Source organism: Macrotis lagotis, chromosome 2 (genome assembly GCF_037893015.1).
Source record: "Macrotis lagotis isolate mMagLag1 chromosome 2, bilby.v1.9.chrom.fasta, whole genome shotgun sequence".
Classification (NCBI taxonomy): domain Eukaryota; kingdom Metazoa; phylum Chordata; class Mammalia; order Peramelemorphia; family Peramelidae; genus Macrotis; species Macrotis lagotis.
This window is the reverse complement of record NC_133659.1, coordinates 277,354,734-277,640,725: the sequence shown is the minus strand read 5'-3', so window position 1 is coordinate 277,640,725 and position 285,992 is coordinate 277,354,734. Positions and strand designations below refer to the sequence as shown.

The 285,992-nt window shown below is 34.9% G+C and overlaps 1 protein-coding gene, 1 long non-coding RNA gene and 1 pseudogene across 3 annotated transcripts; 1 reads left to right on the top strand and 2 right to left on the bottom strand.

Moving 5' to 3' along the window:
- Window positions 1-68,132: 68,132 nt before the first annotated feature.
- Window positions 68,133-264,532, top strand: HMGA2 (high mobility group AT-hook 2). 2 transcript variants are annotated; one of them, XM_074226212.1, is made up of 5 exons: window positions 68,133-68,246; window positions 71,237-71,323; window positions 83,349-83,399; window positions 234,024-234,056; window positions 261,567-264,532. In XM_074226212.1, exons 1-5 carry the CDS (start codon window positions 68,136-68,138, stop codon window positions 261,612-261,614), a joined length of 330 nt encoding a protein of 109 aa, XP_074082313.1. In that variant the 5' UTR covers window positions 68,133-68,135; the 3' UTR covers window positions 261,615-264,532. The 2 variants fall into 2 exon arrangements, 1 of the variants encoding a protein (XP_074082313.1); XR_012476185.1 differs by lacking the exons at window positions 68,133-68,246; window positions 71,237-71,323; window positions 83,349-83,399; window positions 234,024-234,056 and adding an exon at window positions 242,441-248,995.
- Window positions 150,973-151,114, bottom strand: LOC141515807 (U2 spliceosomal RNA; annotated as a pseudogene).
- LOC141514992 (uncharacterized) lies at window positions 203,969-208,302 on the bottom strand. The gene is made up of 3 exons (XR_012476184.1): window positions 208,174-208,302; window positions 205,648-205,935; window positions 203,969-204,015 (listed from the first exon to the last, which is right to left on the bottom strand). It is a non-coding gene; the product is annotated as an uncharacterized LOC141514992 (long non-coding RNA).
- Window positions 264,533-285,992: the final 21,460 nt, after the last annotated feature.

The following is a 285,992-nucleotide window of genomic DNA, read 5'->3' as shown; positions in this document are numbered from 1 at the left end:
AGAAAGTCTGAATAGGATAGGTGTGTGAGTGGATAAAATGGAATGTATTCAAAATATGTTTTGAAGATAGAAATGGCAAGATTTGGCAGCTAATTGAAAGTGTTGGGTGATTAATTGATAACACTGAAATTTGACATCAGAGAGAATGGAGAGGATGATGGTGCTTTTAATAGTCATAAGAAATTTAGAAGAAGGCAGAATTTAGAAGGAAAGATAATGAGTTCTGTTTTTGACATGCTGAATTTGAGATGCTTAGGCAACATCTAGTTCAAAATGTCTAATAAGCAACTGGAGGTGAAAAGGCAAAAAAAGGAGGTGAAAAGACAAGAATCTAGATATATAGATATAGAAATTATCTGTATATATTTAGAGATGATAATTGAATTGTCAAGTTGATGAGATACATCAGTATATAGAGGGAAAATTTAAGAGGTTCAGGAAGAGCCTTTAAAAACCTTCATAGTTGGTGAGCATGATATGGATAGAAAGCTTGCAAACAAGAAAGAAAATATGGAATTAAAGGTAGGAGGAGAATGAGGAAAGATCAATGTCACCCTGAGAGAAAAGATGGATTTAGAATGATAGTGACAATACTTGGATAAGTAAGGCTTTTTTAAGGGTAAGGGAGACTTGGGCATTATTTTATGTAGTAGAGAAGGAACTAGTAAGAGAAAAATGAGGATTAAAAAGAGAGTGGGGTTGATGAAGGCAATCTGCTGGGGAAAATGAGATGAGGCAGAATAGAGGGTACAGGTGGAAGAGTTGGCCTTGGCAAGAATATCATCCTTTCCAACTGATAGTAGAGTAAGGGAGGATATAGTGGGATATGATGTCTGAGCTATGCAAAAATGAAGAAGCAAAAAAAAAAAAGAAGGAGCTCTTAGCTTAATGATCTTATTTTTTCAATGAAGTATGCATTAAGCTCCTCAGCAGAGTGGGTAGGGAGAGGTTGTTTGAAAAGAGTTAAGAAAATTTAGAATAGCCAATCATTTAGGGTGAAATAAAATTAACATCTTGCTGTATTATGATCTCATTTCTATTAGAAAACCATAAATTTTCGTGGACCTTATCAGTTAAAATGAATATTTTTTTTCAGTTCTGTTCAGCAGATGTGAATAGGAGTAAAGGAAGTGGGTGGTAGGAGTTATCCAGCTTTAGAATCTGGCAAAATGTTATCAACAATTAAAAAGAGAGCAAAGAATTTGAGAATGCTAGAATAGAGGAAGTAATTCAGCAGAGACAAGATAGAACAACAAAAGACAGTACATAGCCAGAAAAGACTAATGGCTTAGGAAAGAAAAGAAGAGTGAAAGAATAATAAGGGCTCATAATAAATAGTGAAAGTTGGAATCATACAAGATCATGATTAGACAAAGAAATTTTGGAGTTTATGAGTTCCAAGTGGAGCATTTGTTATTAAAGATATGACCATCTCTATGTATAAATGAGATTGAATGGAGAAGTAGGTCATAGAAATTGAGGCATTTTCATGAGCATACATAATACTTATGTATTAGTGATTGACTAGAAGTTGAAACAGGTGACTAGATTGTTCAAAATCCTCTCATTGTGGTCATATCCATGGCAGTTGGTGATAGTGTGTTCTTTAAGGACTCAAAAATCCTCCTGTAAGGAGGCAGGAGTGGCAATACAAAGGAGGATGGATTGGAACAGTGCTCAGTGGTTTAAACTGAAACTAGAAGGTCAGTTATAGAGACTTGTTTTAGGTCTGGACCTGGCTAGAGAAGTCTGAAAATTTACAGAAATCTAGAGTTGAATGATGAGTTCTGGTCCCTTATACAGGCCAGTTGAACTTGCTGGAGAAGTTCCTAAAGATGAAGATTGGGGTGGCTAGGTGGTGTAGTGGATAAAGCACCGGCCTTGGAGTCAGGAGTACCTGGCTTCAAATCCGGTCTCAGACACTTAATAATTACCTAGCTGTGTGGCCTTGGGCAAACCACTTAACCCCATTTGCCTTGCAAAAACCTAAAAAAAAAAAAAAAAGATGAAGACTGAAAAGGTGATAGTGGGAGATGGCAGCAGAGTCTTATCTTAGGACATTCTCCCAAGGACCAAGGACCAAGAAATAGTTGCCTTGGCACTCCTGAACAAAGAATTACTTTTCCCTTCTTCATTTGATACCTGATCAATTGATAGCTACTATAGGTTCTATTCTATCATCTTTTTTGGAAGATAAATAGCTTCTTCACCCTCAGATCATTCAATTTCTTAAAGAACAGACTACAAGAAATTAATAAAACTACTGAGTCACTTTTTCACAGTGACAACTTTGAGTCATTTTTGTCACTGGATTTATGAAATATGATTATTCAGAAATGAACTGCAATTGCTTCTAATGTTGAGTGATAATCAGTTCCTGTAATTTGCCTATTTTTACTTATACATATAAACAAAGATTGATCTCCAATTATTTATGTACTGTTCTCCTTTATCACAGATTTACATTTTTTACTTGCACTTTTCCCCCATGTAAAGAAAAATTTTAAATTCACTTTCTAAAAATTCTGAGTTTCAAATTTTCTTCCCTCCTACTTTATATTCCCCTTTCCTAAGACAGCAAACAATTTGATATAGGTTATAAATATGAAATCATGTAAAACATGATTTTAGTCATGTGTGAAAGAAGAAATAGACAAAAGAAAAAAGTGAAAACTAATATTCTTTGATCTGCATTCAGATGCCATCAATTTTTATTCTGGATTTAGATAACATTTTTCATCAGGAGTCCTTTGTAATTACCTTGGATCATTGTATTGATGAGAATAACTAAGTCATTCATAGATGATTACACCACGTTGCCGCTACTGTACACAATATTCTCCTAATTCTCACTTTACATCAGTTCATGTATTTCCAGGTTTTTCTGAAATCTGCATGTCATTCCTTTTAGCACAACAGTATCCCATTATATACATATACTACTAGCATTTGTTCAGTCATTTCCCAAATAATAGGCATCCTTGAAAAATGAGACATTTATCAGAAAAAAAACCTGCAAAAATTGTTTCCCAGATTTCTGCTTTTCTTCTAATTGAGGGTGCATTAATTTTCTTTATGTAAAACTTTTCAATTTAACATAATCAAAATTATCCATTTATATTTCATAATGCTCTATCTCTTATTTGAATATAAATTCCTAATTTACTTATGGTATCACCCTCATGTGCTCATTTTTTACCTTATCTTAGCATATTATGTAAGATTTTGGCGTATACCTAATTTTTGCTACAAAGTATTCCAGTTCTTCCCAGTAATTTTTATGAAATAGTAAGTTCTTTTCACAGAAACTGGGGTCTTTGAGTTTATCAAACACTTGATTACTATAGTGATTTACTACTGTGTCTTTTGTATCTAATCTGTTTCCCTGATCCATCACTCTATTTCTTAGCCAGTACCAGATAGTTTTAATGATTACTGCTTTGTAATATAGTTTCAGACCCAGTACATCTAGGCCACTTTCCTTTGCATTTGTCCCCTTGATTTTCTTTTCTCAAGCTCTATAAGAAAAATTTTGGTAGTTGGTTGGTATGACACTGAATAAGCAAATTAATTTAGAAATTTTGTCATTTTTATTATATTGGTTCAGGCTACCCATAAGAAATTGATTTTTTTCCCATTTGTTTAGATCCTTCTTTGCTTATATGAAAAATCTTTTGTTATAGTGTTTATATAGTTCCTGAATTTGTCTTGACAGGTAGAAAGCAAAATATTTTATTGTCTACAGTTACTTTATCTTTGATTTTTAATATTTTATTTATTTTTCCAACTGTATGCAATGATAGTTTTCAACAATCAATTTTTTTGCAAGGTTTTGAGTTTCACATTTTTCTCCCTCTCTCCCTTCCCTCTCCTCTCCCCCTGACAGAAATCAATCTAATATAGGTCATACATGTATAACTATGTTAAACATAAATCCATAACAATTATGTTACAGTTCCTTGAATTGGAATTTCTCATTTTATATTTTGCTGATGGGCTTTATTGGCAATATATAGAAATGATGATTTATGTTATGTGGACTGACTTTATATCCTACAATTTTGCTAGTTATTTCAATTTATTTTTTAGCTGATTCTTTGTAAGTCTCTAAGTATACCATCATATCATGTGCATAGAGTAATAATTTTTTTCCTCATTGTTTAATTTTTTCAATTTCTTTTTCTTCTCATTGTTTTGGCTAAACATTTCTTCTTTTTTTCTCTTTTTTTCTTTTTTTATTCTCATTTTGTACAAATTTTTTTACATTAATAAAATATTCTTGTTTAAGAGTAAACAAAATACCCCTTCCCCCCCATAAATATAGACTTGCTTGAGTGATAAAGTAAAGGGGAGAGAAAAAAATTAAAATTAAAAAAATAATAGTAATAATTGTAGGTATGGCCAAGTGGCAAAATGGATGAAGCACCAGCCCTGGAGCCACGAGCACCTGAGCCCACATCCAGCCCCGAAGACCCAACAATCACCCAGTAGTGTGACATGCAAATCACCCGAACCCCACTGCCCTGCAAAAACCAGAAAGAAGAAAAAAAAAGACCCAAAATAAAATAAAATTGTAATAATAGTAGGGGTGGCTGGGTGGCGGACAGAGCATTGGCCCTTGAGCCAGGAGCACCCGGGTCCAAATCCATTGGCTAAACATTTCTAATACAATAATAGTGATAATGGACATCCTTATTTCATCCCTTATCTAGGAAGACTACCAATTTATCCCATTACATTGAAAGCTTGATATTATTTATCATTTTAAGTAAAATTCCATTTATTCCTACACTCTTGAATGTTTTAAATAGAAATGAGAACTGTTTTGATAAAAAGCATTTTCTGCATCTTCTGAGATGATTATATGTTTCCTCTTGGTTTTGTTATTGATTATTGTCAATATTGCTGATAATTTTCCTCATACTGAACCAGCCTTGCATTCTGGTATAAATCATAGTAGTCATAGTGCATGATCCTGGTGATATATTACTATTATCTCCTTGCTAAAGTACTATTTAAAATTTTGTATCAATATTTATTAGGGAAATTGATCTAGTTTTCTTTCTCTATTTTAGCTCTTCCTGGTTTAAATATCATATTTGTGTCATAAAAGGAATTTGTAGGACTCTTTCTTTGACTGTTTTTCCAAAGAATTTACATTGTATTGGGATTAATTTTTCTTTAATTAGATTTCACTTGTGACCCCATCTGACCCTAGGAATAGTTTTTTTTCCCTCAGTTTATTTGTGAACTGTTCAATTCCTTTTTCTAAGATGGGGCATTTAAGTATTCAGTTCCTTCTTTTATCAATCTATGCAACTTATATTTTTATAAATATTCATCAATTTTTCTTAGATTGTCAGATTTATTGGCATATTGTTGAGCAAAATATCTCATAATAATTGATTTAATTTCCTCTTCCATTTCTTTTTTAATTTTTTTAACATTGGTAATTTGATTTTCTTCTTTCTTTTTTTTAAATGGAATTAAAAAACATCTTTTTATTGGGTTTTTTTCATAAAACTATTTCTTAGTTTTATGTACTAATTAGCTTATTTTCAAATTTTATTAATGTCTCCTTTGGTTTTCAGTATATATAATTTTGTGTTTGATTTGGGATCTTCAATTTGTTTTTTTCTTATTTTTAAAAATTGTATGCCTAACTCATTGATGTGTCCTTTATTTTATTGATGCAAGAGTTCAGAGATATAAAATTTCCCCTAAGTTTTGCATCTAATAAATTTTGCTATGTTGTTTCATTATTGTCATTCTCTTTAGTGAAATTATTGATTGTTTCTATGATATGTTCATTTGCTTACTCATCCTTTAGGATTAGATTATTTAGGTTCCAATTATTTTTTTTATTTTTTGGTTTTTGCAAGACAGTAGGGTTAAGGGATTTGCCCAAGGTCACACAACTAAGTAATTATTAAGTGTCTGAGGCTGGATTTGAACTCAGGTCCTCCTGACTCCAGGGTCAGTGCTCTATCTACTGTACCACCTAGCTACCCCTCCAATTAATTTTTGTTTTTTGCCAAGGCCACACAGCTAGGTAATTAAATGTTTGAGGTCAGATTTGAACTCAGGTAGTCCTGACTCCAGGGCCGGTGCTCTATCCACCTAGCTTCTCCCCCTCCAATTAATTTTTAATCCATCTTTCAACTACTCTTTATTGATTTTAATTTTATTGTGTTGTCATCTGAAGGGGATTCATTAAATATTTCTGCCTCTCTACATTTTATTGTGAGATTTTTATGCCCTATTATATGGTCAATTTTTAAGGTAGGTGCCACTAAGAAAAAGGTATTTTTTTCCTAGACCTATTCAGTTTTCTTCAGAGGTCTACCATATCTAACTTTTCTAATATTCTATTCATCTCTTTCATTTCTTTATTATTTTGTGATGAAATTCATTAGTTCTAAGGAAAAAATAGTTGAGATCCCCCACTAATATAGTTTTACCATTTCCTTCTGTAACTTATTTAACTTCTTTAAGAATTTGGATGTTATATATTTGGTACAAATGGTACTTTTTAGTAATATGTGATTTCTTTCCTTCCCTCTTTCAATCAGATCTAATTTTGCTATTCTTATGTCTGAGATAATGATTGCTAACCCTGAAGCATAATAGATTCTGCTTCAGTACCTTAACTTTACTCTGTGTGTGCCCCTCTGCTTGAAGAATGTTTCTTGTAAACAACATCTTGCAGGATTCTGGTTTTTAATTCATTCTACCATCCAGTTCCATTTTATGGTGAGTTCATTCAATCAAATTAACAGTTATGATTACTAACTTTGTATTCCCCTATTTCATTTTTTGTACTATTTATCTTTTTTTTCTGTCTCTCTGTGTTGGTTTCTGTCTCTGTCTCTGCCTATCTCTATTCCTGCCTCTATCACTGATTGTGGCAGTCTCTGTCTCTGTTTCTGCTTCTCTGTCTCTCACCAGTTTTGCCATCTGATCATGACCTTTCCCATCTACCCCTCCTTATGTTGGTCTTTTCCTTTTCTCAACCCTCCCTACTTCCATATACATTAAGATAGATTTCTATACCCAATTGACTGTGTATGCTATTCTTTCTGAGTCAGTTCTGATGAGTCAGGTTCAAGTGATGCCCAACACCCTACCATATTTCCATTCCACTGTATAGATTTTTCTTGCCTCTTCATGTGAGATAACATATACCATTTTACTTTTCCCTTCCCTCTGTTTCCAGTGTAATCTTTTCTCATCTCCCCCTTCCCTTTTTGGATACCATCCCGTTCAAGTCATCTTATACCCCTTACCCCTGTCTATGTATACTCTTCCTATCTACTCTAATAGTATATAGTTCATTAGAGTTACAAGTATCATTGTCTGATGTAGGGATATAAAGTTTACCTTAATTGAATTTATCATATTTTTTCTTTCCTTTTTATCTTTTATATGCTTCCCTTGAGTCTTATATTTGAAAATCAATATTTTTTGTTCAATTCTGGTCATTTTATCAGAAATGCTTAAATATTTTCTATTTCATTGAATTACCATGCTACCACACTCATGCACTCCACTCTCTGGCCCCCCAGAAAGATTATGTTCAGTTTCACTGGACAGGGATTTTTGGTGTAATTCTAGCTCCTTTGCTCTTTGGAATATCATATTCAAAGTACTCCAATACTTTAATGTAGAAGTTACTACATCCTGTGCAATCCTAGCAATGATTCCATGACATTTGAATTGATTCTTTCTGACTGCTTGCAACATTTTCTCCTTGACTTGGGAGTCTATAATTTGATTATAATATTTCTGGGAGTTTTCATTTTGAGAACTTTTACAGGAGATGAGAAATATATCCTTCCAATATCCCTTTTACCCTCTGGTTCTAGGATATCAGGGAAGTTTTTCTTGATAATTTCTTAAAGTATGATTGGCCAAATTCTTTTTTTTGATCACGATTTTAAGATAGTCAAATTATTTTAAAATTATCTCTTTTGAATCTATTTTCTAGATCAGTTATTTTTCCAAATAAATATTTCACATTTTTTCTATTTCTTTTATTCTTTTGATTTTGTTTGACTTATTTTTGATAACCTCAAAGAGTCATTAGCTTCCACTTGTCCAATTCTACTTTCTGAGGAGTTATTTTCTTTCTTTTTTTTTTTTTAGTTTTTGCAAGGCAGTGGGGTTAAGTGATTTGCCCAAGGCCACACAGCTAGATAATTATTAAGTGTCTGAGGTCGGATTTGAACTCAGGTACTCCTAACTCCAGGGCCAGTGCTCTATCCACTTCGCCACCTAGCTGCTCCTGAGGAGTTATTTTCTTCAGTGAGCTTTTGTACTTTCTTTTCCATTTGACCAATTCTACTTTTGAAGTAGTTCTTTTTTAATTAAAGGTTTTAGTTCTTTTTCCACCTTTTTGGTACATTCTTTATCAAACTATTGACTCTTTTTTCATGATTTTCTTTCATATTCTCATTTGTTTCTCCAATTTCCCTTCTAAATCTCTTATTTGGTTTCAAAAAAACTTTTTTTGCTCTTCCAAGAGTTGTTTTTGGACCTGAGGCTAGTTCACATTTTTCTCTGAAGTGTTAAACATAGATGTTTTGACACTGTTGTCCTCTTCTGAGTTTGTCTTTTGATATTCTTCACATTGTAGTAACTTTCTAAGGTGAGGATCTTTTTTCCTTTTACTTGCTCTTTTTTTTTTTTTTTTTTTTTTTTTTTTTTTTTTTTTTTAGTTTTTACAAGGCAAATGGAGTTAAGTGGCTTGCCCAAGGCCACACAGCTAGGTAATTATTGTTTGAGGCCGAATTTGAACTCAGGTACTCCTGACTCCAGGGCTGGTGCTCTATCCACTGCACCACCTAGCCACCCCTTACTTGTTCCTTTTTACAATTTATTTTGTGACTTTTAAAGTTGAGCTCTGCTCCTGGGATTGAGGAGCACTTTTCCAAGTTTCTTAACATAGAAGGCCTTGGCTGCTTCCCTGGTGCTTCTCTGGGGTCTGTGAAGGTGGGAAAGGCTTGGCTTTATGCAGGGGCTGTGACAGGCCTTGACTGTTACCTGGTGCTGTACTAGTGCCATAAAGGAGTCTAATACTTCTCAGGAGTCTGGGAAGGGGTACGGGCAGTTGCTTATCTGTTGCTGTACCAGGCTATGGGGCCTCAGTCACTGTTTGGGCATGGGGCTCAGGATCTCCTGCTAGCTGTTGACCTTCTGTTGATGTTTTTGGATGGAAAATTGTTTCACCTGATCTTTCTGTTGGTCCTGTCATTCTGGTATTCATTTTGAGGCATGATTATATAGTTTTAGAGTTGAATTTGGGAGAGTTAGACAATTTCCTGCCTTATCTTGGCTCCCAGAACTAAACTATACATTTTTAAAAAGTATTAAGTATTATGACTTTCACCCTTCAAGTCAGATTGACAGTCGATTTTCTCTGCCACCATCACAGTAATAAAAAGAAAAACATGAATTCTTATGAAATACTACTAGCCATAATCCTTAACTTTCTTATTTTTTTTTCCTTTGTCTTCCTTTTCATTTCACTAAATTCAGTCCCAGGTCTGTTTTCACTAAGAAAGGAGCTTACCCCAAATACAGAGAATTATGGAGAAGTTTAACATCTCTGGATGTGGCATCAGCAAAGACATCTGGCAGCAAGAAGTATTACAAACCCTTTCTTTCTTTTTCTTTTTTTCATTTCTTTCTTCTTTTCCTCTATTTTCTTCTTTCCTTTTGTTTTCATTCTACCTTCTTTTTCTTTCTTTCTTTTCTTCTTTCTTCCTTTTTTCTTTTCATTTTCTTTCCTTTCTCCCCCATTCTTTTTCAAAATTCTTCCTTTTTTCTCCCTCTCTTCTTAGTTTCTTTTTTCTTCATCTCTGTCTCTGTCTCTCTTTTTCTTTCTCTGCCTGTCTCTCAGTCTCTCTGTCTCTTTCATAATTACTTCAGATAGAGGATATCAATTAAAATTCCTGCAGACATAGGAATCTTTTATGACCTCTATTGGTCATCAAGTCCGATATTTAAAAGGACATGCTCATAAACAAATGCATGGTCTACATTCACAAACTATTTTCAATAAGGTCTCCTTTCAGCAATAGCTCCAACCATCTGCTTGCCATCTTATATTTTTTAATATTCTTCTGTCAAATATACACTCTGTCAAAGCAGGTCAAGGAATACTTACAGAATCTGAACATACACAAATCAGTGAGTCCAGATGATATGCAAGCTAAAGTCTGGAGGGAATTAACTAATTCAGTCTTACAATAAAATAGTGCAAACAGATCAGCTCACAACAATATTTTACTAACCTGTCCTTCTTCCGGGAAATACACAGGTAATAAAATCAATAAAATCAACATTCTTTTCAACTCTCTTCATGTGAACTGTTATCCCAGACCGGTTATCATTGACAAGACTTAGCATATGAATTTTACCACTTTATATTTCTTTCATTAAAAACTACCAATATGAAGAAATAAAAAAATCAAAGAGTGAAGTTCACTTTTTAGGACATAATGAAAGGAAACTTCAATCATGGTCTGCTAAGGCAAGTATCTAAAAATAGAAAAATGATGGAGATGAGACAAGGGATTTTCGATTCCACAAAGGGTACAATAAGTTTCAAACCTGAAATGAATTTATGTACTTAAGTGCTCACTAATAGGGGGGAAAAAGTGGTAGTATACATAGTAGAATGCATCATGGATGCTGGAAAAGTAACTTTTGATAAGGAATGACTCCTCAAGAAAAGGAAAAAAAGACTATAGAAGAAAAAGGCTAGCTTCCTTTAGAGTTTGTCTTCCCATAATATCTAATTTTGCCTCGTCCTAATTTAACTGTGTTTCACTTGCTTTGCTGGTAAAATGGAAAGACATTTATCATTTCCTTAGCATGTGGGGATTCCCTACTAAATCCTGAGGAAGATGAGAAACATTTTTTTCTATTATGGACCTTTGAACCACAGATGGGAAATTTTTTCCTTTGGAAACTAGAAACAAAGCTAAAGCAATATACTTTAGTTTTGTTTTTGTTTTTGTTTTTTTTGAGAGAAGAAAATGTATAGTTAACTTTTAAAATCCAAAACAGGAGCAAATCTTCATTTAATTAAGATGTATAGTTCAATTCCACATAATGAATAGATAAGGAAAAGCTCTATATAATGGGTAAGTAGGGAAGAGGAAAAAGCAAAAAAAAAAAAGAATAGGAAAGGAAAAGAGAAAGGAGAAAGAGAAAAGTAAATAAAGGAGGAAGAAGGAGGAATCATGAAGATTCAATGAGGTTAGGAAGCCTAAAGAAGGGTGGACCAATAAATACCTTCCTTGAAGTTCCCTACAAACTAAACCAGTTCAATCTCATTAACTGTTTCCTTTTTCCATATCACTCCCCTCCAAGTTTCTATTCTTTTAAACCAAGATTCTCCCCATCTCACTGCTTATATTATAGCTCCTTGCTCTCTTGATTCCACTTTTCTCCTAATCTTTCTCCTTATCTTTCAGGAGTGATTACATGCCTCCTAACCAATATAACCCTACCATTGCCACCACTTTTCTAAGGTCAAAACCTTAAATATACTCTCATACTACAGATTGCCAGAGACATCAGAACTTTTCTTCTTTCGTATATTCATTTTTATGCTAAGGAATATCTTTTGGTATTTATATAATTCTTTTTAAATTTTGAAAAATTTTATATTATTACCATAATCTTGTTATGAGAGCAAGCATAACCCCCCCTTCCCCCCCCCCCAAGAAGATGAGAAACCTCAAGAATAGTGAGAGAGATTAAAAAAAATGTACTTCAGTCTGTGTTCACATTCCAATGGCTCTGTCTCTGGGGTGAGTTGCCTTCTTTATCATAAGTCCACCAGAGAAGTTGCTTCAATATTTCTCCCACATTTGTTATTACAAGCTGTATTTACCTCTACTTTATTCCTCCCTGCTCCTATTTATTCTATTCTCTCTTGCCTTTCATCCTGTCACTGTCCAAAAAGTGTGTTATATCTGAGTACCCTCTCCCACAATCTTCCCTCTTTCTCTCTAGGTAAGATAGATTTCTATACCCAATTAAGTGTGCATGTTATTTCCTCTCTGAGCCATTTTTGATGAGAATGAAGGCTAACTCATTCCCCCTTGCCTCCCCCATTCTACTCCATTGAAAAAGCTTTTTCTTAACTTTTATGTGAAATATCTTAGCCCCTTCTTCCTTTCCTTTTCCTTCCTCCCAGTACTTTCCTTTATCACCCATTGACTCCATCTTTTTACTCTATTATACCATTATATTCCACTCCTTCCTGTGCCCTGTCTATATATGCTTCTTCTAATAGTTCTTATAAATGAGAAAGTTCATATGAGTTATCAATATCTTCTTTCCATGAAGGAATACAAACAGCTCAACATCATTAAGTTCCTCATAGTTAGTCCTTCTCATCCATCTTCTCTATGGTTCACCAGAGTCCTGTACTTTTAGATCAAACTTTCTGTTAAGCTCTGGCTGTTTCAATAGGAAAGTTTGAAAGTCCCCTGCTTCATTGTAAGTTCATCTTTTCCTCTGAAAGAGGATGTTCAGTTTTGCTGGGTAGTTGATTCTCTGTTGTAAATCAAGATCGTTTGCCTTGTGGAATATCATATTCCAATCTCTAGGATAGATACTGCCAAATTCTGTGTAATCCTGACTATAGAGCCATGGTAGTTGAATTGTTTGTTTCTGTCAATGTTAGTATTTTTCTCTTTGACTTGGGAGTTTTGGAATTTGGCTATAAAATTCCTGGAAGTTTTTCTTTTTGGGATCTCTTTCAGGACGTGACTGGTGAATTCCTTCTATTTTACACTCTGCTTCTAGGATCTCAGGAAAATTTTGCTGTAATATTTTCTTGAAAAATGAAGTCTAGGCTCTTTTCCTGGTCCTGACTTTCAGGTAGCACAATAATTTTAAAATTATTTCTTCTGGATCTATTTTCGAGGTTGGTTGTTTTTTCAGTGAGATATTTCACATTTTATTCTAATTTTTTGGCTTTTATGGAAGAGTTTTATTTCTTCTTGATTTCTTGCAAAGTCATCGGCTTCCTTTAGTTCCATTGTGCATTTGAAGGAGTTATTTTCTTCAGAGAGAGCTCTTTTATCTCCTTTTCCTGTTGACCAATTCTGCTTTTTAAGGCATTTTTCTCCTCATTTGCTTTTTGTTTTGCTTTTTCCATTTGGCCTAAACTGGTTTTTTAAACATATTGTTTTTCTTCAGTATTTTTTTGTAATTTTTTCACCAAACTGCTGATTTGGTTTTCATGATTTATCTGCATCATTCTCATTTCTCCTCCCAATTTTTCCTCCACCTCCCTTAATTGTTTTTCAAAGTCTTTTTCTGAGCTCATCCATAGTCTGAGTCCACTTTCTATTTCTCTTAGAGGCTTTGGATACAAAAGCTTCTAGTTTGTCATCTTCTGAATATTCCATGGGACCAAAGGGATTTTCTATGGTCATATTCTTCTTTTTCTGTTGTTTACTCATTTCCTCAGCCTAAAACTAATTTACCACACTTCTAAGGCTTTGGAGGGTTTTGAGGACACCTCACTGGAACCTTTATTCCTTCAAGGTCTTATCTTCTCTTGCCTGTGCTTTGATATGTAGATGACCACAGGCATTCTCCTCTGCCCTGGAGGAGGATCTCTGATCAGTTACCTTAGTATGGAAGCCCAAACAGCAACCTGAATCTGAGTGTGGATGAATAGCAGAGTCCTGCCCCAGGGAGATCAGAGAGATTTCTGCAATCTCTCCCTACCCCATCTGTGGGCTGCAGGCTAGCTTCCTCTATTCTGCTGCAGGTTCTCACAGCAGGGCTGTTCTGATGCCATTGCTCCTGCATTCTAGTGTAGCAGAGTTCTGTCACTGCCTCTTGGTTTTGGTGAAACACACCTTCCCTGCTGAACTTCTAAGTTGTCTTAGACTGGGAAATTGTCTTTCTGGGGGTTCTGCCCCTCTAAATTTTTGCTAGAGTCATAGTTTGATGGCTTTTGGAGTTTTGGGGGGAATGAGTTTCAGGGAAATCCTGCCTTTACACTGCCATCTTGGCTCCACCCCCCCCTTATTTAATTCTTAAAAACTCATCCCTGGCTAGAAAAAATTCAAGCAAAGAGAAGATTTGATTTGTACAGTTAGAGGTCCCCTGCCTCTAGTATTCTAGTTATCAATAATATTTGAAAAGTTTCTGAAACACATTTATTTGATTCTGTTGCTAGTGATATAGGGCATATATCCACACAATGGACTGAGCACTGGACCTGGAGTCCAGAAAACTTGAGTAAAAATTCACTTCTAGATATTTACTAGCCATGTAATCCTAGGGAAGTCAGTTCATCTTTGACTATTTCAGTTTCTTCATCTGCATTAGGAGAGTAATAATAGTGTATACCTCTCAGGGTTGTTGTAAGGATAAAAATAAGATAGTATTCAAATACTTTAAAAAAGATTAATGTTATCTATTAGAGAAAGGGTAACTAGCCTGGGGTACTCATGTATGCAAATAGATTTCAAGGGGTTCATGAACTTGGATGAAAAATAATATTTATTTCAATGCAATTTATTTTCTTTATAATTCTCTATTTTAATTCATTCAATTAAAGCATTATTTTGAGAAGTTCATGAGTTTTTTTCCTAGATTATTTAAGGGGGTCAATGACAAAAAAAATCATTGAGAAACCCAACTCTAGAGTGACAGTGTATATCAACCTCCAGCAGCTCATGTAGTAGATGAGGTTATTGATCTGATAGGTTCTCATACATGTATGAATCTGGACTAAAATACCCTGCTAATTAATTATTACCTTCAGTAAATCATTTTAACTTTCTGCATACCAATTACCTTACTTAAAAATGAGTTGAGAGAACTTAAATAGAACTTGGACCAAGAAGACTCACATTCCAGAGTTCAAATCTGCCCTCATATGTAACTGTGTGACCCTGGGTAAGTCACTTAATGTTGTTTGCCTCAGTTTCCTCATCTATAAAATGAGCTGGAGAAGAAAATTATAAACCATTTCAATATCTCTGCAAGAAAATGCTAAATAGCATCGTGAAGAGTCAAACGCAACTGAACAGCAACAATTAGAGGGAATTTTGCCCCTCTAATTCATTCTAGGTCTATTCTCTAATATCTAGTACTAGCTGAAAGTATCTTTTTGAGAATTTGCATAACCAGAATTCTGATCTTCAAATCACACTGCAAATATCAATCTGACTTTCCCTTTTGAAATAAAAAGTAGTCATTCCCATATGTGTAAGAAAAAATCCCAAACAAACCAAAAAAAATCGCTCCTCTTTATTGTCCTAGATTCTGTCTTGTAGCTAAGAAGATCCTAGAAATAATCATAATCAGGAATAAAGAAAAAATAACATAACTATAAATTAGAACGGGATGAGCTCAGGCATAAAACAGAAGACGGTAGCAAAGTGGATTAGAAAGCAAAATTCAATGTGCTATTTTTAAGACATACTCTTGAAATATAAAGATTCATTTCCTGTTATTCAGAAAAGATTGTGGTATTGATAGCAGGAAGCTAATTCCAATCTCTGAGGAGAACTGTCAAGGAAAAAATGAAATCAGTTATTTTGAAGATTTAGTGACGATTTTTAAGTGACAGTTCAAAATTCCTAGAAATGTTGCCTTATATCATCTTGGGCATATAGAAACCTATCCAAGGACATGGCAGGGGTGGAATGGAGTGGGGGGAGAGGTGACAGGGCAGAGGACTGTGCTAGTTTCTCTCTCTCTCTCTCTCTCTCTCTCTCTCTCTCTCTCTCAGTACTTGGATATTTAGAATGATATTCAATTAAATGAAATTATTTCTGGCAAATTTATGCCTAAAATGCATAACACAAATGGTGATATTTTGAGTTTGAATCTGATGCCTAGGATGGACCTAGGATATCATGGACCCAGAATATATCTTTCCAAAAGAATTATATGACCAACTAAATAAGTTTTGTCAGACTAGACGTTTCTGGCCTTGATGAATCCTTACTGATTTACAGAATCTAACTCTTTCTCAGAAAGACAAAGTTTTTAGAGTCACATCTAGAGGTATTTGTGCACAGCTATGTTTGTAGTCATGTTGTATTGGCAGCTAGATAGTATGGTGGGTAAATGCTATTTATGGAGACAGAAAAACCTGACTCAGGACACATTAGTCTCAGAGATTTTCTAGAATGTCACTTTGGGCAAGTCACTTAGCCTCATTTTGCCTCAGTTTTCTTTACCATAAAAATGGAGACAAAATAATAATAGACCCTATTTCCCAGGGTTGTTGTGAGGACAAATGAAATAATACTTGTAGAACGTACAGTTCCTGTATATGGGTAAATGTTAACTATCATCATTATTTTATAGGCCTTGAATTATCCCAGAGTATACAGTGTAACAGCAATAAGTCACCTACCAGTTCTGGGACTAAGGCAGTTTCAGCCAATTGGATTACTTGTAACCCCTTGATGGAAATGTTTTCCTTACCTTCTTCTTTAGTATCAGACAGCAAATTTACCTCTAACTAGCTGCTCAGTTTGTGAGCAGGAGTATAATTGCTTCCAGATACTCCAGGAATTCTGTAGCCTTGTGACTTTCTTAAGAGTGGTTCTTTCTTTACTATTTGTTGGTGGCTTGAATCTGTTCTGTATTTAGAAATATAAAGGACTAAGGAGTGACTAATCTTAAAATAAGCAGATCCTCTATAATAAAGGCATGAGTGACCTCAATATAAGCATACCCCCAAGAAGTGATTTTTTGATCACCCAAAGAGATACTTCTGGTCATTTTGAAATGCTTAACAAATATTGGTCAATGGACTTTCCGGCTTGAGAGTGGCTGATCTCAAGATTATTATATCTTTAGTGATAGGAAATAAGTTTAGTGCCTCTGTAACCAGAAAAAAGAATGAGGCTCCCTTTTAAAGGGGTGGAGTTGGTCAATGAACCTTAATGACAGATCATCTTCTTTGCAGTTGCAATTAATACTGAGTTCCCCAACTTGGGAAAAGTAGAGAGAATCTCAGAATGAAGAGCAGAGAATATTAAAATCTTTCTATCCTTAGAAAAGTTTTCATTTTTTATCTCACTCAGAAAAATAAAATATGCAAATTATTTTATTTTATTTTTTTAATTTATTTTTTATTAAAGATATTATTTGAGTTTTGCAATTTCCCCCCCAATCTTGCTTCCCTTCCCCCACCCCCCCCCCACAGAAAGCACTCTGTTAGTCTTTACTTTGCTTCCATGTTTTACCTTGATCCAGATTGGGTGTGATGAGAGAGAAATCATATCCTTAAAGAAGAGAAGAGAAGTCTCAGAGGTAACAAGATCAGACAATAAGATATCTGGGTATTTTTTTCTAAATTAAAGGGAATAGTCCTTGCACTTTGTTCAAATTCCACAGCTCCTTATCTGGATACAGATGTCACTCTCCTTTTGTGCAAATTATTTTTAAAAGAAGATGCTTTATCTTAAATAAGACGGTATTCAATGAATTTGTGGAAATAAATCACTGATTCCTAACAACAGCAACATTTATGTCTATTTTTTCTTTGTGTCTGTGTTGATATCTGTTGAGTGAAAAGTTGCTCAGTTCTTAACAGAACTGAAAACAGTCTTAAAGTTGTTGGGTTTTTTCCTCCCTCTTTCTAGTGGTTCTAAAAAACAATAGGAAAACCTTTAATGTTGTTTTTAGTTTATTCAACTTAGAGAATTCAACTTAGGAAGAAGGTGGTTGGTTTCAGCTTTGAGAGGGAAAAAAATGTCTCAGAGAAAGGCAAATTTCCTTGAGAAAATAATAAAAGTCAACATTTTATTTTTTGTGTAGTTTATATGGTTATAGTGAACTTCTATGAATGATTTGACAAAATATTATTGTCTAATATATTCTATATTAGAGACAAAGTCACCAAAAAATTGAAATTAACTATACATTTGTGTGCTCTTAAATAAGAACTAAATTGAAACCATTATCAGTGGCAAAATGGAAAAACTTCCTAAAACTGGAGATTTCATCTCTAAATAGCTAAGAGCAAAATGTTGCAATGAATTTCAGTTATGTAAGAAAAATGTGCTAATATTCAAAAAGTGGCACATAAAATTAAGAAAAGAGAAATTCTAAAAAAAAGGGGGGGGCGGCTAGGTGGCACAGTGGATAGAGCACCAACCCTGGAGTCAGGAGTTCCTGAGTTCAAATCTGGCCTCAGACATTTAATAATTACCTAGCTGTGTGGCCTTGGGCAAGCCACTTAACCCCATTGCCTTGGAAAAACTAAAAAAAAAAGAGAGAGAAAGAGAGAGAAATTGTTCTGAAAATAATTTGAAAACAGAGAAATAGGTTAAGAAAATGAAGAAAATGCATTAGAAAATGAAATGTCAAAAATATTCTAAAGCAAATCGTTTAATTTGCAAGTCTGAGCCTGAGTAAAAAAGAATGCCTAACTGAAAAAAAAGTTAAAGAAATTTGTGCATCATACAACTTGAAATTCAATAAAAGGATAAGAAATATATAGAGATCTTCATGAAAGTAGAAATTTGGCTATTTTGGGGTTTTGTTTGTTTTTTTTTTAATGTGAGGCATTAGATCATCCAAAGCCCTGTTAGTGACTTCAATTTCTGCTTTCTCAATTGCCAGTGATTTATTTTTCACTTAAACAAGGACCATTTTAAGTTTTAAATGTTCACCTACTATCAGAATTTGAAACATGGTTAATTTAAAAAAAAAGAAAGGAAAAGTCTAGGATTCTAGAAATAGACAATGTAAGTATTAAGGATTTTTTAAAGATCTCATTGAGATGGAGAGACTATAGATGAATGTTGTCTTAAAAAGTTGTGAAATCCACTCGAATAAATTATTATTTATTCCCTAGAGAATTGGAGTTTGTTTTATGATTTCTAATTATTTCTAATTTTTATTTTTCCACAATTTTTAATAAATTTATTTAAAGTTTTGACTTCCAAGTTCTTATTCCTTCCTCTCTCTCTTTCCCCCTCCCAAAGATGGTAAGCAATAGGTTATACATGAGCAATTATGTAAAACATTTCCATATTATTTTGTACAAGAAAACTCAAATGAAAGAAAAAAATTACAGAAAGTGAAAAATAGCATGCTTCAGATTATATTAAATCAATGTCAGTTCTTTCTCTGAGAAAGAAAATATGCTTCATCATTTGTGCTTTGGTATTGTCTTGGGTTATTGTATTACTGAGAATAATCATTCACAGTTCTTCATTGAACAATATTGCTATTCTCTTGGTTCTGTATACTGCATTATATATCAATTCATGGAAGTCTCTCCAGGCTTTTTTTCTGAAATCATCCTGTTTATCATTTCTTACATCACAATAATATTCCATTCCAATTATTTATCACAACTTGTTTAGCCATTTCCCAATTGATGGACATCTCTTTGATTTCCAATTCTTAGTCAATACAAAAAGTTTTATAAATATTTTTGTTCAAATAGGTTCTTTTCTTTTTTCTTTTTTACTTTTTTGAATGTCTTTGGGATATAGCCCTAGCAGTGGTATTACTGGATCAAAGGGTTTGCATAGTTTTCTAGCCAAATTGCTCTACAGAATGATTGGATCAGTTCACAGCTCCAATAGTGCAGTCACGTCTCATTTTTCCAATATCCCCTTCAATTTTGTCATATTAGTCAATTTCAGAGGTGTAGGGTGGTACCTTGTTTTAATTTGCATTTCTCTAATCAATAATGATTTACAGTTTTAATGATTTCATCTGAAAGCTATCTGTTCATATTCTTTGATCATTTATCAATTGAGAAACAACGTGTATTTCTCTAACTTTGTTTTCTCTCTAATTGAGAAATGAGGCCTTTTTTTCAGAGAAACATACTGTTAATGTTTTTACATTTTGTGATATCTGTGTATTTCCCTCCACTGTATCCTGCCCCCCCATTACTCTACTCTCTTTCTCCTTTCACCCTATCCATCTTCAAAAGTGTTCTGCTTCTGACTACTGTCTTCCCCAATCTACCCTTCATCCCACTAGCTCCTCCCTTCTCTTATACATTTTTCTTATATTATATAACCTTTTGGGTAATATAGATTTCTATACCCAACTAACTGTGTTTGTCATTCCCTCTTTGAGTCAGTTCCAAAGAGTGTTCCCCCATCTTTCCCTCTACTGTTAAATCTCTTCCTTGTGTGCTTCTTTTATGTGGGTCAATTTACCCCATCCTTCCCTTCTCCCAGTGCATTCCCCTTTCTAATTCCCTAACTTGTTTGTCTTAGATATCATCACATTGTATTCAACTGTCCCAATAAGGAGTAAATGCTTAGAAAATTCTTTCCATGTAAAACCATAATCTGTTTAAACTTATTGAATCCCTTATGATTTCTATTTTACCCTCAGAACCTACCAAGGATAGTTTTCCTTGGCTTTCAGACACTCCAACAATTCTTAAATTATCTCTCCTGAATTTATTTTGCAGTGCATTTTTTCCTAATGAGATAGTTAACATTTTCTTCAATTTTTTCTTTCTTCTTGTCTTATTTTATTATTTCTTGATGCCTTATATAGTTATTAGTTTTCACTTGCCCAATTCTAACTTTTGAGGAATTATTCTCTACAGTTTTTGTACCTCCTTTTCCATTTAGCTAAGTCTATTTTTAAGGAGTCATTTTCTTTAGTGAATTTTATACTTCTCTTTCCATGTGACCAATTTTGCTTTTTAAGTAGTTATTCCTCTTCAGTGGATTTTTGTGCCTCTTTTATCATTTGGCCTATTTTATGTTAAGGTGTTATTTTATTTAATATTTTTAGTGTCTCCTTTATCAATCTGTTGGTTATTTTTCACGATTTTCTTGTCTCACTCTCATTTAATTTCTCAGTTTTTCATTTTTACAATCCTTTTTGAGCTCTTCTTTTGGAGTCTGAAAAATTCATATTTTCCTTTGCACTTTGGATATAGCTGTTTTGACTGTGTTCTTCTTAGTTTCTGTTTTGCTCTTCCCTCATCATAGTAACTTGCTATGGTCAAGTTCTTTTTGTTGTTGTTGTGGCTTGCTTGTTATTCCAAAATATTTCTTGACTTTTAAGTTTATGTTAAAGTTGAGCTCAGCTCCCAGGGAGGAGGGGGTACTATCCCAAGCTTCAGGTTTTGAGCAGTAATTCTGAAGATCTGTAATTTTTTGGTGTTTTCAAAGTGGTATGATCTAAGAAGAGATATGATTACTGCTCTCCTGGTTTATTTCTATGCTCTGGTTGATGAAAGACCAAACACACTCTTTTGTTCCCTAGATCCATGACCAGAGTTCCTACTTTCTTGTGGCCACAAGGTCTAATGTGCTAGTGCTCTTCCTCAATCTTGGACTGCAGTCTAAGACTGCAACTTGAATCTGAATATATGCAATGCTGCAGAGTCCTGCACCCAGTGCCAACAAAAGTACTCCTGTAATCTCCATATGACCAGTTTTTCAACCCTTTATCTTGTGTAGGGTAAGTTGTAGAAATCTCTGCTGCCAATTCAGTTGCCCCCAAGGCCTGCTATGACTTGCCAAGGAATGGTCTGCTTTTGGTTTGCCAAGGCAGGACTTGCTGTTGACTTGCCAGTACATTGCTGGAGTTGGACTGTACTCCACTGTCATCTTGGTGGTACAGACATTTCCTGTTGTCTGTCTGGATTGTTTTGGACTGGAAAATCATTTTTTTCCCCATTATCTTGTGGATTCTGCCTCTGCAGAATTAATTTTGAGGTGATAATTTAAAGGTTTTTAAAAGGGGATATTATTTTTTTTGCAAGGCAAATGGGGTTAAGTGACTTGCCCAAGGCCACACAGGTAGGTCATTATTAAGTGTCTGAGACCAGATTTGAACCCAGGTACTCCTGACTCCAGGGCCAGTGCTTTATCCACTGCGCCACCTAGCTGCCCCAAAAGGGGATTTTAGAGAACTCAGGTTCTCCCTGCCATTTTGTTTCTACCTTTTCTCTGTGTCAAGTTGTATCCAGTTTCCTCTGAGAGTCCTACCAAAGGTTAAAAATCAACAACAGGCTCCAAAATGCCATAGTATTTCACAGACTAAGCTGAGAAGGTTCATACTCTACTGATGAGGAGTCCTCACTCCACCCCAACCCCCTAGTAATAAAATGAAAGACCATTGAAGTAGGACTGTAACTGTAGCAAGATAAGATGGATAATATAACATTAACCTATCAGGTACCAAATTAATCTGTTTATAAAGTATTAATCTGTCATATTTTTGGAAAATAGCAGTAGAAATGAACACCATTTCCCTGAGCCAACAGAAACAAAGAAAAACAAAATAAAAGCCATCATCCATGTAATTCAAACTTGTATGGGGGAAGAGAAAAAAAGAATATGGGAATATTAAAATATATAAATCATCAATTTGCCCAGGTATTTGCCCGCTTTGTTTACTGGAGACAGCTTTTGAAGTCCTGAGAATTCGTCTTTTCCTAGTGTTTGGCTTTTCTCTGGAATGTAATATTCCTTGAATTAGAGCTTTTGAAAGTATTTCAGCAAAGGTAGTTGTCTAGGAGTGCAACTGGCATATTTAAAAATCATCATTTCTATCCACTATTAAAATAGCCCCATTCAATAGAACTACATGAGGCATTTTTTTTGAACAATATTTAATAGCATAGCATAGGCTGTCAGGGAATGTACAATGAACAGATGGATGAGCTCTTTCCATCTAATCTAAGACTTTTACTTGAAAAATTATCATGGCTATATAAACATAAAAAATGAATGAATTTCATCTACTCAAGAACTTTGAATATTTGGGTGTAAACAGGTTTTTTTATAGAGACCTTTTGTTTTTAATGTTCTGAACTTGGAAATACAAAGCAAATTTAGTATTTATGAATGAACTTTTTTTAGCATTAAAATAATCTGTTTTGATTCATATTGCACTTACTATATTGCTGACATAACTGGAACTACTTGGTGTTCCTTGAATCCATGAACCTTCCAAAACCCAAAGCAAATGTCATTAAAAAGGGAGAAGTTGCATTAATTAACATGAAACTTGAAAACAGAATCTCATTAACAATGAGAGTGTTAGAGATTAAATTGTAAATATCTTAGAGATCATCTAGTCCAACCACCTAAATTCATATGGGAGGAAACTGAGGCACAGAATGACCCAAGATTATGAATGAAAGAGTGAGTATTCCAACCCAAAGTAGTGATCTTTGAATTCTCATTTGGTACATGTTCCATTACAATATGACACCTCAAATGAGAGTGTCCTATTTAGTTAGAGTTAAGGGAGTTCTTTTGAGAAATGTGTGATTCAGGATTGCCCACATCAAATAAAAATGTAAGCCAAATTCAGAATTCTTGTAATGATTAAAAGAATAGATATACAAACATACTTCCCTTCTCTTGGTAGAATGGTGGGAGACTAAGGTTGCAGAATGTTTCCTATGCTCAGATGTGGGCTCTGCATTGGTTGTTATTGTTTAACTTTTTTTGGTTATGAGGGAGAGTTCAGGGAGGAGGACATATCAGGAAATGATGGTGGTATGACCAAAAGGCATCAATAAAACAAACACCAAACCCTCTAATTGCTAAATTATAAATCCATGAAAATAATAACTGGTTTATAGAACCAGAGTTTAAAATATAAATGGTTAAAAATGCCATCAAAACTATAATTGAAAAGTGGAAAATTCAGACAATTATCTTTAACTACACAACATCACTTGGTAATAATTCACATTTCCATAGAGTTGTATTTATGAGAGGCACAATTGTAGAGCAATAGATGATGATGATGATGATGATGTTTGAACTTCATCCTCAAAGAAGATAATGACATCAGAGAGGTGATGCCATGACAAGAACATGAACTGGATATGAGTGAGGGGGTGCTGCGCTAAGTCACTAGCCTCACTTTCTCCTCTGTAGCCATCTGGGTTCACTGTCCAGATATGAATCCAGATGACTGGAGATGGCCCTGGATGTGAGACAATCGGGATAATAAGTGTCAAGTATCTGAGGTCAGATTCTAATTAACACCCACCAGTGATCTATCACTGTTCCATCTAGAGAGACAGTCTCAAAGTCAGGAAGGCCTTGGGGTCAAATCTTACTATTGATTGAATGATCCTGGACAAGTCCTTTGTACTCTCAATATTTTAGGCCACTCTCTATACAATTTTCTTTGAAAAGGTGGCAACCTGAATTAAAAATGTTTCCTCACCTGGGAACTACCTAATACCAATGAAACCATAAGACTGCTCCCTATCCCTATACATTATTATGTCCAATTTAAAGATGAGGAAATTGAAGCTCAAAGAGAGGGCAAGAGTCACACAACTAAAAAAGGATAGAAATCAGAACCTGAACCCAAGTCTTCAGATCCTTGTACCCCTGCTCTATCTTCTATAGCATGGTTACAACTAACAATTTTTTGACTATCAAGCTAATTAATTTTTCCCAGAGTTCAATAAATATTTTGGTTATTTTGATAAAAGATAGAGTATATAGCTATATAATCTTTCACAAAGGAATTTCAAATTGTGACCTTTTCTATGAATAACAAATGCTTATGCTAGAAAAAATATAAGTTGCCACAATATGAACCACTGGTAGTCTTACAATGCCAAGAGATCAGAAGTAACGTCCCTGCTGACTCAATTACCAATGGCAAATCTATGGGAGGAGATAGAAAAGAGTTGCAAGGGATAGGCAAACACAGATGGGTTGTAAGCTTCATCACTGGAGGTAATACTCACCAAATATCCATTAAAGTACAGGCATATTAGAGATAAGCACTTAGAAAACAATTAATCCAAATTTCTCAAGAAAGATTTTTTTCTTTTTGTTTGCTTTCTTAGTTCTAATTAAAAGGGTCTTCAATGTGGGTCTGATCTTCAGCATATTGTCTATCCACTCTCATGACCTATTTACCTGAAGCTTAGACTGGAAAAAGTCTATAACATCCTTGAATGAAGATGATGAAAAGAATAGTCTCAAATGTATAAAGCAATTTAAGTTTTATAAGAGCTGGGATTCAAATTCAAGTCTCTTCTGACTCCCAAACCAGGTCTCTTCCTACTATCCATAACTTGTCTCTCAATGGACTATTTACATTTTTAAAGACTTACTTGAGACACCAAATGGTTAGTGAATAGCTGATGTCCATTACATGGTCATCACAGATCAGAATCAGAACCTTAACCCAAGTCTTTCTTGAATCCACATCTTGCCTACTATTCACTATTTTATATTTTCCTTGTATTTTAAGCAATTTAAGATAAATTGTCTTAAAATGTTCAAAACTAATTTTTTCAGTGTTATGTTTTTCTTTCAGTATATATGTAAATATACCTTGGTTGAGCTGATGCAGAGATTTTATATGCACATTTCCTTGTTAGATGGCCTTTAATATCCCTTGCAGCTTTCTTTGATTCTATAATTGTATGAATTGGGCAAAATAATAATAAAATTAATCTGGAGAGACAATACATCATTAACCTAAAGCTAAATAATGAAAATTAGGAGTTAAAGGGGGCTATCAGTAGAGATTTCGAATTGTACAATAATTTAGTAATAACTGATTAGAAAAACTAAGAAAGTAGATCAGTAGGAAAGATTAGGTACTTGAAACCCAAAAGTAATAGAACCCAGTAGCATAAAGTTTGACAAACTCAAGGACTCCATCTACTAGGGTAAGGATTCCCTGTCCAAGAAAAAATTCCAGGAAGGCTATAATTTAGTCTGACTGAAAGTTGGTTTAGAAGAGTGTCTCAAACCACACACCACAATAATACAAATAAATATATCACTTAAATAGGAAAGGTCATATTGTAAATAAGTTAGAGGAAGAGCACAGAAGAGAGCTTTCATGATTATGGACAAAGTAAGAATTCTGGACCAAGCAAGGGGTTGATTAGTTCATAGTAGACAAAATGGGAAATATTGATTTCATATAATCTACAAAATACAGTGAATTTATAAAAATATAGAGGAACAAGAACAATTCCCTAAAAGAACAAGAGTTCTTAAAAAAAGAGCTATCAATAAATTTCTGGCCAAGATAGCAAAGAGAAGTAAAGCACTGCACTAAGGTCTCCTGGCTTTCCCTCAGAATCACACCTCTTAACAGAGATTCAATCAACAAAACCCAGAAAAAGAAGTTAGGAGAAGAACATCTGCCAACAAGGTCTGTCTCAGGGGAGTGTGGATGAGCTGGAGTCAGAGAGAAGAAAGCCAGCCCAGGGGTGGCAGGGTGAAGCCCAAGGACCAACATAAGACCAGCCATGGAAGATTTGGCTGTGTGATGACAAAACAGGGGAACTACAGTGGGGCTGGAGGGGGAGTTCTAGTGCAGAGAGTTGTAAAGTGAGACTGCACATCGATCCACTAGACTCTGGGCCATGGGCTCCATACTTTCAGCAGAGCCCTCTTCCTAGAACACACAGAAACAAGCCCCCCTCCCCACCCAGGCTCAGGTGTGAGCAGCAGAGCTCCCTCAGCAGAATAGAGAGATTAACTATCTAGCTACAGGGCCCAGCCTATATTGTTCAAGGATAATAGTATCCAACTGTGCCCCCCCACCCCCTTCAAGCCTAGGGAGTGGACCTCAAATCAAGGTTACAGACACTCCAGAGAAAGTAACCAGTACCCCCACTTGACAGCCCACTTGGAGTTACTAAACCCAATGAGCAAAGCCTCTAGAATTTTCAACACCAAAGATCTATGAACCAACCCCTCTCCCAACACAAGATCTTAGGAAAATGAATAAAAGCCATTGGAAGGGGAGCCCATAGAAAACTATCTTGAAGACAAAGATCCTAACTAAGAGAGATCTAGAACTTCTAAGGAGAATATGAATTGGTCTCCAGTCCAGAAAGACTTCCTAGAAGAAATCAGGAAGGAGTTTAAAAATCAATTTTAAAAAATGGGAAAAGAAACTCAAGAGAAAATTAATACTTTGCAAGAGAAAATTAACATCTTACAAGAAAGAGAAAATGATTCTCTCAAAACTACAACTGGGTAAATGGAAAACTCCTTCAAAATAGAACTGGCCAATTGGAAAAATAGTTGCAAAAGGTTAATGAAGAAAATTCTTCTCTAAAAGAAAGAATGGAATCTATGGAAACCAATGATTTCATGAGACAGCAAAAATCTGTTAAACAAAATCAAAAAATTAGAAGAAAATGTGAAATACCTCATGGCAAAATGACTGATCTCAAGAATAAATCCAAAAGAGACAACTTAAGAATCATTGGGCTTCCTGAAAACATTGAGGAGGAAAAGAGCCTACACTCTATATTATGGAAATTTAGTGATGGAAAATTGCCTTGTTATCATAGAACCAGAGGGCAAAATAGAAAGAATACATTGATACCCTACTGAAAAAGATCCCCAAATGAAAACACAAAGGAATATTGTGCCCAAATTCCAGAACTATCAGATAAAAGAGAAAATCCTGCAAGCAGTCAGAAAGAAACAAATTAGATACTAAGGAGTCATAGTAAGGATGACACAGGAACTGACTGCATCAACATTAAGAGATTGAAGGGCCTGGAATGTGATAAGCCAAAGAGCAAGGGAGCTTAGAATGCAGCCAAGAATTCGCTATCTGGCAAAACTGAATCTTCTCTTCCAGAGGAAAAGATGGACATTTAGTGAAATAGGAGACTTCCAACTTTTCCTGATGAAAAGACAAGAGCTAAATAGAAAATTTGGACTTCAAATAGGAAATTCAAGAGATTTGTGAAAAGGTTGAAAAAAAAGGGTAAAGAAAAGTAGCTGCTATCCAATAAGATGAAACTGGCAATAACCCCACTTGGGGGAAAGATTCTCATAACTCTCAAGAATTGTAACTCTATTAGAGAGAATATACTTAGCCAGAAGTAATGGACATTCATTCTGATAGAATGATTTAAAAACAATATCTCCTTAAAATGGGATACAGTAAAGAGAGACGGGAGGATGGAGGAGAATGAATGGGGTAAATCACATTACATAAAGAGACATGAAGGACCTATTGCAATAGAGGGGAAGAAGGGAGGAGCTGAGATCTGCCTGAATCTTACTCTCATCAGATTTAGCTCAAAGTTAACGTATACAAACTCAGTTAAGTTAAGAAACTTACCTTTCAAGTATTAAAAGGGGAAAGGTGGGGGTGGGGAGAGGAACTAACAGAAGTAAGAGAAGAAAGAAGGAGCAAAGCAAAAGGGGAAAGAGAGGTGAGGAGGGAGTTGGATATAAGGGCCAAAGGAGGTGGTATTCAGAGACAAAATACTGGGGAATGTGGATAAAGTTGAAAAAGGGAGAAGATAGTATGGAGGGCAATAAAGAGTTAGTAATTATAACTTTGAATGTGAATTGGATGCAAAGGTGCAGGATATAAAATAAACCTTCATAAATCTTCAGCATTTCTATGTATTACTAGCAAGTAATACATAGCAGCAACAGCTAGTAAGATAAATCTCATTTAAAGTAACTTAAGACAATATGAAATACTTGGGAGTCTACCTGCCAAGGCAAACTCAGAAACTCCATGAAAACAACTATAAAACACTTCTCACACAAATAATATCAGATTGAAATAAATGGGAAAATATCAACTGCTCATGGATAGGTCAAGTTAATATAACAAAAATGACAATTCTACCTAAATTATTTAGTGCTTTACCAATCAAACTTCCAAAAAATTACTTTAATGAGTTGGAAAAAATTGTAAATAAATTTATATGGAGAAATAAAAAGTCAAGAATATCCAGGGATTTGGGGGCAGCTAGGTGGTGCAGTGGATAGAGCACTGGACTTGGAGTCAGGAATACCTGAGTTCAAATCCAGTCTCAGACACTTAATAATTACCTAGTTGTGTGGCCTTGGGCAAGTCACTTAACCCTATTGCCTTGCAAGCAAAACAAAAAAGAATTTCCAGGGATTTAATGGGGGGAAAAGTGCAAAAGAAGGTGGTCTAGCCCTACCAGATCTAAAACTATATTATAAGGCATTAGCCATCAAAATTGTCTGGTATTGGCTAAGAAATAGAGTGGTGGATCAGTGTAATAGACTAGGTGCAAAAGAGATAGCAGGAAATGATTATAGTAATCTGCTGTTTGATAAACCCAAAGAGTCCAGCTTCTGGTACAAAAATTCTCTTTCCGATGAAAATTGTTGGGAAAATTGGAAGTTAGTATGGTAGAAATTTGGATTACACCAAGATCTCACACCCTATACCAAGATAAGATCAAAATGGGTACAGGATTTAGACATAAAAGACAATATTATAAGCAAACTAGGAGATCAAGGACTAGTTACCTGTCAGATCTATGGAAAGCGAAACAGTTTATGATCAAAGAAGAGATGGAGAATATCAATTAAAACTAACTAGATAATTTTGATTACATTAAATTAAAAATGTTTTACACAAACAAAACCACTGTAACCAAGATCAACAGATATGTGGCAAATTGGGAAACAATTTTTACAACTATTATTTCTAACAAAGTACTCTTTTCTAAAATACATAGAGAACTGAATCAAATTTATTAAAAAAAAGTCATTTCCCAACTGACAAATGGGCAAAAGATATACAGAGGCAATCTACAGATGAGGAAATCAAAGCTATCTCTAGTCATATAAAAAAATTGCTCTAAATCATTACTGATTAGAGAAATGCAAATTAAAGCATCTCTGAGGTACCACCTCATACCTCTCAAACTGGCCAATATGACCAGAAAAGACAATGTTCAATGCTGGAAGGGATGTGAGAAATCTGAGAAACATTGTTGATGAAGCTGTGAACTCATCCAACCTTTCTGGAAAGCAATTTGGAATTACCCCCAAAGGGCAATAAAAATGTGTACACCCTTTGATCCAGCAATAGCACTACTGGATCTATACCCTGAAAAGATCCTGAAAAGGGGTAAAAGCATCACTTGTACAAAAATATTCATAGCAGCCCTGTTTGTGGTGGCAAAGAATTAGAAATTGGTTGGGGAATGGCTGAACAAATTGTGGTATGTATATATATATATGTGTGTGTGTGTGTGTGTGTGTGTGTGTGTTACATAACATTGTTCTATTAGAAACCAGGAGGGATGGGATTTCAGAGAAGCTTGGAAAGACTTGCAAGAACTGCTGCTGAGCAAGATGAGCAGAGCCAGAAGAACAATGTACACTCTAACAGCAACATGGGGGTGATGATCAACCTTTATGGATATGGAGTTGCTCATTTCATCAGTGCAACAATCAGGGACAATTTTATGATATCTGTGATAGAGAATACCATTTGTATCTAAAGAAAGAATTGTGGAATTTAAACAAAGACCAAAGAATATTACTTTTAATTTTAAAAAATTATCTTATACAATTTTGGTATCTCATATTTATTTTTTCCTTAAGGATATGATTTCTCTCTCAACACAGTCAATTTTGATCATTGTATAGCAAGCATGTAATCAATGTCAAGCAAGACTATCAGACTGCCTTCTCTGGGGGGTGGAGGAGAGGGAAGCGAGACTGGGGGAAAATTATAATTCAGAAAACAATAATGACAATTGACAAGAATGACAATTGTTGGAGGGAAAGTAGGAAGATAGCTGTGAATTGTTATAGCTGTGAATTGATCCAACTATTTTTAAAAGTTAATAGAATACATCCCCAAAATCACAAAACTGTGCATTTCCTTTGATCCTGCAAAATATCTCCTGAGCTTTTTCCCCTAAAGAGGACAAAGATAATGGAGAATACATAGGAACAAATATATTCATATGAGTACTTTTGTTGTAGCAGAGAAGTAGAGATATCAATTGGGAAATGATTGAGCAAATCTAGATATAGCAATATAATTCGAAATTAACCATATAATTAATGTAAATATATTAATAAATATTTTTGTGTTACACAAAATGACAAATGTAAGAGAGTCAAAGAATCCTGACAAGTCTTATGTGGACTGATGCATAGTTAAGTAAGCAGAACCAGGAGACTAGCTTACAGGGTGATCACAATAATATGAAGGAAAACAACTTTGAAAGACTTTGGACTGGGTTCTAATCAAAAGAAGAGTAATGATAAAGCAAACTTCTCACCTCTTGGCAGAATTGATATTCTAAAGACACATAAAAAGCTATCTATGGAAACACCTGATGTAGTTTTTGTATGTTTAACTATATTTTTAATTATAAAGAGAGGTACTGATAGAAAGCAGTTGGGTAGTGACAGCAATGCAGGAAAAATAACAATAGAAACAAAAGAGCATTCATACAATTTTTAAAATACATAGAATAAAAAAGAAGGCAATTCAGCAGGAGATAAATTGGGATTTATGCTAAATTGAAACAAACTATACAAAAGAAGTTCAATGTTTCTTTTTTTTTTTTTTAGGTTTTTGCAAGGCAAATGAGGCTAAGAGGCTTGCCTAAGGCCACACAGCTGGGTAATTATGAAGTGTCTGAGGCCGGCTTTGAATTCAGGTACTCCTGACTTCAGCGCCAAGGCTCTATCTACTGTGCCACCTAGCTGCCCCAAGTTCAGTGCTTCTTAAACAATTCTTTTCCATTTTTAAAAAATATTCATGAATGTTAATGTTTAAGTTCATAATGAAAAGGAAAAATTTTTTAAAAAGTAAGGACAACCTAAGAGCAATACTAAGTAACAGCTGAGAGCAGAGGAAGGAAATAGCTCTAAAAACACTAAAATCTGGGAACATTTAGTATAGTTACAAAAAAAACTTTAACACCACCATGTCCCTAGAGCACAGAAATACTGCACAGTATTATAATTAATGTTCATAATGATGAATCTAAGGGTGCTAATCTCATCATTCTAGCTTTCTATTGATCATTTCCATTTAGATTCTCTCTGTCCCCTCAAATGTAACAGATCTAAAACCAACGAAAATCATCAAACCTTTGACTCAGTCATCTCACTATGGAGTTTGTTGCCCAACAACATCAATGACAGAAAAAAAAGCCTTCATATATTCCTTATTATTTATAATAATACTCTTTGTGATAGCAAACAAGAAAAGAGGAAAACAAAAATTGGAAGAATGAACAAATTGTAGTTTATGGATGTAATGTAATCTTACTGTGCTTTAAAGATACAACAAATAAGAAGAATTCAGAGAATAATGGCTAAGTTTTACTCTATAGTTTTACTCAGTCTGTCGCGTTGTTGTCTGGAATACTACTTGGAAACTTCTGTGCCTAACCAAATCCTAATATACTTTGAAGGCCAACCCAAATCCTACCTCTTCCATGAAGTCATCGCTAACCACCCACTCTAGCTTTCTCTTCTCCAAATTATTACAGCCACAAAGTCTGTACAAAATCATTTAGAATGTAGTTATATTGGTGATTTATCATAAGAAAGATGTGTGAACAGAAAAAGAATGGAACTAATTAGACATAGAGACATAGACATAGATGTGACCAAGAAGCAGCTCACATACTCCATTGGTATCCATACAATGTCAAGAAAGCTAGAGTAAGACAAACTGACATGTTGGTTAAAAGTCTTCTCTGAAGGGTTTTGGAAGGACAGAGACAAAATATATAGAACACACTAGTCTACAATATGCTTCATAGGAAAAACTCTATATATTGAGTAGATCACAAATTCATTGATTTTCCATGTGCATTTTGTTACCACAACTAGATTTCTCATTCTTTGGAGATGGGGACCATGTTAGGGACTTAATATATACTGGTTGGATTGGGGTTATCAATTTAAACTCTGTTTAATAAAACAAGGAAATATCATATTTTAATAAAACAAAGAAATAACATATTTTAAAAAGATTTGAAAGATTTCTGTTTAACATATTAAATAAAAGTTTTATCACTTTGAAATATTTCATACATCTGATATTTGTTGATGTGATACATTATTCTTGGATAGGCTTTAAAAAAAGTGAAATGTTGCTTTAATTGGATGGTAGTTCCTATCATAATGAAGACTTTTTTTTAAAAAAAAATCAGTTGGCTTGTTGGTTGTTCATTGTGTACCTTTCCCAAACCAATTGGCAAATACAGGTATTTTGTTGGTATTCATAAAGACAACATATTTCCCCATGATGGAAAGCTGCTCAAGTTTTATTAAAGAAATACCCACCTTCATAGTGTATCCACCAGGTGGCGTTATCTGGCAAAGTTAGGATGGTTATATGAGGGACTAATACCCCACCCTTTAGAATCTTTTAGGTTTGCTTCTGGGGCATTACCTTCTTAGCACACCTTACCTTCCTCCTTTCACTGAAATTTAGGAAGGTATATGATCTACTCTTGGTCCATGTTTCTATTCTACACCTATTCTACACCTCCCTGCCCCACCTTTCCCTGAGGCTAGAATTTTCACTTAAAAGCCTACCACTAATTCTTGCCTATTCAGGACTCCTTGGCACAAGAGTGTTTACATGGTTTGTCTAACCCTACTATTTGGGAGCATGTAAGAGTTATTCATCAAAGAAAAATCATAATATTTTCCTTCATACAGCTCCGCCCCAATCAGGATGGGGAAGGGAAGGGGCAGAGAAATAATGTGACAGAGATTTGCTCTTTGTGTTTTAACCTCCATACCACATACTCTTCACTAGCTTACATCTTTGCTAGCCCCACTGCATGATTAATGTATAGATATGCATTGCAGTTCAGATATGACAGATCATTGTTTTATTTGGAAAAAATCAGGCATTATAAACTGAAAAAAAAGGAATCGTGTTAATATCTACAGACAAGGGGAAAAAAGAGAAGAGAGAAATTTCACACTCATTTTGCTAATCTCAAGGGACTAACAACAATAAGTTGCTGCCCATTCTAACATACAAAAATTGCTTTGTCTTTAGTTTTTCCTGAAAAAATTAAACAGGGCCATTGGAGGCAAGTCTGCAACACCCAGACTTTAATTTCTAAACTCACATTTTAAAAACTTTACAAGTTTTTCTGTGTCTTCCTTACTAAAATTTCTACACCATCACCTTGTTCACTCTACTCCATGTAGAATGCACTTAGCTGCTTTGGTCTGCCTATTTCCAATCTTATGTACAAATTTCAGTGAGCTCTTCTTAGTGAGGAGAAATAATAATGTAGAATTCACACATTTAGGTCTCAGAAACTTCTTGACTTCAAAGAAAGCCTGAATAGAGTTATAACATTAATTGCAAAGAGTTGCTACCAGCCTTCTGATTTTTTAAATACAGCTTATGAAATGTTATCGGTACTGAGAATGAGTGTTAAATTATTTCAAAATCCATATTTTGTTGTTTGTCTTTCAAGACTACACTGCAGACCTTTAAAAACTCATAACTCATTGTAGGAGTAGCATGACAGAAGAGATTAGTATGTGACTGACTTCCTTTATTCACTGAATATTCTTTTAATTAGTGTGGATAGCTAATAGAATAATAATTCTACCCATTTTACTATACACAAAACACTTAATCATCTGCCATCTGACTGGAACTTTGCAACAGCAATATTGCAGGCATGTATTATCCTCATTTTACAGATGCAAAAGATAACAATCAAAAATTGTTTAGATTGATTTAGATTGATTAGAACCCACATCTATCAAGTCATTGTCTAGTGGTCTTTCCTTTATATCAGTTGAATAAATTGTTAAACTTTGTATATTAAATATAACATTTAATATACTATCTATTTTGTATATATTAGCACACAATATAAATAAGATAATAGTAAGTAAAGCATGTCCATATAGTGGTCATGCTATAACAAGTTGTAGGGGAAGGTGTTATGTGCTGCCAATGGAGATTATGTGTATACACATGATTTTGTCTAGATGTAACCTAAAGAGAGGCAAGAATTAGTATCTCTACAGTCTCCTCCACCTACCTTTCTCCAAGGGAGACTTTGATTCCTGCCTTGAGAGAAATTAAGGTCCAAAGACTGACCACTCTGCTATTCTTAGAGAAACAGAATCTTAAGGCTAAAATTAACACATATACATCTCTCTTTTCCCAATTTGAGTCAGGGAGGGAATTTAGATTTAGACTGAATTCCTATTGCTATTCCTTCATGAGGAAAAAATTATCCAAGCTATATAGCCAAGGCTTAACTCCCACCAAATGTCAAAACCTCAATGAACACATAGAAAACAGCACATAAATCGATTTTTTCAAGCATCTACCAAACAGAAATCAGGTATAAAGATGAGAATATATACCATACAATAATCAGAATAAATGAGCACATCCACTGAGAGGGAAATAATAGATCAATCAAGAGGATTCCAGATCTCACCCAAGAGGAAATTCGTTGGTCTCTAGTATAGTAAGCTTGTGATGGTCAGGGTGCCACTCCTCTAAATGTTGGCTGCTTCCCAGATTCCTTCTTTCCATTCCTGGACCACAAGAGAATCTGGAAACTGTCTTCTCTCTTGAGTCTAAAAACCAGAAGACCCATCTTCTAACAACCTTCTCTCAAACTTCTATCAACCCTTCCCCTTATGTAGCTGCAGGACACTAGTAATATCTACCATGCAATTATAAAACAATGCTAATGAGCATTCAATTCATTCAATAAACATTTATTTACTATGTACTTTATGTAAGACACTGCAATAGGTATTGGGGGCACAAAGGAAAAATACCAAGAAATGCACAATCTGCTGACTTTTAAGTTTCAAGGTAAGCATGTATAGATAGATAGATAGATAGATAGATAGATAGATAGATAGATAGATGGATAGATAGATAGATAGATGGATAGATGATAGATAGATGTGTATATACATATATTTACACATACTAATATATGTGTATATACATTTATATGTACACATATATGTATAGATACTGATTTATTGAAATTAGAATAATATGAAGGAATTAAGTCATAACTAATTAGAAAGTCATTATCTGAATATACTTTATCAATTCGTAGTTTCTAGAAAAATTAATTCATCAGAGACTATTGGAAATTTACTATACAAGACTTTATAGTCAGAAAATATCACTGCAACAGACAATATAACAGGACTCATAGAAAAATGAATTAATGATTGGGAAGATACTGTGGATGAAGATTCATATTTTAAGTATATGTTGGGTTTAATAACCTCTGTGGTATATTCCCTCCAAGTTAGGGAACACTATGATTAGATCATAAAAGCATCTGTAATACTCTACTTTACAGGGAAGAGTTGAACTAGAAGGCAGGAAAAACTGGACAGTTTTCCAATCTCCTCCTGAGCTGAGTTTCCACAATATGGTTTCATCATTTTATTAGAAGTGAATTTTCCAGAACCTCAGTCACACCCATTTTCAAATCTAAGTACCAAACACATTTTAACGCCAAATGGAAATAATTTGGAGATTATTAGCTGTTTTACATTATCCACAACTCTACCCTTCTCAAAAGTTAGAAATAATTGATTTGATTATGAGTTTCATTAACTGAATACTATAACCTTATGATGATTGCATAAAAGTTCTTTTAATTTTTTAAATTCTTTAAATTTTTTAAAAAATTAATTTTTCAAAAAATTTAATTTTCATAATTTATATAAAATATTCATATAAAATAGCATGATAACATACAACATTTCTATTATGTAGTATTGGAACTGCATTTTAAAATCACAGAGGATTCTAAAGTGCAACTGAAAACAATCTCTATTGAATTCCACTTAATATTTTGTCTTTGTCTTACTTATTATGCTTTCATGTAACACCTTACACTTCACTTATTTAATTACAGCTCATCCCCTTGTTATATTGTAAACTCCTTGAGGTCTGAGTAACTGGCTTCTTTGTACCCCTTCCAGCATCTTCAACACCTCACAGTGTATCAAATGCTCAATAAATACGTTTTGAATGAATGACAACTGATTGTCCTGCTGCTCAAGATTCAGTTAGAAAAAAGATCTAGGAGATTTCATATAAGGTTTCCCTTCAGAGGCATTTGGCACACCTTCCATTTTTCTAGCTATTGTTACTTCCACAACAGCTAAAGTCCTACTCAATTTCCATTGCTTAAATCATGAATTCATAATAACATTTTCATAAGCTCAGAAGGAAAGAATCTTTAAAAGTAATGCTATTCAGGTCAGCATTTTTTTTTAAAAAAGAAATTACATAGGATAAATATTCAGCCTGTCAGAAGAAAGTTGTGGCATCACTTCCATTACAATTCTCTTTTTAGTCATTTGGAATTTTTTCCGAAAAATTCTCTTTCCAAGTAAAACTATCTTTGATGGCCTCCTCACAAATATTAGAGGTCTTTTTTTAATTCTAAGGAAAATTTGTTTCCCCTTTCAAACATGAAATAGATTCTCAACTTTCTTGAAAAAGGAGAAAACTTTCAAAATGTTAATGTACAAAAATGAAAAGCATTTTTAAATCTTCATATTTAAAGTAAAATTAGGGGCGGCTAGGTGGCACAGTGGATAAAGCACCAGCCCTGGAGACAGGAGTACCTGGGTTCAAATCCAGTCTCAGACACTTAATAATTACCTAGCTGTGTGGCCTTGGGCAAACCACTTAACCCCATTTGCCTTGCAAAAAACCCTAAATAAATACATAAATAAAGTAAAATTAGGTACCATTTGGTAGTGAACAAAAATATTCTAGATATGAAATTTTATCATCAGTTAGAAATTTCATTTGGGAACAGGGTACTTCAAAAATGTTTAAATGATTATACATTTCCTTATATGTAAATTTAAAATAAAATCTGCCTATCTCAGAAAGCTTTTGTTTAACACATCAGGCATGTACAGAGCATGAGGAAGGTGTACCAGCACACTCCAATACTTTGAGCCAAAGTTCAATGCATATGTGTTTAACAGGTTGGTGTTTTGTGTAAACTGTCATTCAGAGCTATCGAAAATGCGCTGAAACTCAGTTCAAATTTGATATGCCATGGTTCATCTACATAGTCCATCCGGATAAATGGGGGAACAGTCCAGTTCATCTACCATTAAGATAGAGATAATGGTGAATGTTGAACTATGAGCATTCCAAAAAAAAGTATACACAATACACTTTTAAATTTAATTCTCACTATTAACATGCTCTTCATTACTTTCTTCAGTCTAGGAAAATCGACCAAACAACTAGCCAAGCTTGATTCATAGTATTTGTTGATTTCCAAAGTGTAAATACTCATGTTGAAAATTGAACTATTGATTCAAGAGCTAGCATCCAATACACACCTCTGTATTAAAGTAGCAGATAGCAAAGAGGACAGACCAATCATTTCAGTTCTAGCTTGATGAGATCATTTCTAAATATTTTTCTAAATTATCCTCTTGCTCTCACTGTAGCTTTTTAAACTATTGGCCACCCCTTCTTTCTGAATGCCCTTCCCCTTCTCAAGCTTTCATTATAGTAGCTCTTTCACTGTTCTAGTACTTTATGTCTGACCATGACTTTTGAGTCTCTTTTGTTATATCATCATCCATATTATACCCTCTAACATAAGTGACTTCCAAGTTTCTGTTAAGGGATACACTTCTCTTCCTCTCTATAAATTCATTTAAAGGATGTTCTCAATAGTTCCCATGACCTGATTTTATATAATAAAAATATGTCTTTTTTGACATCCATTATTTTTGCTGTTTGTAAATTTTGTCATTAACCATAATTATGAAAAGTACTCCCTTCTCCTCCTTTTTTATAATGTACTCTTATGCTTATGTCTTTCATGAATTTATAGATTATTGTATTATATGTTATAAATGCTAGTCTAGCTCTATTTTCTGCCAAACTGATCTCCTGTTTTATCACTACTTATTGTTAAAAAGAAAAATAAATCAAAGCTTGATTGATATACTAAATGTATAAATTTGTTTGGGTAGCATTATTATTTGTATTATGTTAGTACAGCCCAGTCAAGAACAGTAAATATTTCTTTAACTTTTATGTTCTTTTATTTCTATAAAAGAATGTTTTATAGTTAGTAGGAACATAGAATCATAATTTTAGAGTTTGAAAGAACTGTTACTTATTTAAATCCTGAATAAGTTTTGATATGCAAAATTTTAAATATATTATATTTTGTAAATATTTGAAATTGAATTTCTTATCCTTACTTTTTTCCTGGACTTTGATAGTACTATATAGAACTGTAAATTACTTTTTGGATTTATTTCTTATTTAGTTAGAAAGTATATAAATAGACAAAGAACTGATATGAGTTGAATATGGTAGGAGGTTATATAAAAAAATTAAGGAATGAGAGAGGAATTCACTGTGGAAAGGGGGAATGGAAAGGAAGAATGGGTAAAATTCTTTCACATAAAAGAGGCACACAAAACAAGTTTTAACAGTGGAGGGAAAACATGGGGGGTAGGCAGAACTAAAACCTTACTATCTCATCATAATTGGTTCAAAGATGGAATACCATACACATTCAATTAGGCATAGGAATCTGTCTTACCCACTCAGGAAGTAGAAGGGGTATGGGCAAAGAGAAGGGAAAGGCAGCTTAAGGGAGGCAGTGGTCAGAAATAAAGCAGACTTTTGAGAAGGAATAAGAGTAAAATCAGAGAGAGAAGGATAAAAAAGAAAAAATAGGACAAAGTGGCATACACAGTAATCACAACTGTGAATGTGCATAAGATAAACTCACTCAAAATAGAAGCAGATAGAATGAATTAGAAACAAGAATCCAACAATATGCTATTTCCAAGAACACTCAATACAAAATGATACATGGAGTTAAATAAGAGACTGAAACAGTCTTTTATTTATTTTTTACCTGGGGTAAAAAATGCTGGGGTAGTAATTATGATTATGATTGTGATTATAATAATATAATATTGTATTAATTATTATAATAATTATAATTATGATCTCAGTAAAAATAAAAGCAAAAATAGACCTAATTAAAAGAAATAAACAGAGAAACTATATTTTACTTAAAGTTATCATAGACAAAATATTTTAAATTTAATTTTAATTCAATCAAACTCATCCTTTTCACTTTCCGTGATCCTTTCTAGCTCTTGTTTAATCATAAGTTCTTCCCTCATCCATAGATCTGACAAACAAAATTTTCCATGCTTACTTAATTTGCTTACGATATCACCCTTGATGTCTAAATCATATACTGATTTTGACGCTATCCTGGCATATGGTGTGAATATTGTGTATACCTAGTTTCTGTCAAATCATTGTCAAGTAATTTTTGTCAAATGGACAGTTTTCTTTTTCCAAAAGCTTGAGCCTTTCAGTTAATTAAACACTAAGTTCATTTACTACTGTATATTGTGTATGAATTTACAGTAGTAAATAACCACACAAAAAGAGATAAAAGACAGTCCCTGATTTTTAAAGAGTGTACAATCTAATGGAGGACACAATATGCAAACAACTTAAAGATGATTTTTTGTAAATGCCAGCAAAACAAATGAAACTAGTCTTTGATATAGGTTTCTGTTTAGCTGACTGATTTCCTTTTTATGATGAGCATAAAAGTGACTTTATTGAGAGAAAATAAAATAATGATTAAACTTGATAAATCTTGTTGTTCAGTGGTTTTTCAGTTGTGTCTGACTCTTTTGGCCTCTATTTGGGGTTTTCTTAGCAAAGATATTGGAGTGGTTTGCCATTTCCTTCTACTTATCTTAGAGATTAGAAAACTGAGCCAAATGAACTTGAGTTTTTACTAGAATCACACAGCTAGTAAGTATCTGAGATCAGATTTGATCTCAGAAAGATGAATGCTCCTGACTTGACACTGTGCACTGTGCAACCTAGTTGTAAATCTTACCATGCTATATATATTCTCATTAAAAGGACTATTCGTATTTTTAAGTCACTGTAATTGATTCCAATCATAAAACCCTCAACCCTACTCAAGACAGTAACACCTGATAAAGTCTTGGTTGCTGTACATAACCGTATATGTGTGTGTTTTAATGCTGAAATAGTATTTCAGTAAATTTCCATTTATTTAATGCTTTATGGTATCTAAAAAGCTTAACATGCATTTTCAAATTTTATCTTCACGATAGCATTAGTAGTATAGGTAGTATTATTATATCCATTTTGGAGATGAAATTAAAAGTTCACATGGATTCACAGAAACAAGCTACAAGAGACTACACTCAGTTAAGAGAGAAACCATTCATATGCACATTCAATTCCAGCTGAGTTTCTGCCCTGTCATTAAAACTTTGAGATCCTCAACCAATCAGAAAATTCTTTATTTTCACTCATGACTAGAAACTGTCTTCTCAAAGTTATGTGCTCATTTAACAGTAAGGAAATATGCATCAATGCTCTGTATAACCCACCAGAAAGGGCAAATCTGACCATGTCCCAGGACTAGACCCCAGCCAGTTGCCTGGTAACTTGTAATACCTAAGTGACTTGGACAAGTCACTTAACTGGCTAAATCTCAGTTCCCAAATCTATAAAATGAGTTGATCTCCATATCTCCATATTTCCTGACATCTCTTCCAGTTTTGAGTCCATGACCTATGATCTGACTCCAAGGCATCACACAGCTTTTCTCTCTTAAAGTCAATCTCTTTCTCTCTCTCTCTCTGTCTCTCTCTCTGACTCTCTCTCTCTCTCTCTCCCTCCCCCTTTCCTTTCTCCTTTCCCCTTATCCTCCTTCTCTCTTTCCCTCTCTATTCTTTTCTCTCCCCACCCCACCCCTCCCCTCCTCTTCTCTTCCCTCCCTTCCTCTCCCCCTCCTCTCTTCTCTCACCTCTCCTCTCCTCCCCCTCTTTCTTTATCTCTCTTTCTCTGTCTCTGTCTGTCTCTGTATCTCTATCTCTGTCTCTTTGTCTCTCTCTGTCTGTCTCTGTCTCTCTCTCTGACTCTCTCTGTCTCTCCCTCTCTCTCTCCCTTGAACATAGCTTATCCTTTTAAATAAAAGAAAAGGTGACATCAGAATTGGAGGACAAGCTCCCTGAACACTTGGCAGGCAGCAGCCCACCAAGAAGCTCTATTGCCAGCCTAGGTCTGCTTTCATTAGGCAGGAAGTACCAGACCACCCCTGTGCCCCTGAGGTTACTTTTCCCCTGGCTTAAAACTTGATTTTCTTTTGAAACAGCCCTGGAAAATGTATCAACTCTGAGGCTTGGTTTTGTTTTTTAAGGACAGGACAGGAGCAAGCATTCACTGGTTCAGGAATGGGCAGAGATGCTTTTGTCCCAGATTCTGTTTGCTTGGTGAATGGTTTGAAGCTTGGGCCCCAAAAGGCAGTATTGCCCAAACTTCTAAGCATCAGCAGGTCTTAGCATGCAGACAGAGCCACCCACACCGTGCTTTGCTCACACACCAATCAGTCTGGGGGTGGCTATGTAAAAGGAAGATTTAAAAAAAACAGCAACAGAAAATGTGTGTTTCACTTGCCAACAGTTGTATCCTAGATAAATAGCTCAGGTCCAGGTTCTTGTGAAGGCCAGATTCTCTTAACTTCCTGTCAAGGAAAATCCTTAACAACTGTTCCTGATGTTGCTACAAGTCTACCTAACAACTGATACATTGTGTAAGTCAATTATTGACTTCTTGACAACTATGATTTTCTCAAGTCAGAACATTCCTGAGAACAATACAATTCATTTGATCATATAGTTAGTGAGAGATGAGGCCTTAGAAATCAATTAGACAAAACTTAAACCCATTTTTCAGATGGAAAAACTGAGGTTCAGAGAGGTCATGAAGATAATTCAAAGCCAGATCCTCTGTCTCCAAATCCAGAGCCCATTCTAATGCATCATGCTGCCTTTGGTTTACAATGGCTTATATCTTTGATATAAAATCCATTCCAACCAGAGACAAATTCATATCTCCCTTCTCCCTAGAAAGCATCCTAATCTGACAACATTGATCTTCTGAAAGGTATATATGATATACATGACAGTTCTGTCTGGTATAGTATAAAGAGTTCAATGGCATATCAATCATTCAATCAATGCAATATTATAGAAAAAAGTAATTACTCTTGCTGACTTCATTTCCTTTCCACTCATGCTGACCTCAATTCTTTGGAATCTGGTTTCATTCCCACCACTCCAGGGAAACTCTCCTTTGTAAATCTCCAATCTCCTTATCATCAAATACCATGTTTTTTGTTTCATTCATTCTCTTTCTTGATTCCTCTATACTATTTGGCACTGCAAAGGATGACAGCTTGATATAATGTCCTCCCTTGGAAGTAGTGCTCAGGAGGATAAGAGTTTGATTCCAGCCTCAGACACTTGACATTTACTTACTGTGTGAACTTAAGCAAGTCACTTAACCCTGATTGCCTCACATTCAAGGTCATCCTGATTCATATCTGGCCACTGGACCCACATGGCTCTGGAGGAGAAACTGATGCTGTAGACTTAGCTCAGTATCCCCTCACTCAATTCCAGTTCATCATCTGTCTGATGTCATGGTCTTCTTCAAGAATGAAGGACAATGGGGGTAGAGCCAAGATGGCAGCATGAAGGCAGGAATTCCTGGAAACTCATTCCCCAAAAACCTCCAAAAGCCATCAAATTAAGATTCAAATTTAGTCAAATTTAGAGGGGCAGAACCAACAGAAAGACTCAGTGATATAATTTCCCAGTCCAAGACAACTCATAAAATCTGCAGCAAAGGTCTGTTTCACTGGACTAGGGGTTGGAAAGAGCTGAAGCACAGTCACACTGCAGTGCAGCCAGGCTAGAGCAAACCAGCTCCAGCCTTCCAGAAACAGCCCACGGAGCACCTGGGTCCCTGGCAGAGGGGGCAGTTTCCAGACCTCTTGGACCAGGGATCCCCAGGCACATCTTGAAGCGGCTACGAGAGAACTCTGCCACACCAGAGTGAGTACACAGTGCCAGCTTCAGAGCAACCCTGTGGTGAGAACCTGCAGAAAGAACCTGTAGAGCCACCCAACACTTCCAGAACACCCAGCCCATAGATGGTAAGGGGGTGGGGAGAGACTTCAGAGGTCTCTCTGCTCTCCCTGGGGCAGGACTCTGCTGATGGCCCACCCTCAGATCCAGGTTGCATTCTGGGGCCCTACACTACCATAGCTAAGCAGGGTCTCTGCTCACAACTCTAGGGAAGAGGGGAGGACCTATAGTCATCTACAGACCAAGTACAGACAAGATAGCAGTCAGAGCCTCTCATAAGACCTTGGAAGAATTAAGGTCCCTATGGAATGTCCCAACCCCCCCCCCCAAGCCTTTGAAGTACAGTAAATTGATCATAGGCTGAGGAAATGAGAAAATGACAGAAAAAGAAGATTCTGACCATAAAAAATTACTTTGGTTCCCTGGAGGATCAAAATACACACTCAGAGGATAACAAAGCTGGTTTCAGTATTGAAAGAATCCAAGAGGAATAGGAAATGAATTCAGACAATATAGGAGTTCAAAAAAGACTTGAAAAAACAAGTAAGGGAGGTAGAGGAAAAATTGAGAAGGGAAATGAAAGTGATACAGGTAAATCATGAAAACCAAGTCAGTAGGTTGGTGAAAGAAATAAAAAAAAAAGTAAAAAAAATGTGTTAAAAACCAGTTTAGAAGCAGCTTTCTCAATGAAGGAGAGAAGGGTAGAAGGAAGGGAGAGAATATGGAACTCAATGTTTTAAAAACATGTTAAAAATTGCTTTTATGTATAACTGGGGAAAAATAAAATGCTAAATTAAACAAAACAGCTTAGACCAAATAGAAAAAGCAACCCAAAAGGAAAATGAGGAGAAGAATGTCTTGAAAAAACAGAATTGGTCAGCTGGAAAAGGAGGTAATAAAAGCCCTCTGAAGAAAATAAGTCCTTCAAATGTAGAATGGAACTTAAGGAAGCTGATGACTTTGTGAAGAAATCAAGAAACAATAAAACAATACCAAAAGAACAAAAACTTAGAAGAAAAGGTAAAATATCTCAGAGACAATTTTAAAATTACTGGACTACCTGAAAGTCATGACCAGGAAAAGAGCCTAGACTTCATTTTTCAAGAAATAATATAGCAAAAGTGTCCTAGAAGCAGAGGGTAAAATAGAAATTGAGAGAATTCACTGATCCCCTCCTGAAAGAGATCCCAAAAGAAAAACTCCCAGGAATATTATAGCCAAATTCCAAAGCACCCAAGTCAAAGAGAAAATACTACAAGCTGCCAGAAACAAACTACTATAACTCTATAGTCAGGATTACACAAGATTTGGCAGTGTCTATATTAAGGGCTTGTAGTGCTTGGAATATGATATTCCAGAAGGCAAAAGAGCTTGAATTACACCGAGAATTAACTACCCAGCAAAACTGAACATCCTCTTTCAGGGGAAAATATGGACTTTCAATGAAACAAGGGACTTTCAAACTTTTCTATTGAAACAACCATAGCTGAACAGAAAGTTTGATCTCCAAGTACAGTATGCAGGTGAAGCGTAGAAAGGGTGGATGGGAAGGACTAGTTAAGAGGGATTTAATCATGCTGAATTTTATGTATTCCTGTATAGGAAGAAGATACTGATAACTTGATGAACTTTCTCATTTACTCAAGCAGTTAGAAGGAGTATATATAATGAACAGAAGGGAGTTGAATATAATGGTATAATTCAGTATAAAGATGGAGTCAATGGGTGATAAAGGAAAGTGCAGGGAAGAAGAGAAAGGAGAGGAAGAAGGGGCTAAGATATTTCACATAAAAGAGTCAAGAATAAGCTTTTGCAAAGGAGTGGAATGGGGGAAAGCAAGGGAGGAATGAATGAGCCTTCATTCTCATCAGAAATGATTCCGAGAGGAAATAACATACACAGTTCATAGGATACAGAAATCTATCTTACTCTAGAGGAAAATAGGAAAGAAATGGGATGGGAGAAAGGGGAGGGGGAGGGGAGGGGTTGTAGGTGATAGAAGAGAGGGAAGATCATGGACCAGGGGAGTCAAATACAATACACTTCTAAGCAGGAACAGGGTGAAAGGAGAGACAGAATAGGATAATGAGAGTAGGGAGAAATCAAATGGAGGGAAATATAGCTAGTAATAGTGACTGTGGGAAAAGATATCAAAGCAACTTCTCTGGTGGACTTACAATAAAGAAGGCAACTCATCTCAGAGACAGAGACAGTCCAGAATCTGGACACAAACTGAAGTATGTTTTTTTCTCTCTCACTATTCTTGAGGTTTCTCTATCCTTTTTTTTGGGGGGGGGGGTTATGTTTACTTTCACAACAGGATTACTGTAATAATATAAAATAAATAAACCATAAAAGAAAAGAAAAAACTTTTAGTTGACCACAGAATCTGAATAAAAGCTATGTTCACTTTTTAAAAACTTCTCATATGTTTTTCCTTCCTCTCTCATGGTTTCCTTTCCCCTTAGTTTTAATTCATCTTACAAAAATGACTAATATGTAAATGTGTTAAACACAAATGCACATGTACAACTTTTACCAGACTGTTTGCTGCCAAGGGGAGGGAGAGGGAAGGGAAGGAGGTAGAAAAATATGTAACTCATATATGTGCAAATGAATGAATGCTGAAAAAGTACGATAGCATGTAATGGGAAAAATAAAATAAAATTTCAATTAATAAAAAATTTTAAAAAAGAGAGAAGGACAAAATATCATGATTAAAAATTCTAATGATACTCTTCCCAACTCTTTGATCTACTTTTTTCTATCTCCTTCCCTAGCACCTCTTCCTTCTCCCACTTTCTAAAGTTTATTCTCACTACTGGGAGTATACTTATATTGTTTCCATTATCACCTCTATGTAGATGATTCTAAAATATGTAACTCTAGCCTTGACCTCCAGACTCATACCTAATTGGGATAGGTATTCATTGATTGTTTTAAATAAATCTGACTTCCTATTGTCTCAAATGCAGTAAGTCTTAAACTGAGTCCAAAATATTTTTTCAAAGTACCTTCCTGTTGCTTGAATTACTTTTCTGGTCACCTAAACTAAAACATCTTTGCAATCTTCCTTTCTCCTTTGAACAATACATCTAACTCATTATGAAGTACAATCTGTTCTTTGAAATCCATCTATTCTTTTCTTTCTAACCTTATCACTCTATTCTTCAGAGCCTAATTTAGTTTAATTCAATAGGGCAGCTATGTGGCGCAGTGGACAGAGCACTGGCCCTGGAGTCAGGAGGACCTGAGTTCAAATCTGACTTCGGACACTTAATAATCACCTAGTTGTGTGGCCTTGGGCAAGCCACTTAACCCCATTTGCCTTGCAAAAACTAAAAAAAAAATTAATTCAATAAACATTTACTAAGCACAGGTACTAGATACCTGATATCTTAGATGCAAAGACAAAAAAAATGAAACAGTCTAACCTCATATAGTTTTTATTTACTGAGGTGAGGTGACATGTATAGAGTTTCATATAACCAAAGTAACTTCAGGAGAGAAAAAATACTAGCAACTGAGGAGGACTGGAAAAGTTTCTTCTAGGAGAGGGTTCCAAACTGATCCTTGAAGAACCCTGAAATTCTAAAGTGAAAAGGAGAATTAAAAGTGCATTCCTCACATAGAGGACTGTTTGAATGAACACATATGATATGGAGAAAGAAATGCTGAATTCAGATTGAACATAAGTGGAGTACTTTGAAATAAGAATAGAAAAATAGGTCAATGTCAGATTGAAAAGGACTTTAAGGACCAGAGTAAGGAATTTTTATTTTATCATAGCAAAAGGGAACTATTGAAGATTTTTAAGTAAGGAAATAATATAATCAATTTCCTTAGCTGTAAAATAAGAGTGTCAGAACTTATAAAACCTATCTCACCAAATCTTTTTTAAGAAAAGAATTTTTTTAAACATTTATTGATGAATAGTACCTGTCTCTGAGCAAGCAAAAAGGATAGAGTTTCAAGCTAAAAAGTCTTTTTAAATGTTTTAAAAAATTTAACATTTATTTGGGAGGGGAAGAAAATATCATTTTGAAAAATTAGGATTGAAAAAATAGAAGTTAATGATTCCAAGAGACATCAAGAAATTATAAAAACAAAATCAAACAAATAAAAAAAGAAGCAAATGTGAAATATCTCATTGGAAAAGAAACTGACCTGAAAAACAGATTGAGGTGTGATAATTTGAGAATTATTTGACTACTTGCAAGCCATAGTGAAACACAGAGACTAGACATCATCTTTCAAGAAATTATCAAGGAAAACTGTCCAAATATGTTAGGTCCAGAGAGCAAAATAAAACTTGAAAGAGTTTACCAATCACCTCCTGAAAGAGATTTCCAAATGAAAATACCCAGATTATTCTAAATTCCAGAATTCACAATCAAGCAGAAACCTATTATAAGCAACCAGAAAGAAACAATTCAAATATCAAAGAGACACAGTCAGGAGAGCAAAAGATTTAGCAGCTTCCATGTTAAAGGACTGGGGGGTTTAGAATATAATATTCCAAAAGATGAAGGACCAAAATAACCTATCCAGCCAAACTGAATGTAAGCCTCTAGATAAGAAAAAATAGATATTTAATGAAATAGAGGATTCCTGGGTATTTCTGACGAAAAGACTAGAGCTGGATAGAAAATTTGATATTCAAGCACAACTCAAGAAAAGCATTAAAAGGTAATGAAAGAGTAGGCAAAAGGGACTCGATAAAGATATGCATGCACACATGCACACACACACACATGTAAACTCACTCAATTGAGTATCGAAATCTATCTTAAGTATAAGAAATATGGGCTGGGGGAGATGACAAAAGGGAGGATGGATTAAGGGAGGAAATGGTCAGAAACAAAATAGACTTTTAAAGAAGAAATAGGATAAACAGAAAAAAATAGACTGAAATAGATATCATTAGTCGTTATAAATGTCAATGTGAATGGATAAATTCACCCATAAAATGAAAATGGATGGCAGTACGGATTAGAAAATGAAATCCAACAATATATTGTTTGTAAGAGACAATACCTGAACCAGAAAAAAACACACAGACTTGAAAATAAAAGGCTGGAGCTGAGAGGAAACAAAAAAAAAAGGCAAAAAAAAAATGATCTCATGACAAAGAAAAACCAAATAATAAAAATAATAAGTAATTAAAAGAGAACTTTCAAAAAAGGGAAACTTTTGAAAAGGGAAACTTCATTTTGCTAAAAGATAACAGACAATGAAGTAATATAAATACTATATAAATACAAGTTTCTCCTGAAGATTTCATTTCTTAAATATGTAAGAAACTGAGTCAAATTCATAAAAATAAGAGCTATTCTCCAATTAAGAAATGGTCAAGTATATGGATAGACAGTTTTCAGAAGAAGAAATCAAAGAACTCTATGGTCATATTGAAAAATGATCTAGATCACTATTAGAGAAATGCAAATTAAAACAACTCTAAGATATCACCTCCCACCCTCAAGATGTCAGATGGGAGAAAATAAGTACGCTAATAAAATGTTGATGAAATTGTGAACTTGTTCGATTATTCTGTAGAATAATTTGGAAGTGTGCCCAGAGAGTTATAAAATTATGCATAACTTTTGACCATCTACTAGTTATATTCCAAAGAAATTTTTTTTAAAAAGAAAAATATGGACAAAAATATATTAGCTTGTTTGTAGTAGCACAGAATTGGACATTGAGGAAATTCCAATCAGTTGGAGAATGGCTGAAATTTGAACATGCCAGAGTACTATTGTATATAAGAAATGATGAGGAAGTAGTTTCGGAAAAAAAAACATACTAAGGTCATTGTGCATATTAACAGTAATGTTATAATAAGTTAACTGTAAAAGACTCATTCACTCTGATCAATACAATGAATTAAAGGCTGTTCCAAAAGACTCATGCTGAAAAAAATGCTCTCCACCTCCAGAGAGATAGAAGTAATGAATTCTGAGTGCAAACTGAAGTATAATTTTCTTGCTTTTTTTTTCCTTGGGTGGGGTGGGTGGGTTGTGTGACAATATGGCTATAATATGGAAATATGTATTGCATGGTTTTATGTGTTTAATTGTTATCATTTTGCTTGCCTTCATAGTGGGTGTAGGACAGATGGCAGAGGGAAATAATTTGGCACTCAAAATGTTAAAAGAAAAGAATATTAAAAGTAAACAAACAATAAATTAAAAAAATATTTCATGTTTTATTAAATTAAAATTTTTTATTTTATATAATATTCTCCATTTCTTATAAATTATCAAATTTGTTTACAGAGAATGTATAAAAACAGTTCTCAGCATTGTTTTTGTTTCTAATTTGTTCTTATTTCACCTTGTTCAATTTTAAATTTTAGTCATTTGATTATCTGTCCTTTTCTGATCAGGTTCTTTAAAAGATTGTTAACTTTCTTACATTTCAAAGAAGCAATTTTAAAAATAATTTCAATATCATTTTTACTTTGTATTTTATTTATTTCCCTAATTTTCAAGATTTTATGCTTCTTTTAAGTTGACTTTATCTATTTTGCTTTTAATTGTATAGTTTATGAATCTCTCCTTTTGTATTTTGTTAATTTTTGTTTTGGTTAATTTTCCATTTTTCATTAAAGACTGTTTTGATAGCATCTTAGATTTCCTGGCATGGCTTATCATCATTACCATTTTCCCCCCTCATTGTTATTGTTTCTGTGATTTAAACCATTTTTCAAGATGTCAGTATTAATCTTAATTCCTTCAAGTCTGTATTTTACTTCTCTTCCTTAGGTCACTTACCATCTGATTACTTCATAAATGTTGAGTTCAATATTTCTTTCTTTTAATATTTATTTATAATTTTGCTGTGCCCTAGAATAGTAAACAAGTTGAATTACAGTAAAGTGATCTATTTTTATTGTTCATATGTAGAAGTTATTATGTGTCTTTCAGATCTAACTTCTTCAATTGTTGTTTCAGCTCTAAATTTTCTTTTAAAAATCAGTTAGCTTTTTCTAAATTTGAGAGAGTTGTATTAAAGCCCTCTATAATTTTGTATTGTTATTTTTGTCTTTTTGCAATTCGATTACCTTTTCGTTCATGAATTTATGTTTTGTAATTTAGTGAATATGTTTAGGAATAATATTGCTTCATTTTTGTTTATGTTTTAGTTTACTTGTCCTCTCTCAATATTATATGTATATATTTAATTTTTATTTTATCTGATAGCATGACTGGAACTCCTGCCCTTTTCAAAATAACTGATACATTGTAAATTTTTTCCAGTTTCTTGCTTTTATCCTCTATGAGATAATTTTTTTAAATTTTCTAAGTGAATTTCTTACGTACAGCAAATTGATGAAGCTTGACTTCTTATCTTTCTGGTCACTTTAATTTTATAGAATTGTTTAATTCACTTTATTTGTTTCCATATATTAATTTTGCTAAGATTTTTAGGAACAAAAGGGGGGTGTAGAATCCCAATCTCTTTTCAATTAACATTTTATGCCTGTGACTAGTTTTGTTGCTAGTCAATTCCATAAATTCTTCATTACAAATTTCTACCTGCTCCTTTTTATCTACACTGTCCCAAGTTTCTTGATTTTATTAAAATATTAACATATCTTTTACCTTTTAATTTATATATTTGTTTATTCATTCATTTCTCTCCTAACTTCTTTTTAATCTTCCATTTAAGTGTATAAAACACTAAGTGAAAACTGACTGTAGTTCAAAATCTTGCCTCTCCTCTTTCAAAATCTCAAGTTACATATTTTTTTTAGTTTTTGCAAGGCAATGGAGTTAAGAAGTTACATTCTTTTTCTATGCCCTTTAAAAAAAGATTTTCATTGTTTTGTCTACTTCAGTTCCTTCTACTCTGTTCTAAATTCTATTCTTCCATTTGTAGAAGATACCTTTGTATTTTTTATTGTATCTGTCCCTCATGATTGTAGACTTTCTGGAATATCATATTTGTTGATTCCATTCCATTCCATTAATTTATGATGGAATCAATGGCAAATGGAAGCAATGCTTTGTGGTGGGAATTAGTTTGTATTCCATGTGATAAGATTCAGTCCTACCACCTGCCTTTACTATCATCATTTATCACTCCTAAGTTTAGGCTATCCTATCTCTGATTCCATGACTCTGGTTTGCCTTGGAGGCTTATATATTACTTATATATTACTTCTATGTAGAATGCAATTTGATGAAATTCAACCCATTCTTGTAAAATAAAGATGTTGTAATATGCAAACTCCCTCAAGTTTAAAGTTCTTATATGGCAAACCCCAGTCCTAAGAGGTACACATACCTCCCCCTCCACCATGGGGATGTTATTTAGCAACACCGTTTCCTTTTCCATCCTGAATGGGAAATTATTTCCTTCTCACCTCTTTCCTAGCTCCCTACCTCAGTTGTTTTAATCTTTTTCCCCCACAGTCACCCCTCTTATTGAGAGAATGGGGAAAATTGCTTTTAGGTCCATATTCACCTGTGAACTATGGTAAGTGTAACTTTTCAATTCTCTACTCCTTTACATTCCCTTTTCCTATTTGTGATTCTTCTCACAAGTTTGTTAATTCTTCCCACAAATGATATTGATTTAGTCATATTGTTTCACAGAATTTGTTCCAAGATGTCTTCATCTCAATCCTCCCTTCTGATTTTCATGTTCTCCTTAGTCCTAGACCATGAAGATTTTTTTCACGCCTGTTTAATCGCTCTTTGCAAGGCAAACGGGGTTAAGTGGCTTGCCCAAGGCCACACAGCTAGGTAATTATTAAGTGTCTGAGACCAGATTTGAACCCAGGTACTCCTGACTCCAGGGCTGGTGCTTTATCCACTACGTCACCTAGCCACCCCTGCTTTACCTTTTACTACTAAGATAAAGCCTTTAAAATAGTTTAAGATCATATCAATAGATGCTGAAAAAGCTTTTGACAAAATACAGCATCCATTCCTATTAAAAACACTAGAGAGTTTAGGAATAAATGGACTGTTCCTTAAAACAATTAGCAGTATCTATCTGAAACCATCAACAAGCATTATATTCAATGGGGAGAGGCTAGAGGCATTCCCAATAAGATCGGGGTGAAACAAGGGTGCCCATTATCACCACTACTATTCAATATTGTATTAGAAATGTTAGCATCAGCAATTAGAGAAGAAAAAGAAATTAAAGGAATTAGAATTGGGAAGGAAGAGACAAAACTCTCACTCTTTGCAGATGACATGATGGTCTACCTAGAGAATCCCAAGAAATCATCTAAAAAAACTACTGGAAACAATTAGCAATTTTAGCAAAGTTGCAGGTTTTAAAATAAACCCTCATAAATCCTCAACTTTTCTATATATGTCTAGCAAGAAACAGCAGGAAGAGCTAGAAAGAGAAATCCCATTCAAAGTAACCTCAGACAATATAAAATATTTGGGAGTCTATTTGCCAAGACAGACTCAGAATTTTTTTGAAAACAATTATAAAACACTTCTCACACAATTTAAATTAGATTTAAATAACTGGGCAAATATCAACTGCTCATGGATAGGTAGAGCTAATATAATAAAAATGACAATTCTACCAAAACTAAACTATCTGTTTAGTGCCCAACCAATCAAAATTCCAAAAAATTACTTTAACAAGTTAGAAAAAATTATAAGTAAATTCATATGGAAAAATAAAAAGTCAAGAATTGCCAGGAGCGTAATGAAAAAAAGTGCAAAAGAAGGTGGCTTAGCCCTACCCGATATAAAATTATATTATAAAGCATCAGTCATCAAAACTGTTGGTATTGGCTAAGAAATAGAGTGGTGGACCAGTGGAATAGACTAGGTGTAAAAGCAGGAGATGATTATAGTAATCTGCTGTTTGATAAACCCAAAGAGTCCAGCCATTGGGATAAAAACTCACTCTTTGATAAAAATTGCTGGGATAATTGGAAGTTAGTATGGAAGAAACTTAGATTAGACCAACACCTCACACACTTTACCAAGATAAGATCCAAATGGTTACAGGACATAGACATAAAAAAAACAATACTATAAGCAAATTAGAAGATCAAGGACTAGTCTACCTGTCAGATCTATGGAAAGGGGAACAGTTTATGACTAAGGAAGAGTTGGAGAACATCACCAAAAACCAATTAGATGATTTTGATTACATTAAATTAAAAAGCTTTTGCACAGATAAAACCAATGTAACCAAGATCAAAAGAAATGTAGTAAATTGGGAAACAATCTTTACAACTAATGATTCTGACAAAGGACTCATTTCTAAAATATACAGAGAACTGAGTCATATTTTTAAAACAAAAAGCCATTCCCCAATTGACAAATGGTCAAAGGATATGCAAAGGCAATTTACAGATGAGGAGATCAAAGTAATCCATAGCCATATGAAAAAAGAATCTAAATCATTAATTATTAGAGAAATGCAAATTAAAGCTTCTCTGAGGTACCACCTCACACCTCTCAGATTGGCCAGTATGACCAGGAAGGATAATGATCATTGTTGGAAGGGATGTGGGAAATCTGGGACACTATTACATTGTTGGTGGAGCTGTGAACTCATCCAACCCTTCTGGAGAGCTATTTGGAACTATGCCCAAAGGGCAACAAAAATGTGCATACCCTTTGACCCAGCAATACCACTACTGGGTCTATATCCTGAAGAGATGAGGGAAAAGGGTAAAAACATTACTTGTACAAAAATATTTATAGCAGCCCTGTTTGTGGTGTCAAAGAATTGGAAATCCAGTAAATGTCCTTCAATTGGGGAATGGCTTAGCAAACTGTGGTATGTGTATGTCATGGAACACTATTGTTCTATCAGAAACCAGGAGGGACGGGATTTCAGGGAAGCCTGGAGGGATTTGCATGAACTGATGCTGAGTGAGATGAGCAGAACCAGAAAAACACAATTTTGGGCTATCTGCAAAGGAGAGTACCATCTGTATCCAGATAAGGAGCTGTGGAGTTTGAACAAAGTGCAAGGACTATTCCCTTTAATTTAGGGGGGAAAAAAACAGATAGCTTATTGTCTGATCTTGTTACCTCTTAGACTTCTCTTCTCTTGAAGGATATGATTTCTCTCTCACCACACCCAATTTGGATCAAGGTACAACATGGAAACAAAGTAAAGACTGACAGAGTGCTTTCTGTGGGGGGGGGGAGGGGGGAGGGAAGCAAGATGGGGGAAAATTGTAAAACTCAAATAATATCTTTAATGAAAATAAATTAAAAAATAAAATAGTTTAAAACATTTAAATATAGTTAATTGGTTAGTCTTCCCTTGATAATCATACTTATTTACATATCTTTTATTTATTTTGTTTAAGTTATTTGCAAGTCAAATATTCTACTTTCCTCTGCTTGGTTGTTTTTTTTTTTTTTAAGAATGCCTTAAATTCTTCTTTTTTGGTGAACATCCATATTTTTCATTGATGATTAGTTTCAGTCCTTCTAGGATATGTTATTTTAAGTTTTGACTTGAGCTTCTTAGCTTTTTTTTGGAAAACTTGATTCCATTCCCTTCAAACTTTACATGACTGCAAACTTGAAAAATTTGAATATTGTCTATTCAGATTTCTTTCTTTTATATTTGAAGATGTGCTGACTGCCTGAAAAATGTATTGTTTGTTATTGAAATTATGAAACTTAATCACAATATGTTTTGAATTTTCAAACATCCCTAAGGATTGTCTCTAGTGGTGATCTATGGATTTGATCAATAAATGCTTTGCTATATGTATTCAAAAGCTCTAGATATTTTTCTTTTATTGCTCACTGCCTGCAGTATGCTATTCAAATTTGCTTATTTGTCATATTATTCTTGGAAAACCATAATCTTTCCTTATAACTAAATTGACATGAGTATCTGTGTGTTCCCTGTCTTTAAGGTAGGTAGATTTTGGGTTTTTTTAAGTTCTATAAAATTACTGTTTTATTTTAAAGTGCCTTTTCAGTTAGGAACACCAAAGTTGAGCACTTCCACTGGCATATGCTAGCTATCTGACTTTCAGCAAGTCAATTTCTCAGTGACCCTCAGTGTCTCTAGGTTATAAGTTGAAGAACCATTAGTGGTCAGAGTGGCTAGAGCACTGGCCCTGGAGTCAGGAGGACCTGAGTTCAAGTCTAGCCTCAGATACCTAGCTGTGTGATCTTCGGCATGTCATTTAATCCCATTGCCTAGTCAAAAAAAAACTGTCATAGACAGAGAGAAATTTCCTCACCAGTGGGTCTATAGATATTCATTCAGAATTTACAATCCACAAAATGCTAAGAATACAAAGAAAGACAGAAATAGCATGTACCCTCAAGGAATTCATATTTGAATGGGGGAGATAATAATTTGCATTTATATTTCACTTTAAATTTGCAAGATATTTGACAAATATCATCTCATTCTGTAAACAACTGCAGGTCACATAACCCTGTTTGCCTCAGTTTCCTCATTTGTAAAATGAACTGAAAATGGAAAAAAACAAACCACCCCAGTATCTTTGCCAAGAACTCCAAGGCCTCAAAGAAAGTTACAAAGAATTAGAAATGATTGAAAAATGATTTAACAAAAATACAGAGTAGATGGAAGACAATTTCAGAGTGGAGACCATTTTGTAGCTTTGAGCAGTTAAGGGGGAATTATATCAGTGTTTACAGAGCACTAGGCACCTTATTGGTGCTTAAAACAATGTTTATTAATTGATTGATATGAACTGAATCTTGAAGGAATCCATGGAAATTAAGCTTCAGAGGCAAGATGAAGGAAGATTTCCCCATTTAACAGTAAAATCAGGGATCTGTCCCTATTCCTTTAAAAAAAATAGCTCATTTTTGAAGGACCTTGCTAAATCTTGATAAGAATTCAATAGTTTCTTATGAATATTAAATATTCATAAAGTGAATTAATTAAGCTTATTGGATGTGGGGTCCTCACTGGGGTTTGGGCTTAAAAAATTAACTATGTGTTAGCTCCCAAAGTTTTTCCTAATAAGGAACAACCATTAACCTAGATGGTTTGGTATTAAGAAAAAAGCAAAAAAAGAATTAGAATACACATTTTATTAATATTTCTCTAAGTATGCTGATTTCACATGCATGTTGGGGAGTGGGGGCTCACTGGAGAGTCAAACCCCCCAAATGGAGTCCTGAACTGATGTTTTTATAGTTTAGACAATCAAAAGTTGGGAACAGAAAAGTCACCTCTGGCTTGTTCAGTCAAAGAAGGGAGTGGCCCCCAACTCAAGTTGGGGGGAGGACAACTAAAGATGGGGCCAGGGGGGCTGAATATAAGACATTTCATTAAAAGGGATGCCCTATCTGTTAGACTAGGACTACCCCGAATGTGAATCTGCCTTTCAGGATGTCAGTACATTCAGTGACCTTTGATCCAATGGGATTAGCTATTAGAGGTCAACAGATGCCAGTAGTAAATACTGTTTCTAGCCTTCTTATCATTTGCAACCCTATTTCAAATTACTTTAAATTTATTGCTTATGTAAATTATGATGAAATACCCCTAGTATTTTTTCTGCATTGAGTTATGATTTCCTTGATGTGGGTGATTCCTTGGTTGATTCCTGGGACAAGAGTAAATAGACAACTGTCCAATCAGTCTGCTAACTAGCATTTATTAAATTTTATAAATATACATACTGTGCTAGGTTCTGGACTATAAGACAGAAAAAGAAAGAAACTGCTACCCTCAAGAAATTCACATTCTAACGATGGATTTATATAACATGCATTTTTAGAGAGCTGTCCAGAATGCTAAGAGGTATACCTTTTTTATACAAAATATATGTTTCTAAGACATTGAATATGAATTGAGTCACATTAAATCTCCATTGGAAGAGTTCAATAGTCACACAACCAAGCCTTTTGTAATGCAAAGTCTTCTTTAGGAATGGAAAAATCATCCCTTATTCTGAATTCTTTTTTTTTGTGGGATGTTTTTATTCATTCCAAGGGGAAGTCTTAGCAAAACAATAATTACTTTTTAAATGTTTTATTTTTATTTTATGAATAAAAATATTTAAATTTTTTATTTTAATATATGAATAAAAATTTATTTTTATGTTATGAATAAAAATTTTATTTTATGAAAAATATTTTTGTTTTATGCATAATGAAAAATCCATAACATAGTATTTTAAAAAATAATTGCATAAGAAAATGCAAATCTATTATATACTACTCGCTATTTTAAAAAATATACATGATAAAGTTATCTTATAAATTTCTGGGTTTTTTCTTTTTTTCTTCCTTCTGCCCTAGAATGACTACCATTCAATAGAAAGATATATATGAACACACACACACACTCACATATATATGTATACATATATTCATATATATGTAAAATCATTCTATACATACTTTTTCTTCATCAGTTCTTTCTCTGGATGCAGGTAGGATCTTCCTTCATATGTCCCTGGTAGTTAATTTAGATATTTATAATAGTTAAAATGACTTATTCACTAAAATAATGTTCTTAAAACAATATTAAACCAAAATTAAAACACAACACACAAACTTTATGGGTTTTAGGGGTAAGGGGTGAGGGTAGAGAAGTGTAAGGCATAATAAGGAAAGTAGGACATGTAAAACCAAATGATTTTTATTAGCCCCAGTGAACATTCCCCAATGACTTCATTGATGGTTCCTACATAGGCTTTCATGGGTGCAGAGAATTCTTTTTATTGATGCAGATTGACCATTCATCTATAGCTTATAATGTAAGATGGTTTCCAAGGATATTGCTAGGTTAAGAAACTTTCTCCTGGTCACTCAAGTAGTGTTTGCTCAAGGTTGGATTTGAGTCCAGGCATTCCTGACTCTAAGGCTAGACTTTTGGTCACTGCAACATTGCTCCATTTAGAATGTAAACTCCTTGAAGGTAGGGACTATTTAGACCTTTCTTTGTAACCTCATCATTTACTCTGGTCCCTTAAATATAGTCTCTTGAATATAAATATCTTAGTCAAGATTTATAAATAAATAAATAATTGGCCTTGTATCCTCCCATTCTTGTGATGTTGCTCTGAAAGTTTTGCAGTTGTTGCTGTTGTTACTCTTTTTAAAACTGGGACTCCCTAATTTGCCCTGGCTGGAATTACACAGGCTACTCATGACTCAATCCTACTAAAATGGGAACTTTCATCTGTTCCATTTCATTTCTGGTTTCTGTTTGCCTTCCTTAGGCAACCTAATATGATAAGGGGGGGGGGGTGTCATTAGGTTGAAGAAATGATTGGTTTAATCCACTTAAACTCAGAACTCCTTCACTCAAGAGATCCACTAGCTTCAATCTTTCCAATAGTATAAAGCAGCGATATCTGCACCACCAAACTTGGCAGAAGCTTCTTTTTATATGTCTTAAGAAGAGAGTAAAAGAATTTTCTAAAAAAAAGCTTCTGGAGCTTAGATATTTTGAATGCATTTCAGATTTCTAAAAATGTATTACTTCATTGACCAAGCAACTAGTAATGGTCTACTATTAATAAGTATTATCTTAGATATTGGGAAAAATAAAAAATTGAAATAAGATGGCATCTGCAGCCATAGAACTTAAAATCAGATAAAGAGTATTGATTTTAACTAAATCTAGACATAGTTACTGATACAAATTGACATAGAGTTAACTGAATCTGAGAGTTAGAATGAGATCTGAGAGTTAGAAATATCTTCAACATGTGATAATTCAGCTGGAATATTTCCTATAAATCAAAACCCACTAGTTCCTTGAGCAGATCATCCCACTTCAGGACTTGAATTTCTGTGATTTTTTTCCTGACATCAAGCCTAAGTCTTCCTCTTCCTAGCCTACACTCATTGCTCTTGAATTTGGTCTATGGGATTAAAGAGTTTTTTTTTCACATGATAAATTTTCAAATACTTGAAGACAGCTACCCAGTACCCTTCAAGCTTTTCCAACATGATATCAGTTTATCTTCATAGGATTCATTCTCTAGTCATCACACCAACAATCAAAAAACATTTATTAAATGCCTATTACATACCAGAACTGTCTTTTATTTTTTAAAATTTCTTTATTTTGAATTTTACAATTTTTCCCCTAATCTCACTTTCCTCCCCCCACCCCCACAGAAGGCAGTCTGTTAGTCTTTACATTGTTTCCATATACCAGCACTTGTTTACCCTCTTCTGAACATAATCCTGCTTTTTCTATATTTTTCCCCAAAGTCCCGTGCCCAGAACTAAAAACAGAATGTCAGATGTAGCTTGACCAAGGCAGAGAATAGAGGAATGATTATTTTCCTTTTTCTTGATTCTATTTCTCCAAGATAACTTTTTTTTTCTTTTTTAGTTTCTTACACCAGAATTATATTGAACATGTGGTCCACTAAAAACTCCAACTCATTTTCAGAGCAACCATTACCTTGTCTAATTTTGTCTACTCTGTATTTGTGAAGCTAATTGAATCTCAGGATGTGATTTTTCATTTGTCTCTATTAAATAGTATCACATTATGCAGTCAATTTTTCTAGTTTATCAACATTGTTTTACATCCTGTCATGAACTGTATCAGCGATTCCTCCAAATTTAACAGATAATCTGCAAATAATCTGCAAAATTTTGAGAATTATGCCAGTTATACCTTCACTTAATCTATTGATAAAAAAGTTTACTAGCACAGAGCTAATGATTTTTTTCCTTGGGGTTTTTCACTATGGCTCTTCCTTCAAATTAACACTGACCCATTCATGATTGTGGATTGGGTTTGGTTATTCAACAAATTTTCAAAACATCTAACTCTGTTGTTATTTATCCCCTTCTTTTCCATATTATCAATAAAAATAGCATGAGAGACTTTGTTCAATGTCTTGTGGAAATTGAGAAATCATGGTGTACATTGGAGTTGAATTAAAGAGACTGGTTTAAAATACTTTCTCAAAACATTTATCCTTATGAAATCGTGGCAAATTGCTTAACTGAGCAGTGTAGTTTCCTCATCTATTCTTCATTTGCAAAATAAGAGAATTAATAGCACTTATATCTCAGCATTGTTGGGAGGATCAAATGAGATAATATTTATAAAACTTGAAATCCTGTGTAATTTTTAGTAATAATGATTCATTATTTTTTATCTCCTCAAAGAGTCAGTATAAGACAGGACATATACAAATGTGACATCTTAGGAATCTAACTATATTAATTATATATTTTTTTAGGTTTTTGCAAGGCAATGGGGGTAAGTGGCTTGCCCAAGGCCACAGAGCTAGGTAATTATTACATGTCTGAGGCCAGATTTGAACTCAGGTACTCCTGACTCCAGGGCTGGTGCTCTATCCATTGTGCCACCTAGCCACCCCTAACTATATTAATTCTAAAGCATGCCTATGATATGTTCCCTATTTTCCAGTGTTCTTCAAGGATAACCAATAGCAATAACACTTGCCAGTTCTTGAGCTATTGAGTTGAATAAGTCTTGAACCTATTGAGTAGAATAAGAAATTTTCTAGCTGAGTAGTTTAGTCTTATCATTAACTGTCATATAATCAGTATCATCTATACTTCCCAAGAAGTTGAACTACTCTTTATTCAATTCTGCTTTTGCCCCAAGATAACTAAATATTTTTTGATATAGTGTCCTTAGGTCATTCTGGTTTTTGATGTTACTGCTATAATTCTTAAAGGATTCAAATTCTTCTTTTGGATTTATCCTCAGTTCCTTTCCCTTCATTCCATCTTCTATATGTGTCTAAATCTCAGTTAATTTATGAGTTCCTTGTACATTTCAATTAATGCTTTGAGATAACACCCTTTATCTTGCATAGTAGTATCATTTTTTGCAGAATTTTACCCTTGAGAACTTTCTATTTTTCTTGAGTAATTTCTTCTAATGTCTATACTTGGCCTCTTTGAAATCTACTCTCCTCAAATATAAGAAGCATGTGATGTTATGACCAGTTTCTTTTTCATTTTTTACCATCCATTTATAGTGAAAAGGTCCCTTAATCCTAAAATTTCTGTCTTTTTGTACTCCAACAAGCAAACTATGCTGAAAAGAATTAGATCAAGAAAAACTGTTTCCTTTTATTTCTTCCTTCACCCTTTAAAGGAAGAAATTATTGTCACAATGTTACAAATTATATTATGTTACAAATATATCAGCTGCTCTATTTTTAGTATCATCTATTAATTTGATGTTTCTACTTATTAACTTGACATCACCTAACACTTCATTATCAAACTGTTATTACAGGTTGTGATGCATTTTTCAAATACATCCTCTATTTTATTTCTTTATTTGTAATCTAGGGTATATCTCGAAAGGAATATTATTCCATTTTTTCTTTCATTAGGAAGGTGGATAGAGGACTGAACCTGAGTCAAGAAAAGATGCATTCAAATCTAATCTCAGACACTGGGTAACTTTGAGCAAGTCACTTAAATCATTATCCCTATATATATAAAATGGGGATAACAATACCTCCCAAAGGTTATAAATTTACAATGCTGTTCTCTCTCACCAAAGATATAACCTAATCTTTTGAGTAAATAATATTTGCCTAGAGCCACACCCTATATAAAAGTTCTAGCCTATCAAGTTTTAGTAATATTTGTTAGATCAACTTTTCCTCCTTTCAATAGGATCTCTAGTTCCCTCTGTTTGTTACTCATACTTTGTGTATTTTTATGTAGACAGGCAATGCCATAAGGTTTAGAGTTCCCTCTCTTCACCTTTGAGTCACTGGCTTTCGGCTGCTTTTCTTCTCCCTATGTACGTGCTACTCTCTATCTTAGGAAACCTTCAAGGACGCTTTTGTCCTTCCCTCTTCCATTTCAGTTTAAATATTGGTTTATTATATTTCTAAAAAGTCCAAGCAAAGAATTTTTTTTATCAGTTTTCATCAAGTATGCCACATCTCTGGCACATTATAGCTATACAGTATATTGAACTGTGGTTCAAAAATTTTTAAAAATCGATTAAAATTCTATCTTTTTAGCTTTTTAGAAGCTTTCACTTCTAAAACTTTTCTCTTCTGGACCTTGCTTCCAGTTGGAAGTGGCATTGAAAACATGTCCTGTGACCCCCAAATGCCTATGTATTTTTTTTCAGGTCTTCATAATCCTTAGGGTTCAAGTTTCTGGTGGCATTATTAGGCTCCACAAAAAATATGAAGAAATGTCTAATGTCATTAGGTTTGATAACTCTACAGAAATTGTCTATCTTAACTGATATTAATACTCCAGAGAAAGAAAAAGCAGTACAACATGTAAATGGATGGATTCCTGATACTTAATGAGAAGATGGAAAATTGCTCACTATTCATTCTGGAGGAAGACAAAAGACATCACAAGGGTGATGTCTTGACTTTTGCTTGTGGATTAGAGAGGTGAGGTGAGGCAGAGCTTCATTATCTTCCCCAGTATTACTGAAGTCCAGAGGCAAGACAAAAGTCAAGACTATTGGCAAGGAGGGATGGGAAAAGTCATGCTTCAAAAGTGGGATTTAAAGGAATCCAACAGAGGTTAGGATTCTAACAGAGATTCAGAGAGCATTCTGAGCATGAGGATAGCCAGTGCAAAGACAAGAGTATCAAATTTGGGAAGCAGTAAGTGGTCTAAGTATAGCTGTATAATAGAATGTGTGGAGCAAAGTGTGAGAAAGCTGCAAAAGATAGGAAAAGATCAGATTGGGAAGAAACTTAAATGCCAGACAAAGGGCTTAGTCTTTAATCATGGCGTTAATAAGTGAATCACTGGACTTTGTTAATGGAAAAGGGAAAGGACAGAGAATGGTCCTGTAGACAATAGATTGGAGTGGGTGAAAGGAGACAAGGAGATTAGTTAAAAGACTATTGAAATGGTTGAGGTGAAAAAGTGATATGAGCCTGAAGCAGGGTGGTGTCTTTTATGAGTGGAGAGAAGGGAATAAATATTAAAAGATGTGGAGGTAGAAAGGACAAGATTTGGCAACTGATTGTCCATGTGGAGTAAGTGGAGACAAGGAGAAGAGGAAGGTTATAAAACTAGAGTTTTTTTTTATTTCAACTCCACAGGATTGGATGCCCCTCCCAGTATGAACTGATAACCTTATCACCATCCTGCTATCTGAACACTTGTATACTACTTCCCTCAATCTCCTTTCTCCTCTGTTTGGAAATGTGGAGGATGTGGTATGGAAATAATCCCAAATCCCCCTATTGATCAGTCTGAAATTTCGACCTGCTCCATTTCCAACCTGGACCATTTTGTCCTTTATAGGCAACCTGTTGCCCCCAATCCCTCATCCCTTCCATGGGCTCACAGTATTAATGCCAAACTAAATTGAGACATCTGATCAGCTTAGCCCTCTGCTGTTCAGAACTTGTGGGCTCAGATGACCAAACAATCTCAATTTCTTTGGCAGCTGGATTTACAGATATGTGCCACCACCCAGCAATGACTCGTTTTAGAAATTCTTAAAAGCAAGTCCCCTTTGGTTTTGAGATATTATGATTCTGTGATTTTGGAGCTCAGTGATGTATAAAAGAAGAATGAGGCATAGCTCATTATTTAAATTTGCTTAAAAGAAGGGGACAGCATGTGCTGGATCCCAGAATCTGGAAAGTTCTATGTTCCTGCCTTTGATGCTGATTAACTACGTGAAGATGGACAAATCACTTAACCCTTCAGTTTTTCACTTTCTAATTCTATAAAATGAGAACAATGACTCTTTTAGTACATACACCATAGGGCTATTGTAAAGATCAATTGAGAAAGTGTTTTATAAAAAAAAATCAACAACTTTTAAGAGCTTATGTCAATTATACAAAAAATACACATATGTAATCAATAAGGAAGGGAACAGCATCACAACTTGATAGAATTAAATGACTAAATGGTTCAGCTAAAACAATTGGAAACATGAATAATATATTGTGTTAACTGGACAGTTCAGACAATGTGAACAAGAAGAGTTAAAGAAGCTATTGGGAAAGAATTCTTGGAAGAGTTTGATCTTAAACTACAGCCTTAAAGGGCAGCAAGGCTATGGATATATGCAGTTTATAGAGGGCATTCTTGGCACCAAAAGTTGGGGAATGTATTTTTTTTTATCTTTAACTATAGGTCTAAGAGAGAGAAAAGTATCAGAGTTTCTTAAATTCACTTTAGAGATTTCACTTTAATAAAAAACATACACAAGTACACTAGATTTATGAAAACAACCAAGTGCCTCATATAATTTCAGAGCTTGAAATAAAACTATGTTTATTTACATATTGAAAATATATGTGAACTTGAAATAATTCTTAGGGATTGCTTCTAAATGAAAACACAATGCAAATTGATTTGATTTGATGCAATGAAATTTGTTTCATAGCCTTGTTGCAGTGAATTTTGGAATGGAGAAACATTTTGACAGCAAATGACAATGTCTTAAAAATAGACTGCTGGCATTTTTCTCAGGTTTTTCTGTGCTTTCTCAGTCCCAGGTCATTTTAGGGACTTAGAGACTGAAGGAAAGCATTAGAGTTTCCTTCTTATCAGCCACCTTATCAACAACTTTTTTCAGCTGAGTGTCGATTTCTCTGACCCCTTTTTCCCTATTTAAAAAAAAATACCCTCCAAACTAAACAATAAGATATTGTATCATCCTCATGATGCTCCAGACTTGAATCCCTGTTAACCTTCTTCCCTATTCATTTTTAACATTCATCTTCACTACAGGCAAAAACAAAACAAAAACGTATTAGTCTTCGTATGTACAACGTGAACACGGAGGTGCAAATCTATGTCCATATTTAAATGTACAAATTTGGTATTGAAAAATGTCATTGGATAACTATAATTCTAGCCCCAGTAATGTAAATATAGGGGAAATGGCTTTGAATTTATTAGAGGAATCCCTCAGATTAAGCTTGCATCTTGCCAGCCAAGTTCTGAGCCTTTGGTTCCTATCAAATCTTTCCTCAGTCAGCTGTTGGACTCACAATTGAGTGATGTGAGGCACTCCCTCCCAATCAGGGCTAAGTGTTCCCAGATCCATGCAGAAAATTCTGGGTTCTTTCTTGCAGAACTGAATACAACTGAAGTCTCAGCTCAGCAATGGGCAATTGCAAAAAAGATTTCAAAATTAAAATACTAACCAAAAAGTATCAAAAGACATTTCGATATGCCTAGAGTGTACATAGCATAGAGGTAAATTTTATAGTGATACAGCTATGGTTAGAAATTGGGCTTTATTCCAGTAACATCTGAGACTTGGAAAAATAGTCATATCTTTTTTTGGTTAAAACTTCATGCTTTGGTATCAACCCAAAGGTGATCTGGGGAGGGGGTGATATGGGGGAAAACTAAATCTAACTGTTTCTGAAGGTTTTCTGTTATTTGAGGATGAAAACTGGTGAATTCTTCCCCCCCCTCTTTAAAAACGAACTTTGACCTTTGGGGTGTTCACACAATTCAAAAACAGTCTAAGCTTTAAACTTAAAGCTTGGCAGCAATAGAGTTTTCACTGAGAAAGGAGAATCAAGATACACTGAAGGAAGTGCTTAAGTATTTTAAGTTTTCCGAAGTCCCCCAAGAGTGTGGCTGACCATTCTTTCCTGGCTCTCCACTTGGGTGTACACTGCGGAATCTCAGTAAGACAGATTTACTCCTTACTTTGCTGAAGAAGAAGAAGAAAAAAAAGCTCATTCAATCATTAAAAATCATCGCTTTTAGCCTCAAATAGAGGACTGATATCATATCTTTCTTCATTCTTTTCTTTTCCAATTGGTTCGAAGCAGACATTCCCAAGCAGCAAAAGAAATATTTCTTTTTTTTTTATATATATAATTGAGAACAAGGAAACCCTTTCCCCCCTCTCTGCTAGGAACCGGAACCCAGAATGAAGTCCGGTGACTTGGACCCCCGCTTAATTTCTCTCTCTTTTTTTCTTTCCCCATGCCAATGTAGAGTTTTGTTCCAGAAACACTGGGATTCCCTATTCTATTCCCTTTAAACCAGGATCTGGAGTGGGGCATGATCGGTCTAGAACACGTGAGCGTGGCTCCCTATGGAACATGTGCTATGCCTCCCCATTGCTGCTGTATTTCTAATGTTTTCTCTGGCCTAGGTCCAACCCCCACCTCGTGTTTGTGTGTGTGTGTGTGTGTGTGTGTGTGTGTGTCCATCAATTCCCCCATCTTTCGTGTGTGCATGCAGCCACTATCTCGTGTGAGTGTGTACAGACCCCATCGTGTCTGTGTATGATCACCCCTCTTTCTTGTGTGTCCAATCCCCCCCGTCTCTCGTGAGTGTGTATACAGCCACTATCTCGTGTGTGTGTGTGTGTGTGTGTGTGTGTGTGTGTGTGTGTGTCGCCGCCCTAGGTCCCCTTTGCATCCACTTCGCCCTTGCATCTCCCATGGCACTTCCACAAGCACCTCGGGCCACCGACACCCCTTCCCGGGGGCCGGGGCCGCCCTTGGAGGTGACCACCCTCCCCTCCCTCTGCCTCCGCCTCTCCCTCGGACGCATCGCGGGGCAGTCCCTGGGCAGGATCCGCGGAGTCCGCGCCGCCAGCCGGCCAGCGCAGCGAGCTCCCGGCCCCAGGGAGCCTCCTCTCCGCCCCCAGCCCCGTCCCCTCCGGTTTGTTTTCAATGAACTCTCTTGTGCCTCGGCGGCCGCTGCCGCCGCCCGAGACCCCCGCAGCGGCGCAGCTTGCCTGCAGCCCTCGCTGCTTTTCCATGCCTTATTTGACTTGGTTGTGCCCGGTTCTTAGGGCGCCGGCACTCTGAGCCCCCACGCTCCCTCCCCAGGGCTGCTTCCCAACCGCACCGGGAGATCCCCCTCCCCTTTAACCAGAATTACTTTTTTGAATTGTGAAGGAGGAGAGTTTGGGGGAGAGGAGGAGTGAGGGCAGAGAAAGGGGCACATCGCAAGGGACACCCTTGGCTAAAGGCTCCTATTTGCTCCGAGTGGCTTCGGAATTGCTGCTCGGAGCCTCCATCCCCTGCTTTTAAACTGCCATTAGAGGAGCTTCTCCCCCCACCCCTTCAGTTTTCCTCCTCCCCCTCCTCCTCCCCTCCTCCTCCTTCCCCTCCTCTTCCAGCACCATCACCCCTCTTCTCCTCTCCTCTCTTCTTCTTGGCAGCCCCAGGACGTCCGGTGCGCATGGTGGCAGCCGCAGCCGCATCAGCACGAGCAGCGGCAGCCGCGGCAGCAGCCTCAGCCCCAGATCTTGTCTAAACCTGCCCCCTCCCCTTCCCTCACGCCCCCAGTCCCCCACCTCCCGCTGAAAGGTGCTGGGAGGCTTCCTCGGAGCGGCGGCGGCGGCGGCGGCGGCAGAGGGCAGCGGCGGCGGCGGCGACAAGCGGCGGCGGCGGCGGCGGCGGCGGCCCCGGCGGGAGCAGCAGCGGCAGCGGCAGCGGCAGCGGCAGCGGCAGCGGCGATCAGAATGAGTGCACGAGGCGAAGCAGCCGGGCAGCCCTCCACGTCCACCCAGGGACAACCTGCCGCCCCAGCGCCCCAGAAGAGAGGAAGAGGTCGACCCAGGAAGCAGCAACAAGTCAGTAGCTGGGGAGGGGGAGGCGGTCAGGAACTCAGCCCCACCAAGCCCCGGGCCCCCCAGCTTTCCTACACCGCGTGTGCCGAAGCACGGGGAGATAGAAAGGTGACGGCAGCAGGACCCCGGGGCTCCGCCTTCCGCTCTGTCCCAGAGGCTGGGGGCAGCGACGAGGCGCCCGGGGCTCGGAGGGGGTGCAAGGGACCGAGCCGCCCTCCGGGTGACGGCTGAGCCCTAGGCGCGTGGGAGCTCGGGGGGCTCCGAGAGGCGCGCGGGGTCTGTGGGACCGGGGCGCGGGGAGCGCTGCGGGTCTGGGACAGTGTCGGAGAAAAGGAGGCTCGGGGGAGCGGAGCTGGGGCTGCCGCGGGGCAGGGGTGGGTGGCGGAGGGAATTAGCTGGGAGGTGAGAGGTGCTGCGAGGGAGAGCGTCTCCCTTGAACTTTCGCTATTGTGCCAGGCTTTGCGGCGTCTGGGGCTTCCCCATGTAAATCTGTAACGCGGAGCCTCCGGGAGCCGACCAACCAGCGTTCTTGGGCTGCTTTCGAGCTGATTTTGAAATTGCAAGAAGAGAAGGAGGTGGCATTGGTGGTGGCGGAGAAGGGGGCTGAGGGGCTTCACCCCCGAGCTGCTCGGACAGAGAGGGGGGAAAGAGTCCCGCGCGCTCCTGCATCCCAAAGCCCCGGAGGGGGCTGCAAATGAAAAGCAACCCCGTTGCACCCCCTCCTCCCTCCTTCTCAAGTCACCTCTAGCTCCCACTCCCCACCCCCGGTGGCCCGCTTCTATTCACCTCCCTCCTTCCAAAGAATGCGAAGGGACCAAACTGGCGCTGGGGGGGATCTGCAGCCTCCTCTCTGTTTCTAAGCGCTCTTTAATGAAGCTACCAGACTCATCGGGTTCTAGGGGCCTGCAAGGGTTAAGGTGACCCCAGGAAGTTGCTACAGGGGAAGCCCCCCTCACACCCCAGCAGAGTCCTAGGAGCAAGGTCGGACAGACTTGAAAAGGCCTTTTTATAAACTTGAGAAGGTTGAAAGTTGTTAGGTTGATTTCCTTGTCTTCTCTCCATCTCCGCCCCCCCCCCCCCCCCGCCCATGCCTCCCTCCCGCCGGTCCCAGTCCCCTACACACTTTGCACAAGAAATGCATAAATTAGACCTCGCTTTTCCAGAGAAAATCGGTGGGGGGTGGGGAAGGGGCTAGAGAGTGGTGACTGGGAATCTAAGCACAGTTGATGGGTTTTGTCTGCGGATGCAACCAATTAAGCGTGCAGCTTTGCTGGGCGTCGTGGAGGGGAGAGGGCTAGAGGTTTTGTTTGCTGTAATTTCCATGCTTTGCAAGAAACGATTGGAAGGGAATCAGATGCCCAAGGTATCCAAAGACCCCGAACTTTAAAACGGCGAACTTGGTAAATTCTCTTAACCCCATTCGAATGGTAAATCGAATGAGGACAAAATAGACTGTGGTTTAGAGGCTCAAAGCAGCCCGAAGATCTTTTCTCAAGGTGGGGAAAGTAAACGGGTTGTGTTTTTTTTTTTTGTCCAGGTTCTTCTGCTCTATTTCCGAAAAGTGTAAAGAATACCCTTTGGAATTAGAAAAAGCAGAATCAAAGATGGAAACCGAGAAGCCCCCTCCTTTGCTCCATGTTCCCCCAACCCCGTCCTTAGAGAACTTCAGGGGTCTGATGTACACCTCTTTTAAAAGTTTCCTTTCTGTGCCCCAAAATATCTCAATTTTATTCTTTCCAGTACACCCACACACGCTATATTCTCCACTTGTAATTTCCTAGAGAAATAAAAAAAAGTCCAAAAGTTGAGCGAGATGTGGGAGTATTGAGATTTTAACTTTGAATTAAACCAAGTTCTCAAAAAAGAAAAGAAAAATAGATGTCTCAAAATCTAGATGGTGCCTACTGTCCTTCCAGGACTCAATTGAATTTTGAAAGCTTTCCTTCCCAGTTTCCCTAAACATGCATATGCAAATTTAAAAGATTTTTAGTCCGATTTAATTTAATCACGGGCTTCCCTTAATCAGTCATGCCACCTAATCTGAATGAAATGTTCACTATTCAGAACCAGAAGGGTTTCCTAGACTTGATGATTCATTGGATAAATATTTATGATCTGTACTATTCAGAATCCATATACGATTAATGAGTTTATTAGTTACTAGGAACCTCAATTTTTTTTAAATGGATAGTATTTTTTTTATCCCATGGTATCCCAGGCCCCTTTCTGCCTCACAATCCTTACTCTTCAAACTTTCTCCATAAGGAATTTTCTAGGAGGAAAGTTTCCTAAAGAAAATGTGTTGTTTACTTCCTAACAAAAGACAGATTTTCAAAAGACTATGCCAACTATCTGAAGGAAAAGAAGAATTGATGCAACTATCCCGATATTCCAAACACTCACCCACCCCACCCCCATACAAACTGCCTAATTATCTGGACATTTCTGGAAAAAGGATTATTTTGACCTGAAAAAATCTAGCTAATTGCTCCAGCCCTTCCCAATGAATGTGCATAGTGATTGTAGTGTAAAGAGTATGAAGCTGTTATAAGTATGAAAACAACTAATTTGTAGTCTTTAAGAAAAAGCTGACTACAAATTGCCTTTCAGCTTCTAGAATGGGATTATAACATGAGCTACTTTGCTGTTTATGATAACTATGTAAAATGAATAATTTTTAAGTTTTCCCAATGTAGAATTGGGAGCAATCAACATTTTAAAAATACTTAGGATAAGCCACCTTGTCATTCTTTTGTTCACTTTTTGAGTTGAAATGATATCTTGTTTTCCTATGCAAAGCAGAATTTCCTCTTTGAACACTTAGTTCAACGTATAGTTATTTCCTCTTTCTGTAACCTCTGTATCATCATTCATTTGCACATGAACTGCATGTGGTCTAAAAGTTCAGTTGAACAGTTACGTCTGATAATAGAGTTGGAAGAAAATTTTGCTTTACGCTTTCTTGCCACAATAATATGTTTTTCTCTGTTTAGGAGCCAACAGGTGAGCCCTCTCCTAAAAGACCCAGAGGAAGACCTAAAGGAAGCAAAAACAAGAGTCCCTCAAAGGCTGCCCAAAAGGTGAGATTTTCAGGGAAAAATTCTCCTATCATTTTCTCAGCAACAACAGTTTTCTTGTTATTTCAATCACTCAAGGTCCAAACTAAGGATTTGTTGCATTTGGATAATCAAAGATATATTTCTCCTTATATTTGTAAGATATAAGATGGGAGTTAACCTCTTTTTCCCCCAGGAAGACTCTATGAACAAAACATATGAAAACAATTTGGTTATTTGGGGGTATATCTTAACTATCATCTACCTGTTATCTATCTATCTATCTATCTATCTATCTATCTATCTCTATTTGCCTGTTTATATGATAAAGAGAAAAAACACAATAGTGGACACAACATCAAAAAGGAGGAGAAAAGATTTCAGTGTAATCATTGAGGTCTGTATTAATTAAGGTAGTTAAAAACAAATTAAACATTTTACCTAGTTGTGGAATTTAAATTTTTTTTCTTAGAAAGAAATGAAGATTCATTTCCTGTATCCTTATTTACACTACACTTCAAACCAAATCCCTCTATTAAAGCTAAGTGCTTTGTCAAACATGTGGTAATTCAAAGTAAATCCAATTATGTGTTGATGGAAATAAATGCATTTCTTGAAATTTACAGCTTTAAAATGTGATGGTAATATAAACTGCATGTGAGTTACAACTACAGTGACTTAAAAAGAATATTGTTGGATAATTTATTTCAAAGAACTTCCCTATTTTTTAAATTTAAGTGATCATTGCACCACTTTAACAATGACAACAAATTTTAACAAATAAAATTTAATTCAATTCAAAAGTCCATTTAATAATGTGTTATATAGTATAGTACAGAATCCAGCCAAGTAGCACATTCAGATTCTCTTTTTAAACTCTAAATGACAAGTTCAAACAACAGTTGCTTCCCATTGGCTGTTTGAATTGCAAAGATTATGCTTTTGAGTTCATGCTATCGCATTGCATGTTGATGAATTTTTGGTGAACAGAATGAGTTATGTGCTGCCTTGAAAATAAATACAGGAGTCAGGTTTCTGTAGCATGTAACACTAAAAGGTCAGGGCTAGTCTCCTAATTTAGAGGTATGCAGAGTGGTTGATAAAAGAAGCTCAATGTGTTTAGGAATAAATTATGATACTTAGTGTAGATGGTTATCTCCAGCAGATATCTGAAGAGTGCATAAGTGACTGGGGTGGGGGGAGTGTTTGGAGTGGGAGTCGGAAGAGAACTAAGGCTCATGTGAATGTGGCTAATTTTTCTTTGTGTTTTACTTTGTGCCTGTGGGCATTGACCATGTCATATGTGAAAGTTTTAATGTTATATATTTCCATAGCAACTTGTGATAAATATTAAGTTATTGAGGGGGTGAATATGGGTTTCATATCTGTTTTATTTTTAACTGTTTTGAATAGCTAGTTGAGCAATCATATTTATAATGTATTTAAATTCTAGATAATCCAGTTAAGGCATCTAGATAAAGAATGAACCATATTTTAATCAATAGATCTGGAAGTGATTGATGATGCCAGTTCTCATAGCTTTATATTGAAAAATTAAGAAGGAATAGCTTGATTATTTGAAAGAGATAATTTTTATTAGATTTTATTTGACATGGAATTAACAAAAATTAATTTTAGAAAAAACTTTTTTAAAAGTGAAAATGCATTCTAATTGCGTAAATATTACGTCCAAAGAAGTGAGATGCTATACTTTACTATGTTTGTGACGAAGGATCAAATTTTGAATTGTGTGTTTTGAAGTCCTCTGTGAAGAAATCAAAGGATCAAATTTTGAATTGTGTGTTTTGAAGTCCTCTGTGAAGAAATCTTTACATTTATCTTATATGAGTGATTTTAAAGTTCAAAGGAGGGAAGGGCAATTTTTATTCCAAATCTGCAGGAATAAAAGTGGAATTAAAAAAAAGGTTATGTCCATTTTTAAATTGAAAGTATTCACCTGATAACTAAGAAAATTCAAAACACTTCTTCAAAAGAAAACCAAGAAACATGTGCCTCATTTGCCTTTTTAAAAAACACATTAACAAAACAGTACTGTCTGTGCTCCTGAGTTATGTCTGACTTGCTTTTAGTTTCTTTCAAGACAGGCCTTTTAAAATGGGCATGCATCCTATTCTCTATTCACCAGCCTTTGGTCAAACTACAGACGTCTAGAAGAGTGGTTGAAATTTTCAGAATTGAAACATCTCCAAATATACATTTTTCTGCTTTTTTCTTTTTAATAAAGAACACTCTCCTTAAATTTTGTTATCTTACACTATCAATCCAAGTTAAATAATTATTCCATACAGTTTACCTATGATATTTCTAATCATAAAGGTGAATCAGAACACTTGCCTACAAGTTGTCTTATTTTCCCTTGATCTCACAAATTAAGCTTTCATTCAAGGAAATATTTCTTTGAAATTTGTAAAATAATGAATCATGCTGCTGAAATTAAGGTTTTTAACTGACTTTAAAAACAGTATTCATTTAATTTGTTGGGTCCTTTACAAAGGGACTTAGTTGCTAAATATATGGAGCCAAACACTTTTGAAGAATAGTTGTTTTTTCCCACATAATACCACTGAAATATACAGAAAAATTCTCATCACGTAAGGTATGGATAAGCTACTAGAACTCACAGAGACTAATAGAAGGCACTCTGGGCGTTCATATGTAAACCATTGCACATCATGAAAAATGTATCACAAAAGCTGATAGAAGACTAACAACCACGCAAACTACAAAAATTATTATTATTATTATATTGTCAACAGTAAGTGCCCTTAAACAGGTGAAGAAAAGCTTACACTGGGATTATAATTGTGTTGAGGGTTTAAAATTTCTTGGGACATGATATTTCTGTACTTGTGGAGTTTGTGTTTGGTTGGATTTAGTAAACTGGCCTTGGGGCATTTGAAAACAAACTGTTCTTGTTAGGAAATTAGCAATGTGAAACTTGACAATGCATGCAGAATGTTGCAAGACCAATTGGACAAGTCATAAAGGAGCAATTACTATAATTTTGGGTCAGGCGCATATAAAAATTGACTTAAATATAACAATAAAACTTGTTCAGAAATAAACAAATTGAACTTATAATTTTGACTCCTGGGAGGAGGGAGAAAAAATAACAACAGATACCCTGTTTTTAAAATGAAGGAAAAGAAAATGGCTGCATGTGTCTGGACTAGATGTGTACCATTTTACAGTATGCTGATGTCCCTCAGATGAGGGTTCAGAATTTTCTCCTGAGTAAATTCCATGTTAATACTGGTTCAAATTAATCAGATAAAAATTGTCTGATAGTGACTGTTTTACTTTTTAAACAGATAATAGATAACCACCAAAATGAAGTGCTTTTAATTTTTTATTTTTGGTTTTCATTTCTTAGATTGAGAGAATTGGTCTTCATTAGTTTTCCTCCCAGTTCCTTTATAACTCATCTCTGCCTCTTATGTTTGTAGGAATACTGACATATTTCCCTTGTTTAGAATGAAGAAAGCAATGTCCTTTAGAAGTTTTTTTTTTAACTTTTTACCACAATTAAAACATTAGATAGGTTACTTATAAATGAATCATTTTTTTGGATTAAAAACTGATATTTCACTCCAGCACTTTTGAAAATCTTTTTTTTTTTAATTGGAGAGAAGCTAAATGTTAAGGAGGCTTCAAGGTAAGGAAAAACCAATTGGTCAGTTTCACTCTAAGAGGCAAAATGGAGAATGGAAACCATGCTCATCCAGGTAAAATATATGCTTTTTTCTCTTTTGTAGAGTGCTCTGAACAGTGTCAGGGTGGAGAGGATGTTTTATAAATAATTATTCCTTTCCTTTCCACCTTCCCCTTGAATTGTCTGTTCAACTACCTGTGTTCTTGTTCCTCAAGCCCAAGTATCAATTGTACACCATAAAGTTAGATTTGTGCTTCTTGTCATTGCTCATTCCACACCAATTCTAGGTCTTGAACTGTCAGTGTTATTTTATGGATTATTACCAACTCTGAAACTATTTTAGGAGGACAGATATTTTTCTTCCTATCTGATCACTTTAGACAAATCTTAAGAACCACTTGATGACTACAGTTGGGGGGCAATTTGAAAGGATGGGGAGGCAAGCAGCAAAGAGAGAAGCCAGAATCTTATTTGTTAAAAAATTCAAGGAAGACGACTTGGAGCTTATAATAATTCTTCTTCCCTCCCAAATATAGGTATTGTGCTATTAAGAATTTTAATTTTATTCTTCCAGAAAGTTATGCTACTCTTACAGTGGGGGTAGGGGTGGGTTTCTATAACTATCTACATTTCTCAAGGAAAAAGTCCAGAATTTGGCCAGTTGGAGTCAGTTGAAGATCATTAGAGTCCCCAAAAGGAACTTTCCCAACTATTATTTACACATTTTAGCTTGCATTATTTGCATAAGTGCTTCATAATGAATCCTTTTGGGGGATGTAGGCACATCTTTGATCTATTACTCAGTCTGGTTGACAACCTTTGCCCTACACTATTTTCTAACTCTAAACCGGAGATTATGTTTAAACTAAGGAAGAAGTAAATGCATTATCATTGTATTAGAAAGTAACTAGTTGGGGGAAATGCTGTTCTTTTATTTCTCTTCACTAGAACTGACAGCAGCCTCTTTTCTGAAAGCTATCAATTTCTCTGGCTGACCTATACCACTGATACATTTTTATCTTGAGGTCTCAGCAGATCATTTTGCGGAGGAGATAGGATATACAAGATTGAGATTATGTTGCATTTGGGTTCTTACTTGACAAGAGATCAATGCCAAAGAGCATTTTATGTCAGTTAAATTATTCATACCTGTGGTCTTGTCTTTGTTAAATGACTTAATGCTGTTTCAGAGCCCTCTTGAAACTGCCTGGGTGGTAATGGACCATACAAATTCCCCTGGACTGTCTCCCCTTGGTTCCATGTTATCAGCCATGGATCTCTTTCCTGTTAGGAAGGAGCTAATGGTGAACAATGAGTAATTAAATGGAGCATTAACGTATTTTGGATTGGTTTTTGTTTAAATGCCCCCCCCCCCTAGGTTTTTGAAGGATACTTTCTATTTAGTTTATCTAGGTGTGGTGTGAACATTCTATTAGTTACATGTTAATCTCAGGGGCTCTGCTTAGGAAAAGTTGCCTTTTAAAAATGTCATTGTTATTCACTATTTGAGTTTTAAAAGAAAAAGGTAGAGAATAGAAGAGTTGAGTTAAAATTTCAATTCTGGACTTTTCTCCTTTCTGATCATTCTTTTTCTTTTTTCTTACTCAGGATTAAGTTTGACATTATTTTGATGACATATTGATATTTATGTCCTGAAGCCATGTTAGAAATACTGAAATATAGTGAAAGCTGACACCATTAAAAAAAACCATTAAGTATAAAATGTAAGGAATGGAAAGAGGTTCTCAAATTTTACATCAGAAAAAAATGTTTTAGCCACTTTGTGTGACAAAGACTTATGTCACACACTTAAATTATTTTGAGAAGTTGAGTTCATCTTGGAGGTGGGGAATGGAAAAGATAAGATTGGAAAATGGTTAACAAAAGCAATACATTTCTGTTTAGTTTAAAACAACAATCCATTCATTATTTTCTGGTTATGGTAGTTTTGCTTTAATATACAAATGAGGCTCTTTATATTTGGAAGTGTATGTGAAGAAAAAAAAGAAAATACCCATTGTAGACTTTTCTACTGAAATTGTCCTTAAGTAAAGTATTGGTGTCTTTATAGAAATGCTTTTATTTTGGCTATTATATTTCCTCACTGAAAATTATTTTTTCTCCTATTATTTTAATTCTAATGTTTCTCTGTCTAGAAATTTAATATTTTAAATATGAGACTATAGGACAAACTTTAGCTTAAGAAAATATTTGATAACAAATATGAAGCAAATACACTTATTTGCCCTTGAATTTCAGGTTAGAGTTTGGTATATAGTCCTCTATTAGATATTATAGTGGAGAATGGGTTATCTGCATCCCTAGCTTCTTTTCTTCCTATTTTTACAGTATTTTTTTATTTTATTTTTTCAGTTAATAATGATTTGTTTTCTCTCTTTTCCTCTTTTTTTTTAGGTTGTTTTTTTTTGCAAGGCAAATGGGCTTAAGTGGCTTGCCCAAGGACACACAACTAGGTTAATTATTAAGTGTCTGAGGTCGCATTTGAACTCAGGTACTCCTGACTCCAGGGCCAGTGCTCTATCCACTGCGCCACCTAGCTGCCCCCTCCCTTTTCTTCTTGATGAAAAGAAAAAAGAAAATCCTTGTTATGAATGTGATCATTTATTATAATTTTAACAATGCCCATATTCTAAAATGTAAGTTTCATTTTGAATATTGAGTCTGTTACCTTTTAGTGAGGAGGTAGGTACCATGCTTCATCACAAGTTCCAGGAACCATGGTTATCAAAGCATTAATCAGAGTACTTAATTCCTTCAATGTTTCTTTTTCAGAGTTGTCAGCATATTGTTTTTTTTTCCTGAAGTTATATTTCCTAGTCTGTAAAGCCAAAAGTAATCTCAAAGTTTTTATCATTCCAAGGGGAGAATAAGATTGAAAATTCAATAATATAATACTTAAATATATTAACATGGTTTCAAATATTTACACATTAAAGACAAATTTCTTTCTTAACCTATTGTTTTATGTATATTATATATATTGGAACCTAGATTTTAAAAACTTATTCTAGAAATGCATTGTCATTTCATATGGAGCTAAGTCCCTTTCCCTGAGGCTTGCATCCAAAAGCATTACATTTTTAAGGGTAAGACATAAAGAGAAAAAAAAAGAAAAATATGAAGAAAGAGATAAAGGGAAAAGATGTTTTGGGAGCATCAGCTAAAGAATTCTAAAATTCTTCCTTAGTCTTTAAATGACTAAATTCACTTTTCCCTTTCAAAACAGGAAATCTATATTGGAGAATTATATGTAATTAAATGAAAGTTTAAGAGGTATAGACTTAGTTGCTAGCAGAGAACTTCGTTTACTTCCCCTTTCTTGAAAAGAATTCAAGGTAGCAATGATTATAATAGCTAAGCTTATGATAAGGCTTATTAAGATTTCTAGGTGTGTCTGTAAATATGACTATTTTTAGGTCCCCTGTATAACTCAGAGATTTGTCATTGTAAGAGTTAGCCATAGAGGATAGATGAAGTAGAAACAGTCTCAGGAAGGGGTTTCAATTTACATGCAGTTTGAACTACTGAAGAGTTTGAACTATCAAAGAGCAAGTTTGGTTTTTTAACAAGTCTGAGTGATAATCATGATATTTTGCCCTCTCATTAGTGGTCTGAAATTATTTTTGGATAGGTTCATTGAAAATAAGATTTTCACTTAGAAGTTATCATATTTGCCCAGATAAAGAAAATCTGGCTTCAGTACTTAGCAGGTCAGGTCCTCTCTTTGTGGGGTTTGCATTCTCTGACTCTAAAAAAACATTACAACCTTTTTTAATAGCACATCCTAATTATTATATAGATTAAACCAGGATAAAATTATCTGGAATTCTATGATTTTCTTTAGGTTCCTTCAAAAATTACAACCACATATTTAAAAACTCTTGTGTATTCATTAATATATTCATTTAGTCCTAGAACCCAAACATCATAGAGCAGATTCTTCAGAGCTCTTATCAGTGGAATTAGCTACTGGGTTAATTATGTAATTTGACAATTGCTTTGGTAGATTAAATTAGATACTATTTCTCATTCAAGAACTTTAATACATGCTTGTAATTTGGTGGGTATTAGCTAAAAGACTTACTGAATGATTCTTTTTTTTTTTGACAAAATAGAGTCACTAAGAGATGGGCATGATTAGTACAGCTGAACAACAAAAGCAACAAAATCCAATCTTCCAGTGATGAAAACATTTCCAGCCTTATTTCATCTGGTCTATAAATAGCAGATATGCTAGCATACCCTATGTTCCTGAGACTGGATTTTAAAAGTCTAACTTGCTTGGTAGGACCTAGATGACTCTCTTGTGCTTGGTAAAGCCTTTGACAATATGGGGGGGGTCATCTCTGTACTAGTCTAAGTCATCAAAATCCGGCTTTACTGTTTATCTAGAGGGTCAACTAGGTGGTTCAGTGGATAGAGTTCTAGTCAGTAAGACCTGAGTCCAGTTTCAGACACTTACTAGCTGGGTGACTCCGGGCAAGTCACTTAGTCCTTTTTGCTTCAGCTTCTTCATTTGTAAAATGAACTGGAGAAGGAAATGGCAAACAACTTCAGTATCTTGGCCAAGAAAACCTTACAAAGTGTCCCAAGGTATTGGACACAACTGAAAACAATTGAACAATAACAACCTTTATCTAGAAAAGTATATACGTACATGTAGAAAGGATGTGAAGTCCAGTAGAAATTAGTAATTGCCCAGTACCATAGAGGATGTCAAAAATGTCATTTTCTTGTTATAAATACAGAATATTTCACTTATAAGGGAAAAGTCATCTCAATCATACTACACCCCCCCACACATTATATTCTAAAAATTGATAAGAGTTACAGTACCAGGACAATGGAGAAAATCTAGGGCATATTGTGAAGCAATCAACCAGCAGAGAGGAGAGAGAGAGAGAATATATGCCATGGGAAATTGATTTTATAGAAGATTTCTGGGACCAGAGTCTGACTTTAAAGAGATAATTCCTCCTCAGGGAGTTGGAGTTAGATTTGAGATTTCTAATGGTTTTCTAGCTAGATGCTGGCATTCTTGAGAATTATAGAGCAGTCTTGAGTTTATATAAGGCTTGACAAAATGAGGGGGGATAATTATTATTCATGACATAATTGATCTGTTATATTATTTGGCAAAACTACCTAATAGTTATAAAATTAAAAGTGCCAACAGACTACAGCATAGACTATTTTTCCCATGTAGATAATTTGGAAGTACATTCAACCAGACTAATGTTTATCAGTTTAAATTAATGACAATAAATTTTGGGTTTTACATTTTAGTTCTTAATTTTCTTTCAATATTAGTGTTATATCCATAAGATTCTTGCATTTTAATTTTGGGAAAATATTCTAGACATATGGGAGGAACTGTTAGTATTTGAAAATGATGCCAAGAATGGGATGCAGATGTAACATTAGGAAGTTATATCCTCTTTGATCTGATTACTATGATTGATTTAGGAATTAGAAGTAACAAATAGAAGAAACATTTGTCCGGGAGACAATACTCTTCCTCTGTTAATAATTTGCTTTAAGTATTTGAATGCATTATGCTACTGTGTGTCTCAAGTTAATTTAGTTTTTGTAAACAGTAGACATTGGAAATCCTATCAGAGAATATGGTTTGGAAAAACTATAGTTCCCAAGGACTAGGAATACTAGAAATGTAACCAAAATGGGAAATACTGTGTTTAAAATGATAAATTCCATGATATTTACACATCTGAACTCTACTGGACTATAACTTATCAAGATTTCAATCTTATTTTTCAGTTTGCTAAGTTATAGAATTTAATATTTTCCTTTTTTATTTAATAAATATTTTATCTATATTTCCAGCTATGTACATTGGTAGTTTTTTAACCAATATTTTTTTTTCAAAGCTTTGAGTTTTACAATTTTTCTCCTGCCCTCTCTTCCCTCCCCCTGCCCCTAACAGAAAGCAATCTGATATAGGTCAATTAATATTTTTCTAAGAGAGTCATATAGCCCCAGGCAGCTGCCTGAAGGCATCTTTCCTGAATGTTCCACATCCATGCATGTGAAGTTCTAAAAAGGCCTTGAGTAATAATAGTGATGATGATGATAATCAATATTTTTATAGCACCTATTATGTGTTAGAAAGTGTACTTTCCAAATATGATCTCATTTGATTCTTACAATAAATCTGGGAGGTAAGTACTAATATCCCCATTTTAAAGATGAGGAAACTGAAGCAAATAGAAATTAATTTCACCCAAAGTCACATAGCTAGTTGGGGTAGTTAGGTGGCACAAATGGATGGCATATTGGGTCTAGAGTCATGAAGTCAGGATAGATCTGGCCTCAGACACCTACTAGCTAAGTGACCCTGGGCAAGTCACTTTAACTGTAAAATGAGCTAGAAAGGGAAATGACAAACCACTGCAGTATCTTTGCTAAATAAAGTCCCACAAAAAGGTCACAAAGAGTTGGACATGACTAGACAACAACATCACAGAGCCAGTAAGTTGCTGAGGGCAGATTTGGACTCCAGACTCCAGATCCAGAGCTCTAATAAGTTGTGCTACCTAACTGCCCTCTGGGGACCTGGTTGTTGTATCAAGGGCTAGCTTTAAAGGCAGGTGATTGGATGGAGAGATTAAAAGTTACAAATTTCAAGGCACAAACAAATATTAGTGTCTTTGGTTTTGTGGATTGAATGCTATCTACATAGACGGATTACTCAGGAACACAATCCAGGGATAACCTTAAGGCAATTAAAGAATAGATATAGACAGACTCCAGGGGAAGAACTGAAACCTTTCTCTTTGTACCCCTCAGGCAGAACAATTGATATTTGGTCTTACTTCTTCCTACACTTTGTATTAGCCAGTTCACAAAATTTTGCTCTTCTCCATATCTTGCTCCAACTTTTTTTTTTTTGGTCTAAATATGTCCCTACCATATTCCCAAATTTGACATAATGAATAGGAGCAAAGGAGGACAGCTGGTTCTGCTGCAGTCCAAAATTAGTTTGGTAACCTCTACATTTTCTTTTAATAAGCTAAGAATAGTATTGTACCTGTTGGAAAACCAATCAAGGCAAAGGAAGTGATAAAGTTATGCTAATACTACATAGAGTCAAAGGACCTAACATCCTCCTTTCAATTCTGCCAGTCCCTAAGGCAGGCCACTTCACTTCAGGGGAACTAGTTTTTCTTATCTTTTAAAAATGAATGGGCAACTTTCTAGTTAAGGGTCTAAGTGATGTTACTACCATTATTGCTTTCATAAGTAAGTATTTACTAGGGACCTGTTATGTTTCTGTGTTAGGCAATTTTCCTGTCAAGGAAGCTAAGGGATTATATGGGGATTCTTTTCTCTATCACTGGATCTCCACTGGGTAGATTACTTTGGCAAGGAATTAAAATATGTACCTCATGCAGTTTCAAAAACATTTACCTTTTGAAAGAAATGCTCATGTGTTTAATAAAAATAACAGGCATTTATAGAGTTCTTTATAAAACACACTACATGCCTTTTGTCATATGAACCTCCCAATAACCCAATGAAATAAGTGCTGTAGGCATCATTATTCTCATTTTTACAAATGAGGAAACTTACACTCAAAGAATAAATTTGCCCATGATCACAAACCTAGGCAACACTAGAGTAAGAATTTCAAGGTGTCTTCCTGACTCCAAATTCAATACTTGATCTACCATGCTTTCTCTCTTTCTCTTTCTCTCTCTCTCAATCTCTCTCTCTCTCTCTCTCTCTCTCTCTCTCTCTCTCTCTCTGTCTCTCTATCTCTTTATACATATATATAAAACTTTATGCGTATACATGTACATATACGTTATGCATGTATATGGGTTGAATGTCCACTTTTATTCATATCATATGTCTATTATTAAACTACTATATATATCAAATATATGCAAATTGTCTTTTTCCTGTCTTTTGAAATATCTATGATTTATTTAGTTGAGGTTCTGCAGGAAAAAATCTTGAGGACTTAAATATTTGATTTTATAAATAACAATCAAAGATTTGAAGAACTGTTCATTGAGGATTGAGAAATGAGAGCCAAACAGTATATACTCAATTACTATTATTTCTTTTCATTCACTTTAGGAAAGACCATAGTTTTAAATTTCATAACAGAGGTTCAAGTCTCTCTTGAACACTTTCTTTTGAAATGAGGGTAACTGGAATTTATTCAAAGATAAGTATTGGGGCTGAAAACAAAGAGCTTTTGAACCAGCCATTCATTCAACTCATCAGTGAACATAGAAAAACTGGAAAACATGTCACATGTCCAAATACTACTAAACAGTGCCAGGGCATTAACCATTTACTTGGATTTCATCCTTTCTCCCGCTCTAGAAAGCAGAAGCCACTGGAGAAAAACGACCAAGAGGCCGACCCAGGAAATGGGTAAGTAATAAAATTTCAATTCTATTTTCTCTTCTTTTGACTTCTTAGAAATCTCTTCATTATCTTGTATATGTTTGGGCAATTGGCAGTGAAAGGAGATATACAATTCTTTACATAAATCAATGTGGATATTTATCTTTCATTTTCTTCTGATTTTGTGAATCTTTGAATATGTTAAAGCAAAAGAGAAAATAGCACAGATAAATTTCCTATTTCTACTCTAATAGGACTATTTAAGTACTTTTTGTCTTATGACTATATAGACTTCTGGTACATAAAACTCAAAATTCATTCAGTACACTAAATATTATAGTAAATGAGAGGTGATTTCTCCCATAGATGCTTATATTCCTTTTCATTTGCTATTTCCCATATCTCCCGTTTCCATCTTTATAATGGAATTAAGTAGGATCTCACTGAAGAGTATCAGAAGGCCCATCACTTAGTAAAGAAGAAATAAAATCCACAATATGTTTTGTAGTGATTTTTCAGGATTTTCTTCAACCATCCTGTTTTTCTTCTACCTGAACACTACTCTTTTCCAATTATATGCAGTTTCTGCATATAATTTTATTTATATTGTACCATTTTTATCTCTTCATTGCTGTTCTCTTCTCTTTGCCACTTTTTCAAGGAAAACATGAAGTAATTTGTCTTAAAAGTTTTGAGCTGATACCTTGGACAAAACATTTCTATGCCTTTGAAATCTTGTCTTTTCTGATTTTCATACTGGGTGAAGATATCAAGGACTTGATGTATCATTGAAAGGCATATGTTGCAAGACTTTATGAAAACATCTGAGCCATCCCTGTTATTGACTTCAGTAAGATGTAATTTCTTGTTTTCATTGGCTAAGAATGGAACGGATTGTGTTGTAGCTTATTGAAAATCTCAGTTTTGGTACTTGAAGATTTTATTTCCTGTGCATAAAAGAAAAAATAAAAAGAAATTGTACATTTGTTTACAGACTAAGTACTTAACCAGGTTTATGCTTCTTATATTGGCAAGAATATGGTGTCAATAATAGTGAGGGATTCAATTCAGCAAAATCCTTTGGTGAAAAGCTTTGTCTGAAGAAATAAATTATTGACTTTTCTATAGAAAACAGACTTGCATTTTATAGCAAGTTTAATTCTTTCCAACAGTGTCATTCACTTATTTCTTGAATTAGAATTATATATTTTAAAGTCATTGGATTTACTGAGCTCATGGTTTGGAAACCAGTGTTTTTCCTTGTTATTTGTGCACTGCTTATTAAACCTGTTTGCTTCCTAAAATATATCCTGTAAATTGTACATAGTAATGGTTTAATATAATAGGATGGGTAGGAAATGCATCAAGTTTCTTCTAATGTGTTTTTTCTTTCTCATTTTCAAATTGAATTCCAAGACTAGTCCTTTGATGCCTTATATGTAATCTTTTATTGGTTGAGAAAATGTTAATACTTTTGTGAAGTGTTTGAGATTAGAATTTCTTTTTGGTAAGGAAAAGAAAGCAGGGTTATAGTTATAATTATCTATTTTCACACATATTTATGATATTGTTTAAGAAGTTGGAATCCCTTCTATACTTCCCTCAAAATGTAGTAAATGAGACTGCCTTTAAGTCATTAACAGACCAGTCTGGGCGGAATGGCAGAGGTAAGCTCCCAGTTTGTACCATAAGGTATCATGGTATTGTATCATACCTTCAGTAAATCTGCATTGAATATCACAAATCAAAGCTATCAATGACCACTGAATAACTTAATTTCTTTTAGAATTAAGTGAAGAATCATTTTATATCATTTGACCATTATTTTCTTAAATTTACAACCCTTTCTAGTAAATGCAAAGAGTTTGTGTCATATGTTGTTCATCAAACTGAAAAGCAATAGTTTTGCTTTTTCCTTTCAATATGGAAATGAATTGATGGACTGCTATAAAATTCTAGTAGCTAGAACTTTTGTCCATTCAAATTAGACATTTAACCTTGACCATTCTCAGTTTGGGGTTAGAAAAGGAATTCTACCTCATTCTTTAGTTAAGTGATGTGATATATTTAGAAATACTCACTTTGAGTGTACCATAGAGAAAAAAATTGATGAAATTAAGAAAATGGTGGTCTTGCTTAACCAGCAGAATGTTATCACCAGATACTTTGTGAAAACATCTCATGTTTTAAACTGGAAAATAAGGCAATAGATAATGAATTCATGAACATGAGATTCTTTTCAATGCTTTTTGGTGAACTTTTGCTTTTTTTAGGAAAAAGAAAATTAGCACTAGAGAAAAAATCTACTAAATTAGAATTTAGGGGTTTTAGTAAAAAAGTAGTATAAAAGATACTAAGGTTGACCCAGAAACTGACCCAAAGGACTGTTGTCTGAAGCTTAACTTCAGTTACTACAAAGTTATTAACAAACCCCAGCTGCTTCCATGAAGTACTGCTTCATCTTTCATTTGGTGAATGAGTGTATCCTGTATGTCAATTTAAAAACATGTTTCCCATTGCTTCTATTAACAAATATCTCTCTTTTGGGGGTCAGTTGTCCTTCCTGCATTTGAGAGCTTGTGATAAAGGAAGGTGATGTAATTTTATGTGGTAGTTCAACTTGTGAGGTTTACTTGATAAGGAAACAAGGAGTTTTTGTTTTTCCCATTTTGCAGAAGCGCAGACACTTGAGTGATAGATTGGGAGGAGGGGGGTATGGATAGAGGGGGCTGAATAACAATTTATATTGAAATTCATTGCAAACCAGTTAGATTGGAAAGTCCTGAAAATGTCAACACTGTGGTTCTCCTCCTAAAGGATTCAAGCTTCAATCTATTGGAGAAACTTAAAACTTCATTTTTGAGGTTGAACCCCAAAAGTATGTTTAGGTGTTCATTTCTGTTTTTTTTCCCCAGGTGTTTGTTACCCTTTCTTTTTCTAGCATTTTCTAAATTCAGAGATAAATAACTAGAATTCAGAAAAGGCAATCCAAATTGGCAGTATCTTGTAGATACTGTAGCATTGCAATAGATTCACAAGTGAAGAAACAATTTTGATATAAAAAGAAGCACCTATAAGGTAGTGGAGTGTATCAAGGGTAAAGCCTTTTTTTTCCCTTTGGAAACTTAACAAAAACATATTTGAAAAAGTAGAATTCTCTTTAAAATATGGCTTTCTAAGTAAACCACACAATGATAAAAATATGAATTCTCTAATGTATATGATCTTTATAGAAGAGTGAAAGTAGCCTTTTATATTCAGCCTTCTCCTTTACAAAGCTATACTTTGTAAACCCAAGTCTAATCCTCTAGGAACAAAGTTCTTTGTCTGTGTGTGTGTGTGTGTGTGTGTGTGTGTGTGTGTGTGTGTGTGTTTAAGAAGTGGTCTGCTAACATATACTAAATCAGTCACTAGAACTAAGATATTAAACAAGAAAACAATAATTTTAGGATGTAAGCATTTAATTTGGTTTTCTTTCCATTCATATAGAAATGTATCTATTTAAAAGCTTAACACCAAAGTGCTTTAATTTTCATGATTTGCAAAACTTTTACTTTGAACAATGTCCTGAGTTGTTAAACTCATTTATTCATTGTATTCCAATTTACTGACAGTGGCTGAATGATATCTAACAATTGAGTTTCATGAAGGAAATTTATTACTATTAATGGAATAAAGGAAAGATCACTTTTTTGTATAGGGAGGACTGCTTTGGAAGGAATGACATAGTGTAACAACTATTTTGTGGTATTTAAAAACCATAATTTTGGTAGATTATGTGGTGACTGAGAGATTTTGATCATTTGTTTGTTTGTTTTTGCCACTGGTGGCTGGATAGCAAATTGCTTTTGAGGAAGTACTTCAGATAAATCTCTGAGTTTCTTTTAAAATTACCATCATTTCAACACACATATGGCAAAGGAATTTATTTATCTTTCTCTTTGCTAACAATTACTAGTATTTTGATATTTGTTTACTATCATCAAATAAATATTATTCACAATTTTCGTGATAGTTTTCTTCTTGATATTTGAGTATTTGAAAGGTAGTAGAAAATACTCTTTAAAGTAGGGAGAATTGTATTTAAAGATGTGCTGTATTTAACGATGACAAAATTTCATTTCAAGACTTTATTTTATCCACATTCATACCTTTATTTTAAATCTCTATGATGGGACATGGATAATGAATTAAGAAATTAAAATTTCTTATTAAAATGAATTTAAAATTTCACAGTGATTATATTGTCTACCAAGTCATTTCACAGAATTTAAATGGTCATATTCGGAGTTGAAACTAAAGAACAATCTGAGTAGTTGAATATGAGTAGCTGAATATCTTTGGATAAAGTCACTTATTCACCCATATTTTTCTTTTCTCTTATTTAAATAATGAAAAACATAATGCTACCCTGCTGAGCAAGAATATCCTGTAGATAACTAATGGTGGTAAAACACTTGATGGTTGTAAAACATTTTTAAAAAGCTTTATTGCTATAACTATCTATTATCCTGGGACTGATTATTCAGTTTGTAGATTATCCAGTTCCTTCCATTCTTTTCCTCTTCTCTCCTGTTGCCTGCCCTTTGGCCATCTCCCTGCTCATTAGCGCCTCCACCAGATGGTTGGCAGAGTGAAGAATAGAAGATCAGGAAAACTCAAAATAATTTTACTGCTTGTTAGTAGCTCTGGTAAAAGATTTGGTGGGGGAATAGATCCACACTAATGGCATACAGGAGGTTTTCAGATTATCTGTAGATTTAATTTATCCGGACTACTCCAATTCTGTCATAATTTCTAGACTTTTAACCTATATGGTAATGTGTGTGTGTGTGTGTGTGTGTGTGTGTGTGTGTGTGTGTAGCTCTCTATCTATGTATGTTGCTACTTTTCTTCCTAGGACTTTTTAGTGGATTATATTTTTCTGCTATATGTCTCCAGTATTATTCAGTTTTAAGTTAGCGGATCACAGTGGCCTTGTTGAGTAAAGGGGAAAAAGACAAGGCCTATTTAATATTTCCTGGGTTCAAATTGCAAAGAATTTCATTAATTCTACTTTTGATTTTAATTAATAAAATATTTGTTAAATTAATAAATAAAATATATAAATTGATATGTATATAGTTCTTTAAGAGCTACATACATTCATTTGAAAATATTTAACTTAGAGTGAGGCAGGTTAGTTTAATGGAAAGAATAGCATCTTGGGATTCATGAATCATATCATGGTCTAGAGTAAATCATTTCATCCCTTTGTACTATAGTTTTAATCAATTAAATTAAAAAATAGTAGCAAAAATCTGCCTTCTAATACTAGTAGTAATAGTAAGTGACATTCATGTCACAATTTCAAATTTCCAAAGAAGGTGTCTTGTATCAGCTTTCTCTTAGTCTCTGGTGCTATGGAAAATACTGTATAAATGGAATTAAGGAAATATCTCTCTCACAAATTTACCATTTAAGACAGACAACATCAACAGACATAGATACAAAAGACATATTAAACAAACAACAAGTATTAACCAACTACCTAACATAAAACTGTCAAATCAGCAAAGTCAAAAGGGTATATCCTCTGAAACTTTTGTAGATTATTCCTTTTAACCAGCCAGGTTCAGTGCTGGTCTTAAAACTGAAGTGGATCTCGTAGGTAAATGCATCATGTTGTGGAGCCTTTAAGATCCTCATAACATTCAATATTTGTTCAGCAAACATTTATCAAGTGGCCCTTCTATGTGTAGAGTACCATGTTATGGGGAGTTAAATATTCCTTGTTGAATTTTTAGCAACCCTGGGAATTTTCAGGAAAATGTTCTGTGATTTTTTTAAGTCCTGCCTCTGTGCTCATGCCTTTCCCTAGTGGTTTCTAAGGCAGAATTCCTTAAAAGGCAGGTCCCTTCCCTGACCCTCCCCTCTCCCCCCACCCCCAATAGTGTATACCAGAAACTTCTGTTAAGTTCCCTAAAGGACTTGGGATCAAGGAAATTCTATGTAGCCAAGTTTTGAAGGTACAGATCAGAAATTCAGGTTCAGTAGGTTATGATTCTGCTTCTTTAATTCCATAAAGTATAATCACTCAAAGTAATTAGGGTCCTCTATAGATAAAGCATAAATTAGAGAATCCTTAGACTCCTAAACACATGAGCATCTATGTACCTTCCTCTATTGTCTGATTCCCCACCCCACAACTGATTTGATTATATAATGTTCTACTCATTTAGAAATTTAATGGATCCATGTATTTCCTCTAATGGACTAGAGGTCAACTCATGATTCAGCTTATCTTATTTTCATTCATATATTGCCATAAATCTTTTATAAAGGATCCACCAATGTTTTGGAGAACTTCTGAGTCTTTGAACATTGGGTGATAACCAGCGTAGATCTTGGTCTTTTATTCTATTCTTACTTCATGACTAGCCCTTACTTTTTTATGGAGGAGCATGGATAGATTAAATCTTTTTTTTTTTAAACTTGAATCCTACAGATAGTGTTCAGCTTTCCAAGGTAACCTCACACTACATCTTAAAGCATTTTAATGACAGAATTGGTTTGCTGGGAGTAGGGAGGAAGAGTTTAAATGAGTTAATTTCATTGAGATCAATATAAAGTCCTACCCTGCTATCCAAACATCAGCAGTATGTGCAGATGATAGGGGAGATATAGCTTGACTTTTATGTTTTTCATGTGGAAAAGGGTTAGTAGTTTTGGTTGACTGAAAGTTAAATAAAGTCAATAGCATGTTGAGGGTCTAAAAAAAGTGCCTTAAAAATAAGCAGAGTGTACAGAACAAGGAGGAATTATAGTCCTACCCTGCATTGGTTAGATAACCTGGGAGCCATGTTTTACAAGGAATAACAAAGAAGGTGAGGGGAATTGATACCATGTCATTTGAAGTATACTTGAAAGAACTAGAAATGTTTAGATGAGAGAAGATTTACAATGTACATGATTGTTATCTTCAAATATTTCAAAGGATTAGGCTTATTCCATGTCCTCCAGAGGAAATATCTAGGAACATTAGGTAATAGCTCTGAGGAGGCAGATCTTTGCTGAATATAAGAAAGACATATTAAAAACTAAAGTGGTTTGAAAATGCAATGAGTGGCTTTGTTGAGAATGAGTTCCCTATCACTGAAGTGTTTGAACAGAGATTGATTGAGTGGCCATTTATCAGGAATTCTATTGAAGGAATTCCTGCTTTGAAGTGGGTGAGAGTGTAAATTATCACAAACATTCCTTCCAACTCTAAGATTCTATTATTCTATTTCTCACACTCTCAGAAAATGATTTTTGCTAGTTTTATTCCATATGTGCAGAACACCTGTGTCTCAGTTTAACAGAAACAAGTATTTGCCTTTTTTTCAAAGGCTCTTCTTTTTTTTTAATATAAAGTACCTAATGGTGAAATTATATGAATGTGCATCAGGGAACACATCACTATCCAAGAAATGAAAAAAGAAGAGGGTAATGAGAAGGCACAATCTGGGTATGAATAGGCTACAAAATGTAACAAGAAAAGGAAATTTGAAGAATTCTAGTAAAGAATACTCCCAGAGAAATGTATGATTAAACAGATGGGATAGAGGAACACATAGAAAGAGGGATAACCAGCATGCTTCCCTAGTATCCTTGCATGTGAGGAGAAGGGAAGGCCTAGAGCATCTTGGGTGGTCTCTATAGTGAACTAATGGAAAGAAAGATAAGTTGAACAGAATAGGCAGGCATGGACAGGTTCTCCACATTGATGAGATCACTGATCCATGTGAGAATTACTCAGTGACCTGCTCTACATTATTCATTTCTAGTCACATACCTGTGCAACGCTTTCCTTTCATCCTCATTATTTTTTTTTTAAATTAACAAATATCTCTTGACATTGGAATGAATAATTTTCTTTACTGGACTTCTTTTGAGAAATGTTCTTAAAACTAAAAGACAGTTAACCAATGGACTTGACTTACTAATTTCATTTGAAAAATCTAACACTTCCTCTTTATTTCACAAAATGAATACATATTCCGCAATCCGAATAACAGAGCTTATGGGCTCAGTCTCATAATTTAGAACTTTAAGTATTAACATTACCAATAAAGGAAGAAAGATCTGCCAAGTTCCTGGACAATCCAAATATTTTCAGTCTTTGGGGAGCACCCTATTATAGGAATCACAAAGGCTGAGTGAAGAGGTGAATGACTAAAAGAACAGCCATATGTGGAGGAGCATGAAATCATATGGTTATAGCTCATAATGTTTCTAAACTTTCAAGCATTATACAAATGCTAGCTAATGTTGCTTTTATCATACCATTATTAATCTTTCAGTTTTCATTCTTCAAAATATTCTGATTTTTTAAAAGACTTTTATCCCCTTGGTTTGTATCGGAGGCACTTGATAAAATATAATTTCCCAATTTATAAAAAGGGGGATATTTTCTCTTTTTTGTCTTTGTTCATTCAGTCTGCCCAGTTCTAATTTGTCTTTGAAGTCTTGATTGAAAAATGACCTTTTTATTGTGATTTTGAAGCCTGAAGCCATTTGTAGTTGATAGATCTAAGAGGGAGACACTGAGTTTATGACACAGCCGACTGTGTATTTCCTGGTTTTACCCCTTGGTCTGACATTTCAATAAGTGGCACTGTTCACTATATTGAAGCATGAATTCGTATGTCTTATAGACCAACAATCTATGATGTGATTATGGTTTTATTTTTCTTTTAAGAGAAGAAAGTCAGACTTTCCTTTTGCTCCATAATTCTCTTCAATCCTTTATTCTCCCCTCCCATCTTTAGACTTGTGAAGTTGGATATGCTTCCCACATATATGGATGAAACTGTTTTTCCCAACTCTAACTCCCCACCCTTTATAATTCCTTTCATAGCAATGGTATAGAGTTTAATGGTGTTTATTGTACATTTTTGACATTCTGTTTGGATTTTCCATTTTAAGTGTGTTCATTTCCAGACCGTCAAACTGGAGGAATGGTTGAGTTCTGTGTATTTTGTTTAACAGTCTTCCTGTGGTGGTAGCCTACTTTTGTGACCATTAAAATTTATCAATGAATCAGGCAGGTTTAAGATTTTATGCTTTACATCCTGTCTGTTGAGAATAATTGCTGAGATACTCAAACCCTTTAAAATCCATAGTTTTCTTATAAACAATAAAATGGTGACTTTTCCCCCATGTGTAACCTTAATCTGCTTTGACTGTTAGATCAATTATCCTAATAGAGATCAACTTGACTTTTTTCAACTTATAAAAAAAACATATATGTGAGCTTCACTATTATGATGTTATCATACATGTCTGAACATTCTGGGGGTTTTCTTAGTATTTAAAAAACTAATTCATACTCTAGTCACTTGCACTATATTATTTCCTGTTAATGATATTAAGTATCTTGAGAAATCTGATCCATGAGTTGACTTTATTGGGAACTTGGAAGTGTTCATAGCATGAATGCCTGTGCCAATGTAGTGTAAAATCATTTTTGTTTGTTTTATTCTGATTAGGCCAGATATTGTGCACTAAAAAAAGACACGAAGTATTTAGCATTGTTTCAGTTTGCTATTATTTTGGCTATATAGAGTATTATGCAAATATTTAACCTAATGAAAGGAAACCTTTATATTGCCAAAATACTTCCTATTAAGCATTTAAATGTACTTGAATAGGTGTGCATAAATATATAAAGTTTGATGGTACTTAGAACTTTAGAGTCAGAAAAAAATAAAAATTTCATATAATATAGCTACATTGTTCATTTTGACAGAAAAAACATACTATGTGTGTATATACTTAGAGATATATATTAAATATATATATATGTAAATGCATGTACATTTTATATGTATGTGCATTTGATATAAAAATTCATATATCTGTATGAATGTATATACATATATTTATATGTCTAAATATATATATATATATATATATTTGTATATGTATTTAAATTTTTCTGAGCCAGTTTCCACATCTACTAACTAAGGAGTTTTGACTAGATGATTTCTAAATTTCTTTCTAGTTTGATTTAACTATCATGTTTTAAAAACATCTTTTTGGAAGATGACTTCACAAGCTCTCTTGATAATCGGTTCAGAGTTTAACAACCTTTAATGTTAGTTGGTTCTTTAAGTCTAACTGAAATCCATCCTAATATAGCTTTGAGTCCATTTCCTCTTGGTCTGTTCTTACAGAGATGGAGAACAGCTGGTTGCTAGCCTCTGTAAAATAAATCTTGCTATTTATGAAAATTTAATAAGTCACTCCCTCAGCCTTCTCTTCTTCATGTTAACATTTCCAGCTTTCTAACCTTTTTCTTATACATTCTATTTTCCAAACTGTTAATCATCATTCCAAATATAGTCAACATTCTAAAGCATAATGGAAAATCTGCAACACATTATAAACCCAGTTGAATATAGGGATCTGGTCACCTGTAGACCCTAATGTAACATGGGTGATCATTTTACAATATGTTCCTCCTCTCAAAGATCCATCCTTTTGTATAGAAAAGGGGGGAGGTTTGGAAAAACAACATATTTGAGATTTTAGGTGGCGTTCCACAGCCATGGCCCTCCATGTCAGGAAAAAAAGGGTAGAGGGAGGTGCATTCTCATTTCCTCTTATTAGGGAGCCAAACTTGACCATTTAAAAATTATAGCATTTAATTTGGATTTTTGTTGTTTTTGTTATTAGCTTCATTTAAATCACCATAATTATCTTTTATATTGTTGTTCTCTTCCTTCTAACTTCGATTGGTATCAGTTCATATATGTTTTCCCATGTTTCTCTGCAGTCTTCACATCCACAATGTGTCACAGGTTTTTAAATCATTTTCCAAATAATGGGTATCTACGTTGTTTTCTTTTCTACTGTACAAAGTTGATGTTCAGATATTCTGATTCTAAAGAGAAGTATGGTATGTCAAAACACTGCAAAAGACCACTTTAATAGAGAGATAGTAAGGATTAATTAGAGTAGTGCTGATCTTAGAGAAAAGTAGATTTTTACAATATCTCTGAGCAAAAGACAGCTCTGACCTGTCCTGATACTGTTATAGAAACAAAAAAGAAGGGAAGCATAAAGGAGAGATTGTGAAAGTTAAAGTAGCATATTTTTATAATGAACTATATGCTGCATAGGGGTAGAAGGGAATTTATGGTGAAATGTGGTATTGGGGAAACCAAGAAGAGGAAACAGAGTTTCCGATTTGAAATCACTTATCTACTATGGGCAAATGAGGGAGTAGGCAAGTCAAATGAGAAATAGCATGCTTTTTAATAAAGCTATTAGACACCTTGGTATACATTTGCTTAGATCACTATTGTATTCATATTTTTGTTTTCTTGATCCCCTTTCAATATAAATTGTAGAACTCAAAACATACCAGTTTCAAAAATGAAGAGTGATATTTTCTAAACACTAAAACTATAGTCAAATAGTCAGGTTGATCATTTTATTGAAACTCTTGTGATACTAGATCTGATAGAAAGAAACTTGGAAAACAGAGTGCTTTGTTGCTGTTTTTTAAATGAAGGTGGGTGATTACCAATGTATATTGTGGAACTGTGGAAAGGAATTGTGGTAAACCTGAACTGTAGTGAGGGATTTGGCCTATTGGCATTGCCTCCTCTCTCTATCCCTTTTAGTGTGTTATACACCTCTTTGTCCTTCCACTCCCCAGTCCTGTTAATGCTTCTCTCTCTTTCTACCTCTCTCAACTCTGCTTCATATTTCCCTCAGATACTTCATTTTAAATACAATTTTTAAAAATACAAAATCCTTCTCATTTTTAACTTCTAAGGTATGGATCTTTGGGAGGCAGGATATGAAGGTAAAATGAAGGTAAGATAAGAAATAAAGATACTGTGCATCCTTTCTTATCTCTAATAGAGTCTCTTTTTTGTTTTAAGATGCAGGTCTGGTATCATTTTTTATATGAAATATTTCTTGATCACACCTTGTGTGATCACACCTTGATCTACCTTTGTGACTAGTGCTCTCCTTCCAAAACCATTTTGCCTTTGAATATTTTGTATGTATTTGTAATTTTCAAATTATATTTTTGCTGTAAATGGACCTGTCTCACCCATTAGAATTTAAGCTCTTTAGGAGTAGGGATTGTTTCCTTCTTTATATTTATGAGTAACTAGTACAGTGCCTAGCATATAGTAGATATTTAATAAGTGCGTGTTAATTGATTGCTTCTCAGTAGCTTCACAATGTCACCCTTTGGTGTTTGTGTGTGTGTGTGTGTGTGTGTGTGTGTGTGTGTGTGTTGTAGTATAGTGTTGTTACCATGGAAGGATTGCAAAACACATATTTGAGGGCCAGTATAGAATGAGTGACCATTATCTTTAGTCATCTAAAGGGGCATTATTTTTTTATGCCATTAGATTTCACTATTCAGGGATCTCCCAGATCTCTAGTTGTTCTGGAAATCTAAGTCAACAACCCATGTTCCTATTTCCATTTGCCATGAAGACATGACAATTTTTTTCAGATGTAGAAAATGTTCTTGGTGTTCTTTGCTTTTTTATCCTCCAGGTTGGATTCTCCCAGCTTCAGGATATAGCCCACATTCTGTCATTTGACCTTGGTCTACCTTGAGGAAATATTAAACAATGGTGCTATTTTTAAATCCCTCAGTATTTTTTGATTTTTTTGATATTGTCAATGCTTTCTAAACATACCCTCAGTATTTTAATTATATCCATTAAATTTCATCATTAATATCAATTTGCAAAAGATGATCATTAAAAAATGTAACTAGCAAACAATGAAATGCCCTCTATTCAGCAGAGTACTTTACACATAGTAGGTTCTTAATAAGTTCTGAATGGGTATTATTTTATTGAATATGAAGAATGAAGTATAATCTAGGGTTGTTAGAAACAACTACACTAATATGAATTTATAGTCTTGAAATACAGGCGATCCAATAAGTCCTCAAAAGTATAACTATTCTTAACTTATGTCTATCCAGTAAGTCCTTGAAAGTATACCTATTCTCAACTTATGTCTACAAAATTATAGGAGAAGCTAGTAATTGTTCCTCTTAGTCATTAAGGAAACTAGCATTATATCTTTCAGTGCAGTGATAATGAGACCTGGCTGCTCCTAACTAACATGTCCTAAGGCAACCACCTGCCTTGGGAGATGAATTTTTTGACAGCTCATTTACATTAAAGTAATTGAACCATTAACACAACTAGAGCATGAAAATATATGAAGGTCACAGAGAAATGCATGGAATGCAATGAATAATTTTTTAGTGACTGCTAGTATATAAAACATGGGGACGAGAGACAGAGACACATATACATAGAGATGGAAAAAAGGACAGGGACACACACAGAGAAAGACAGTAGACACAGAGACAGACAAAAACAGAAAGAGAGAAGAGGAAGAAGGTGAAGAAGAAGAAAAAAGAAACAAAGAAAAGAGCTCATTGTGATGAAGTAGATAAAAATTTGACCTCAAACCTAAGGAAGAACTAGATTCAAGTCTGCCTTTGACTAATTTTGGTTAATATCATGTGATCTTGGACAACAGCCATTAGAGCGCTCTAGATAGTTTTCTAAGCAGAAAAAGAATCAACCTGCATTGGCAGGAGATCCTCAACTGGATGTTCCCTTTATCAATGAAATCACAGCTCCAGTCTTTATTCCTAAGTTTAAATATTCTGTAAATATGGTAAAGATGAAGTAAAAAAAACAAACAAAATAAAAAACCAGCTCCTTCCTTAAAGAAAATAGCAAGCACTTGGGGAATATAACTGATAGAGAAATATTTCTACTACATAATTTGAGGATGGTATTAGAGGATAAACAAGTGTAAGATCAGAAAAGATTTCATGGAAGATGTACGACCTTAGAAATGCTTTAGAAGGTTTCCTATTTTAAGAAATTACTTTATCTAAGTTTGATTAAATAATTGAATTCATCTTACATTTATTAAGACTCCATAGGTTGCATTGTTGTGTACTAAGCACAGCAGCTATAGAGTGGAAATGACTGCAGATAAGTCTCTCCTCGTGAAACTTATTGTCTAGAAATTAGGGGTGATAAGACAAACAAGAATAAGTTTTCATAGAAATAGTCTCCCTTCTCCAGATCTAAAAAATCCTTTTAAAGTTCAATTTAAATAGCCCTTCTCCAATGAAGCTTCTCTTGTTTTAGTGGTCAGTCAAAGCCATCCCTTCAGCCCGAGTGGGGAGTTGGAAAGATTGAACTGATCAAATGAGATATTATTTGTAAAGTCCTTAGCAAAGTGCCTAATACACACCAGTTAGCAGTCTATAAATGCTTATTCCCTTCCCTTTTCCCCTTCTCCCCCCTTGGACTTGTAATTTCATTGGAATAGAGAATCCCAGTGAGGAAATTGAACCAGATTAGAACCTGCTCTGCATCTTAGAGAGCTGCCCAGAATGCTGAGAGATGAAATCCTTCCTTGGGCCAGGTTCATGTAACCAGTAAATGACAGGCAGGATGTTCTTGACTCTAAGAGTTAAGGCTCTGTACTTTATGCTCCATAGCATACAACCCACTATTGATGTCAGGGATACAAAGCAAAATATAGTCATCTCCCTTAAGAAGACAGGAATGGGCACAGTTAAAATAATTAACTTTGATAGAGAGTCAAAGTCAGTCACCATTATTTGTCATAACATGAAAAGATGCTTCTCAATCAAGATGCTTCTAATAGGTAAATGCAGTATTTTTCATCTCCATTAAAAAAACTTGTCTGTTCAGTAGGATGATATTGAGTGTGACTCAAAGGGCATGAACTTTTATGTTCTATGAGAAGAAAGTAACATCAATAGCTTGAGCCTAAATCTTCTGCACCAATGAAGTCTTAGAAACAGTTTCCTTACTTTTGGGGTAGGGGTGGGAGGAACTACAAAAACTGGTCTACCCTAAATGGTAGATATTGCTCCTAAAGCAAAAGGAAACATTATTAATGTTTAAAAACTGAATTGTGGGGTGTATTTTTCCTGAGAACAACAGGAGTGGGAGGGCAATCATCTCAAATTATGAAGCAACACATCTTGAGTAGTTAAAGCTGATCCATTTTGTGGTGTTAACACAGCCTTGTATCAACAAGATCATGACATTATATACAACATGCAAGTGATCACACAAACTAATTTATTTTCATAGCTATTCTCACACAGTCATTTCTTGAAGGAGCTTAAAAATCTAAGGGAACCTCAAAAATGTACTTAAAAAAATCAAGCACCCATGCTACAGCTAAATAAACACATAAAATAATAGTATATGTCATTTAAATCTCTTTAGAGGAGGGAACTATCTTACTCAGGATAGACATTCAAATAATAAAGGAATGACTGAATGAATGAATAAATGTCAGAAGTCACATATGATTAAGTACTATGGGTGATACAGACAGTGGTATGCAAAGGAAAAGGTCACTGCAGGCTGGGGAGGTCAGGAAAGTTTTTAATAGAGGAGGTAGGGATTGAGCTGGACTTCAAAGGCAGGAATAAGTAAGATTTATAGAGGCAGAGAGGAAAGGGAAGGAAGGATTATGGGATCATTGATTTAGAACAGGGATTCTTCACTGTGTATGTGTGTGTGTGTGTGTGTGTGTGTGTGTGTGTGTGTGTGTGTGTGTGTGTGTGTGTGTGTTCTGGAAATCTGGTGAAATTTCTGGGATCCCTTTTCAAAATAATGTTTATTGCCCACATTTATAATTGAAGTACATACAAATTTCACTTAAAGGTTAGTGGGAAAAAAATGTAATTTTTTTTCCCTTTCCAAAGTCACAGACCCTGTGGAATCTACCTCCATTCCCTTCAAGGGACTATTTTGGTTATCTAGACTAGTGGTATCAAATAAAAATAAAAACAAGGGCCATTATTCCATGCATAAAAATCCCCACAAGATGTATTTGACTTAGTTTTATAATGTAATATTCTCTATGATTTATTGTATTTTTATTTATTTTGTTAAATATTTTACAATTATGTTTTGCTATAATTCAGGCAGCACTCAGAGGTTATGAGTTTGACACCTCTCATGAAGGCAAAACTGATTTATAAATGAGGAAACAAGTCTAGAGAGATCAAATAAATGCCTTGTCTATTTGTCTAGCTTGTAAAAGGTAGGATTTGAACTCCTGTTGCTGACTTCAGATTCAACTGTAGCCACATTTTGGAGGACTAAATTTCACCTTACAGAATTTAGACTTTGTCTTGGTGCGGGGAGGAAAGTAATCAGAAACAGGGGGTTGATGTGAAGAAAACAATGCTTTAGAGAGATCAATCTGGCATCTGTGTGCCAGGTGGATGGATGACCAAGAGTTGGGGAGATGAGAGAGGGAAGCAGAAAAACCTCTTCAAAAAGACTCTTGCAATGATCTAGGCATGAGGTGAGATAAGCCCAGGAAATATACATAATTGTCAGAAATAGAAAATCTCAGAATTTGAAGGGATCTACAATTGTTTTTTTCTAATCTAGTCTCTATCTTTACAAGACCAAGACCAACATATCCAGCAAGTAGATCATTCAGTCTTGACTTGAGATCTTTGAATGGGAAGCCATTATCTTCCCAGGGAATCCATTCCACTTCTGTTCAGTCATTTTCACCCGTGTCCAACTCTGTGACCCCATTTGGGCAAAGATCCTAGAGGAGTTGTCATTTCCTTCTCCAGCTCATTTTGCATATGAGTAAACTGAGTCAAATAGGGTTAAGTGACTTGCCCAGGGTCATGCAACTGGTAAGTCACTGAGACTGTATATGAACTCACATCTTCCTGACCACCTCACTATACCCTGTTCTACTTTTAGATAGCTAAAATTAAGCTTAAATTTGCCTCTTTGAAGTTTTTATACCTTGCACTTAGCTCTACCTTGGGATCAAAGTCTAATAAGTCTAATCTCTTTTCTACCAGGCAACCCTTCAGACACTTGAAGATAGCTTTTATATCTCTCCTTTTCTCTCCATCCTGTCCAAATCTGTATTTCTCTAGATTAACCATCCTTAATTCCTTCAAATGATCTTTATAGGTTATGAATTCAAACCCTTTCAATACTCAGGTTACCTCCTCTGGATATACCGTTAAACAAATTTATGGAAGTTGATATTCTTATCAAATGAGAGACTTAAAAATTATTTAGTATTATACTGGCCCAAACTAGACACTTTATAATGCCTACATTATAAACAGGATAAAGAGGGTAGAACAGATGTGGTCTGCCCAGGTCCAGGGATCTCTCTAGTCCCAAACAATGCACATTTAATACAGAATCAAGTTTAAGTTGTATGAATTTTATTTTTTGGTCTCTATGTCATACTACTGATTCATTATTGATGTTAAAGTCCTCTAAAATTCCCAATTTTTTTCTATAAAGTTGTTTAATCTTGACATTTCTATTTTGTTCTTGTAAAGTTGGCCTTTTTAAAAAAATAATTCTAATATTTTATTTTTCCCTCTTAAATTTCATCTTATTTGAGTTGACTCACTGTTCAAACCTGTCAAGATTTTTTTTTAATGCTAATGATGTCCTACACTATTGGTAGTGATCTCTTTGTGCAATCTTTAGGTTCAATAAACATACCATTTAACTTTTATTCATATCATTGATAAAAATGTCAACTCAGGGCCATGCACAGACCCCCTAGGACCTTGATTTGAGACTATTTCCTTATCTTGGGTACTGATTCTCTATTAGCAATTTTTATTTGCTTTTCTTCTAGTCTACTGATAATTTTCCTCAGCAAGAAAAACAGAAGGAAAGCATATCTTCCTTCTTCTCATGAATTATCTCCCCATCCACCATAGATAACACAGTTCTAACCCTTCTTTGCTTTAATATGACTAAACTTTTTTTTGGTTTTGTTTTGTTTGCAAGGCAATGGGGTTAAGTGACATGCCCAAGGTCAGCTAGGTAATTATTAAGTGTCTGAGGTTGGATTTGAACTCTGGTCCTCCTGAATCCAGGGCTGGTGCTCTATCCACTGCGCCACCTAGCCATCCGAACTTTTTTTTTATGACTAAACATTCTTAAAGCTCCCTTTTGCTATCCTTAGTTTTACTGTCTAATTTAAATGCTGGTTTACAGCATAGCTCAAAGAATCAATGATTTAGAATTAGAAGAAAATAGGGAGGCTAATAGAATCCAATTCTTTCTTTTTAGGGATTAGATACCTGAGGTCCAAGGAGGTTAAATGCTTTGTCCAGGATCACACAAACACTGAGTGTCAGAAGAAGGATCTGTACTCAAATCCTGCTCATTCCAAGTCCAATATCATATCTACTACAACACCTAGTTCAATTTAAACTTTAGCATTCCTAATGCTATCTTTTTTCAGGATTGCCATGCTATTAGTTCATGGACAGTTATCCACTCTTGCATCCATATTCTATAAATATATTTAAAAAAATTTTTTTTGCAAGGCAAACAGGATTAAGTGGCTTGCCCAAGGCCACACAGCTAGGTAATTATTAAGTGTCTGGGGCCAGATTTGAATTCAGGTACTCCTGACTCCAGGGCCAGTGCTCTATCCACTGTGCCACCTAGCCACCCCCATAAATATCTTTTTTAAAAATTTAAAGTAATTGGTGAATTCTCTATATTTCTGCACCGTTCTTTTTAGATAGCTGCTTCTTTTCCTCGTCATCAGAATCATTTCCTTTTGGTGTCTTTAGATAGACTTTCTTTAGAGTTTCCTGTCATTCTTTGGCTGACTCTTCCTATGGGATTTTAGGCAATGGAGTCTCACCTATCCTTCCTCTGAAACCTTTAAAAAAATCTGTTCTCTAAAATTCAGGGGGTGAATATCTGACTATTCCCAGGTTTCCTCTCCTCCATCACAAATTCTAAGATGGAATGGTCACTTCCTCCCCAGGTTCCCATCATTTCTACCCTAGCAATCAGTTCCTTCTTGTTGTTGAAAATTAGATCCAGAAGAGAATTTCCCCTTGGTTCTTCCACCTTTAGAAGGATGAAATTACATCAAGGCAAGTCAATATATTATTAACTGCTCTGCTTTTGGCAGAGAGAGCCCCAACAGGTGTCCAAATAGTTGAAGTCCCCCATCACTTTGTCCTGTGACTTTGTGCCAGACCTGTGATACATTTTCCAACATCTATTTCCTCTTTCTGTCCAGGTGGTCTGTAGTATATTCTGATGACAATATCATTTGTGTGTGTGTGTGTGTGTGTGTGTGTGTGTGTGTATGGTAGTGATAGTTTTCTTAACAAAGTAGGAGAGCCACCTTATGTTGAGGCAGGGGGAATTTGTCCATAATGTAGTAAAGTTTTCTGCCACAGATCTCAGTGGAGGGGACTAGTGAAGTATGCATTTATTATATAGCTTACTTGTCAGTTTTGCAGATAATTTATACAGACTAGGCTGATGGGTCATATCTAATAGGAAGAAATTTAATACAGATAAATGGCAAGTTGCCTAACTGAATATATAAAAATCATCTCATTCAGAAAAAGATATAGTTGATATCTAGTACATGTAAAAAGTATTGAGGTCTTTAGTAATAAATTGTTTTACAGGGCTACCAAAAATAACCAATTATTTCCATCTTAGACCACATTTTTAAAAGCATTTGTTTAGGATTAGGGAGGTTATTTATCTATGCTCCAGTCATACCACATTTGGACTATTGTGTCGTCACATTTTAGGAAAGATATTGATAAAATGGAGCATCCAGAAGAGGGCAATCAAGATGATTCTAGAAGCCAAATCATGTAATGATTGACTATAAGAATAGTGTTTTATATGGAAAAAAGAAAAGACAGTGGGAGGGATATAATAATAACTGCCTTCAAGAATTTTATGATGGTTGTCTCTTGGAAGAGGGATTAGTCAACAATAATTCAAGTCAACAAGCATTTATTTATTAAGTATCTGCTCCTGTTAAGTATTAAGACATTGTGCTAAGTACTGGATAAGATTTCTTTTGCTTTGGTCCCAGAAAACAGACCTGAAGTCTAGTAACCAATCAATCTGTAAGCATTGATTAAATGGTTACCATGTGCTAATCACTAGAAATATAAAGAAAGGCAAAAGCATGCCCTGATTTCAAGGATCTCACAGACTAGTAAGGGAAACAATGTGTACATAATTTGAGAAATATGGCACAAGATAAATATAGAGCAGATGCAAGATAGTCTTAGAGAGTATTGTGGAAAAAGTTATCTTTGAAGGCACCAATAGCTGGGGCACTGGGAAAGGTTTTCTTGGTTTAGGTGACACATGAACCACATCCTAAAGAAAACTAGGGATTTTATGATTTGGAGGCTAGGAGTAGGATCATCCAGGTATTATCTATCCAGCTGGTTCAAAGTTTGGAGTTACAGATAGAAGGTCATATATGTGAGAAATAGCAAGTGACTCTGTCTAGACCAAAGAGTTTGTGGAAGGAATTTACTTGTGAAAAGACTTTTTTAAAAAATCAGAAGGGATCAGATTGTGAAAAGTTTTTAATGCCAAACAGAGGCTTTTATATTTGATGCTAGATCAATAATAGGGCCAATTGAATAAAAGGGATCTATGAGAATTTATTTACTATAGGGCTGAAATGTTCAGATTTGGGCTTCCAGAGAATCACCTTAGTAGCTTGAGGATGTATCACATCAAAGAGAGATTTGAGACCAGCACTTCAAAGATGATGGTGTCCTTGGCAGTCACTGGAAACTTTGAAAGAGGAACTTGGAAGTTTCAGAGACTCTGTAGTTAACTGAAAGTAAAAACTCCCTTACAACTGAAATTGGGCAAAAATGGAATTGACCATCTTGGGGGAGATGAGTAAGTTTTGAGTAGAGGTTGGAGGATTCCGTGGAAAGAATTCTTAGTCTGCTGTGGGTTAAAATAGAAGACTTTAAAGTCCTTTCCAATTCTTAAGTTTCTGTTCTTGTGAGAATAGAGGGTTTGAGCTTTACAAGAAAGAGTGCTCAGAATGGATAGAATTTTTTCCTGTCTATTCTTTGCTAAATAAATTAATTATTTGGTTTTACAGTTTCTTACAGGACACTTTAGGAATTTTCTTGAGAGGTCTTTAGATCAAGCCAGCCTATTTCTATTGCTGTGTCTTACGATAAGTATTAGGCATACCTGTCTTAACACAACTCTTGAAATTATGGTTCTCATATAAAGTATACTTAGACTTCAGTTCATCCAAGTATCTATATTTTCTTCATTTTTTTGACTCACCTCAGCCTTTGCTTCAGGGCACTAATAACCTCTCTATGCCTCTGGGGGAGAGTCTATTTTTAAGTCATGAACATATGAGTATTTCCATAGATTCCATAGATTTCCATAGGTTCATAGATTGTGGAAAGGATAGCTCTGAAAAATATCCTGATCCCTTTATTGTGTGCTACATGTGTCATGTACTTAATGTGGAGTGGTAAAATTAGCTTGCTTCCCAAATATCTGAAAAAATGTCAATAAGAAAACTTGGGTATAGAAAATTCTGTCCCCTAGAGGGCCGAGCTTATTTAAAATATATGGGTGGGTGTGAAGACAGACAGAGAGAGAGAGAGAGAGAGAGAGAGAGAGAGAGAGAGAGAGAGAGAGAAAGCGAGAAAGCCATTTCATTCATTATTTATTTATTTATGTTTTTATTAAGCTTTTATTTAAAAAAAATGAGTTCCAAGTTTTCTCCCTTTGTTTCCCTCCCCTTTGAGAAAACAAACAATATGATAAATTATACTTATAAAATTATGCAAATATATTTACATATTAGTCATGTTTCAAAAAACCAAGAAAAAAATCAAGTGAAAAAAAATTATACTTCAGTTTGTATTCAGAATTCACTAGTTCTCTCTCTGGAGATAGTGTCATGAGTCCTTTGGAATTGTCTTGAAACATTGTATTGATCAGTGGCCAAGTCTTTTACAGTTAATCATCATTACAATGTTGCTGTTACTGTGTGAAGAACAATAGTCCTGCCCACTTAACTCTGCATCAGTTTGTATAAATTTTCCAAGATTTTTCTGAAACCAACTCTTTTGTTTGAGCTTTATTTTTACATTGAGTATGCTACATGTTGGCAGAAGAAAGAGTTTGTCTGGTTCAGTGTATGCCAATTAATTGACTACTTAAATTCTTAATAAAAGGTAAGGAAATGGTCAAGTAGCTTTCAATTTTGTGTCTGTAAATTCCAACCACACATTTCCAATTTTTATATCACTCTAGCTATCCCATATACACACACTATTGCAGAGAAGAAAACTTCAAGAGGATTGAATGAATTCAACTTAACAAAAATTTGACTTCTTACTAAGTTCAAGATGTTGTACTAGGGGTTAGAGAGATACAGAGACAAAAATTAAACAAACCCTACCCTCATAGAGCTTATATTCAACCATATACATTATGGACATAAGGAAGTAAATGCAAAATTTATACAAATTATTTTTAAAGATAGTTCTAATAGCTAGGGATAGCAAGAGAGATCTTATGTAGGAGGGTAGTACATGAGCAACACTTTAAAGGAAATGGTTTATCACCTTAGTTTTACTTAGCAATTGTATTTTTTAGACATTTCATTGTCATTTCCTTTCTCAATAAAGTATTAATTTTCTGTACCTGATGATAATGCAAACTTCCAGACAAATTCCTGACACATTAAAAGCTGTTGTATGGTATTTTCCTTTTAAAGTTTGGGTTCCTTGAGGTTTTTGAGCATGTTTTCTTAATAAACACTAATTAAACTTCAATTTCTATATGCCCACCCTAGTTCTGACCCCCTCCAGTACTACCACATCCCACCTAGATTTATTTGTATTATGGAGGGAGCAATGAGAGGTAGGAAATTTGTCCAATGATTCCTTTCTATGCCAATGCAGTTAGTTTCTGGTTTCACATTCCCACATTTTTAAGGATTGGCTGACCCAAGTAAAATCATAGGTGGGCTTGGCACACATCTTGCTGCCTGACTGGAGTAGTTAGGTTTGTGGTACATAGTAGTTCTGCCCATGTGAGAGGCCAAAATGTAGGGAACTGGCGGTGTGTGTGTTTGTGTGTGTGTGTGTGTGTGTGTGTGTGTGTGTGTATGTGTGTGTGTGTTACACACCTGCTTTTCTTGAGGCTACACACAATAGGCAGATGTGGAGAAATGCTGTTTTCCAGGCATATGCCTCCCAAAGTCTGCAGCTGGCCATGCATGCCTTTTGTTATGAAAGAGCTTTGTCCTGTCATGGATTTTTAGATGTCTATACTGAGGAACCCACTCCATTAGCTACATCTACACTGCTTGACTCATTCTTTAGTAAGTGCTGTTCCAGAATAAGAAAATATTAGAATCTGAGCAGGATAATCAGGTAAAAAAATGAAGGTTTTATTATTTTTTTAAAAGTGTAAAAATCATCTTCTACCATAATTTAAAAGATTATTTAAAATAATAACTAATAAGTAAAAGTTACATGTCTGCCACCTTGGTGGGAGAATTTTAGTATTTTTATTATTAGAAAGTCTGCACAGCTGTCCTCACCATTATGCTGCTCTGTCTTAAATTCTGACTGTATCTTGGTGAGTGAGAGATTCTTTTTTTCCCATAGGAAAAATATAACCCATGGTGGCTCATTAAAATCCTTGAAATATGAATGGCATTTTTTACTTTTGGCAACAGATACAGCACAAAACACACTAACTCAAGAAATTTTAAGTACCCTTAGAGATATCCAGAAAAAAGTTGTGTTTTAAAGAAAAAGAAAAGAATCCACCCCCTCCTCAAAACACAAAAACCTTTTATTTTCCTCATAGTTGTAGAACTTGTATTTCAGGTCTAGTTTTGTGAGTTGGGCTCTTGGTTGTTTTTGAAGATAGGTTATGTTTTGGAGCTATTCTCAGTGGAAGCCTAAGGGTTCAGTTCCTGCCTCCTTTCATATTTTCAAAGTCATATCTAAGGATGGAAGAACAATTGGTTGAAAAAGTAAAATTCAGTCAGTCAATTAGGTGATTATTCTATGAAACATCAAATGGAACTTTTGACTTGAATTTTGGCATTCTTTGTACAGTATCACCCAGGACAGCCACAAAATGGAAATACAATCATTAGTTTTTAGAGCTAAAAAAGGAAATTTAGAGATTATGTACTTCAGGGGGTTTATTGATGAAAAAAAAATCAGGGCCAAAAATGATAAGTAATCAATTATCCATGGTAACACAGCTAGTCTCTTTATTCAAAAAAGTGAATTTTTGTTCCTCTTTTTCCATTTGGCCAATTTTGCTTTTCAAAGCATTCTTCTCCCCAGTAGCGTTTTGTATCTCTCTCTCTCTCTCTCTCTCTCTCTCTCTTTTTTTTTTTTTTTACCATTTGGCTTATTCTGTTTTTTTAAGTGTTATTTTCTTTAGTGTATGTTTTTTGTGTCTCTTTTACCAAGGTGTTAATTCTTTTTTCATGATTTTTTTTGATCACTCTCCTTTCTCTTTGCAATTTTTCTTCTTCCTCTCTTACTTGATTTTCAAAATTCTTTTTGAGCTCTTCTATGGCCTGAGATCAATTTATATTTTTCTTGGAGGCTTTGGATTTTGGAGTTTTGAATTTGATATCTTCAAAGTGTGTGTTTCATCTTCCTTGTCAACACAGTACCTTTTCTAAGGTCAATTTTTTTTTTCTCATTTTTTTCAGTCTTTCTTGACTTTTGACTCTTTGTTAAAATAGGACTCTGCTTCCAGAGTGGAAGGCACATTGTCCCAAACTTTAGGAGTTTTATGCAGCTGTTTTTCAGAGATACTTCTAGGAACCTTTAAGTTTTTAGTTCTTCTAAGATGTTATGATCTAAGGAGAGGTGTGTTTACTACTCTTCTGGCCTGTTCTCTGCTCCATGAGTGACTATGAGCACTCTTTTCTGCCTCCAAACTGTGACACCAAGCTCTGTTCTGTTAGTGTTCCTCCTCACCCAGGGTCATCTAGGTTTGTGACCCAGATCTGAATTTGGGCAAAGCAACAGTCTTGCTTCAGTGCTAGCAAAGAGATCCCTTTAATCCCCTTTTGATCAGTTGTTCAATCCTGTTATTTTCTGTGGACTGAGAACTCAGGAAGAAACTGCTGCTGCTGTTGATTTGGTGCTCCCAAGACCTGTTCCTGGTTGGCTTGTGCTAGACTGTACAGGTATGGCTCATGCTGGACTATGCAATACTCTCACACAGATGCAACAGACCTTTCCTGCTGACCTTCTAAATTGTCTTTGACTAAAAAAATTATCTCACCCTATCTTTTTTTTATTTTCATTTGTTCATTTTTTTTGTTTTGTTTTGTAAGGCAATGGGGTTAAGTGACTTGTCCAAGGTCACACAGCTAGTTAATTATTAAGTATCTGAGACTGGATTTGAACTCAGGTGTTCCTGTCACCTCACCCTATTCTTTTGTCTATGTTGCCCCTCCAAATGTTTTATGGCTTTATTTAAAGGTGTTTAGAGAGGTTTGTGGGAGAACTCAAGTAAATTGATGGCTTTTCTCCACCATCTTGACTCTACCTACCTCAGCACAGCTAGTTTCTAATATAAGCTGAAAGTAGAACTGAGATTTCAGTATTTAATTCTTTCTGTTATTCCCATGCTGCTTTAAAAAAACTCTTTTCCCAAATAAACTACAGTTTTACTTATCCTACATCTCCTTCCATTTTCAGACCACTTTAAGAATGAATAAAGTATTTGTAACACTTTAATTAATTAATTAACTAACTGATACCTAAAGAAGTATTTGTATCTGGAAAATCAGAATTTTGTGTTTTAGGAACTAAGTGGTCCCTTAATCCAACTCCATTACCTTTTGAAAGAGAAAAATGAAACCCAGGGAACTTAATATGTATGGAGGTAGACAGGAAAGCATAGCATAGGATGGAATTGAATTAGGGTTTAAAAGATTCTTCAAACTCAGATAGGAGGCAGGTGGGGCATTCAGTAATGGAGAAAGGTAAAAGGTTTGGCTAAAGGTGAGCATACAAAATGTATTTTTGGAGGTTTTGGAGTATTTTAGCAGTACTGATGTCCTATCCAAAATTTTTTTGATGTCTAAATTGTATTTTGTCACCATAACACACACACACACACACACACACACACACACAGAAAAAATGTTTGACTTTTGAGTGGAACTGGTTTTGTCATCTTAAAGACTTCTAGATAGTTCTAATCTCATAGGAAGTAATTAAATGGAGAAACAACCTGAGGAAGCATCAGATCTTTAGATCATACTTTTGAGACAAGGATTCAATGAAATAATTAAATTCCACAAACATTTATTCAGAGGCTGTAATATGAAAAATATCATACTATAAGGTCCTAGGACTGTGAAAATAAAAAAAAACAACCTAGCTCCTTGTTTTTTAGGTGATGTTAACTTCTAGAAGACACGAGTACAAATGAATATAGCCACTATATAATATATACCATATACATAATGTATAATGTATTAAATATGTAATTATATAATGTGTGACAATATAACATATATGAATTAAATTTACTGTTCTGAATTTGGAAAAACATTTATGCAATACTTTTAATATATTTCTTTATGTTAGAAAAATAAAATATGACTTAAAACTTTTATATAGAATTTTTTAAGATGATGATTTTTTTAGTGTAGGTAGGTCTTTATCCATTAGAAATCATGGAAAGAACCAGAAGAATGCTATGGGTTGATTTTAAATTTTGAAAAATATCTGGTGGCAAGAAAAAATATCTACTATCTGAGAAGCTATAACTGAAATTCTGAATGGTATTAGACATATAAGCAGTTGGGATGTCCATTCTGGGCAGAGTGGGGAAATTTGGAAGGGGGTAGCATGAAGCTGCCGAAAGAAGGCAGAAAAGAGAATAAACCCAAGATTTCTTTGAAGATTAGCAATGAGGTCAGATCTATTAGGAGTCACTGCAATTGGAGCCTGGCGAGTAAGTTTGTATGTGTATGCACACATATGTGGGAAAGAAAAAGAGAATAAAGAAAAAAATATTTGTAATATATGATATTAAAAGTAATTGACAAAAAATTATTCCTTTCATTAACCCAAATTCCTTAATGCTTTCCAAGAAGATGCTCAAGCTGAATATAACATTGTCTATCCTTTTACACTGGTATTTTTAATCTCAATCACCAAATAGAGTTTCATGTATTTGGGCTGAAATGCCAGTGAGATCATAATTATGTCAATTTGTGTTTTTCCCCCCTTTTATCAAGTCATGGGAGAATGGGTGAAAGTCTTTTCTTAGTTCATATGTGGCCCATACGTCCTTTTCCATTTATTTTTCTGCTCATGTAGCTGCTTATGTAGTTCTTCCCATAGGACTTGTCCTCATTTCCTATAATTTTAGAGAGCTAGGAGAGCAGCTCTTTCCTTCTGTTGTTTTGATAATTACATCCTCTATGCTCAATGGTGGCCCATTAACTAACTTGAATACCATGGGCTTGCAAAGTAGCCTCAAATTTCTATATATTAGAACTGTGAGAATTTTCGATAATGGTGCTTAAGCAATAATGACGGAGGTACAGGCATTTCCTGGGGATTAATGACCAGCTGGGAGGAACTGGTGGCCATTGGCTCTGCCTCCCAGCCGGTCATTAATTTCAAATGTCTTTTGCTGAGGTCGTTATTGCTATTATACGCTTAAAATGGAAAAAAATAGGCATATGAGTTATTTTTATGGGTTGATGCAGTTTCCAATATTTCTGAAAAGAAAGTCTGTATAATAGAAAGTCAGATTGTTTGAATCATCTTTCATTATACCCTTCATTATATGACTGATTTTTAAACCAGCTTTCTTTCCAACTTACTCAGAGAATTCATTTAAATAATTTTAACATCAATTCAGAGCTCTGAAAGTGATAGACAATGGCATATTTTAGAAGATTAGGTTAAAGTTTTTGGTCAGAAATGAAATAAAGAACATTGAAGAATTCTCAACTTTTGCTTAAGTTCTGAGCTGGGGTAGAGCTATTGTTTTAGTTTTATGGTAGATCTTTGATTTATAGTCAGAATACAATGTATAAGTGAAAAGAAATATAGTAGTATAATAGAAAACATATTGGACTTTGTGTCAAAAGACTTGAGTTTAGAGTCCAACTTTGATATTTATTAACTTTTGGGCCACAGACAAACCATACCATCTCTTTGCTTTAGTTTAATCATTTGTAAAATGGGAATAATACTTATAGTACCTCATAGGATTTATATGGGCAAAGAACTTTAGAGATAAACTAGCTCAACCTCCTCATTTTTTACAGATAAAGAAACTAAGATATGGGGTGGCTAGGTGGGGCAGTGGATAAAGCAGGGGCCCTGGAGTCAGAAGTACCTGGGTTCAAATCCGGTCTCAGACACTTAATAATTACCTAGCTGTTGTGGCCTTGGGCAAGCCACTTAATCCCAATTACCTTGCAAAAACCTAAAAAACATGACTTAACCAAGGTCATCCAACTAGTGTTAAAACTTTGATTTGAACCTATGTCTTTTTATTCTAAATCCTCTTTCATTTTACTTTATTATACTTCAGACTCCTTACAAATAAAGTCCTTATAAATTAAAAAATTTTAAAAGTCCACATAAATGTGAGCTCTTATTATTTTAACTGCTTCTTCCTTTGATTGTCTGTGTGTATATGTGCTTGTATCATTCAATAGCCAACAAAATAAATTGAATGTTTACTGAATGCACAGCTTTTATCATATATTTTTTAAAAAAAATATGCTCTTTGCTTCCACAACACAATTATTTCAAAAAATATATTTATTCCCTTCCCATCTCAGCAGAACATTTTATTTTAAAAGTCAGTTAAGTAAAACCTGACACTCTTGGCTAAGTATTGGCTCTACAACATAGAAAGAAATAAGGGAACAAAGACTTCATTACATATTCAAGAATAGGAATGCCTAGGCATAATGACTAGGGAGAGTTTCATCATCAGTCAGCAACCATCCAGTGAGCATCTGCTAAATGTAAGGGATGGTTTCAGGCATTGAAGGGTGAAAGGTACTAGTAATCTTCAGCTTCAAATAACATAGTTCATTTGGGAACAAAGGAATATGCATGTTAAAAAAAGATGATTTGTATGAACCCTAAAAACAATTAAAGATTAAAGGAATGAATGGCCAAGGTGGGTTGTATTGGTCAGGTACTATTTCATGAAACATATGGACTGTGGGTTGAAATTTGAAAGATGCCTAAAATTTTAGACAATAAGAAAGGTATATGTAAGCAAAGGATGGAAGTGAAAATGCAAAACATATTTTGGAAGGATTCTAACTGGATACTAGTTTGTGTAATATAGGATTTCTCTAAGGATAGCATAATAGATAAGGTTGGAAAGGTTAGCTTGTGATAAAATGGCAAAAATGCTTCCATGATAAAAGTGTGATATTTCTGGACATATTGAGACAGGATAAAAAAATTAGAAACTAAAGGGATGTACATCATTTAGGGAATGACTGAAAAAATTATGAAAAATGTGATGTGATACTGTTGTGAAATGAAGGAACAGATAATCTCAAAAAAGACATGAAATGATACGTATCAACTGAGAGAAAAGAGAAGAGAATCAGAACAGTTTACACTATAGTATTAGTACAAAAATGAATAGTTTAAAAGACTTTTATAAACTAATGAAGAAGGAAATGGAGAAGACCAGGAGAAACAATTAATACAGTGTAAAGATAACTTAAAAACCTGTAAGATAAACCATCCATAATTCTAGAGGACAGGAGAGGCAAACATTCCTGTTCTGACATGGAATTGACAGATTCAGATGGAAAGCTGAAACATATATTTTTAAATATGGCCAACCAATGAGGATACTTGTTTTGCTTGATTATGATTTTGTTTCAAGGAATTTGTTTTTCTTTTTTTTCCCCAATGAACAAGGGGTGGGAGAGAGAAAATTATAAACTGGAAAAAAATGGAGCTTTTTTGGTGATGTATACAGGTAGTATATTTTGGGGGATAATACCTAAAATGTATTATTAGATAAGCCTGATTTGTTTCTAATAATATCTTGCTTTGCCTATTTTTAAAAAATGAAGACCTAGAAATAGCTTGTCACCTGATATATAGCCAAATTAACAATAAAGGACATAGGAAGAAAGACACTCTCTGCATCCAAGAAAGAACTGATAAATATGAGAAATAACTGATAAATAAAAAACTGATAAATAACTGATAAATATGTAAGTAATAATTTTATATACACATATGTTTGTATATATACAATGTCTAATGCACAGTGTCTAATGATGATCATCTCTAGAGTGGGGGAGGGAAGGGAGAAAAAGGAAAAAGAAAAAAAGAAATTTACATGATAACTTGTAGATTTAAAAGAAATAGCAAGTTGTACATAGTAGATTTTCAGTTTCATGTGCAATCATCTTTTTTTATTAAATTGTGTTATAGAAATGATTATTTTATTCCAAAAATTAAAATAAAAGTATATATATACATATAAAATAGCAATTTTTTTCTTAAGACAAATTTTCAATTTAACTATTTCCCAGACTCTATGCAGGCTAAAGAATTTGGACCAGAGGTGGCTAGATTAAAAAGAACTAGTAAAAACAACTTTATTACTTTCTAGCATTTTCCCTCCAAACTGAAAAAAAGAATTATGAATATTTACTTCAAATTACATTTTAATGTTATGTTGTTAAGCAAAAAATTATTTCTAAAAACTCTTCAATAAGAAAGGGTTTTCCCCCTGACCTATAGAACTGCCTGTAATATATCTTCCATTTCTCACACATTGAAGCTGCAGATGGTTTGACTCTCAAATTCAAAGTCTGTTTGGCACTGCCAGTTCTATTTGACTGAGATATATCAAAGAACTGATAACCAAGTAAACAACTTCAAAAATCATAGAATAAAAATCGTTTATCAATATATTAAGGTTTACTATCCTATGAGATGTCATACAAATATTCTTCCACTTTAAAGATGATGAAACCAAGGTTTGCACATATCAACTTATTCAAGATCAAATGGATAAAAATTGTCAGAGCCAGTGAGCAAGTTTAGGTGTTTTCTGATTCCAAATCCAGTCATCTTTTCCACTATACCAAGCTACCTCTAATCTTGATATGTAAGAATGTGGTTTTCATTTCTGTTGGACATTCCCTGTTACTTTGAATACAGAGGAAAGCGTATTGTACTGTATTGGTTTTATTGGCAAGAGTTAGAGTTGATTTCAAAAAAAAAAAGAAAAAAGAAACAAATGAAAAACCAGTTAGACAAAGGTAGAAAGGCAACTTTATATGATGAAATAATGGATATTTTTTTCAAAACCCTTTCATTGCAATAACCTTGAGAGGAAAATACAAAGATTCATTGCCATTATTCCATTTTACAGAAGAGGAAACTGAGGCAAAGAGATGTCAAGTGATTTGCACCCCATCACACACTTACTGAGAAACCCAACTGGCATTACCATTAGAATCCACTACAATTGTGAAGCATAAGACTATTATTCCTTGTAATAATTGAGATGTGGATCTCAGGAGGAGGGTTGCCATCCCAACTGTTTAAGTAATTGTGGCATCCTGTATTCAGCAACACTTGGTCACAGCTTACTTTCTTTAATATAAAGTGAACAACTGTGAAGAAGGATGAGATGCTTCTGCCATTGTTTAAAGCCAATTGCCACATTCCCCAGGGCAGTTTGAATTTCAAAGGAAAGAAAAATAGGAAGAAAATGATCTCCATTGAATGTATCAGATGGTGGGAAGTCAAGCTGTAATTTGGGACTCATTCAAAAGGAAATATTTGGTCCATGTTTGAGAGGTTCTCATATGGAGAGGGCACTAGGGGTCAGAGAACCTGGGCTGTTTGCCCAGCTTTGTCTCTCTGACATGCCAGTGTTTTGTCACCTGACTGACTCCTCAGTCCTTCAGACCATGTTCGTACTGACCAAACATGAGAAGACATGCAAATACTGTTCAAGGATGGTCCCCATCTGTATCATGCTAAAGATACTGCACGTGACTGATATTCTTTTCCTATTTTTTTTTGTTCAAGCCATCATCATTAGAAAAAATGGTTTCTTAAAGTCACTTCAGCAACCTAATAAAAATGTCCTCTTCAGGGTTAAATACAAAAAACCAAATCAGCCTCTCCAGAAGGAAAATAGGATGAATGAATCCTATTAAAAATCCCTTGAAGTAAAGACCAGTTTTTCCCCCTTATTTTGTAATTCTGTAGGGCATTGCATAGTTCCTCTAATATTGTGTTTACTCAACAAATGTTTGTTGTTGCCCAAGTAACAAACAGAAGAGAGAACTTTTTAATGGGTAAAAGGGTATACCTTTATTTTACCCCTGTTGAAATACAGAAATCATAGAGCTCTTAATAGGAAACAAAAAAGAGAGAGATAACATAAACCTCACCAGCTACTCAAATAGTCTATCTGCTTCTCCTTAGAAGGGAAGTTAACTTGGGATGTGACTTTTGGGTGATATTCCCATGAAATCTCTCATTTTCATAAGGCCATATACAATCCTTTCTAGTCTTACAGTGCTATCCTTTAGTTTAGACTCCCTTAGGGGATGATCCTACTTTCAAGGTTGCTAAACAAGTCATCTCATCACTATTAAACTTGTGTAAGTGACTCATTGTCTTGAACTTAGTAACCAGCACATAACTGTTGTTATTCAATCTTTGCAAATGTGCCCAATTCTTCAGACCCCTATTTAGGGTTTTCTTGGCAAAGATACTGGAATGGTTTGCTATTTCTTTTTCCAGTTTATTTTACAGATGAGAAAATTGAGGCAAACAGGCTTAAGTGGCTTGCCCAGGGTCACTTAGCCAGTGTCTGAGGCCAGATTTTCTAACTCCAGCACCACCTAGCTGTCCCTATTTTTTCCCCTTAGGTAGTGAATTAAGTGCTCTGTAACAAACCACAAAGACTGCTCAAATTAAGTCCAAAATTGCCATTTTGATTCTTGGTCTGACTTGTAGGCCATTTTTATATGATAAGCACTCCGGCTCCATCCTGGATTTGGATGTGATTATTTTGCTTATCTGCAGAGTAGAGTAGGGTTTTATTAGTGAGATATATATCAGAGTGCTAATTTATAATTTTTCATCAATAACAGCAGTATGCTATGAGGTTTTCAGATCAGTTCACATGCAATTTCATTTGATGCTTAAAATAACCCATGAAGTAAGCTCTACAAGTATCAAATTCTCTATTTTACGGGAGAAAAAACTAAGATTAAATGGCTGCCCATAAGCATCACCAGTAAGTGTTAGAGGTAGCCTTTCTGCTTCCAAGTCCTAGACTCTTTCAACTCAGGCATTCTCAACATTACTTGGATAAAGATTGTTTTTGGTTCGCTTATTGTCCAATTATACTGGTTTTGTTGGGGGGAGGGGTTGGCTAAAGTATTGAACTTAGGTGGAGGGGGAAATACAAAAACAAGAACAACAAAATTATTTGATGAGGGGAGTAATTGAAAATAAAATCTGGAACCAAAAACCCCCACAAAACCAACAACTCTTGAGGTGATGGGTGGCTTTTCAAAGTTAATGTTCATTTGTACCATGGGTCAAATTTTCCATTACTTCTATTATAAATTGCTAGTGGAATATATAATCTCCCCTAAACTATAAAACCTTCTCTCTAACAAAACGGAAGAGTTCATGTTTAATTGAATAGAAGTTTGAAGTCAGCAAGTAGTGTTCTTAATGGAGTGACCCTTTATTTTGAGGGTCAGTGTGAAGATGTATTTAGAAGAATTCATCTATAAGGTGCTACATTCATGTCTCCAGAGATTATTAACTCATAGTAATTCCTCTGTAGTTACAATTGTACATTGAGCATTTCGTTTATAAAGTTTTTCATCTGTACTGAGAAAACATAATAGGCAAAGTTCTATGAAGTTTCAATTCTCTTGTTAGAACTATCATTCATCAGCTGTGACCTTTTGGGTGGTTCCTCTAATTGCTCTCCTCACTCCAGTAGCATTTACTCTCTTCACTTTGGTCATTGAAGAAAGAACTTTGTGGTTTCAGATAAAGAAACACCAAGTCTTATCTTTATTACAAAAAAAGGAAAGCCTAGTGGTGGTTCTGGTGGTTTTCTAATGGAATCCTATCCATTAAATTAGAGTGCTGATATTAGGTGATAAAAGAATAGTACTTACATTTATAGGCGTTTTAGTGAAATGGAAGAGATGGCCTTCAGTTCTACAAACTAAAGCTCATGGGGATGGTAATCTGACCTAACATAGAACTGAAACTAATGAGCCCCTTTTAAAAATAACAGATTTGTTAGGTAGGTAGCATTTTTGTCATTTGGGGCAGAAACAGAGATCAAAGTCCAATTGAAACATTTTTGTGTTCATGTACAGGAACCTGTGCTTGATCTTCTCATCTTGATTAAGGTTCCATATGAAATTTAGTTAATATGCACTCAGATATTCTGTTTTTCTCAAATTGTAATTGTTTTGAAGGAGAATATTAGAGCTGTGCTTGAGTAACTTCTCCTTTCTCCTCCAATGGCAGCAAAGCATCTGCATCCTCCCTCAACTTTCTTTATTATCTTGGTTTAAATGATGTAATACAAGAATTTAGGAATGGCAATAATACCACCAAATATAAAGTTGTACTACTTATGTCAGAACCAAATTCTAAATTAGTCCAAAAATAAAGGCACAAACATAGAGTGAGGAATGGCAACAGAAAGTGGCCCTTGGGCAAATAAAGGATATCTCTACACTAAATAGATTATTCTATAATAAGCCACAGAAAGTACTCAAATTAAGAAGTCCAAAATTACCATTTTCATTTTTAGCTTGACTTATAGGACATTTTTAGATAGCAAGCACATTTAGCTCTATACTGGCTTTGGATGTGACCATTTTTGGTTATTTGTACAACTCAGAGAAAGAACTAATAAATATATTGAATAATTTATACATATGTGTGTATGTGTATGTATATGTGGCTGCATACACATATGCATATATACATACAAACATATGTGTCTAATGGTAGCATTAGAAAAACAGGAAAAAAGAAATTTACATGATAACTATTATATATTTAAAAGGAAGAGCACGTTGTACATAATAGACTTGCAGTTTCTTGTGCAACTGCACTTGCAAGTTTTGAATGTTCATCTTTTTATAATAGTATGTTATGAAAATTATTTTTACATTCCATGAATTAAGATAGATAAGTGACTTGCTCTCCATAAATTTATACAAAAGTTGAGGGAAATATTTGACTCTATTTGCAGAAGTAGAAAAAAATTCCATCCCTTTGAATCACAAAAAATAAAAATGAGATTGGACAGAGCATTCAGATATATCTTCAATTCTGTTTTCTTCTCTGGAAGGTGGAAGTGAAATGATTTATTTTTTGATTGTTGATTCATTTGAATCTTTGGAACCTTCAAGATGTTATAACAATTCCCTTTCTCTTCTTAATGTGTTACTCCTTCTGGAGGGGAAAAAGAATTTCAGAAAAGGATCTTGAATAAGAATGCCATTTTAATTCACTTTTTGGTAGTATTTACATAATGGGAACATGTCATTTGTAAGAAGTTCAGACTGAACTGGCATGTACCAACAGCACAACATACCAATATAACTTGGCACTTTGCCTTCATAATCCCTTCTCAAACTTTTGTTTTTCCAGCTGTTGATAGGAGTAATGGCAAGTACAGTGACAGGAAGAGTTATCTGAGCACATGAAGAGAAATGAAAGTTAGGAGGAAATTGGGGGAGACTTGGGAGACCATTGGGTATGACATCTGGAACAATGTGTTAATTCTTTTCTCATCTCTCATTTAACAAAATTCCAAGCAACAAGTAACTGCTTAGAGTCCTCTTTTCGTGCAATTTGATGGCTACCAATGTAGGTATAAAATCTAAATAGGAACACTTGTCTAACCTACTTGTAATGACTAGCAACCTAGTCTGAGTAGGCATTTGCATTTTTCTCTTTTCTAAGACCTGTTTACTCCTCTTTTCTTTTTTGTTTCAAAAAAAAATCTCTTGTCTATAAGTTCCTTTTCAAAAAGCAATTTAGACATTTTAACATCTTAGGGTCATTGAAAATGCAAAAGTTAATCATCACAGAGGTCAGAGTTTGAGAACCATTAGAGTCTGTGGAAGGGGTGGGGAGTCTAAAGGTAAGTCAAAGTTGTGTCATTACTTACCATTTAAAACAAAATTGCATTTGAAACAATGAATAACCAACTGTAATAAAGTTATGGGGGGGGGAAAGAGATTTGATTCTTTCCTTCAAGTAATTTGTAATCTATTTAGGAAGATACACATTTTGTTAGCATTCTTTCTCTCTTTCTTCCTCATCTTGTGTAATTTATGTTTGTTCAAATTGCATTCCCCTAATTTAGCAGTTCTCAAAGGGTGATTAAGGAAACTCTGAAGATTCTGAAAGACCTTCCTAGGATGTCTATAACATCAAAACTCTTTGCATAATAATAACTGACATCTTAATTTCTAATATGATAAATATCAATTGCTATAACTCACAAAACCAAGAACACTTCAGTGGGTCCTCAGTGATTTAAGAATGTAAAAGAATTCCAAGACCAACCCTAGAATGTCCAATTTTGGTAAGTTAGGATTGTTATGTCTTTGTCTTCCTAGCCCTAGAACCTAACATACATGTAAAGTCACATAATGCAAGCATTTAATAATTTTTTATTGGGTTGATTTGAATTAAATGTGAAATAACAGGAAAACACTTGAGGGGGAAAAACACTGATTTCTAATACAAAAGAATAGAATATAAACTGGATATATAAATGCTATATAGACATACTCATTGGGGTGATTAGTCAATCATGGCAAGATTTCTAAGGGAGTTAAGTTTTTTGATTAATTTTTCAAAGAGAACCCCCCCCACCAAAACATATTAAGCTCATATAATGTGTAAAGTACTCAACTCTGCTAAGTTTGGAGGATACAAAAAGAAACATAAAATTATCCCTGTCCTTGTACTTGGGGGGATATATTTTGTACAAGGTAAAACAGGATAATTTCAGAAGAAAAGAAAAGTAATACCTGGGCCATATATCTCAAGCTCATTTGACCTCCTTCCCACTAATCCATGCATTTTACTTTGTTGAAGATCCCATTTCTGTTTCATAATATAAAAGAATCCCAACATAAGTAACCCATATGTCTCACTGTCTTCCTTTCCTTTTCATGTTTTCAATACTCAGAAAATATAAGCGATTGTTAGCATCTTTTAACATCTTTTGATTTTATGCCACATGATCATCTTATTCAAAAATATTTAAGTATTGCTATCTCAATTAGAGTGTAAGGCATTTAATCCAGTAGCATAATTATTGATGCCTTCTGTTTACCAGACTTATTCTAGGTCTTAGAGACATAACAACAAAAGAGGTAACAGTCTCTATCCTTAAGGAACATAGGGTTCTGCCTTGGATCCAGAGACATCATGAACATATGAAGGTATATACATAATATAAAATAAGAAGCAGTTAGGTGGCCCAGTGGACATAGCCCTGGATTTAGAGTGAAAATTCTGGTCTTCCTGAGTTCAGATCTGGCCATGTGACTCTAGGCAAGTCACTTAACCCTATTTGCTTGAAGTTTTCTCATATGTAAAAATGAGTTGGAGAAGGAAATGGCAGGCCCCTTGAGATTCTTTGCCAAGAAAACTCCAAATGGTATCACAAACAGTCAGATATAACTAAATAATAACAAGATAATTTGGGGAAAAGATAGATGTTTCGGGGATCTAGGAAAGAGCTCATTAACAGTAGTCCTTGAGCTGAGCTCTGAAGAAAACTAGGGATTCTCAAAAACAGAAGTAAGGAGGTAGAATATTCCAGGAAAGGAATACTATAAGCAAAGGCACAAAGGTAGAAAGAATTGTATTGTGAGTGAAGAAGAAGTAGTATGGTTTGGCTGAGACATAGTAAGTGTATGTGCAGTGCGGGTGGGAGGATATAGATTAATACACTCAATATAACTGAAAAGTTAGTTTAGGATAAAATAGTAAAAGTCTTTTAAATGTCAGGAGGAGCTTTGTTCTTCAGTAAATTGAAGGGTGATACACTGCATTTTGCATTTTAGGAAAATCTCTGACAATTATAAGAAGGATATATTTTAGAGGAGGGGAAAAACCAGAGTCGGGAGCCCAAGGTAGGAGGCCTTTGGAATAATCATAAGGGCCTAACCTTTGCTCAATATTCATCTCATGGCAGGTGAATGTTAAAATCTTATTGAATATTCTTATTAAAATTACTTTAGTACCAAGTGTGATATGATAGATGGTATAGTTTATCTGAAATCAGGTGAGACCTGGGACTCTGGTACTTTTGTGATGGGGAACCAAACCTCATCTGCAAAATGAAGATTACTGTACTCCAATTTATTTTTCTTATCATCATCATCATTCTCATCATCATGCTTTTACTTTTTTCCTTTGGAATTCAGATAGAAATAGGACAAGTTGCTATCTTGCCATTTTTAAAGACTTCATAATTTATGGACTAAAATAATTGCTTATTATAATTAAATAAAAGTATAGTATTGTAAGCTCATCTTGTATAGACTCATTGAAAATATCTTCAAAACAGTTCTAGGTAGCAGACAGGATGAAAGGGATGATATATATATATATATATATATATATATATATATATATATATATATATACCTTATTCTGTTTGTACATACATGATTTTTCATTTATGTTCCTCTGTCTCAATATTTTGAAAATCCTTTGTTTCACATAGCATAGAATGTTTGATATCTATTAAATATTCTTAAATTTTCATGGAGAAATTTCATGTGAATGAATTGATTTCAGCCCAACTCATTGATGAAACTGACAAGGATATTTCAAAGTTTATCTTTGTAGAGATTTTTCATCTATTAGCTTATGAAAGATTTCAAACTTCTGATACATAATCCTATCCACCAGATCATACCTTGCTAGATGCTTACAAGTACTAAAATTTTATAATATGCATACTTTCTGTCATTCCCTTGCATAATAATGCATCAATCCTTACACCTGACTTCCTTAAAAATAATGTGTCTATAATTTCTCTTGGCAATGATCTGATCTTGAATTGCCACCATAAACTTCAATTTCTATAAACAGATCTGCATCAGTTGGTCATTTCTTGAACACTTCCTTGTTGACATAATGTTTACTGAGTTCATATGGTGTCACCCGGGTGGGTTTTTTTTTCCATTTCTCCTCTTGGATCTTAGTCTTCCCAAGCCTCTATTCTGAAATAGATTGTTTTGGGTTATATTAGACAAATCTTCTGGCATCTGCCTGTTGTCAGATTGTACTATTGCTTAATCTATTTGTCAGTTTTTTTTTTATTTTTTGACATATTAACTACTACCACCACCACCACCACCATTACTACTATTACTACTAACTACTACATTGCTATTGTCTCCCTTGCAGAATTACTATAAGACTTTGATGAGGTGATATATGTAAAGTGCTTTGAGGAAAGCACAATATATAAATATGAGTTGTTACTATTGACAGGCCTACTTCTCATTGCTACTTCAATTTCTCCAATCCGACAAACCATTAGAAAATGAAAGGGACTTCTGGTTCATAGGTATTTCTTTTGTGCCCTTATTCATCCTTTTTCTGAGTCTTCTTCCCCTAACTTGCTGATGACAAAAAATGGTAGGAGAAAGTTAAACCTATGAAGAAGCAAGTGCCAATGAGTAATTGTTCCTTTCTGGAGAGACTTGGGGATTCTGCTGAATGCCACTGGAAATATAAGCCTCTTGTGTGACAACAAGAATTTAGGGGGAAACTTGTAGGTAAATTGCTAAGTGCTCTGAGATTGAATGGCATTTTTCACATGTAATGTAGATAAATGTCTGATCTTATGATATCATGTTTCTGGCTTCTTTGTTTGAAGTGTCACATGTGTACTTTTTTCCTCTCCAAAATGCCATTTATATTTGTTCTCAGAGTTTAGAACATATCAAAGAGTTCTGCACTTTAGTCTCTTTTACCAAAATGAACACATTCAAAAACTAGTGAGTGAAATGCCATCTAGAATAAATCTAATATGATGGAAGTTTCTCAGTTTGTAGGCTATGTTCAGACATGTTAGGTTGATTAGAAAATGAAGGCAGTCTTTTGAATAATTCTAGCCAAGAAAGTCTCCTTTTTACCTGAAATATTCAGATCAGACAAAAATAGAAACAGGATTTTTCCCCCAAGTTATTATGTGATTGATTCTCTACATAGGTCAGAGATTTACATTAATAGATAGGAGGATATCAGTAGGAAGAGCAATGAGTGTAAGAAAACTGAGTTCTAGTCTCAACTCTGCCAAATTACTAGATCTTTCCTGGTCTCAGTTTCCTCCTCTGTAAAATGAGCATGCTAACTTAGGATTTTCCATTTCTAAATTTGATGACTCAAAACATTTCCAGCAAACAATTACCATATTCAATACCTTAATTTTTTTAGGTTATTGGCAATAAAATGTATTTGTAACATATTCAATAATAACAAATATTTATGGGAAATGAGATATTAAGATTTTCTATATCTTTTGTATAAATTTACTTCAGAGGGGATGAATTGAGTAGATGAACAAACACTTGGCAGCCTTAAATAGCCAAATTCTGATCCTTCTAAGGAAAAGGACAGAATTCCTTCCTCCCCCACCCCCACCCCACATATTCATCATAGCATGTTCATGGACATAGAGTAGAGTCATAGAGATTCACATGTATTAAACACAGCTAACCAAAGCAAATAACTAGTATTACAATGCCTGCAGAACTTTTCCATCTTTGTCCTCATTTAATTCTCATTGGGTGCAATGTCTCTTCTGGGAGTGTCATTCAACTGAATTTCCAGGATCTACTACACTTCAGCTACTGATGACCAGTGCTAGCTCTCTTGAGATCAGACTGAACTCTTTTCTCTGCGACCAGGGATTCCATTCTTTGCAGCTATTTCTTCTCTCAAGATACTTACTACTTTTCTATATTAATACTTGTCCAGAGAATGTGAGTCAGAGTCCTCAACTGTACTGTAAAGTCTTTTAAACCAAGAAACTTTCAAAGTAATAGATACCTGACTCTGGGAGAGTCACAGCTAGGTACTATGAACCCTGTGTATTTCTTAGAGTACACTCCAGTTTTATCTTTTATTAAATTCATAAATATAGTTTTTATTTTGTCATCTTAGTATCTTTCTCATAAGAACTTAAAGTGTCTCCTAGATGATTGTTTATGGAGAACATACCCATACGGTCTCAAATTAGAAGTACAGGTCTCACAGGGTTGCCCTTAGAATCAAATAGTAGTATCAACATTCTAAAATATCATTATAATAATAGATTACTACTGACAACATAGTCCTATCACTCAGTTCACTCAAGATACTAAAATAGTCTCATAATCAATTCTCTTTATCTTTTTTCTTTTGCAAGATAAAGATTAAAACAATTCCACCCAGAAAGAAGTTTTCATCTTTTTGCAAATTATTTTTCCAGTTGATTTGAAAGTCTTACTCTTAAACATCTCTCTCCAGACTCACTTCTCATAAAATGACAGTTAAATTCTTCAGTGCCCTAAGGAAGTTTACTCTCTTTATACTATTTCTTTGCAATATTAGCTCAAAAGTTATCCCAAGAAAAGGACTTTATCTCATCTTTTGAATTTCTTTCAAATCATCTCCATTAATTATCTCTACTCTCTAGAAACTACCAGTCCAACAATCACTTCTTTAACATTTCAAAGTTGCAGTAACAACAAACAACAGTAATAATAAATATAACTTCTGTAAGTAAGGCTTTTGGAACCAGTGTTATATTAACTATCCCTGTAGAGACATTATGTAACCCACTTTGGGTATAATCACACAACACAGTATGTGGCCCATAGTAAGCCCTTAATAAATGATTTGATTGACTGATATAGTTTGACTAATTGATTTTTTTTATTAAAAAAGCTGTGTTTGAAACCACCAGCACTTTAAATACAAACTGAAAATGAAGACTTCAAACTTAGATAATGATAGTCAAACTAATGTTTATTCCAGTATCCCATTCTAAATCATGTTATTAGAAATAATTTATCACAGTTTTACAGATAAGACAACTGAAACTCAACAAGATTGTCCATTTCACTCAAGATTGACAACTTTCTCTAATTTATCTGTATCTTTTATCAGCGCTATCTTATTTAAGGAGGTAAACTGCTGGCTAGACTACACTCAGCCAGCAGGTGGAGCAATAGAACTACCCAGTCTTGGGATGAAACCTATTTATCAGCTAATCAATTTAATTCAATAAATATTGGCCATCTGTCCACACTGTGCAAAGTATTATGGTAGATGTTAGAGATACCGAGATGGAGTAAAGCATAATCTCAGAAATCAAATATGAGGATAGACTAATATATTTCAAAAACAGCAATAACAAAAAAAAACTTTGTGTTATAAAACAGGATATGATCAGCATAAATGAAAGACCCAGACAAAGGGTTATCCAGAGAACTGAAAGAATTAGTGAAGATTGAGTGGAATAGCGCTTGTCTTAAAGAAAGCGCTGGGTCTTAAAGAAAGGGAGAGATTTCAGTACACAGAGAAGAGGGTGAATTCTAAACAAGTGAAGGACTTCAAAAAAAGGGATGGTGGCAGGTCCAAGAAGAAAGATCAAGATAGTGGAACAATGAGTGATTAAGACTTTTCTGTATCATATGTTATAAAGAGGAATTGTATGAAATAAAGCGGAAAAGTTAGGTTGGAGTCATATTGTGAAATCTTACAATATTAGAAAATGAAATTCTTATTTTTATTAGGAAGGCAACAAATGAAGTTTTTTGAGTAAATGAATAATATGCATCAAAGCAGTGGGTTAGGAATATTGTGCTGACAATACTTTGTGAAGATGAATCAGAGAAAGGAGAAATTGAAAGTAGAAAGACTTAAAATAGCTTAGGTAAGGTTTGAGCCTGAAAGGTTATATAGGAAGGACATATTGAATAGATAACTCTGAAAAATTTGACAGATGAGATTAAAAAGTCAGAGATGATTGATATTTTAAGCCAGATAACAGGAAGAAAGGTGTTACATTAGAATGGGCAGATTTTATTTTATTTTTTGGGGGGGGAGGATTAAATAGTGAGAGTATCTTTGAATATGTGGAATTATGTTTGTGGAGATGCCCAGCACTTCTGTGGACTGGCAATTCTTCTCCTTGGAGGTTATGAACAGGTATACAGGTAAGTAAAAAGGAAGTATATATCAAATAATACAAAATAATTTCAAGAGGGAGAGAGTGCTAGCCCTCAGGGAAGGTCTTCATAAAGGAGATGACATCTTAGCTGTGTTCAGAAGTAAGATAGAAATTCCATAGAATCAAGTTTTGGAGGGAGTGCATTCCAGACATAAAGCACCACCTGAATAAATGTACAGATTCACATGACAGGAAGTCATGACTAGGAATAGCAAGCATACCAATTTGGCTGGAGTGGAGAGTCCCTGAAGGGGGGAATAATATTAAATAAATCTAGAAAGGTAAGCTGGAGTAAACTATGGAGGACTTTAAAGGTCATGATGAGGATTTTGCATTTGATCTTAGAGATAACTGGGAGCCAGTGAAGATTTTTGAGGTTGGGAAGTAACTTGGTCAAGTGTGTGTTACGATATATGTATTTGGCAACTATGTGAAAGATGAATTAGAAAGAAAAGGGGAGAAATTGAAATAAAGGACCTACTGCAGTAGTCCAAGCACTGTATAATAGAAGAGTGTGTTAGTGAAGGAAAGGAATAGCTTTTAAAGAAGTAAACTGGAAGAGACTAGGAAATTAATTGGATAATATAAGGAGGTGGGGAGGCAGAGAGAAAGAGAAGGGCCAAGGATAAATCTAGTCAAATGCAGAAAGAGGGATAGGGTTTAGGGAAAATATAATTAGTTTCATTTTAAATACTACTTGTCCCCAAGAAAGGCTTATTTTAATGTACTAGAATAAAAATAGGAATAAGACAACAAGGAATAGATGCTCAGGAACTGCCTAAAAGGGTCACTGCCTCAGTTCCCAGACAAGTTCAATTTTCCTTCTCATATTCAATCAGCTCAATTGGAAATCAACATCTTATATCTTGTTAAACTAGTATGATTGTAATGATACAATGATAAATATTTAGCTTATTACCATTACCACAATTTATTTGTTTACCTAATTCCCCGGAATTTTTCTTATCTATCTGATTTCTCCCATTGCTGTAAAAGCCTGCAGTTCACCTCCACAATCTGAATTGGAGAGAGCTATATCAGAGATAGGAGCAGATGAAATTCCTTCTTTAAGTTAGTTTACCTTCTAAAGACTTGTACATCATTTGAACAAGACTTCTCATGAATTTTGCTTTGCATTTATGTTTATAGACTCTCCTGGCATTAGACTAGAAGTTCAATGAGGATGGGGACTACAGCATAATTATTTTTGTTTCTATCTCAGCATCTCAAGACACAGTTATTTTTTTGAATAGGATCGAATCATCCTAAAATATCCTCTTCATAACATACTTTTCTGCATAAGAATCCCTGTTCATTCCCTTTTTTTAGGGTTTTTTTTGCAAGGTAAATGGGGTCAAGTGGCTTGCCCAAAGCCACACAGCTAGGTAATTATTAAGTGTCTGAGGTCGGATTTGAACTCAGGTATTCCTGACTCTAGGGCCAGTGCTCTATCCACTACGCCACCTAGCCTCCCCATTCATTCCCTCTAACTGTTATTCTAATTTATATCGCTTAGCTTTACATTTTTTGCAGAGGTGTTTTAGAACTAGTTCGAACTTGTTTGCCGAGGTAGGAGAATCAACTTTTAAATTTCCACACCCTGGAAATCAGCAAACACTAAAAACCAAATCTTGATTTATTATCTAGATTTTAAAAAGTAATATAGAAAGTGGTACTAATGTAATTTAGAAGTTGGTCATATGTACATTCCACCCCTTTATTTATGCCATCTATTATAGCCATCTTTTATATGACTCTATTATAATCACCTAGAGTTACATCTAGAAATGTACATAAACTTTATCAAGGAGAAAGATTGAACTAGGGAATGTTATTATATAATGCTGAAAATAACTTTTCAGTGTATTTCCACTATTGAGGAAATTTTTACCAAATGATTAGCATAAATTATTCCAGTAGGATTAAAATTAAACATATTTTTCTCTACTGTTTATCTACCACTCACTTTGCTCCCTCTGGACCTCAACTCCTCTTCTAATATATTGGCAAAAAAATATTCTTTACATCAAACTTCTTTTTCTCATGATCATTTCACATTCTTGTAATTAATTAACTCAAAAGCATTTATTGTCTTTACTATTTGTCAGCAATGTGCTAAATCATGTGTATGCAGAGAGGGGAAAAATTAGAAACAAGAAGTAAGTGACCTGAGCATTTCAACATAGACTCTTTGAGATGCCTAGTCATATTAGCTTCATGGGATTCAACCCCTGCTACATAGTCAATAATCTTGCCTGTATTGTTGCATTTTCATTGTTCTCCAGGGTTGTTGTTTTTACTAATGTTGACATTTCACTTACTTGTATTATTCCTCACCATTATAAATGAAAAGGATGGCGAGGAATAATTATTTCTAAAAGAGATTAAAGATGGTGTCAGATGAAACTGATTCTTATCTACTACCATGGTTGGCAGCTTTAATTCATCTATCATTTTCTTCTTAAAATAATTTTGCTGTTGTTATTCTTTGTTGCAGTTGTGTCTAGACTGTTTGGGGTTTGCTTGGAAAAAATATTGGGATTATTTTTCCATTTACTTCTTCAGCTCATTTTACAGATGAGGAAACCAAGGCAAACAGGGTAAAGTGACTTGCACAGTCATATAGCGAAAGTGACTTGCACAGTCATATAGCTAATAAGAGTATAAGGATGGATTTGAGCTCATCTTCCTAATTCCAAGTCACTAATGCTTTATCCACTGCACCACCTAACTCCCCCTGACAAAGAATAAGGAACCCAATAAAGTTTCACATGCCATTTGAAATATCTATTTGAAGTTATATTTATTTTCTTGCTCTTTTCCCTTATCCTGGTTGAGTTTTTCCTAAAATATAAAAACTTCAAGTTAGGAATTACAGTGGGGAATTTGTGATTGAAGATAATTGGAGTTTGGATAGTTTTATAAATTTTCTCTTCTCAAAAGGCTTCTTCCTCTTGTACCATAGGTATATAGTCACCTGAGAAATGGTATCCTGGCAGTTATTGATGTCAGTGATTACTTTCCATGCCAAGGCAGCTTGAGACCTAGGTAAACATGCCCTTGATGCAGAAATGATTCTTGATCTACGACCTAGGCACTAGACTTAATTGTAACCTTTGATCATCTTTCTGAAAGATTCAACCAAATTTGGGGTTATGATTTATAGTAGCATGAAAGGAAAATACAAAAAGGGAAATGACCTTTTTATGATGAGAGTACCTCAATACTGTAGAAGTGAGTTCTTTCGGATTTATTGGAAACCCTGGTAGAGTTGAAGACAAATCATTCTCCAGGGCTTGTACCATAGAGTTTTCCTTCAGAACTAGATAGAGCGTCCCATAGGCTACCTGATCCGATTATGTTAGAATTATAATACAATTCACTTGTGCATGATGGTTGTTCTGAACCTGTCTATGGAAACAACCCATGAGAACCGATTAAAGTTATTTCAAAGTCCCCTTATATTGGTTATTGTAGCTCTCTAAAAATAAGAAATTGTGTTTACTCAGCATTTTCTTTTTCTCCAATACCTTTAGGTTTGTAATTATATATAGTTCAGTATTTTCACATCTTCCTTTATAAGAACAAGAAAGCCAAATAGTATAAGGTTCTACAAAGTATGAAGCAATACTCCCAGCATCTTTGAACATCTCTATCCTGAAAAATGAATGTCTCAGGGTGATTATAATTACACCTTGAAATAGGTCTGAGTAACTTCATGCAACTTTTTAGAAAGTTGTATAGAAAAATAGGGCATGAAAGAATTCAAAAGGGAGAATTAAAATAAAATAGATTCTCAAATAACCTCAAAATGTTTATATTTTCCTACCATGCTCAACTTCCAGAAAATGTGCTGTTGTTCAGTCATATCCTACTCTCTGTGGCCCCATTTGGAGTTTTCTTGACAAAGCTACTGGAGTGGTTTGTCATTTTGTTTTCCAGCTCATTTTACAGATGAGGAAACCGAGAAAAATAGGGTTAAGTGTTTAATGCCAGATTTGAACTTGGGAAGAAAAGTCTTACTGATTTCAGGCCCAGAGCTCTATTCACTGCATCACCTGGCTAGCTACCCTAGTACTAAATAGGAACCTACTAAATAGCAAGCATGTTCATTAAAAGATGAATGTAGACCAAATTTGAATTATTTGTAAATGTGCAAGAGAAGTTCATTATTTGAATGAATGAGAATTCTAGTAGAGTTGGGAGTTGAGGTCAAATGACTTGGGTTGACCAGATATGCTACTTATTATTCATGTAGCCGTCTACTTCCCTTAACCTTAATTTCCTTATCTGCAAAGTGAGGGGGAAGAGGATGTAGTCGATGATCACCAAGGTTCCTTTTAAATCTAAATCATATGAACATTTGTAAACATTTAAAATATACTGTAAATGAAAAACCTTTAATCTATTTAAATATTCCTTAATGCCTGCTATTAATGATTTTGTTATCTCCAGGAAGAGATAACAGAGTTCATCTCTGCCCTTCAAGACATTTTTAGACTCTCCAGTTTTTCTAAAATGAAATAATAGATATAAGTAGAAATGATTGACCTATCTAAAGCTTTTGGATTATTTATAGTTTTCTTTTCATGCTAGCCCTAGTCCTGTATGTGTAGATAATTACAAATTATTAACATTCTTTTCTCTTCAACGTAAGTTCTCCACTCACCCATTGTGTCTGATATGTTGTCTATTATTTTCCTTGTGTCTACCACACTCACCCATGACTATCCTTTACATGGTGCATCTACACAACACACACACACACACACACAGAGTCTTCCTACATGCTAATTTTAAACATATGATTATCCATTACCATATTCCTTCACACTCTGATTCTACTGCTATGAATGTTTCCAAATGCCTTAAGACTTCAAACAAAATGTCTTCTTTCCAGTTGTCTCCTCTAGTTTCTAATAAAGTAGATTTTCCAGGAAGTTAAATGAAACAACTGGTAGGGTACAATGGTTCCAAACAATTTGTTTGTTTTGATCTTTCATTAAAAAATGCAAATAAATTATTTACTTGTCTGTTGGCTAAAAATATGCATTTAGAGAAGACAAGGGTGTGTTTGTTTTATTTTAAACCACACAATTATGTATCATAGACCTCACTCATGGAATTAGAAGCTACAGAAGAACCATTCAGTCCTAAATCTGGTATTTAAATATTAATAATTTAAAGTACCTTGAAGGCTCTTCTAAATAACAATGAAAATTGGGTATTATATCATCAAAACTATGAAAACTATAATTTATTTTAATTTGTCAGTGCTAATTACTTTACATAAGGTTAAATTATCCCTGTTTTCACTAAACTTTAGCCATAAAAGAAACATACATACAACTTTCCCTTATAGAAAACAGAATTGGAAGCCAAGAAAGTTTTTTTTTGATAACTAGCTTCCTTACTGTATAATGCTTAAAATAATAAAAATGATTATTTTTTGGAAATTTGAATTTTACTACTAATAAAATCATTTCACAACTAAGTGTGAATTTTCTGCCCCAGGTTTTGAGTTATAAACACATTTCTGTGGTCAGTTACAGACCCTGAAAAACTCTACAATTATAGATTATATCTGTATTTATCAATTGCTTAACATGGCGAGAAAATGACCTTGCAGCCGTATTCCAGCCTCCCTTGGTACTATCAGGAAAGCTTAATAAGGGACATATTGGCAGGTGAAAATCAGTAATGGCATGTTGGTAGGGAGGTGGGAATGGAGGGTCCTCAAAATATAAGCTCAAGGTTAGCTGGATTTGTTTTGCTAGCTCATTTTTTGAAGTGATTAATTTGAGCTCCAGCCTATGGGCCATACATCACCTTCCTGGTTGGCTTTGTTGGCACCTTGTCACATTCTTGTGAGCCTGAGGAATTCATTGTTCTTGTTTGAACTGATAAGAACAAAAAAGGATTTTCTGCCTGAGACCTTGGGAAAAGGCAGACGGGTGGAATGTTGACACGGAACAGCAGGGCTGCACTTTCCCAAGCTATTTAGACTTTGCATCAGCCTACATTCTTAAATCATATGGAAACAAATGACTTGAGGTGTGTTCATTACAGCTTTATTTGTAGGTTCCTGGTGATTATTTTTTAAAAATAATTAGTTTTAAGATGTGAGGAGAGGGCATGTTGGAGAAGACATGTGAACGAGGTAGAAGAGAGGAAAAGGAATTTTCTTCCTAGAAACTGAACTAGAATGTCAGAGAGGAGATTCTAAAGCAAAGTTGAATGACCTTAGTCACTAGAGGAATGTAATACAAAATAACTTGACATGAACCAGTGCTTTAGAACTTTAAAAGGTCTATGTAGGAACAAGGGGTTCATTTGCGGCAAGGTGTCATACTACTCTTTTCCCCTCTATGAGCAATATTTGCCCTGATTCCTTTGCAAGCTATGTGAGGAAGGTCATTGAGACTAGTTCAATTTTCAAAAATTCAGTACTATTCACATGTTAGATTCTTTCGCACTCCAATGGATCAAAGCAATTAACTCTAAGTGTGTGTGTGTGTGTGTGTGTGTGTATGTGTGTGTATTCAACATATTGTCTCTAGTAGATTCATTTGGGGAATAGTAATAGTTTATAACTTTTCAACCTCAAGTCTAATAACCCAGTAAAATCCCATGAACATAGATCTTTGTTTTCCTTTTCCAAGTGATTTTCTTATTTGATCAATAGCATAAATAAGAAAATATGTTACTAATATTTTCAGGAAATATCATATAACTAATTGAAATAATTACAATACCTAGAATTTTTTTATCTTTAAGGTTTATAGAATGCTTTATACTAATATTATTTTAGAGATGAGCAACTGAAGCAGAAAGATGTGAAATTACTTGTTCAAGGTCATATGGTTAGGAAGTATCTGAGGGAGATTTGAATTTATGTCTTCCGGACTGCAGGCTCTTTACTTTATCCATATGTCCCCTGGCTGCCTAGCGAAAGAATTGGTTATCTTATTTTCACCACAGTCAAATGCTATGCATCATGGGAGTTCCCCCTGTAATGAGGGATAGTATTAATAATCTCCATATAATTTTACAAACTGCTTTACCTGGAAAGTCAATCATTGAAATGATTTCTCTGAAGATGCCTTTGTGAATTTCAGCCATTAAGTACTATTTTCGGATCAGCTCTAGATAAGTCTTATAACTACAACTTCTTTTCCCAGGAAGTACAGGGATGATAACAATAATTATTAAATAGTCCATTGGATATTGACACTGTTATTGAAAGATGAAAACTGAAGAGAAAGGAAGACCAGGGTCCCGAATACAGAAGAGAATTCTGAATCTGACTCATTTGTTTGAATCTGACTTCATTATTCACATTTGTATGACATTTAAAGATTTTCAAAGTACTTTCCTCAGGATAATCTTGTTAGAAAGGCAGAACAAATATTATCTCTCTTTCATAGAAACAAAGGCTCAAAATGTGATTTGTTTATGGTAGTCAGTAAATGTTGAAGGATTCATGCTTGCCCAGATTTCCTGATGCTGAAGTCTCATATTGCTATGATTGAGGCTAAAATCAATGCATTACCCTAAGTCTTTTATAAAGGAACTTATAAAACATTCTCTAGTTTGGTAAATAGTATGGTATATTATCATCCGTATTTTATAGATGATGAAATTGAGGCTCAGAAAGGTTATGTGACTTACCCAAAGTTGCATGATGATGATGATGATGATGTTTGTCCTTCATTCTTAAAGAAGATCATGATATCAGGGAGGTGATGATACGACATGCATGCAAACTGGATTTGAGTGAGGGGTACTTGCAATGTTATCAGCTTCACTTTCTGAGTCCAGTGGCCAGATGTGGTCCAGGATGATTGGAGATGGCCCTGAATGTGGGGTAATCAGGGTTAAGTGACTTGCCTGAGGTCATACATCTAATGTCTGAAGTTGAATTTGAACCAAGCTCCTCCTGTATAGTTTGTAGGTGGAGAGAGCTGAAATATGAGCCCAGTTGTTCTGACCACAAGTTATCTACTCATTTCATCTCATTTTATTGTCTTTTGACACTTGGATGCAGATTTAAATGACTTCGGCATAACAACTGGGGAAAAACGAAACAAAACAAACAAAAATCCCTTGATGATAGTTAATATACCTCCTAACTCTATGATTTTCAAATAGAAATGGTCATGGGATGCTGTTACTGTTCTTTAAAAACATTTAATGTTCTGTGGATTTTTCTATAAGTGAATAAAATAGCTACTTTTCATAGTTGAATAAAAAGTATCAGGATATATACATATCTGTTTATATCTATGTATATATATATGTATGTATGTAAAATGTAACTTTGATATGCTCACTGAAGCATTCTCAATATACATTCTTGACACTGGCCAGGAACCTTTCTGTCTGCACCACTTCTTGTTCTTGCCCCTTAGAGCTCAGTATATATAGAGAGAGTACTGAGGGGTTCAAATCCTGCCTCAGATGCATGCCACTTGGACAAATCTATTAATGTATCTAGACTCTTCCACATTCTGGCTATACAGTCTCAGGCAAATCACATAACCTTTCTGAACCTGTTTCTTCTTTTGTAAAATGAGGAGGGGATGTCAAAGCAATTGTTAGGGGCCCCTCCTTTCACCTGTAGATAATATTTATCTTCTGAATTAACAATAAATATCTACAAAGTTTCTTAAAATGTGTAGAGACTGAACTGTTAAGATAGAAATTAATGAATTGTGCCCTGCCTTTCAGACCTTTTTAAATAAAATGTGACCAGGGAGATAACTGAATTACTTTTTTTGCATATTAAACTTTAGTTTTCTTCAAAAACAGTTCCCTCAGTCTCTGCAATACTGATGAAGCTTTCAGTTATGCCTCTGCCTTTTTTCTTAGAGTGGAAAGCTGTACTTGTTGCCCAGATTCTGTTTACTGATGGAGTTTCACTGCTCTCTGCTGGAGAATCTCAAAGGGGCCATCTAACCTTCTTAGGTCCTAACTGTTAATCAGGAATGCAGGTGTGATGGCTTAGCTGATAACCTCTGAAATCAACTTCATCACAAAACTTATACAGTTTTCATATGCCTCAATTGAAAAGTTATGCTGTGCAGACTGGAGATAGATACTTAGAGAGGAAAATGAGAAAGATAAAGGGGAAACTCAATTCTCTTCATTTCTTTCCTCATTTGAAGTCCTATGAGGGGAGATCAATCACTGCTCTGATATACAAAGATCTCTGTTCAGATTCACAAATCAGCTTTTACACTTCTGTTACTGATACAGAGGGAGGAAAACAGATTTCCATGCCCTTTGGAATGGTGACACATAAGGACTTTACAGGCATCTGACTCAGTTTGATTTTTGTTGGGGGAAAAGTAGAATTTACTTCCTTTTTTCCTATATTGTCTGTATTAGATAGTGGTCATTCTATAATGCTATAACAAAGAAAAATGGAGTTCAAAAAGTATATATATATATATATATGTATATATATATATATATATACATACACATATATATTGCACAAATAAATAGGCAGTGAATCAATAGAGCATTTTTTCTAATGTTTCTTTAGGCTTTAGTAAATATTTTGGTTAATTTTAATTTTTCAAGTATAGGAAATAGAATCTTAGAACAATAACAACAATTAATAACAAGCAGATGTTTGCTACCTTTCATGGACAAATGCCCATACTACAAAGGAAGATCTCAAAATAACTCTCAAATAAACCAGTAAACCAGAGTCAATCATATCATAAAAAATTATTACCCTCAATTTCTCAAGATATAAGGTTGAACCATAAAAACTTAGGAACAATCCTTTGATTGGCTATAATTAATACTAATAAGTTAACCCCCCCCAACTTTGTAGGACCGAAATAAAAACCATTTTAAGGTACAAAAGCTCAGCACACAAAAAAACAAAACAAAATAAGCCTCTCCACCCAAATATGACCAAAGAATCAGGCACTTATTATCCTTATCATCCTGTTGCTAATGAATGCATGCTGAGAATGTTTCAGTGAGCAAACCAAAGATACATTATATACACATATATGTATATCAAAAAATAATTTCTATACATATATATATAATATATATATCCTGATACTTTTTATTCAACTATGAAAAGTAGCTATTTTATTCACCTATGGAAAAATCCAAAGAACATTAAATATTTAAAAAAACAGTAACAGCATCCCATCACTATTTCTATTTGAAAATCATGGAAAAAGATGAGGGTGATGTTTCAGCCATATCATCATCATCATCATCATCATCATCAATGCCTTCAAAAAGGTAAATGATGATAAATAATAATAAAATATAATAATTCAAATAGGAAATCACATTGTCCTAAAGCTATTTCTATCTACAGGCTTTTGAACTAGACTGATATGTACAAGAAAACAATAATAATAATAATAGTATAGGGTGGCAACTTTTCTCAGGACCATTTCTATATGTTCTGAGACAAAAGGATGAGAAGAATAAGGACTAATAAGAACTCACATTCATATTATGCTTTTAAATTAAACGCTTTATCTCATTTAACATGTTCTACTTTAAAGACGTAAAAGATATGAATTGTTAATGTTATGCATGCACATATACATATACATGTGTATTCATGGCTCAACATATCTATGGGAATATATTCATAGCCTGGGAGTAAAGATATTATAAGCACAACAAATCCTAAAGATGTTTAATATTTTTCTAGGTCTGCAGTCTTTCAAATGTAAAAACAACTTGATGAATATAAATCATAAAAACCCGCTTTACAACAGCATTCAAGAGCTATTATATTCTACAGCATTCCAAGTGAATTATTGCTGTGCTGTCAAAGAAAACAAAAACATTTGGGAAGAACTGTTTATTTTACAGTGGTTGACCAAAAGTATGCAAGTAGTTATAAAAAAAAATAGTTGACGGCTCACACTGGGCGGTACCATTTGCACATTCTGAAATCCATTCACAAACCTTCAACACCAACTTTCCATCACTGGAGAGAGTAGGTGAAGTTGGGGAACAGGCATTTTCCAGAGGAAATTAAGCTATTTTTCTAATCATAGCAGTTTAAAACAATTGCACACAAAAGTTTTCTTTTTACCATCCACTCACAAAGATTTGAAAGCATGATATTTTTCCCAAGAAGATTTTGTTAACAAAAAACTATTTCTCATAGTGGTTATCCCCTAAAGTACGAGTTTGCATTTGTTGACATTGGTGTTTACAAAAAAGAAAAAGAAAATGCAGTATCCAAAATCTATCTCTCACTGACAGTGTTAGTATAAGGTTAACATTAAAAGCTGTCATAGATCTTAGAAATCATTTTATCCAAGAGTTCTGAACCTTTCAGAGAGAGAGAGAGAGAGAGAGAGAGAGAGAGAGAGAGAGAGAGAGAGAGAGAGAGAGAGGAGAGAGGAGAGATCAACATCGACATCCCTTTGGCTATTTGGTGAATTTTGTTGACTCTTCAGAATAATGTTTGTTGCCCGTATTTTTAATTAAAGAAAATAATAAATTTTAGTTAAAGGCTAGTAAAAATAAAGAGGTAATTTTTGTTTTCCCTATCCACATTCATGACCCACTTGAAGTCTACCAGGACAGAAGGGTTTGTGGACTCCTGGTTAAGAATTCTCGATGTTATCCAAACCCTTCATGTAACAGATGACAAAACTAAGACTGAGCCAAATTAAGTGATTTCCTTAAGGTTATACAGCTAATAAGTATCTAAGATCAGTATCTATATATTTCTTCCTATATGCTGGAAATTTTTAATCTAATATTTCCTAAACTGTGTTCTATGAATTCCAAGTCTTATAAGGTAGGTGATTAGGAACTCCATGAGAGAGTTTAGATGCTAGCTATGCTTACTTTCTTTTGTAAAATATCAAATGACATTATGAATAATTATCATGTGGAGCAATTTTCAGTATGAAAAAAACTTATCCTTGAGGATTATTCGTGTACCAGGAGCCCTGGTCAGCATGTTTAAATTCTGTCAATATTTTATAATGGCCTGTGACAAAATTAGGCCAAGAGACATTGCCTTCATCAGCTAAGTAGGAAGCATATATTGAACTCCTATTTACAATTAGGACTGGGCTAGGTTCTTTGAGTAGCACAAAATAAAGCATAGCCTCTGAACTAACAGTTTGGTCAGTATTAAGTATTAAACTATGTGTTGTCAAGAAGTGCAGTTCAGAGAAGAGAAAAATTAATTTGAGAAATAATTTGTGTTTTCTTATGATAGAAAACACAATGACTTCTTGCAGACTTGCCTATAAAAATGAGAGTAATTATAGCACCACTCATTATATGATTTGCTTAAAATACTACTAATAATGTTTGTCCTTCATTGTCGAAGAAGACCCATGACATCAGGTAGGTGATACCATGCATGTGAATTAGATCTGAGTGAGGAGCTACTGTGCTAAGTCACCAGCTTCACTTTTTCCTCCAGATCCAGCTGGGTCCAGTGGCCAGATATGAATCATGAGGACTAGAGATGGCCCTGGATGCAAGGCAGTCAGGGTTAAGTGACTTGTCCAAGGTCATATAGCTAGTAAGTGGCAAGTGTCTGAGGCTGGATTCAAACTCCCATCCTCCTGAATTCAAGGTATCCACTGTGCCACCTAGCTCTCCTGATTAAAATAATATATAAAATCTAGTTGTTTTATTAGATAGAGAATCATTACAAGAGTTTACAAATGAGGATTTTATTTCTTATTTAACTGATAACTCCGTGGTCTTGGACAAGACATTTGATGCCTCATTCTACCCATCTGGAGATTGGAAGAATAATTCCTGGCTCTGATTGTCCTCAATAGGATAGGAGGAGATGGTACTAATTACTTGGGAATGTGCTTGAAATTTTCTTTAAATGAAAGTTTTTCATTTGAAAAAACACCATTGTTGCTTTCTCAGGCATATGCAAATGAGAGATAAGTATTGAATATTTGGTATCCTCAATTTTGGTAAGTTAGTCTAGGTACTCGTGACCCCAAGTTTGAATCCTTTAGTTGGGAAAGAAGAAAAGATGCTTTCAGCCTTTATTCCTTATATTCAGCAGGGTCTTATTCTCTAAAGAACAGGAGAATCTCCTCCCATCTTTATACCTCAGAGAGTCTCTGTAGCCTGGCAGTTGGGCTGGTGTGTGTTGTGCCTAATAGGCCTCCATAGATTAAATTGCTCTTTTGATACTTTAGCTGATTGTGTCTCAAGGGAAGCAGCATAAGATTTTTCCACCATAGTATCTTGCCTTTCCTCAGTGTGATCTCTGAATTGATAATAATGTGGCCAGCTAGGACCTAAAAGTTGGCTGAAACATACTTTCAGACAAGATTATGAAGCAATCTTTTGGTTAGTAGTAAAGAAACAAAAAAAAAAAAAAGAATAGGAGAAAAACATTCTAACAAATCTTTGAGAGTGCTACTAAGTAGTGGAAAGATGGAAGTTATGACTGGTTCTGTCCTGGCATGATCCCTGTTCGACTGAAGGAGACACACACACACACACACACACACACACACACAAATACACAACTGTAGAAAAGGAGAATTTGACTCACCCATTCTCTCTGGCTCTCTAGAGACAGAACTGCACACATAGTTGTTAATGAAGATCTCACTGTGAAGAAAGCATGCTAATCCTGGTGAACTTGCCTTTCAAAAAGGAGCCGAGACCACTGAGTCATGGCTATTTACACATTTCCCATCCCTTTAACTGTACCCTCTTTCCCATGCACTGCCTTCAAAACTAGTCTAAAGGGAACTCAGGGAAATCCCCAAGTCTCACAATGCAAAAATTCGATTAGGGTTGGGGGTTAGAGTTCCTGGGAAGTCATTTACCAGCTCATCGTTTTGATCTTCTTTTATTTATTCCTGATCCATCTGCTTGCCTGAAACAACAACATAATTAAAGATATCTACTCCAGAATGAGAGGGGGGAAAGCAGATAGAAAAGTATTGTGCTCATATGTGCCAAAAGCAACCTTGTCAATGAAACTGAGCGGGAAAGGGAAGAGATACAGTGTGTGCCTGGCTTTTCTGCTGCTTCTATGAGACTCATGCAGCACTATTTCTGCCAGCTGGCCCCCATCCATTCTGGCTGCTTCAGCATGAACAGAGGGGATACTACCAAGAGAGGAAGCCTCTTCTCATGTGCTTGCTGGCGGGGTTGTCAGTGGCCAAGTCTTGTAGTAGATCCAGCAACACAAAAACAAAACAAAGACATAAAGGAGCCCAGCTGATTCAGCAGTGGGTATTAGTAGCTAAATACACTCTCAGTGCAGCCACAGATCACCGAATGTTAGGGTAAGTTGGGAATTTAGACATCATTGGGTCCAACCTCCTCATTTTACAGAGGAGAAAGCTAAGTCTCAGAGAGGTGATGGATTTTCCAACCCAGTATGGCAGTGCTGGAGGTCATAGTAGAGGTCTCCAAATGTCTCAGCTCTTTTCACTCTGTTATTTAAGCCTCTCACTCAATTTGAAATTCATATTCAACCAACATTTATTAAACTGCTTCTGTGTGCAAGACATTATTCTACATATTAGTGATACAAGTATGAAGAACCTATGGGATCACAGAATCACATATCTAGAGCCAGAAAGGACCTGGGAGTCTATTTAGTCCAAGTTAACCTCCCCCCATTTATCAGATTGGGAAACTAAAGCCCAGGGAAGATCGGTGATTTACTCAAGGTCACACAAGTGGTAAATAGATTTAGGATTTGAATCCAGACCTTCTAATTCTAATCCATGACCTAAACAAACATACAACTAAATTGGGTGGAGGGGAGGGGTGATAAAAATGATGCCAAATAGGGCAAAGGAAAGATAATATATAATAGTAAGATACAACATGCAGCAAAGCTCTTACTGTAGGTAGGATAGCCCATGTGCTGCATCCATTCATAAGTTATATTGAAACAAAAGGGAAATACCATCATGTTGGGGCAATTTTTTGGTGGGTCTAAATGAACAAGGCCTGCAAAGGGAAGAAGGCATGGATGGATTGCTATATATATATACATATATATATGTATATATATATATATATATGTATATATATATATATATGTATAGATATATAGTACAATTTCTGTAAGGAATATTCCCTTTGATTGATTCAATTATCCATTAAAGTACTGAGGAAATTAATATAGATATTGTGTGAGATACTGGAGGATTTAGAAGATTTTGATAAGACATAGCTTCTTCCCTCACATAGCTTATATTTTGGAGAGTAGACCACACTAAAACAACAAAAAAGGAGAGATCATTTACAATGAGCGAAAGGGAAAAAGGATCAGAAAATTCAAAAAGCAAGGAAACAAATGAAAGAATTAGTCATTTTTCATTCAAGTATTCTTAATATTTCTTTCTATACTGTGAAGAAGTGTATTCTATAGTTCTGTCTCAGAATTTTCAACCTGAGTTTATAATGGATGCTTAGGGAATGACTGAAAAGAAGGAGTTAAAAGGTTTTTTTAGAAAATAAACATTGGTCATTTTTTTTGGTATATAGAATCATCTAGACAGGCCAGATGCCTCAGCTCAATGATGCTGAAAATGTTTTCTAACAGTTTGTATTGTTGCCTTGGTGCAGCACAAGCATTATCCTATAGGAAAATCATCGATGCTTCAAGATTATATGATGGGATAAGTATTTAATTATACCAACTCATTGACAAAACTCATCTAGAGTAGATACACTGGGACTTCATTCCTATTGGAATGAACCCTGGATTGGATGGAAGAATATAGTCCCAGCCCCACTACTGGTACTGACCTTGGATACTTCTCCTTACCTCTTTGGTCCCTGAATTCCTCACCTGCAAAATGAATGGGGTTGATGCAGATGATTGCTAAAGTAGGTGTTCTTAACCTGGGGCCTGTGAACGTCACATAAAAAACATTTTGATAACTATATTTCAAGATGTCTAATTTCCTTGTTAATCTCATAGCTTGAAAAAATACATTTTAAAATATTATTTTCAGAAGGGTTCCATATGATCACCAAGGGGTTCAGGAGACAAAAAGGGCATTTTCCATCTGTAAAGTTCCAATTGTTCCCTGGCAGAATACATGGATGCTGGTGGACACATACTTTCTCTCCGAATAGAATCCTGCCTTATCTAAAGCCAGGTGGTTAGTTATCCTGTCCCTTTATGTTCCTATAATGTATAAATAAAATATAATATAAAACACATTTAATGCCTATATATTTAATATAGCATATATATTAATATCATGTGTGAATATGTATGCATTTTCATATTTATTGTAGGTAATGCTTTTCCCAGAAGAGAATCAGAAAGATAGTAACTCCTAGGGAGAATAAATTGCAGGCATTCTTTGAATTACAGTGTAAAACCACTCTCTGAAAGTTTACCAAATGTCTTTACCAATTTGTGTGAAGTTCATTGATAATAATTTAACTTTAACATATATGTATCTCTTGCCTAAATTTCTCCTTTTTATTCCAAGAAAACAATGTTAGCTAGATTTATTTTTAAGGACTGGACTACAGAGGCAAAATAGAATAAAAAAAATCATGAAATTATCTGGATAATTGGGATCCTCACATTAGTTTAGACAGAGAAGAAATTTTTGGTGATAATGAAATGAAACTATTTCACTCTCAGAATTTGTTGCTGCCCTTAAAATATTCTATATCAAAGTCATTTCAATGGTGTATTCTAAAAGTTAGTGCTTTTTTTTTTCCAAGTAAGGATAAAATCTGATATTTGACTTAAGTCAAAACTCTCTCCTGTTCATTACAACTTAATAGTGTAGAGTTCTCCAAAAGTCTTTCCCTTTTAGAAGCAACTGTCAGAGTTCACATTCTTTTATACTCTATATATCCTCCTTGGTTAAATAACTCTTTACTAGGGATTCAGCATTCAGAATAATGTTTGAAGAAATTTTTGTTTTCTATCAAGGATCTATGCTTAGATGAATTCAAGTAACTATTAGTCTTGTAAGAATGACAGCAGATTTTTTTTTAAATAGATTATGTCTTATAAAGTTGTAACTTTGATTTCAGGTAAACTACCTGGAAATATATAAGATGCAAACATCATACAATATAAAAATTTGTTAGCAATTCATCAAATCCGAATGTGCAATAAGGAAAAGACAAGACTTGTTCTTTCATATTTTTCCTTTATTGAAATGGAGATTTTTATGGTTGACCTACTGACATTCCAACTCTCGACCTTTAGGAGGATACATTAGGGGATGCTCACAGGACTCAAGTTTAGTATTTTTAATGTCATAAATATGTATATTGACATCAAATATAAATTGGATCAATATGAACATGCTATCTATGCTTAATACCATGTTCATTTATGTCAGATATTTATATAGATTTCTATTTACAGATGCATGTATTTTTATTTTTCAGATGCTTAGAATGGAAGGTGGATTTTTTTGTCTTTTAGCAAAGAAAAAGTTCTCTGCTTACTGACTCATATCGTCAAATAATGCAGGCTTTACATTTTAATATTTCCATAGACCAAAACCAAAATGTTTTTGCTCCCATTTCTTTTGTTTTTTTTCTCATTTGGCATCCTGAATGATTTGCCACATGAGTCAGTGTGTGTGTGTGTCCCATTTGGTCGTTTTCTTGTGTACTAGTAACACTGATGATAACATCTGGAATGTGTGAAATCTCTGGAAATAAAATGTTAGAAAAGTATTTGCTTTGTAGCAATAAGAGCATCATGTACTTTTCTAGTACATGTAGAGAACTCTTAACTATTTTCTTGTTTCCTAATAATTTGTAAAGAAATTACTCTTCCTTTCTTTCTTGTTCTTCTCCCCAAATTATACCACAGAGTGTATTTGAAGTATGTTTTTAGAATATATAACTGTTACAAATTTAAATTTTAAATTCCTGAATCAGTACAAATTCTAATAGATAATTCTGATAATAAAAACCTGAATTATCTATACAACCCCAATACCATGGCTAAAATTTGCAAGTTAATTGGGGGAAGGGTTGCATTCCCAAACGGGGTTCAGGAAAGGCTTCATGGAGAAAGTGAGACTTTCTGAGCTGAGCTGTGGAGGAAATCAGGGATTCTTAGAAGAGGAGATAAGGATGATGGAAAAGTCTAAAGAACAAAGTCTAACCTTTTCCTTAATGCACACTTAAGTTGGGTGAATTGCTAACAAACTTTTTAGGAAGATACATTACAGGATATTTACTTCCTACATATTTCTTAAATGATGAAAGATTTTAAGTTCCTCTTAAGAGAGTTGGAATGTCAGTAGGTCAACCATAAAAATCTCCACTTCAATAAAGAGATAATTTGTAATGTTGGAGTCAGGCAGGCTTTGCTTAGCTTTGAATTTAATGAGTACTTTATTTAGTTTACTTTAACAAGTTCAACTTAATGAACTCGAAATGAGCCAGTTAAAACTGGCTCAGTAGGGCAACAGCTTTGTTTACTTCCTCGACACTGCATGTATCAATGAACCTGAGTTTTGGTAGATTTGCTAAAGCAGGGTACCTGTCCAGTCTGTATGAGCTTTATTTAAAGACACACACAGACACAGACACACACATGTGTGTGTTAGTGTGTGTGTGTATGTATATACATATATATATATATATATATATATATATATATATATATATATATACTAACACACTCACATATACACAAATATAAAAAGATAAGAAATGTTGATGGAACTGTCTGAAGTAATGGATTGAAACAGTTCCTAATATCTGGAGGCTTTGGGGTTTGGGGACAGGTATATATAATTTTCCAAAAGGAAAATTGAAAGATAAGGCTATATTTGTCCTTTTCATGCATTTAAAATGACAGATGCTGGAAGGGTAGCAGGACATAATGGGAGAAGTCTTAGTTTGGACTCATAATGACCTAGGTTTGCATCCTGACCCAAGTTATTTACTGGCTTTGTCATAACAGACAAGGATTCATTTTGCATTTTTTTTCTTTGTTTCATGGGTTGGCATGGCCAAAGAGTTAACAATCTAGGGTCTGGCATACTAGGTAAGAACCTTTAAAAAATCAGATAAAGTTTGTTATTTATCAATAAGTTAGAGCATAGTAGAGTTAGAAATACCTGAGGTCAAATTCAGTCTCAGACATTTCTTAGCTGTATGACCCTGAGCAAGTCATTTAACCATTTAACTGCTATCTGCCTCAGTTTCCTCATCTGTAAATTGGGATAATTTCCCAGGTAGTTGTGAGGAACAAATGAGTTAATATTTGTAAATCACCTGGCACACTTTAAACTTTTTAAATGTTAGTGATCATTATTATTGCAATTATTATTATTTTCCAAAACTTCAAAACCTGCCCAAGTTTGCATTTAGCTGGCACATCTTTCCAGAATTCCCCACTGCATAAGGAGGCACTAGAACATGGGACTTGGTGGAGGGGTCAAAAAAGAGACTATGAGCAAAAGTCACTTGATCTCTGTAAAATGAGGCTGATAGTGCCATCATATACATCATAGGGTTGTTACAAGGGAAGCACTTTGCAAACTTTCAAGCATTATATAAATGAGTTATTATTTTAATGAAATTCATTCTATTTCATGCTTACAGAAAAAAAATCTTATTTTCTCAGGAAGAGTTCATCTGACTTTTTTAGCACTCATTTTAACATTGAGCTATTGCTTGCTTCTATTTAATCATAACTTTAAAAATTCACAGGCTTATAGATTTAAAACTGAAGGGGACATTAGAGATCTCCATATCCAGCCCCTCACTCTCCCAGTGAGGAAACTGAGGTCCAAAACATTCTTGTGATTTACCAGGAGAATTAGAATTTGAACCCAAGTTTTCCCATTTTCGAATTTAATTCTCTATCCTTTACATCACATTTCTTTAATTTTATGTTTATTTCTTTTTTGCAAGGCAATGGGGTTAAGTGGCCACACAGCTAGGTAATTATTAAGTGTCTGAGACCGTATTTGAACTCAGGTACCCCTGACTCCAGGGTCGGTGCTCTATCCACTGCACCACCTAGCTGCCCCTCGTTTCTTTAAGTTTAAATGGAATAGGTAACTCCTTATCATACTCTTATCCAAAATATCAGAAGAATATTTGTCTCTTTTCAATCTTTTGAATTTGTGTCCCTTGTTTTTTTGGGAGTTCAGTAAGTTTATTATCTTAATCTAAAAATCTTCATAGAAAATTATGGATTTGTGGTAGTTTTGTTATCAGTGACATGATTTTCAAGCAACTTGCCTTTTGAACATGTGGATCTTTCTTCTGGGTAAGGAGCATATTGGAATGGTTCTACATTGCCTTTTTAACTTCCCTCTCTGGTTTTCTTGTGACAGATCGGATTCCCCCATGTGACAGTATGAGCTTTCTTGTACTTATCCTCCACCATGTCAGGAGTTAGATTATTCTTTATGTACTATGATAGTTACTTTTATTCTAAGCATCTTCATCTTCTTCCATTGCTTAGCACATATAATCCTAGACATTCTGACCCATGATGTATTCATAATGTCCTTCAGCAATGAATGCTTTATTTTTTGAATCATGACCAGGGAATCTTTAGGATTGTGAGGAATAGGTAAATCACCATTGACCACTCCCTGAAGGTCTTCAAAATCTTTGTTCTAATGGTACTGCTGACCAGAACTATATTGGAGGTACTGTGTAAAGGCACCAGATTGACCCAATTATACTTTCTATGTAACACTTATATCTTTAAGTCCTAAAGTATTTATGAGAACTCTATAATAACTCTCTATGAGCACCTCAATCTGTAGGCTCCCATTCTCTTTAATTATGACTACTACTCAAATGACTGCTATGGATTACTACTCCAATTATTGGAGTATCCTTTTTAATATCCCTTTAAACTCTCTCTCTTTAAAAAAAATTAAAGACTAAGTCTCTGTCTTGCCCAGGTTGGAATTCTATAATCCACTCATAAGCTCATTAATGATCTGAGTTTTGACCTATTCCATTTCCAACTTGGGCCAGTTTGCCCTTCCTTAGGCAACCTAATTTCCCCTTACCCCTCATCTCATATATACCATACACCCAATGAGTACATTTGATTGACTTAATTCACTGAAGCGCAGACTATCCAAGATTCCCAAAAGCTGGGATTCTAGGTATGGATCACCAATGCTCAGCTTCTCTCAAACTCTCCTGGTTCTTTTTGATAAAGAAGAATAGAAACAAAAAGACTTCTCTGAAAAACCCAAAACACTCTGGATTATCCTAATCACTGCCAAAATCGTCTGGCCTTTATTAGTGCTTTGAGGGGTCCCATGACCTCTGCACTATCATTGCTATTTATTATTTCTACAGTACAATAGAAGTCCACAGACAACTCTTTCCAGAGAATAAATTCCAGATAAAAAACAATTACGTTTCCCAAAGTTTCCTTTCCAGAACATAATAGATAAAGCCAGCAGGGGGAGGCAGGGGATATTTTGACCTAACAGAACAATTGGAATTTGATATTATGATAAAAAAGATTAAGTGGAGACAACTTCACATTTGGTAAATGCAAGAGTCTTAGGATAATAGTAGCTAGCAAAGTGTTCTGTCCTGTCTACATTGATACCACTCAGTCAGGCAAAAGAAGATATTAAGTTTCGTATCAGGAACTTTGCACTATGATCACACTGATGTTGGTATTACTTCAGCACACATCTTTCATTTAGACACATGAGTGATTTTGTCTGTACCTCCCATAAAATCTCTTGAAAGAATCTATCAGACTTGCTAGTGACCTTCCTTGAGGTCTTTCAACATTTTATGCTGATACCATTTCATTACTCAGGCTATACATCTGTTATTCCTCACTATTCACTATGTGACTGGCTCACTTCCTTTTCCAACAGACATTTTTGGGATGATATCTTTGTATGCCACATCTTAAACACAAATTATCATTGGGCTGCAGCCCATTAATGTCCACTGTCCATTTCTCCATTGCTCTTGAAGATTTTTGAAGTTGCAGCTAGTTAGTTCTACTGAAACCAGATTTCTTGATTCTCAGTCTTATACTTTTTTTTGAGAAGTTATTGGCCATGACAACATAATAAAAATGACAGCACTAACCAGTTTAATTTATAAATGTAGTGCTGTCACTCAAGTTAACTAGGGAATGCCTTCTAAAGTTGGACAAAAGAATAATGAAATTCATTTGAGGAAGAAAATATTTAGAACTTCATGGGAAATAGTCTTTAAAAAGGAAGAATAACACTTCCAGCCTTCTATTATAAAAAAACAAACTATTTGGTTTTTGTTTTTAAAAAATAGAAAATGAGATGAGTGGAAAAAAATAAAAACTATTAGCAAGAATTAGAAATACCTCAGTAACCCAGTTAATGCTATAACTATAACAACAACCCAACCCAAGAATATAAAATATTTCAGATTTAGCTCCTTATTTGACAAAAATGATCCAAAAAAACTGGAAAATAATTTGGCAAGAAAAAATAATTTTAGCATCTTTTAACATATAGACACATGTGTATGTATATTTGCATAAATACATGTACATACATATGTACATATCTATATAAATATATAATATGGGTAAGAAAAATTATGAATCAAAATAGATAATTTGTATATGAAATTAAAAACTTAAATGAAACATATTAATGCAGCTATTTCAACCAGGATATGGGAAAATTTTTGCATCAAATATCTAATAAGAATCTGATAGCCAAGATATGTAGAAAATATAATACAGTTATTCAAGATCCAATCTTTAATGGAAAAGTGATTTAGCAATATAAACAAACAGTTCTCAAAACAAGAATCACAGACTATTAACAACAATGTAAAAGATTATTTCTTATCTCTATTAACAAGTGAAATGTGAGTCAGAACAACCATGAGATTTCACCTCACACTAATCAAATTGGTAACCATGATAAAAGATGGAAATGATGCCATAGGGGCTTGGGGAATACAGTCACATAAGTATACTATTGATGTTGGAGTGGTCCATTCATTCTGGAAAACAATTTAGAACTATACCCCAAAAGTGATGAAAATGCCTTTATTCTCAGACCTTAAGATCCCACTGCTAGTGCTATACCTGAAGAATGTGAAAAACAGAAAAGAAGGTCCCATATTAATCAATGTATTCAAAGCAGCATTTTTTTCATAGTGGCCAAGAACTGGAAACCATTAATTGGCAAATGGTTGAACAAATTTGGGGTCCATGAGTAAAATGAAAATTATTGTAGTGTAAGACATAAGAAATGATAAAGATGAAGTCAGAGAAACATGTGATAATCTTCCCATGTATACATGGACTGATTATAGAGTGAAGGAAGCAGAAACAGGAGAATAATATATGCAATGACTATAACTATCTTTCTAATTATACTATTTAATTATATTGATCAAACTTGGTCCCAGAAAATAGTTGAGAAAAGGCAATTAATTCATTGCAGAAGTGGAGGAATGTGGGCACAGACAAAAATATTTTCTGTCAGACAATTCTTGAATTGACTTTTGTTTAATTGAATTGCTTTTATTTTTATTTTTTTAACCTTTGTTCTAAAATTTAGCTCAAGAGGTAAGGACTTGGAGTGGAAGGGAGGAATATATTTGAAAATGAATGTAAAAATTCATCTATATTCATGTAAAAACAAGGGGCTTCAATAAAAACAAAATTCTTTAAGTAATATGTACCTCACTCCAGGGAACTTGCCAGTTTTATAACTTATTTCTGTTTCCTGTGGGGAAGACTAAGCAGGGGTAGTTGTCCCAAGTGACTTAGCCAAAGGCCTGGCAAGTAAATTAGGGAATAAGTAGAATATATGGATAAATGAATACAGTAATACTACTGAGTGACTGTGAGTGGGGCATGAACTTTGAGCTGTTTTTCCAGTAATAAAGGGTTTGTGAGGCATTTTAACTCTGTCACCTCTCTCTCCCTTTGACAAACAGCAACTACCATATTATAACTGAATTTAAGAGTGCAGTATGTGGGTGTGGAAATGAATTTTTCATGCTTAGGCACTTTTTTTTTGTAGAAAGGCTCATTTATATTAGATTTAAGTTAAATGTGAATTTGTCCCATGCTCCTTTACCATGACTATAAAAGATTGCTTATATTATATAAATATATCTCCTCTTTTATCTGAGAAATGTATTAGACGGTTGGATTTTTCTTTTTTATGTCTTTTATTTTTAATACCCTGGTTATTTCCTGATCATCTCCTACCCAATTGAACTTCCTTTGATAAGAAAGAAAAACAGCTAAATAAAGCTGAATAACAAAATGATTTTTAAGACAATGGATGCTGAATTCTGAAAATATTTTTCCATCTGCATATTGAAACAAAGGAAATATGTTCCTTCATTTGTTTTCTGGGATCCATATTGATCTGGGTTTGTCTGTCTTTTAGTTTTGTTTTCACTTATGTTGTAACAATGCATTCAGATTGTTTCTGCATTAGTCTATCCAAATCGTTCAAAGAAATGTGTTGTTAAAAGTGGCTTTATGTTCTACACTTGATCTTAGCCAAAAGGCCGAGAAGCAATGTATTAATGTTCTTAGTAAGCTTAGTGGACAAATATAGGGCAGGGGAGATATAGAAAGTTTCTATGCTTCTTATGCTTTTAAAGTATGAACTTTAAAGTTAATATAGTACAATGAAGAAACCATTTGAAAGGAGACCAACACTTGCAGATTTTTAAGTGTTGTAACCTATAACCTTGCCTAGTTCCTGGTTACTCATTTGTAAAATGAGATATTTAGACTAAATCTGTAGGTCACAAAATTCTTGACATGGTACTACTACCCTTGCAGCAAGCTATTTTAATATGATTTTTAAAAATACCTAAAAGTGAAAACATCAAATAGCATAACGCTATTTTGAAATGTCTGTTGTATTATCATTTTTCTTCTGAGTAATATTACCAATTACTGATTTAGTGCAAAAAATGTGTTGATTTGCTGTAATTAGTATGAAAGAAGCAGTATTGGTGGATTCAGTAGTTTATTCTGTAAGATATTGCTCAACAGTTTTCAGTTATCCACTGATTTATAAAAATTGTACTCATTTAACTTAGAGCCATTTGCACTTTCCAAATCTAAGAATTTTGTTTCAAACTTTTCTGTTTCATTGTTATTTGTCTTTTTAATTATGTGAGTGGCAGCAATCTTTCACTCCCTATTACATACAACATTTTAGAACCTTTATGCTCTTGTCATGTTAGACTTTATATCTTAGGAAACTGTACTTCTTAGGTCAAAATACCCTTTTAGATTGTAATCTCAGTGAAGCCAGAAAACATGCCAACTCACCTTTATATTGTCCTGAGCTATTAGGCCAGTGTTCTATAAACTTTATTTTTATTGTTGATTCATTTTTCAGGCATGTTTGACTCTCCGTGACTTAATTTGGGGTTTTCTGGGCAAAGATACAGGAGTGGTTTCCCATTTCCTTCTCAGTTCATTTTACAGATAAGGAAATTGAGGCAAACTGGATTATTATCGACTAGTAAGTGTATGAGACCAGATTTGAATTCAGGAAAATGAATTTTCTTGACTTAAGTCCTAGTTCTCTATTCACTGTGCCACCTAGCTTCCCATGCACATTAATAATGTGCATTGAATGATTGGATACAGTTGGGGTTTTTTTTTTAGGTTTTTGCAAGGCAAATGGGGTTAAGTGGTTTGCCCAAGGCCAGACGGCTAGGTAATTATTAAGTGTCTGAGGTTGGATTTGAACTCAGGTACTCCTGACTCCAGGGCTGCTGCTCTATCCACTGCGCCACCTAGCTGCCCCCAGTTTTTCTAAAAATTTTACCTGTTAAGAAAACTTGATGTAAACCCAAATTGTTTGGTTGTTTGGGATTTTTTTTTTGTTTTTGTCTCCATGGTGATTTGCATTAAAAATATAAATGTATGTCATTAAAAAAATAATACTTGTGAGAAATAAACTGATAAGTAACTGTTTTCCTATATTAAGTACTTTAAATGATTGCTTCTATCCCAGTGAAAAACAAACTTCTTGATCACACAAGCTAGTTGGCCCATTTCCACTGGTTCTCATCAACAAAACACACATTGTCTATGATCAGTGTAGCAGATGAGTTTGCTCTGTGTGCTTATCTGCCATAACATTTTTTAAAAATAATTTTGTGGAATCCTTTGGACTGTTTCATAGACCTGCAGGGCTCCATGAAATATAGTTTGGGGAACTCTTGGACCAGCGGATCTCTGAGGTCCCTTCCAATTCAAATATTCTGCAAATCTATTCATGCGTATCTCTGCCCTTCCCTTCTAATTTTCTATTTCTCTTTTGCATCTTTGCCCCAGATTTACCCTTTTCCTTTTTCTCTTCTTAGTCAGACCAGTGATGAGAGTTTTATAATAATATGCTTATTTGTTTCATTGTTGATGAAGAAGGAGGAAAATTCTTGGCCTCCCTTGATGCAGGGTGGGGGAGGCAGGGGGCAGGACAGTTGCCAGTGGCAGAAATCGAAGGAGAATTCATAGCAGTAGTGGGAGAAAAGAATTTGGCAAGAAAGTGAACCACATGATTGTGATTCATACCGTACTCTTGAAATGTGGCAAGAGGACTAGGAAAGGCTTGAGTGCCAGCACAGAGAGCAGAGACACTCACATTCAAACATCACATTCTTTTTATAGTACAGGCATGCCTCATAGGGAAAATATTGAACTTGGCCTTTTAGCTCGACTAGAGTAATCCCAACTGTGATTTTACTGCTTGAGTCACTCAATCAGATACTGGTTACATGTAGGAAGTCTTCTATTATGGAAAACTTTGAACTTTTTTTCCTCTAATTAATCAACACTAACATTGTATTGATTTGTAATTTACTTGCAATTGCTTTGTTTCTCACCCATCACCAAGAGCTTCACCAAGTATAACAATGTAAACTTTCAAATTTATATGAAACTATTTCAATCAAAAAGTCAGGTCTAGTGCCTTAGGTTGATCTTTGAAGAGCAAGGGAAGGAAACTTTGTAAGTAGTTTAGTTTAGTAGTTTAGATCACAGCCGCTTTTCAAAAAGAAATTATTAATATCTTTTTTATATTACCTTCACTCCTGAATATGTCCTCCCCCTTCTCTATCCAGGAAGACATCTCTTGTAACAAAAAATAAAGAGATGACTAGAAAAGCTGTTAAGTTCAGCAAAACTAGCCAATACACCAGTGAGTCTAGGCAATCCTTCACACTCATCCATAAAAGGGAAGGGGAAGGAAAAGGAGTTAAGGAAGGGAAAGATCACAACTGATTGAAAGGTAACTCCAAGTTACTGGAGAAAGACTTTGTTCAAAACCTAGCTTAATGTTGGGTTTTTTTTTTAATCAAAGCTCTGCGTCTATTCATCCTGTTTTTAAAACTTAAAAGTTGACAAGGCCACCTGTTAGGGGAAAAAAATCTCAGTTTTAGTTGAAACAAATGGCATATTCCCATGGGAACTTAAAACTTAAATGGTCTGCCCCCAAGTACAATTACAAAAGTCTAATTCTCTTTAGCTGCAGAAACCTTTAAAACTGGGCTAGATTCACTGGAGCCCTATTGACTCAAAGGCTTCTTGCTTTCCATATGCCATAAATCGGCTTCTCTCCGAAGTTGTAAGGGTCGGGTCGGCGTGTATGGAAGTTCTTCTTCCTCACTGAGTTTATCTATGACAGATTTATATTGATGGCTGCACCTCAACCAGCAGTCACAAACCTTTATTATATTTGAGCTATGCTAACTCAGTTCCAATTTCCTGTTAAAGGTGAGACAAAATCCTATATAAAGGAGTGAAATTACAGCTGATCTTTCTAATTGCTATGCTTCCAGGAGAATCTTTAAGAAACATAGCAAGACATTTTATTTTCATAGTTACTTTTGCTGTCTCTTTATCACAAAAGTTTCCACTCAGGTATGCTTCCCTGCTATGCTCTCTGGAAAAGTAATATCCAAAAGGAGAGGGGGGATTTTTCCTGTACAATCAAAAATCCTGGGAAGCTATTTTCATGATGTTACTAATATTAGTATGCTTAAAGAGTTGGAGTATTTTAGCATTTCTCCCATATTTAGTCAGATGAAAAAAGTATTCTATAATAAATTTTATTTGTACATTTAAAAAAAAAGAAAGAAAAAGAAAAGTTCAATATCCAACAGAGCACCCCAGAAATTTGTGGTAGTGGCCAGTCCTCAAAATATTTGCAAATGATCTTAATTCTTTCAGTTGCCTAGCATTTGCCATTGTTTGTGTGTGTGTGTGTGTGTGTGTGTGTGTGTGTCCTGCAAGTGATTGCCAGCCTCCCCCACCTCCCACTCCAAGAATGCGCAAATGTAAAATGCAGCACCAGATGCTTTTTTTGAGGGCTTTGTGTGTGCATGATATCAACGGACAGCAGCCCAGGGCTTATTTGTGAAATAACCTTCTCAAGGCATTTTCATCCCTTGTGAATGTTGCAGGGTTCAAAAGCAGTGATCAACAATCCTCTTCTGTTTGGCCTCTACCTTAACTGTTTCCATCTGGCTTGGGGATGTTGTTAAGTGAATCCCCATTGATAGACATAGTTAAATCATAGCTGCAATTTCAAGAGTTAACCAGCTAAATCACATGAAGTTTAATTGATGTGTCTAATTTTGCTGGGGGTGGGGCAGAGACAGGACAGAGGGGAAGAAGGATAGCCTTTGTATCTTCTAAGAGTGGAAAAAGCAAATTTGATCCTCAAGCTTCCCATATATTGGATACTGTCATTAGACTTAGTTAAATCTCTTTGAAATAGTATTTTCTTGTAATTTTTTTGGAGGGAAAAGTGTTTCTTGTTACTGTGATAAAGTCAAAAGCTTTTACTATTTAAAAGTGAATTCAGTAAGTTGTCTACTCATCTTTTTTTATTACTATAAAGAAGTCATAATAGTAATGAGTCAATCAAAAGTTATTTCACTGAAGTGTCTGAATGAGTAATTTAGGATAACAACTTTATTATGCATTTTCTTTCTTCTATTGGAGTGTTGTTAATGTACTTCAGTTACTTGGATGTCACATACCATCTTATCATCTGCATTTTTAAAAAAGACTAAAAGCACACACTCTCTAGTTTAAATAAGAAATCAGAATACAATTTATGGATAAGAGAAGACACCTCTCCCTTAATCTTTGTAGAAGTAAGGAATAATGTATAGAATATCAGATTTGGCAGAATTTTCTTTCTTTCTTCTATTATATTTTTGTTATAAGGGATAGTTCTCTGGGAGAAAGAATCCATTGAGAAATATAAGTAATGTTAAAAATTAAAAATTTATTTTTTAAAAATTCCACTTATAAAAATAAATTTAAAGGAGTCATCAGCTTTGTGAAAGAGGTAAATCAATCAAAAATCAATACATAAGTATTTACTACATAAAATATGTGTGCATATAATACATATATACACATATGTGTATGAGAGAGAGAGAGTGTTTGTGTGTGTGTGTGTGTGTGTGTGTGTGTGTGTGTGTGTGTGTGTGTGTGTGTAGCACTATTCTAGCCCCTAGGGATATAAATAGGAAGAAGGAAACAATCCCTCTGTATATGTGACTTGTTTTGTTGAGACTGTATCATTCTTTGATGAAGCCCATTTGCTGAACCCATGCTTATCTTTCAGAAAATGTTTCCAGGATTTGTGAATCTGGTAGAAATTCCAAGACCTCAATGGTGGAGAGAGGGTACACTTTATTTCCAGGGAACTTTGAGTCAAGGTTTCCCTGGACATTTCTTTCACACCATACTTTTTCCCTGAAAGTTTCTTTCATGTACATTTTTTTCCAATGGCAAAACTGTATTTTTGCAAGAACTTGGGGGGTGGGGGGTCTTGTGCTTTCAACCTAGACACAGCAGATCATCTACAAAAAACAAAAAAGGTGGAAAAGAAACTAGGGATTTTGTAAACTACCATATCCGTGTAGAAAGTATTGCATTTATTAGTATTTTTTTACAAGAAGTATTCTTTATAGAGTAAATGTTAAAATGACCTTACCACATAGACAAAGCTCCACTGCCTCTACCATGCAACATTTGAATAGCCTATTAGAAAGTGCAAAGTCAGTCTTAAATAGTGCTCCCACCACCTCACAATTATTTATTTTAGATTATTTAGAAGGGGAGTCTGGGGGAAAGTTTTTTTATATGGCAGCTCTCCTGGACTGCCAAGTGGTGAATACTAAGCAGCATTCTGAGAAGCCCGCTGTTGTTGTGTACTATACCCCCAAACTGCATCCCATAGGCCTACCTAATGTAACTTTATAAATGTAAATCCAGAGGGACCAGTAAAATGACATTTAAAACAAATAGTAAAATGAACAACATTTGCAGAGCAATAAAGACACCACCTTTGCAACTACTTTACAGCTATTTTGAAAAATGTTAGTGAATCGCTTTCCAAAGATGCAAATAAATAATATTTTATTAGCCTTCGGTCAAGGAGTGAGAGGGGAGAGGGACACCCTCAAACTAGAACTGTGTAATTATTACTTTGCTCCTCCCTCATTCCGGTAAACTTTAAAATGGAACATAAAATAAGTCTATAATAAGATTTATGAGGAAACGTATTGCACTTAGGGGCACATTGTGAGTAAAAGTCATTAAGAATATTTGGATCCAAGGAAGAGAGAAAAACATGGTTAGGGGGTGGGGTGGGGCACAGGGAATGAAAAACCCAAGTTTCCCAAATGCTTTCCTAAGGATTACACATAATTCCAGGTTTTTTTGAAAGGGTCTATATAATATACTGTTTCAATTTAGCTACCCAAGTTTGTATCAGGTTTTTCTCACCAAACCCAAGAGAGAGACAGAGAGAAACAAAGAGAGAGAGAGAGAGAGAGAGAGAGAGAGAGAGAGAGAGAGAGAGAGAGAGGTTTTATTTTTTATTTTCTCTGAGTAAACTGGTTCATATAGCAATCACCACAGTTTCTTTTGCTGGTTAGTATATATCTTCAGGCTGTTTTATGTAAAAGCAATGTTACGGGCATTGTTCATTTTGCTGCCTTCCTGCTGAAGAACTGTAGTCAAGAAATATGGCTTCCTCAAATAGCAGCAGCTTAAATAAAAACTTAACTGATATTTGAGAATTCTATGACTTAATTTCCACTCTGTCTGGTTTTGTCTGCCTAACAAGTTTTGTTTGTGGTTGACCATGTCCTTGTTTTGATAATGATGGTAGTGCTACATATTTCTCCTGCTTTGTTCTGGTGCTAGGACAGTTAATAGATTGTACTAACTATTGTTGCCAGGATATTTTCCTTGCCAGTTGTTTTTCTTCTAAATCTAAGCTCATTCTCCAAAAGTCTTAACTTTGGCCTTCAGTTTAATGAGGAAGCCTAGCAAGACAAAGGAACCCTCAGTAAATTCCCTTGCAGTTGAAAATCTCTTAGATTATGTAATACTACACTATAAAATGATGGTTTGGGTAGGAGGTCTCTAGTTCATCCTTAACATAGGCGTACAGTTGGGTTTTATTTTTTAAGGAATATTTCAAGGAGGTCTTTGAACAACATTTTCTTCAAATGTTCATCGCAACTAAGATCTCATTTTTATGCCTTTATTTGCTCCAGAATACCGCCAGACTGCCAACAAAGGAGGGCCTGTGCTCCCCGGAATTTTCTGCATTCCTCTCTGGAGTAGGCATTTTTCTCAGCTACAAAGGCCTTTTGGCAAATTCCCTCTAATCACTGGATTTACCCAGGGCTCTGATAGGTGCCATTCAGGGACATGGTCTGCTGTTTGATGGGGCTGAGGCATTAATGGGATCTTTTCATGATAAACAAAACTGGGTAACATTACCAGAGAGATCACAAAGCTGCTGCTGTCGGGAAATGTAGTGCTTTCTCTTTTTTCTCTCTCTCTCTTTCTGTTTTTTCCTCTTTCCCTTTAGTGGTTTTTTTCCCCCCTCCCCTTCCCTTTTCTCTTTATGAATGTACATTCTTTTGGTTCAGCATGGCCATTTCTAGAAGCAGAACTTCTGACCTTTGTCCATTCCCATAAGTCAATGCACCAATTCAAGGACTTTGTTGGAACTAAGGAAATTCTAGCAACTTTTAAATACAGTAGTTGCAAAGACTTACAGGAGGTCTCTGTTTTTCTAAGTGGTTGGTCATTGGAAGAAAACAGAATCAAGAATATGAATCAGACATTTCTTTCTCATGAAATGGTTATTTAATATTAAAAATAGGCAACAGATACAGAGAAAGGGTGATCAGAAATGCATACTTTCTGCAAAACAGAATATCACCTTAAGTATTTAAGTTTTTGATCTCATTCTTGTAATGCCTATGAGTATTATTAGTGGTTTCCTTTCCTCCTTATAAAAAATAAAATTTCATTTAAAAAAATTGAACATTTATTTCCTTTCTGTACCCCACTTAAAAGAAAACAACAAAAACAAAATCCTTGTCAAAAATACACATATCAAGGTAAACAAATTCTCATATTGGCTATATGTAATATATGTTCTTATCCTTCATTTTTAATCCATCACTTCTCTGTCAAGACATAAAGTTTATCATTGATCTTCAAGAATCATGACTGGCTATTGCCTAATCTAAGTCTTTAAATTCCACCTTCTTAAGTCTTTCAAAGTTGTTTGTTTTTACAATATCCTAGTGAATAAATTTTTTCCACTTACTTAACTGCATCTGTTCATTCAAGTCTTCCCAAGTTTCTCTGAAACTACCCCCCCTTTATTGTTGTTTAGCATACAAGAGGATTTTGATGCATCCACTGCCCTTTCTCATGTTGGTCCAGCTCTATGATTTTATCAGTGTGGGAAATTCAGAGATACTTATGCAATAGGCAATGTCTTGAGGCCCTGGGTTAAAATGTTGCCATAGATAGTGACCAGTTTTGTGACCCTAGTTCTTACTGTTGTTCAGTCATATCAGTAGTGTCTGACTCTGTGATAACATTGGGACTTTCTTGGTAAAGATACTAGAGTGGTTTGCCATTCCCTTCTCCAAGTCATTTTGCAGATGAGACAACTGAAGCAAATAGAGTTAAGTGACTGACCCAGGGTCACCTTTAAGCAAATCATTAACTTCATTGAAACTCAGTTCCTCATCTGTAGAATGAAGTGGTGAATTCAGTGACATCCTTTCTACTCCAGATCTAGGTTTCTGTGATTTGGGAACACTTTCCATTGATTGCAATATGTTACCTATGGTCACCAAGAGATTAAATGACATAAGTAATATGGGAATGAGACAGGATTTAAAATTAGGACTTGCTTCCTCCTGGAGTGGCCCCAACCCTTCTATTATGTCCTGTCACCTCTCTAGATTAATAATAATAGTCTCATATTTACATAATGTTTGAGCCTTTCCTTATAACAATCTTGTGAGTTAAACAGTGAAAGTCTAGTTTTCCCAGCTTGATAAATGAAAAGACTGAGGCCCAGAGAAGAGAAAAAAATTTGCTTGCAAGTAATAAACCAAAATTCAAATACCCAATTTTCCCGACTCTCGACCCAGCTCTTTCTATTTTCTCACACTGAAAATTATGTTAGCATTAGTCCAAACCATACTACTGGGAGAAGCCAGGTACTGAAAAGCAGAGCTATTTTTGTTCAAATTGACATCTGGAACTGGAGAAGATAAATCACGATACCAATTTTGTTTAAAAATCTGAGGGAGAAAACTAAGGAAGTTTCCTTACTGCACTGGAGAAAGCTGAGCCCTGTAACTTGGGGAGAGCTAGTTGCTGTGTGGGCTTCTTGCTATAAGAGTGATTTTCCCCTACCCCCACCCCCACTCCCACCCCCTAAACATTTAGGCCATGGAGAAAGACAAATAAAATGCTTTGGCGGTGCTTGGCCCATAGGGCATAAGCATGATTATTTTAACATCCAGACTGCCTTGAAGTGAGTAGGATGATCTGTTCATTTTTTTTTCTGCTGGAGAAATAAGGAAGTAGAATAGTTCATCCATAGGAAATATGCAAGAATGTTATATTCTGATCTCCCTACAGCCACTGATATTGAACAATCCCATAATGTAGTTTTTGTCAGACAAATATTTAACTGGCTGTGTGATCATGCACAACCCCCCGAACCTTTCTGAGACTCAGTTTCCTCAGATAAAAAATGATGATAAAGGTTGTGGGGAATATATTTTCAAACACTGCATAAATGTGAGTTGTAGTTACTGAAAATCATTGCTTCTTCAACACTAAACTTTTATTGATCTTTTTCTGTAGCTAATTTTCATAATTATTGCTACCTACAAAATCTGTTATTGTTATCTACAATAAATATAGGGTAAATTCGTGAGGCTTCAACTCAATTCTTCAACTTACCAAAAATAAAATTGTTTTAGTTCTTGTATTAGTTTTATTCCATCTCCATCACCCATGGAATGTTCTCTTAGAGCACACCCAATTGTTAACCAAAACCAGTTAATACATTGACAAAGAATGCAACTTTCCTCACCAATAGTCTACTACCTCGTGACACAGAAGAGAACTATGTTCTCGTCCTCTATCCTCAAGAACCAGGTTTTGTTATGATTATTTAGTTGAAATTTTGATATATATATATTTTGCATTATTTTTATGCAAATGGCCCTTCCCTTTATTTTCAACTTTTAATTATATCATTATTATATGCAGACTTCTGATAGAACCCTTCCCTTATACAAAGAAAAATATGTAGGCAAAACCAAATAATATATTGACACAGTTTCCTTATATGTAAAATGAGGAGGCTAGGCTCTATGACCTCCAGATTTAGACCTATAAAGCCTTTGAACCTATGAACTCTGTCTGATCCTGTTTGCATCATTACATAGTCTTCATTTCCTGTTTTTATCCTTATCCTGGAAGGAGAGGAGTGGGTTTCAGCAACTGGTTCATGAAATCAAGATTTAGAATCTTTTACTTCAAATAAAATTTCAGTGGAATGCTTTGTGGAAACTTTTAAAAGAATTTTATATTGCTTAGTATTATAGTAAAAAAAAATAACCATAAAACAGAGAGGGAGGGGAATTCTGATCAGTTTTACTCCATATAATGCATATACCTTCCTCGATGAGAAGGATGTGATTTCTCTGAATGGGTGTTTTACATATAGTTGGAACAGTTCAGGTTATATGATGCTTTAAATTTTTATTTAACCTTTTTCCTACATAAGTCAATATTTTGAGACTTTATTCTAATTCATCATACTTTATCTATTTAGATACAAGGGTTTTGTATGAAAACTTACTCCAAGCTCTGCATACATTGTGCCACCTAGCCAACAATATTCCTTGTTATTTTGTAGTTGCCATTCAGTATGAATCCTGTGTAACTTATCTTTTGATTATTAATTCATTTGCTTCCCCATCTCTTAACGCTTCCTGATTTTATGCATTAATCCATAGTGAGTGTGGTGTCTATGCACAATATAATCTCATAGACCCAGACAGAGTTGTGATCATATTGATTCTAAAGTTCCTTCCAATGATGTAGATTGAGTCAATCCTTGCCTGTCCATCCTGTGGGACTCTTATTCACATCCTTCTATAAATTTTCAAAAGCACACCCACCCATGTGGGAGAGAACTTCCTCCACACACACACACACACACACACACACACACACACACACAAATAATAGTAAAAACATAGAATTTATAAAATAACAGCAGTGATTTTCCAGAATACAGCTCTTTTGAAACAGCCCAATGGATTATAAGTTTTACATAATTGGACATATAATGACTGAGACTAGACAGATCAAAAATTAGCTTTAAGATCACAAAAATCAATTTCTATCACTCATCTTTTTGTTTGACCAACATGTTCTGTGACAATTCAGATGTGCATTTGTTCTAGAATCTTTTCTTTCATTTTACTTTTTTTTGTTAATTCACAGAAATCCAATATTTCAAGGAGCATAGATTGATGAGTACTTTGATAAGTATTCTAGACACTGTCTTTTGCTTCTCTTGCAAGTCATTTGCATGTATATGCTTATACATGTGTACATAAACAGATATGGGAAAAACAAGCCACTTCTTCTCATAAGAGGTATTTTGTAGATGCTTAGGCATATTATTTTTGGTTTAATTTTTTTATGTGAAAATCTTTTGTTTTTCATTTTGGATCTTGGATTTAGATCTAGAAAGAGCTTGAAGAGACCTAGAGAGGGCAAGGTACTTGCTCATGAATACCCAGGTAGAATGTGGCAGAATACGTTTTAAATCCAGGTCCTCTGACTTCAGACCTAGAGCTTTGTCCAAGCCTTCTACCTTCCAATTCTTTTTTTTTAGGGTTGTCTTTTGTTTTTGCTTTTTGCAAGGCAATGGGGTTAAGTGACTTGCCCAAGGCCACACAGCTAGGTAATTATTAAGTGTCTGAGGCCTGATTTGAACTCGGGTACTCCTGACTCCAGGGCCAGTGCTCTATCAACTGCACCACCTAGCTGCCCCCTACTTTCCAATCTTAAAGACTTTTCCTTTTATATGAAGTTATTTCTATAATTTAGAAATATCGTGTTGAATCCTTAGAAAGCTTGTATTGCTGCATTATTACATTTCTCACATTTTACATTTTTGTCCAGTGCTAATTTGTCCCTATAGACATAGATGAGGTGCATTAAGCACAAACAATAAAATGGAAGATTGTAGAGAATATTTAGGGAATTTAAGAAGAAACAAAACAAAAAAAAATTGTTTCAATCATTTTAGATACTTTGCAAGATGTAGAATTATTTTCAACTATTTAATTGTACAAATTTTGTAACCCCCACTAGCAAACAAAAATTTACTAAGCATTACCTAAATGGTACATGCTGCTCTGAACATGTTATTCCTCCTCTCTACAAAAGCCTCAATGACTCCCTATTAACTTTAGGCTTACACAGATTCCTTTCACTGGTACTTTGATACCATTTACCTATTGTTGATACTTTTTACTTTGATACTATTTACCTATTGTTCTAGGCTAGTTAAACATTATTCAACCTCATGCAGGCAAAATTGACCTATTTGCCATTTTTCCTACCTGATATTCCATATCCCACCTCCTCTTACTTTTGCATATGGCATCCCCCAAACTGATCTTAGCCTCTTCACAAAGAACTTTTGGAACATTTGTTCCTTTCATGTCTTGACTTAATTGCTACCTCCTTCAAGAGACCTGACTGATTGCCTCAGTATAATGTACCTTTCCCCCCACCATTCTTTTCTCCTCATTGCCTCATTTTTTCAATTTATAACCCCACAACCTAGCACAGTACCTACAGTAGGTTTTTTTAATAATGCTTTTCATTTGAATGATTAAGTCAGTCAGAAATTAACAATCATAAAACAATTTAGTCTATTATAACAATTATTTTCTAACAATGGGACAGGATATAATAATTATATGACCATTGTTAGATGTCCCTCTCATACCTCACCTATGACATTTCTTTACCATAAAAAGTACAAATGAAACTGTAATTAATAATTTTTTTGTTTGTTGTTTGTTGCCCAAGTGATTGAAAAGTTTTCTCATTCTTAAAGTGAGGTTATAATAGCTAATCTCAAAGTCTCACTCAGATTTAAAATTCTGTGCTTCTCTGATATTCAAAAAATTGACCACATAAAATCAAACATTTTACATTCAGAGGCAGATGATAGAATTGAGAAAACAAACTCTCTTCCCAGTCCACATGAAAAATATATCTATGTGAAAATTGACATCAGATCCAGTCCCTGCTACAGACTAATGAAACATATGTACCTGGGGAGGCCCCTCAAAAGCCATTCTTTCTTTGAATTCCATTATGGAACACATACTGACCGTCACCTACTTGCTGGTCAACAGCTCTGACCAAAAGCCAAACTAAGCCTGGATGATTAGATAGTTTCATACCAGAGATAGCAAAGTGTGAGAAAAAAAAGATTGTGGAAAAATGACTAAAGAAATCAAGGAGAGAGTGTTGAAAATAAGATAGTAGAAGCAGGGTCAAAGATAAAGAAGGTACCTATATTCGGGGCAGGGGGGGGGAGATGGAGGAGAAAGGATACAATATCAGAACCAGGAGTAAACATTGTGTGCTGTTAAATTGCAACTAAGGCCTAGAATGCCAGATGGCTTAGAAGTTAGATTTGGAATCAAGAAGATCCAGGTTCCAGTATCACCTCTGAAGTTTTCTGACTATAGAACTAAACTATGGACAATCTCCTCAAACCTCAGTTTTCCTTACCTTTAAAATAAAAATACCTACTTCATAGGTTTATTGTAGGTTTAAACTGAAAATAATGTATGTCAAATGTTTTACAAACCTTAAAGCATTTCATGAAGGTCAGCTATTAGTATCCTTATCATCATCATCATCATCATCATCATCATCACCATCATCTTAAAAGAGCCTAAACAAATCTTACCAGAACACAATTTTGGTTAGTTACATTATTTCTCATTTTATACAATCTGGACTTATTCATAATTTTTTAAAAATTTGAAAATAAAAAACCACCTCATCATTTGGCTAAACTATACTAGTACTATAGTTGTCATTTAATCTTTATAGGTCATGGATTTATATCAAAAGTTGGAAGGTACCTGAGAGATTATCTAGACCAAAGGTCTAATTTTAAAGATGAGGTAAATGAGTCTCAGAAAAGTTAAGTGATTTGCTCAATGTCAAATAGGTTTTAAGTGGCAAAAAGTTGTTGCTCTTCAGCCATTTTCAGTCATGTCATACTCTTAATGACCCCATTTGAGATTTTTCTTGGCAAAGACTTTGGAGTGGATGCCATTTCCTTCTCTAAGTCATTTAACAGATGAGGAAACTGAGGCAAGCAGTGTTAAAAAATGACTAGCTCACACAGCTAGCAAATGTCTGAAAATGGATTTGAACTCAGAAAGAAGAGTCTTCCTGACTCCAGGCCCTGCTCAAGTGGCAGACCTGAGGTTTAGTATTTGAATCCAGATGTTCCCCTTCCAAATTGAGCATTCTTTCCACTTTCCTATGCTACCTCCCTAATGTGGTGCTAAGTTTATGAATATTTTGGCTTTAGTTAATTTTTTTCCCCTAACATAGTCTATGGAAAATGAAGTTAAGAAGTAAAAGACAGGAAAATGGAAGTTTCATCTGTTTGAAGCAACATACTTTGGGGTAGAGTAGTATATCTTGGAGACAATGCAAAGAACAGCAGTTTACACAATGGAGTCATGGTTCTTGGCCAGCCTTAGTCACTGGGAAAAGGGCAGAAAAAGTGAAAGGTTGAGGTGTCACTGGAGGAGGTTTGGTTAAATTCTAGGAAAATTCCTGTGATAACCTTGCCAATTATAGCACAGCTTTTCCTTAAAGAGTTAAATTTCTCCTTCTTTAAAGCACATATATATCAATAGATTTGATTAAATTGACTCCACTAATTTTATCAAACACTGAGGTACATAGTTCTTAGCTGAATGGTCTAGTGATTGGATTGTATTTAAAAATTCAAAATTTGTAAACCTGTTACATATGGAGATACAGATCATTAACTCTTAATTAGGCACAATAATGAAAGAGACCAGTCCCACAGATAATTAAAAAGAGCACATTATCCAAAAGTCATTTATATTAGAATTTTGAATGTTCAAAGGAGGCATAGTAGTAGATAGAGGGCTGACTGGGGAGTCTTGAAGACTTGAGCTAGACTCCTGCCTCAGACATTTATCAGTTGTGTGATCTTGGGCAAGTCATTTGATTTTTCCCAGCATCAGTTTTCTCAACTATAAAATGGGAATCATAATAGTACCTATTTCCCCAGGTTATTATGAGTTTCAAATTATATATACATATACTGATGCATTTATTATATAATAGATTCTGTATTTGCAAATGTTAAAATGCAAAAATGTAGATGTTAGTTCTATTAGATTCAGATTTACATAAAAGTAAATGTAAATTTTTTCTATTCTTAAAAAAATTAAATTTCTCATTTAAATTTAAAATTTTTGTAAATTTTCATTAAAATTTTTCTCATATTACAAACTTCTGGGTGGTACGAATATTCTCATGTTAAAGACAAGAAACAATAGATAAAAGATTTTAAATGGTTTGCAGGATAATGTGGCCCATAATTATCACAAGAATTTGAGCACGGATTTTTTCTGATTCTAAGTTTAATACTTGGAATGTGGGTGAAGGGAGGAGATTGAAAGCTCACCTGTATTTACTATAAATTTTCTTTCCTCATTACAGTATTTTGGTTAACTTTAACAAACTGAATAGGTTTTTGAGGGGGAGTTGTTTTTTTAAGAATATACTCCTGAGGGGAGGTTAGGTGGCACAGTGGATGAGGCACTGGCCCTGGAGTCAGGAGTACCTGAGTTCAAATCCGGTCTCAGACACTTAATAATTACCTAGCTGTGTGGCCTTGGGCAAGCCACTTAACCGCATTGCCTTGAAAATCTAAAAAAAAAAGAAAAAAAAGAATACACTCCTGAGAAGGTAAAAAGAGGATGTCTAGGGATACATCAGAGATTAGGGCCAAAATTTCAAATGGATTGAAATGTATGAGATATTTAATGTGTTGAATTGTATTTGTATTCTATTTAAATAAATACATTAATTTAAAGGTGTGCAATTGTAATTGTATTTAAATGAATGAGATAATCTGCATGTGAATTATTACTTAAGAGTGTAATGCAATGTAGGCTACACACATATCATTAATGCCCATTTTGTAAGCCAATTCTGCTGCATGGTTCTACAGTACTCTGCTGTGCTTGGGGAATACACTGTTGTCTACTATATTGTACATCCCTGTAATAGTAAGTTGTCTTTTAATATGGTTCCACTCTACCTCTTATACCAGAAGGAGACTTGAAAAAAGAAATGTATGGACTAATAGTCTTCCTAACTGACTGGTATTTCTGCAATATCTTGTTCTGTTGAAGAATCTATCATTTAAGTTGAGAATATAATACATAAGAACCAAGTCATGATAGATCACATGTCATAACCAAAGATAGAGACTCAACAAGATTCCTATATCTAAAAGAGCCCACAATGACAAGCATTCTAGCATCAGAGACTATTCACTTTCTCACCCTTACTGAATGAATGAAATTTTCTGTGCTTCTACATGTCTAAAGATTATCTTCTCTACCAGGACAGTAGCTTGCTTTAAAGAGCAGCAAATAATGGCAAAAGTCTAGCTGCTGCCATAGAGAAGAGTTGATGTTATGAATACCAATCATAGCTTAGCTGCTGTTCCATATGGTAATTTCATTTGAATCAGAGTCTTTGAAGCCCTAATTCTCTGTTTCATCCAATAAGCCCGTTTTTATAGTCCTGAAATTTCAGACATCAGACTGCAGCAAACCTGGACTAGGGAAGATGCCATGAGGTCACTTCAACCAATGGTTGAAGGTCAAATTCTCTTGAAAGTTCTGTGGGAGACTAGACTGAAACTGTCAGAAAGATCACTCAGCAGGGAAAGACAGAAGTCACTCATTTAGAGAGTCCCTCCACAGGATCACGTCAGAGAGGCAGCAGTTATTTAATAGAGTGGAAAGTACTCATAGACAAGAAATTTAGCTTTAAATCTCAGCACACTGCCCACATGAGACCATTGAGACCATGGCCAGTTTGCTTCATGTCTCTGAGCTTCAGTTGCTTCCTAATTGAAAAGTGTTGGGGTTTTCAACTTTGGAGTCTGTGAAATATTTAATACAATATTTTGAAAATGATATTTCAATGTAATTGGTTTCCTCTGAAAATGCATAGTATTTCAAAGATCAATTTAAAAAAATTGAAATCCAACACTTAATAGAGAGTCTGTTACATAGTAAGAGCTTAATATTATTGAAGTGGACTGAACTCTCCTATCAAAAGGGTCCATGGAACAAAAAAATGCCTGAGAATCCTTGTTTTTGATAATCTCTGAGGATTCTTCTAAATCCTTCTTCTAAAATAGTTATAAATCCTACAAATTTTTTGAATCATCCTGCAAACATCTTTATAGTTCATAAACTCTTTCTTGGTATATTTCTTTCATTTTTTTAAAATTTGTTTAGAGGTGAGAAAGAAAATTCAGACTGAAGAGATTAAAAATCATAACTTGTGCAAAACACTCTGGTATATACACAAAATAATTTTAATGTTTTTTTATATTATAACTGATTGTACATTTCTTTAAGACAAAAAAGCATCATGTTCATGTAAATGCCTTCAAAAGGCCCTATCTAGGGGGCAGCTAGGTGGCATAGTGGATAAAGCACCGGCCTTGGAGTCAGGAGTACCTGGGTTCAAATCTGGTCTCAGACACTTAATAATTACCTAGCTGTGTGGCCTTGGGCAAGCCACTTAACCCCATTTGCCTTGCAAAAAAAACCCCTAAAAACCAAAAGAACACAAAAAAACACAAACTGAGAAGACCACAAAATCCAAACTGATACATCCAAAACCTCAAAGAAAAATGTGAATTGGTCTCAGGTCCAAAAGAAGAACCCTTAAATGTGCTCAAAAAAATATTAGGGGTGGCTAGGTGGCGCAGTGGATAAAGCACCGGCCCTGGAGTCAGGAGTACCTGGGTTCAAATCCGGTCTCAGACACTTAATAATTACCTAGTTGTGTGGCCTTGGGCAAGCCACTTAACCCTATTTGCCTTGCAAAAAAACTAAAAACAAAAAAACAAAAAACAAAAAAAAGACCTGTCTAAAGAAATTTACAGGGAGATAGACAGCCTTGACCTCTTCAATGAATGATGCTTTTCCTTCAAATTAAATATATTGAAAGCCATCTACTCTAAGCCAAACCCCAACTCTGAACTAGTCCTGCCATCCACCTCCTCTGCTCTTACAATATATTACCGAATGGATTCGAAGATATCCATGTAACTGGGTTACCTTGGCCTACTACACTGGGCCCTCATTTGAAGCAAGACAAGAACATAATTATCTATCTAACACCTGATGGCAGTTGATCTAAATCTTCTCTTCAGTCTTCCGCTTACTACTTTTCATGCTTCCAGCTAAAGACCCAACTCTAGATACCATTTTTCAAGAGCTTCCTCTTCTCCCTTCCTCTTATTCTCACAGCTTTTTGATATCATCTCCCAGGGTCTCTTCCTCTACTACAGTCTCTGAAAAGGAGGCACTTTAAACATGCCAAAGCCGGTCCTTCTGCATATACTCTTGACTACTTCTCTGACTAGATAACAATTGAATTTATAAATATATATGCATATATAATATATTTGTTTATGTAACTATATTTTACTGTTCCATTGTTTCAGATGGGTCTGATTTTTTTGTAAATCCATGTGAGGTTTTCTTGGCAAAGATGCTATATAAATACATGGAAATAATATACACATATAAGATGTATACATATGCATATGTGTACATAAAATACAAATACATATATGCATATGCATATATAAACATATTATTCTTTTGCTATCTTATTCAATTCAAACTATTCTAGCATTTTTTTCCATTTTTAGTAATTCCTCCCTTCTCCTCTTCAAGTTAACAGTTAGGTAGGTTTTTGTGGAAAATGGGAAAAATGTCCTATAAAATTCAAGCACATGACTGAAAATATGATTTGGAAATGAAGTTTTGAAATTTTGCACATGATAGATGTTCAATACATGTTTGAATTGAATTGTTATCTTGGGGACTTCCTGAACTATAGTTAGCCTACAACAAAGGCTTTTTGTTATGATTATGATCTTATCATTTTCTAGCCCCATCTGAATGTCACTCATATGTTAAGAAAGTTAAGTTTTGGATAAACCTGACTTGATCCTTTCTCCTTACCTTTTCTTGATATAATAATATATGATAATTATTAATGTTTGTTTATTTTGACTAATAATCAGAGTTAATCATGTTAATAACAATGTCAATATGAATCTTATACTGACTTGTATTAACCCCCTGTTTCTAAGAGTTCCATTACTTTCCAGATTATATGCATCAAAGGGATTGATAGGTCCAGAACCACTGCAAATTTCTGCAGAGACCTGCCCTGTTTAATAGAAATTGTTTACCTATGAAATTTAAAAGACTATAAGATATAACTTGTCTTTTGGGCAGAAAATCCAAGCTATGGGTTACTTTTATTCTGATTCACTACACAATATTTGAGCATCCCTGATTTCTTATTTTTAATTACATGTAAAATTTTTTAACATTCATCTTTCTTAGTTTTCTCAATTTCATGTAAAAAAATTCTTAACATTCATTTTTTAAAAATTGTTTATTTCTAAATTTTGTCCCTTCCTCTTGCCCTTCTCTCATCCTCAAGAAGACTAGGAATTTATTATGCAGTCATGCAAAACATATTTCCATATTAGCCATGATGTGAAAGAAAACACTGTTTAACCTTTTTAACTAACATCACTTGTATTTTAAATTCAAAAAATAGAAGACAAGTCCAGAGATCTTGCTGTTCTCCTAGCTCAACCTGAGAAATAAAAAAAGTCTTTAATTGGACATTATTGGTTATTTCAAAATAAGCAAAATTTAAAAAGGTCAGTGTTCAAGAAAATGTAGGTCTAGTTTGATAGAATAGCTGATTCCAAGGGTGGACTTTATTCTGAGAGCATTAGAATTTCCAAAGATGGATAAATGTCACACCATACATATGGTTTGTTCCCCAACATTTATTCATATGCATCAGGTATGTGAGTAAGTGAGAACTCGAAAACCAGGAGTTTACTATGGATAAGTTTCTTTAAGAAAATATCATCAACTAAATTTAAGTCATCAGTGACTTTTTTTCCTGAATCACTGTCTCCTTAGTCTCTGTTGACTCAACTTTACTTATCCTTCATGTACTCCCTCCCTTCCCCACCTCCACAAGGTATAATTTGATATCACAGCAGATTCTATCTTTGACTGAGTAGCAGCAGAAAGGAAGTTCCAGTATTCTGGAAAGTGAATAATAGTTTATAAAGATCCTTTTTTTAAAATTTTGTTTTGGTTTTTTTGGGATGCATGCTAAGTTCCAATCAAAGGGAAAAATTATTTTATAGACTTTTTCATGATCTAGCTCTGACTCATTAATTTCTAGCCTTAGGTCCTCTTTTTATGCATCTAGTCAAACTAGTATTTTTTTAACTCTTCTCTACAGGATATCCCATGCCCCAGCTTCATGCCTATGCATAGGCTACATATCCACTATGCAATCTGTCCTTAACTCCATCTTTTTAGAATTCTTAGTTTCCTTCAAATTTTAGCTTAGTACCTTAACTTCCCAATAGATTATCTTGTCTTTATTTTGTAAATAGACAGGGGATCGTTTCATTTTTGTCCTATCTATCCCAGCACCCCAAACAACAGCTGGAACACTAGTATCTGAGCAATGCAATGTGTTTAAACTAAATCTGAACATAAGTTTTGTGAGGTCATTCACTTGTGTGTACTAACAAGTTTTCCATGTTTTAATATGGTCATCAGGCATTGGTTTTTATTTTAGAGCCTTGGGTTCTATAAGCAGGATTTCTAGATAATATTCCCTAATTGGTAGGCACTATTCATATATGTGCCACTCTGCTTCCATTCATGTTCCCTGGCTGGCTCTATCTGTCTCTGTGTCTGTATCTTTTTGTTTCTATCTCTGTCTCTGCTTTTCTGACTTTCTCTGTGTCTATGTTTCTCTCTCTGCTTCTCTGACTTTCTCTATGTCTCTCTCTCTCCCTGTCTTCTTCCCTCCTCCCTCCTTCTTTCCCTATCTCCTTCTCACTTCCTCTTTCTCTCACTTTCTGTCTTCCCTTCTCTCTCCTATCTCGTCCCTTCTCTCCCACACATATTGCCTTTTATCCCGTTTCAAAGAGGCTGCTTGGATAGGAGTCTGTCTAGCCAATATTATCAGCAGATGCCTGGCCAAGAGACACAGAAAGCTCCATCACTCTAGCAGCAGAATAAAGAGATGGTTGGAAAGAGGAGGATAGTAAACATGGGGAGTGTTCCTTCCTCTTTTCGAACCCCTGAACTTTTAAAAATACTGATGTATCCTAATAGGGTCATATATTCAGTTCAACTGCAATTACCAGTTAGAATTTTAGCAGAAATCAGTAAGATGGCTAGTTGAGATCAAGAATCATCTGGAAAAAGAAAATTCTAGGAAGAAGTAAATAGATGATGAGAGGAAATTCAGAAGGCATCAAGTACTAATGCTGGTCTTCTCCTCCCTCATAATTTTACTTAAAACTATGTCTGACCCAGCCATTCAAAACCATGCCTATAATACAGTAAGCATTTAAAAGTCATATCCCATGTTTTAGACAGTGCATTAGAGTACATTTACAAAGTCTAAATAATATGAGACCAAATGGTTCACGATATAAGAAGAAAAAGATATGAGACGAATATATAACAAATCAATATATAAATGACTTCTTTATATGTATATATAAAACACCCAGAAGAGGGCCAAACAAAGCCCTCTGTTGAGATATTGACAAGGGAGAGATCTTTAGATGAATGAAGTATATGGTAGAAAGGGGACATTTGATCTATACCTTGAAAGAAGGGAATTACGTCCTCGGGCAGAAAATAAAAAAGAGTTAATCTATCCTAGATGTTGAAAAGGATTCAAGAAAAGACATAATGCAGGAATAAAATTGGTTGATCTTGTTTCTATTTTTTTTTTCCATCTGTGAACAAGAATCACTAAAAATACAGAGGAAGATCTCAGTGTGACTCATAATGACTTGGGGGAATCAGGGCTGAACTGGATTGGATAGGATTAAATATTTGCCTACAAGAGGAGTCCTGGATACCAGAATAAGAGGAGTAGGATGTTGAAAGGTAGGAGAAAATTAGATTTTTCTTCCTTTAGAGAAGGACAGTACAAAGGAGGCATTTGTGAAAATAGAATATAAGGGGGGAAAGTAGGAATAAGAATATAGGGAGAATAACCCTTTCAGAATTCTGACTATTTTATAAAGCTTTACTATATCAAAATCTTTGTGATTAAAAAAAAACAAAAGTAAAGCAATAGAGCAAATTAAACAAGGAACAATCTTAGAAATAATTGTGCTTAAAAAAAATCAGTGTTCAGTGAACACCAAATCATAAATTACATAGAATTTCTTATTTGTTAAGAATTTCTGGGACCAACAACTTACCCAATAAATTCAGTGAAATACATGACCTGAATATTTAAAATAATACCATATAAAATTTAGAAGAAAATCACTTCAGTTACTTTTTACAGCTGTCACAAGTGGTTGAGTTCTTAAACCATAGATAGAGATTTTTCCAAAAACCTAAATGTATCATTTTTGTTATGTTAAATTGAAAATCTCTTGGACAAAAATATTATACATTAGATAAGAAAGGAAGTAGTCAAATGGAATGATATTTATATTAAATATTTCTGCAAAATTCTAATATGCAAGATATGTATGTAATTAGGAATGGATAACTAAAAGTCATTCCACAATAATCACTAAAAAGATGTAGGCAAACGGCTCTTAAAAGTAATAATTGCAAGCTATTAACAACTTATGAAATTAAAAAAAAATCCATGATAATAGAAAAGCAACTCAAAACAATTTGTGACTTCTCATTCCAAGGGAACTTGCAAAAATGACACAATATGAGAATGATAAATGTTGGAAGTACTATGGAAGGATGAGCACAATAATGAATTGTTGGTAAAGCTATAAGTTTTGTCAACCATTCTGAAAACTAATTTAGACTTATGCAAATAAAGTGATTAAAATATCCCTATTCTTTGATCCAGAGATTCCATTATCAGGTATATACTCCAAGATGGTAAAAGACAAAAAGAAAGGACTCATTTACACCAAAATATTTATGGTAGTACTTTCAGCAGTTTTCTTCAGTAAATGGAGTTCCATTCATCACTTCTATATCTTCCTGACAGGATTGTGATCTGTCTGCTGAATTTACCATCAATTTCCTTTTTGTGACCAGGCAGTCTATAATGCACTCCTGCTTGTTTCTTCTTCCATTGACCCTCACACAAATGATTTCCATCATGCTTACCTCTCTCTGCTAATATTCATATTATATTACCTATTAATGCAATATGATCTGAGTTATCATCTATTAAGAATGTAGGCAGTTTTCTTCCTTTTGCTCAATTTTCAGTTTAATACCCTGCGACAAGAAAACAACTTTGGATTGAAATTTGAGACTTGGGTTTGAATTCTGATTTGGGAGCAACTAGTTGTGTAAACATGGAGAAGTGATTTAACTTAACACCTCCCAGTTTCTTCATTTGTCAAAGGCTGGTAAAAATGTACTCTCTTATAGGGTCATTTTGTGGAAAATCTGAAAACCTTAAAATGTTATATATGTGAATTTGTATTATCAAATCTGCAAGTCTCCAGACAAATATAACCTTTTTGACCTTCATTAGATGAACTCTGTTTCTAGACAAGAGAGTCTGTTGTATCTATCTCTGAAACCCTGATTCAGAAATATAAATGCCATTCTTCATCACAATTATTAAGCAGATGTTCAGGTCCCACATTATCAGCTATTTAAAGACAGAGAGTACATCTCATTTTTTTTTTTTGCTTCTCTTTTGCAACTAACACATTGGACAGGATGGTGAAATATTTGTTGAATAAAGGATGTCTTTGAGGTCTAGATCCTCCTCATGAATTCCCTTCAGTTTATTAACAGGGTTATAATCAGCAACTGTTTGTAGGAGAAACCAGGACTAGTAATCAATCTTTGCAGGCTAGACATTATTGGTGAATTTCCTTAACTTGATGCAAACTATAAGCTGCCAGTCCTTTTCTTGATGAACAATAAGGAAGGAGGGAACAGATGAGTGTTTTCATGGCTATCAATACAGCATTGTTGGGCTTCCCTCTGCTTTGCATGCAGTGGAGCAACCAGTGTTTGGTGGAATTGTTCAATTGATATGTACACCAGCCTTTTTCTGATCTAGCTGTGGAGATTTACTTTAAACAATATAATCTCTATGATGAGGTAGCTTAAGGATTTAGATAAAGAATATTTACATTTTACAGATGAGGAAATTAAAATCCCAAGATGTTAAAGAAAGAACTTGTAAAGCTACTTTGTAGCATCTGAATAGAATTTGTTTTAATAGATAATAACAATTGGTAGCATTTATATGATGCTTTTAAGTTTGCAAAGCCCTTTACAAATATCATCTCATTTTATCCCTGGGGTATAGTTGCTATTACTATCTTCATTTTATAGATAAGGAAACTGGGATATTTATAGAGGTTAAGTGGCTTGCCCCAGAAGTTAAACAACTTTGGAATATCTATCTATAGTTGGATGTGAACGCAGCTCTTCCAGGCTGCGGGTCTGAGGCTTTACCTATACTACACTACCTTGCAGTTCTTCAGTTCATTTTTCCTAACTAATAACCTATGATCCAAATCAGTATTGCAAGAAAAGTTGTGGTCACCAAAAATAAAATCAAAATAGCCTCTTATTCCCTATTCTTGTATCCAGGTCACTGATCAACATTTTCCTTCCTCATATCATGGATCAGAATTTTTTTTTAATTAAAGATTTTATTTATTTTTGAGTTTTACCATCTTCCCCATCTTATTTCCCTCCCCTAACCCCACCACAGAAAGCAATTTGTCAGTCTAATTTACAGTGTTTCCATGTTGTACATTGATCCAAATTGAGTGTGATGAGAGAGAAATCATATCCTTAAGGAAGGAACATAAAGTATAAGAGATAACAAGATCAGACAATAAGATAGTTTTTTTTCCTAAATTTAAGGGAATAGTCCTTTGAACTTTGTTCAAACTCCATGGTTCTTTATCTGGATACAGATGCTATTCTCCATTGCAGACAGCCCCAAATTGTCCCTGATTGTTTCACTGATGAAATAAGCGTGTCCATCAAGGTTAATCATCGCCCCTATGTTGCTGTTAGGGTGTACAGTGTTTTTCTGGTTCTGCTCATCTCACTCAGCATCAGTTCATGCAAATTCCTCTAGGCTCCCCTGAATTCTCATCCCTCCTGGTTTCTAATGGAACAATAGTGTCCAATTGAAGGACATTCATTTAATTTACAATTCTTTGCTACCACAAATAGGGCTGCTATGAATATTTTTTGTACAAGTGATGTTTTTACCCTTTTTCATCATCTTTTCAGGGTATAGACCTTTGGGTGTAGTATGGATCAGAATTTTTAAAACTCAAAGAAACCTTAGGGAACTATTAGCCCACGCACTATTTTATAGATAAGATAAGAAATCTTAGACATAGAGAATTTGAGCTGTCAGGACTCTCACCTCTAGTGTAACTAGAATGAAGACTAGAGCCTTTTTTTTAAACAGTCCTATATAACATTTTAATAGTCCTTTAAAAAATTAAAAACTGATTATAGTTGAATATTCTGGTAAAATAAAATACATTCATATAGATTCTTATTCTTAAATATTTAAACACCTACTTTTTTCTTAAATTTTTTAAAATTGGGGTACCTAAGTGGCTCAGTGACTAGAGCACCAGCCCTGGAGTCAGGAGGACATGAGTTCAAATGTAGCCTCAGACACCTAATAATTAGCTAGCAAGTTAGCTAATCCCATTGCATTGAAAAAAAACTAAAAAAAATTTAAATTAGTTTTGATATTGTTCTCTTCCATTGCATTAGTCTAATATGTATAACTGCTTTGATATTAGGTTGAATTTATAGCAGAAATATGTCCAGAGCCAAGGATGGACTAGTCTGGCTGTATCCTACCACTGACAGTACTATACTGAGTTCTGGAGTCCACCTTTGAGTAAGGATATTAAGTAAGTGAAGTATGTTCAGAGGACAGCAACCAGAATTGCGTTGAAGACTTTGTTATTTGTGGATCTCTTTCAGAAATTAGGAATCTTTTTACAGATGGGAAGACTTGTTTGACTTGGTCTGAAAGTCACAAAACCAGAATCCAGAATAATGAGTGTAGTGGACAGAGCATTCAACATGAAGTCAAGAAATTCACTGTTCAAATCTTGCCCTAGACACTTAGCTAGGTGAATCTGGGCAAATTGTTTGACATCTCTAGGTCTTATTTCCTCATGTGCAAAGTGAGTAAGTTGGATTTGATAGCCTCCAAGGTCCCTTGTGCCTCTAAATTCTGTGATTCAAAGGTAGAAATGGTCATACAGACACAAAATGATCATGCATACAGAGCTCCTCACAAGTACTAACCTTCCAAAAATGGAATTGGGTTATTAAGGAGGTAGTAAGCCTTGTTTCCTGTGAATATTTTCAGGTGAGACCATTGTGCAATAGAGGCTGAGTTACAGTTAAAATTGCTGTTTTATCTTTAGCTCAGTTTTTCTTGTCATTAGGCATGGGAACTGCCAGTCTGTTCAAATGAAATCCAAATGCACACCTCTGTTAAGTTCACTGGTGCTTTCCTATATTTCTGCAGGTTTTATAAATGTTCTTTGTTCCAAGGTTTCCTGAGGCTAAATACTTAGGTAAATGATCAAATAAACCAACTGTTTATTCTTAGAACCATTATTGAAATAGGAAATAGCAATCAGTCAGCATTGAATGCTAATAGCTAACTATATATGGTTTGATCCTTCCCTCTTCCTACTTTATTCCCATCTCCATTTATTCCTTTTAACCCATGGAGCCCTATTAGCACTGAAGTTAATTTAGTTCATATACAAGATCTCTACAAATAAAGGCATCAAGAAAAAAATTCCCAAGAAATAAATGGGAAATCTCCCACATTTAATTTCAAGAACTTGGGGGGTGGGGGGAACAACTCCCATTTACATTTCAATAAAAAACTTCAATGCACTTTATAAATATTATTTCATTTGATCCTCATCAACCCCATAAGGTAGGTTATATTATTAGTTACATTTTACAAAAAAAGGAAACTGAGTCTGAAAAAAGGTTAAGGGATGTACAGTGTTTCACAGTTACTAAGTGTTTATGGCAAAGGCTGACACCTGTTTTGTCACCTAACTCCATAAAAACCTTCCCTGTTCAAGGTAATGGAGTAAATTGACAAACATATGACTGATATTAAAGACATTAATAAAGTCCAAATACTTTAATGAGGTTAGATGATTTTCCATTAGCAAAACTGAAAAAATTGAAATTTAAAAGATTGACCTAAGCAATAATATTCAGATCCTTTTATTTTATTTATAGAATTATATTTATGAAATTTTCAAAATGATATTTGTTCCTGGGAAGATTAGAATTGTAACAATCCCAAAGCTTTTAGAGCATTCCCAGGAAGCAGGTGACCAGGGCAGTTAGAGTCCACATCCTCTTTTATGCAAGGCAGCCTCTCTGGTGGAACATTGTTTGGCTAATCTCCAAGAAAAAGACCATATGATTAAAGTGAGATTAGATAGTCTAAAAGCATTTTGCTTCTACCATTCTATGGTTTTGGGTGCAGAATATAAGGGGTCACGTTCATGAGGAGGTCTCTTCTCCTCTGCTTTACCCCCAGAAGGAAAGAAACAAAGGTCCAATCTACTGTGAGAGTTTTATTTTTGTACCTAGGCCTCTGGCTGGGTTTTTGTACATTTAAAGCTTGCAATCCCTTGAATTTTCATTTTTAAATTGGAATGTAATTTTGTTGACCCTCTTTTGATGTTTCTAGTAATACTTATACATATATGTATATATATATAATACATATATACATATATATATACATATATATATATATATATATATATATATGTATATATGATTCTAAAGTGTGACTTTATTGCCTTCAGGAATATACATCCTAGATGAAGGGATTAGAGGTGAAGATGTAGACAGGAGCACCAGCAAAGGTTTCTGCCTTTGAAGATTCAATCTCAGAGAAAGAATGTTATTTACCTTACTATGTGTAACCCACTGGACTAAGCCATTTACAGTGATCTCATTTAACTCTCATAACAACGCTGGGAGGTAGGTGCTATCAATTCCTGCACCCCTCCCCATTTTACAGATGAGGAAAACTAGGCAAATAAAGCTTAAGTGACTTATCCAGTGACATTTAGCTAGTAAGTGCCTAAGTAAAACTGGATTTGAACTTTGGTTTTCCAGAAGCCATGCCTTTCTATTCAATGCTGTTCCTCAACTAGGTCCCCAGTTGTAGAAGATAATTAGTAGAGTAAAACAGAGGTAAGAGTTTACTTTTGATTTCTCTCTCTCTTAAGTCTGCACCAGGGCTTATCACTAAGGTCCTCCTCATTCCACAAACATTAATTTGTTTACCTCATACTATCTTCAGATGTTATTACCCATTTCCCCAGGAGCATTTTCTAGAATTCTTTTGATCTCCACACACTTCTCTTGGTAAACTAATCTGTTTAAGTTATAGGATGCTGCTGCATAGCTGCTTATGTCCTATTGAAGATTTCCAAAATTCTATAAATCAACACAAATGTCCTTTGTTAAAATGACTTTTTAAAAGGCTAGTAGGTACCAAAACTGATTACACTGTGTTTCTACATTTAAAGTATATAAAAATAAAATATAAAATATGTTTTTAGGTGCAGCCTACAAGATTTTATCTTTTTGTTTCTTTTTAATTTTCATTTTGGGCATTAAAAAGACAGCAGTAGAGGAATGATCAGGTCCCAATTCAGACAGCCCTTGAAAGCTGGAGTGGCTAGAGGGATATTTTAAGAAGTCGAGTTAGATCTAAAGTGAACTAAAGCATGTATGTAATCCAGACCTGATTTATATCAGACCAATTTAAATTTACTTATTTAGATCTAAACCAAACTTTCCTGTTGGCACTGAAACCACCTCATCTCTTAGGACTCCTACAGAGTTGGAAAGGGAGTAAATCTCTTTCAATGTGCCCTCAAATTCAACCCCGTATTTTAAATAGCAGACCAAAACAGATTGGCCTTTTGGGAAAAAAGAGAAGAATGGAGCTCATGGTGTTTCCAGAAACATTTTTTTAACCAGGTGAACTTGACTAGGAAAAACCATATATAAAAACTGTGAAAAGAGAAAAAGGATATCAGAGTTGAGTTTTCTTCCCTGTAGAGTTGATGTTTCCCTTGCCTAGGATATGTCAATTAATTAGTATCTATTAAGCACCTACTGGGAGTCTTTCCCAATCCTTCATAATCCCAATGCCTTCTCTACAGTATTTCCCATTTATTTTGTATAAAGCTCCTTCTATATCTGTTACCTGAATGCTCAATAGCAGAGATAGTCTTTTGCCTTTCTTTCTATTACCAGCATTTAGCACAGTGTTTGGCACATGGTAAAGTGCTTAATAAATATTTATTAATTGACTACAGTATACCAGTGCTAGAGGTTGAGGACACAAATATAAAAATAAAAATTTCCTGCCCTCAAGGAGCTTATATTCCCCTGTGTTTTACAACATATTCATATATAAATAAATAGAAAATATATTCAAAATAAATACAGTTGGGAAAATATTAAAGAAGATGGCACTTGAAAATAAATAGAAGATAGATTCAAAATAAATACAATTAGGAGAATATTAAAGAAGATGGCACTTGAACAGAACCCTTAAGGGGAGTTCTAGGATGTGAAAGAGAGGAGGAAATGCTATTCTAACTACAATTGACCTGTTAAACATTGTCAGTCATGTTTCAGCTGTGTATAACTCTTCATGACCCCATGTGGGTTTTTTAAGGAAAGATACTGAAGTGATTTGCCATTTCCTTCACCAGCTCATTTTACAGCTGAGGAAAATGAGTCAAATGAACTTAAATGACTTGTCTAGGGTCACACAGCTAGCAAGAAAAGTTCTGAAATGAATTTGAACTAAGGAAGTTGGGTCTTCCCAACTCCAAGCCTAACACACACACACACACACACACACACTCTCTCTTGTGCCATCTAACTGTCTTATATAAAAGTTAGAAACAAATCGTTTATAAAGTAGTTCATAGATTGATTGACACTTTGCTGTTCCATTGACAACATTCCCCATCTGTGATGAATTGCCATCAAAATACTCTTATACCTTTGACCTTCATTAAGACAAATCCTAGGTGGCACTGAAAATTAGAAATTTCACTTGTTTTTTATATAGGCATTAAGGAAGCTAAGAAGATAAATTTCACCTATAATGTGTGACTCAGCCACTCCAAAGGCAGAGAGGAAAAGCATTCAATTATTATACCAACTCTTGAATTTTTTAGAAATTAGGAGACAGACAAAATTACTTATAGACTAATAGAGTTATAAGGGACCTTGAGAACATGAAGTCCTTCCACTGACCTTGAGGCATGGAACCACTCTTAAGATGCTCCCACTCAGATAAAAATCTATTGCAGTTTAAAAGACTTCCAGAGGAAAAGATTCTATAGCTTTTTATTGTATAAGCACAGTTACAGGAAGCACATATTTACACAAAGGAATTGCAGTAAAGTATTCAGGGTCCTATTTTGCTGCATGTTTTCCATTTTATTTCCCCACTACTATCCCTTCCCCTTTGTCCTTCAAAAAATCCACCATTTTATTGCATTCTATACATTAACCCTGCCCTCCTCCCTGTACATTTCCTGAAGTTTTTTTTCTTCTACCATTCCCCTTCCTCACTAAAGTCAATTAATTTGCTTTCTTTGAGAAAGAGAGATGTGAGAGAGAGAGAGAGAGAGAGAGAGAGAGAGAGAGAGAGAGAGAGAGAGAGAGTCACAACCTGGTATGGCTCAAGCCTGTCATCTCTCCTTTTAGGGAGACTGAGGCTGATGAATTGTTTGAGTTTGGGAGTTCTAGCACCAATATGGTTTTGCCTTAAAGAAGAGCAAACCCACATCAGCAATGGAAAAAGTCCAAACTTCTGTGACCATCAGCAGTCATTTCATATTGTCAGTTGCCTCTACTCTTCTAGGATAGATGAGAGAGGAAACAGTCTCAAGAAGAAGGGGGGATAAAAAAGGAAATTCATAACCTCCTTAATGACTAATTCCAGTACTTTCAATCCTCTTGGAATAGAATTTTTTCCTTTATCCTGAATAGTAAACCTATTTCCTATTCTTTTTTCCCTCAGAACAAATTTCAGAACAGCTGGTCACCATCCTTTTATGTTAATCCCTCCTATATATATTATTCTATCACTCCAGCCTTTTCTTCTCTAGGATGAATCATCTACTTCCTTTAACTTTTTTGCTCACAGGTTTTGTTATCCAACCTTTAGATGCTTTGAGCTTTTCCTCTAATCCAGACACTTCATATCCCTGTTATTATGGAAGGTGGAATTTGATACATAATGTGTCTTATTAGTCAGTGCCAAGAATTTTGAGATGCTGTGTACTTAAACAGTAAATACTGAATTATAAACTTTTAGACTAATAAACTTAATAAATTAACTTAATAAGCTTTTAAAATAGTTTTGGTTACTTATTTTAAATATTAATTTAATAATTTATAGATAATGCTTTATTCTGATACTTGTTTCCTAGTTTTCCTAAAGTTCTGTTATACTTGTCTTTCCCCAAATTGTCTTTACTTCTGTCCGGTTGACAATGGTGCTGCATTGCCAGGTCCTTCAGGTTCAATGAAAAATGGATTACTGCAACCATGGGGTTGCAGGCAAAACCTAAATTTTAATCTTAGAAATACCTTTAGCATTAAATTGGAGTACCTCTGGAGTCTCTGCAGTAGTTCCAGGGACTGGAAGAGGGTACTGAAATTTTGACGGGATCATGGATTCTATTGGCAGTCTGGTGAAACCTATGGATCCCTTTACAGAAAAAAAATAATTTTCAAATTTCAAAAAAATTTCAAATATGAAATAAAAGGATTATCTGGGAAACCATATTAAAACAGTTATCAAAATTATAGATATTAAAAATTCATAGATCCCCAGTTAAGAATCCCAAAATTTAAGAGTTAAAAAAATTATCCAATTAGAAGCTAGTCTTAAATGTCCCTTTCTTAAAGCTCGTGATTCATTTTATGTGTTTCTCATTCATCTTTTTTTGTGAAATTCACTGCTGGCTCAGGTGTATGTCCCCCCCTCCCATTTTGCTTCCTTCACAAAAATGGAGGCTAAAAGAAACATTAAATGCTTCTGCCTCTTTGGTGTTATCTATTATCAGCTTTCCTTCCTGAGTCCATTAGTCTTCTCTTATTTCTAATGTGTTTCTGTTTCCTTTTTGGTCTTTTACAAGTTGCATCTCATTTCCTGCTTTAACTGTTCAGAACTTGCAGCTCATAGACCTTTGCTATTTCTTTATGTGTACTCATGGAAGTGTTTTGTACTTATTAGGTGAATAGCAATATTTGTTGAATTTACTCTCTTTCCCTTTGTGGCATACTGATTTTGCTTTCATTCCCTGTTCATTTTTAGTTTATTCAACTAAATGGAGATGTTAGTTTCATCTTTCTTCTACTGAAGAAAAAAAGATTAATTTCTAATACAGTTCCTACCAATCCTCTTCCTAATTTCAGATGGTAAGGACAAATAAAAATTAATTGGCCTAAATCCAGGTAATAAGAGGAATATAAGAAAAGGCTAGATAATTTATACACTGATTTCTTGAGGGAGGGAGGGAGAAAGTGTAGATAATTGAGAATGTGGTGTAACTGAATAAATCTCAAGGAGGTAGAAGAATGGCTTCATTCAAATGGATGAATGCAATGGCATTCAAGGTCAACCAAGAGTTAGGAGTTCTTGACAGCAATATTAGTCCATGGACTAGTCTTTTGGTGGAAGTAATGGGAATTTGATTCTTAAATTTGTTTTTCACTTTTCTCCATCTCTTTCTAATGTGCTTATTAGGCCAATGCCTCCATGGGCACATTAAAATAAAATGACTATTTAGTTAAATAAATAGAAAAACCTAATAAACATTCCTAAAATCCCAGCTTGAAGCATTTAGTTCCATACCATATAAAATACTAGAAAGCTTACAATAAGAATCATTCCTGTCCTGACTATGTATGTGTAGAATGACTTAACAAGGCTTTTCCATCTTTGATTTCTGGAATGACATATGCATAATAAATTATTTGGTTCATCAGAAGACTTCCTATATATTCCTCACATAAAGAAGAATTTCTTCCCATCTTTTATTCTTTTACATCTTTGGATTCCACAATAAAATTCAAGTGAATAAGCACTTGTTCATTACCTACTATATGTGATCATGCATAGTATGAGAATTATAAAAGAAATTTGAGGGCAAGCCACTTAACCCCGTTTGTCTTGCAAAAACCTAAAAAAAAAAAAAAAGAAAAAAAAGAAATTTGAAAAATATGGTACATGCCCTTAAGGGTACAGTCTACTTAGAGAAGACTTGCCAAATGAAATTACTAGAGAAGCAAAAACATCATACTATGGTGCAAAATTTATCTATGCTAAAGAAATTCAAGAGACTATAGGGTTGTTGTGAAGTGGGGTTCATCAAGGAAAATTTCTTCAAGCAAAAGAGTATAAAATTGTTAACAGATATTATAATAAACATACATATTGCAACCAACAGCCTTTCAATAAAACTTTAGTAAGGACTTAGTATATAGGTATATGCTTAATACTCAGACACAGATTTTTTTTAAAACCCTGTTATTTTTGTAAAAAAAAAAAACCCCAAAATTACCCTTTTCAAATATTCATAATGTGAATACCTTGTTCACAATGTATGAGTGATCAAAGTATATGAAAGGACAATTTTCAAGAGGAAATGAGAACTGTTAATAATTATTCTTTTAAATACTCATCATCATTAATAATTAAAGAGCTACAGATTGAAACAGCTTTGAGGGATCACTACCACCTAACATCTTGGCAAAAATAATTAAGAACCAACGGACATTGAGTTTTAGAGAAATATTCACTCTCATTCATTAATAGTTAAATTACAAACCAGTTGGATCTTTTTGGAGAACAACCCAGCAATGTAAATAAAAGGTACAAAAATAATCACAACCTCTGACCCAATAATAACAATGTTGGGAAAATACTCCGAAAATCTTATCGAAAACAAAGAGGCAAAAATAATAATAATCTTGCTTCAAAGGTTTTCATAGTAACATGTTACAGGTGGAATTTAACAAAGGGCAAACTGAAGCAACTCTCTAAGGGAGATAGCATTTATTAATAAGGTGCCAAACCTTTTAGTAAACAGGTCTTATGGTCTGGCTCTGTTTGTGCCAAAAGACCCCAACATGAGGGCCAGCAGTGCCTTTTAAACCTCTGTAGGTCTTCCTTCCAATTGGTCAGACATTATTTGGAGCTCCCGTGGCAAACATAAGACAACTCTGATTGGAAGGTGGGTTGCCTTCAGGTGTGTCTGATTATGCCCTTTCTGAGGATTAAGGAATGCTAGCAACTTTATGAGACCCAGCTGCCTCTAGTAATCTTGGCTAGAAAAACATAAGCTGTGTCAATCAGGTTCTCTCTGGTTTTGGCTTCCCCATTGGAGCCAGGTCACCCCAGACTTTGATTAGGAAAAACAAGGACACAAGAGATAGCTTCTGGAGAAGGGCTTAGCTCAGGTCAGAATCCTGGGGTATGCCCACAATTAGATAGTGTAAAAGGTATGATGAACCCCAGAAAAGAATCTGAGAAAAGAACAGTGAGACAAGCTGGAAGAGATCTAAGAGAAAAGAGTATCATAAATATCACTTGAGAAAGTTTATTTGTTCCCTACTAATACCTTCATCAAGGAAACTCCCAAAATTTTTCATTGATAATCTTTATAAATCTTTTGTTTTATGTATGTAAATTTGGTAATTTTAGGTATATAAGTTGGTAGTTACCAATATTCTTCAATCATCTTTTTTGGAGGGAAGGGAGTATTAGGGTGAAAATGATGAGGATGGGGAGAAGTATATGAGAACGTGTGGCTTAAAACAAAGAAATGAGACAGACAGTGACTGTGCATGGATTACACAGAAACCTCAAACTTCTATATCATGGATACTATCTTCAAAAAAGGAATTGGCAGACGTGATAAATGTGAACACCAAATAACCAAGCAATAAATGAAGCTTGACTACATTTAACTAACAGGAAAAAGACTTTTTATGAAAGCAGTAGCAATCTTCGAGTCATCTGACTGCAGTCAGACCATTGATTGTCAGTTAAGATCAGAGTTTATAATAATGGAAGGAAGGAAAGGGAAACAAACAAATATTTAAGTGCCTAAGAGGCATTGTGCTAGTTCTTTTTAAATACTCTCTCATTCTATCCTCATCTTAATCTAGGAGTCAGGTGAGGAAATTGATGCAGAGGTTGAGTGACTTTTCCAGATTCACACAAGCTAGAAAGGCTGAAGATGAATTTAAACTCTAGTCTCTCTGACTTTAGACTGAATGTCACCTAGAAGAAAAACTAGTAATGGGGGAAGATGTATATGACAATAATTTGACCCCAAATTATTTGAGCAAGATAATGGAAATTAAAAATTAGGGATTGATAGCAGAAAGTATATCCATATTATGACTTTATCAAAAGTTTATTATTAATTTCTACAACAAGGAATCCAAAGAACCTAATAAGTCCCAGACAAGCTAACATTTGTCTTATTTGTCAAGGAAGAAATGACTGCCGAGGCAACACCTTATAGTAATTCATCTATAAAATCTTACAAAGAAGGATGAAAGAAGCTTATGAAACTTCTCATAAATCAGAAAGAAACATGAGGATAAAACCATTTTAAAGAAAACTTGGCAAACTTAAGCAAGACTATACTAAGACTACTCAGTGATTAAAAATATTGAAAGAGGACTAACAAAGAGAAGAAATATGGAAAAGATTCACAAAAACCATTTCAAGAAACTGTTTTCTCCCTCAAGAATAGTGGTACAGGGAAGCTACGTAGTGTAGTGGAAAGAGCACTGGCCCTGAAGTCAGGAGGACCAGAGTTCAAATTCGACCTCAGACACTTAAAAATTGCCTAGCCATGTGGCCTTGGGCAAGTGAATTAACTCATTGCTCTGCAAAAACAAACAAATAAACAAAACAAGGATAGTGGAACCACCATACTTGTTCCTAAAATCACAGTCCCTGGGATGTTTCTAGAGGAGAGACAAATAGCACTAAAGAGGAAAAATATGATTGAGAGAACTGGATAAGGGAAAAAAGATTCATGTTGGAGGTATTATAATTGTGAAGGCAAAGAGCCAATATACAAGGTATCTAAAGGAGGAAAAAATATCAAAATCATAGGGGGTGATTTATTTTTGTTTGTTTTTTAGGTTTTTGCAAGGGAAATAGGGTTAAGTGGCTTGCCCAAGGCCACATAGCTAGGTAATTACTAAGTGTCTGAGGCAGGATTTGAACTCAGGTACTCCTGACTCCAGAGTTGGTGCTCTATCTACTGCACCACCTAGCCGCCCCTAGGGATGATTGTTAAAAAATAATTTTAAAATTAATTTTTTAATTAAAAAAACACACAAAATGACTTTTTTTTGTGCTGTCATACGCTATGAGAAATCTACCATTCCCTGATGTATACTTGTTCATTCAATAATCTCAACTGATTGTAAAGAGGCTAAAGAACTTTTGAATGTGCTTCTGAGTGGGGCTTTAAGCCAGTTGATCGTATTAGCTCCAAGAAATCCATTGCATGTGAAACTTCTGTGGAATAATAAAATGCTAAACTAAACTGAGATTAATGATTTGTTTTTCATAAATTGAAACTCCCTTTTTATTCTAGTGTGGATCACCAACTAATTCATAAGTTAATTCTCTTATCTTAGCAATTTAGTAAGGAGGGGAGATGGATTGATATTGTAATTGTGAAACAGAGAAAGAAAACATTACAGAGTAAGATGGTGCATTTTGGAGAAGAATTGGATGGGGAAGAGAAAAGATGTCAAAAATATTGGTGTTTCTGTTGATGTTAGGAAGTTAGATTCAGGAAAAGTTCTTTATTTTAAATGTAAGTGAGATAGTCATTCTGATTATGTCTCATTAGACAATAAGACATAATGAGCCACAAAGAATAATGAACTACAAAGCTCTGAAAGGTCAGCGTTAGAGATTTAGATCTCAGGTACTGAATGAATTCATATTATCTAATTAGCTTCCTAAAGGAGGGAGTATAGAATAAGAGTGGATACCCTAAAACTGAGCCGTGGAGGATGGACTAATTGGAAGTTGGAAGAGAGAAGTGAATGAGAAAAATGTAAATCTAAGGGCCATGCTTCTGATGCTACCAAGAATATTAAGTTAAATAGATGAACACTATCAGAAGGAGCAAAGAAGGACCAAAAGAATCCAGTGCACAGTCAAAAAGAGGTCTTTGGTGATTTTTTAATTGGTAACAATATTCAATGTAATCTAAAGATAATAAAGATAATCTAAATAAATAAATAAATCTAAATAAAGATAATCTAAAGATAAAATTGCATAAAAGAGATTATTAGAGAGAAAATTGAGGCAGCAGATCCAGATCGGTTTAGGGGGTTCATAAATGTGAATCAATCTTCGGAACAAAGACTATTTTGTTCCAACTGTTACTATTGGTTCCACAGTTGGACCTAAAGCAGGAACAAAGAAGATGGAATAAGGGAGAAAAAAAAGGATAAATAGAAAAAAGGAAGGGGAGAAGAAAAAAGAGCTTTAAGAGAGAAGAAAGGGATATATTGCTTTATAGAGTTAGAAAATGCCATATGTTTGTCTGTGTCTAGAGCAGTAAATTATCATCATACTCTGTAGTCACAGAAGTTGTTTTTGCAGGAGGTGGGAGGGATCAAGACTAAAAGTCCTTTGGTCAAGAGTTTACAGTTTTTAATGGGGAAAAAAGATGCAAGAATAACTCTGTGCAAACAAGATAGAGATAGAATAAATGGGAGATAACCTTAGAAGGAAGGATATCATACTTGTCTTACCAAATCACAGAACATAGAATGAGGAACAGCAAGTAGAGGCAAAGAGACAAATGTGGGTTTCAGGTAAGGAAAGTATTATTTTAAAAACTTAGAGCTATACAGAAGGGAAAATAAGCTTTCTTAAGAGTTAGCAAGGGAGTTCCACTTTACTATAAGTCTTTAATCAAAGTTTGGATGGTTGACCATGTTTCAGAAGCAATTTTTTTGTATGATTTGGACACTGATATCCCCTCTGTCCTGAAGTTCTGTGAAAAGATTATTTCCTCTCCTTCTGTCTATTATTCCTTCCCAGGTTCTTGACACTAAAGAACTTAGTTTAGCTCTTATTCCAACTCTACCATTTCTTTCACTTCTAACCTTAGAAAATCAAAGAATATTCAAAAAAAATAATAATTTTTTTCTTTTTTCCCAAACTTATCCATATAAGGAATTTTAGAGGATGAACTTGGGTGAAGAGAAGAAAAAAGGGACATTGGGGAAATAGGAGTAGGGCCATGTGTTCTAGACTGAGAGTAAAAAAAAGCACAAGGATAAGAAGAGGACTAGAGCTATGATGTCATTGGTCAAATGAAGGAGGTCCTTTGACCAATATGGGTCAGAATCTTCTCTGCAATTCATCAATTTACAGAGTCTCTTAAACCATTAGTGTTTTATTCAAAAAGACGTGAGGGCCACTTAATCATATATAGGAATCCCAGCAGACTCATAGTGATTTTGAAAACTACTAAAAACATATTAACATTATATTTTATTGTATTTTATTCCATATTTCCCAATTACATTTTAATCTTGTTCAGAAAGCCCTCATTCTTGCTGCTTGTTGGACACCTCTGTCCTAGAGTATCAAGTGACTTGCCCAGGTCAGTTCTATACTTGTATAATATATTCAAGTTTGCAAAGTGCTTTATCTGTTTTATGCATTAGAAATATTATTCTAAGAAGAGGCCACAGGTTTCACCAGACAGCTGAAGAAGTCCATGACAAAAAAAAAAGGTTAAGAATCTCTGCCTTAAAGAAACAAAGGAATAACTGGTGTAACCTGAGGTATATTCAACATTTATCACTGGAATGGGCTACTATAATAAAAGTGGTGATGCAATAAAAACTAATTTACAGACACAGTGTTAAACCAATCAGACTATCTGGGGAATACTTTATAGAGCAAAAAAAGAGAAAGAAAATTTTTTTGAGGAAAATAAATGATATTAATAATATAAAACTTCAAGGGAAATAATGAGGAAAAATAGAAATGAAAGAACAATATATGTTTCCAGTCCTTAAATTATACCAATAAGCAGTCATCACCAAAACTTTTCTGTGCTGGGCTTTTTGGTTGTTGTTAAAGTAAATCAGTGAAACAGATTGGTACCAGACAAAAAAGAAACAATTTGACAACCCAGTCTTCAATTAACCTGAGAACATAAATTAATTAAAGGAGAACTCCCAATGTGACAAAAATTATTGGGAAAAGTAGAAAACAATTTATCCAAAATAAAGTTTTGAACAAGATCTTGCCCCATATACCATAATAAATTCAAACTGATTATGTGGTCTAAATTTTAGAGATCATACAGTTTAAAAAAATAGAACAGATCAAATACTTTAGTTAGGGATATGAAACTTAATCTAATGAGGGCTAGAAGAAATCACAAAAGTCAAAGTAGATAATTTCAATTTAATGAAATTGTTAAACTTTTACACCAACAAAATTAATATATCTTTGTATCACATCTCTGTGGTAAGGGTCTGGTATCCAAGATACACAGACAGCTTAAAAACATTTATAAAACCAAAATCGATTCCCCAAAAGATAAGTAGCCCAAAAAAACTTTATATCAAGAATCTCTAGCAAGGCTCTAAGATTCAAGATATATATATATGAAACTAACAAATAAATAAGATCAAAAGTCATTTCCCAATAGATAAATGGTCAAGGGGCATGAACAGATACTTCTGAAAAGAATTGCATATTAACAACTATATAAAAGAGTATTACATATTCCTCATAAAAAGATAAATGGAAATCCTAACAACTTTGAGATTTTACCTCACAATCATCAAATTGACAAAGATAACAAAAATTCAGTTTTAAAGGGACTGTGGAAAGACAAGTTAGGCAGGAAAGTGGCCAAATGATTAATGATCCCATATTTATAGCAACCCCTTTTTATAATAGGAAACAAAGTAGTTGCCCATCATTTGAGTAATAGCTAAAAAGAAAAAAAAAAGTTAAGGTCCATGACTGTAATGGATCATAATAGATAACATTTGTAAAAAAAAAAAAAGCCCCAAACTGCTTTTTTTTTAGTACGTACTTTATTTAGTAGTGTTTATTTCCTTCTCCCTTTCCTCCTATAAGGAAGGATGAGTATTAAGAATATAGAAAAATATGGGAAGGCTCATGTAAACTAATGCAGAGTGAAGTGAACAGAAACAAAAAATGCAATGTGCTATGACTACATCGATTTAAATGGAAAGAATAATATCAAAGAAAAATGATAAAAACCAAATACTATGAAATCATAATGACAAAACTTGATTGCCAAAATATGAGGATCCATTTCTGTCTCTTCTTTAAAGTAGATGACAATCAGTATGAAATTCTGTATATTAAAATGAACCCAATTTGACACGATGGCTTATTTTGCTGAAGTGTTGTTTTACTTTTTTTTCTTTTCTCTTTATTATAAAGGATGGGTGACTCTGTTTAGGAAAAGGTACAGCTAGGTAGTTCCATGGATAGAGAACTACCCCTGGAGTCAAGATCTGGAGTTCAAATGTGACTTCAGACACTTAAAAATTACCTAGTTGTGTGATCTTGGGCAAGTCACTTAATCTTATTGCTTTACCAAAAAAAGGAAAAGAAAGGAGAAATATATTGTAAATGTAGTTGTTGTAAAAATAATTTTTTAAAAGAATATATGGTGATCTCAGAATTTCATCAAGGGATAGGATATTAAAATGCTATGGAAAGCATCTTTGCCTTTGGTAAAATACAGTTGGTATTGACTATCTTGCTTGCACTCTTACGTTTTCCATTTGTATTTTTATGTGTGTTAATATTCTGAGACCTTTGACCATTGCCCCAGAACACTATGATTCTGGAACTTTTCTGAGATGAAAGTTATTGTGATTGCCTTCTGTAAAGTAGTGCAATGTATATTTATTATTCCTTCTGATGGATTTTGTGTACTAATATCTCACATTCTTCTTTAAGGTCCCACATCCCAAATCCTTGAATCTCTAAAAAGAGTCTGTAGCCAGAGCAAAGGGATACTAAAAAAAACATCAAAGCTAGTATAGCATATTTCCAGTCTTCTGCTAACTAACCCAGTTGGCAAAGGCTCACTTTCTATGTGGTACGTACAACATTGAGTAGAAGGACCACTCATTCCATTTCAACTCTAGGTAATGTTCTATTTTCACCAGCTTGGGGCCATTAAATACCAAATTGGACCCAGTCAAAAGGCACCACTGGAAAAAAACTTTCTTGCAAATTCCACATGTAACACAATCAGTCCTACAATGAATCATCTTAAGAAATCCCCAAAAATGAAAGTGCTAAGACAGATGTCACAGGTCTGCAAACTGCAGCAATGTCTATCTCAGACAATGATTCCATATGTGAAATTTAAATCTATAAAGTGATTGACAATGCTAAAGAGACATATGCTTTCAATATTCCTACAAGTAATCAGAGGTCTCAGGTAAAGAATCAGTGTAAAGTGTACTACGGCAAATATCTGGGCTTCATGGGTTCTCAGGAGTATAATACTTTTACCCAGATCTTTCTGTTTGGTTTGTTTCATGGGAGGAAATCACTCTGGAAATCACTCTGGCTCAGAGGAAGGGCAGCTAGTTGGTGCAGTGGATAGAGCACCAGCCCTGGAGTCAGGAGGACCTGAGTTCAAATATAACTCAGACACTTGATTCTTACTAGTTGTTTAACTTTGGGCAGGACAATCTCCAGTCATTCTGATTCATAACTGTCCACTAGACCCAGATGACTCTGGAAGAGAAACTAGGCTGGTGACTTAGCACAGTTCCCCCTCACTTAGCCCCCCCCCCCCCAATGAAATCTAATTCACTTGCCTCTTCCCAGTTTAGGAGAACAGCTATTTTAAGGCTTGGGGGTAGGCTGAAATTCCAGCTTGGAGGGTGAATTTTATTGTTCCCTGGATCACCTAAGAGGGATCTTGTAATAACTGCTATTGTCCAGCTTTATTACAGTGTCAGCTTTACTGCCAGAATAAGAATCATTTTGAATATGAGTAAACAGGTCCTGGACAAGGAGGTTTTAATGTGATTGAAAATTTTTCTTTAAAAAGCTATTGTCAAAATTCTATTTTAGAAAGAAACTATAGTGTACATCTAATGGAGCACCAATCAGACTAAACCTACTAAAAAATCTATTGAGAATAAGAACACTACACCCAAACACAGCACCCATAGCCTACATGCATGCTGATGAACATTTGGGGTGTGTTTATTTTATTTTGAAACTGGGCAAAGCTGGGTTTAAGAATTACTTTTTTTTTTTTTCCCTCAAGTAATTAGTTTATAGATTCTTCTTCAAAGAGTTCTGGACACATGGAAAGCTTCAACTTTTAAATCTGTACTGATTTTGAGTTGTCGGTATGCATTGATAAAAAAAAGTAAATTGCTTTGAAAGCATAAAAAATGTCATTTTTCACCCTCTCCTAATTTAAAAACATCTGAACACATTTTTCTCCCACTCTTAAGAGGGAAAAAAGTCACCTTTGGGTGGAGATCAACCATGAAAAATTTTTGAGTTTTAAAAAAGCTAAGAGTCTGAAAACAGGGGGTTTGGAATGGATATATGCACAAAATTAGAGCTTTCACTACCATAAATACAGGACCTTTAAAAAAACAGTTGGAGAGGTAGCTTGTTATTTATTTTATTTAATCTAAAAGTTGTTTGGTTTCATTTCCTGACAATAATTCCTTTTGGAGTGGTTCTGATGAAGAAAGTATACACAATACTTTGCAAAGGGTGATAGCGTAACAAGAGATATCCTGCAGGTTAGAACTCATTACCAGAACTTACAGAGTCCTAATGGAAGTTTAAAAAAATGTTACTATGGGAAGAAAAAGGATCCCTTTGATAATTCTTTTGGAAAGATAAGTAAATGGAAGGACTATAAAGTCTAGTTTTACCTACATATAATTTAACCCCTAGTACCTGGCACAGTGGATAGAGAGTTCTGGACTCAGACCTGAGTTTGAATTCTATCTGAAATACTTACTGACTTTGTGATCTTAGGTAAGTCACTCAAAAGTTTCTCAACCTCAGTTTCCTCATTGCAAAATGGAGACAATACAAATAGTGTTGCTTGAGACTTAAATGAGATAATATGTATATATATATATATATATATATATATATATATAAAAGTCTTAAAATGTTATATAAATGTTAGCTATTAATTGAACTTTCCCAAACAAAATGGATGAAAATCAGAATTGAAATTTTTGTCAAAGAATTTCATTATCTATCTGGGGAGAAAAATCTGATTAAAACTTTAGAGAGGCTCAAAGCATCACCACATTGACTTTAAATTATGTCAACTTAGCCTAACACGGATAGTCTTTATAGTTTAAATGACTTTAATTTGAGCCCAGACATTTCTGGCTTACCTTGGAAAATGAATTAAAACTCCTGATCCCTCAAATAGGGGTGACATACACAGCATATTGGAGAAACATCAATATAGCTTCAAGTTTTCAGAGTACTTTTAGGTTTAGACTTTTTTACATTAGGTCAGAGGTGCCAACTTCAGGACCCATGTCTTCCCAAATTCTCTTGTTTTCTAGATGAGGCTTTGTGTCTTCTCTTTTGTTCTTTCCTACCCAGGACTCTGACCTCAGGCTAGTCTACTCTCCTTTAATTAGTAAGATTGAGAAGTTAGAGAGTGAGTGGACCAAGAAAATGAGGCTGTTTTACTTCCATGTCTTTACCTCCAATGCTTTCTTGTAATGAAAGCATTCTTAATAATAATTGACATCAATAGAGTGCTTTAAGATTCAAAAAAAATTGTTTTCTAAACATCTTATTTGAACCTCACAACAACTCTTTGCTGCCTGCTACAAGTAGGTACCACAAGTATCATCTCATCTTAGAATTGGATATAAAAAGACATTCTCAAGATATGAGAGACTGATTTGCAAAGTCCCCATATTTAACAAGTGGATTATTGATTGTGGTTCACCATTTACCTCTGATTCAGCTTCCCTCTGCAGCAGGAATTATAAATCACCACCCTGGATCTTTCTTTAACTTTCAAGCAAGAGTAAACAAGGTACAAATGCAATGAGAAAAAAATTCATAGAATCATATATGGGATTAGCAAGGGACCCATGAGATCATAGGTTCATTGATTTAAACCTGGAAGGAACTTGAGTTATCATTTATTCACCATGGTACAGTAGAAAGAATGCAGAATTTGAGTTTGAAGGATTTGACCTTGAGCAAATCATGAAGGTGCCTCATTTATAAAAATGAAATATTTGCTGACCTAATTATCCCCAATTCTAAATGTTTTTCCAATAATAATGATGATCATCATCATGAGTTGGAAAGGAAAATCAGAAGGAAAGTCTAGGCTAACTCCCTCATTTTTACTGATGCAGAGCCAAAGATACAGGAAAGCTAAATGATTTATCCAATGCCACCCAAGTACTAAGTCATCAAACTGGGATATTCAAGGAATATCTAAATGTCTAAATCCAACCAACAACTCCTTCCCATCGCAACCCCTTCCCTCACTCCAAGACTGTTGAAGAATGTGATAAAGTCCCAGTGGTTCGAATATTCAGATTGTTTCATTAGTGATAAAGTTAAGAGCATTATTATAAAAATAATATATTCTGTTCTGCTTGGGTCTAGTGGAAATCTATATTTCGTCAACTGTCTCCTTCCTAGTCTATATGAACAACACCATTCTTAGGGATTTTGAAAATTATTTATTTCACTGTAAAGAAATGTTCTTCTATCAGTAGTGCACTAAAGTGTATTTTAATTTAAATATTGTTTATTTTCTTTCATTTGGCATTGGCAAGGTAATGGTTTATTCACTAGACAAATGCTACGTTTCCCACCTCAAACAGTGTGGTGAAGTCCTAGCATGCAGCATGGGGTGTACATTTCACATCCCCCATTGATTTAAGTATCAAAAACTAAAAGAACGGGGACCTCTAGCAATAAAAAGTTGTTTAATCATTAAAACGACAACCGTTTTCTTCTGCCCTTTAAACCTGCATTCAATCAGCTTGGATGCTGGTTTACAATCTCGTTAACTGCCAAGATCACAAATGAAAGGTTAGCAAGCTCACCACCACCAGCAGGAAGCTAGAGAAAGGCTCCCAATGTAACCTGAAACTTGGGGCCAGATTCTCCCGCTGCCACATTTCCCAACACACTCTTAGCTCCGAGGGAGGTCTGTGGCTAGGAAAATGTGACCACTCTAAATAGGCTTCACTGTCCATTCATAGGAAGAAAAGAAGTTGCTTGCATTTAAACATCGAGATGGCCAGGCTCAGTTTGTAGCAACTCGTCTGGCAAGGAAACTGGCTTGTTCTCTTTGGTCAAGTGCATTGTTTATAAAGGATGGCATTATACTTACTTTGTTAGGTGAAAATAATTTTGTAGTGCAGGAGGGGAGGGGTGGTATTGCTTTATGAGAGGCTTGCAACATGAGAGCAAGTTTTACCAGACACATTTTAATGGTACAACTTAACACTGTTTTTAAACTTGCCTAAGTCCCAAAGTCATGAATCGGTGCTATGAAAGTGGCTCTTTTCCTACCAGACCATGGTGGACCACAGGTGTCTGCAAATCGCTATACTTGTGTGGCCAGCCTCACCAACCTTTTAGGGAGGGAATTTATTTTTTTATGGTATACTGACTGTTGTCCTTCAGAACAAATTGCTTTCTAAAATTTCATTCTGAGGATTATAATAAGTCTGTGTCCACTTTCCAAGTCAGACTCAGATTTAGGATTCCATAGGTTATTTTGCCTTTTATCTCCCTGATCTACCTCTCATGGGTGTTCATATCTGTACCTTTAATCAGTTTTGTCTCTGGAATGACCACAACCACTTAAAGGAAAATAATCCTTATGATGGTATATCTCCTACATGGAGAAGGGAACCTATCTGACTCTTCAAAACAAAAAAGGAAAGAGGAGAGGAAGTATGTGGGTGCTTTGGAATTAATTACCAGAAAGTATGTGGTGTAACTTTATAATAATAATAATAATATGCCTAAAAGAGACTTTCAGAAACTGTTAAGTTCATCCTTTTTCTTCTATGATGACAGAGGCTAATATCCCAACAAACTAAAAACAAAAGAGTGGGTATTTGACTCATTTCTGGAGCATACATTCTATCTAGGGTATTATATTTTAGTACTGGAAAATTGCCATCAGACATTATTCCTTATGTTTTTTCAGAATTGCAAATTTTTTTCACAGAAGTCTCTTCAGGGATCCACTAATCCAATGGTTCTTCACTTGGGGGTCTATAAATACAATTCAAGTGGTCCCGAACTTGGATGGGAAAATTTATATTTTTATTTTTCTTCACCTCTAACTGAAATTTAAATTTCCTTCATTTTATAAAACATTATTATGAGAAAGGATCCAAACATTAGAATAACTACACACACACACACACACACACACACACCTTCCAGTTTCAAGACTTCAAGGTCTAGTTCAAATGTCACTTTCTTGACAATGCTTTCCCTGATTCCTTTAGTCAGAAGAGATTCCTCTCTTCAAGGCATTTTAATTGGTCACTTTTATGTCATCAATCATTTTCTAAATTATGTTACAGCTCTTTTTATTCATCTTTCAACTCCCTTACTAGATTATAAACTTGCTAATGGTTTCCACATCTCTGGAAGTCTTCATTAAGGAAACTGGATGACCAATAGTCAGGAATGTGGAAAGAGAATTCCTACTTCTGGTATGAGTTGGATGAAAAGACCATGGAGACCATGTCTTCGTTCATTTTTGTATTCCCAAGGGCATTCATTACTCAGATTAGATGCTTCCAAAATGTATTCACAAAATCACAGAAGCAACCAAGTAGCCCAGGACATACAAAAAAGTAATCCCCACCAGAACATACTTTACAAGTAGTTGTGCAGCCTCTGCTTAAAGACCACTAATGAGGGGAACCCACCACTCCCAAGGCAACTCAGTCTCCTTTGAGATTTCTCCAATTGTTAGTAAGTTTTGCTTTATTCAAATATTCAGATGGATCTATGGTGTAATTCATGCATACATTCCTTCCTTTGATCCAGATCACAACATAACCATGATTGGCCTTCCTAGTGGCTCTTATCCATGGTCCCTACTATATAAGGGAGAAGAATTCTGAGAATATTAACAAAGTACATAAAAGTGAATTGAAAGTCAGTAGGCTATATTAAATGGAGTCAGAAAGACACATATCCCAATCTTGCCTCAGATAGTTAATAGTTGTGTGTGATCTTGGATAATCATTTCAGTTTCCAAATCTCTAAAATGGAATAGAAATACAATGACTTCTAATACCTCACATTCAACTTGAAATTTTTTCTTCTATGAATTGAATTACATTGAAAGTTCCCTCCTGAATTATGGAGTTCAAATGTGAAGTTAAAAAGCTAATAAAGAGCTGACCATTCCTGTGTGTGGTACAATAACTATCTGCCTTATGATTCTTTTCTGTCTGGCATCTCAGATAAGCAATATTGTCATTGTTGACTTTCAAGCTCATGGTTCCCTGGGCATAAAATATTAGATAAATTTCATCAAGAGAAACAGATTGAACTATTAAAAATTTGCCATTAAAAAACCCTACCCTAACTCAACTTTTAAAAGAACAGGAAAAAGTAGACAGTTTAATTTTCCTGGCGGAAATATAGGCACAGGTAAATAAATGAATGAAAATAGCAGTTCTTTTTTGGTTTTTTTGGTTTAATTGCCATTTACTCTCCCTTGCCTTCCTTAAGTAATTGTTAAAAACTGCCGACTCCAAACACTCCCTTTTACTTGCTCTTTGTTTTAAAGGCCTTGTTATAGGCTTATTACAGGTGACTATCACCTACCTAATCCTTCACGGATTGTTTCAAGGAGTGAAGAATGTATGCAGGGAATACCTGCCCTCTGTACTGTAGTTGATTGGTGGTCAAAACTCATTTTCGTAGCTCTGAGGAACAATGAGCTCTAAGTAAAGCTACATCTTTTCACACAAACTACTTTGCCTCCTACTGAATTGTTTATGTCCAGGAAATTCCAGACAGCAAGAAGATTAGAGTGTTCACATCTTTCTTGTCTGCTGCTCTAAGTAGAGGATCCTAATGCTTTAGGATAATGAAATAGATTACTATTCCCCTGCTCTTATATCCCTTCCCCAAGAAACTTTTTTAAAGTGGAAATGCAAATTTCCTGTGAAAGTCCCAAGTAGCAGGTGGTATTTCCTAATATATTGTTTCTGACCTTTGGGGAAATTGATATTATGAGTTGACTTTGGAAAATTAGTACAGCATCAAGGTTTGACATTTTAAATAAAACAATGAGGATTTTTTTAGACTAAAGAACCATACCACCAAAAAGACATATAAATTTAGCTTTTATGTGTTTTTTTAAAGTCCATAATTCATAAAGAACAATGGGAAGGATGTGGAAGCAGATTTTTGAAAAATCATTATTAGGATAAATGTTTTTTTAAAAAACTTTGCTGCCTTTTTTTAAACCTCTTGAGTATTAAATAATGCGTTTGTAGATTCACACACACACACACATATATAACATGTGCTTGTGTGCTCACACACACAAAGACTCAGGCATAAGGCTGTTTAAACAAGAATTCTGAGTTGAGCCAGAGGTAAAAAACATCTGTATGTTCATTCATTTGTTCAATGGTACTAAATTTCATGCTTGTTTTAGTCCAGCATCAAAGAAGTTGTTATTTTATGGTTACTGGATTTTTTAAAATCACAGATTTTTGTGCAGGCGTTGAGAAACACTGAGCCTTTTATTTTATTTTTTTTTTACTTTTTTATTCAACAGCCACTCCTCATGCCATCTTGTTGAATGGTGGAAACAATTTTATGCCCTTTTCTCTGCCTTCAAAAAGGAAAAAAAAAACCCAAGAGTTTTAAATATCATTCAAACTTTGCAGTTGATCTTTCTTCTCAGTATAGAAATGTTATTACCTCATTGTACTTGGCCATTGTAACAATCTCTTTGGAAGACAAGGATTATTAGAGATCCTCATTTCATAAAAATCCATTGTGTATTTTGGTGCTTATCAGTGGTAAAAGAGCAATGTCATGAAAACCCAGAGAGGAAGGAATATCAAAGAGCTGAAAGATCAAGGTGGTCAACAAAATCAAATGCTACAAATTGGTCAAGGATTTAGAAAAAATCATTAGTTGTGGCAATTATGTAATCACTAGTAGCTTTCAAAAAAAGCAGTTTCAGTTCCATGGTGTGTTCCAAAGGCAAATTACAGAGGGTTTAGAGGATGTGAGAGGAAAAGAAATAGAGGCATGGATTGTAGAAGACTTTTTTCCAAAGAGCTTGGCTGAGAAAAGAAGGAGAGATATATGATTATAATGAGCAAAGCATGATGGGATCTGGTGAGGGTTTTTTTTTTTTTTAAGAATGAGCAGACTAGAATGGGATGAAATCCCTACTATGATGAGTAGTTAAGGGGCAGCTAGGTGACTAGAACACCAGCCTTGGTGTCAGGGGGACCTGACACTTAATAATTGACACTTAATACTTACCTAACTGTGTGGCCTTTGGCAAATCACTTAACCCCATTGCCTTGCAAAAACCTAAAAAAATACCCCTTACATCTAATAAGTTGTTAATATTCTGAATTATACTTTTGTACTGGTCTGCAGTTTGAATCAATATAGCAGAGAGAAGTGAAGAAATAATAGTTAATATGGTGTAGCGGTAAGAGAGCAGGATACCAAATTATTTGTGGTTGTTCAGTTCTTTCATTGCTTCTCAATTCATATTTATAGATGAGGAAACTAAGATTAATTGGGTTAAATGACTTATCCAGGGTCTCACAGTTAGTGTCTGAGGCTATATTTGAACTCATTTCTTCCTGACTGGGTCCAATTCTCTATCCTCTGCCCTTTCTAACTCCCCACATAATAATTATAAGGTTTAGATTTGAATCCAAAATCTGCCTCTTCCTAAAACATGTGACTTTGAATAAATGTCTTAAACTCTTTAGTTCTTAATTACCTCTCCTGTAAAATAAAGGGAACTGGGGGTGGCTAGGTGGCACGGTGGATAAAGCACTGGCCCTGGAGTCAGGAGTACCTGGGTTCAAATCTGGCCTCAGACACTTAATAATTACCTAACTGTGATGCCTTGGGCAAGCCACTTAACCCCATTTGCCTTGCAAAAAACTAAAAAAAAATGAAGGGAACGGAAGGAAATGATTTTAAAGGTTCTTTGTATTTAAATCTATTATTCTCTGGTCCCATATATTAATTCTGCTTCCTCCTACACTTGTTTAATTTTGTTGTTCTTAAACTAAGCCTATGGTTCTGAATTGATAACTTTGGTGATTATGACTGACTTTTTCACCAGATTCCTAATGATATCCTGCTTTAAGGTGCCAAAAACCACACTCACCAAAATGCATATGATTTATTGAAAAGTATTTCCTCTGGGCAGCTAGGTGGCATAATGGATAGAGCACAGGCCCTGGAGTCAGGAGGGCCTGAGTTCAAATCACGCCTCAGACACTTAATAATTACCTAGCTGTGTGACCTTGAGCAAGTGACTTAACCCCATTGCCTTGCTAAAAAAAAGTATTTGCTACATTTTTTGTCTTTTTGATAAGCAATAGTTCAGAATCAGAGATACTCTATTCACTTTTTTAAATGAAAATTGCATGTGATCTAGATTAATTGAAAAGAGTTCCTAGAGGCTATTGAATCCAAACCATTCCTGAACAAAGAGTACTATTCAAAATACCTGATAAAAATATGCCCACCTTTGCTTAGAAAACTTTCTGAAACAGCTCATTCCAATTTTAGATTACTCTAATCAGCAATATGTTTTTTTCTCAAGCCTATATTAACTTTTTTACATTGCATTTTGCTACTCATTGCTTCATATTTCTACACTATAGAGCAAAACAGATCTAATCCATCTTCTACTTGGCACCCTTACAAACACTTGAAAACAGTTATCTTTTGACTAAATATTCTCTTCTCTTGCTTAAACATCTCTAATTCTTTCAAAAGATCCTGATATTACCTCTTCTCTAGATCCATCATCCTTCTGGTTCTCCTTTTTGGTTGTTCTGTAAACTTTTCAATATACTTCTTAAAATGTAGCACCAGAAGTAGATATGTATTTCCAAATATGGTCTTAGTAGGTCAGAGAACAGCAAGACTATCACTTCTCTATTCCTGTACCCTTTACTTAGGGTGGTACTGGTAAATATTTTAACAAAATATTTAATATTTAATGTGCTTTATTAAAATTTTCTTAAGTCTAGATAGACATTCAAACAAGCACTAATTTGTAGCATTTGCTGATTTCCAAGATAGAAAGACTCACACTGAAAAATTAACAGTGTCACAAATCCACTGGAATTGTCTTTTGCTCAAATTGATTTTGCCAACTTGTTCTTTTGGTTACTTCTAAGTCTAAAGTAATTCTGAGAGCCCTGCAGTTCCAGACAACTGAAATTTTACTAAGATAATGAAGATTTATTTGAATGTAAGTTTATTCTACTTGGGAAGTAAAAGGCAAGATGTTGGAAGACTTAGGGGAAATATCTACCTCTTCAAGTTAAAGAATGGTCTTCTATGGTCAGGGGTCAAATCTCAGCAGCATCCAACCAAACAGGTAGATTTGCATAGAAAGGTCAAATTTGGGAAGACACGGGAAGTTTGTGAACAGATGGATTACAGGTAAGTTTTCAGGAAAGAAGGACTTCTAGAATCAGAATAAACCATTTTTAGTGGAGATGAGTAGACTGTAACCTCCACTTAGGCAGTGACTGTAGGGTTGGGGAACCAGAAAAGGAGAGGAAGCTTTGATTCCCATCTTCAAGTGGCCAAGTTTTGTTTAGCTCAGATGTTCTTAGAGAGTAGGATGTGGCATGCTGGTCTACGATAAGTTTTAATGGGTCAACCATGAAATTTGGGGTGTTATGCTATAGTTTATGAAAGAAAATTTATGAATCGTTTTATTTAATAGAAATTTTGCTTTGCCTGGGTGGTAAGTTATATTATTCACAAAACAAACAAAATGTTCCTCTTATATGTGTGTGTGTGTGTGTGTATGTGTGTGTACTATCCTCAAAGTACACCATACCATGGACCAAAAAAACCCAGAAAAACAATTTCTCTTTTCAAAGGGAAACTGCACATATGTTAGCATCTTGAATCTCCTGTGGTATTGCCAACTTAAATTTTAAGCTGTTTTTAAATTAAGTTTTATTGTCTTACTTAGCAGAAAATTATTTTCTCTCGTTCCCCATTGAGGAGGAAAAAGGGAAAAACAAACTCTTTGTAATAAATATTTATTGTCAAACAAAACAAATTCTCTCTTTATCCATGTTCAATATATATATATATATATATATATATATATATATATATATATATATATATATATATCTTACTCTGCACTCTGAATCCATCACCTCTCTTCATAAGGTAGATAACATTAAAGAACCTCATTGAGCCTCTGGAATTATGAAAATTTATTGAATTACTCAAAGTTCTTTCAGCTTTCAAGGTTCTTTATCTTTACAGTTATTATTATGTCAATTCTTCTCCTGATTTTTATTTCATTGTTCATTACTTTAAGTCTTTACAAATTGTTCATTTTATAATATTTAGGGCAGCTAGGTGGTTCAGTGGATAGAGTACTAGGTCTGGAGTCAAAAAGACTTCTTCCTGAGTTAAATGTAGCCTCAGACACTTTCTAACTATGTGACCCTGGACAAGTCACTTAACTCTGGTGACCTCAGTTTCTTCAACTGCAAAATGAGCTGGGGAAAGACTTGAGCACCCCAGTATTTTTGCCAAGAAAATCCCAAATGGGGTCACAAAGTCAGACATGATTGAAATGATAAACAATAAATAACTTATAATATTTTATAATATTGGTGTTATTCTTCTGATTCTACTCAATTCTCTTCATCAAATCTAACAAATCTTTCTGTCTTTTTAACATTCTTTTTTCTTAATTTTGCGTTCCAAATTGTCTCCCTCCCTGCTCCCTGAGATAATAAACAATCTGATATAGGTTGACCATGTTCAATCACGTAAAACATTTTCTATGTTTTTATGAAAATATCTATTTCCTCATTATTTATAGCACAATAGTATTCTATCATATTCATATACCACAGTTTAACTATTCCCTAATTCATAACCAAACCCTGTTTCCACATTTTTTTTTTGCTGCTACTAAAAAGGGTGTTATAAATCTATTTTTATGAGGCGGCTAAGTGGCACAGTGGATAGAGCACTGTTCTTGAAGTCAGGAGTACCTGGGTTCGAATCTGGCCTCAGACACTTAATAATTACCTAGCTGTGTGGCCTTGGGCAAGCCACTTAACCCCATTTGCCTGGCAAAAACCTAAAAAAAAACCAAATATTTTTTTACAACTTAGACCTTTTCCTCTTTTTTTAAAATTTCTTTTGGGTTTAGGTTCTAGCCATGGGATGGGTATATCAAAGGGCATATGTACTGCTTAGTGATGTTTTGTGTAAAATTCTAAATGACTACTTTCCAGAATGATTATTCCCATCCACAAGTCCAACTACTATTAGTTCCATCAATGTTTTCCCCACAGTCCCTCCAACATTTGTCACGAATATTTTTTGTCATCTTTTTTTTGTCAATCTTGGGAGTGTTTCCCTCCCCATTAAAATATAAGCTACTTGAGGACAGGGATTGTTTTTACCTTTCTTTAATTCCCTAAGTGAATTTCTGGGACTGGTAGTCATTTAATATCTACTAATTAATTAGTTTATTGAGCAGTGTGCCTCCATCTATTTCATACCAAAAAACTGTAATAAAAGCAAAGAAAAACAATAATGAAAACTGGTCTAGAACTCTAATAAAACCAAAACAAAATAATGAGTACTGTCTAGAATTAGTTATATTGAATACATGTGTGAAGTGGGAGTTGAAAATGCTTCATTAAACATTTATCATTCATCAAACATTACATGTACTTATTACTTATTCATATTCAATTCCATTTCACTCTTCAAACTCAGCAGGTACATGACAACACATCTCCCAGAAAAGAAAACCCTCCATTGCTCTGGGATTATTAAGTAAGAGGAGGAGCCAAATACTTACACGGTGTTAACTTTTGGAGGGCTTCCAGTAGGAGAATAGAGACATTTGTTTCTTTAGTGTTATATAGCATTGGAATAATAATATCATATGAATAGCACCTTTCTTCAAAAATGGCTCAGAGCACTTCACACATATTCAGACAAAGACATGGCAACTCATCTTCCAAAGTTTTACAAGGAAGAAATTTCTTCACCTGCTACTCTTAGAAGGGGGAGCCAAAATCTCTCACTTCTGTGCAAATCCATGGAGTCCTTTTTTTCTGTAAGCTGATTGATTCCCACCTGCCATCTGTGGGAAAGAAAATTTAATTGAGTATGTATTCCTTCTTGGATTTTTCATTTAAAATATGTTCCATGGAGATAAATATAAGAAATTCAGAAATCATATGTAAGGGAGGACCTTTTTCAAATGAGAAAAACAAGATAAAACAAAAGTAGCTACCATACTCTATTTCCTCATGCTTCCAAACCACTTTCCCTTCTCCATCTATTCAAATATGCCAAATAAACTTACACTTTCCATCCCTTAAGGCCCCAGTACCTGTAGACGTTGAGAGCAGAGCACAAAATCAGATGATGAATTTAAGCATATATCTATCTATCTAATCTATCTATCTATCTATCTATCTATATATATATCAGAAATTGAAATTCTCTCAACTTCTGCAAATAAAACTTAGCTTCCTTTGAAAAAAGTTCATCTTCCATAACTGACTCTCTTCTCTGCTGCCAGGGGTCTTATGTGAGCTGTCTCCTTAGAAGCTAAATGCATAGATTATTGAAGCTATGAAAGATGAGAGCTTCAAGGAATTGAAGATGGGTGAATAAAAAACTTCTGAGAATAACTATAACAATGACAAATATTAAAGGGAAGTAAAAAATGTGAAAGACTAAGAAAAGGCCCTTGATTTTGACTATAAGAGGATCATTGGTGATCTTAATAATTCAGTAGGGTGAATAGAAATCAGTGGATAGAAAACTGGATCTATATCCAAGAAGATCTGAATTAAATTCCAGCCTCAGATATTTACTAGCTGTGTGACCCTGAGTAAGTCATTTAGCCACTGCTTGCCTTAGTTTCCTCATCTTTAAAATGGGAGCCATAATAAACTTTACAACTCCCAACATTTTTGTGAGGATAAAATTAGATAATATTGGTGAAATGTTTGTAAACATTAAAACAGTATATCAATGTTCACTATAACTGCTACTATTATTACTACTACTGCTACTGTTGCTTCTACCTAACAACAGTGGTCTGAGGAATGGTAGACTTACATTCAAAGAATATAAATGGTTTAAAAAATCCAAGCTAGCAATGATATAAAAAATTTCAAATATCCAATAATAAATCAAATTCAAATAAAATTACTCTGAAGTTGTGTTTTGTATGTAACAAACTGGTTTAAAGTCAGCAATGATAAATATGAGTGGTTATTGAGAATATTGTTCAGTCACTTCAATCACGTCTAAGTCTTCATGACCCCATTTGGGGTTTTCTTGGCAAAAATACTAGATTGATTTATTGTTTCCTTCTCTAGCTCATCTTATATTCAAGGAAACTGAGGAAAATAGGCTTTGAACTTGGGAAGATGAGTCTTTCTGACTTGAGGCCAAACACTCTATCCACTGGCACATTAATACATTGGAATAAATAAATAAACCCTACTATTTACAAAACAAATTTGAAAAAAATGCAAGAAAATGTACTAAACTGTTCATGCTTTCTGGTGGCAAAATCTCTATTGGACATATATTCCCATGAAGGTCAAAAGTGAAAAAAGGTCCCAAATGTACCAGAATATTTTTTTCAGCAGCAGCAGCAACAGCAACATCATCATTTTATTGTTGTTGTTGTTGTTGCTGCTGTTATTTATGTACTGTAGATGTATTATTTCATCCAATTCTCAAAGCAGTCCTTTAAGGAATTATCTCCTTTTACAGATGAGGAAACCAAGACCAAAAGGTTAAGTGACCTGCCCAGGGTCATACAACTAGTAGGTGTTGAAAACATTCCTCTTGTTAAGCATATGAAATCACATGGCTATTCACTATGGTAAAAAGCACTGAATTCAATCAAGCTAGGGAGGCTATGTGGCTTAGAGTAAATCAGCAAGAACTGGGAATCAGGCCACCTGAATTGTATTTTGCTTCTGCTCTCTGACCTTAGACAAGTCACTTAAGCTCTTGGGATCTCATTTCCTCACTTATAAAATGGAGGGGTTCTAGAAGGTCTCTACCCTGTGCCCCCTTCACTTTTCTCTCTATGCTCTTTCACTTGATGACCTCATCAGCTCTGATGGGTTTAATTATCATCTCTAACTGAGATGACGCCCAGATCTACAACCTCTCCCCTGAGTTCAGTCCTGGCTCACACACTGCCTAATGGACTTTTCTAACTGAATGAAGACATCTGTTACTCAATATGTCCAAAAAAAGAAACTATTATCTTTTGGCCCCAAATCTACCTGACTTTGGAAATTTCCTTATTTATTTATTTATTTGCTAAAGGCACCAACATCCTTACATTCAACCAAATTCACAACTTCAATGTCCTTCTCAGCTCTTCACTCTCCCTCAGTCTTCCTATGAAGTCAATTTTCAAATGTTGTTGGTTCTATCTCCACAACATCTTTTCTAGGCATTCCCTTTTCTCCACTCAGTATGCCATGGCCCTAAGGACCTTATCACCTCTTGCCTAGACTATTATAATAGCCTTCTAATTAGTCTCCCTGACTCAAGTCTTTCTTCAATTCAATCCATCTTTCCACACAGCTGCCAAAGTGATTTCCTAAAACACTGGTCTAATCACATCACTTCCCTAAGCAATAAACACCAGTGGCTGGCTCCCTATTGCCTTTAGCAGGAGTTCACAAACTAGGGTCTTAGGGTCATTTATTTCTACATAATCTAAAGCTAAGAATTGGGTTTTTTACATTTTTGATGAGTTTTATTGTTCTTAAGAATATAGAAACTATTCTTAGCTTGTAAGTCATACCTTACCCTTGACCTATAGTATCAAATATATACTCTTCTGTTGACATTTAAGATGTTTTACAATCCGGGACCAACTTATGTTGCCAGTCTATTACACATCATTTCCTTCAGATGGATATTCAATCTTGCCTCTTTCCTTTTTCCTCATACACATTCCTTTTCTCAGTCTTTGCATTGACTACCCTAAGATGAGAATATACCCCCATCTTGCCTTTGATATATTTCTCCAGATTGCAGTTTTCAAATGTAGAAATTCTCTATCAATATAAAATATAATACTTATCTTCCTCCTAAGTCTCCTTAAGGGGAAATATTAGTAAATAAAAAAATAGAGGGAAAGAATCAAGTTTACTTTATTAATGTTATCTCCTAGTGAACTTTGAACATAGACACTATCTATGATTTCTCTATTTGAATTATACAGTGGAAAGAATACTAGATTTGAAGTCTGAATTGGGTTCAAATGTGAATCCTAAGACAAAATACAGCATATTTACTAATATAAATAAAAAGTGTGATTAAATGAATGAATTAAAAATGAATAAATATGAATAAATATGAATTAAAAAGTAAGCACTTATGTGACAGATAATGTGGTACACACTAATGATATAGCTATAAAAAAGCAAGACAGTTCCAGCCTTCAAAGAATTTATGAACTAAGGGGGGAAGCCAGTTGATATAGAGAGGGGGGTATCATCTAATTACATATATGATGGAATATTGGGAAATACCTAGGAAAAGACATGAAGGACTGGTCTTGTAAAGTGAAGGCTCCCTTATTGAAGTTGATGGTACCAGAGGCAGAAAGTGATTTTGATGAGGAAATAGATGAGGGGTGTGATTGGCCTTGTCCTGAAAGAGTAGATACTAACAGGACGATGCAGCTCTAAGATGGATGATTAAACCCAAAGGTTCTTGTAGTGAAACTCTGAGAGACAGTTAGATAGCACAGTGGACAGAACACTAGCCCTGGAATCAAGAGGACATTAGACATTAGTTCAATTTCAGCCTCAGACAAGTAAATAATTGTATAATAAGTCACTTAAACTTAATTGCCCTCCTCCCTCAAAAAAGAGAGGGGTGAGGTGGGACAAATCTCAACAGTGAAGATAGTTCAGTATCAGGACAGATAGTAAGGACAGAGCATCCAAGAGATTTCCATCATGAGCAAGTTCACCATGGTCTTGGAGCCATCTCCCTGCCTCACTGACAGGAAGCTGGAAAGGCCGGATCTGCAACAGTTAAGAAGGGGGAAGGAGCCCAAGGGATGGACTAGAATAAACATTCCTAAATTACTCCTATGGGAAGAAAAGGGAGGATTCAGTGTCCAACCAGGAAAGGGGAAAGGGAAGCCAATAATTGTAGGAGATTATGAGAACAGAGAAAAGAAAAGAGAGAAATGTTATCTTGTTCACTCTTAATTACTCACATCATTTATCATTCATCACAGCCCCAGAAACTACCATGATACTAGACACTTTCCTAGAGCACAGAGAGATTAACTGATTTGTCCAAGACTAAGTAGCCCACATATGTGAGAAGTGAGCTAAAGGTGATCACCATTTCACAAGTAAAGATCTAACTCTTAACCTTCCTCAGGAAAAAGAAATATTAGTATCGGACTTCCATGTAATGATATCACTAAGTTAAAGCAGCATCAAAAACACAGAGAATAGAAAAACCTTTTATGAGCTGACTGAATATATATACTTTGGATCTACACTGTCTCCAAACAACTCATAAGATTTAGATGTCTTGGAGAGTTGGAGTCTGGTTTTCTTAACTCTTCTACCTTTAGGATTCTTCTGCTGTCAGTTTTCTTCTCTAAGAAGTGTGCTGTTAAAGAATATACTTTTGGAGAGTAATAGCTTGTTTCTGAGTCTCAGAATTAGTCCTGAGGTAACTCTCAATACTGTGAAGTCCATATCTCCATCGCACTGGTCACTAATCTGTATTCAGAGAAGGAAAGGGAAAGGCAGAAGATGATGGAACTAATTAGGAAGTCTTAGGAAATTCCTGTCTCAGGATACATACACGCATACATCTCTCATGGCTATGTTCTGCTTTAAAGCACCATTTAATGATGGGAGATAGGAGAGAGGAGAAACCCTTTCCCCCTTGTGCCTTCTGTCTGGAAAGAAGAGAGATCAAATGCTTAAATGACTTTATGTATTTAAATACATTCTGAGCAAGAGGGTCATAAGTTTCACCAGATAGCCAAAGGAGTTCATAACACACAGAAGAGATTCAAAAATCTCTGAGCTAAATAATTAATAAGGAGGGATGGTCTATATTTGATACAACCTAACCTAAGTATTGGTAACTATGTATATATATTTTTGTTCTGCACTCATTTAACAGGGAAAATTTCACAAAATTACACAAAATATTGTCAGAGCTTAAAAGAACCTTAGAGAATACCTAGTCCAATGTCTTTATTCTATGGTTTAACAAAATTCAATCCATCGTAAAGGTTCACAGCTCTTTTCACTATTTCATACTCTGTCACTTAAATCTTTAGTGATCTTAATAACAAGGAAAGAGGGAGAAAGGAAAGGAAAGGGGAGGAAGAGGAGAGAAGGAGGAAAGGAGAAAAAGGGAGGAAGGGGAAAAGAAGGAAGGAAGAGAGATGGAGGGAAAAGAAGGAGGAAGGAAAAGGAAGCAGAGAGAGGGAGAGGGAAGAAAGGAGGAACAAGAAAGAAAGAAAGAAAGAAAGAAAGAAAGAAAGAGAAAGAAAGAAAGAGGAAGGGAGGAACAAGAATGAATGAATGAATGAATGAATTCAATACACAAATATGCTAGGTTACAAACAATTAACTTTTATGGAAATGCTTATTTTATGATTTTTGAAATGGAATCTATAAAAAGATACTTTTTGGGGGAAATTGGAGTTTAAGTGTGACAATTCAGAAATCTGATTGATATGACTCAATTGCATTTAGTTGAATGTTTTGTAAAAATGATCCCTGATAAGTGTATACTTTATAACCATGCCTCTTTCCCAGCAGTACAGGGTGTTTTGTGATAGGGGAGAACAAGAGAACCACTTTAAGCTGTAAAATCTAGCAAGGTTATAGTTAAGTGCTTTAGGCTCTGCATTCTTGATGCAGCATCATGTTACAATAATCTTATGAACAAAAAAAAGTATGAAGAATTCTCATGCAAACTTAACATATATACCTTTAATGTATACATTACTGAATATATTCAAGAAACAGAATCTTCAGGTCATCTGCAGCTTGCAAGCTGCTATTAAGTAGTTTTACTTTTAACAATCAAGCAATGGTTCCTTGTTAATATTTTAAATGTGTGTGTGTCCTTTGCTCCCTCTGTTAATCATTTGTTCCATTCATTTTTTTTTGCCCTAGCTATTTGCTAGGATGTGGGGGAGGGCATTCCTTGATTCCGCAAATCAAGTCCTTTAAATAGCTGGGCTTGACCTGAATGAAGGAAATCAGCTTGGATAACATCTTTGTGAAATGTGTGCCTGCAAACTCTGAATTACACACAATACAAAGGAAATTTTCATTGTCCCTTGTGAGTCAGATGGACAAAACAAATCACAAATCATGCTCTGGTTGCTTGCCTCTGTGTGACCATACAGACTCATCAACTGCATACACTGTGTGCTGCAGAGATGGCCTGGGTTGGTGATCAAATGCCAGCCCTGACCACCAGGTATTGTGAGTTGCAGATTCTTAGCCTGAATCTCTTCTACTGACATTAGCCTTCTTCTTCCCCTATTTTCTTGTGAAATGAGAATGATAGAATGAAGTATTTGTCAAAATGTCTGGTTTATAATTATCTAAATTGATCATTCTTTTTAAAAATGATCATTCTTCTTACATTTCCTACATCCAGCCCTTTGTGCAGCAACTGGCAGGTAGTAGGCAGTTGATAAATATTTATCAGCTGGCATTTGATTTTTCTTAAAAATACTATATCCAAATCCTCATTCATGAATTTTTTTTTCCAGGAGAGAAAACTACTAACTCCTGGACAAATGAGAAAACTTCAGGGACCCCTTTAAAGGTCACTTCACAATCATGATTTTGACAAAAGCAATTAGTATTCCTTAGGTATAATTCCCCCAGAATTTCAATAGCCCATAAAAAGAACTACCCCTGAAACACGATAGCAACAGTCTTTATGTCCTAGATTAAATTAGCACAAAAGTAACACACTACAATTGTCCTTCTACACCTCTATTCCACAAAAAAAAACAATAATAAAAAAAAAAACCTATACAACAATAACCAGGGGTGAAAAAGCCCAGATTACAGATATCGCCAAAACCTGGCAGCTAGCCCAGACATACCAAAGCATCTATTATCTTGAGCCCAGCACTTGGATACCACCGCATCTGCAGAGATAAATGCATTCTAGCTAGACCAACATCGTCTTTCACTATACAACGCATTCACTGAGCAGAGACGCTCCCCACAAAGGACTGAAATGATGGAGAGACATGAGACAAACAGAACAGTGATTAGAGGACCAAACCCCAGAACATACTTGGGTTCTGATCTCCTTGAACTTACCCAAACAGAACTTTAGTTGACTCCCATTAAGTTGGCCAGAGTTTAGTCTGCTTCCAAAATATGGGATGAAGGCTAATTAGTCAGCTACTACCCATCCCTGGAATCCCTTTGAATATGATCAGAGAGTTGTGGTTGGTGTTCAGGCAAGACTGCACCTCTTATCTTGTTTCTTGTAATTCCTTCAATCAGTCATTTCATAGGGACATAGCTCAAACATCAGTTTTCTAAAGGAAAACTGCAAACTGACCAAGATGGTGTCAACCAGTTTCAAGATAGAATTAATTTTATATTATAACCATGAAACCATAAAACCACTCTTTTCTGTTTCCCCCATCATGATCACCAAATAGTGTGACAGGCGTGAGTCATCTTCTCTCTCCCTTTTCCCCCACCAACTCAAAATTATTTATTTGTACTACTGTGGACAAAAATAAAATATGCAGCACATAGAATGAGAATTATGTGGAAGGTGTAAAAATTTTTGAGGCAGAACCTGAATCCATACATTCCCAAGATATATAGTTTAAAAGAGACAGAATTATCTTTTTTTCCTCTCCTGGAGAGAACTCTCACATGAAATGATTCAGGGATTTTGAAATGAGTGCTCTGAAATACAAAGTGAATAAAGACCTGACTGTTAATGAGGTAGCTGACTGGTAATGAAGCTTTAGTGGTGGTCTGTGGTGTGGAGAAGGGAGTTTCAGGACAAAGACTGGTACCTTTGTGCCCTGTCCAAGTGGGAGATAACTGTGACCAGATCATGGAGAATATCTTTTCATTCTGGAAATTTCTGTAGTTGAGAATCCAAGCACACAGTGATGCAATTTTCCTCCTTCTCTCTACTACTTTTATTCAAAAGCATGGATATATAATTCAGAATTTTCTGGGGGTTTTTTGTTTGTTTGTTTTTTGTTTAGGTTTTTGCAAGGCAATGGGGTTAAGTGGCTTGCCCAAGGTCACACAGCTAGGTTATTATTAAGTGTCTGAGGCCAGATTTGAATTTAGGTACTCCTGATTCCAAGGCCAGTGCTCCATTCACTGCGCTACCTAGCCACCCCATTAGTGTATGTTCTTAATTGTTAACAGAAGTTAACAGGCTGGGAAAGAGAAAGTGGCAGTTTGCTCTCATTATATAGAGAGAGATATAAGAAGGACCAAAGTTTGAACCCTGATCCAAAAGTGCCAGACTTTCTCCTTGAGTCAAATCAGGAGAGAATTGATAGTTTTGATATGCTATTTTAAGTGAACTTCCACTGAAAAATAGAACTAAAATTTGAAACTATCATTTTCATTCTGACCCCGACGCTAAAACAAACACCATTTTATCAATTTGGACAAGGCTGAATTGTTGAGACACATGGCCATATTCACTCATCCATTCTCCCTTCCTTCAAGCATATGCAAAGATATCACTGTAGTTATAGAGTCAATATGGTGATTACAGAATAGAAACTAACTAAAAAGGGGGAAATGGTGAGTCCTGTTTGTCAATACCCATATTCCAAAGGTGGAAGTACATTTTCCTCTTTTGACTTCTTAATCTCAATCGAGACTGAGATACAGAGAGAGAGAGTGTTGCTAGTCAATGCTGTTGTCACCAGTATTGTGACAGTTCTTAAGTGTATTTAAGAAAACTTGGAATTTGAAATTAGCATGGTGATAGTTAATCATAAGTTGCTAAGTCAAAATATGATCTTCAAGGATTTTTATGTATGGATTAGAAGCCCCAGTTTCAGTTTAAATTTGACACCTCTTGTTTAGTCCATTTTATTGGGTTTGCAGTTAAGAAAACTGAGCCTAAGAGAGATAAAAAAAAATTACTTTCCCAAGTCCACATAGATAATAAGTAGTAGAACCAAGATTCACATTCAGGTTCTTTGACTCTAAAACCATGTTCTGTCCATTAGAACATATTGCTTTGCATGCAAGTTTCATAAAATGACTGCACATCATCTTCTTTTATAGTCCAGTTGAGTTTATAATTACTTTAGATGTTGATAAAAATCATCTTTTGTGCAGTATTTTTTATTTAAAAGTGGGAAAATGCTTGAATAAAGAAATCAAATTCTTCTAAACATTGGTTTCCCCTAAGATTGGTTCTATAAATGAATAGCTGCAGTTCTCAACTAGATGCAATCTAAGATGAGGCAGTGTTATGGAAGCACTGCCACTTATGTGTTCTGTTCCTTGAAGATTCAATAGCTACTCTGTAGCTGTATAATTCTCTTTTAGCTTGATCAATGTTTGGGTATGAAATTTTGTTAAGAAATCATAAATATTTCTTTGTGTATTGATTGAGGGAAGAGGAAGGACAGGGAAGGAATTTATCCTGGTCAATAATCTAGTCAAAAGTATTTGCCAAATGCTCACTCTGTCCTGGGCACCAAGGTATTTTTCTTAGAAAAAAAATGAATGAAGAATTTTCCTGTTTGAAGACTGTTTCAATAGAAATGCTCCATTGGTGGCAAAGTTCTATTCTTCCTAAAAGAATGAAGCCAGTGAGTGTAGATACTTTGAAGTTGTGAGATAAAGAGATCAATATGTTAGCTTTGACGAGTAAGTGTGTCTAATGTAAATATATATAAATATTAACATATATGCATGGCTTTGAACAGAAGGTTTGAAAAGACTCACTTGCTCTATGTGGAAATGTATGAGAATGCATGCTTATATACACTGTGCGTAAAATAACAAGTGACATGGTACATGGGTGGTCACATTCCAAGAAAATGAACATGTGCAGAAAATACAAACCCACCAAAGGCTACGAACTAACAAACAGAGCACTTATAATACCAGGAATGAAAAAGAAAAGGTAGTCTCTGGATACCACCCTCCTCACACATGCACAATTTGGAAAATCCTGAAGTCCTGCAAAGGATTTTTCCAGGACATCTGCTATGACATCTCACCCACCCTTAAACAGCAACATCCCACCCTAGAATATCTGTTATGAAATTCCTTCCTAACAATCCTATACAATTAATAGAGTGAAAATTCTCCTGGGAGCATGTGTATGTGAATTCACAGACTATATTCAGTGATCCTTAAGAACATCCCTAGACTAGCTCCAGTGCACGTTCAGAGACTTGAAATAGAGACCCTTGAATGTGGGCAACTTCTTAAAAATCTCATCATTTTCATTCTAGGATATTATGTTCTGAACAACATTGCTTCCCTGGAAAGTATTTTCCAGAATAGAATTCCTTATTCTCCCCTTTTCCAAAAGGAAATCTTTTCTCTACCAGAACTACTTTTTGATCCTCCTTTTCTTTCCCTTCTCCAAAATGCTCTTGTTTCTTTCAGTGCACTTCTCTTGCTCTTTGCCAAATTGTGTAATAGTTGTGTGCACTTGAGGGTACAAGTGCATTGTGTTTACACACACACACACACACACACACACAGAGAGAGAGAGAGAGAGAGAGAGAGAGAGAGAGAGAGAGAGAGAGAAACAAGCCAAATAGTCAAATTTTCAGTCAACTATGCAATAAATAATGCTCTAAGAAAAATGTTCCTATCACTAAGAAAAGTGATCCTATCACTCAGGAGATAATTTATCTTACCTTGAAATATAGGTATATGATTTTTCAGTATGTCTTATTTAAATTATATTAAACCCTACTCTACCTTTAACTTATTTTGCTTTGAAAAATAGGTATAAAGACATATTCTGCCAGCTCACATAGTTTACAAGCAGAGGAACATAGAGATTTTTTTTTTCTTTAGGAGGCAATTGGGGTTAAATGACAGCCAGAGTCAAATAGCTAGTTACTGAGGCTGAATACTCAGGTTCTCTTGATTCCTGGTTTATGCTGCCCCAATTAGTCTTTAGTTTTTTTTTTCAAGGCAGTGGGGTTAAGTGACTTGCCCAAGGCCACACAGCTAGGTAATTATTAAGTGTCTGAGATTGGATTTGAACTCAGGTACTCCTGACTCCAGGGTCGGTGCTCTATCCACTTCGACACCTAGCCACCCCCCAATTAGTCTTGAAAGCTAAATGTTTACATTCAAAAGAAAAGGTTGTAGGGACACAAGTATTGATCCAAGCAATGTTTAGAAAGGGTATCTTTTGAGTTACCATAAGACAAATTTTATCTCACTATTCAATTATAAAAATATCTGTGTGAGTGATATAGTTATCCACTCAGCTATCAAAGTGCAAGTCCTGACCATATCACTCATCAAATCAATAAACTCTAGTGACTCTCTATTACCTTTAGGATCAAATATAAAATCATTTGTTTGGCTTTTAAAACCCTTCACAAGTTGTACCTTTTCTATTTTTCCAATCTTCTTTCATTTTTTCCTCTTCATATGCATCACCAGCCTTCTTGTTATTCTTCAAAGAAGACACGCCATCTCCTGACTCCACAAATTTTCATTGGCTGGATCCCATGCTTGAATTGCTCTTCCTTGCCTTCCGCTTCTGGCTTCCCTAAATTTTCTCATTCTCTATTGAAATTCTGCTTCTGTAATAAACTGGTAAAAACTACTGGTTTCCCTATGAGATGACCTGATTTATCCTGTATATTTCTTGTTAGTACACAGTTGTTTGGATGTTGTCACTCCCCCATTAGAATACTAATTCCTTGGGGGCAGGTCTTTTTGCCTTTCTATGCACGAATCAATAATAACTATTATCACATACTTAATAAATCCTTATGAATATAGTTAGTGGAAATTACCAATTGAGACTGGGAGAGTTAAGTGACAAATACAGCTTCAAAAGACCCCCTCTGCTTGTCAGTCCTCTATATGTGGGGAGTGAGTATTTGTCACTTTGGCACAATAATGAGGTAGATGGCTCTCAGTGAAAGCCATAGGGATTCACAATGTGCACCAATTTTATCTGCCTTTCTTGGTTACCCACAGCTTGACTCTGAGGGAAGCTTGACTTCTCAATAGAAGTAACCTCCTTGATTCTCACATTCATTGACTGATCACCCACTCTGCCTATATTCTGGAGGCAATTCTATTTTTAGATCATCTAGGATTCTCCAAAAGAAGGATGGGGAAGAGAATAAAGGAAGCATTCACTATACACCATAAATCTGACATAGGACAATGTTAAGCATAAGAGAAACATGTATATTAATTTGAACAGGTTTTATAGACTCTACTTATAATCAAGTTAAAATCTTCTAGGAGGCTATCAGGTAAGCCTCATCAAGACCATAATATTGTTCAAGAGTTTCACACTTTACCTCTATTGAGCACCACTGATCAAATTTCAAGGATTAACTCCCCCCCCCACACCAGTCCTCTCATCATTAGGTGCTAGTAACTACCCCCCCCCAAGTTAACTATTTCTCATCAATTAGCTTTTAAAAGGAGATATTTACTTTGAAACTATAGCAAGAACAAATGTATAAATATTTACTCCCAAAACTTCAAGGGCATTCTCTCTCCTAGATCACTTCAGTCTCTGGAGATGGGGCAGGAAACAGTAGAAACATTATTCTTATTTCAGTTCCTATATATAGCATTTATGCCACCAAATTAATATTGAAAGGTGGCCTGACCTGCCAGATGAGTCCTCATATCAATTATTTTGGCCAGAATTCCAAAGGTCACTTCCAAAGACTGGAGCACTGATGCTGAGCTAGCTGCAGAACCCAGGCCCTAGAATGTTGAAGCACACTCCAGACTCAAAAGGTTGGAGACTCCACAATTATCACCTAAAATGAAAAACAAATGCAAAGGTCTAGGACACAGTCCTATTTCTTGGGGCCACGTGGCCTCAATGAGGCCTCTCTTCTTATAGCATTATCTCTCACTGGATGCTGTCAGCAAAGGAGTCCAACTATGAGCAGAACAGATAAAAGGGCTAAGGTAAGAGAGACATGATGGAAGCCAGCCAAGACCTTTTGAAAGCTTCTGCAGTCAAAAAGCCCCCCCTCCCCATTCACCATGTGGTTAACAGACTGGAACCAGTTACAGAAGTCTATGTTCCACATGTCTGTCCAAGATGCATCCCGTATAAGCCATCACAACTCTTATGAACATAGGCCCCCAGCCTCTCTGCATGAAGAACTACCATTGAAGGCACTCTGCATATGAACCAGATCCTTTAAAGAAATACACATCCAACATTTGATTCAGCAACCCAAACCATGTAGTTTAGTGCTAAACTACATGTAGGCAGAAGCAGATAAAAAATCATTATGCACACTTAGGGTTTAAAGAGATCATTGGAAATGGTTTGCTTACCAGAAATAGTGACTTCATAAAAGAGGTAAGAAGAACTTCCAAGGAGAATTCTATACTCTTTTGACTCTGATCATAAACAATAGAATGTTGTTTTTCTACTGCCTAATTACTGCACAGGATGTCCATGGCTATGATTTCTGGTGCTCATTCTCACTGTTTCTGTAGTCAGAGGTTTGCACTCTCGTTTTATATTCTAGATTTCATGGCTAATATTCTCAACATGATTGAAAAGGGAAAATAATAAGCAGAAGAAAACCAAAGAAAAAGTGTTACTGTGGTAGTAGAATGCAATATAGTAAAGTAAAATTCATATTCTTAACTGGAATTGAGTTTTCCTTGGATTATTTTCTAAGAGCATAAAAAGAATAAAGAGTTGAAAAGCATACCCCATATGTAAATTTTTATGGATTGCACTTGAACTAACATAAAAACTAATGGGGAGTGCTAAAATATAACTTTACTCATCCGAAAGTTCTTTAATTCTTGGAAGAAAATGGTGAGAACAAGTATGATCAGGTGAGATCAAGAATTATCTCCTTTACTATGAGATTTTGCACATACCATTTTTATTGGTTGGTAGTCCTATTTTTTTTAAGTTATGAGAATGAGAGTGTCTGTCCATCCCCAAGGGACTGTCAGTGAAATAGATTTATTAACTGAAGTTCTTTAATGAAAAAATTCATTACTGCAATGGTATTCTTTTGGAAGCAGCTTTCTGACATGGGTTGACTCTGAAACATTTAATTGAAACACCTTCTAAAAAGATCAAAAATTTAACAAAATCTCTTTAAAAGTTGAAATTCACATTCTGATTTATATAATAAAGGATTATATTCCTTCCTGTTATAACATTTAGTTTAAGCTAAATATTTATTGGAAAAGATCAGAAAAAAGAAAAAAACAAGGAAAGAAAAAAGGAAGGAAGGAAGGAGAGAGAATATGAGTGAAGAGGAGAGGGAAGAATGAAGATCTAAGATAACAGAAGCAGGAGACAGTCATTACAGACTTACATAGTGACAAACTGTTACATAATTTATATAGCATCCTCCGTTAAAAATATCTTTGGCACTGATTCTAAGTTGAAAAGTTCTTGAGTTCGAGATCATTATACATGGGATGGGGTCAGGGGAGAGAAAAGAATAGATAGAGATGAGGTGATAATATGGAATGAGTACTGAATTTGGAAGAAGAAAAACCTGAATTCAAACCCAGTAACTTCTAGCACATATAACTGTGTGGCCTTGCACAACCTCAGTGATCCTCAATTTCCCAATTTACAAGAGTGGTAATTGTATAATCTACTTCACTGGCTCATTAAGAGGAAAGCACATTATAAAGCAAAGGTCATTATCATCATTATTATTAAGTATTTCATCTTTAGTTTATTTAATTAGTATCTTTTATTATGAATGCCATCACAAAGTAGTGGTATAAAGAAAGACTTTTTGGAATAAGCTGGAAGATAGCACTATTTAGTGTTTTAGACAGTTGTTCTGCATTCTTCCATTTTTAGAGCTATCAAGGCGGGAAAAAAATTTGTCTCAGAATATGGCTTTGGGATAAGACACAGTTGTTAGAGGCTTACAGAAGTATAGTCAGAATGGGAAAAAAACAGAATTTTAGTTTTTTGAAACCAGATAATTTGAGCACTTAATTTTCAGAAAGAAGAATGAAAAATTTTCAGTTTATGAATTCTAGAGAGCAGCAGGGGAAAAAACCCCATTTATCCAGAAAAGGAAGGGAAAAAATCTTGGAAGGAAGGTCTAGAAAGAAGATATTTCTTAAGGGAGATACCTTGAAACTGATTTAATTGTGAGAACAATAAGAAGAGAATTCATTTTCTCCAATAATTATTTAGAGAGTCAGAGAGCTGATGTTATGTCATATTTACTATTTCACAGACTAAAAATGATACTGCTCCAAGGAAACAAGCTAGACTTCTCTTTTCAGACTTGGTCAGTGCAAAAGTTTATCTACCATAGCCCAGTGTCATACAACTTTCAAAAGTGAAATATCTATTTCTAGTCCCTATAAACAATAAGAAATTGTACCATTAAGTTTCAAAACTATAAAATGTACTTCTCTTACTCTTTCATTTCAGTGGATGTGAACTCAGCAGTCCTTTCTTAATATTAACTTCAGTCAGGAAGCAGTATTTGAAATATTGAGTTATTTTTCTTAGATTCATTTTTATATATGAATCTTCTAGAAGTATGGAAAATTAAAACTGCTGAATTCATCTCAGAAAAAGTTGTTGTGATGTTGCTATTATTTATTTAAGTTTAGTAAAAGGACTAGAACAAATGATACCAAACCAAAACAATTCATTAAATGCTGCTATTAAACAAGTGTATTCAAGAAAAAATGGAATCACCGATTGTGATTGTAAGAGAAATAGATATTTTTCAAAGTTTGATATTTTCTTTTATCATAAAGTTACATATGAGAATCAATGTGTGTAACATATCCAAACAACAATTCATATTAATATTAGATGATTTTCTTAAATCTTGGAATAAAGATTATTTTTAATTACTTATGAAGACTATAAAAGTATTGCCCATAGTTTGAGTTGTAGCAATTGCTATTAATTTCATGTTAACTGTAGTATATAGGTCTGCTTGTTAGATCAAGACTGAACATTAGCCAGAACTCCAGACTAAAGTTGACATTCTTCTGAGTTTGGATTTTGACTATAGTCTAACATATATACATAAAATATTTTATTTCCCTTAAACAGTGCCAGGGTATTTCAAATCTTTATTATTTTTCCTTTGATGTTGTTGTGATGTGCAAAGGCAAAGCTGACCAGCTGAATTGTTCCAAAGAGTTTAAAAGAAATTTATGAAGAAAACGAGTAACCAAATTTGATCAATTTTGCAAGTAGACTGTTATAATAAAACAGGAGAATTGGGGCAGAAACAAATTAACTTTCTTTTACTCAAAACCAGTAATGTTTTTTTTGATTTCTAGTTGGCCTCTTTGCCTAAAGGTAGACATAAAAAAAAACATAATGGAGAATCATAAAAAATTGAGATGAAAAGACTCTTGAGATCATGTATCCTTTGCCCCACCTGTGAATGACTATTCCCTTTAGAATGCTTTATATCTATTTCCCCCAAACCACAGCCATCTACTTTAAAATAAAAATTCTATTTCATTGCCGTAACTCAGCAGCAAGTTGGAAAACAACTTTGATGCTATGAATTTAATAACATTGACCCCGTAACTTCTTTCCATATATGATTTTTATTTGAAATTTAATTAGAATCTTTAAATTTTCAATTAAGCTTTTTGAAGGAACTGAAGATATACAAGATATTTTTAGTTTTCTCTTCAATTAGGAAGAATTGTTTCCTTTTTTATACCAATTGTTCTTTCAAATCTCTGTTCATAAATTTTCCATGAGCTTATATTTCTTTCCTTTGTTCACAAAGTCTCCACATATTTTTCCTACTTTGTTTTTCCTCCATTATTTCTATATTTTGTTATTTTTTTCTATATTCTTTTCTATAATGTTTTTCTCCTTGGTAACTTGCTGTGTTTGTTGCTGTGTAAGTTTGTTTATTTAACAGTAATCACAATAAACTAAAATTGTACATTTGCCTTATTCTAATCAATAATTGTTACTATTTTTCTTTGAGACGTATCAGGGACAGGATTTTTTTAAGTTGTAACTTCATCTTTCTCTTAATTTAATTTAATTTATTCTCTCCTTTTACTCTTCCTTAGCACTTTCTTATTAGTGCCATGAATTATATTTGTACATTAAATCAACCACATTTATGAATAGAAAATTTATTTTCAGTGTTACTTCTAATTATAACAGTGTTGTTTTAGTCAATATGTTATTCATTCTCCTAGCCAAAACCCTAGGTCAATCAAACTCGATGATCTAATACCTCCCTCCTTTTTGAGGTTTCTAAAACAAAAGAAATGGAAAACTGCAGGCTTCCCAAATTTGTCCAAAATGATAACTCTGGTGGCCACAGGCTAAATCTAATAGGCACTAAGTAAACAAACTGCAGCTGTTCTCATATTTTAACATCACAAATGTTTGCTATTTTTTTTTTTAAAATGGGATCTAGCAGTGGCAAGGGAACCTTGGTATAATAATCCAATAAATACTTTTAGAATAATCCAACTTCTGTCTTTTATATTAAAGTTTAAGAGTAAGACTGAGTAAAATAGAAAATAAAGAACACTTCCCTTTGCCCCAACCCCCACACCAAACAGAAATTCCACAGGTTTTGCCAAAACTCCCCATAGATTTATCACTTTGTATGAGACTTTGTACAGAACACTACAAAATCTCTTTTGCACTATAAGGGCCAGATGTTACTGTCAAATTGCAACCATCCGTGCCTGCGTGTACACACACACACATACACACACACACACACACACACACACACAGCACAGTCATCATCTAACTGCACATATGAGGCACAAGGGAAAGAACTTATGACCCAACACAGAGTTTTTACTTGTATAAATGGAGAATTGCCACTAACTGGATGTTGTAGCTTGGTTTATAGTCTATGTTCAGACCTCCTACCACTAGAGGGCAGGGTAATCCCTAAATCAGAGATGCCCTCAAAAAAAGGATCCTTTGTAACCAATCCATAATGGGACCATGTTTCGAATAGAACCATACTTAAAAACCTTTGATATTGATCCACCCTGAACATCTTGCAGCAGCACCATCATCTCCTTAGCGATGCTCCATCTGGCCATTAATTGAAGAAGGTTTCTGACCTCTACAAATTCAAAAATATCCCTTTCATTTTTATATGCAAAAATATGGTAAACCTTGGAATCATAGGGTATCATTTCATTCTTTAAAATATAAACTCCTTGAGAATAGGGATTATTTGTCTCCCTAATGCCCATCTTGTACAATGACTAGCACATGGTGGAGATTTAATAAATATTGACTGACAGAGAAACTAGTTCACTGGCTGTGGCCTAAGATTGGGTTCTTCTTATCTTGTATTTGATCTCTTCTTATGGCTAGCTTCTCCCCCAATAAGAATATACATCCTTTGAGACCAGGAAGGTTGTCTCTCACTTTTCTTTGAATAATTTCCATGCTTAATAAATATGTTTCCATTTTGTCTCAGAGAAGATAGTCCTCAGTGTTATTTATTACTAGCAAATCCTTGCTTTCTAGGGTTTTTTCCTTTTGCTTTGCTTTTAGAGCTGTTTTGATTTCTTGCTTTTTTACCTTTTAGACACTTGCCATCTAATCTATTTGTAGATTAATAATAGCTTCTGAAACAAAAGAGATAGAAAACTCTATTAAAAACAATGGCTGGTCTTTCATCCCTCTGGATGCCTTTGATAGACTCAACTCATTTGATTCTACTATCTCCCATATCTGCAATATTCTCTTCCCTCAATCTACTTTTCTAAACCCTGATTCTTTTTTCTTTTAGGCTTTTGTAAGGCAAATGGGGTTAAGTGGCTTGCTCAAGGCCACACAGCTAGGTTATTATTAAGTGTCTGAGTCTGGATTTGAACTCAGGTACTCCTGACTCCAGGGCCTGTGCTCTATCCACTGCGCCACCTAACCGCCCCTTAAACCCTTATTCTTTAAGACTCACCTTAGATGTTACTTCCTCATAAGTGCACTATAACTTTTCAAATTACTTTGTTTTTTGTGAATCATATTCTTCCCCTGACTAAAATATAAGCTCTTTGAGGGTAATAACTGTTTTGATTTTTGTTCTTGTATCTTCAGGCTAGCCTTGCCCATATTTTTAAAACTGTATGACTTAACCTTGCCCTTATTTAAGCAGTGTTTAATTGAATTGAATATAGATAATATTTTGAAAACCAGGCATTTAATCTCATCACCAACTCTGGAGCAAGTCTGTAAGAAACTACCATAACTTGAATATCCATCTAAGAGAATGTTGTCTACTATCACCAAAGAAAGTTTCTAAGAAAAAAAAGGAACTCTGGATCATTTTCAATGTGGCTCTATCATTTTGTCTGAAATGAATTCCCTAAATGTCAGATAGCATATTCAAATTCAAGTACTAAAACATACCCCAAAGCCAAATACAAATCATTTTTTAATTATTTGCTATTTTAGTTTTCCCAGACCTCTTCTCCCTCCATTAATGCTAATAATTGCATGCTGACTGTACCCTGAAATTAAATTAGCTGTTAGATCTTTAATTCTTGAGGTTTCCTGAATATATGAACAAAAGGGATTTGTCTTGCTGTAAATGATTTCAGGCATTCAAAATCCCAGAAGGAGTGGATGGCAGGAGGGCCTGGGGCTGGAACAAGAGAAGGTCAGACAGAGTGTCATAAAGACAACCAAGATATACAGGAAAAGAAGGCATGAGTTGAGGCAAAACACAGGAGATACTCATATATTCTACTCTACCAACACCTCATGGTTGAACTCTAGATTAAATTAAAAAAAATTAAAATATATATCTGGAATGTAGAAGAGAAGAATAAACTGCAAAAGAGGCTATGAGTTTAAGGTAAAATAGTGCAAGTCAGTACTTTGGACCTTGAGGTAAAAATAAGTTTCAGCAAGTGGAAAGATCATAAGAAATTACAGTGATGGCTGCTGATTTATATGTCTAGTGGTAAGGTCAGGGAATGAATCAAGATACTCTACTGCCAGGTCACCAGATAGCAGAGGAAGTGCTATCTGAATGTGAAAGACCCTTGATTAGTTAGAGCAGTGCAAAGAAATCTGCTCTGTCCTCACCCATCTTTGATCTGTCCTTGATAAATGAAAGACTTAAATCTCAAAATTCACCAATTTAGCACCTTTTATGTTGATTGATTATTGATTTTCAAAAATTACCTCTCACAGAAGCTGAACAGTATGTACAAATCTTAATCTGAAAACCTTAATGAATCTTTTTTAGACATTTCACATCACTTTCCCCTCACCTAACTGCCTTACTTCCTTTTCCTCCCCACCCCCCATGACATGTCTCTATGCCTCTGCCTGGTATAATGGTGGTGATGGTGGTGGTAATGATAGCAGTAATGATGGCATTACTATATTGCTCTGAGGTTTGAAAAGTAATTTAACAATATTATCTTTTTTAAGGCAGTCAAGGTTAAGTAAATCACCCAGGGTCACATAGATAATAAGTATTTTGAGTACAAATTTGAACTCAGGTCCTTCTGACTCCAGGACCAGTGCTCTATCTAGCTGCCCTCTTTAGAAATATTATCTCATTTATCCTGACAACAACTGTGGGAGGTAAATATAACCTCATTTAACAGATGAGAAAATTGAGGCAGACAGAAGTGACTTGACCAGAAATGTTCCCTTTCCACATCTAACTTTTGGAATCCTCAAGACTAAATTCAGAGGTGCTTGTATGGGGCTTTTGATGACAAATCCCATCAATTACTTTATATTTTATATTTTCATGTCTATATCTTTGCCCTAGCCCTAGAAAACTCTTCTTGTATCTACATCTCCAGCACCTTGTGCAGTGTCTTATAATAATTAGTACTTTTTAGTAGGTATCTTCTACAGGAAACATTTCCCAACTTCTCTTAATTTTAGTCCTTTCCTTTCTTAATTGTTTCTTATTTGTCCTGTATGTAGTTTGTACATATTTGTTTGCTTATTGTCTATCCCATTAGGTTGTAAACTCCTTGAGGACAGGAACAGTATTTTGCCTCTTTTCATTTCCCCAGTGAATAATGTCTGATATAAAATAGGCACTTAATAAATGTTCATTGACTGAAATGTGCTTGATAAATATTTATTGAATGAATTGAATTTGATCATATTGATTGCTCAATTCATAGATAAATGGTCAAAAGACAGGAACAAACTATTTTTAAAGCAAAAATAACAAACTAGTCATAAGAGAAAAGATTGCTCCAAATCATGATAATAAAAGAAATACAAATCAAAGCTACAAGGTTTTATCTCACCGACATCTAGAAAAATGGAAGAAATTACAAAAGATCAAAGTAGACCATGCTGGAATGGCTGTGGGAAGTAGCTTTTTAGTAGAACTGTGGTTTGGGCCAACCATTTGGGGAAATAATTTGAAATTATGCTTTTTTTTTAAGTGACTAAAATGACCATGGACAGCTAGGTAGTACAGTGGGTAGAGTGTTAGGCCTGAACTCAGGAAAACCTGAATTCAAATTCAACCTCAAACACTTCCTAACTTTGTGACCTTGTAGTAGCTACTTTATCCCTCTTCCTATCTTTCCTCATCTATAGCTTGAATTAGAGAAGGAAATGGCAAACCACTCCAGTATCTTTGCCAAGCAAAACCCAAAAAGGGTCATGAAAAGCTGGACATGACTGAAAAAGAACTAAAAACAAAATGACCATAACCTCTGACCCAGAGCAACTTTTGCTCGGTATTTTTCCCCAAGGAGGTCAAAGACAGAAAGAAAGATTTCATATATCCTAAAGAATTCTTAGTAGTATTTTTTGTGGTAGCAAAGATCTCGAAGCAAAATAAGTGTTTTTTCAGTTTATTACTAAGTAAAAAAAATTTACTATGTCAATGTAATAGAAAATTTCTGTGTGATAAGAAACCTTCGATATGGTGAATTCAAAGCAGGGGATAATCGATATAAATTGATAATACAGGATTAAATAAGCAGAAAGAAAATAATATACATAGTGACTTCAACCGCAGTGAATAGACCTTGTCATAATGTTGAAAATAGATTCCAAGTTCTAACTGTTGTGTGAGGAATTTTTGTTTTCATTTTAAAGCATTTTCTAAGATAATTATGGGCTATTCACTGTAGAAGTAAATGTCTCCCCCCTTCCACCATGTAGAATTCATTTCAAAATATCATTTGTGCCTTTTTAATGGTTTTTAATATTTTAATGGCCCAGGGCAAAGAGGAGTGCAGGGAATTATTACCACCACAATATGAAGTAAGCAGTTCAAAAAAAAGTATTTGTTCAACTACTTTACCATATGATTCTGAAAATAAAACTTTGAAGCCCCACCTGCTACCAGTGTTACAATAATGACTGCCAAAAACAAAGGAAATAATTAGATTAAAATCTTGCTAGCTTTCAAAAAGCACAGAGAACTACTGACTTTTTTTAGCTTAAAGGTCTAGGTTTTTTTTTTCCCTAGAGGGTCAGAGTATGGAATTTAATCTTATTTTACTATCTATTTATTGTACCTCTTTTTTTTAAAAGAAAAAAAAAAGCCCTAAAGTTGGTAAAGGCCAATTCAAACTCCTTTTTATTCAGGGTTTAAATTTATATTCAAATGAATTGCTTATATCTCAAGCCTTTTTCATAAAACATTTTTTTTCAATGCCTGCTAGAAGTAGATGGCTAACTGATCTAAGGATCAGCTTTATGATACCTAGACTTCCTGGAACCATAAGTTTGGTTCCCAGGAGAGCTGAGGTAACCTGGTCCTTTATTATTCTGTAAGAGATAAATGGAGTAGTGGGCAACTTCCTACATGAGGGTCTTTCAAAGAAAACTTAAAAGCCAAATTCCTCTGCGGGCCATGGAAATGCCATAATATTTTTCCCCCTGTAGAAAGTAAGACCTTGTATATTATCTTCGAAATCTATATGATTCCCTTAACCTTTTTCTCAGCTGTTTCACTGTTTCCTCAGTGAGCTTTTTCAGGAATGTCTGGCTTTGATGGATATCAAACCAGTCTATAGTTCTAACGTATCTTGGAGTGAAGAGTGTTTTATAAAAGCAAATTGGGTTCATTACCCATTCTTCTCTGTAATTTGCTAATTTTGGAAATGGTCAAGTGGAGAGGATGGACCTCACTACTTTTGCAACCTGGTAGATTTTATCATAAGCACTTTTTGTTGATAATCCAAAAGATTATTTTGTATTCTTTACAAACAATAAAGATAAGGCATACTTACAGATTTCTCTCTAACTGGCTGAATGAGGAAACTAACAAAAAAAGTGTATGTTGGATACAAGGTTATTAGACAAGGTTGCATATGAAAAAGATTCACTTGATTGGGTATTTTTTAGTTCTATTCAAGACTATTTTTCTCCAACTATTCCTTCAAAATCTTTTGGTCTGTTGAATTTTTTATGATAGCAGAATCTATGTTCCAGGACTATTTTCATTCATACCTACCCTCCCTAAGCTAAAAACTGGAAATGCAGCAGATAGTTGAATAAAAGATGCCCCATTCAAACATTTTAAAGCTTGCAGAGATCTAACACAACAAACCCACACTTACTGAGCTCAGGATTTTAAGTTGTATTTGTTTTTGTTATCTACTTCTGTCTGATTCTTCATGACCCCATTTGGAATTTTCTTGGCAAAATGAATGAAATGTTTTGCCATTTCCTTCTCCAACTCATTTTATAGATAGGAAACTGAGGCGAACAGGATTAAGTGACTTGTCCAGGGTCATGCAACTAGTGTCTGAGACTAGATTTGAACTCAGGAAATTTAGTCTTCCTGACTCCAGTCCCTGCATTCTAAGCACTTTGGTGCCACCTAGCTATTCTGGGTACAGCAAGGCAAAAAAAAAAATTGTTGAAAGAGGATCCAGAAGATAGAAAACAATCCTCTTCAATGGTTCATTCATCAGAATTACTTTTTTTAAAGGAAACTTGGAAAGATGGTATAGTAGAGAACAAAAGAGTAGAAGTCAGAGCATTTGATTTTTAATCTGTGTACTCAACAATTCTGTTTGACTTTGAACATCACATACAATTTCTATACCTCAATTTTTTGTCAGAAATAAATAGAATCAAGCCTAAAGTCCTCCCAGGCAAGAAGGGATGAACATGACAATAAATGTAAATAAATCTGTTCTCTGTAGGAAATATGTATAAAAAGTGACTTTACTTAATTGGTTACAAGAAAAAAAATGTTGATTTGTTTCTCTTCATTTAGATCATTAAATGATAAAAATCTACATCTAATATCATATAATTCTTCCTTAAAAAGAATCCAAAGAATAGTGACCCATATATGTTTCTAATGACAGGAACCTGAATCTGCATTTTCCATTATCAATATACATACTTAGGACTAAGAAAGTAAGTGACTGAGAGAAGATAGAGAGATTTGCAATTTGGTTGGTATTAGAAGAAATTTCCAGACAGTTGAAGTGCCATTTTTTTTCTTTCCCTTTTTTATGAATGGCCACAGTATCCAGTTCTCTACCCAAGCCATTCATAAAAATAAAAACAAAACAAAAAAATCAACCAACTTTCTGGATACAGTCTGGAGCTATTGGGTGCCAGAGGCTGGGAAAACATACTGGCAGCCGTCACCCCAACCCGCATTGAAAATATTCAAGGGTCTGTTTGTTTGGTGGTCTGAAAAGTATGAAGTGATCGGTGGAAGTGCAGCTGGTAGGAGGACTGGAGCAGACTAGGCAGAGAGCCAGAGCTGGCCTCGTTTCAGACATTGTCTTTCCCCTCATTGAAGTGTCAGAACCTAATTCATGGAAAATTGGGTGAGTTGGCAGCTCTTTCAGAGGATTTCATTGAGCTACAGAGTATGCAGGAGTCACATGAATGCAGAGTCTACAGCCAAAAAAATGTGGGGATTTCTGAGCAGTTGGAACTAGTCAGCCTGCAAAAATGTCTGTGGATTTGATGTGGTTTGAGAGTAAACATGTGTACAGGTGTAATCACCAAGAGGAGAAAGAGGGAGGAGAGTGCCGGAGATGGAGGTTACTGAAAGGCTCAATGTAGTCTATTCTTACAAATGACTCTTTTGAGATGAATAATCTCTTGGCAAGAACATTTGAGCCCTAAGGGGTAGAAAAGTTCTAATGAGCCCTGGGCAAACCATACACCTGGAGAAGACATCATCACAAACTGTGGTTTCAGGATATCTTTTCCTCTGTGTTTTAAAGCAAAGAAAGGGGCATACCAGAAGAATGATAAAAAAAAAAAACCTGAATACAATTCTCTTGCCCCTTTCTGTAATCATGTTCTCTGAGCCTTGATACTTTTAGTTTGATTATTTTTAAAGACACTAGGAAGGCAGCTAGGTGGTGCAGGGGATAGAATGTTGGACCTAGAATTAGGAAGACCTGAATTCAAACTCTGTCCTCAAATACTTACTAGCTGTGTGACCCTGGAGAAATGATTTAACTTATAGCCTCAATTCCCCCACCTATAAAATGGCAATAATATCATTATTGCCTTCTAGGTTTGTTGGGAAGATAAAATTAGATAGAATTTGTAAAGTACTCTGCAGATGATAAATGCTAGAACTATTAAGAACAGCAGATGCTCAAGTAACTGCTTAAGGGAAGAATATTGAATCTAAGAGAGGTATGTTTAGCCAAATCTCCATTATTTGGGAAAACAGAAGCCACTTTATTTCCAACAATGTTACCATAGAAACATTTTACCCATTCAACATTCAAGTGACTTGATAGGGAAGATGCCCCAGATTTGGAGCCAAAAGATTCAAGTTCTACTGAAAACAATTTGATCAAGTCATTTATAGGATGACTTGATGTAGAGCTAGAAGGAACCTCAAAAGACATCAAGTCCAATCCTTTCATTTAATAAATGAGGAAACTGAGGCCCAAGGAACTTGAGTGACTTGCTCAAAATTGAATTGATATTAAGTATCATGGCCTAATATTAAGTATTCAGACTCAGGTCACCTGGTTCTAACATTATTTTCTTCTGTCGCTCTGTTCTGAACCCCAGTTCCTTGATCTGTAAAATGAGGATAATACAATGGTAACATATCTGTTACCTACATGCAAAGTAGTGGAAGAAATTGCTTTAATATTTTTATTAAATGCCATATCAATGATTTTAATGTTATACTTAGACTTTTTTAAAGAATAACTATGAATTACTTGGGATCCAATCAAATACCTTGACTCCCAAATCAAGTAAAATTAATAATGATTCCTAAATAGATTTCTTTTAAAAGCAACCAAAAAGTATTTGAAACATTATCTTAAGCCTCCCTTGTTTCCTCAACCTATTCAAAACTAGTTTGAAACATATTGGAAAATCCATTAGGAATCCATTGTTTTAATCATAAAAGTAGCCAGATTCATTAGGTATATAAACCAAGATACATAACAGAATAGCTATCAGTCAGCCTACCTATGACCAACTGAGGAATGGTGCTAGAAGTCAACATCTAAGATAGTCACATTTGTACTAAATGTACTTAAATGATAAGTGTACTGTGTGTATATATATGTGTGTGTGTGTTCATTTACACATATTGTTATTAATAATCTGCATAGCATTCTTTTTTAGAATTGCTTTCCTTTTTTAAAATTACAAACTTGAAAACATTTACAAATATAAACATTTTTCTACACAAACAATAGAAAAAGAGAACTGCATAGAACAGCAAATTTTCATCTTTTAATATAATAGTGACAATATTGCTCTTCTTGTCTATGTCCCCTTCTGAGCTTTCTTCTGTGTATTTTTATGTTTTACTGATTCTCTTTTCTTTTTCTTCTTCGTTTCACTGTAATTGTCTTCCCTACTCCCTATATTTATTCTCCCTTAAAAATTCTTTCCTAGTAATAAATAAATATAGTCAAGAGAAAATAATAACTCATCCACAACTTTGTGTCTGAAAAAGTATGTCTCATTCTATAGCTCTCATCCATCATCTCTCCAGCCGGGTATGCATGCATCATTATCTGTCTGCTAGAATCATGATTTGTCATTGAATTGATACAAGTTCTCAAGCTATTCATGGTTGTTTTCTTTACAATGTTGTTGTTATTGTAAAAAACTTATTTTGGGGAGGTATCCTGATCCTACTATTCATTTTTGCCTCACTTTCATGTGAGTATTCCCATTCCTTTCTTGTTTTTTATGGTATATAACATTCATGTTTTATAATTCTTCCAGCCATTCCCTAATTGACATGCACTCATTTTGTTTCCAGTTCTGTGCTACAGATAGAGCAAAAAATATTACTCAAGTATTTTTGTGCATATGCATCCTTTATTTTTTAAATATCTTTGTATCATTGCATGAAAGGTTATATACAATTTCATGTGTTTCAAGTTAAAGCTCCAAACTGTTGTTCATAACGTTTGGACCACATCATAGTATCAACAGTACATTTGTGCTTATCTTCTCAGATCTTTTCAAATGGCTGTCATTTTCCCTTTTTTGCCATCTTGGGCAATTTGATGAATGTGAGATAGAACTCCCCAAATTGTTTTAGTTAGCATTTCCTCTTGATTTTAGTGATTCTTTATTCTTACTTTTTCATTGCTTCTTTTGAGAGTTCTTGGCCTTTTGTTCCTTCACATAACTATTGTTATGATTTTCCTAGTTATAGTAAGTAAGCAAAACTTTGATAGTTTAATTGATCTGACAATGTATCCAAAATAATTTAAGTAATTTTGCTATATTTATTATAATGGTACAACTATATCATGAACAATAATATCTCTCTAATATATTTGTTTATCTTTGTCTCTATAAATAATGTTTTCCAGTTGTAATTATTAATTAATTATTCTTGTGTATTTCTTGGTAACTGGAGTCTTAGATGTTTTATAAAGAATCATTTTTATCTTGAAATATCTTCTTAAATTTATGGATGAGTAGATAAATTTAGTTGAAATAATTCTTATCCTTGTCACTTATTATGAGTTTAACACTGCCTTTTTTTCTTTTTGCCAGCCACAACAGGTGATTCAAAAGAAGCCTGCTCAGGTAAGATATGAATTATCATTAATTCCTTCTCTGATTACTATTAGGAGTAAAATAAAAGTAATTCTTTCTCACATTTGTCCCTTCTACCAACACTCCCATATAATACATACAATCCTTCTAATCAATATTTTTATTTAGTTTCTAAGAACAGAAAGTATCACTTTTACTAAGAATTTTTTAAAATTAGAACTGATACTTCTCAGATTTAAGAAATATAATGTGAAGAGAAGGTGGAGTCTATATAAATTTATTTAACTTGTCTCAGTTTTCTGATCTGAAAATTAAATATAATAGAACTCAAGTTTGTTATGTAAATTCTTGGAGTAAGAGATATTCAATAGCAACTTGAGTTGCTATAATACCTCTTACTCCAAACGCATTCATGACCAAATTTTGCCCCTTTCCACATAATCATCCATTGAATTCATGGGAAATTTATAAGCTATATACATTCTTAAGTAAAAAATATTTCAAAACCCTTATTAAATGGTTTTTTACCATTACATATTACATCCTATAACATCTTCTGAAGTTTTTAAGACATGTTTAAATAATTATTTAGTATCATAGCCTGAAAAAGGATTTAATTGACAAAATTAGATTGATCTCACAAGTTAGGAAATCTTATCACACTGTTCTTAAATATCTCAATCACAGTGACTGCAAGTCTTTGGTAATGTCAAAATGCTTCCTTCTGGAGTTCTAAGTTAAGTTCATATAAGAAAAAAATCTATTTTATTCATTAAGAAAACAAATGAAGAGACAGCCTGGACATAGACTGGCTGTGTGTCTCTGAATAAGTCACTTAAACTTGTGGCAACCCACTGAAGTCTCTAAGACAACACCTTGCTAAAAGAGTTGCCAATCTGTGTTAGTAGAAGAAATTTCTTCCCGGGTGTTCCCTATACTTCTGAAGTTCATGATATAGTGAATTAGGCACTGGACTTGAAGGTAGGAAGATTGGGGTTTAAATCTTGCCTCATATGCTTATAAGCTATATGACCCTTGGTAAGTCATCTATCCTCTTTCTCCTTCTGTTTTTCATCTGTCACATGAGAAGTTTGAATTCAGTGACCTTCTAAGGATGTAAATATTTGATTTTATCATTTTTGAAGTGACTTCTGAAGAATAATGAATTATTGTCAAATGTTTAAATATTTATTATAAAGACCATGACATCTATATGTTCCTTTTTTCTATCAGGGTTAAATAGAAGTTGCCCAAATCTAAGTTAGGTATAAAGAAGACTTTCAGCAAGTGAGTTATTAAACTAGGACTTAAGAATCCCTTATAAATATGTCATATGTCCCGGAATTGCTCAAAATTAAGCCAACAAAGGACAACCTTTATCATTCCCACTATGCTGGAAAGGCTTTAGATTGACCTCTGTCATCCACAGATTATTCTTTTTTTTTTTTTTGCAAGGCAATGGGGTTAAGTGGCTTGCCCAAGGTCACACAGCTAGGTAATTATTAAGTGAGGCCAGATTTGAACTCAGGTACTCCTGACTCCAGGGCTGGTGCTCTTTCCACTGTGCTACCTAGCCACCCTCAAGGATTATTCTTGCTAAGTTCAAGACTCATTGCCAGAAGGGTAGCTAGCCTCCCAGATGAAAGGGTTTGTTTTTTTAAGTCATAACTGCTCCAGAAGACTGGCTACTAAGATATGGAGAATGTTGTCCTTTAGTATCAGTGGAGCAAAAGCCTACAGTTATGAACTCATACCTCTTTGGAAATACAAAAGTAACTGTTACAATTTTAAAAAAAAAAGGAAGCACAATAGCAAGGTAGAGATAAGAACTCTCTTGAACTCTCTCATTCCCCTTGAAATTTTAAAATAATGTTTCAAATCAAATTTGGGAGTGGCAGAACCAACAAAAGGTTGGGGGAAAATCTATTTTTAACCCAAGACAACTAAGGAAGTTGGCAGTTCTGGATCACAGAGCAAGCCTGCCCCAGCAATACAAACAGCAATTCTTGAAGGACATTGCAACTTTGAGAACTCTCAGCCTACAGACAATAAGAGGTAGGTAGACAAGTGGTCAGAAAGAGATCATGGGAAACCCTTCACTAGCACTGGGTTCAGATTCTTGTTATATTGCCCATTCACAGTTGCGGGTCACAGTTCTATAGAAGAAAAAAACTTCTTAAAACATAGAGGAATTGGTGGGCAATACTTGAAACTTAACATTGGAATTGACTTAAAGGTGGAATAACATTTACATTTAGTTGGGCATAGAAATTTAACCCTTCAGTGAAATTGGAAAGGAAGAATATATAGGAAAAGGAGAAAGGGAGGGGACTAAGAGAGGGCAGATAGATTAAAAGAGGCTGGATCAGAGGCAAAAACTGACTTATGAGGAGGGACCAGGGGTGGGGGGAAGAAAAGAGAAGAGAAGAGGAAAGAGAAACATGGGAAAAATTTAATGATAAATATGTAGTTATCTATCATAGCTATGAGTGTGAATTGGGTGAACTCATTCATAAAATGTAAGTGGGTGGCAGAAATATTAAGAACCAAGATCTAACAATAAGTTTTGTTTTACAAGAAACATACTTGAAACACACACACACACACACACACACACACACACACACACACACACACACACAGAATAAAAATAAGGGGCTTTAGATGAATGTTATTCTTCAGCTGAAGTTAAAAAAAAAAACCCAAGGGTAGCAATCATGATCTCAGACAAAGCAAAAGCAAAAAATAGATGTAATTAAAAAAAATGAGCAAGGAAATGACATTTTTTTAAAAGGGACCATAAACAATGAAGTAATGACAATATGAAACATGTATACACCACATGGCATAACATTGACATTCTTAAAAGAAAAGTTAAATGAGTTACAGGAAGAAATACATAGTAAAATGCTGCTAGTGAGGAACCTCAACTTTTCTCTCTCAGAGCTAGATAAGTCTAACAATAACATAAAGAAGAAGAAGAAGAATGATAAGACTATGAAATTTAGAAAAGTTAGATATGAGAGACCTCTAAAAAATTTGAATGGGAATAAAAAGGATTTCTTAACTACACATGGCAGCTGCACAAAAATAGATCATGTGTTAGGGTATAAAAACTTCACAACCCAATGCAGAAAACCCGAACTACTAAATGCATCCTTTTCATACTGCTATAAAATTAAATGCAATAAATGGTAGTGGAAACATAAAAAATTAATTGGAAATTGAATAATCTAATCCTCCAGAATGAGTAGATCAAAGAACAAATCATAAAAAAACCATTAATTTCATTAAAGAGAATGACAACAATGAGACAACTTTAAAAATTTATGGGATGCAACCAAAGAAGCACTCAGAGAAAAAGTTATATCTCTGAATATTTACTTTAATAAAATAGAAAAAGAGCAGATCAGTGAATTGGGTATGCAATTAAAAATTCAAAAATAACTATAAATAATATAAGATATTTAAGAGTCTAACTGCCAAGACAAACCCAGAAACTTTATAAATACAATTATGAAATAAATACTTTTTATACAAAAAGCTAAATCTAAGCAATAGGAGAAATATTCATTGTTCATGGGTAGACTGAGTCCATATAATAAAACCTAAATTAATCTACTTATCCTATGCTATGCCAATCAAATTGCTAAAATTTATAGAGCCAGAAAAAATAATAAAATTCATCTGGAAGAACAAAAGTCAAGAATATTAAAGGAATTAATGTAAAAAAATAATATGAAATCAAGCAGTACCAAATCTCAAATTGTATTACAAAGCAGTAATCATCAAAAACAATCTGGCCTAAGAAATAGAGTGATGGATCAGTGGAATAGAGAAGACATTAAATATATGGTAATAACTGATTGTAGCAATCTAGTAATTAATAAAGGTAAAAATTCCAACTTTTGGAACAGGAATTCATTTTTTGACAAAAATTGCTGGAAAAGCTAGAAAACAATTTGATAGAAACTACATACCAAGAAACTATATACCAAGATATAATGGGTGACATCATAAGCTAGTTAAGGGAACATAGAAAATTTTACCTGTTAGATTTATGGATAAAGGAAAAATTTATGACCAAACAAAAGGTAAAGAATATTATAAGATGTAAAATGAATAATTTTGATTACATGAAATTAAAAAGGTTTTGCATAAACAGTAGTAATGCAGCCAAATGCAAGGAAAACAGGAAACGGGGAAATTTACAGTCAAATTCTCTGATAAAGGCTTTATTTTTCAATTATAAAGAAAACAGTCAAAGTTATACAAATATATGTCATTGTTCAATTAATAAATGATGAAAGGATATTAACCAAGAATTTTTCATTTAAAGAAATAAAAGCTACCTAGAGTCATATAAAAAATTTCTAAATCACTATTGATCAGAGAAGTGCAAATTAAAACAACTCTGAGATGCAATATCACACCTATCAGATCAACTAATATGACAGAAAAGGAAAATGACAAATTTTGGAAAAGATATGGGAAAAGCAGGCACTAATACACTCTTAGTTGAACTGTGAATTGATCCTACCATTATGGAGAGCAAGTTGAGTCTGTGCAGAAAGATCTGTGCATACCCTTTCAAAGGAAAAGGAAAGGTATGTAGCTGCTTTTGTGGTGGCAAAGAACTGGACATGAGGACATGCCCATCAATTGGGAAGTGGATGAGCAAGTTATGGTATATGATGATGATGGAATACTGATTTGCTATAAGAAATAACTAACAAGAAGTTTTCAGAAAAAAACAGGAAGATCTCAAACTGTTTCATAAATCAGTAATTATCAAAACATTTGGGTATTGAGTAAGAAATAGAGTGATGGTCAGTGAAATCATTAGGTACAAATTACATTATAGTAAATGACTGTATCATCTAGTTTATAATAAGCCCAAAGATCTAAGCTTTTGGGACAAAAAGTCACATTCGACAAAAACAGCTGGGAAAACTAGAAAACAGTTTGGCAGAAACTAGGTATAGACCAACATCTCATGCTATATGCCAAAATAATGGAAGAATTTAGGACCAAAGAAGATATAGAAAAAAATTATGAAAAATACAAAATGTAAAATCATTTGATCATATAAAATTTAAAAGATTTTGTACAAATAAAACCAATGTAACCAAAATTTTAAGGAAAGCAGAAAATTAGGGGAATTTCTTTTTTACAAGTATCTCTGAGAATGGCCTCAGTTCTCAAATAGAGAGAGAAGTTCTTAAATTTATGAGAATATAAGTCATTTCCTAATTGATAAATGGCCAAAGGATATGAGTTGTTAGATGAATAAATTAAACCTATCTATAGCCATTTGAAAAAATGCTCTAAATCACTATTGATTATATATGTATGTATATATTCATATTCATATTCATATTAAAACAACTCAGAGGTACCATCTCATACCTATCAGAATAGCCAAATAGGACAGAAAAAGAAAATGCTGATTATTGGCTAGGACATTATTGCATTGTTGATAGAGTTGAGAACTGAGCCAACCATTCTGAAGAGTAATTTGGGATTATGCCCAAAGGCATAATACTTACCCTTTTATCCAATAATATCACTACTACTCCATTGAAGATAGCCCCAAATTGTCCCTGATTGTTACACTGATGGAATGAGCAAGTTCATCAAATTTGAGCATCACCCCCATGTTGCTGTTAAGGTGTACAGTGGTTTTCCTGGTTCTGCTCATCTCACTCAGCATCAGTTCATGCAAATCCTTCCATGCTTCCCTGAATTCTCATCCCTCCTGGTTTCTAATGTTCCACGACATACATATACCACAGTTTGTTAAGCCATTCCCCAATTGAAGGACATTTACTTGATTTCCAATTCTTTGCCACCACAAACAGGGTTGCTATGAATATTTTGTACACATAATATTTTTACCCTTTTTCATCATCTCTTCAGGGTATAGACCCAGTAGTGGTATTGCTGGATCAAAGGGTATGCACATTTTTGTTGCCCTTTGGGCGTAGTTCCAAATTGCTCTCCAGAAAGATTGGATGAGTTCACAGCAACACCTACAATGTAATAGTGTCCCAGACTTCCCACAACCCTTCCAACAATGATCATTGGCCTTTCTGATCATATTGGCCAGTCTGAGAGGTGTGAGGTGGTACCTCAAAGAAGCTTTAATTTACATTTCTCTAATAAGTAATGATTTAGAGTAATGTTTCATATGACTGTGGATTACTTTGATCTCCTCATCTGTAAATTGCCTTTGCATATCCTTTGACCATTTGTCAGTTGAGGAGATGACTTTTTTTAATTTTGACTCAGTTCTCTGTATATTTTAGAAATGAGGCCTTTGTCAGAAATACTAGTTGTAAAGATTGTCTCCCACTTTACTACATTTCTTTTGATCTTGGTTACAGTGATTTTGTCTGTGCAAAAGCTTTTAAATTTAATATGATCAAAATCACCTAGTTTGTTTTTAATGATGTTTTCCATCTCTTCCTTGGTCATAAACAGCTTCCTTTTCCATAGATCTGACAGGTAAACTACTCCTTGATTTTCTAGTTTGCTTATAATATTGTTTTTTATGTCTAAATCATGTATCCATTTGGATCTTACCTTGGTTTAGGGTGTGAGGTGTTGGTCTAATCTAAGTTTCTTCCATACTAACTTCCAATTTTCCCAGCAGTTTTTATTGAAGAAAGAGTTTTTATTCCAATAGCTGGACTCTTTGGGTTTATCAAACAGCAGATTACTATTATCATTTCCTGCTATTGCACCTAGTCTATTCCACTGATCCACCACTCTATTTCTTAGCCAATACCAGACAGTTTTGATGACTGATGCTTTATAATATAATTTTAGATCAGGTAGGGCTAAGCCACCTTCTTTTACCCTTTTTTATTGAATCCCTGGAAATTCTTGACTTTTGACTTCTCCATATGAATTTATTTACCACTTTTTCTAACTCCTAAAGTAATTTTTTGGGAATTTTGATTGGTAGGGCACTAAACAGGTAGTTTCGTTTTAGTAGAATTGTCATTTTTGTTATATTAGCTCAACCTATCCATGAACAGTTGATATTTGCCCAGTTATTTAAATCTAATTTTATTTGTGTGAGAAGTGTTTTGTAATTGTTTTCAAAAAGTTTCTGAGTCTGCCTTGGCAAATAGACACCCAGGTATTTTATATTGTCTGAGGCTACTTTGAATGGGATTTCACTTTCTAGCTCTTCCTGCTGTATCTTGCTAGTCCTATATGGAAAATTTGAGGATTTATGAGGGTTTATTTTATATCCTACAACTCTGCTGAAATCACTAATCATTTCCAGTAGTTTTTTGGAGGATTTCTTGGGATTCTCTAGGTATACCATCATGTCATCTGCAAAGAGTGAGAGTTTTGTCTCTTCCTTCCCAATTCTAATTCCTTCAGCTTCTTTTTCTTCTCTAATTGATGAAGCTAACATTTCTAATATGATATTGAATAATAGTGGTGATAAATGAGCATCCTTGTTTCACCCCTGATCTTACTGGGAATGCCTCTAGCCATTCCCCATTGTATATAATACTTGTGGATGGTTTCAGATAGATACTGTTCATTATTCTAAGGAACAGTTCATTTATTCCTACACTCTCTAGTGTTTTTAGTAGGAATGGGGGTGCTGTATCTTGTCAAAACCTTTTTTAAGCATCTATTGATTAATCATATAATTTCTGATAGTATAATTCCTAATATTGAACCAACCCTGCATTCCTGGGATAAATCCTACTTGGTCAAAATGTATTATCCTAGTGATAACTTGTTGTAATTGTTCTGCTAAGATTTTATTTAAGAGTTTTGCATCTATATTCATTAGGGAAATAAATCTATAATTTTCTTTCTTGTTTTTACTCTTCCTGGTTTAGGTATCAGCACCATATTGGTGTCATAGAGTTAGGCAAAGTTCTATCTTCCCCTGTTTTTCCAAAGAGTTTGTATAGAATTGGAACAAATTATTCCCTAAATGTTTGGTAGAATTCACTTGTGAATCCACTAGACCCTGGAGATTTTTTCTTAGGGGGTTCAATGATGGCTTGTTGAATTTCTTTTTCTTAGATAGGGTTGTTTAGGTATTTAATCTCCTCTTCATTTAACCTGGGCAACTTATATTTTTGTAAATATTTGTCCATTTCACTTAGATTTTCAAATTTATTGCCATAGAATTGGGCAAAAAAATTCCAAATTATTACTTCAATTTCCTCCTCACTGGTGGTGAGCTCACCTTTTTTCATTTGTGATACTATCAATTTGGTTTTCTTCTTTTTAATCAAATTGATCAGAGGTTTATCAGTTTTATTGGGTTTTTTTTCAATAAACCAACTCTTGGCCTTATTTATTAGTTAAATAAATTTTTTGCTTTCAATTTTATTCATTTCTTTAATATTTAGAATTTCTAATTTGGTATTTAATTGGGAGTTTTTAATTTGTTCTTTAATTTTTTTAGTTGCATATTTAGTTGATTCCCTCTTTCTCTAATTTATTCATGTAAGCATTTGAAGATATATCCCCTGAGAGCCACTTTGAGTAAATCCCATAGGTTGTTTCATTATTGTCATTATCTAGGATTAAATAATTAATTCTTTCTATAATTGGTTGTTTGAGCCACTCATTCTTTAAAATGAGGTTATTCCATTTTCAGTTAGTTCTATATCTCCCTGGCCCAATATTGCATATGATTTTTATTGCATTGTGATCTGAGAAAGATGTATTCACTATTTCTGCCTTTCTGCAATTTACTATTAGGTTTTTCTGCTCTAGTACATGGTCAATTTTTTTTAGGTTTTTGCTAGGCAATGGGGTTAAGTGGCTTGCCCAAGGCCACACAGCTAGGTAATTATTAAGTGTCTAAGGGTGGATTTCAACCCAGGTACTCCTGACTCCAGTGCTGGTGCTCTATCCACTATGCCACCTAGCTGCCCATGGTCAATTTTTGTATAAGTGCCATGTACTGCAGAGAAAAAGGTATATTCCTTTCTATCCCCATTCAACTTCCTCCATCAGTCTATCATATCTAGGTTTTCTAAGACTCTATTTTCCTCCTTAACTTCTTTTTTGTTTATTTTATGATTCAATTTATCTAAATCTGGGAGTGGGAGGTTAAGGTCTCCCACTAGTAGAATTTTGCTGTCTGTGTCTTCCTGTAGTTCTTTTCAGCTTCTCCTCTAAGACTCTGGATGCTGTCCCATTGGGTGTACTTTATTATCTATGGTACCTTTGAGGAGTATATAGTTTCCTTCCTTATCTCTTTTAACACTATTTTTGCAGCTGCTTTGTCTGAGATAATGATTGCTTACCCCTGCTTTTTTCACTTCAGCTGAAGCAAAATATATTTTGCTCCAACCTTTTATCTTTACTCTATATGTATCTCTCTGCTTCAAATGAATTTCTTATAAGCAGTATATTGTAGGATTCTGGTTTTTAATCCACTCTGCTATCCGCTTACATTTTAAGGGTGAATTCATCCTATTCACATTCAAAGTTATAATTACTCTTTATTGCCCTCCATTCTATCTTCCCTCTATTTGTATTCCCCCCCCCTTTTTTCCCCTTTATCCATATTCCCCAGTATTTTGTTTCTGAATACCACCCCCTTTGGTGTGTTTGCCCTCCTATATCCACCCCCTCCCATTTCTTTCCCCTTTCCCTTTTTTCCTTTTCCCTTCCTTTCCTTCTATTAGTTCCCCTTTTTCTCCCCCTCCTTGTCTTCATCAACCCCTCCCCTTTTCCCCTTTTAATACTTGAAAGGTAAAACGTTTTTTAAGTGTGTGTGTGTGTGTAAGTTAACTTTAAGCCAAGTCTGATGAGAGGAAGAGTCAGATGTTTCTCATCTCCTCCCTTCTTCCCCTCTATTACCATAGGTATTTTTTTACCTCTTTATGTAATGAGATTTGCCCCCATTCAATCCCCTCCCTCCTCCCATCTCCTTCCTGTCTCCCTTTTTAAGGAGGAAGTGTTTTTAAATCATTCTATCTAAGTCATAGAAAATCCAGAGTATCCATCACTTCTGGCTAAGTATATTCTCTCCAATAGAGTTACATTTTTTTTAAATATTTTTTTTAGGTTTTGCAAGGAATGGGGTTAAGTGGCTTGCCCAAGGCCACACAGCTAGGTAATTATTAAGTGTCTGAGACAGAATTTGAACCCAGGTATTCATGAATCCAGGGCCAGTGCTTTATCCACTGTGCCACCTAGCCATCCTTACAGTTATGATTCTTGAGACTACTTAAAGTGTTTCTCCCAAGTAGGGATATAGTCAGTTTCATCCCACTGGGTAGAAGTCTCATGGATAAGTCAATGAGTGGTCATTATTTCTAGCTAAGTATACTCTGTCTGACAGAGTTACAGTTCTTAAGAGTTATGAGACTTTTTTTCCCCATGCTGGGATATAGCCAGTTTCATCTTATTGGATAGCAGTTTTTTTTTTCTTTACCCCCTTTTTTTTACCTTTTCATGTGTCTCGTGAACCTCCTGTTTGATGTCCGCATTTTCTATTTAGCTCTGGTTTTTTTCATCAGGAATTGTTGGGTCTTCTATTTTGTTAAATGCCCATCTTTTCCCCTGAAAGAGAAGACTCAGCTTTGCCAGATAATGAATTTTTGGCTGCTTCCAAGCTCCCTTACTCTTCAGAATATCTCATTCCAGGACCTTTGATCCTTTAATGTTGATCCAACCAAGTCCTGTGTAATCCTTACTGTGGCTCCTTGGTATCTAAATTGTTTCTTTCTGGCTGCTTGCAGGATTTTCTCTTTTATCTAATAGTTCTGGAATTTGGCCACAACATTCCTTGGTGTTTTCATTTTAGGATCTCTTTCTGGAGGCGAGTGATGTATTCTTTCAATAACTATTTTGCCCTCTGGTTTCATGATATCAGGGCAATTTTCCATCACTCAATCTTGTAATATCAAGTCTGGGCATTGTTTTTCCTCTTCAATGTTTTCAGGAAGACCTATAATTCTTAGGTCATCCCTGCTCAATCTATTCTCGAGGTCAGTGGTTTTGCTGATGAGGTATTTTACATTTTCTTCTATTTTTTTCTGTTTTTTAGTTTTGTTTAATAGGCTCTTGCTGACTCATGAAGTTATTAGTTTCCACAGACTCCATTTTTTTTTAAGAGAAGAGTTTTCTTCATTTAACTAAACTCCTTCCTTGTTTCTTCAAGGAAGTCTTTTTGTGTTGGAGACCAGATCATATTTTCATCTGAGTTAAGGTCTTTTCCTTCCAAGAATTTTTCTATGAACCCTCCTTTTCATTGACCTTTCTTCATTTTACTAAGACCTTGAGTTGGAGAGGGGCTGGTTCACAGAGGCTTGGTGTTGGGATTCCTAGAGGCTTTACTCACTGAGTGAAATATCTCCAGCTGGCCAGTAGGGGGTACTAGAGGTTTTGGTCACTGAGTATAATATCTCCAGATAGCCAGTAGGGCATGCTGGTTGCTTTCTCTGGAGTGTCTGTGACCTTGATTGAGGCCCTCTCCCTTGGCCTGGAGGGAGTTACTGAAGCTGTTAAACACTTTTGTCTTTGATCAATAGTGGACTATACCCTGGGGTGAGGTGATCACTCTCCCTATTGTCAGCTGAGGTGGTTCTGCTGTTGGGCCTTAGCCTGGGGCTGAGGCAATCTGTAATTGTGTTTGTTCTGGGAAGAGGCTTCAGGTGAAATGGAGGTGTGGACTCTGAGTTCCTCCTGACCAGAGGATCCCAGGGATGATGTCTGCAGTTCTCCTGCAACCGGAACTCACCCACTAGCCCTGCCAGCAAGCTCCAGGAGTTCAGCACCAACACCAATGCCTCTGCTCCCTAGTTGACCCAAGCCCCCGTGGTCAATCAGGCTGTAGCCCCGCTGCTGATCAAGGTGATCTGGTTCTTGGACCCTCAGGCTCCTGGGCTCCAGCCCTGCTGCTAATCAGGCTAATCCACTCGATAATGTAGGCTCCCAGGCTCCCCTGGTCTGTGATCCTGGCAGAGTCTTCCCTCTGTGGCTGGACTCACCCACGATTGTGGAAGACAAATCCTGAGGTAGATGTTCTTTCTACTGGCTTTTTTTTCTGGGTTTTGTTGATCAGATTTCTGTTAAGAGGTTTGTTTCATATCATATATTGGGGGAAGATCAGGAGATTTTAGAACTGTGCCTGTCTTCTCTCTGCCATCTTGGCCAGAAGTCAGAAATTAACATTTTTAAAAATCACATACAATTGAGAAAAATGTAATTTAATTTAAAAATGAACAATGGCATAGTGTATAACCTTTTAAAATACATCTTATAATTCTAATCATTAAAGTTATACTGTGTTGAAGAATCAGATTCTCCCAATTCCCCTCATTCTGAGATAATGCTTTTTTGAAAAATAACAATGATGCAATTTTTTTTAGAAAAGACTGCAAAGGAAAATCTAATTTGTTTAAGTAATTGAATGAAATGTTTAATTAAAGTGTTAATTGCAGCTTCTGTTACATATCTCTAAACCTCCATTCTCTTATCTATAAAATGGGACCAACATATATACCGCACATCTCAGAAGACTGTTGGAAGGATCAAGTACTTTGTAAAACTTAAAATATCATAGAAATGTTAGCAGTTATCACCACAATTATCTTCAAAGTTCACAGAATAAATCACTATTATTTTGCCCCCAGTCCTAAATATATGTGAGAAAATTGATTTTATTATCTGAAAATAGATATTGAAGATAGAGTTAAATTTTGGAACAAGCAGTAAACTTGGAATTGTGACTTCAAGATTCCATGCCTACTTAACCTATTCCTTCTTTCACAGATATGAAATTACTCAGTGAAAATGATTTTTCATTTGATCCTTTTTTGTTGAAAGGTTGGGGGGGAAAGGCTGAGAAGTATAGATATCAGAGCAGATTTAGAGCTTGGCATTTATTGAGAGTCTGTGACATGAGACTCTTCAGCACTTGAGCAATACACTGGATAGGGTGCTGATCTTAGAATCAGGAATACTCCATGAATTGAAATACAGCCTCATTCACTTACTAGCTGTATGTGGCCCTGGGCAAGTCACTTCACCCTGTTAAACTCAGTTCCTCATCTGCAAAATGAGCTGGAGATGAAATGGCAAACCACTTCATTATCCTTGCCAAGAAAATCCCAAATGGAGTCACAAAGAGTCAGACACAACTGGAAAAATGATTCAATGTGACATAGTTAGACCTAAAATAAGTGTTTAATGAAATTTGCCCTTGGAAAATTTCGACCCAGTTGCCTATAGAGAAATACACTCCTAAGAAAATACTTGAGAACTTCCACTGAACTTGAGAAAGAACAGCATGAAAAAGTAATAATGATTGCTGTGTTACATTTGTTTCACACTTTATTGTTTCCAAAGTATCTTTATCTCATTTGATCCTTCCCAACAACCCTCTAACATAATTGGAACAGAAATTTCTATTCTTATTCTTGAGCAAGCTAAGATCTATATGGATAAGTGACCTAAGAGACCCCATTTAGTTGACGATAAAACCAGGTCTTCTGATTTCCAGTCTATAAGACTTCCCACAACCCCAATCTACCCAGCCTCTCTTCCATTTTAATGGAAGTCTTCCTGAGTAATGAAGGTTGGGCTGGTAAATGGGAGAAGACACTCCAGGCAAATGGCATGTCATTTATCAAAGGCACTGAGGTAGGAAGAAATGATATGTGGTAGAGGGCAAACAGATTAGCCTGAATGGAACAAATATTCTTAATCAAAAAGTAAGAAGGAATGAGATCAGAGAATAGGAAGTGAATTACACTTTCAAGAGGACTGATAAGTTATCCCAGGAACAAAGGATGAACATAGCTGGCCTTCACTGGTCAATCTGCTTCTTTTGCATTTTTCTTATACTACCAAATTGACCTTTAAAGGAGAAGAGTTGAGATTTAGAATTAACAGCAAGAACACGCGTTCATGTGGGTTTCCTAATCTATGCTGTCGAAGCAAATAGTGATAAATTAGATAAACATGGGGACTACATGGAAGTTCATGGAAGATCATGTAAATCTTAGATGACAGTCAGAAGAATCTCTTCCTTTTCCATCTGTTTCTTTCAAAATATTCTTACAGATGACTTTTCCATGTGGCAGTCTGGATTAAGTTAGAATCATATCCTTTCTTCATCAGTAGGGCTTTGAGGGGTTATGGTTAAGTAATGTTATGTAAAAATTTTACTACAATGAGAGAAGGGATACAGTTTAAAGAAAGGCGTTCAGGGAGAAGAAGAGTCCCAGGTTTTTAGCTTATTCTGCTGGACTAATTCTGTAATCTTATCTCTGGTCTGTAGTTTACTTTCCCTGTATATAAAGAGGAGATAATGGAACCTTTCTCTTTTTCCTTCACAAAGATGTAAGAAGTAATAAATGAATTTATATAAATTTCATTTAGTGTTAATATATTCAAATCTATTCCTGACTGCTGAGCTTCCAGATTATAGATATAGAAATGTTAGGAATGATCACCACCACCAGCCTCAAAGTTCTCAGAATAAATCATTTCTATTTTTGCCTATTTTTGCCTCCAATCCTAAATATATGTGAGATAAATTGGTTTTATTATTTGAAAATATTGGAGATTTACTCTCAAATACCATACATTAATATTTTCACTGATTTTTAAATGAAAAATTATATTTAAATTGCAAGGGGAAATAGCAAGAATTTTGCTCTTGTATTCTGTGAGGGTAAGGCAGTCTAAATAGCATGCCGTGTAAATGTCACATATATTCAGGGCAACAAAGACACCATTGTAAGAGAGCATAATGTCATCAAATGATCTCCAAGGATGCCATAGTAACATCCATTGTGAGATGATAAATTCAGAATTTATGTTAGTCTCAAAAACTTGTGCATTTGAGTGTTTATGTGAATCATCGTAAGAAATAAGAGATGAATCTGAAATGAGGGAACCTCCCCTGAGAGAGCTTGCATTTACAAAGTAAACCAAATATAACTCAGAGCAAATGATCAGTGAGTTTCCTTAGTCTTAAAATTAATATTCTTAAAACTCTGAAATGGAAAGTCTCAGCATAACTGTCCTTTTAGACTATGATTTCACAAACTACTGGGGGAGGGGGAGTTCTACCTTTGTGCTCATACTATATTCTGATTTAAAGTGATAAAATCAGCAAAAGAAAAATACAAATGAGACCATTTCCTAGCTATCTAGCAATTTGAAGCAGCTGTATCCTTACTCATAACTTAAGTATTACAACATGAACTTAAGAGAAAGGAAATATGGGCATTTTGTTTAACACCATGAAAATTATCAGGGTGTCATTGTGTGTGTGTGTGTGTGTGTGTGTGTGTGTGTGTGTGTGTGTGGTAAAGCTAGATCTATTCTCATTGAGTTAACAAAGGAATCAGTGTGAGTTGAAAGAAGACTTAGAAAAAGGCTGTTTTATCAATCCTTCAAATTGTTGTTCATTCATGTCTTCTCCTTGGGCTTTAAGCCAATGGGACTGCCTATATGGTGGTTAAAATATTGTTTTCCCTCCATTCTCCTGAAAAAGATTTTTTACACCCTTAAATAGGAACCTTTCCTCACCACACTTCTCCCATTTGCTTAATGTTCTTGGAAAGTAGTACCCTTGAATGGGTGCATTGAGAACTTGTGTTCATCTATCTCTTCCTTCGAAGTACCTAGAATCAAAGGCACAGAGGCCAGGGGGCAGAGGAGTCTGTTTAGACATAAACTGTTTTATCTTGCAAGAAATATATCCTGAGAATGGTGAAGGCACCTTTGCAAAGGCACCTCAGTCAGAGTTGGTTTATCATACTTCCCTCCCACTTCCATTAAAAACAGAGAAAAAAAAAACCTTACATAGCAAATGTTGAATGTTTTTACAGAGATTTCAAGGGCGGTTGTAGGGATGTTTATATTTCAGACAACCTAAACATTGTTTGGAACAAAATTAGAGATTTCATTTAGAGTAACAGCAAGTTGATGAATTGCAGCCCGCATCTTGTTCAAAAAAAAGGCAATTTTCTGTGGGCTTTTAGTCTAGACATACAAAGAGTAGAAAAGAAGAGAGAAGAAAAAGCATTCTTATTCTAACACTCATCTTTTACGTCGTACTTCAGCCAGTGGAGTAAATAGTTCATAATAAATCAGATTTACAAATAGCCAGTCATCTATTCTTTCTCAGGGAGAGTAATGATTTATACCAGGCCAGTGTAATAATGAATTCTTTCAGGTTGCTGAAACATTTCTGTGGGTTGGTAAACTTTTGGTGCCAACTTGCTTTTTAAGAGGCACCAAGGGCCTTCTTGTGTTGTATAAGAAACCAAGTTTTGCTTCCCTCTCACATCTCTTAGATCATGGGGAACTAGAATAAGTTGAAATAATACTCTAACAGGAATATAGGTTGACTCTAATGCTGAAGGCAAAAGACTTCAAAAGCAGAACAATACATTAAAAGAAAGAAAAGTGATGGTAGGAGGGAATATGTGAAATAGAAATACACAGAAAGACCATACAAGAAGAGCTGAAAACAAGGGAAGAATGAAGCAATCTAAATAATTATTAGCTGTTAATACTAGTCCTATAAACAGATGAAGCAATTAGTTAGCAGTTACATTAAAAAGAACATTGGCAAGAATAGAAAGTCAACTGGTTCTTGGCAGAGAATGCCTTGTTATTCCAATGACATAACTTCTAAACAGAAGTGAAAACATATTGCTCAGTTTAAGGATGTTTATAGACCCCAAGTAGGTCAAAGAACAGGGTGTCTGGGGTTGACCTTGTTTGTGCTAGAGGGTGGAGAGTTTTTGTTGTTGTGGTGGTGGTAGTCATGATTGTTTTTAGCTCCAAAATGGTATTTCCACTTCTGCTTTTTCCTCAAGACTTTATTGTAAGATGAATGGAGGAAGGGATTAACTTGGGGGTAATGAAAACATTCAAGTTTAACAGAGACCAACTTCCAATTTATGAGTGATAACTTCTTAAGTGTGGAGGAAAGGCCCCTTGTTAAGCTAAAAAATAAACAAGCAGTGACCTCTCCTTACCTCTCACATCCATGCTTTGGATGTTTGGCACCTCCATTTGGATACAGCTTGAATGCCAACCACCTGTCATATGCAATCAGTAAGTAAACTTACCAGAAGCTTGGAACTGCCAAATTTTTTGGCCAGAATTGAATATGGAATAAACAGTAACCAATTTCAAAGTCAAGCCTCATAAGAAATTCTAAAAGCCTAAATAAAAATATAGGTTCCTCTGCCTAAAAACACTCATTGTATATTAGGTATATTTGCAAGTGTCAGTAGTACTTTTTCATGACTCTAATCAAAAATGGCTCAAGATGTTTTTAAAAAACAGAGAAAATGTGAAATGTTTCAAATCGCTAATAAGAGAAATGTACATTAAAGCAACTATTAAGTTTAATTGTGCATAAGATTGGCAAAGATGCCAAAAAAAAAGAAAAAGTGAGAGGATTCACTGATGGTATAAATGTGGATAGCTCCCCAAAGCCTAGAGAATAATTTGGAACTGTATCACCAAATTGTGCATCCTCTTAGATGCAGCAATACCATTAATAGATATATTCCTCAAAAGCGATCAAAGAAAGAAGGAAAGGACCCACATGTCCAAAAAATATTCATAGCATTTCTTTTTTGTACTGGAAACTAGGAGAATGAGTGAGTGTGTCAGTTAATGGCTAACAAATTATTGTAAAACACAATAGAATATTACTGTACCATGAGAAATAAAAAATAGAACTAGTTCAGAGAAATTTGGGAGGACTTACATGAAGTGAAAGAGTGAACTGAAAAGAACCAATAGAACAAATTATAATTTAAGAAAAACAACTGTGACCAACTCATCAATGAAGTGACCAATCACAATTTGAGAGACTGGGGGAGCGAGGAATTTTGAAGGAAGAAGATCTTAGTGATGGTGATACCAAAAAGAAAAAAGAAAATTCAGAATTTTCAAAATGTATAAAACACAAAAGAAAGGGATACAAACAAGCAGGATAGTTTTATAACTAATATATTGAATTATTACACACTTTTAAAAATTGTATATGAAGAGATTTGCAGTTCTATATAGTGCTCATTTTTTATTCTTTTTACATAGAACTATTCATATTAATCAAGTTGACCATTTTTTTTTAATTTTAAGGAAGGGTGGCTAGGTGGTACAGTGGATAAAGCACCGGCCCTGGAGTCAGGAGTACCTGGATTCAAATCCGGTCTCAGACACTTAATAATTACCTAGCTGTGTGGCCTTGGGCAAGCCACTTAACCCTACTTGCCTTGTAAAAAAAACAAAACCTAAAAAAAGAAGAAAAGAAAGAAGAAGAAATTTTAAGGAGAAAAAAATGAAGAACTAAGTGAGAGAGTAGAAATAAGTACCTTATTGCAATTTGAAATATATTGAAAATTGATGGAAACAAATGTTTTGTTTTTCATTGTTTCCCTAAATAAATATGTAAAGAATTTATTCAACCACTAAAGTCACCTTTGATCTCATTAAAAATTATTTTTAACTAAATCAAATCCCAAATTGTCTTGCAGAAGAATAAGAACATTGAATAACTTTTCACTATTCTTTGAAGCAAGACCTTGAAGGATTTTTCTTCTAAATGATTACCTAGTGGTGGTGCTCGTGTATCTGATTCTTTGTGACATCATTTGGGTTTTTCTTGACAAAGATACTGGAGTGGTTTGCTATTACTTTCTCCAGTTTATTTTAGAGATGAGGAAAATGAGGCAGAGTTAAGTGACTTGCCGAGGATCACCAAGCTGGTAAGTGTCTAAAATTAGATTTGAAGTCAGGTCTTCCTGACTTCAGGCCTGGTACTCTATCCACAATACCATTTTAATTAGTAATCTACCTATCTAATGGGTATGACCCTTCTCTATGATATAACTAGTTTTCTATGTGATTCATTACTATAAGCCACTATTTGTTGATTGATATATCAGGATTAGAACTAGCATGAAAACTTAACCAAAGGCAATTTTGGCCTAGAGAAGAGCTGACATTTGTATTGTTAGTCTAGTATCAATCAGTTGCCAAAACAGAAAGATTAGATGTGCCTTCTTTCTTTCAAAGGAATTTTAATATGTAATAGGAATATCAGCAATTTAAGTGAATTTAAAATAAACTCAAGTTATCTGAGAGACAGCATGGTAGTGGAGAGAAACAAGCCAGGAAGGCTTGGAGTTACTATCTGAGAGACAACATGGTTTAGTGGAGAGAAACAAGCCAGAAAGGCTTGGGGTTACCTCCTACCTCTGAATATACTTGCAAATCACTCATCATTTCAGTAGTCTAGGAAACTCTTTAAGACTATAAATTTCAATGTTCCTTACCTTTTAGCAACTGATAAAAGGAGTTTCTTTATCCATGAGTTCCTTCCATCAATAAAATTATAGCTTCTGTCCCTATCAAATTATTTCTAAAATATGATCAAAATGGCTACCTACTTTTTATTGTGAGCCCTCCATATTTGTCCATAGACTCTCTCTATTTTAGGTAAAGACACCTAGAATGCAGAAATTATTTGAACCACTATTGTGATTTCATTGATACAAGAAATCATCTGTGAGGATACTCTATCTATCAGGACAATTCAAGATCAGTTTTGCCTCTGAAAGTCTTATAAATTACTGAGAGGTTAAGGAACTTTCCTAGGATCACACATGTGTCAGAGACTAAACTTGAAATTTCTAATTGAATCTTCACAACATCCTTGGTAGGTAGGTGCTGTTATTATACCCATTTTACAATTGAGGAAACTGAGACAGACAAATGATTTCCCCAGAGTCACCTAGCTAATAATTTGTTTTGGTTGGATTTGAACTCAGATCATCCTGACTCTAAGCCCATTGGTTCTATTCAACAAGATGGATATCTTTGGGGCTATGTTCCTCAATGGAACCTTGAGATTTGTCCTTTTTTTTTTTTTTAGTTTAGGTCATGTGTAAAAAAAAGTGAGCTACAAAAATAAAAAAAAACTATTCTATCTTAAGACTATCCAAAAAATTTGTTTCATCACCAGGAATCCTTGGGCCTGTCAGATTATATAGTTTATGTATGTTACATTTCAAAGGGTGGGGAGAAGGAGGAAAAATGCCATGAAGTTTTTCTAGTTGGGGTAAATAATCACTTTCCATAAATTATTAGCATCAGAATTTTCATTCAATACAGGTCTCCTAGGGGCAGCTAGGTGGTGCAGTGGATAAAGCACAGGCCCTGGAGTCAAGGGTACCTGGGTTCAAATCTGGTCTCAGACACTTAATAATTACCTAGCTGTGTGGCCTTGGGCAAGCCACTTAACCGCATTTGCCTTGCAAAAACCTAAATAAATAAGTAAATAGATAGATAGATAGATAGATAGATAGATAGATAGATAGATAGATAGATAGATATAGATAGATAAATAAATAAATACAACAAAAACAAAACAAATACAGGTCTCCTGACCCCCAATCCAACACTTTCTATTCTATATTCCTGAGGGAAGGAAAACCAGTTTCCAGAATCTTCATAGAACATGTTATTGTACTTTATATTTAGGGGATTTTCCCCCCTTCTGGATATTATATAAACAAAAGCACAGTCAGAGAAGTGAAGACAATAAATTCATAACCACAGTAATAAAAATGCTATAGTGCAATTTGGCGGCACTTCTTCCTCTTCCAAAATCATCTCCTATATTATTTGCTCTTCTCAATTATTCCTTGAATCATTAGCTATAAGTCACATTTTCTGCATAAAGATAAAGAAGACTAAGTGATTTATCTAAGCTTACTCAACTAGTTAATGAAAGATCCAGGGCTAGTACTCACCTCCCCTGCTCTCCAAACTCAATTTTCTTTCCATGAGATATAAGCCCAAGAAGAGAGAACATAATATAGTCAGCAAGGATTCTTAACTTGGATTTCATGAAGTAGATAGATGGATAGATAGATGATAGATAGATAGATAGATAGATAGATAGATAGATAATTGTTTTTAATACAGGTGGTTTTCTTTATAATGTTTTGGGTTTCATCTTATGCATTCTGGTAAGTGATCAGTAAGTTTCAGTAGACTATTGATGGCACTGTAAAATGGAAAGGGCATTGGATGTAGAGTCTTATTATGCTCAAATTCAAATTTTTTTCTTCACTCCTTATGTGATATTTTCAGTCACCTCAGTGTTCTGGGATTCATTTTTTCTCATGTATAATGGGGTCTAAGGTCCCTTTCAGCTCTAAATCAATGATCCCATGATGTACATCCCATTATGTATTTCCTTTTGCAGATTATTCTAAAAATATAGTTTTTACCTCCAAGTTGGGAATGTTTCCCAAAGGAACTTTGAGATTTGTACATTTTTTGTTTAGCCATAAGTATAAAATAAAAGTGGGATATAAAAAAGGAAAATCTTGACTATTCCCCCCATCAAAAAAAATGGTTTCATCCCTAGCATTTCCACCAGGAATCCTTGTGCCTGTCAAATTATATAGTTGATGTATGCTCCATTTCAAAAGGGGAGGGGGAAGTGCCATAAAGTTTTTCTAGTTGGAGGAAATAATCACTTTACATTAAGTTAAACAGCCCCAATCCATTTTAAATTAAAATATCTGACAGAAGAGCAAGAAAGCTCAGCTTAGTTGGTCATGTGAGTCTCTGAGCAAAGAAACCTGAAAATTTAGTTCCCCGTCAGAACTGCTGAGAGAAGGGCCCTTGATTCCCATTCTGAGGGTATTGCTTGGAGATATTCAAGAAGTTGAAAAACTCTTAAATGCGTCATCCTAAATCCTTAAGGAGTTGAACATATTAGGATGACAAAAAGAGTATGTCATTAAACCACAACTACCCTTTCTGGATTACCAGGTATTTGTAGATTTATTGGCAAGATGGCTTAAATTATAGATGTATTTTTAGCCGGCAGCATTACATAATAAAAGAGCAGCAGAATTCTTTACAGTTAAAAAAAAATAGAGGCTTATTAAGGCTGACACGGACTTCTGTGATTTTGCATTCCTTGATCTGCCCAAAGAGGTACTCCATGGTTACACAATCAATAAAGTTTGAAGGGGTGAGCATTTCCATTTCCCCATTAGGTTTAGGAATTGGGACAGCCTCCCTCTCACTACAGACCCGCTGTTTAGTCTGAATCTGAAAATTAAACCCAGAACTTGAGCTCTCAAACATTAAATACTACATTTCTTGCCAGCTCACAACCTCACCAGTGTCTGTGTGGTAAGGTCTATGACTAAACTCTCCAGATATTTTTAAAAGCATTTTAGAACTCCATCAAGCATTTGTGTGAGAGTGTGTGTGTGTGTGTGTGTGTGTGTGTGTTTGTGTTTTAATCACTTAGTTGAATTGTACCATAAGGTACACCACATCCATTCTCCTGGACCAAATCAAAAGGACAGTGATAGTTCCAAAATATGTTTCTGATTCTTTTTGGAATTTTCCAAGCTCAGTTCAGAGCCAGGGTATTCTGAGTGAGTGATGGTAGAACCACATTTGGGAAATGTCTTCCTTTCATGAGCAAAAAGGAGAATCAGGCAAAGATGGGTGCAGTTTACTAATAATCATAAAAAATAAAGCTTTCCCATTTGGCTTCCCCCTCTTCTTCTCTTTCCTCTGTTTCCTGCCAGAAAACATGCTTGTTACACTCCTCAGAGGGCAGCCTCCGTTTTCTTTCTGAGGTAGCTATGTGAATGGCTGTGAGCTGTTCAGTGTTCAGAGGGGCCTTAGTGACTGGTGCTCATAAAAATGTCACTGTGCACTTCCCCTTTGAAAGGCCCTTTTATCTTACCTTCCTGAAACCCCTTTCCAATGGGTTAGCACGCTTGGCCAGGAAGCTGTAGCTATGCCTTCCCACATAGCTAGGCCGTAATGAGGTGTGTTCAGCTCTTGGCTACAAGTTTCAATCTCTTTCTTATTACTTCAAAGCTTTTGTTGGAGGTCTGAACAATCTTGCGATCTCATTGGTGATAGGTTTTTAACTTGAACTTTAAAAAAAGTTTTTAAATTATTCCAATGCTCATAAAAAGTCTGTCTGCTAACTAGTAGCAGGATTCACAAAGAAGTAAATAAAGAACATAATTCTAGGTTTTCATGCACAGGTGTGCATCAAAAAAAAAAAAAAAAACTTGTGCCATTTTTGGAAACCAATCTTAGCACTTTCTTCACTTTGGCCCTTACCCTGGTCACTTCTCACAATTTCTGCTTTGATGTATTCATTTTGGCTTAAGAAGGATTCCGGTTACTCAAGCTCTTGAGAACACTGTGTTGGAACTGGGTTGTCACAAACAGAGCATCCTTATCTCCTCCATTAGATTGTAAGCTCCTTGAGGGGAGGGATTGTCTTTGCCCTCTTTTTGTATCCTTAGCACTTGTTTCAATGCCTGCCCCATTGTAGACACTTTACAAATATTTATTTAATTTAATTGAGAGTGAGGTCACTTGGATTTTCAAAATTGCCTCAGTTTTCTCATCTGTAAAATAAGCTGGAAAAGGAAATGGCAAGCTACTCCACTATCTAAAGTCACAGTCAGATACAGCAGAAAAATTATTAAACAACAGCAACAAAGCAACAGATTGATCGTGTCTGAAATTCTGTGTCTCAGTCTGCACTTCTTTTCCATCTTCTTTCTACCAAGAAATGAAAATCAAGAGTTATCATTAATTGTCTGTGATGATAGGGTCAGAGTTTTTAGAATCTGTTGAGTCAAAACCTCTCATTTGACTGATAAGGAAATGAGGACAAAAGAAGTTAATTAGCTTGCCCAAGGTCACATCTAGAAATCCATATCCAACATTTCATCCATTATACCCACTAGAGTTATGTGTAACTGGTGATGGGATTGATCATAATTCTTGGGTTTTTCAAAGTTATTGTTTATATTCAAATTTTTCTACTGTTCTGCTCAAAAGTTTCCCTAAATATCTCTTTTTTTCATTTCTAATATCCCAATATTCTAATCCATTAATATATCATAAATTATTGGGCCATTCCCTATTATTGATTAATGAACTTATATAAAGCAACTACTTTGTGTCACATGTGGCACTTTGGTAAGATCTGGGAGTACAAGGAGAGACCCACAGTCCCGGCCCTCAATGAGATCCCAGTCTAAACAGGAAGACAATACACAAGCAAATATATGCAAATAGTCTTTAGACAGGAGAAACTGAAAATAATCATCAGTGAGAAGACACTAAAATTAAGGAGTGTGGAGAAAATTTCAGGTAGAACTGAAGATATAAGCAGAAACTTGAAAGAAGCCAGTTAACAGGTGCTCACTTGTTTCCATGTTCTTTGCAACAATAGAGCTGTTAGAAATATAAATTTGATACATGTGAATACCTTCCCTCTTTTGGCTATATTTTTGGTTATTGGGATTGCTGAGTCAAAGGACACACACTTCCAAGATAAATTATGTTCATAGTTTAACCAAAAGTGATTTCATATGGTTGTCTTTTTATATTCAATTTTTCTCCTTTCTCATTTTCACTAAATATGAAAGATGTGAGATGGAATTTTGATAATAGAAACATGTATTAATCACCTTTTTGAAAAGTACTTGTTGATGTTCAATTATTTCAATTCTTCATGACCCCATTTTCTTGGCAAAGATACTAGAGTAGTTTACCATTTTCTTCTCCAGCTTATTTTACAGATGAGGAAACTAAGGCAAACAGGGTTAAGTGATTTAGCTAGGGTCACACAGTTAGTGTCTGAAACCAGTTTTGAACTCAGGAATATGAGTCTTCCTGATCCAGGCCTAGCGCTCTATCCATTGCATAGCACAACATATATGTTATTCTATTTGTTCTAACAACAATGTAAAATAAATGTTAAGTATACATGTTTTATAGATGAGGGTGAGAATGGAGACTTAGAATGGTTAAATGACTTGTCCAGAGTCGCCCTGCTAATAAAGTATCTATGAGGGAATTTGAGCTTGGGTTTTCAAATTCAAAGTTGTATCTACTGTGTCACAGCTGATTTTAGAGGGTTTTTCCCTCTTACAACATTTTATGACTGTTGATTGCTTGTCTTTCTTCACTTATTAGGAAATGTCTCTCAGTATTATATTTACTTTGAATTCTATAATAATGTAGAAAAACCAAACAAATTATCTAACCTACTTGAGCTCCATTAATGTATCAGGATCTGGCAACAGAGATAGCTAAGTGGCACAGTATCCAAGGACTCTAAAGTGAGACTTCAAATCCTTCCTCAGATCCTTTCTAGCTGCATGCACCTAGAGGATTCATTTAATCTGTTTCCCCAATTTCTTCATTTGGAAAATAATAGCTACCTCACAGAATGGTTTGTGAGATAAAATGTAAAATACTTTGTGAAAATCAAAACATAAAAGAAAATCTAGTTGGTAGTAGTAGTAGTAGTAGTAGTAGTAGTAGTAGTAGTAGTAATAACCATTGTCATCAGTGAGTCTGGTTCAAATCTCAACTCTGCTGCTTACTATCTGTGTGATCCTGACTTTTTCTTTTTGGATCTCAAGTTCTACATCAAGAGAGGGCTTGGAGTAGATAATCTGAAAAAAATTCCTTATAATTCTAAGTCTATGATCCTGTGAAAAGAAATAAAGTTCACCCAACTTTAAAAAAAAAAGTAACCATCACAATGGTTCAATATAGTCACTTAAATCCACATCCCTTGGTCACAATGAGAAGTGAGTCATTACCAAAATGAAGCTAGTTTCTGTTGGAAAGGTTACTAACTTCCTGGATTTTAAATTTTAAGTGAAAAGACAAGGTCAGAAGGCAGTTGACCCTTGACTTCTTTTTTTCTTCTCTCCGTGTCTTTGATCACGCTACATCTCCCTTTGTGGTTGGTCCTCCAGAAAGTTGAATCCCAGGGTCATGGCCTGTTGCCTCGTCAAGAGGTCTAAACCTACCAGCTTAAATATTGGAGGCCCATAGTTTAGCAGGAAGGTCTTTTACTTCATGCTTTCCACATTTCCCACCTAACCCACAGCAGACTAAACAAAACCAGTGTTAAATCTCATGGCTAGATGCTGCTATGGTTATATTTTTTAAGCTGTCATCCATTCATTTGTGTGTGTATGTTTATTCCTTGGATTAACAGATTTTTTTTTTCAGCATTTTGGGGGGAAACCTTTTGAAAAAGAATTGTAGTAAGCAGTTGCCTCTGATTAAAGCCAAGGGGAGTGAGTGTGTGTGTGTGTGTGTGTGTGGAGAGAGAATATGAATATATGTGCATGGATGTGTGTGTGTGTTTTCTTTCCACGTGGCCACTCTTATGCAGTGGTGTCACACATGGTAGCATTTAGGAGCCCCTTCACAGCTGAAGTGTTTCAAACACTAATGAATGGAAGTTTGGTCATATAATGCAGACAAGCTTTAAGGCATGCTTTACTGAATGGTGTACTGTAGTGGCCTGGGAAAGGAAGAGAGTTATAAATTGTGTCAGTTAGCCACCCAGACAAAATGAAGCCATGTGGAAAATCAAATCTATTAAAGTATGAAGACTGTTATAAGCTGTTTTAAGCCGGCCATTCTTAAAGGGTCTCAGTTAGCTATAGGGATAAATGTTTACCTAGTCTTTCTAGGTTTTGTTCACATGCCATCTTAGGAGATGATGGGCCGCATTTGAAAAAAATCAACTTCTTGCTAACAACCTTTTTTTTTTTATCAGAAATGTTTATTGTCTCCCATTTACCACCCATGTCCTGAAAGGTACTGCAAATTTATTAAATAAGCAAAGGAAAGAGGGTTGCCTAGTGAAAGGGTTGGAGGGCATAGGGAGCAGGGAGGTCTGCTGAAGGCCCCCACCAGCTCTAAAGACATAGACAGGGGGAGGAACGCACAGACTCAACATTAAAAATATTCCCAGCAATCCATAATCAAGACAGAATAAATTCATGCTTCCAGGATAATCCACCCATTGATGGTACATTTCTATGTATGGCCTAATGTCTAGGAGTCTGAGTAGTCACATAGACCTTTGGTCATCATTTTTTTTTAAGTTACAGAAAATTTTTCACTTTCTTTGTTCTTTAAAAAAATTCCTATTCACAGAGACATTTTTTCTTCCCCCCCTCATTGATTCTTTAATAAACAAAAAGGCAGGTATACATTTGAAGAGGGGGGGGGAAAGTTAACACTACTACTAACATTTGAAAGATAAAGTTCTCTCCCTGCCTCCTTCACTTTTTTTTCTTGTTTTTTGACCCGTAACATCAAATTTGAGCAATCCTGATAGAGATGCATTTGTTTCTTTTTCCTTGCTCACCGGTGAAGAAACAGACCTCATTCTGACATTCTTTGGCCTGAAAACAATTACCTTTTCTGCCTGTCACTATGTCAAATGTTAAGTCAACAATGGTTAATGACTTCTATGGGAAAAAACAACACCTTGATTCTTCAACTACTTGTTTAAGAAACATTGGAAGTGGGAGGTGCTTGCCAGTTAGCCTCATCTTTCTTGGAAGCCAACAGAAATTCATGAGTTCCATTATAAAAAAGTCACCTCTCACTTTACTTACAAGGCCCATCATGGGGAGTAATGATTGTTCTTTTCCTATGTTTCAGGAAGAGACTGAAGAGACATCCTCACAAGAATCTGCAGAGGACGATTAGGAGACCACACCATTCCATTTCTACCTCATCAGCAGTTGGGTCTTTTGAAGGGAGAAGACACTGCCGTGACCACTTAGTTTTCTATTGCCATGGTCTTTTCCACTTTTGCCTGGGGGAAAAAAATCACATAACCTTAAAAAGGACTTTATTAATCACCTTCTTTGTAATCCCTTCACAGTCCCAGGTTTAGTGAAAAACTGCTGTAACACAGGGGGACACAGATTAACGATGCAACTTTTAATTACTGTTTTCTGTTTTCTTAACCTACTAATAGTTTGTTGAGCTGCTAAGAAAGGGTGAATGGGTCAGAAAAATCTTTGAATCAGGTTTAGTCATTCACTGCACTGCATATAAACAAAAAACTTGTAATATTAATTATAATGGGCATTCATACAGGAAAGGCTTGGTGTGAAACACGTTATAGGCCTCAGACACCACCGACAACCCACTCCTATCTTAGTCAACTCCCTGTTTAGAACACCAAAGATAAGGGATAGATGCTACTCTTTTTTTAATTATCTTGTAGACTTTTACTTGATTTTTTCACTTGCTCTTATTTCAAGAAAGATTTAAAGGCTGATTTGTCATTTCTCTCAACTCGTAAACCAGAAGAGGTTACACTCATTTTGCAGAAGGGAAGTAAGGCAAATCTATGTTGCCAAATTGTATATTTATGGATAAACCGAACATATCAGTAGATGCAATGAACACACTCAATAGTACTCATCTTCAGGAAAACACTCATCTGGGTAGAACTGACTCTTTCTATAGGTAAATTCCATTTAGAAATCAGTAACCATTGTCCTGAAAGCATCTGTAGATGGTAATCAAGTAAAATGACCATCTTTTTTTTAAAAAAAAAATTAAATAAAGGTACTTCTGGATTAATGACATCAAATAACATCAAGCATGGGGGAAGGGATAAATTTTAAATTGAAGGGAGGTATGCCACAGTCATCCTCCTGGTGATGAAAAATTCAAAGGATTAATATCTCTCTTCATTATGTATTGATTTAAATGTTTAAAAAAACACAAAAAAAACAAAAAAAAGAATACCATGTACCTCAAAGTGGGGTTTTGTATTAATTCCAATGATGCCTTTTGACATAGGATGGTTGACTGGTATTTTACCTCAATTTCAGTGCTCCCATCTTTTCATTCAAACTGCACTTTTAGCAACAGATGCAATATATTCCCCACTATTCAATGCTACCTCTGATTTTTACAATTACTATTACAGCCTGATAAATACTTGCTGCTATACACAAAAAATGCAGGAAAAAAAATCCTTTGGGTAAATGATTTTGGATCTCTTCATTTTCTCCTCATATCTGCCTCACCACTTAATTACAGTTAAAGAAGCAATCTCTTTAGTGTGTTTCAGCATGACATGTATTTTGCTTTTCATTTTCCCCCAATTTTAAATGTACTTATTTCTATTCTCTGCTAGATTTCTATGTAATGTACTGTTAACTTGAATATATTTTTGTACTGAATTGCTCCTAGGTTTTGTAAGGATAATTTTCTTCAATGACACTACATAACAAAAACAAACACAAAACAAAAGAAAAATTTAACTGTACTGTTTGAATTTACTGTCCAAGTTTGTACCTCAAATGAATTGTTTAAAGAAACGGACTAATGGATTGACAAAGACCTACCTCCAGATATTAAATGGAATGATCATGTTAACTTTCAGCATTCGTTCTGCCATGTTTGAAACAGTTAGAACTGCAACTAATCCCTAATCAGAATTATTTTTGTAAAAGAATTTTGATAGAAAAGAACACATTTTTAAATTACTTTTTCACTAAAAAAAAAACCCTTCAAAGAAACTTGAAGCTTTGTAGGTAGGAAGCAGTGAGCTTGGCTTTTGCATAATGCAATCATAAAAACATGTTTTAAAATTGTAGATTGTAAGAAAATGCTTGACAAGTATTTTCATATATTTTACACAAATGTGATTTTTTTTGTAATATGTTTCAACCAGATTTATTTTAAATGCTTCCTATGTAGAGTTTTTAATGCCTCTTTCTCCTAGTCAGTATGTCTTTTTTTTTTTAACATTGTATAATGAACTGGGCCAGGAGGTAGTTTCTCATGAAGGCTTAAATCAGTATGACTTTTTAGTATTACAGTCAAATGAAACTGCAGAAGAAAAATTAAAAACACTCCTTTTTTACTTCACTGAGCTCATTTGAAGGTTCACATACTTTTTCAGACTGGCAGAGAGCTCATTGTTGTAAACCATGCCCCACCCTCAAAAAGTTGACGGGAAAATTAAAATTGGGCATGTTAATATTGATTGAGCATTTGACAAATGGAAACAACTAGTGATTCTTTGAAGATATATAAAAAGTCATTTTTCATTAAAGTCTTTGGTATGTTACATTTTTAGAAACCTCAGTGGTCAATGCATGTCGGTCAGATTCTGAGCACCGAGGGATTTACAGCTCTGATGAAGTTTGTCTTTTATTTTCTATATATTGTACAATCAAAACACATTACTACCTCTTAGGGCCTACTATACCTCATTTTTCAGACTGAAAAAAATGCTTGTGGCCATCGGAACAGTGAGAGCATCATAAAATTTTTTATATATATAGTTTATTTTTGTGGGAGATAAATTTTATAGGACTGTTCTTCACTTTCGTTGGTCACTGCTAGGTAAGACTGGACATTTAGCTTTTCGACCATTTCTGCAAAATAGGTATGTTTGCAGAAGAAAAGTATCAAGACGTTTAACTGCAGTTTACTTTTTCTCTGTTTCTTGAGTGTCTTCTAACTTTTTTTGCTTTGTTCTTCATATAGAGTTGCTGTCTATGATTGTACCTTGAACTGCTTGCTTGTTGAAAAAAATGTTCCTTTAATGGATTATCACATTCTGTTCAGCACAATAAACATCATAACCTCTGTGATCCCCAGGTTGTTTGGCTCCTACATTTTGTCACAGCTCCATTAAATGGGTAATAAAGTTGACTAAAGAGACAAGTGGTAACATTCAAGTCATTTTGCACTCCGGGTTTGGGAGAGTTGGCCATTGTAACATAACAATCTGTGGTGCCGAGGGAACGGTTTCTGCCCTTCAGGGATTGGGTGAGGAGGAAAGAATGCCTAAGGAAAGGCACATCAGGAGATGAGATCCTGGTCATGGATGATGTGATGTGAAAGAGCAAGGTTGAATTGAGAGGCTTAGACCAACATAGTACTCTAAGTCCAGTCCATGGGGTATAGCTCTCCTCCCCCCCAAGCCACAGTCTTGTCACCTTACTTGCAATGTTCTCATATCTTCCTCCCTCTTCTCCCTGCCTCACATTCCACTTTGACCCCTGAAAACAGTAATCACTTTTTACAATTCTCTTCATGAAAAGAAGAAATCAATTGATAGCCCTTGGTGGGAGTGGGGCTTCCTACCAAAACACATCTCCCTCCATCTGCTTCTGTTCCTCTATTACAATATGAGTTCCTTAAGACCAGGATGGACATGTTGATTCAGTTTTTATAACCCTTACTTAAAGAAAGCCTTGGCATATAGTAAGTTCTCAATGAGGCTCATTTCATTTAGTTTTAACATGTATTTTGGGCATACACTTTTAAAGGAAGGAATGGAAATGTTCTCAGAAGAGTGTAAGTTCTTTTCATAAAAAAAAAAATTACAAAATAAATAGAGGACTAGTTCTAGAGTCAGGAGGACCAGAGTTTAAATCCAACCTCAGATACTAGCTGTATGATCCCGGGCAAGTCACTTAACTCCTCTTTGCCTCAGTTTCCTCATCTGTGAAAGAGGAATAATAGCACTTCCCTCCCAGAATTGTGAGAATCAAATGAAAAGATCATAAAGTGCAGAAAGTCTCTGCCCTCTTAAGAGTTTACATTCTATTGTTAGAAGTATATTGTGATTCAGTTTTGTTCAACTCTCCATAACTCCATTTGGGGTTTTTGACAAAGACACTGAAGTGGTTTGCTATTTCCTTATCCCCAACATTTTACAGATGAGGAAACTGAGGTAAACAGGATGAAGCAACTTGACCAGGGGCCGCACAGCCAGTGAGTTTCTGAAGTCAGATATGATCTCAGAAACATTAAGTCTTCCTAACTCTAGACTCAGAACCCTAACACAAATAAATAGATATAATATTAATATAGTTTAAAGTAATTACTGTGTATCACCATCAAGTCCCAAGCAAGGTCTGTGAGGGAGCATCATGTTAAAGATGGGTGGAAGCATGGGGCGGCTAAGTGGTGCAGTGGATAGAGCACCAGCCCTGGAGTCAGGAGGACCTGAGTTCAAATCTGGCCTCAGACATTTAATAATTACCTAGCTGCGTGGCTTTGGGCATGCCACTTAACCTCATTTGCCTTGCAAAAACCTAATAAAAAAGATGGGTGGAAGTTAAATATTTTACTGTATAAGATGCAAGAAAGGAGCAAGCTCTTTCCAGGTAGGGGGACAGATTGGGCAAAGGCAGGAAAGTGGGAGATGGAATGCATTGTACTTCAAGGATCTATTATTTTATTTAAGTGGACACTTCAACATCATAGATTGTAACTCATTCATAAAAAGTTATATAATATATACACTCTAATAGTTGATATTTAATGGTTATGGTATAAAAATTCATCATTCTTTAAGAAGAAACCCTCCCCGCCCAAAACAAATCTAAGCTTGCCTGGACAGATCTTGATATGATTACCATATATGTTATATCTAGGTCTACCCTTAAAAACCTCCCAGTTTGATGGGGCCTTCCAATCAATAAGTTAACAATCAACAAGGATTTGTTAAGTCAGATATTGTCTAGTTTGGCAGCTAGATAGTAAAGTAGATAGAGTTACTGGTTTGGAATCAGGAGGATTCATCTTCCTGAGTTCAAATTTAGCTCAGAAACTTATTAACGAGGTAACCCTAAACCAGTCACTTTACTTTGTTGCCTAGGTTTCCTCATTTATAAAATAAGCTGCAGAAGGAAGTGGCAAACCACTCCAGTATCTCTGACAAGAAAAATCCAAATGGGGTCCTTAATAGTTGAATACAACTTAAAAATTATTCAACTGAATTGTGCTAGGCCCTGAAGGTATAAGGGGCTATCACCAGTCATCTTGCCCTTTGTCTTGCCACTGGACTCTGGATGACACTAGAGGAGAAAGTGAGGGTGAAGGCTTTGCCCAGCACTGCCTCACTTAAGTCCAATTCATGAAGAACTAAATCCTCATAATGGTATCAGTCCTCAACAAGAAGGAAGCACAAACAAGAGTCAAAAACTGAAAAAATCCCTATTCTCAATGAATTTATAATCTATGCTAACATTAATTTTTCACTGAGATAATTTTGAAGAGCCAAGTGTCACCTCCATGCCACTGGGAGTGGCATTTTGGTGGAACCTTAATCAGAATTATTCCCACAAATAAAATACTTTAGAGTTGATTAGTCAACTCAAGGCAATACTGTGAAGTAATATGTTATCTTCATTTTACATGTGAAAAACTGAAGCTGAAAAAAGTCTGGTTGAAATGACATAGTAAATGAAAGAGTCAGCATTCAAACTACAGTTATGTGACATCAAATCCAGTACTTTTCCCATAGTTTCTCTCTAGATGAGGAATTCTTAATCTTTTTCTTATGCCTTGTACCTATTTGGCAATCTGTTGAAGCTTGATGAAGCCACTTCTCAGCATCATGTTTTCTAAATAATGAAAGTAAATGCTAAATTTCAGTTAGATGTTAGTGAAAATATAAAATTTTTCTGCATCCAGGTTCATTTGACCACCTGAAAACTACTAAAAATGAAGACAATGCCAAATGTACAATATTCAGTTACAAGGCATGTCTGTTAAATATATAAGAGAAAAGTTGATGTACCAGTTGTGTACCATTGGAAAAAAAATTTTATCTTAATGACTTGGAAAGGGGCAAAAATAAAAATCTTTGGGTCACCATGTCATCAACTTTCATTAATAATAAATAATAGCTAGTGGGGTTATTGTCTCCAAAGTGGAAAAGATTCACAAATTTACCATAACATTTAGGAGCAGCATCAAACTAAAATTGATGATTATAAACTAATCCAACTCTTCCTTCATGCCAGTCTCATAAGAGGTGACACTTCTTTCAAGGAACTCCCATTTTCTCTTGAAGTTTTATCTCTTCAATTTCAAAGTATCTGTGTCCATTGATGGTTCATTCTCCATACCTACAGGCATGCCTCAGATTATGTTTCTCCCTTCTGCAGGGTTTTTCAATACTTTTAAGAGGGTTTAGTAGTGTTTAGTCTCTCTCTCCTATTGTTTCTAACACTTATTACCTCTAATTTTAGGAAATATACTATATCACAATTCTATTTAACTATTTAACAATTAGGTTAATTTTTACAAATGAATATTTAATCCAAAGTTATAGCAAGAATAAACATATACATATCTCTCTCCACATCTAGGGGAGCATGATCTATACCCACACATCCTCAGATAAGAAAAGATTAAGTTAACAATTAGTTCAGTCCCTCTTTAAAAGTATAGTCACAAATGCCTAATCTAAAGCCTGCCTTGAGCTTGTGTCCCAGACAACCTGAATTCTCAGGGTTTCCCTACTGGACTGGCTGCAATATTCAGCTTGGAATCTTACCTCCAAGTTTGCCAAGGATGAAATGCCTGAGTCCTACAATGATTCTTTCACCTGCACTTAGAATCAAAAATGGAGAAATGGAATACACCAAAATGAAACTCTGGGGCCACAGGGTAAATGGGAGGAGGGGACACCCAATCAGTTCATGGAGCCTAAATTATGGATGGACTTGAATTTTTGCTCTTCACCCTATCTAGAATCTGAGGGAAAGAAACTGAAAATGTCCCATTCTGATATGGGCAAAAAGCAGGAATAGCAATCCTTATCTCAGACAAAGCAGTTGCAAAAATAGATCTCATTAGAAGAGATAAGGAAGGAAACTAAGAGGTACCATAGACATTGAAGTAATTTCAATATGAAATATGTAAGTATCAAGCAGTATAGCATCCAAATTCTTAGAGCAGAAGCTAAATGAGTTAAAGGAAGACATAGATAGTAAAACTACTGGTGGATGCTCAGCCTCCCTCAGAATTAGACAAATTTAACCATAAATTAAACAAAAAGGAGAATGCCCCATTCTGTTCATTTGAAAGACACTGTCTATTCCATCTAGAAGAAAATCCAAAGAGGCTACTCCACCCAAGTAGTAGATTGTTTTCTTTTAGAAGCAAGATGTCTTCATATTTATTGATCTGAGAATGCACAAGCTTCCATTTTACACACATACACACACACACACACACACACACACACTAAATATTACTATTATAAGTATTTCTTATGTGGTAAAAAGTAAAGTGGTATAGAGTTTGAGGGGATGGCAAGGCCAACTAATAAAATATTCATTACATTGCATATAATAAATGTGTATGTGCATATATTATATCAGATCTATATTATGTATTGTACTATAAATCAGTTGACCTTGCCATTCCTTAAGCCATGCATCCCTTCCCTTTTACTACCTCATGAGAAATAATTGTTATAAATAACAAACAAAATTGCTTTGTGTATTTTGATTCATTTAACTCTCCCAACCTTGTTGTGATCTAAGTGTATTATTATCCCCATTATTAGATAAGAAAACTGAAGTTAATATAGATTAAATGGTTTCCCAGGATCACACAACTGTTAAATCAACTGAGAAGACATTTCAACTCAGGTATTCCTGACTACAAATACAGAATACTATTCATTGTTCCATCTAGCCACCACAAGAAAGAATCATTACTTCACTTATTACTCATCATCTGACTTCTGAATCCATCACTCTTCAGAAGCTACTCTCTCAGAAGTTATTGATGATCATTTAATCATTCAGTTCTACAGTTTTTTCTCATCCTACTTCACTACAGCCTTTGACACAATTGAAAACCCATCCTCAGGGGCAGCTAGGTGGTGTAGTGGATAAAGCACTGGCCCTGGAGTCAGGAGTCCCTGGGTTCAAATCCAGTCTCAGACACTTAATAATTACCTAGCTGTGTGGCCTTGGGCAAGCCACTTAACTCCATTTGCCTTGCAAAAAAACCTAAAAAAAACCCATCCTCTATATCATTTCTATATACCCATCCTTCTATATCATTATGTATTCAGCTGAGAAATGAACTGTCTGAGCAGCTCACAGTGATAATGACTGAAAATTTTGCATGGTCTTGATCACCTGGACTCTCATTGTATAACTTTACCCATCCATCTGAGAGGTGACCCTTTTGGCAAGACTATCTTGCCATTAAGAAAATTTCTGGGGCGGCTAGATGGCTCAGTGGATAAAGCACCAGCCTTGGAGTCAGGAGTACTTGGGTTCAAATCCGGTCTCAGACACTTAATAATTACCTAGCTGTGTGGCCTTGGACAAGCCACTTAACCCCATTTGCCTTGCCAAAAAAAAACCATAAAAAAAAGAAAAAAAAAGAAAATTCCTGGAATCCTGGAACTCTAGAACTCAAGATTATCTATAAGGTAGCCCCCAAGTGGATGGAAAGATGCATTTGTCAGAATCACTAGTCACTGGCATATTCTCAGAAAAGAAAACAGAAAGATAAAATGAATCATCTGGGACTTAGGAGATCTCTTGATTCAGACTGGGCTTGTCTATCTTCCTAACAACATTTTTTCTGGTGATGCTCTGTAGCTAAAAGTCATGACATACCATAGTTCCTGAAGAATTAGAAAGTTGGGCATCCAAGGGTAGAGAGATTCATGTAGAACATAAATAAGTGATAATACTAAATCAGTCAAAAACTGCATGAGAAATATCATAAAATATACTATCAGAAATGGGAGCAAAAGAAGGGAAAATTTAAGTAGCTCATACAATGATAAATAATGGATAACCTGTATATTAATAATGGTTTCCATGAAATGTAAAGAGAACTATTCCCCAACATATTGGGTAGACTGTTATGAAGGATTTATGGGAGGACTTGAATAAAAAACACCCAGAATGAGAGGGCATGTATGCAATCTGAACCATTAGAAAGAGTAGTCATATTCATCTGAAGTGGGTGCACTGGACCCTGGAGTCAGAAAGAACAGAGTTCAAATTTGACCTCAGATACTTAATAGCTGTGTGATCCTAGGCAAGTCTTAACTTAATTAACCCTTAACCCTTAACCTTAACCCTAATTGCCTCCAAAAAAGAAAAGACAAAGCCATTTGGAGCATTTTGTTGAATACTTTCCTCAAGAAAATGGAACTGACTCTATTATCTGAGGTATTTACAAGGACACTACATTAAGCATTCAAATATGTCATAGGAAGCCATCCTTCTTGAATTGCAGGGTAAATAAAATAATCCTTTTTGTTCTTAATTTTAATTATTTCATATTCCTTAGTATATCACAGACACCTATATACCATAGTCAAAAAACTATAATCAACAATTTTATTATTACTACTTCAAAATATCCCCATTTCAATGAAAAGTTAATTGTATAGAAGTTATTAATATACATATGCACTCCATTTTCCCCACTGTTCATTGTACTGTATTTCTTCTCAGTAGAATTGGTTATTTAAGGGAGTCACAAGCTTGAAAATTAATCTAAATGTAAATCACATATAAGACAAATAGAATGTTAGGCATGCTGATCTTCAGGAAATTTCACTTTTTTTTCTTTCTGATGAGAATTTCTCAGTACTATTCCAACACTCCATTCTATTTCCTCCTGAAACTGGCCTTGGTTAAAAGTGTTACTGTGTCAGAATTCTGGTCTTCTTGGTGGTCTTCCTCCTTCTGGCTGATTTCACTCAACTCTTCCTGGTTTTTTTTTCATTTAATTCTGGTACCAGTTATAGTCCACCCATTTAATGAAGTTTACTAAATTCAGTGTACTTCTATACCCATTATTTTTGACTTAGTAATTTTTTCTGTCACTTCCAAATCTTAGATTCTATTCTTTCATTTTCTTTTTCTTAAACCACCTAAATCTGCAATCCTCTTACACTGAAATTAGGAAGACTTTGTGATGAATTCATAAAGTATCATCAGCTCCCAATTGGGGAGTCCAGTAATGCAATTCAGAAAAACTATAAAATCCTGTTCCTAGGTATCCTAAGTACATTACCCGAGTATGATCCTTTCTCAAATATTCCTTCCCGGTGACCATACCTCTAAAGGTATTACTTCCTTCATTAGAAGGTAAAACTCCCTAAGATATTAGGAGCTATTAAAGATGACAAACTAATTTTGCATCAGTACGTACTGGCACATCCCAAGGATTTAATAAATATTTTTCCAGGCATATAATAAATGTTTGAAAAGCACTTTTCCAGGAACACAGTGTTTAATGAATGCTTTTGCAGGCACACAGCATATAATAAATGCTCATTCAGGCAAATAGACAGTGTTTAATAAGTGCTTTTATAGAAACATAGTCAGTATTTAATAAATGCTCTTCCAGGAACATAGAAAGGGTTTAATAAAAGTTCTTCCAGGTACATAGTCAATGTTTAATAAATATTCTTCTAAGCACGTGGCCTATTAAGTGCTTTCCAGGAGCATAGTATTTTTCCAGGCACATGGTCGATGTTTAATAAGTGCTTTTCAGGCACATAGTAAGTATTTAATAAGTGCTTTTCCAGTCATATAGTAGGTGTTTAATTAGTGCTTTTTCAGGCACATAGTAAGTGTGTAACAAGTGCTTTTCCAGTCATATAGTAGGTGTTTAATAAGTGCTTTTCCAGGCACATAGTAAGTGTTTAATAGGTGCTTTTCCAGTCATATAGTAGGTGTTTAATAAGTGCTTTTCCAGGCATATAGTAAATGTGTAATAAGTGCTTTACCAGGCACATAGTAAGTATTCAATAAGTGTTTTTCTAGGAACATGGACAGTGTTTAATAAGTGCTTTTCCAGGGATATAGTAAGCATTTAATAAGTGTTCTTTCAGGCACATGGTGTTTAAAAAGTGCTTTTTTGGGTACATGGTAAGTGTTTAATAAATGTTTTTCCAAGCACATAATTTTCGATAAACATTTTTCTATTCCATTCTTTCAATCCATTCATAGGGTTCAATAGGCCCTTGCAATTCAACTTTTTTTTTTAGAATTTGGATGTTTTCTAGTTTTGTCTGTACTCACAAGTCACGAAATTTTATTTTTGCGAACTCTTCATTGTGTTTTGCAAAATATTTTGACTTTTCAAGCAAAAGCCTATACAGAAGAAAAATCAGAACTGGAAACTTTCAATTCAGAGTCTTATGCATTTAGGATAGTACATCAAAGCATTCTCTCTGAGAACTAAAGCAACATCATTTTGTGTGTTACTGTTGCTTTTAAAGACTGTTTTGCCTTGATTTCCATTCAAGAAATAAAATATAAGGAAGGGGAAAGGAAGGAAACTAGCATGCAATGATGGGGCCAAGAATCAAGTTGACCTGAATTCAAATCCAGCTTCAGATACTTCCTAGCTGTATGACTCTGGGCAAGTCATTTAATAACTGTCTGTCTCAGTTTCCTCTATTTCAAAATGGAAATAATAATAATAATAATAATACTTACATCATAGAGTTGTGAAGATCAAATGAGATAATATTTGTAAAGCATTTAATTAAAGTGCCTGCCATAGATATTTTCTTCTCCATGTTGTCTATTCCTGAAATATTGAATTAGTTTACTAAAATATATGAAGACTGTATTCCCTTTGGTTATACAACCAGACATGAAAACCAATACAAAACAAAATCTTTAAAAACATCACCATGTAGAATGAAGTTCCCTTAATCCTCATAGAGTTTTGTGATATACTGTCCTAATAAACAAGACTTTGAATCCCAAGTCATGAGTTATTGGCCAGGCACTGAGATAAGTGCTTTGAAAATATTATCTGATTTACTGCTCACATTCCTATTAGATAAGCGCTATTATTAATCCCATTTTAAGTTGAGGAAACTGAGACAGACAACAGTTAAATGGCACATTAATAAGTGTCTAAGGGTGGATTTGAACTTAGGTCACCCAATACAGACCTAATCATTGCAAAAGAACTTAAATTCAGGACTGTCCTTCTTTTGCCTTTGAAAGAATGCCTAGTCTCAGTGCACCTATCTTCCTCAGTCATGGCAGCTAGGTGGCACAATGGATAGAGCACCAATCCTGGAGTCAAGAGGACCTGAGTTCAAATTTGACTTCAGCCTTTTGAAATTTAATAGGTGTGATCTTGGGCAAGTCTCTTTACTGTAACTGCCCTGCATCCAGGACCATCTCCAATCATCCTGACCCATATCTGACCACTGGACCCAGATGACTTTGGAGGAGAAAGTAAGGCTGGTGACTTAGTTCAGCATCCCCCTCATTCAAATCCAATTCACTTGTTTCTCATGGTATCACCTCCTGATGAAATGGTCTTCATGAATGAAAGCCAAACATCATCCCTGGGCATGATTTTCAGTGGAAATTAGTCTAGGAAAAGAACAACCATTACCCTCAAATTGGAGCTATGTCTTCTCTAGTCTGTTTATGCCTATTTTTTTTAAAAAGCCAAGATTTCAAAGAGCCCTTTTATATTATTTCTTATGGTGCTATCTTGGAAATATTAATGACTGGACTCAGTCAGAAAGACCTAACTCAAGCCCCTACCCTACCATGCACTAGCTAGGGAACCCCTGCTGATTAAGGTCCTCTGCATATGAGTTTCCACCCATAAAGTGTCTATGTGAGACAAAATTAGAGGACTGAATTGGATAATTCCTAAAATCCTTCCCTACTATAAACCCCTATAATTTGTATTACAAATGTCTTCTTAATTCTCCAAATGGAAAGAGAATTGAGAAGAGAATGTTGTCATTAGAGCTGGAATCAATATCACAGGTAGGAGAACTGAGGTTAAATAAGGCAGCAGGGGGATAATAAAAAATAATATTGAACTAGGAGTCAGGAAGCCTCAAACTTGGCAATTATTCTGACTCAGATATGCGGTGGGTCCATTTGTATACCCTGAAAATAACTACTTTACACAGGAAAAGCCTGGAATAACATGCTTAACCTATAAATTGGAACCCGACTTATTCATATGAAGAAACTCTTGCCATATAACTCTTTCATTCTTTGCAAACAAGTCTCCACTTGTGTACCATCGAACCCACCTACACTGTTATATCTCCACCCCAATATGGCCTTCATCACTTTCCATCGTTTATCTTTTTAACCTGTCTTCACCTAACCTCCATTCATTCTCCTTCTCCTTTCCTAACTCCTGGGTTTACTCATTGTACTGACATCTCTCTTCCTGCTGATTCAGCTTAGGTTGAGCCATATAGATTATTGAGGTCAATCTCCTTCCTGTTTTCAGGCTCAACACTCTTTCCAAGATCTCTTACTTTCACATTCCCACATCATCTCCATTTCAACTCTCCTCGTTCCAGTTGAAGCCCTAGTCCCCATTTCCTTTCTGGGCTTCTTTTCTTTGTTTATTTCTCCCATAGTTATACTATTACTCTCCCATAGTTCTATATTAGTCAAGTGTTTCTTTCAATCAAACAGCATTTATTAAAGTTTATTATGTGTTAAGTGTGGGGATACGAAGAAAAGTTTTAAAAAAAAACAGTCCCTGATCCCATGAAACTCAGTCTTATGGGAGATATTTTAGTATCATTCTAATATTGAAAAGAAATTCTGATGTCAATGTATTGAGCTTTGTTTTGTTTTGTTTTTTGCAAGACAATGGGATTAAGGTACTTACAATTATTAAGTGTCTGAGATCAGATTTGAACTGAGATCCTCCTGACTTCAAGACTGGTGTTCTATCCACTGCACCACCTAACTGCCCCCTCTCTCCATGTTTTTACACCACAAAATATCCTAAATCAAGAGTTTCCTGCCATTTTTTGTATGAATACCCTTATCTAACATTAAAAAGAAATCATGATGGCATGACACTGGTTAATTCTATTGTTTGAGAAAATACACAATAGAAATGAAATTTCATATATATGTATAACATATATGTGTATAATATGAATGTATATACCATGCATCTATGTATATGCATATATAATTATAATGTGTATTTATATACAAAATTTCATTTGATCTTCAAAAGAACTTTGTCAGATAAATATACTTATTATCCCATTTTTCAGATAAGGAAACTGAGGCATAGTAGAAATGACTTGCCCATGGTCACACAACTGGAAAGTATAGGCAGAAGGATTGTTGGCTATGGTACAACATTCTTTCAAATTCACCCATTAATGCTTTTAAATGATTTCAAATTTTATTAATCAAACAGCACCTACCTAATTGGAAGACAATAATGCATATATTACAAATTCTAGTTCAGTATATTGATTTATTATATTGAACTTGTTATATATTTATAATATATTTATATATCCTTAAATTTATTATGTTTGCTCAGTAGGACATGTTGTAATAAGCATGGCCAGTAAGAAGAGAACTTTGATTCTGAGAGTTTGTTGTATCATTGGCATAGAAGTCTTTAGCATAGAAGCATATCCCTTTCTCTGTACCCTTAAGATTTCTGGATCTTTCCATCTTTCCTGTAGCGAAACATCCTTATATGTATTATCTCTCCCAAGTAGAGTATAGCACATATTCTGGCGTTCCCTTTTCCAGCAACTGAAACTGGCAAGTAGAGGTCCCCAAAATGGAGGTATTACCTGTTCCATCAGGATTCTCTAAGATTCTGAGGGACTGAGGGAGTCTTCCAAATTATAGAATTCATAAACCCTCACCAGCATTACTGCTTTAATCTTATGATTATCAACCGATATCAATTAGACATCCAGATAATTAGTTTTTAGAAAAGATCATTTACTAAGATGGTAGAAGAGTACGTGATAGACTCACTCACCACAGAGAAGTGAGTTCAAATTCACTTGAACACATATGGCAGTGATAATTCCCAGCTCTTAGTCGGTAGAAGTCTTTTTCACAACCTTGTTGTCCAACCCACTGTGGATTTTTCTTGAAGTTTCTTTTTGGCATGTTTAACCTTCTGCTGTAGTTTTTAAGAGTCCCTGAAGTTGCTTTTCTTGATGTGTCTAATCTGTCCTTGGCTCCTGATTCAGACACTGTCAGTTTTAAAGAGATTGAAATATACTTAGATTAAGAGTCTAAAGATAGATTTAGGTAAATTCAAGTTAGTACACCAATGAGAATTTAAGTCAATAAACATTCATCAGTATGTGCCAGTTATCATCCCTAAATTCTGGAGGCACTGTGTCCAAATCCTGTGGTCTTCTAAAGTTCACTAGGTTCTCCTCTGATCAAGGGGATAAGAGAGATCAAGGTTTACAACCCTTCCTAAAGAAAAAAACTATTATAACCAATAATTCCACTCCTCCCACAGAGGGAGTTTAATGTCTTTCCTTAAAGCCTGCGTGCAAACCCCACACAGTATGATTCCTCAGTATAAACATCCTCTTAGAATCCCATCAATATCCCATTCAGGCAAGGACTTCCAACAAAGATGGCAATGTAAAAGTTTACAGCCAAGTTGAACTCCCCTGGGAAACACCCCAGCAAAAGGGAAAATGTATGCCAGATGAAACAAAGATTCATTAAAAACCAAAAGAAACACCCTCAAGCTCCTCCAGTCTATGCACAAGAAGATGGCCAACAGCCTGAAGGCATTCTAGTCATTAGGGCTCTATAGAGGTCTAAAGTTAGGGGGATCTGATTGAGTCAGGCTTAAAGCCAACAGTTCCTTGGATCCCTCATTGTCTAAACCATGGTGGGGGGGGAGAATTTTCACAAAGTGATTTCCCTGGGAGAGAAACAGAGGTGAGGTGCCCAGGTAGCATGTGCATGTAGCATGTGCATGTAGCATGTAAAAGTTTCTAATATCTGAAGGCTGTCAAGGATATAAGAGGGATATTCTCCCCAGTCTTCCACTGGAGATAAATGCCTCAGTTTCATTGGACCAATTCACATCAATTAACTTTTACAAAAGAATATTTAGTGTGAGGTTATGGCAAGAGCAGACATTACAAAGCATTTCCCCAAACTTGGGGATAATACTCCTATCTTTTATTTCAATTATTGGGAAAGATGATTCATACTTCAAGTTTTATTACAAGTATTTATCCCCTCTTAATTTACTTCCAAATGTGCACCTCTGGTCTCTGCAGTGGGTCAAGTTAGATCATTCTTCTGAACCTTGGTGTTGCCTCACCTAAGTTCAAGTCACTACCAAGCCAAGTAAGGACTCCAGCTCCCCCAGACTTCTGGTGCTCACTATTTTGACTTTCTGAAGTTCATGAGATTGTAGCCATCTCTAATACTCCTCCGTCTAAAAAAAGTAGGAAGAATAGATACAAGAGAAAAAGAAGCAAAAATAGAACCATGTACTCATGGGCCCCAGTGGGAAAAATGAAGACCTAAGACTTTGAGTCCTAGGACCTGAACATGGATTGGCAGAAAAGAGAAAGGAGCCCCCTTTGGTTGATTAGTGCCTCTTGAATGATCCCAATTCTGTCTTGGCAACCCAACAAAAGTCTGTCTCTTCATCATGGATTTAGCAGTCTACAAGCCAGGTACAAAATACCTGCACACACTTCAAATCCTCTCACCTTTCCAGAAGTAAGTCGCACAGCATCTTTTCACAGTAGAAGTAACTTGATCATAGTTCTCGCGGGGATAAAAGGGGAAAGCAAGGTAGGAGTGATACATTAAACCAAATGTAATTCATAGTTGAGCTATATGTACTAGTGCATATAGTATATGTATGTATAACTGAAGTATTATTCATTATATTAGTCTATTAAACAATTATTAATATAATTGTTGCTGCTAGTGTTTTTTTTCCTTACTTGAAAAAAACCCAGTGTTGTTATATACTCTGAATTGTGTATTGTATACAATATTAGTGAGAATTTAATGATCCTTCCTCCTCTTCCCCCCAAAAAAAGTTTTTCAGAGGACTGAAAATTTTTTGACCATGGGGAGAAATTTAACATCAGTTTTTAAAACCTCTCCTACAGAGACTATAAAGACTTATTGTCTCTTTAATAGGCTTTAGAATCTTGAACAGTTACAGTTTAACTGTCATTTTTTATGGGGAGTTTGTGAGAGACTGGAAGTTTACTGTCATTCCAGAGAAATTGTTAGAGGTGAGTACTAAAGAGACATCAAGGAAGGTAATGAGAAAAAGAGGATAAAGAAAGACTTATCTTGTGAAGAAACAATATTAAGAAAATTCCAAAAAGAGTCAGTGGGGAAGTGAATGTGAGCTTTAACTTTAAACTTTGATGTATGAGGAGTCTCTGAAGAGTTGGAGAGTTTTAACTGCTACTCATAAAGGGATTATTTTAATTATTTTAAAAGTGATTTTTAACTATTATCAGTGAGGAGACTGTTTTTCTGTCAAGGCTGGAGAGAGAGAGATTAGGGGGGGACAGGAAAAAAGAATTTATTCCTTAAGAGAACTGAGTTTAACCTTCACATTGAAAATAGAAGGATCCTTGAAAGACTTTACCAACTAATAAGAGAAACTGAATGACAGCACTGTTATTTCAGAACTGAGGAAAAGTCAATAGTAAAAGGGATGGTTAGAAGTGACTCTGTGATCTATTTCACAGCTAAAATAATGTGAATAAATATTTATATTTTTTCATTATTGTATTTCCTCCATTAATAAATTGTGTAGCCACCAGTAACTGTAATGTCTATTTAAGCCTAGGAGATTAGAGTGGTTTAATGAGTAGAGTGATAGGCACAGTTACAGTTAGAAAATCTTCCTCCTGGCTAATAAATAGCTAATATTTTGAAAACTGGAGTAGAGACTTGAAATTGAGAATACATGACCAAAAATTCATTTATTAAGCAATTACTTGGTGCTTTTCTTAATTCTTTGCAGTTTGGCTTCCAGTCTCATTAATCAATTGAAATTGATCTCTTCATGATCTCATAATTGCCAAATGGAAATGGGCTTTTCTCAATCCCCAGCCTTCTTGATGTCTCTACATAGTTTGACATAATCACCCTCTTCTTAATACTCTATTTTCTCTACATTTTTGCTACATTGCTCTTTCCTGGCTCTTCCCTTTTCTGTTTGACTACTACTCCTTTATGTCCTTTGCTCAACCTTAATTCATGACAAGTTCAATAACAGTGAGGGTCCCTCAAGGCTCTATGATGAGGCATCTTCTCTATTCCCTCCCTACTTTCACTTGGAAATCTCATTACCTTCCAAAGTTTTAATTATCTTCTGCAGATAACTCTCAGAAATACTTATCCAGCCCTCCCAATCTCCAGACTGGCATGACCAGCTGCCTTTCATATATCTAGAACTGAAGTCCCATAGACATCTTAAATTCATAACTAAACTCTTTATCTTCTTCCCAAACACTCCCAGTTTCTAACTCCTCTATTACTGTGAAGTTACTATAAACCTCCCAGTCATTTAAGTTCAAAGCTTAGGTGCCAAAAAAAGGAATAAAGGCTGTTAAAGAAGAAAAAAGAAAAAGAGGAAGAGGAGGAGGAAGAAAGGAGGAAGAGGAGGAGATGGAGAAGAAAAAAGAAGGAAAAAAGAGGGTATAAAGAAGGAAGGAGGAGAAAAATAAAAAAAGTAGGAGAAGAGGAGGAGGAGAAAAGAGAAGATGAAGATAATGAAAAAGAAAAAGGAAGAAAAAGAAAAGGAAGAAGAAAAAAGAGGAAAGAAGAGAAGGAAAAAGGAGAAAAAGGAGAAGGATATAAAAATAACTAAGACAATCACTGACCTCAAGGAGTTTACTTTCTAATAGGGGAAGACAGCACATAAAGGAAGGCTAAAGATAAAAAGTGAAATAGGTGGCAAAGATATGAAATGACATAATTTGGAAATTGCTAAAAATGGACATGGTGGCCTGGTTCTAGAAATAACATGAAAACTCACATAACAGATTTCCAGTCTTCCCAGGGCAAAATTCAATTCCAGGTCTGGGAGAAGGAAGAGGGACAGAGTGAAGGCAGTGAAGGCAATAAAGGTTTAAAAGGATGGAGAAAAGAGGATGTCATTTTTGTAATTATAAAGGAATTATCCCAACATACCCATAGATTACCTTAGAATTGGGATGATGAGAATGGATTTGTCAGTAAATCAAGAATCAGAATGGAGAGGGGGTGGGAGACTTAATTCATTAAGGCTACACTTGTCAACTCAAAAACACTCACTGCTGTTAAAGTGAATAGCCCTCTACCTTAAGACTGACTGTAGTTATTCAAAATGGAATTGAAAGGGGAAAATCAAACCTAATGAAGAGAGATCTGATTGTTTCCCCCCAGTCTTTGACTAAAAAAAGACAAAATAACCAGAGAAAGAATTCATGAAATTTCTTAGTGATATATTATTTATATCCAATAACTTTTTCCTTTTAATTTGGTTTAAGCTTGATAAGGATATGAACTACAGAATAGCCTATGAAGTATGAATCCATTTTAGCATAAAAGTACCTAGGCTTCTGAGGAGATAGAGAATTTCTACCTCTGCTACCAATTTTGGGGAGTAAGGATTATCCAAAATATATATACCAAGGGTCTCCATGTATCACTATACACCCCTCATCTCACCCCAATCAGCGCATATTCTTGTACCATGTAAGGTAACATTTTATTTGAATAGTACAGAAGGTACTATTTTTATCCTGATTTTTACATAAAAGCAAACTGAGGTTATAAGAAACAATTCAGTGATTTCAAGCTGTCACAGGACTAGTAAATTTCAGAATTGGGATTTGAACCCAAAGGCTTCTGCTTCCATTTCCAGGGTTCACAAAACAGCAATTCATTAAATATTCTTGTTCATTTCAAATTTTGGATAGATGTAAAACAGCAATATTATTCTACCTATAATGAATAATATGTTATTTTAAAGATTAAGATTTGTGGGTGAAGCTGGTTTGAACTTTTCCATGGAACACATTAGAGCAAAGGACACTTTCTGTTGAAAAGAAATGCTTTTCTTTCAAAAGGAGCAGTTTTTGGATAAATAACAGTGGGTCAAATTCTAAGCCCACATAACTCTCAGAGAAGTTTCCCACAACCATTACTAAGAATACCATAATTTATTCATTCTCCCACATAGTTAACTCCAATGGATAAGAAACTGGTCTCAAGCTATCTACACATAAGACTTCTAAATAGAGTGTTTCTGTACTGCTCTCATCTGTATTCACTGGTATTTTAATGAGCACATTGCAAATGCATAATTTCTTTCTCCTTGATTATTTTTTCCTTCCGCCTTAGTTTTACCATCATTTGAACCTAATAACTCATTCTCCTTCAATTTTCCAATAACATAGAATGACCACACCTTTGAAAATTATCATCAGCTCTCAATTAATTTCAATTTTTTAGTTGCTATTAAGGGAATGGAAGAGTAAAAAGAAAAAGTCTATTGAAGTTTTTGCTTACATACCTTCTGAGTGTATTGAGGCTTTAGCTTTTCTCAGATGAAGGGCTTCATTCAAAAGATAAAGGATTGACATAGCAATGACATCTAACTTATCATTGGTACAGAAGGAAGGTATAGGAGTGGGGGAAATGGCAAATAAAGACCATGGTGATTTCCTGGAGCATTTTGATCCATTCATTAAATGAACATGTATTAAAAGTCTACAGAGTGGTAGGACCTAGGAGAATTATAAAGTATTGTTGCAATCAACTCAATTGAACTTTCTTGGAATTCTGTGTGTGAAATGCTATGGATACAATGACCAAAAGCAGTAAGATTATAGACAGAGGTTCAGAATGAGATCTATACTGTCAGGAATTTCCCTCCCTTTTAATGAAACCATAAATAAAGGAGATAAAGAAAACAAACATGGCAGAAAGCATTCTGAAGCAGCTTTCCTTTATTCTTTCATCATGTCATAAAATGATCTGGTACCTTCTCAGTTTACTTAGGAAGTAACTGTAGGAAAGAAACATAGGAAATATTTATTTCCGATGGAACACAGGAAATGGTTACAATCTTCTCTCTCTGTCTCTCCTTTCCTTTATCTTCTGGGACTGGGCCAATCCTTTTTTAACTCATGGACTTTGACCTTGAAGGTTGTAACATAACCTGCTTTCTGATGGGTTTTATCACTTTGGTTTGATTTTCCCTTGCTAATACTCAAAATATACAAAGTAGAGCAGTTTTTTCATGTCAGGGATGGCTGCTTATCTTTGAATGTTACACCAGAATCAGAGCTATCCCTGGATAAAGCTGGAATAACCTCACAAAGGATATTCTGTCAATGATGAAAGCAAGGAAACTGATTGTATCATGTGGAAGCATGGAAGATGACTCTGCTTATGCTTTCATGATATTTTCTGCTTCCTCATGTCTGGAAGTATGGAATAGAACTGAATCAAATCTAATAATATATATGACACATAAAATAAAATTGTCATTGTTCAGTATTTTCAGTCATGTCCAATTCTTTTGACTCTATTTGGGGTTTTCTTGACAAAGATTCTGGAGTGATTTGCCATTTCCTTCTCCAGCTCGCTTTACAGGTGAGGAAACTAAGGTTAACTGGGATAAGTCCTTCATGATTCCAGGTCCATTTTATCCACTTTGACTAGCTCTACCTTGTACATAGATTTGAATGTTAATTGTTTGAATTTCAAATCTATAACCATGATTTCATTAGCACCATATTCACAGAATCACAGAAGTTCTGAATTAGAAAGGATCTCTAGCACATCACTGACAAGAGTCTTCCTCCTTTTTAAGGGGTTTTGTGTTCCCATGCCCCAGTCTCCCAGTGTTCATTAGTGTGAACACAAAATAGAGCAATAATCATTATTTTATTCAGCCATTTTTTAGTCATATCCACCTGTTGTTGACCTCATTTGGGGTTTCTTGGCAAAAATCTTGAAGTGGTTAGCTATTTCCTCCCCCACTTCATCTTTTTGTGACTTGCGCAAGGTCACATAGCTTGAAAGTATCAGGTGTCTGAGGTTTGATTTGAACTTAAGTCTTTCTGACTTCAGAGGCAGTGCTCTATCCACTGTGCCATCTAGCTGCCCCTTCAATTTATTTTACTGATTAGGAAACTGAGACAAACCGGTAAGCAGTGACTTGGCCAGGTGCACATAGCTAGTAAGTATCTGAGGTTAGATTTGAACTCAAGAAGATGAGTCACCCTGATTCCAGTCTGGCACACCACCTAGTTACCCTAATCATGATTTACTTATAGCTTGATCACTTGAAAGAGCATTTAAAGGAACAGGCTCCCAAACAGACTACCCATAAAGGTAAAGGGTACCTTTTTTTCCCCTTGCCTTCTAATTTGATCATGATATGACCTTTAATATCTACATCACACATCCATTTGGAACTTATTGTGTTATATGGTATGAAGTGTTGATCTAAACCTAATTTGTGACAAACTCATTTCCATTTTTCCAAGCAGTTTTTGTCAAATAGTCATTCTTTACCCCAGCTGTTATAGTCTTTGGGTTTACCCAAACACAATGCTATTATGTTTTATTATTTCTGGATCCAATCTCTTAATCCATTCCATTGATCTACTTTTCTATTTTTTAACCACTATCAAATATTTTGATGATTGCTGCTTTGTAGTTTGAGATCTGGTAATGATAATCCCCCTTCCTTTCCACTTTTTTTTCATTATTGCTCTTGAAATGTTTAACCTTTTCTTCTTCCAGATGAATTTTGTTACAGTTCTATAAGAACAGTTACAATTCTGTAAGAACTTTTTTACAATTCTATGAAGTAACCCTTTTATAGCACATGTTTTAAAGCTCTTCTCCAAAACCCCACTAGCCTTGGTGAGACTTGGCCCCAGAATTTAGTTTATCCCCTCAGAGTTCTAGGTATATGTCTGAAAGTTTAGAGAGGTATTTGTCTTTCTAATTCTATACCTTGCAAAACTTCAAGATATTCTTCACCTTATGATTATTAATTCATTTAATTAGTTATCCAAACTTAAATGACTTTTGGAAAGAGATGTTTACTGAAGTATTAAAACAATGAGTTGATATAAAACATCTCCCCAAATTTGACATACTTTTTCACCAGTGAATACAAGCAAAAGTGGACTCCCAAGTTTAAAGTATATATTCTGATGGGAGAATGTTTCATGATTTGGGGGGATGTTTTATATCAAATGTTATCATCATTATTAAGGGTTAACAGCAAATAGAACTTTTTTTGTTAGAATCTTCAAAATAGTCCCTTTAGGCTTGGTATAGCTTTTCTTCTGGGTTTTTTGTGGAGACCTGAGTCTGCCTTTTCTTATAGTTTCCAATATGATCCCACTTGCTAGCATGGATACTTCTATTAGCAATACAGGAAATATTGCTAGAATCATGACAGGAAATTCAAAATCTTCTCTACATTTTGAAGCTCATGAGACCTTACTCTGAACAAAAAAGGGAAAGGAGAAACTAAGGCTAAGGTTTTTCCTCTCTCTCTCCCCCAATACCTTCCCAAGGTTTTGTATGGAAATTTCTATCATTAAGTTGCTAGATGCTCAAATCTCTTAAGTTCTGACCTTATTTTGTAGACAAATAAAAGGGTGTGATCAAGTTTCTTCAACTAATCTGAATATATTATTTATGGAACTTATTCCAGTCCATCCAACTACTTTTAAGGATTTTTCATATCTAACTTAAACTCTTTGATTGATTGATTGGAAACACGTTTCCACCTGGTTAAAGTATCAGTTATAATAGTCTATCATTGTGAGCTATTTGGATAAGAAGAACCTTTCAAAATACCTCAGATAAGACTGTAAAATCAATTGCTTACAATAATGGAGAAAGGATAATCAAGGACTTTTCTTCTCTGCAATGAAACACAAAGTGGTGAATCAAGCCAAAGCCATTATCAAATGTGTGATAATTCATGATAAACACAAATATTAACTAGAGCAGGTTTATTGTAACCTGTGTCCCTACCCGAGGCATTAGGTAAAAGTGACAGGGCAGAGTACATTAAAGTTGGTGAAACTCTTAAATAAATCTTTGATGTTTATAGGAGGGAAGCATCATTAGTTTCAGGAATGCAAGGAGTCCATATGCAATGTGGTGGAAAGAAGTTATGGGAAGAAGTAATGGTATAAACAAGAGAGTCCTCAATTGGGAGAAGGGAGATTTGGATTAAAGTTCTGGATCTATCACTGACTTTTGCATGTCCTTAACCAATCATTTCCATTCCCTTTATTAAAAAAAATTAAGTAGAACTAGATGATTTCTTTTTTGTTGTGTTCTGCAAGGCAGTGGGGGTAAGTGACTTGCCCAAGGTCACACAGCTAGGTAATTATCTGAGACCGGACTTGAACTCAGAGTCAGTGTTCTCTCCACTGCACCCTAGCTTTCCCTATGAACTAGATGATTTCTGAGTCCTTTCTATTTCTATGAG

What these genes read in the sequence shown, in the direction of transcription:
- HMGA2 (XM_074226212.1), top strand. Translation starts at nt 68,136, where the DNA reads ATGAGTGCACGAGGCGAAGCAGCCGGGCAGCCCTCCACGTCCACCCAG. An exon ending in CCTCAAAGGCTGCCCAAAAG is followed by an intron (nt 71,324 to 83,348) that starts GTGAGATTTTCA and finishes CTCCCGCTCTAG; the next exon opens with AAAGCAGAAGCCACTGGAGA. An exon ending in TTCAAAAGAAGCCTGCTCAG is followed by an intron (nt 234,057 to 261,566) that starts GTAAGATATGAA and finishes CCTATGTTTCAG; the next exon opens with GAAGAGACTGAAGAGACATC.